This window comes from Lagenorhynchus albirostris, chromosome 3, assembly GCF_949774975.1.
Source record: "Lagenorhynchus albirostris chromosome 3, mLagAlb1.1, whole genome shotgun sequence".
NCBI classification, from domain to species: domain Eukaryota; kingdom Metazoa; phylum Chordata; class Mammalia; order Artiodactyla; family Delphinidae; genus Lagenorhynchus; species Lagenorhynchus albirostris.
The window spans coordinates 69,270,785-69,559,142 of record NC_083097.1 but is presented as its reverse complement, the minus strand read 5'-3'; the positions used below and the strand labels follow the sequence as shown (position 1 = coordinate 69,559,142).

Genomic DNA, 288,358 nt, shown 5'->3' with positions numbered 1-288,358 from the left:
ATCCAAAAAAAATATTGCTACAGTTCATGTCAAAGACTCTTCTGCCTATGTTGAATTCTAGGAGTTTTAAAGTTTCTGGTATTATATTTAGGTCTTTAATCCATTTTGAGTTTATTTTTGTATATGTGTAAGAAAATGTTCCAATTTCATTCTTTTACATGTAGCTGTCCAGTTTTCCCAGCACCATTTAATGAAGAGACTGTCATTTCCTTACTGTATATTCATGCCTCCTTTGTCATAGATTAATTGACCATAAGTATATGAGTTTATTTACAGGCTCTCAATTCTGTCCCATTGAGCTATATATCTGCTTTTGTGCCAATACCGTACTGTTTTGATTACTGTAGCTTTGTGGTATAGTCTGAAGTCAGGGACAGGATTCCTCCTGCTCTATTCTTTTTTCTCAAGATTGTTGTAGCTATTTGGGCTCTTTTGTGTTTCCATATAAAATTTTAAATTATTTGTTCTGGTTCTGTGAAAAAAGACATTGGTATTTTGATAAGGATTGCATTGAACTTGTAGATCGCCTTGGGTAGTATGGTTATTTTAACAATAGTAATTCTTCTAATCCATGAACACAGTGTAATTTGCCATCTGTTTGTGTCATCTTCAATTTCTTTCATCAGTGTCTCATAGTTTTCTGAGTACAGGTTTTTTACTTCCTTAGATTTATTTCTAGGTTCTTTAATTCTTTTTGATGTGATGGTAAACTGGATTATTTTCTTAATTTTTCTTTCTTCTAGTTCATTGTTAGTGTATAGAAATGCAACAGATTTCTGTATATTAATTGTGTATCTTGCAACTACACCAAATTCATTGACAAGCTCTCATAGTTTTTTGGTGGCATCTTTAGGATTTCCTATGTATAGTATCATGTCTTCTGCAAACAGTGTGTTTTACTTCTTCCCTTCCAGTTTGGATTCCTTTTATTTCTTTTTCTCATCTGATTGCTGTGACTAGAACTTCCTATACTATGTTGAATTACAGTGGTGAGAGTGGGCATCCTTGTCTTGCTCCCAATCTTAGAGAAAATGCTTTCAGCTTTTCATCTTGAGTATGATGTTAGCTATGGGCTTATCATATGGCCTTTATTATGTTGGGCATGTTCCCTCTATACCCACTTTCTGGAGGGTTTTATCATAAATGAATGTTGAATTTTGTCAGATGTTTTTTTTTCTGCATCTGTTGAGATCATACGATTCTTATTCTTCATTTTGTTAATGTGGTGTATCACATTGATTTGTGGATATTGAATCATCCTTGTATCCCTGGGATAAATCCCACTTAATCATGATGTATGATCCTTTTAATATATTGTTGAATTCAGTTTTCTAATATTTTGTTGAGTATTTTTGAGTCTATATTGATCAGTGGTATTAGCCTGTCATTTCCTTTTTTGTGATATCTTTGTCTGATTTTGGTATCAGGTGATGCTGGCCTCATATAATGAGTTAAGAAACATTCCTTCCTCTGCTATTCTTTGAAATAGTTTGAGAAGGATAGGTGTTAACTCTTCTCAAATGTTTGGTATAATTCACCTGTGAAACTCTTCCTGGATTTGTGTTTGTTGGGAGGGTTTTTTGTTTGTTTGTTTGTTTGTTTACTGACATTTTCATTACTGGTAATTAGTCTGTTTGTATTTTCTATTTCTTCCTGGTTCAGTCTTGAGAGATTATACATTTCTAGGAATTTGTTCATGTCTTCTAGGTTGTCTATTTTATTGGCATATAATTGTTCATAGTAATCTCTTATAATCCTTTGTATTTCTTGAGCATCAGTTGTAACTTCTTTTTCATTTCTAATTTTATTGATATGGGCTCTCCTTTTTCTTGTTTAGACTGACTGAATATTTATAAATTTTGCTTATCTTTTTGAAGAACCAGATCTTAGTTTCATTGCTCTTTTCTAATTTTTTTAGTCTCTATTTCATTTATTTCTGCCTAGATCTTTAATTTTATTGCTGTTGTTGTTCTACTAACTTTGGGTTTTTTGTTTTGTTTTGTTTTTAACAGAAGGAAGGTTTAATATTACCATAATGTATAACATTACATTTAGAACAGTTTTTCTTTCAAATGGTGACTAGGTATTTGAAGGATTTGCCAGGGAAATGTTGTGACTCTAACCTCAAAGCTCAATTTGTGGCCAATGGGGACAGGACATCATTTCAGATCTTTTAATCAAAGTTGTATTGCATTTTATTGGAGCACTGAAACTTCCACAAACAAGGACCCCCTTTTTTAATCCTATTTTTTAATTGAAGTATAGTTAATATACAATATTAGATAAGTTACACATGAACAATGTAGTGATTCAAAATTTTTTAAAGATTTTACTCCATTTGTAGTTATAAAATATTGGCTATATTCCATGTATTGTACAATATATCATTATAGTTTATTTTATACATAATAGTTTGTACCTCTTAATCCCTTACCCCTGTATTGCCCCTTCCCTCTTGCCTCTCCCCACTGGTAACCACTAATTTGATATCTATACCTGTGAGCCTGTTTCTTTTTTGTTATATTCACTAGTTGGTTGTGTTTTTTTAGATTCTACATATAAGTGATATCATACAGTATTTGTCTTTCTCTCTCTGACTTATTTCACTTAGCATAACACTTTTCAAGTCCATACATGCTGCTGCAAATGACATTTCATTCTTTTTAATGGCTGAGTAGTATTCCATTCCATATTCTACATCTTCTTTATCCATTCATCTATTAATGGACACTTAGATTTCTTCTATATCTTCTAACTTTGGGTTTTGTGTTTTCTTTTTTCTGGTTCCTTTAGTTGTGAGGTTAGGTTGTTGAGATTTCTTAGGCTTATATTTCTATACACTTCCCTCTTAGAACTGCTTTTGCTGCTTCCCATGGATTTGGATCTTTGTGCTTCCATTTTCATTTGTCTCCAGGTATTTTTAAATTTCTTCAGTAATCCATTGGTTGTTTAGTAGCATATTGTTTAGCTCCATGTGTTTGTGTTTTTTGCAGTTTTTTCATTGTAGTTGATTTCTAGTCTCATAGACTTGTGGTCAGAAAAGATACTTGATATAACTTCAGTTTTCTTAAATTTAGTGAGAGTTTGTTTTGTTGCCTAACATGTAATCTATCCTGGAGAATGTTCCATGTGCACTTGAAATGAATGTGTACTCTACTGCTTTTTGATAGAATGGTCTATATATGTGTATAAAATCCATTTGGTCTAATGTGTTATTTGAGGCCAGTGTTTCTTTATTAATTTTCTATCTGGATGATTTGTCCATTGATTTACGTGGGGCTGTTAAAGGCCCTTACTATTATTGTGTTGCTGTCAATTTCTCCCTTTGTGTCTGTTAATATATGCTTTATGTATTTAGGTGCTCTTATGTTGAGTGCATGTATATTTTAAATTGTTATGTTTTCTTCTTGGATTGATCACTTGATTATTAGGTAATATCCTTCTTTATCTCTTGTTACAGTCTTTGTTTTAAAGTCATTTTGTCTAATATAAATATTGCTACCCTGGCTTTCTTTTCATTTTCATTTGCATGGAATACCTTTTCCATCCACTACTTTCAGCCTGTGTGTATTTTTAGATGTGAAGTGAGTCTCTTGTAGGCAGCATATATATGGATCATGTTTTTGTATCCATTCAGCCACTCTGTGAAATTTTTTTTCAATTTGAAAACAGTCACTGTTTATTAACTGACTAGATTACAAAAATAATCATGGTAGATACCTTAGTTCATCCTTCTAATAAGCCTGTTGATCTGGTCTTTCCTGTTGCCAGCATCTCCACCTTCTACAAAATGGGTAGTCTTTTTCTTCATTCTGCCTCATGGAGAAGACAATTTGAAGGGCCACAGAAGTTGTTTACTTCTTTGAAAAGTTTTCCAACAGTATAGATCTCATGAATCAGATCCTCCATGCAGATGATGCCATGTTTGCCAAGAGATCAAGCAATCAACACATTATACATCAGGGCAATTTGCTTCTTGTTGATTTTACCAAAACCATGCTTGTAGATCAATTCATTTACTGACTTCGGTTTTGTGTACCCCCATGCAATGTATGGTTCCACAATTCTCAGCATGTTAATTGAAGCCTTGTTGAGATTTACAAAGGTGCCATTGAAGATCTGACAGAGGTGAAAGAGCTGCAACACCTTTCAAACCGTTGGGCTCACACCATTGATACCTCTGATACTGATGACAAATGCCAATTTTGATTCTGTGGGTACCTGGAAGTTGCCGGCTTTTCTTGCCATCCTAGCCATTCAAATTTCAGTCTGCCTGTATTCCTTGTGATAGTGCTTAGCTTTTTCATAGATAAGCTTCCTCCTTGCCTTTCAAAACATCTTTTGGGCAGATTTCTTTCTTAGGCTCTTGATCTTAAGCTCTGTGAAATTCTTTCACTTTTTCTTTTTTTAAAAAAAATATTTATTCATGTATTCATTCATTTATTTATTTATTCATTTATTTATTTATTTATTTGGCTGGATCGGGTCTTAGTTGCAGCATGTGGGATCTCCATTGCGGCATGTGGGATCTTTCATTGTGGCGCACAGCCTTCTCTCTAGTTGTGGCACATGGGCTCCAGAGTGCCCAGGCTCAGTAGTTGCAGTGTGCAGGCTCTCTAGTTGTGGCATGCGGGCTCCAGAGCACATGGGCTCAGTAGTTGCAACACATGGGCTCTCTAGTTGTGGCGCACAGGCTGTAGAGTGTGCAGGCTTAGTTGCCCTGTGGCATGTACGATCTTAGTTCCCCAACCAGGGATTGAACCTGTGTCCCCTGCATTGGAAGGCATTCTTAACCACTGGACCACCAGGGAAGTCCCATCTTTCACTTTTTCTTAAGGGTTTCTGGCACAGCAGAAACCTTCTTTTTCTTCTCTTCTGCACCCTCCATGGTTCCAGCCAGGAAAGAGCACCGTATGACTTTTGATTGGAGTGTCTAGTCCATTTACATTTAAAGTAATTATTGATAGGTATGTACTTATTGCCAATTTGTTAATTATTTGGGGGTTGTCTTGTAGTTCTTTTTGTTCCTTTCTTCTTCTTTTGTTCTCTTCCCTTCTGATTTGATGACTATCTTTAGTTTATGTTTGGATTATTTTCTCTTTTTTGTGTGTGTATCTTTTATAGATTTTTGGTTTGTAGTTACCATAAGGTTTATATATAACAATCTCTCTGTATATATATATATATATATATATGTGTGTGTGTGTGTGTGTATGTGTGTGTGTGATTATTTTAAGTTGATTATCTCTTAATTTCAAACTCATTTCAACAAACCTACATTTTTACTCCCCTCACCCATGATTGCTGTTTCTGACATCATATTTTATACATTTGTGTTTTGTGTATCCCTTAACTACTCATTGCAGCTATAGATGATTTTACTACCTTTGTCTTTTAACCTTCCTACTAACTTTATATGTGGTTGATTTACTACCTTTACTGTACATTTGCCTTTACTGATGAGCTTTTTCCTTTTGTAATTTTCACATTTGTAGTTGTGTCCTTTCCTTTTTCACTTACAAAAGTTCCTGTAATATTTCTTATAAAGCTGATTTGGTGGTGCTGAACTCTTAAATTTTGCTTGTCTGTAAAACTTTTGATCTCTCCATCAAATCTGAATGAAAGCCTTTCCAGATAGAGTATTCTTGGTTATAGATTTTTCCCTTTCATTGCTTTAAATATATTGTGCCATCCACTTCTAGCCTTCAGAGTTTCTGCTGAAAAGTCAGATCATAGCCTTATGAGAGTTCCCTTGTATATAATTTGTTGCTTTTCCTTGCTGTTTTTAATATCCTCTCTTTAACTTTTGCCACTTTAATTACAGTATGTCTTGGTTTGGTCCTCTTTGGGTTGATCCTGTGTGGGACTCTCTGTGCTTCCTGGACCTGGATATCTGTTTTCTTTCGCAGGTTAGGGAAGTTTTCAGCTATTATGTTCAAATATGTTCTCTGCCCCTTTCTTTCTCTCTTCTGGGATCCCTATAATGTGAATGTTAGTATGCTTGATGTCCCAGAGATTTCTTAAACTGTCCTAATTTCTTTTTGTTGTTTTTTTTCTTTTTTTCTGTTCAGCTTCAGTGATTTCTACTACTCTGCCTTACAGCTTAATGATCCATTCGTATTCCTCTGTATCTTATAATCTATATTGATTCCTTCTAATGTAGTTTTTCATTTCAATTTTGTATTCTGCAGCTCTTTTTGCTTCTTCTTTATATTTTCTAACTTTTTGTTAAACTTCTCACTGTATTCATTCTTCTCTGAGTCTCCGATAATCTTTAGAATCATTACCATCTCCATTTTATGTAGTTCTTCTGGGGGTTTGTCTTATTCCTTCCTTTGAAATATGTTCCTCTGTCATCTCTTTTTACCTAATTTGCTGACTCTATTCCTATGTATCTTGTAGGTTGGTTACATTTCCCAACTTGGAGAAGTGGCCTTTTGTAGGAGACATCCTATGCATCTTAGCAGTGCATTCTCCTCTGTTCATCAGAGCTATATTCTCTAGTGGTACTCCCTATTTGGAATGTGTGGGTCCCTCTGTTGTGGCTGGCTGACTACTGTTTGCAGTCTGGTAGGCATGGCTGGCCCCTGGTCCAGTTGGTAGCCAGCCCTGCCTTGTGCAGAGGCTACTGGCCACTGGTTGGCAGGGCTGGGTCATGAGGTAGCTGGCTATGGAACCCTGGGGGAACCCAGGACTAGTGCTGGCCCACTGGTAGGCAGAATCAGGTTCTGGGGTGGGTGGTTGTGAGGCTAGGATTCCCAGATCTAGTGTCGGCCTGCTGGTGCATGGGGTCAATTCCTAATATGACTAGCTACAGGTTCTAGCATGTCCCAAAGCTGGTACTGGCCCATTGGTAAATAGGGCGGGATCCTAAGCAGCTGGCTGAGGGGTCAAAGGTATCTCAGAGCTAGTGTTAGCCTGCTGTTTGGTAGGGCCAGGACCCATGGCATCCTGGGTCTGGTGCCAGCTTGCTGGTGGATTGGCTGGGTCCTGACAAGGGAGGGTGAAGGGCTGTGGTTGTCCTGGGGTTGCTGTCTACCTGCTGATGGGTGGTGTCAGGGCCCAGGACATCCTGGGCCTGGTACCTGCCCACCAATGGGTGAAGCCAAGTCCTGGTGTTAGTGCCAGCCCACTGGCAGGCAGAGCTGGATCCTAGGGTCTCTGGCTGCAGGCCCTGGGGGTCCTAGAGCTGGTGTTGGCCCTCTTGTGGGTGAGACCTATTCCTGACATGGCTGGCTGCAGGGTGCAGGGTGTTCCAAAGCTTGTGTCAGCCTGTTAGGGGCTGAGGCTGAATCCTGGGATGGCTGGCTGAGGGGTCCAAGGTATCTCAGAGTTGGTGTTGGCCTGATGGTGAGCAGGACTGGAGCCTAGGTGGTCCCAGGGTTGATGCCACCCTGCTGGTGGATGGGCTGAGTCCTGTCATGACAGGCTGTGGGGTTGCAGTTGTCCTGGGGCTGGTGTCCACCTGCTTGTTGGTGGGGCTGGGGCCCAGGGGGTCCTAGGGCTAATTTCTATCCACTGGTGGGTGAGGCTGGTCCTGAGGCTAGTGCCAGCTCACTGGTGGATATGGCCAGGGAGCAGGGGGTCCTAGGGGTGGTGCCTGCCCACTGGTGGGCAGAGCTGGGTCCTGAGGTCTCTGGCTGCAGGGCCCTGGGGGTCCTGGGGCTAGTGCTCTTGCACTGGTATGTGCTGCTGGGTCTTGGTCCCTATGGTGAACAGGGCTATGTCCTGGGGCAGCTGTGTGCTCAGGGGGTCTTAAGGCAGAAGGCCTGTTGGTAGATGGTGCTGTGTTTCTAGCTGCTTGGCCTGAGGCATCTGAGTACTGGTGCCAACAGGCTGGTGGGCAGAGTTGGGTCCTAGTATTAACCTAGAGGGAGGATTCCAAAATGACGCTTACCAGCAAGAGAGTCCACATGGTAGAACAAGCTCCCAAAAATAGCTGCCACCGGTGTCATGTCCCCAAGGTGAGCTCCAGTTGCCTCCTGCCTGTCTGGAAGGCTCTCCATGATGAAAAGGTAGGTCTGACCCAGGATCCTTTCAAATTACTGCTTCTACCTTGGATCCTGGAGCACGTGAGATTTCTCTATTTCCCACAGCCCTCTGTGTCTCCAAAAGTAAGTCCATCTGGCCTTCAAAGCCAAACGTTCTGGGGGCTTGTCGTCCTGGTGAAGCACCCCTGGGCTGCAGAGACCCATTGCTCCTTGGGGAAAACATCTGCAGTTTTGATTGTCCTCCTGTTTGTGTATCGCCCACTCGAGGGTATGTGTCTTAACCCCTACCTGTCTCATCATTGTGTTTCCTTCTTTATATCTTTAGTTGTATAATAGAAGATCTTTTCTGCTAGATTCCAGTATCATTCATCAACAGTTGCTCTGTAAATAGTTGTAATTTTGGTGTGACTATGAGAGGAGGTGAGCTCAAGGTCTTCCTGCTCTGCCATCTTGCCAGGCACCTATAAGACTATTTTAAATTTGTATTTAAAGCTCTTATTATAATCTTTATTTAAAGATAAATTCTTACCAATAACATTCCCTTTGCTGTATTTCACTTTCCTATAAAATAATCTGGTCTCACTTTGTGGTTTTGGTCCATCTTTTGATATAGCGACAATGTTAAGATAGAGTCAAGTTTTAAGGATGCAAAAAATTAAGAAATAACTTGAACAGTACTTCATAAACCTAAGAAGTTGATGACTCACTAGCTATTTGCAGAACAATTTTGTTTTAAAGAAGAAAGGAAGAACCTCCCTCCAGAGTTCCAAGTTCCTGATGCATATCTATAAAGTAAAAGTTGCTTTTGTAGATAGTAGGCTGAGAAATAATTTCCGGGCAGTCAAGTGCTATAACCCACAACGGTACATCTTTGTCAAAGAATGAAAATTCTATCTATAAGAAAAATTATTATAGCTATTGTGTGTTTTGTCCACAAGAGAAAATAAAGTTATAGAACCTCAAGTCATAAATACATGGATCATAGCTTGTGAGCTTTGTAACATTTTATCAGCTATAAAAGAAGTCTAGTGAAGGTAAACATGTGTTTTTTGGTTACTCTTTTATGGTATCCTCAAACTATTATCTGTCAGTAGCCAAACAAAACTATTCATGCTAACCAGCAGTGAGAATGTTCAACTTGTTTATCCAGAGAGAAATATTTTATTGCTTATGTTTTCCACACTGAAGCCAACTGATAAGCTTTAAAAGATGAAATCCACTCATGCTAAGAATATGATAGAAATTATCTTTAGGCTTAAAGTTCCTTCTTGGTAGAGGCATAAAGAATAAAATTTTCAAAATGTATCTTTTACATTATGCTAGGGCTTGCATTTCTATACATTTAGCAAATAAAGAAAAGTCAAAAAAGTTTTCAGACTGTGTTGATGGATAAAAACAAATAATGTATATCCCTGTCATTTTTATTTGGCTATAGGGCTACTACCCTCACAAGTCTGACTTAAACTATAATCACAGCTTTGCCCCTAACCCACCGTGTATCTTTTGGGTAGTCACTTCATATCTCTGTTTCTTCCGTGTATATCTGACAAGATGAAGGAATTAAAGTAGACAATAAATAAAGGTCTTCTTAAAAACATATATATTTTAAAGTTAAGGTCAGATGGTTTCTGATTCCACATTCAGGCTTATGAATATCCTGTACATTATAAATGATTCCTAGTTAGGATACATCTCACTGTCTTCACCCTAACTGGACACCCATTACCTTTTTGTTTTTTCCTTTCTTCTACCCTCTCCCTTTCAATATAGCATTGAAAGTTCTCTGCAGTGGAAATCATTCTTCCTTCTTTTTCATAACCTCCACTAGCTGTTCAGCTAACAAAAAGACTGAATGGCTTCTGACTGTTGATATATTTTTATGCTTATGACTGCATATATACCTCCTCCTCTTTCTGAAGTTTCAGATTTAACAGGAATACTTAGCAATAGGTACAAAAACTTAGTGGTGTCTTTATTCTAACATTGATAGAATAATTGATTATCCATGTGGAAGGAAAATGCAATTAGGTTTCTACCTTATGCCATATGCAAAAGTCCATTACTGAAGAAATAAACATAAGTGTGAAGGATAAACCATAAACATTTTAGAGAAAATATATTTGTGACATCATAGGAAAGAATTTCTTAAGACATAAAAAGAAATATCCATAAGATAAAAAGTTTAGGAGAAAACTATGACCTCAGGATAGGGAAGAATTTTTCAAGCAATGCACAAAAAATAATAATTATAAAGGAAGAGACTGCTAAGTTTAACCACATTAAAATTAAGAATCTCTGTTCATCAAAATACACATAAAGGAAATAAAAAGATACTACAAACTGAAATAAGATATTTTCAACAAGTAGGCAGAAAAGATTAGAAAATAGGTACAGAAAAACTCTTGTAAATAAAGACAAAAGAAGATTCAGAAGAAAAATGGACCAAAAAAAAAAAAAAGAGATATACATGTTTTCTCTTCTCTTTCATAGAAGAGAAAACATGTATATCTCATAAACATAATAAAAGAGGTTCATAACAATTATTAGTTGTTAGGAAAATGTAAATTATAAATAATTTGCTATCATTTGACATCATAACATCATTGGCATAAATTTACAAGCCTGACAATGTCATGTATTAGCCACAGTACAAAACATCAAAGGGATCTTAGACACTGTTGGTGTGAACATAAACTGGCACTACTACTCTGAAAACAATTTGGTAACTCTCTTGTTCTGGTGAGTAATCACATTCCTTATAACCCAGCAATTCCACTCCTGGGTACAGAGCATCAGTCTTACACACATGAAAGAAATACGTACAACAAGAGCAGCATAATTAATAACAAAAGACCTGGAAACAAGTTAAATGCTCTCAATAGGAGAATGAATAGATATGTATATGTATAGTCGCTTAGTGGAATATTATGCCGTAGTGAAATGAATGAACCTTACCTACTTGCTTCAGTATGGATAAATCTTAGACAAATACTGTTTAGAGGGAAAAATCATATAAAACTATATACCAAATGATGCTATTTTTATAAAGCTCAAAAAAGCACAATGTATTGCTTAATTATACATTTATATGTGATAAATCTGTTAAAAAGCAAGTAGTTGGTAAACAAAATTCAGGATAGTATTTACTTCTTGAGGAGAAAGAGGAAGATAGGAGAAGAAGGAGAACGCAGGTGGTTGCAAAGGTATCTATAATGCTCTAATTGTTAAGCTGAAGTGTGATTTCATTGCTGTTTATTTATTTACATGTATCAAATACTTTGTAACTAAAAATTTAGAGATAAATATGTGTTATGGGCTGAACTGTGTCCCTACCCCCAAATTCATGTGTTGAAATCCTAACCCCAAGTACCTCAGAATGTGAATATATTTGGAGATGGGGTTGTAAAACAGATAATTAAATCAAATGAGATCATTTGGAGCCCTAATCTAATATGCCTGGTGTCCTTATAGGAAAAGGAGATTTGGACACAGACATGTACAGAGGGAAGAACATGTGAATACACGGGGGAAAGGTGGATCTATGAGCCAAGGAGAGAGGCCTCAGAAGACACCAACAATGCCGACACCTTGGTCTTGGACTTCTGGCCCCCAAAACAGTGAGAAAATACATTTCTGTTGTTTAAGTCACACAGTCTTTGGTATTTTGTTATAGTAGCCTCAGCTAACTAGTACAGTGTGATTCCAGAAAACAGGATAAATTAAATTACATCTACTACTTAATATTTTAAGTTATTCACAAGCTTAATTCATTTCTGTTAACTGGGAACCGAGCCATCATTGTGATGTGTTTCCATTAGGAAATATATTCCAGGTTTAAAACAACTGATCTATAAATTAGCCCTTTAGTTACAATCCATTCACGCAGTGGGACTCAGGCTTTCTCATCTCAGCTTTCTTCTGAGGGGCTAAGTTCTTTAGTCATTTTGTTACTCAACCTTGATTTTCTTTAAAAAGTACCTTCTTTTTTACGGGAATGGTGATATTTGGTTCTTTCACAAAACTGAGCCCCAAACAAGGACTTGGGTACAGATGATTTATTTGGGAGGTGATACCCAGAAGCAGGAGTGAGGGGGCTGGAGAGTGAGACAGGGAGAAAGACAAAGCCAGTAAAGCGTGCGGTAGTGAGCTATTAATGTTGTGGACAGCTGTGGTTCTGTACAGTTAGGGACTCTCTGAGCCCCCATGACCTTAGAACTTCCCTCCACATATGATGGAGGGAAGATGATGGCTGAGGCTTGTCCATCACCTCCCATTCTCCACTAGTCGAGGTTTGCTCCCAGAGGTGTTAATTCCTCTGCAATTCCACACTGCCCTGCTCCTGGCTGAATGGTCCTTTGCTTGCAAAAATCCTAAACTATAAAAGCAGAGAGACCTGGTAGGCACTTGAGGTAGGGCTGTGGTGCTATGCATAGAAACTATCCACCATAGCTTGTTGCTTAAGTTAGAGGCAGGCTGAGGGGATGTGACATGGGGGCACAAAAGGCATCCGTTACCAATACATATCTCAACAATCTAAAACCAGTGTCTGTCCTGAGACCATAAAACTCATAGAAGAGAACATAGGAAGAACACTCTTAGATATAAATTGTAGCAATATTTTTTGGATCTGTCTTCTAAGGCAAAATAAATAAAAGCAAAAATAAACAAATGGGACCTAATTAAAATTAAAAGCTTTTGCACAACAAAGGAAATCATCCACGAAATGAAAAGACAACCTACTGAATGGGAGAAAATATTTGCAAATGATATGACCAACAAGGGACTAATATCCAAAATATATAAACAGCTCATACAACTCAATAACAACAACCAAAAAGCCTAATCAAAAAATGGGCAGAAGACCTAAATAGACATTTTTCCAAAGAAGACATACAGCTGGCTAACAGCTGGAAACACATCACAATGATGGCTAGGTTCCCAGTTACATGAAAATATGCTCACTGTTGCTAATTATCAGAGAAATTCAAATCAAAACAACAATGAGATGTCATCTCACACCTGTCAGAATGGCTATCATCAAAAAGCCTACAAATCACAAACATTGGAGAGGATATTGAGAAAAGGGAACCCTTGTACGGGTTGGTGGGAATGTAAATTGAGGCAGCCACTGTGGAAAACAATACGGAGGTTCTCAAAAAACTAAAAATAGAACAACCATATGACCCAGCAGTTCTACTCCTGGGTATATATCCAGAAAAAATGAAAACATACATGATTTGAAAAGATACATGCACCCCAATGTTCATAGCAACACTACTTACAAAAGCCAGGATATGGAAGTGTCCATCAAGTGTCCATCAATAGACAAATGGATAAAAAGATGTGGTATATAAATATATATATGCACACACATATATATATATATATACATAAATACTATGGGATATTACTCAGCCGTAAAAAAGAATGAAGTTCTGCCATTTGTAGCAACATCAATGGACCTAGAGAATATTACGCTTAGTGAAATAAGTCAGACAGAGAAAGACAACTATTATATCACTTATATGTGGAATCTAAATATAATACGAACGAATGTAGAAACAGATTCACAGATATAGAAACAAACTAGTGGTTACCAAAGGTGAGAGGGAAGGGGAGAGGGGCAAGTTAGGGTTATGGGATTAAGAGATACGAACTACTGGGCTTCCCTGGTGGCGCAGTGGTTGAGAGTCCGCCTGCCAATGCAGGGGACACGGGTTCGTGCCCCGGTCGGGGAAGATCCCACATGCCGCGGAGCGGTGGGGCCCGTGAGCCATGGCCACTGAGCCTGCGCGTCCAGAGCCTGTGCTCCGCAACGGGAGAGGCCACAACAGTGAGAGGCCCGCGTATCGCAAAAAAAAAAAAAAAAAAAAAAAAAAGAGATACGAACTACTATGTATAAGATAGATAAGCAGCAAGGATATATTGTGCAGTACAGGGAACCATAGCTATTATCTTGTATTAACTTTTATGGAGTATAATCTGTAAAAATACTGAATCACTGTGCTGTACACCTGAAACTAATATAATATTGCAAATCAACTATATTTCAATAGAAAGGGAGGGAGGGAGGGAGGAAGGAAAAAAAAGAGAAAAGAAAAAAAGTATGCTGTGGCAAGAAGTGTCTTAGCCTATTGCAGGGAAAATGACATTATTGCGGGAGCAAAAAAGAATCCCAAATATTAGGGCCATGATACCAGCAAGGAAGATGAATTATAAAAATAAATCAATACCTACCTGCCTGCTGTCTAGCCAAGATGCAGTAAAGATGCAAAAAGCTCACAAATTATAAATTAGGTATAATCAAGCCATAGAATAATTAGAATAAGACCAATTGAATACTCACCAAATTTTGGGAGAGGGGTAGAGCAAGTTCAAGCTAAACTTATAAGTAATATAAGAAATCGCTAAGAAAATTATCTATAGATCTGATATAGATAACATAAAAACAAAGTATCAGCAATAAAATATAAAGCCAAAATTTACTGGATAAAAAATTGCCTGTATTTGTTACTGATAATAGCATCAAATTCTAATTCATATTATTTTAACTAAGCTCCTTTCCCATTTGATATAAATAAATTATTTTCCTTTTGCTGGCTAAACCTTAATGTGGTAGAACTTTTTTCCATGCAGAACAGGATCTTTGAAAATGCATAGACATATATCACTACTTCTAGATCAAATTTTTCCTGTGTTCTCGTAAGAGTCTTGCCTTTGCTAGCATTTTCTCTACCTAAATGCCTCCTCCTTTTTTGTAAGACTAAATTCGTTCCATTCATCAAGGCCCAGCTCAAATCTACTTCCCCTGGGAAGTTGCTCTGTCTACTTACCTGACAATACCAGCTCCTACCCTTGAAGCTGATCTCCCTTCTTCAGATCTCTCAAAATTCTTGGGCCTCCATTATAGCTATTTATGGTCTTTTTCCACCCACTACATTATAAATCCTTAAATGTAGAATTCACATCCGATTTGTCTTTGAGTTCCTACTTCATCTAAGACAAGCAATTTGCTTATAGTAGGAGTTCTAAAAAATATCTATTGGCTCAGTAAATTAAATAAATGATGGTATACCGGTAATGTACCACCAGTTATTTGTTGCTCTTGCTTCTATATCTCATAAGCCACTTTCATCCCTGTAGAAATCTAGTTCTTCTATTAGTCGGATCCATTTTATAATAGATAATTTTTCACTTGAACTCACAAATTGGTTACTGTTAATCGTTGACAATTTGGACTTGTTCAAGTTGTCTAATGAGAATAGGTTCTCAGAAATCTCATTGGGCTGTTGATAGAATTAATAAATGGTAAGAGGCAGAATCGCCAAATGAAACACTTGTCTCGAATTTTTTTGAAAATAGAAAGCTTATAAATGAGTTTGTGAGCTCACATAATAGTTCCTTATTTATTCCAAATATCTTTGTAATTTTGATATCCATGGAAATTATTAAAAATTTACTTGTAATTCCTGCTAGCCAGTCTTTCTAAAAATGATTTCTAAATATTACAGCAAATTGGGAGAAAAGGACATTTTCTTCACTCAGCCCATTGGCAGAGATAAACCATTCATACCCTTTTTTCTCTATTTCTTCTCTGTAATGTCATTCAGAAGAAGGCAAGTATATCTCTGTAATTTAGGAGACTGGAATGAAACCTCCTTTAGAAAACCTCATGGTTTCCTCAGTTTAGTCACTCAGTCCACAGTGTATATTTACATTCCCCAAATTTTGGTTATAATGAAATTCAGCAAAGAGCTGGTTTCTGTAAGATATTCTCAGTTCAATTATTCTAATACAACAAGCTGATATACTAAATCTGCAAAGAATTTTTTTCCAAGAATATCTTATGGGATTAACAGAATTAGCTAAATTTGTCAGTGCTTTCTAATCTCTGAAATCATATTATCATCAACTTAATTAATGTCTCTGGGAAGAACCTTGGAAAAGTTCTTATGATTATTGATTATTGATTATTTAAACATCTTTTCTGGAGCACCTAGTATTTGAATCCAGAAAACACTGTCAATCTATTAACTTTTCCAAACAGCTCAAGACATAGATTTTTTTAATCTTACTTATAGGATCAGCATTTTAACTTTTAAGGAACTGAACCTCAAATGACTTGGGTGATATTTTATGTTCTAGACCTGTGCTGTCCCATATGGTAACCACTAGACACATGTGGCTGTTGAACACTAGAAATACGGCTGGGCCAAACTGAGATGTGCTTAAATGTAAAATACAAGTCAGATGTTGAAGACTGAGGATGAAAAATATAATGTAAAGTCTCACTAGTAACTTTTATATTGGTTTTATATGGAGATTATAATATTTTAGATGTTTGCTTAAATAATATATTATTAACATTAATCTCACCTGTTCTCCCTTTTTATAAAAGCAACTATTAGAAAGTTTAAAATTTCACATGTAGCTTGTATTTGTGACTTGGGTTATATTTCTGTATAGTATAGAAATATAACCCAAGCATTGGTAGCATTGTCCTATACTTTTACCCAGTTTAGCTCAAATTAGAATTGTTTTCAGGAATGTATAACTATTCAGTACTTCAGATTTTACCAGTTATTAATAATAAGTCAGGAAATTTAAGAAAGTAATGGATAACGACTGATTTTTCAAAGATGGGTCAGCGTTTGAGAGGTAGTATTTTAAAAAGTGACCATTTCTTTCAACAATAGTTAGTTGTTTTTAGATATAATGACAGTTTTTTGACTTTAGGCTGTGTGCAATACTCTGATACCAAAATTATACCTGGTTGTGTGGGATGATACTAGATAGATAGATAGATAGATAGATAGATAGGTAAATGTAAAGTGCTGACCAGCAAATATGGAGAGCATTATTCAGTACACTCCTTCCCATTTAATTAATATTTAATCAGCAATGACTAATAATCACATCAAAATGTTAATAAACTAATGTCAAGATACCAATAAAATAAATGCAGAATTCAGAAAATAATAATTTAAAGACTTTTTTTAAAAAAGAACTATAAAGAACTAGAATGAAGTTATTAATTTAGAGTGACTTTCTTGCCTTTCTTATCATATCATTTCATCTACAGATTGTTTTTGGCCACTGGTGTAGAAAGGATAATTTTGAAATGTTAAGAGATATAATTAGAGTTCTCTTATAATTTTTTAAAAATCTGGTATTTTTGCAAATTCTTTACCTGCTTTGTCTTTGAAAGAGAAAACTATTTCTCAGCTTCACGTCATGAAAAGCGCAAAAGCAATGACACACTAATAGAAAGGAGATACTTTGGGAGTTGTCTATTAACATAGAAAAAGTATATGGCACACTGGTCAAGTATCCAAATTCTTTTTAAACTGTGCTGGTTTGCTGTAGTTCCATCCACTAGAAATGATTCAGAATCAGATACATAGCATTCAGGTCCTCTGTGTTATTTAAAGCAGAGGAAAAGAGACATGCGTAGTGGGTAAGTAGTGTGGCTCCCCTCGCATGGTTATTGTTGCCAGGGAAACCACTTTCTTCTAATCCTTGTGTTCGGCCTGTCCATCCCAGTATCTGGCATCATTGCCTCTCAAGAAGGGCAACATCACAGCATGGCATAAGAACAGGAAACAAAAAGGACAGAAACCGGTACATTATCCTGCTACACACAAATGTTTCTCAGAAAATCTGCATGGTAGTGACTTCTGGGAAACAAAAAACAGAATCAGTCCTCTGAAGCTGCTATATGTACATGTGCTAGTGGCTACAAGTTACCACATTCACACATTCAAGCATGCAAAAACACCAATTTCCAAGTCAGACTTGTGATTGAAGAAGAGAATATCATGTGTCAGGCCCGGACAGGACAGGGCTTGGCAGATCAGAGTCCCAGGGCTTTCTGGGTCAGTATGGAGCCCTGTGATCTTTCTGAGAGGCAGAGTCCCTGGCAGGCAGTGTGATCAGTGAAGGGACTTTATGGGAGTAGACTCTAAAAACCAGTAGAAGAAGTACTGAGATTCCTTGGGTCCTGGGGTCAGGCTGAGTTATGAAACAAGCCAGCTAGCCAAGCGAGAGCATCGTGAGTAAATAAAAAGAAAGCTGATATGTGCTAGTAAAAGAACCATACGTCATGAAGGTAACTATTATTATAAATCCAATATTGGCTTCCTCTTGGACCCCTTAGCAACACACTCAAAGACCCAAACTGGTTCTACGAAACAAACAAAAACCAAAACTCTAAAAAATGATAATACACAGTAACTACTTTGGATGAATACAGTTAAAAGCACAGTTCTGTTATCACCTGTGCATCTATAAGATGCCAAATAATCAATTCCTCTACTGCTTTTTGTTTTTGTTTTACTCTGGTTTTCTAGCATTTATTGCTGTGTTCTGCAAACATCCATTAAATTGAATTGAATGTACAAAATTAGTATGGCAGAGGGCAAGCAATGTTTACCAAATTCTGAAGTCAGTGGTGCTATAAAAAAACTGTAGCCATAGTAAATAATTATGCAAGTAGCTCACCTACAGGATTCAAAAAAAAAATTTAATCTGAAAGAACCATAAAAACCAAAAGTTGCTTATGTGAACCAGATGTAGTCATGGGTACAGCTTGGTAAAAGACACTATTCAGTCAGTCAGCTTCCTTTATTCTTTTATAAACCTGGAACTTCATCTCATACTGCACTTACCGCCTTGTAACATATATATATATACTTGTGTCTTCTTGAATGATAATAGACAGTGGTCCCTGAACATTGCTACTATGCAGAGTACCTTAGAAGACCTCCCCAGATGACCATACTAACTTAAAGTTTGTTTCGCTTAGGCTCTCAAGAGTGACCTTCTATGCAAACCTACATCCCAAGATGTAATAGTAACCTATCAAATTTACAAAAACAGAAGCAAGTTGTCTCCAAATCTTTGTCAGCCCAGTCAGAACCAAAATTCATCCATCAGTTTCTTGACTGCTCTTATAGGCAGTCTCACAAAACAGAGGTGCCCTCAAAGTTTCCTCCTGTAGACATCTCCAAATTATCTTCTGGAACTCCCTTTTTACATGTTTTTCTCATCATCTGTGAGAGTTTTAGATATACTTGAGGTCTCCGAGAGATAAATCCAAATTTATTTTTAAATGAGTATGAACAGGAAAATAATAAATTCCTATTGACTGTACTAATTTTAATTCCCTTTTTTTCTAGATAAAGATTATCTTCCCAGTAACCCAGTACTAAATACAGGATTCCCTTCCTGAAAATCTGAGAAATTAGTTGCAAATGTAATAAATACCCAATTCCCATGTAATGTAGGAGCTACTTAGTCATGCATGCCAATAGAGAGAAAAAAAGAGGCAGGTAACATTCAAAAGTGTCTGTCTAAATCTGACCTGTTTCTGCTCCCCAAAATGTAGCTTTAATATCACAGCACCAAAGAGAGAGCCATATGCAACACAAGCTACAAAGTTGCCTGCCTTTATTTTAATCCATAATCTGATGCAACTGTACAGCCCTTTGTGATGATGTCTTCTTCCTACCCATAATATTCCTAATATGAGTATAATCTTATCATTTTAATGTTAGGCACAAACCACAAATAAAATTTAGGAACTTTGTTCTGATAACCATCTATCATAAGGCATCAACTCTGTGCTTGACCAATCAGGGCATTGACAAGTTGCAGAGGGTTGAATTACCTTTGTGGTTTGTTTGATTGGTTCAAAAGTCAGTCACCAATGCCTAAAACAGAGCTAATCACAGAGTCAGCATATGTGATTACATAATGTTCGATAGTTTACATAACCTCCAGTGGGACAAGCATTTATGAGTGAAATGTGTACCCTTTCCTTCACCATCTCGTGCCCCACGCCAATCCCCAGTGAAAATGCATTTGGTCACATCCCATTTAGCTTCCCCTGCTCCCTGCTCTCCGAGAGAAAGAGGTCTAAATCCACTCAGTCAAGTCTTGAGGGAAACAGTAAAAGACAAACTACCTTTCACAGGAGGCTGACAGTGGTGGGAGGTAGTGAAGTGTCTGGTGGGTTCCTTGTAGGAAAGCACAGTAGGATGGACAGTAAACTCAGGGAGCATAAGAGGCTGGAGGGGAGAAGGGATGTGTAAGAAGATTGGAATCCCTGTTTAGGATGTCCTTGAAATGCTACACCAATGCAAGAGTAGACCCTTTGGGTCTCAGTTTTCCAAGTATTATGTAACAGTAAATATCCATGATATTCAGGTCATCAATTTCTTTAGATGAAGTTTCTCAAACCCAGTGTTTCCTTTGGGGGAAAAAAGGCTAAAGAAAATGATAAAACAATTCCATAACTTGGAAGACTGTAGTAGCATCATGTTCATGTGTGACAATCAAGTATGCCTTGTCTCCTGGTGAACTGGAAGCCTGTGTATTGTGTCTAAAATCATCCTCGCACACCCAACCACAGCCTGGGCAGCAGCCGCAGTTACCTGACATGAGAGTTTCCACCAGCCTCTCCTTGCCTTTTACACTTTTCTTTCTCTCCAAGTAGCCCAGAGCCACATTTTAATAAGTGACCTTCAACGATCTGAATAATTTCTTCAGTACATGGGTACATTCAAAAGCCTTGGAGCATTTAGCTGTAATAAGTAGTCCTAGCAAATATATGGTCTTATGAAGCCTTTGAAGTTTCTAAAAACTTCCCTTAAATAGCCTCAATTGAAGGTTTGGGCTAGATGATTTACAGAGCCCCTTGCAAAGCAAAAATCCTGTGATTTGGGATCAGCAGAACCAGCTGGTAAGAACCAGTAAGAACCAGCTTACTGTCGTTAATATGGCTTTCCCATCTTTAAGAATATTTTTGGATCCAAAACAGGCTGCCTGAATTGTTCAGCTATTGACTATTAATTAATGTCCAGCGTGCACTGGGCTACCAACAAAATCAAATAAGGCAGAGATTTGTATTCTCATTCCCTTGAAGAATGATCTGATAAAAATTTTCCATTAAATGCAATTAGGAAACATTGTACAGTACTGCAAAGATGAAGATGTTTTTGTGACCCTGGATTACTTGTCATCTAGCAGACTCAGGGTGTATGAGTCTTAAATTTTTTCTTCAGCAAACTCCTGTACTTTACTTATAACTCATACCTTCCATATCTATTTCGGCAACTTTATATTCAAGTGTGAAAATAATATAATAAAATGTTCTTAATATTTCATTTTTCAGTTAGGGATGTAAAATATCAGAGAAACCTTCTCTGGTTGGTCGATGAATCAGATTTCTAACCATATATGCTCTGAATACCAGCTCTTGAAATCTTCAAGGACTTTTTATACTGATTACTGCCTTTTAAAATAGTGATTACATATTTAATCATGTATGGCATCTACGGCATGATTTTTGGAGAAATAAAATTTTAAAGCACAATCACAAACAATAAATACATAAATAATCATCATCAACAGATAGCATAGAAATTAATATAAAATTAAACGATAAAAATCAGTTACTGAGGGCTTCCCTGGTGGCGCAGTGGTTGAGAGTCCGCCTGCCGATGCAGGGGATGCGGGTTTATGCCCCGGTCCGGGAGGATCCCACATGCCGCGGAGCGGCTGGGCCCGTGAGCCATGGCCGCTGAGCCCGCGCGTCCGGAGCCTGTGCTCCGCAGCGGGAGAGGCCACAACAGTGAGAGGCCCGCATACCATAAAATAAAATTTAAAAAAAAAATCAGTTACTGAATAACCAATTCCTGACTGGCAAAATTGACTGTTCAGTCGATCAAATTTACCAAAAACTTGCTTTAAGAAATATTCTTTTAGAATATATTTAATGAACATGAATTTTTTATACATCTACTGAATCAATCTTTTTTCCCCCTAACATTTATGGAGGACTTACAATTTGTCAGGCAGTATTTTGATTACTTAATATAAATTAATTTATATACTCTTCACAACTATCCTATAAGTTATATTCTATTATTATCACCATTTTTGGAGAAGAAAACAGAGGCACAGTCCCGTTGAGTAACGTTCCCAAGGTTACACAGCCAAAGCTGCAGAGTTGGACATACTATGCCATTCTGGCTCATAAAACGACATTCACAGAATTATATTAATGATTTTATTTAAGAATGTATTCAATATATCAAAATATAAGGAGATCAAATCAGTTGTTACTCTCTGCTTTCAAAGGTTTAAATATTTCTTAATATACTGCTAGGAAGGATATATCTATTGACTAAAATTTAAAGAGAACACATCATATTTACTAAATATATTTAAGAAGAATATTCCCTAAAACAAATCATCACTTGGGCTGTATTGTATTCATTAGAAGGGAGTCACTAAATAAAAAGAGGAATTAACCTCCACATCCTGAAGGGAGAATCATAGAATTTGTTGACACAATTTAAAACCACTACAGAAAAAAATTTAATCAGGAGAAAATCTTAAATATAGATGGTTTCATATGAGGATTTCATGAAGTGGAGCTAAAAATACCATAGGTTATATGTCCTACGAACACTTTATTGAGAGTAGGGGGGTTTCTTTTTAAATATTTTCTTTTAAAAAAAAGATAAATATTTAGCTCACTGTTTTACTTTTTTTTAATGCTGATATTTCTGCAACCATGGTCAAAGGCAGGCAATGTTTCGGGCAAGCTGTTCTTGTTTGTGTAACTCAAAGAAACAAAATCTACTTCTTGATTAAATTATTGGTTTGGTTCACTGATAGCCCCTCAAGGCAATTCTATGGGAAGTAGGGTGGCTTATTCTTCTGACCAGGGTCCTCAGATTTTTATGAGATTATTTCAATCCTAATCCATTTTGGATTGTCTCTAGGACGTTCAGTCTATTTTTTCCCCCTCTAAATTCTGTTAAATCTCTTTCTGAATTAGTCATTAGGCCCCCACATAGAATTGTGTTAGTCGTCCTGGAGGGAAATTTAAGAATCAGGGTTATGTGTTTGTTGTAAAAATTATTGTGAAGATGTTGCTCAGTTCCTTATGCGGTGTGCTCTTTATGAAGACCCATAGGTCCTTCCTCATCCTGGTATCAGAAAAAAAAAAAGGGTTTCTCTTAAGCAATTGATTTGTTTTTGTCTCATGTACACTGTGAATCATAGCTGATTATATTTTCCTTGTTTGTTGGCAACTAGAAGTTTCAGAGCCATGTTTTCACTTCTATTCAGTGTATATAATTTTATGACGTGATTTTTGAAAGAACTTACTCATGCTGCATTGTTTTCACCTACTCTCATTATTCTTTTTGTCCTGTTTTCTTCATTAAAATTTAAATTTTATTTTATTATTATACTGAACATATTTGTAGAAACAGACTTAATTACTCTTGAACAATTTGAAAAGTACATAAGTGTATAAATGCATCAGTCAAACCTCTTATTTGTCATTATAATACTTCAGAAGATGGTTTTCACCTAACTTTTCCACTTTTCACCTAAATACAATCATTCTTCAATAAACCCTTCTTTATTTTCTCACATTCAGTTTTCTTGATAGGGCATCTTTACCACATACATGTCTCCAGCCAGCACCTATGCTAGATGTGAAATTCAGGAAGGTGCGACGCTCAGGTCTCTGTTCAAGAAAGAGCCTGTCATTCAGCAGTGAGGAGGACTGTTACGTGAGAGCCTCCAGCTGCAGTCCTTTCAGAACTCACCACAGTATCTGAGCCAAGGCCATGCTTTTCTTGGGGAGCACCCAGCCTGTGATGAGGGCCTTCTGCCCTATGAGGGACTCTTCTAGTGGTCAGTCTTTAATCTGGGGCTCAGCATTGAGTTGGCCAGGACTTTGTCATCCTAAGGCTCTCACTGCCCAATTCTTCCTCTATCCTGCCTGGTGTCAGATCAACATCATGGTGTGAAAGTGTTCCATGACCATTTATTTTTTTCTTCACTCCTTTACCTTTCATAGGCATTATCAACCCTCCACGTCTCTGATCAATAAATCCTTTGTAACTCCAAATCAGCATCTGATTCTCAGAGAAACCAAGATGACATACCAGTTAACTCACAAATTTACATCTCCTTGGATTTCCAAACCTATAAATATATACATCTATTAAGTAATCTCCCGGATGTCTCAAAGACACCTTAAGTGGAACCTGAACTCATAACCTTCTCCTAAATTTTTTTCTGTTCCAATGTTCCATATCAGTGGATAGTCCTAGCATCCATTTGGTTGTGCCAGCCAGAAACCAGTTTGTCCTTGACATTTCTTCCTGCCCATCCCACATATCCAATTCATCATCAAATCATGTTGGTCTTACTTCCTAAATACACTCCTCCTTCTGTTTCTCTCTAGCTCTACCACAGTAGTCTTGGTCTAGAATACCATCATCTCTTGATTTTATTCTATTAGTCTCCAAAGACCTGTAGCCACTGTAGTTGCCAACCAATCCATCATTCTCCATACTACAGCCAGAATTATTTTCCAAACACAAATCTGATCATGTCACCATCTGGCTTAAAATCCTTCTGTTCTTTCCCGTTGCTCTTACAATAAAGACAAAAGTCTTTAATACAGCAAGTCCCTGTGGTCAAGCTCCAGCCTTATTTCCTATTCCCCTCACCACGCCCTACTCTAACTCCAAGATGGCAGATACTGTGCCCATTTTCTTTACCATTTTATCTCAGAGTCTGCTTGAACACCTAGCACACACCTAGTGCTCAATATGTAGTTGTTTAATGCATAATTAAATGATTGAGTGAATAAATGAATCAATCAAATGAGTCTATTCACAATCCACTGGACACACTTTTTTCTATTGTGGAACTGTATCTCAGAGTTGCCTATCTAAATCTTATCCATCCTTTTAATTCTCAGATCAAATGTCAACTCCATCAAGGCTTCCTTGACTTACCTAGGTGGAAATACTTCTGTGTCTTATTATAAAATCCTGTATTCTTCTTCTATACTACACTTAGTATGTAATCATCTGATTAAATATCTTTAATAGACTAATATAGCCAATTAAATGCCACATTCCTTGAAGGCAACTGTTGAGTTTATGCTTTTAAGTAGTCTGTACATCACCTAACATACACATATGTGTATAAGTGTATGTGCAATGATTTGATTGACTGATCTGGCAAATCTGGATGATTTTTCCTACCACCAGAGCAACTGTTGTGATATTAGGAAGAGTGGATGAAGCTAATGAAAATGTGATGGCCCAGTAAAAATGTTTGTTAGGCAATATATCTCTTGAATCTAACTTTAAGTATCAAGAATAGGAGACTCATTTGGCCTATAATTTTTTGTCGGTTTTCTAAACTCAAATGTCATAAAACCTACTTCATAGCTACAAAATGTGCTGTGCTGTGTGTTTTTAAGACTTGCCTAAGCTTTATACTAAAGAAATTTTCCAAAAGAATAATATGTGTACCATTGCAGGCAGAAAAGTTGATTTTAGGTGCTATAGAGACAGGCTGTTTAAAAATCTTTAATTGTGGGAATTCCCTGGTGGTCCAGTGGTGAGGACTTTGCACTTTCACTGCCGTGGCCCAAGTACAATCCCTGGTCAGGGAACTAGGATCCTGAAAGCCGTGCGACGCAGCCAAAAAACAAATCTTTAATTGTTATGAACACATTATAATGTACATTAGAAAAAATAAACTATCACATCTAAACCATGCCATAGTTAATGTTGCTTTGGATAGGGTTGAAAAACAAGCATTTCTGTTTTAAAAATAATAATTTTAGGGCTTCCCTGGTGGCACAGTGGTTGAGAGTCCGCCTGCCGATGCAGGGGACACGGGTTCGTGCCCCAGTCCGGGAAGATCCCACATGCCGCGGAGTGGCTGGACCCATGAGCCATGGCTGCTGAGCCTGCACGTCCGGAGCCTGTGCTCCGCAGCAGGAGAGGCTGCAAGGGTGAGAGGCCCGCGTACCGCAAAATAAAATAAAATAAAATAAAAATAATAATTTTAAACTAAAATATTATAACATGGGGTATCAGATATGGCCACAAACATGACTAAGGCTCAAGAAACATTATTTTAGAGAACTGAAATGTATTGAACACTACCTAGGTCCTCACCACTATGGAATTAATAATTGGGTTTGTGAGCGTTCATTCATCTGTTAGATATTTATGAAGCACTGCTATGTTTAAAGCTCTGGGCTCAAAACTAGAGAAATAACGTGATTAAGAAAGTTTCTTACCTCAAAGAGCCCACAATCGCAAAGGGCAGGGACCATGGAAAAAAAAAAAAAAACCCAGTGTAAGTGCTCTAATAGAAGGATATCTATTGAAGGGTCAGTTGTAAAGGGGTAAAAAGGGAGGAATGATCGGCTCTGCTTGGTGAAGGGGATGTCAAAAAAGAGGGTTCATAGAGGAGCTGCATTTTGGGTGGAAGTTCACTGGCCAAAAAAGTGAGGTCATCATTTCATCATTTCTGCGTACCACAAAAAAAAAAGAGAAACTTAAGCTACCAGAGGAGAAAATAAATCATCTGTCTCTGCACCTTCCATCTCCAGTCCTGAGGATCTCACTTGTTTCTTAAGGAAAGCAGTTCTTTAGATTTCTTTAGAATACCAACTTATAAATGTAGAAGGCATAATAAGCATTTTGAAAATCATCATTTTTACCAACACCATTGTAATAACTGATTCAGGTGAGAATTAGCAATGGGTGCTAAAACCATCAGGTTTTTGGGAAACAGGATGTTGATCCAGTCTCAAAGTGTCACCCCATTTATCAAGTTATAAATCACAAAGTAAAAAGGGTACATTTTATTGTAGAAACTTTCAACCAAGGGATCAGAGTTGATATCACCAATAATAGGACAAGCAACATCGCGTGACCTCATACAGGGAAATAGTCTTCTTGCCAAAAATGTTTAACCAGATATAATCATGAAGATAAACCATACAAATCCAAGTTGAAGGACAAACTGAATTTCATGAAGGTCAGTAACAGGCTGGAGAACTGTTCTAGATTAAAGGAGAAAAAAAAGACAAGGCAAATTAATATAATGTAAGATCTTTGACTGGAACCTGATTTAAAAAGAAAAAAATACTGTAAAGGAGAATTTTGAATATGGACCATATATCAGAAAATGATATATCATTGTTAGATTTCCTGAGTGTAATCACTGTGTTGTGCTTATATAGAAAAATGTCCTATTCTTCAAGTTACATGAGAAAACATTTGGAGGTAAAATTTCATAATTTGAGAGTAAGTTACTCTCACATGTTTCAAGATTAAAAATATATATATTAATACTTACCTAGAGAGCTAAAGCAAACGTTGCAAGGGAATGTGGACGTTAATTTACTATTCTAGTGGATATTATGTAGGCTTGACATATTTTATTTTGAAATAAAGTGTTGGCAAAAAATTGACGTCTTAGTCCTACCAGCCAAATTTTTAATTTAATCGATTGGGGTGAAGCCTAACCTGGAGAATTTTGAAGATCACCAGATAATGCTTAAGTCGAAAACCACTGCAGTGTTTCAAAAATATTATTTTACAGTTATGTCAGGGGTGGGGGATTACAGCTGCTTGAGCCTAGCAGTTCTTGGGCTCTGACTACATGCCACTTTTATAAGTGCTTAACATATATTAACTGGCTAGATTAATTAATAACACAGAGGATAGGCTTGAATAGATATTTGATTTTGGTCTGTTGTTCATTTTTACAAGATATATCTCTACGTTATTTACTTTGCACCAGAAACCCAAACCATTCCATCCCATAAATAGGACCAAACCATTTAAAAGAGTATCTGCCTGGAATATATAAACGTCCAGGACAGATAGTTAAAATCTGAGAAGCTTGTGTGAAAAACACTCAAAATTTTATGCAGTCATGATATATATCAGTGAAAGGGCAAGAGTTTTTCACACAAAAATATATTAGTGCAAGAAAAGAGATGATAAAATATGTACACAGTTATCCCAAACACAGAGTGATAGAAATATAAATTTCTGAAATCAATAACTTAGTAAAAAAAAATCAACCTTTATATCTGACCTTCACCCAGAATAAGAGTTAAGGTGAAAATCTTAAGTTCTGTTATTATTTTCTGTTACATTTCTAAAATGTTTAAAGGATGATATAATATCAAAGGAACTTTATATCTCCCTGGCCAAGTATAACATTTAGATTTCATTTGGCCCTGATTTCAGGAAGTTATGTTACCTGCTATGGGAAAATTAGACATCACCTTGAGCTATAATTACATCTCTTGTTTTTTGCCCTGATATGTGTCAGCTAGCTAGTCAATTCCTTGCTCTTTCTATGATTTTGCGTGTCAAAAATTAAATTAACATCAATGTTTCTATATAAGGGAAATTCACATGAAAAATAGAAAATACTCTACTTTTAAAATTTATTTATTTTTGGCTGTGTCGGGTCTTAGTTGCTGCATGCAGGATCTTTCATTGTGGTGTTCGGGCTCTTGGTTGCCATGCATGGGCTCTCTAGTTCTGGCGCGCGAGCTCCTGAACACGTGGGCTCTGTAGTTGTGGCTGGAGGGCTCCAGAGTGCATGGGCTCTTTAGTTGCAGCACACAGGCTTAGTTGCCCAGCAGCATGTGGGATCTTAGTTTCCTGATCTGGGATCGAACCTGTGTCCCCTGCATAAGAAGGCAGATTCTTTTTTTTTTTTTTTTAACATCTTTATTGGAGTACAATTGCTTTACAATGTTGTGTTAGTTTTTGCTGTATAGCAAAGTGAATCAGCTATATGTATACATATATCTCCATATCCCCTCCCTCTTGTACCTCCCTCTCATTCTCCCTATCTCACCCCTCTAGGTGGTCACAAAGCACCAAGCTGATCTCCCTGTGCTATGCAGCTGCCTCCCACTAGCTATCTGTTTTACATTTGGTAGTGTATATATGTCAATGCTACTCTCTCACTTCGTCCCAGCTTACCCTTCCCCCTCCCCATGTCATCAAGTCCATTCTCAGCATCTGCATCTTTATTCCTGTCCTGCCCCTAGGTTCATTAGAACCCATTTTTTTCTTTTTAGATTCCATATATATATGTTAGCATATGGTATCTGGTCTTCTCTTTCTGACTTCACTCTGTATGACAGACTCTAGGTCCATCTACCTCAGTACAAATAACTCAATTTTGTTTCTTTTTATGGCTGAGTAATATTCCATTGTATATATATGCCACATCTTCTTTATCTATTCATCTGTCGAAGGTTGCCCACTCTCACCACTATTATTCAACATAGTTTTGGAAGTTTTAGCCACAGCAATCAGAGAAGAAAAATAAATAAAAGGAATCCAAATTGGAAAAGAAGTAAAACTGTCACTGTTTGCAGATGACATGATACTATACATAGAGAATCCTAAAGATGCTACCAGAAAACTACTAGAGCTAATCAATGAATTTGGTAGAGTATTAGGATATAAAATTAATGCACAGAAATCTCTTGCATTCCTATACACTAATGATGAAAAATCTGAAAGAGAAATTAAGGAAACACTCCCATTTACCATTGCAACAAAAAGAATAGAATACCTAGGAATAAACCTACCTAAGGAGACAAAAGACCTGTATGCAGAAAACTATAAGACACTGATGAAAAAAATTGATGATACAAACAGATGGAGAGATATACCATGTTCTTGGATTGGAAGAATCAACATTGTGAAAATGACTGTACTACTCAATGCAATCCCTATCAGACTACCAATGGAAGGTGGATTCTTAACCACTGGACCACCAGGGAAGTCCCAGAAAATACTCTTCAATATAGCAGATTCACAGACACTCTCTGAGTTCTTCTAGTCTCAAATGACATTACTTCTTCATTGTTATTTCAGTAATTAAATTTATCATTTAAGAGAAGTTTATCCTTTAACAAAATGCAAATAATTGGTTCTGCCCCTTAACTACATTTGTGTTAAAAGAGTTACAGTTGCATAGCTAAAATTCAGTATCGAGTTTAGTGCTTACCTTATACTGTTAAGTACCCAAAGAGTTTAGTTTCCAGTATTCCTAAAAAACAAATTTTATTTGGCTATTACTTCAAACATCATCCCTGTAAGTTCATTAGCCAAAACAATTCGGTTCTACAGTTATTAACTAGAAAAAATGAAACCTCTCATCCCACTTCTTGCCTCTTCACTACATCTACCCTCCACCCCGCCCCCAGACCAGAGAGAGGAATGGTACATTATTTACGAGCAATAATGTCCATGTTTTGATTTTGTCATACACAGCTAAGGAAGCAGCCATAAGAAACATGAATCAGTTACTTACTAATCTCTAGTAGCTTTTGGAGACACAATTTGGAAATGGGAGTTAAATGAAAATGAGAGGTAAATGAAAAGAATTAATGCTAAGAAAAATTTTGGTTAATGGGAAAAATTATAGGGAAGGAAATCAATCCTCTTCCTCTTTATGGGTTTGCTCTTTCCTATCCATGAACATTAATATTTGCCTTTGGACATATGCATATGTGACTGAGTGAGAGTGTGTGTGTGTGTGTGTGTGTGTGTGTGTGTGTGTGTGTGTGTGTGTGTGTTTGTATGATTCAACAGCTACTCACTGAACATTGAGTGAAGATGCCCATCTTCAACTCACACCATTTAGGAGACTCTTAGAGACAAAGCTTGGACCTTTCTATGAGATGTGGGCTGTGAATGCCAAATTGGAACTTCCTTCCTGAGCTCCCATGGGATTATTCTAACTCACACTGGGAAGAATACTCCAGAATCTGTTTCCTTCTGGAAGTGAAGGAAATAGTTTCTGGAGTAAAACGAGCCCTTGTGGATAATATATAGAGTTTCTAACAGTGATTGGAGAGATTGTCAAGGAGAAACTCTTAAAAATCTGGGGATAGAATGAGGTTGGGAACTGGGATACCTTCCCAAGAGGACCCTCAGGAAAGGTGAAAATTCTTGGGTGCTTTCCCTTTGGACTAAGGGAAAGCCATATCTAACATACTCATTTACAATTCTTTCTCCATTACTTTTAGTTTTTGTTAACCCTTTAATAAATTCAGATTGACTTAATCACTTTGGTTGTGATATAGAAGTAAGGAAAAAGTAGGATCATAAAGACAATTGGCATGCACCACTTTTCTCACACACATCTTCTGCAAAGGACATTAGCACATAGCATCATTTTCCTGAGGGGGGGACCTAAAGTGCATCAACATGATAAAAAAAAATGTCAAAGTGAAGTCTCGCATCTGTCTTTTCTAATGTACATCATTGCCGGCCATGCCTCTTCTTTCTATATACTACATTAGGTATCATGGAAAAAAAATGTTTTTTAAAATTTTTATTGGAGTTTGGTTAATTTACAATGTTGTGTTAGTTTCAGGTGTACAGCAAAGTGAATCGGTTATACATATACATATATGCACTCTGTTTTTTATTCTTTTCCCATATAGGCCATTACAGTGTATTAAGTAGAGTTCACTGTGCTATACAATAGGTCCTTATTAGTTATCTATTTTATATAGAATAGTGTGTATATGTCAATTTCAATCTTCCAATTTATCCCTCCCCCCAATTTATCCCTCCCCCGCTTACCCCCGGTAACCATAGATTTGTTTTCTACATCTGTAACTCTATTTCTGCTTTGTAGATAAGTTCATTTGTACCCTTTTTTTAGATTCCACAAAAGAATGATGTCATATGATATTTGTCTTTCTCTGTCTGACTTCATTCAGTATGACAATCTCTAGGTCCATCCATGTTGCTGCAAATGGCATTATTTCATTCTCTTTTATGGCTGAATAATATTCCATTGTATATATGTACCACATCTTCTTTATCCATTCCTCTGTTGATAGACATTTAGGTTGCTTCCATGTCCTGGCTATTGTAAATGGTGCTGCAAGGAACATTGGGGTGCATGTATCTTTTTGAATTACAGTTTTCTCTGGCTATATGCCCAGGAGTGGGATTGCTAGATCATATGGTAGCTCTATTTTTAGTTTTTTAAGGAACCTCCATACTGTTCTCCATATTGGCTCAATCAGTTTGCATTCCCACCAATAGTGTAGGAGGGTTCCCTTTTCTCCACACCCACTCCAGCAAGTATTGTTTGTAGACTTTTTGATGATGGCCATTCTGACTGGTGTGAGGAAGATGCTCAACATCACTAATTATTAATGAAAAAAAATGTTTTTAAAACTGAACTTTTATCATCAAAAAGGGGAGGGGAAAAAAAGAACTAGAAAGAAATAGTGTAGAACGTTGAACTTTTGTTCCCAGAACTCACTGATCTTACTTCTGTCCCAACCTTCTGCTGATGAACATGGGCTATCCTAAAACCACTGTTAGAACCTTGGAGATTTTGATGCCAAAGAAGCCAGTGTTTCAAGTCATTTCAAGAGGAAAGCGAAATGGTTTTCATTTGGGAAATTCTGTTGGAAAAATACATGTTGATATGAGTACAAATGGATGTTAAACACATGACTTGACCATAACCCACAATTAGTAAATAAAGTAAGAGTCTGCTCAGTTTTGTCAATTCCAGAACTCTTGCTATACCCCACTATGCTGTACCACTCCCTAACTGTATAAAGTCGGCCTGCACACCTAGGAGATCATCATGAACCTATCAGTTCCCTAGGATCTTATACAGTGACAAGAAGCTGTGCTGGAACCCGGAGGACAGGTGTGACAGCATCACTTCTTTTGAAAATGTGGAGCAGAGCTCTGCTTATCAGTTACCAAGCCCATAAGGATAGTAATACTCTTTGTTCTTTATGCAGAATTAAGAAAGGGGCATGAGGGCATCAAATCTGACATGCAGCAAGGTCCTCCTACCTGCAGCCCTGAGAAGCTGTGAGATTTAGGTGATTAATAGGTGACTGGCAGGAGGATCCACTGTGTTCATTGCATTGACATACATATCAGAATGTTGAGTAACAATAAAATTCTTAATGTAGGATATAGATTTCTTGTCATATATCATGTTTAATAGGTGTATTTAATATTCACTATTGAATATTAAAACTATATTCCCTTGAAGCAGTAGAGGCATCAAGAAAGAAAGAAAAATGACATGTTATCTTCTTTGATGTAGTGAACACTGGAAAAGACTCAGAATAAATACTAACCTTACTCATGACAGGTGTGCCTGGGGAAAGCAAGTGGTAGTTACTAAGAGAGCAAGAGCATCAGATGAGGAGGTTCAGCAAGCCCAGTTCTGCTCATGACTGTGACACCAAACATGTAACCTTGGACAACCTTAAGTAATTTTCCTTAGTTTCCTCATCTGTCAGAAGCAGGTCATCATATTCCCTATGATTATTGTGAGGAGCAAATAAAGTAATGGGCACAATCACAGCAAACTATTATAAAAATACAAGTTAGTCTAATGGTTTAATGAAATAATACATCTATTATAGCCAAATTCCACTCACTAAACACAGAATTATTTTAATTAGCAACTACAAATCAGTTGAGACACACATGTAAAATTAGAAAACACAAATATTAAATATGAGCATTTAAACAGGAGTGAGAAGAACATTAAAACACTAAGACAGTGCTCTCTGAGCTCAAATCATGAACCACAAGGGGCTTCAGTCCCCATTTCTCTTCTTTGGGGAACTCTCCAACCTTCTTCCCAAGGTGTAAAGTCAACCAAATGCCCTGAGGAGCTCTGGGCCTCACACTGATTCAGTTGCCCTGCACCCCAGAGTTGGTCACTGTTTCAGGAGGGTGTCCTGGTGAGTGGATAACTCCCAATGGTCAGTACAGCATTTCTTTTTGCAGGATCACGTGAGATTGGGTTGTCAGAATGGCAGTGACAAACAGCAGATGTTGGTTGACTCTATCATCAGATATAAGACAAGTTCAAGACTGGGGTAACAAGGATCCATTGGCAAACTGTGGACTTGAGCTATGTGTGTGGGCTTGTGAATGAGCTCCCACTCATCTCTGCTCTGACCACAATGCCATGTCTGGTCTAGCATCCAAGGGTGCCCTTTACCCTGTGCACCTCTGGCTACTGGCCCCTAGTGCAGTCACCTGTCCCCTCTGCAGACTCCATGCTACATGTCTGACACATCTATGGAGGTGGTTGTACTTATCTATCCAAGGGATTTAGATGGATATCGCTCTTGCCTTTGATCAAGGTAATGCCATGCTCCTTTTTTTTTAATTTTTATTGGGTATAGTTATTTACAATGTTGTCTTAGTTTCAGATGTGTAGCAAAGTGAATCAGTTATACATATACATATATCTGCTCTTTTTTAGATTCTTTTCCCAAATAGGCCATTATGGCATATTGAGTAGAGTTCCCTGTTCTATAGAGTAGGTCCTTATTAGTTATCTAATAGTAGTGTGTAAATGTCAATCCCAATCTTCCAATTTATCCCTCCCCCGCTTACCCCCTGGTAACCATAGGTTTGTTTTCTACATCTGTAACTCTATTTCTATTCTGTAGATAAGTTCATTTGTACCCTTTTTTTAGATTCCACATATAAGCGATATATGATATTTGTCTTTCTCTGGCTTACTCCACTTAGTATGATAATTTCTAGGTCCATCCATGTTGCTGCAAATGGCATTATTTCATTCGTTTTTATGGCTAAGTAATATTCCATTGTATATATTGTACCACATCTTCTTTACCCATTCCTCTGTTGATGGACCTTTAGGTTGCTTCCATGTCCTGGCTATTGTAAATGGTGCTGCAAGAAACATTGGGGTGCATGTATCTTTTTGAATTACAGTTTTCTCTGGCTATATGCCCAGGAGTGGGATTGCTGGATCATATGGTAGCTCTGTTTTTAGTTTTTTAAGGAACTGCCATGCTGTTCTCCATAGCGGCTGTACCAGTTTACATTCCCACCAACGGTATAGGAGGGTTCCCATTTTTCCACACCCTCTCCAGCATTTATTATTTGTGGATTTTTTGATGATGGATGCCATGTTTTTCTGGATTGAATTTCTTTGCACAAATTGGACTACTCTTCTGCTTTCCCCTCCCCCAAGCCCCTTACCTATTTGCTGATGGCAGTGTATGGAAGGAAGACAGGCAGTCAAAATTGAAAGAGATCACACTCTAGGAATGCAGTGATTGTGGCATAAAGAGTTCAAGAGAAGACATGTTTGGAAGACATGTTGTTCTGTGTTTATAACATTCTAAATGGTAAATTTAACATGAGTGGAAAGTAAATTGTTGTTCACATTTTCCTGCATGGGCTGAGTAAAGCTTACATTGTAGTCATCAAAGTATAGTGACAACATTTGAGGAGTCCTCAGAAGCCAGCAATAATGAAAGGCACTGTAGATGATGCAGTCATGAGTAATCATGTAACCAGAATTAAATAAATGGTATTACGGAACTGCAGAGGCAAGAGATATATTTTTCAATATAAGCAGGTTCTGAAGAGCTATGACCCGTGAATAATAACAACGTTAATGCCTTTTTTCCCAAGGAGAGATATGAAATTAGCCACAAATGAAGCATTTGACAATACAGAACATGAAGAGATGGTCCTGAACCTGAACAGGAAGAAATAATGCCTGGATATTATTGGGAAAGGCCGTTGGCAATGGGCCCTGAGCCATCCTGCATGTTGTTGCTGTGTGTGCTAGATTGCAAGGTTACCCAGCTCCTGATCAGTTTCTGTAACCAGTCACATAGATACTAAGTAGGTCAAGGTGACTGCAGCAAGACTGGAGGTGGAGGGTAGGGCTGAGTGGTTTGCTGCTTGCTGCAATGATTTGCAACTTGCTCAAAAAGTTCTGCACTCTTGGCCCTTGGGTCCTCTCCTGTAATGCAACCCACAGCATGTGCAGGTGTCATTTGGGCCCATAGCATCATTTGGTGGGACTTGGCAAAACAACCAGTACAAATATGCTGATCATGCTGTTTTCTATGCTGTGAACCAGTAAGTCCTTTCTCTCTAGACCAGGAGTCTCCTGTCTTCTGCTAGCACCCTTGAAATAGAAACAAATTAACATGTTAGATTGCACGGAGGGTAAATTCTCACAGCCTTCACAGGCTTTGGCAGATACTAAGAAGAATTTTCAGGTGCCTGGATTGGACAGTAAACAAATAAAAAAAAAAATCTCTTCTCTGCTCATTATCCTAAATTGTTATCAATATGTCACTATAACGCACATGGGCCTATGAATTTCATAATACATTTTAAAATCAAACTAGCCACATAGAAGCCCAACAAAAAAATATTTGCCCTGGACTCTGTACACCCTAGGGATAGCCCTAGGTAGGTTTCCATGATTTGAATGGCTACTTATGCTAATAAGTAGAAAATGTATCCAAGTCAGCTTTTTGTCTGGTGGAACTAAGAGTTCCAAAATAATATAATCATATGATTAATTATTATAGTTCTCAAAATTTGTAAGTAACCAGGAAAGTAATAATTTAAAAATAATAACTCACATTTTATTGAATTATATTTCAGCTACTGATCAAATGTTTGATATATATTATTTCATTTAATCCTAAAATCTTCTTATCCTCAATTTTTTTAACCAGTTAACATGTCTGATGTTTCACCCTTAGTTAATATTTTTAAATATTCTACTGAAAGATATGGGTAGATTAAAGCTTAGGAGGGTAAGGAGGGTGTTAACGAAGAGGGGTGTATCTTGTGGATGTATTTGGAGGACATTGGATTCACTCATAGATTGGAACAATGGACCAGGAACTGCAAAAACCAAGGTTTTCAAAGACATCAGGTATTGGAAGGAGAGATGTGAATGTCGTCCTCAGGACTCAGTTTCTTGCCTTCTTTTCTCTGGTTCATTCTTGTCTTTTATTTCCTCTGCTTAGAATTCACAGTCTATGCCGAATGACCACCACTGGCAACTCCTGGATTCATATCCTCATGTCTTCACCACTTGAGATAAAATGGCCTATCTCTCTAACTTATTTTAAATTACTAGGAAGGAGTCTGATTGGCACAATATCTATCAGGTGCTCACTCCTTGGCACAGTGTACTATAATTTGCAACCTTTGCTGAATGGCAAGTTTAAATCCCAGAAGAGAAAGATGCTGGGCAAACCAAGCAAACAAATATCCACAACAATAGATTAGATCTATCTTTACTTTAAAATTATGACCTAATCTTACCAATATCGTTGGTTTAGTTTTTGCAAAGAAAGAAGTTCAACTGTTCCTCAAGTATGTAACTTGAATGCCATCTGGGAAGTCCGAACCTAAATAGCTAAGAGCCTCCTCATATTTTTGAGCATGATACAGGAGGTTAAAAATAATAATAATGCTCTATATAGCCAAGAAATATATTCTAAACACATTGTAGTTATCAAGGATCATGAACCCTAAAATATTCCTATTACCAAAGAGGGATTGCCTGATAAGGCCAATAAAGGCAGTAGAGTTTTATTATTTATCTTTAATACAAAACTCTATTAAGCCTATCCAATGTCACAGACACACTAGTTAATTGATTCAACAGCATATTTGAATTTACATTAGAAAAGCAAAACCACTTGTTTGGGATTACACACAAAAGCATCCATATTCTAATCACAGATTCTGATATCAAAGGTGCTCTGCTAAACATGAGCCCTTTGCAATGATGAACACTTTCAAAAACATTTTCATAAACTTGAAAACTTTGGCAACCTCTTTCACTAGAGGCCATTTTAGAAGACTGCTTTTGAAGGCTGAGTAAACACGACAGGACTGTATTTTTTTATGACTGTTTGCACCTATTGCTAGTATTGGCACCTTTTTAGCAGAGTAACATAGAGATGTGTCAGTTCAAAAAAAAGTGGTTTCTACATGCCAAATGCCTCACTTTTATCCAAAAGAAAGGTATATGCCACAGTAAAAATGCAGGTTAAGGGAATGACTAGAGGGACATTTTATAGTTGTCTGGCATAATGAGTGCCAGCAGTGACGTCCACCTCTCCCCCCAAAACAAAATTGTATTGGGATAGATATTGATGGCTTGAAAGAGGCCACGATTCCCCGGTAGCCACTATAAGCATTTATGTCAGCTGGCAGGCACGAATGGGGAGACAGTTGAGGGCTGGAGACCCCTTCTCTAGTTTCCCTGAAATCAGGGCTACATGACATTCTGGGGCCCTAGAATGTATTGTATTGTATTTTATCACTCTGCTGGCATAAAGATGAGTATATTACTATCTCACATTAAAACATTTTCTTTGACCTGAAATTCTGATTTCAAAGACATTAAAACGTGTTCATGGACCACTAAAAGCATTGTGGCCACCAGGCACTGTGCCCTACCATGCCCAGTAGATAAGGTGGTCTTCCCCCAAACCACACCTCTTCTCTTCAAGAACATCCAACCTTGAAACTCTGGTTCGGTTAGGTTCTCGGCACTTCTGGGATGAGAACTATCATAAGACCCAAGATTCTAAATGACTAGCCATGAGTCCAAGGATCCACTAATTTAAAAAGAACAACTGAAAAGCATCATCACTCACAGGCAAGCAGTCCATTTTGCTGTTAAACACAAATGTTAGAGTTGAAAAATTTAGATGGAAAAGAAGTACAATGTAGAAGCAGCTATTCCTAGGGAAGCTTTCAAATGTTCCCTTTGGATCAAATAAGTTGGCAGAACACAGTGTCTACTTTAGAATATACTTAACATTTGTTGGTTAATCCAATGCCACATTCTGGAGCCCAAGCAACGAAAAATAAGCAAACACTTGGGAGCTGTTTGACAGAAATAAACATCCCTGTCTTAAGTAAGATGAAGCCATTTTACAGTATTCATTTAGTCATTCAATGAATATTAATTAGTGCTTACTGTATTAGTTGCTAGGGATATGAGCCCAAGCCTCAAGGAGTGAAAAACCTGGTGATTGTAGAGGCCTGCAAGTAATTCTGCAAGCTACGTCTTTGTGTGTTGGAAGGTGGGAGACGGTGATGACACTTAGAAAGGCAATGGTCAGTCTTTGATGGGGTTTGTTTGCCTTGTTAAGGAAGTTGATTTTATCCTAAAGTTGTTGAGGAGCCAGTGAATGATTTTAATGAGGAATGATGTGATTAAATCTATAATTTAGAAAGATATTTATAGTAGTAGTTTGGAGCACTGGTTTACAATCTTGATTTCAAGATTGAATCACTTGTGGAACCTTGAAAGTTGCCTATGCAAAACCTCACCCTGCAAAGATTCCTGTTCAATTAGTCTCAGGTAGGGCCCCAAAGAGAAGGGCTTTTAAAAACAGCCCAGGTGATTCTAATGTGCAGCCAAAGTTGGAGAACCACTGCTATGGGAGAGTGGGATGGAACGAGACTGCCCTATCCTAAGTAAGAGATAAAAAGGAACTAAATTAATAGTACCAGAGAAAACTGTATGCAGGAACAAAAAATTTGGTTGGTTGGATTTACCATGACTTATTTCAAAACGGTGAGTATAATAAAACTGGTGTCTCCAGGATCTAGCCACATAGCTCCACCATGTGGATGAACTGTGATGTATCAAATCAGCTGATTGCTTTTTTCCTTCAGATGCTGCTCGCTATAACATGAGAAAATTAGTAGAAATAAGTTAAAAAGCCAAAAATAATGTGTTGACTAGAAGAAAAATATATATAGGCACCTGAAAAGATTTAGAACTCAAGTACTTCATTCAAATATGATATAATGCTTTACATGTGAAATTGCTTTAGAATTTTTCCTTGGGCACAACCTTTATGAAAAAGGTATTTATTTGTATTTATTAAGTCTAAAGATCTATTGAATTGTGAAATTATCTCATTTGTTTTTGGGAAAAAGATTTGTAAAGAGTGTTGAAGACTTGAAATGCTAAACATTTATAATTGCTTTTTATCTTGATAGGATTCCTTGAAAGTAGCTTCATAATCATACTACTCTTATTCTTGGGATATACTGAAATAATTTAGGTAGAAATTTTAAAGTGATTAGAAAAAGAGCAAAATAAATTGATTAATTTTTATGACTGCGGAAGTTTCTCATCTTATTTAACTACTCACATAATTCCCTTTAAAAGCTTGAAATGTGTGATTCTTAATGGCAAAATAAAACATCTTCATAGTCTGTAAACTTTCATACATGATTGGCTATTGTCATTTATCAATAACTCTTCAAGCAAATTCTGAAAATGAGATTATTAAACTAGTGAAATTAACATTGCATTTCTAATTCTCTAGCCTCCAGACAATTTGCTCAGTAAGCAGTTTTTCAGTTCATAATTAAGTTGTACTTTTCATCTCAAGGTTTGAACCAAGTTTAAAATTTCAGTTTTATAACCTGGTTTAATATATCAATTCAAAGATGTAGACTTTACTTCAAAATTGTCTCTGTTTTGGAAGAAACATGATCCTTACCACTGAAATGTATCGAAATCTATCAAAGAAAAAAATAAATTAGTTCTAAAAACATGAATGGATAAGAATATTGCCTCACTGTGATGACATCCTGTTAACAAAAAATGTCTTTTCTAGATGTGAGACAGTAATTAAGTCAATAAATATTTTTAGAATATCTGTCAGATGTAAGGTACTCTATGAGCATCACAGGTGACAGATGTCTAAAAACAGGATCCCTACTTCAAGAGAGTTTAAGTCTTTGAGGGGAGGTAAGACAGTCACACTTCCAGGAGTCAAAACAAACGGATTACATAAAAAAGCCAAAAGAGTGAAGTAAACTAAGTGCGATGAGGAAGGAGAGATCACAGTCAGCTGGAATGGTTAGGAGAAGTCATAGAAGTAACAGGGTTTAAGTTAGATGGACCTAAAGAAATTTGTATAGGCAGAAGGAGTTTGGGGCATTGTAGTCAGGGACACTGACGAGCAAAAACTGAGAACTAGGATAGAGTTTGCAGGGAAGCAGCATCGGCCTCACCCAGGAGCATGTTAGAAATAGAGAATCTTGGTCTTGGCCTCCTGAATCCAATTTTGCATTTTAGCAAGAATGCTAGGTGATTTGTACTCACATTAAACATTTTAAAGCACTCTCTCAGAATATCATCAGTAAACTTTTTTCTGTAAAGAGTCAGATAATAAATATTTTTGGCTTTGCAGGCTGCTCTGCTACTTAGCATGAAAGCAGCACAGATGACACCATGTAAATGAAAAAGCATGGATGGGTTCCAATAAAACTTTATTATTGTGATAGTTAATTTCATGTATCAACTTGACTAGGACAGGGGATACCCAGGTATTTGGTTAAACACTGTTCTGGGTGTGTCTGTGAGAATGTTTCTGGATAAGATAACATTTGAATTTGTAGACTGAGTGAAGCAGATTGCCCTCCTCAATGTAAGTGGGCCTTTCCAATCTGTTGGAGGCCTGAATGGAACAAAAGGAGAGGTAAGGATGAATTTATTCTTTCTGCCTGATTGCTTAGAGCCTGGGGCGTTGATCTTCTCCTGTATTCACACTGCAACTTACAGCATTGTTTCTACTGGGTCTCCAGTTTGCAGACACCTGATCATGGAACTTCTCAGCCTCCATAATTACCTGAGTCAATTCCTTATAATAAATGTATATTATTATATCCTATTATAATATATAGGTGTGTGTATATATATATATATATATATATATATATATTCTATTGGTTCTGTTTCTCTGGAGAGCCCTGATTAATACAGTTATGGACACCAAAATTTGAATTTCATATAATTTTCATGTGTCGTGAAATACTATTTTTCTTTTGATTTTTTTCAACCATTTAAAAATTTAAAAACCATTCTGAGTGTGCAGGGCATACAAAAACAGACATTGGATGGATTTGGTCTGTGAGCCATAGTTTGCCAACTATGTCTTAGAACACTGAACATGGTAGAGATCCCGAAAACAAGTTAGCCCTTCAATTATTTTTATTGTCTAAATTCGAGATTCTACAACAATAGAATAATAATAACTATAGAGGTGTTTACTAGTCTATAGCCAAAGGATAATTTTTATTACTCTATAGCCAGGGATATTTAATCCAATAATAGGAGAATAATATTTTTCTTCACCTTTTTTTTTAAGCTAGTAGGAATGTGGTTATTAATTTTTTTGAATGGGTATTTAAGCATCTTCCATTTTTTTCTCTCACAAAGGCAATCTGGAATATAAATATGGTTTCCTTCAATCAACCTAACAGAAAAGGTACAGACTCTCCATGATAAGATCACTGTCATTCTCCCTATTACTTGGGCTTTAAAAGTCAATCACATTGAAGCAATTGGAATGGTAGTTCTTGAAGCTTATCCAAGTTCCCAGCATTAGCTGGGAACTAGTTAGAAATGCTAATTCTTGGGCCTGCCCAAGACAGGGAGGTGGGGTGGGGGCAGACAGGAGGGGTGGGGTGGGAGGAAGGACGGGGCCCAGCAGTCTACGTTTTAAAAGTTCTCCAAGTGGGTATGTTGAATATTAAAGTTTGAAAACTGCCAAACTCAAGACAACTATTGATAAGAATCCAGATTCCTGGGTTTCTACTCCAGACCTATTGAGTGGGAATCTCTGGTTTGCATTTTAACAGGCTCCCAGATGATTGTTATGCTCATGCATATTTGAAAGTCACTACTTTATAGAGTTGCTGCTTCTCTTTGATTCCACCACCCCATCCAGCCTATAAAACCTTTGCCAAGTCCTATAAATTTTACATTTGCAAAAACTTCCAAACCTAATGATAATCGTCAGAAAAACCTCAAATTTTTAAAAACAAAGGTTCCCAGGCCCTGCTCCAGAATTACACAGAAAAATGTAATATATAAATGTATTACATCTCAAATAACATGTTATATGATACATATGATATACATGCTATACTATCTGTCCATCTGGGAACATGGTGAGGAATTTACCCTTATAATCTTAAATCTGGTGTAGCTACTCAAGAGTAGACATTTGAGCCTCACTATTAGAATTGACCCCCTTGTTGTGTTTTAATATATTTTAATTTAGACCGTATAAAGTCCTCATTATGAAAACAATCACAAATAATTTCCAGATTAAAGTTATGCAACTCTGATAATTTTACTCTCCCACTCAAAAATTTTTGACTCTTTTACATACAGATTACTCAACTTGATATTCAAGACTCTCTGCTAATCTTCTTACAAATTCATATCTCAGTTAATTCACCTTCTTGTCCAGCCAACCAAGCTATGCTCTTTTTCTGGTCTCTGGATACACCTTGTACTTTGTGTTCCTCTACTTTGCCCAGTCACATCCCATCCACCTACAGCGTGCCCTCCCTCAGTATCAATAACAAATACAAGTTCATACAAATGTTATATCCCCCAACTAACCTATTCCATGTGTCAGTTAAGTAATAACTAACATTTATTGAACAATTTGCAGAGGCCAGTCACACTGCTATAATCTTCACATGCAGTAACTAATTTACTCCTCAAAACCACCTTATCAGGTAGCTACACTACTTTCTTCACCATTCAAAGGATGAAACTCAGGGTAAAATAGATTGAAGTAGCTCTCCCAAGAATACTCAGTAGCAAGCAGTAAAGCTAGAATTCTGATTTCAGAACCTGAGCTCTGAAACACTAGATCTACTGAATCACAAATGAGATCTTTCCACCTGGTTAAATTGCTGTAAAACTGTGTTGGAAATGACCATATGGTACTTTATATAATATAGTTCTATTCACTCTTGATGAATTAGTATAAAAAAAGGGATAAGGTGGTAACAAATCACTCCCAGTCATGGTTGTAACAGAACTAAGGCCAACTCTGTTTATTCATTTGTTTGTTGTTTTAACAGTGATTTTAAAAAGACCCCACAGGAATTACCTTCATGTTTACCACATACCCCTGGCTAGCAGAAGAGACACTGAGCCTTTGGACTAAACCATGGCTAGTTGGGGCTGAATGAACCCTGGGTCTTCCATTGGTTTCAAGCCACCTAAAGGGTCTTATATACACTAGTACCAGGTATCAGTACTCAGGAATAAGAAATATTATTACCCAGCTCCCTACTGGGCCCTACTCAAGGTTACTATCATTGAGAAGGGGCTGTATTTGTCTATGTCATAATCGTGCCACTACACTTTAAGGACCCTGAGGTAGGACTGCGAAATAGCCATTTTCATGTCCTCATTGCCATCATCACCACCACCTAACAATTAGTACCAGGTCTTCAGTATAGTGGTGATTTAGTAAGACATTTTGAATTGAACATGGATTTATAGAATTTGCTGCTCAATATGTTGTCTTTACACCTTAATTTTCAATAGTCCTAAAAAATAAAAGAAAAAATGTTTCAATTTTGGGGGGTTAAATTTAGATCAAGGATATTTTTTAAATGCTATTTCTTCTTCTTTTTACTTCTTTTCCTTTAGTAGTACTCTGTTTTGGAGAAACTAGGTATTTACTGCAGGCAACTCCTTTTCTTCTCTTAGTTGTAACCTGACAACTGGTTAAAAAAACTAGGAAGGGATATTAGAGCCAATGCTAATTGTATAAATCAAATAGAACTGCAAGGGGCTTAATTGTTTTTGAATATCGTTGCAATGCTATATTTAGAATGTGAGAAACCTGTGTCAGTAGCTGAAGGAGTAGTTTCATGTCAGATCTTAAAGTAAGAAAGACATTGTATGTTTTTGTGAGCATAGATGTGGTTTATTCCCATCTCCCACTACCACCCCTTTTTGTCTTTGTGGCCCTGAAAACTAAAACTATGAGGATATGAGTATGCTAATGTGTTTGAGAAATAAGAACTATAAATTAATCAGGGAACTTAATCATTTGTTTTATTAGACTGCAAAATTATTCCCAGTCCCACACATATTTATTGGCCACTCGCTCACCCTCCTAATTGCCCTTCTCTTCCTTTACTCCTAAGATCAGGCAGTCTGATGTTCTTTATTTTTCCTAAAACATTAAGATCACTGGGGCAGAGCCTGAAGAAGAGAGAAGATTGTCCTAAAGCAAGAGAGGAATTCCTAATACTCTCGTGGGAAACTTTGGCAAAGCATGTGTGTAAGTATAGAGCCTTTCCAATTTAATACCTGCAGCACAATGAAAGAGATTGTGTTTATGTAAACAAGTCACTGTAATCTTTCCTGTTAACATTCACTTCAGGGTAGTGCCTAATGAAATACTACACCTTTGTTTTCAAGTTTTGAATATTTCCATTACTCTTCTAGGAAGTTTAGATACTGTCTGTTTGGGTTTTTGTTTCATTTTGTTTTGTTTCTTTGTTTGAAATATCTCATTCTAGTAGCAGGGAAATTGTAATTTAAAGGTAATGGGGATGCCCCATCAGGAAACTTGCTCAAGCCTCTTAGATAGCCTCATCCACCAGACGGCACACAGCAGAAGCAAGAAGAACTACAATCCTGCAGCCTGTGGAACAAAAACCATATTCACAGAAAGATAGACAAGATGAAAAGGCAGAGGGCTATGTACCAGCTGAAGGAAGAAGATAAAACCCCAGAAAAACAACTAAATGAAGTGGATATAGACAACCTTCCAGAAAAAGAATTCAGAATAATGATACTGAAGATGATCCAGGACCTCGGAAAAAGAATGGAGGCAAAGATCGAGAAGATGCAAGAAATGTTTAACAAAGATCTAGAAGAATTAAAGAACAAACAAACAGAGATGAACAATACAATAACTGAAATGAAAAATACACTGGAAGGAATCAATAACAGAAAAACTGAGGCAGAAGAACGGATAGGTGACCTGGAAGACAGAATGGTGGAATTCACTGCTGCAGAACAGAATAAAGAAAAAAGAATGAAAAAACATGAAGACAGCCTTAGAGACCTCTGGGACAACATTAAACATAATGGCATTCACATTATAGGGGTCCCAAAAGGAGAAGAGAGAGAGAAACAACCCAAGAAAATATTTGAAGAGATTATAGTTGAAAACTTCCCTAACATGGGAAGGAAATAGCCACCCAAGTCCAGGAAGCACAAAGAGTCCCATACAGGACAAACCCAAGGAGAAACACACTGAGACACATAGTGATCAAATTGGCAAAAATTAAGAAAAAGAAAACTTATTGAAAGCAGCAAGGAAAAAATAACATATAAGGGAACTCCCATAAGGTTAACAGCTGATTTCTCAGTAGAAACTCTACAAGACAGAACTGAGTGGTATGACATATTTAAAGTGATGAAAGGGAATCACCTACAACCAAGATTACTCTACCTGGCAAGGATCTCATTCAGATTCGATGGAGAAATCAAAAGCTTTACAGACAAGCAAAAGCTAAGAGAATTCAGCACCACCAAACCAGCTTTACAACAAATGCTAAAGGAACTTCTCTAAGTGGGAAACACAAGAGAAGAAAAGGACCTAGAAAAACAAACCCAAAACAATTAAGAAAATGGTAATAGGAACATACATATCAATAATTACCTTAAAGGTGAATGGATTAAATGCTCCAATGAAAAGACACAGGCTCACTGAATGGATACAGAAACAAGACCTATATATATGCTGTCTACAAGAGACCCACCTCAGACCTAGGGACACATACAGACTGAAAGTGAGGGGATGGGAAAAGATATTCCATGCAAATGGAAATCAAAAGAAAGCTGGAGTAGCAATACTCATATCAGATAAAATAGATTTTAAAATAAAGAATGTTACAAGAGACAAGGAAAGACACTACATAATGATCAAGGGATCAATCCAAGAAGAAGATTTAACAATTATAAACATATATGCTCCCAACATAGGAGCACTTCAATACATAAGGCAACTGCTAACAGCTATGAAAGAGGAAATTGACAGTAACACAATAATAGTGGGGGACTTTAACACCTCACTTACACCAATGGACAGATCATCCAAAATGAAAATAAATAAGGAAACACAAGCTTTAAATGACACAGTAGACCAGATACATTTAATTGATATTTATAGGACATTCCTGTCAAAAACAGCAGATTACACTTTCTCCTCAAGTTCACACGGAACATTCTCCAGGATAGATCACACCTTGGGTCACAAATCAAGCCTCAGTAAATTTAAGAAAATTGAAATCATATCAAGCATCTTTTCTGACCACAACACTATGAGATTAGAAATCAATTACAGGGAAAAAAACATAAAAAACACAAACACATGGAGGATAAACAATACGTTACTAAATAACCAAGAGATCACTGAAGAAATCAAAGATGAAATCAAAAAATACCTAGAGACAAATGACAATGAAAACATGACGATCCAAAACCTATGGGATGCAGCAAAACCAGTTCTAAGAGGGAAGTTTATAGCTATACAAGCCTACCTCAAGAAACAAGAAAAATCTCAAATAAACAATCTAACCTTAAACCTGAAGGAACTGGAGAAAGAAGAAAAAACAAAACCCAAAGTTAGCAGAAGGAAAGAAATCATAAAGATCAGATATATAAATAAATGAAAAAGAAAGAAAGAAAACAATAACAAAGATCAATAAAACTAAAAGCTGGTTCTTTGAGAAGATAAACAAAATGCATAAACCATTAGCCAAACTCATCAAGAAAAAGAGGGAGAGGACTCTAATCAATAAAAGTAGAAATGAAAAAGGAGAAGTTACAGCAGACACCGCAGAAATACAAAGCATCCTACGAGACTACCACAAGCAACTGTATGCCAATAAAATGGACAACCGGGAAGAAATGGACAAATTCTTAGAAAGGTATAAACTTCTAAGACTGAACCAGGAAGAAATAGGAAATATGAACAGACAAATCAGAAATAATGAAATTGAAACTGTGATTAAAAATCTTCCAACAAACAAAAGTCCAGGACCAGATGGCTTCACAGGTGAATTCTATCAAACATTTAGAGAAGAGCTAACACCCATCCTTCTCAAACTCTTCCAAAATATAGCAGAGGAAGGAACACTCCCAAACTCATTCTACGAGGTCACCATCACCCTGATACCAAAACCAGACAAAGATACTACAAAAAAACAAAATTACAGACCAATATTACTGATGACTATAGATGCAAAAATCCTCAACAAAATACTAGCAAACAGAATCCAACAACATATAAAAAGGATCACACACCAGGATCAAGTGGGATTTATCCCAGGGATGCAAGGCTTCTTCAATATATGCAAATCAATCAGTGTGATACACCATATTAACAAATTGAAGAATAAAAGTCATATGATCATCTCAATAGATGCAGAAAAAGCTTTTGACAAAATTCAACACCAATTTATGAGAAAAACTCTCCAGAAAGTGGGCATAGAGGGAACCTACCTCAACATGATAAAGGCCATATATGACAAACCCACAGCAAACATCATTCTCAATGGTGAAAAACTGAAAGCATTTCCTCTAAGATCAGGAACAAGACAGGGATGTCCACTCTCACCACTATTATTCAACATAGTTTTGGAAGTCCTGGCCACGGCAATCAGAGAAGAAAAAGAAATAAAAGGAATACAAATTGGAAAAGAAGAAGTAAAACTGTCACTGTTTGCAGATGACATGATACTATACATACAGAATCCTAAAGATGCCAACAGAAAACTACTATAGCTAATCAATGAATTTGGTGAGGTTGCAGGATACAAAATTAATGCACAGAAATGTCTTGCATTCTTATACACTAATGATGAAAAATCTGAAAGAGAAATTAAGGAAACACTCACATTTACCATTGCAAAAAAAAAGAATAAAATACCTAGGAATAAACCTACATAGGGAGACAGAAGACCTGTATGCAGAAAACTATAAGACAGTGATGAAAGAAATTAAAGATGATACAAACAGATCAGAGATATACCATGTTCTTGGATTGGAAGAATCAACATTGTGAAAATGACTGTCCTACCCAAAGCAATCTACAGATTCAACGCAATCCCTATCAAATTACCAATGGCATATTTTACAGAACTAAGACAAAAAAATCTTAAAATTTGTATGGAGACACAAAAGACCCCAAATAGCCAAAACGGTCTTGAGGGAAAAAAACAGAGCTGGAGGAATCAGACTCCCTGACTTCAGACTATACTACAAAGCTACAGTAATCAAGACAATATGGTACTGGCACAAAAACAGAAACTTAGATCAATGGAAGAAGGTAGAAAGCTCAGAGATAACCCCATGCACCTATGGTCAACTAATCTATGACAGAGGAGGCAAGGATATACAATGGAGAAAAGACAGTCTCTTCAGTAAGTGGTGCTGGGAAAACTGGACAGCTACATGTAAAAGAATAAAAGTAGACCTCTCCCAAACACCATACAGAAAAATAAACTCAAAATGGATCAGAGACCTAAATGTAAGACTGGACACTATAAAACTCTTAGAGGAAAATATAGGAAGAACACTATTTGACATAAATCATAGCAAGATCTTTTTTTACCCACCTCCTAGAGTAATGGACATAAAAACAAAAATAAACAAATGGGGCCTACTGAAACTTAAAAGCTTTTGCACAGCAAAGGAAACTACAAACAAGATAAAAAGACAACCCTCAGAATGGGAGAAAATATTTGCAAATGAATCAATGGATAAATGATTAAACTCCAAGATATATAAAGAGCTCATGCAGCTCAATAGTAAAAAAACAAACAACCCAATCCAAAAATGGGCAGATGACCTAAATAGACATTTCTCCAAAGAAGACATACAGATGGCCAAGAAGCACATGAAAAGCTGCTCAACATCACTAATTATTAGAGAAATGCAAATCAAAACTACAATGAGGTATCACCTCACACCAGTTAGAATGGGCATGATCAGAAAATCTACAAACAACAAATGCTGGAGAGGTTGTGGAGAAAAGGGAACCCTCTTGCACTGTTAGTGGGAATGTAAACTGACACAGCCACTATGGAGAACTGTACGGAGGTTTCTTAAAAATCTAAAAAAAGAATTACCATATGACGCAGCAATCCCACTACTGGGCATATACCCAGAGAAAACCATAATTCAAAAAGACACATGCACCCCAATGTTCATTGCAGCACTGTCTACAATAGCCAGGTCATGGAAACAACCTAAATGCCCATTGACAGACAAATGGATAAAGAAGATGTGGTACATATATACAGTGGAATATTACTCAGCCATAAACAGGAATGAAATTGGGTCATTTGTAGAGACGTGGATGAATCTAGAGACTGTCATACAGAGTGAAGTAAGTCAGAAAGAGAAAAACGAATATCGTATATTAACGCATATATGTGGAACCTAGAAACATGGTACAGATGAACTGGTTTGCAAGGCAGAAATTGAGATACAGATGCAGAGAACAAACGTATCGACACAAGGTGGGGCAAGCAGTGCGGGGTGGTGGTGGTGGTGGGATGAATTGGGAGTTTGGGATTGACATGTATACACTAACATGTATAAAATGGATAACTAATAAGAATCTGCTGTATAAAAAAATAATAAAGGTAATGGGGATGAAAGATGAAGGTAGTCAAAAGGTACAAACTTCCAGACAACTAAGTGCTTGGGATGATAAATATACATTTATCAACATGATAAATATAATAAACACTGCTGTATGTTACATATGAAAGTTGTTGAGAGTAAATCCTGAGAGTTCATATCACACACACAAAAGTTTTTTCTGTTTCTTTAATTTTGTATCTACATGATATGATGGATGTTCACTACCTTATTGTGATAATCATTTCATGATGTATGTAAGTCAAACCATTATGCTGTACGCCTTAAACTTTTACAGTGCTCGTGTCAATAATCTCTGAACAAAACTGGAAGAAAAAAAAAAGTAATGGGGATGGAGGCGGGGGTTAGGTAGGAATTGGCCATGAATTGATATTGTTGAAATACATTTCTCTCTATTCTTTATGTTTGAACTTTTCCATAAATAAAATAGAGTAGAGAGAAACTCTTGCTGCTTTTTAGTTGGAAAGAAATGGAGATAAGTAAGGCACCATATTCTAAGTCCACAGTCTGCTTTCCACTGTAGAAATAGCACAAAAAGTAAACTTATGCTCAATAGGCTGAACAAGGGAAGGTCACTCAGGCAGACTGAAAATGCAGCATCCAGCTTGCTCACTTTAAGAAGAAGAAATCATGTATGAGCCTTAATGTCGGGACATCAGCAACAACTTTATTCTGTAGATGGTTAATTCAGCTACAATTTCTTCTACATTTCCCCAGATATGGTCAGTGCTTATTTTCATAGACTAAGATTTGTTAAAGGCTTAAAAAAAATAGCTATACCAGGAACACCAGGTTATCATATTTGTCTTCCTAAATGAACTATGACACTCAGCAATTTTACTCTTATGCCTGTGGAAATCATATTCTGCCATCTCTCAAATGCCCGTTTTTATTTCCCTTTACATGAAACTAAAGGAGTTGTCAAATGACTTTCAGAAAAACAAAATAAAAAGAATTGACAGGGTATACGTAACTGTCATGGTTCTAAGATTTTATACGTACATTTATTTATCTAAATCACTTCTGTTCCTGTCTTTCTGTTTTTCCTTTTAAATTATTCTTTCCAATTATACAATCTTAGGGTTCTCACAATCCACTGGACTCATAACTTGCCATGTCCTTCCTTAACATCATCACATTTTCTCCTTCTTTCTCTTTTTCTCAGCCAATTTACTAGACTAAATCACTGACATATGTTTAAGGAGTGTCTGGATCTCCAAAGTTATTAACTACAAATGGTATAAGTTTGAGAAGGAATTCAAATAACTCTGGCAAAGTCTACCCTCAACTGCACCCACCCAAATTAAACAAAAAAGAAGAATAAGTGCTCTCTTTCTTAAGCCTTTAAAAATATTTTCATTGAAAGCAAAGTTGGAAATGTTCTGCCCCCTTTGTCCTGTGTGACCTTTTCAACTCTCTGTATCATCATCTTTATCTCCTTTTTTGTTTGTTTTTAGAAAAACAATTTGATGTGGGTAAATCCACCTTTCTAACCCCACGTATGATGCATAGGTATGGCTAAATGAGACAAATTTCAAAACCAGTAAAGGCTTTTGTAATCAATGTAAACTTTGTATCTCAAATGCAATTTTGAAAGCACTAATAGTTTAAAAAAAATCTCTGAAGTGTTAATAATAGCTTATTGTAAGGTGTAAGGCTCCCTTGGGGGTCAATAATAAAGATGGGAATCTCAAGAAAACCCTAAAACTACTATATATAGTGGCTTCAGAGATGGAAATAGGGGGAGAAGGATTGGCTAGTTATCAACAGAAGCAGAAGGAAAAAGGCACAGAAAAAGGATAGACAGGGACACAGTGTCAGAACGATAAAGAACGATACACATGCACTGTTTCTAGTTTTCCTACCATGTTTCAGTCTCTCTCAGGTCAAGAATTTAGGTAGCGCTCCAGACACACTCTTCCTTAAAAGAGCCAGGAATGCTTCTGCCTTAGGATCTTGGCTGTTTCATCTGCCCCAAGATCATCCCCACATGATTACGTAGCCCTACTCCCTCAACTGTTTCAAGTCTTTGCTCAAATGTCACCTTCTCGCTGGGGCCTCCTCTGAACATCCTATTTAAAAGTTGACCTCCTCCAGAGTGCTTTCCTAACTTCTGATTATCTCTTGTGGATTGTTTAGGTTAGCCTCCACATGCCCTCAATGTACTTCCCTTTTGGATAGCCCTGTCTGTCGTGTCTCCTTTAAATCTTGTCGGAAAGGGGCGGAGCTAGGGCCGAGGCTCACAAAAAAGGAGGAGCGTGTCGGTTGGCTACGCCCATTTGATTCGCGGGCCGTGGTCAGAGACCCCGCGAGACTTTCTCCTAATCCGCTCCGGAAACGCGATTGCGGACGGAATTACCACGTGACCTTGACGTCGCGCCCGCGCCGACCGGCCTGAATCCTTGGGCTTCCGCGGGATCCTGGTGGTGGTTTAGCCGCTTTACGTTCCAGTTTTGTGCCGTTGGCGGTCTTGTCTGCAGACTCCCTGGGCCTTGCCTCCGACTTCAGCATGTACCACAACAGTAGCCAGAAGCGGCACTGGACTTTTGCTAGTGAGGAGCAGCTGGCGCGATTGCGGGCCGACGCCAACCGCAAATTCAAATGCAAAGCTGTGGCGAACGGGAAGGTGAGGGCTCCGGCTGCCGCCCTTCTCCCTCGAGCTCTATAAACTCTTGCCCGTCCCTCTCCCCCGGGACTTCCCGCGCACCTCCCTCCCACCTCCTGTGCGCGGCGTGCGTTTATCTGTTTAATAAACAGTGAGCACCTTGCTAGGTGCAGTGGGTACGGAGACGGACAAGGCCATCCATCCCCGTAATCGAGTGGCAGACAAATAACCAGTAACATGGCGAAGAAGACTTTGTAGCATGCTAATGTAGTGGGGGGAGGCTTTTCTTAGTGCCTGTTGTGGAGATGATGGGGAGAGGACTTTCCCGGTGGACAGAGCCACAGGTGCAAAGTAGGAGGCCAGAAGTTTCAGGGTTGGTCCCCGGAATGCTCATGATTGTGTGTGGCGGAAGCTGAGTATTTGTGCATGAAAGGTTGGAGAAGGTAAGCAGGGAACTTGTAAGCGGAGGTAAATAGTTTGAACTTTGTGATGGAGGAATAGGGAAACCTTTGAAAAATTTTAGATGGGAAATAAACCTTATCAGAGTCTGTCCTAGAAAGAGCTTTATGGGAAGGAATGGATCGACTGGATGGGGGCAGGGTGGAGGCAGGGGCATGAGAGACGGTTAGCACAAACCAATTGACCACAGATGGTTTGCACTATGTGGTCTGTCAACCACGTCCTTCCTGTTTTACTTTTACCTGGAAGTCTCGTCTGTTTCATATCACTTTATTTTTGTGCTGCACAAAGTAGTGCATATTGTGCTAAATTCTAAGTATTTAGCAAGTGTTAGCTCATATAATCCTCATAACTACCCCATGAGGTAGATACTATTATTATCCTTGCATTACATCTTAGGAAACTACAGAGAGGTTGAATAACTTTCAGGCTATATTGCTGGTAAGTGGCAGAGCCAAGATTTGAAAACATGGAATCTAGTTTCAGCATTCCTTCTGTAAACCACAGTGCCATGCTGTCTCAAAATTAGCACCTGTGTTAATTTCCTAGGAAACTAGGAAAAATAACTCCATAAAAAAATTACCACAAACTGGGTGGCTTAAAACAACAGAAATTTATTGTTTCACAGTTCTGGAGGCTAGAAGTCTGAGATCAAGGTGTTGGCAGAGTGGTGCTCTGTGCAGCTTCTTTTCCTCTTCCAGCTTCTGGTAACTCCAGGTGTTCCTTTGCTTGTGGCAACTAACTCCGGTCTCTAGCTCCATCTTTACATAGTGTTCTCCCTGTGTTTCTCTCTCTTCACATGTTCTTCTTATAAAGCTACCAGTCATATTGGATTAGGAGCCCATTCTACTTCAGTAGGACCTCATCTTAACTAATTACATCTGCAGAGACCTTATTTCCTCCCATTCTGAGTACTGGGGGTTAGGACTCAACATACCTTTTTTGGTAGTCCGTAATTAAACCAATAACAGCACCAAATAGATATTTGTTGTAAAATTGTAGTACTTATCAACCGTGTAGTGTATTCTGTAGAGATTTTATAAAGATGGAGAAGAGTTAATGTGTTAAGGGTCAAAATTATCCTTGAGGCACTTGTTGATTTTTACCTCAACCTGTGTGACTTAATAACTGACTGAGAAAGGGATATTGTCCAACCATTGACAATGTGTATCTTCTTTTTGATTTATAAATAGTGACATCAAATCTGTGAACGTATGCACACACTCCTCATGATTGCTTATACATTAGTGAAGCAAATATTCAGCCGACATTCCGAGAAATTATGCAATTACAGTATAGTTTTAGTTTATTAAATGTTTTCTTAAAAGCTATTTTGTGTAATATTAGCAATTCTATAAAGAGAAAATGAGGTGTGGTATATTTCCCTTTGGTTGGAGATATAAACTTAATCTAGAAAGAGAAAAAAATATTAAGATTATCTAATTAAATTTTTGTTGTAACTTCTGACCCAAAGGTTCTTCCAAATGACCCAGTCTTTCTTGAGCCTCCTGAAGAAATGACGCTCTGCAAGTATTATGAGAAAAGATTATTGGAATTCTGTTCGGTGTTTAAGCCAGCAATGCCAAGGTCTGTTGTGGTAAGTTATAGTGATGAAGTATAATGTCCTTTAGCTAACTTACGAAATCTGTCTTCTTACAAATATTTAAATCAATTTTCTATCCACTTAAAAATGCACCTGAGTTATATATTTATATAAATATATAATTTATGTATTTAAGTTTTGTCACATATTTTTCAATAAAGGCATTAAATTATGAATTCCTATGTTGTATCTTACACAGTGTTTCAAGAATCATTCCATATCTAAAGAATTTTGAGGTCGGCTAGATAGGTCATGACATACTCATTTTATATAGAAAGAAAAAATCAAATTACTTTCCCTCTAGGTTCTCATGTGGTTGTTTCAGATGTGTGGTTCTGAGGACCCTATTTCTGTGTGTGTGTGTGTGTGTGTGTGTGTGTGTGTGTGTGTGTGTGTGTGTGTGTGTGTGTGTGTGTGTGTGTGTGTGTGTACTGTGGTGCGGTAATGGTGAGGAGAAACAGGTAGTTAGAACTTTTTGGCTATATGGATTTGTGTATGCTGTCCCTGTAATTGTTCCTATTGTGTGTGTTTTGTTGTTTTAATTGCAGTATATTTGATTTGCAGTGTTGTATTAGTTTCAGGTGTACAGCAAAGTAATTTAGTCACACATATACATATATCCTTTTTAACATTCTTTTCCCATATAGGTTGTTACAGAGTACTGAGTAGAGTTCCCTGTGTTATACAGTAGGTCCTTGTTGATTATTTTATATACAGTAGCATGTATATGTTAATCCTAACCTCTTAATTTATCCCTCACCCCCCACCTTTCCCCTTAGGTAACCATAAGTTTGTTTTCTAGGTCTGTAAGTCTATTTCTGTTTTGTAAATAAGTTCATTTGCATCATTTTTTTAGATTCCACATATAAGTGATATCATATGATATTTGTCTTTCTCTGACCTACTTCACTTAGTACGATAATCTCTAAGTCCATCCATGTTGCTGCAAATGGCATTATTTTGTTCTTTTTTGTGGCTGAGTAGAATTCCATGGTATATATGTACCACATCTTTATCCATTCATCTTTCAGTGGACATTTAGGTTGTTTCCATGTCTTGGCTATTGTGAATAGTGCTGCTGTGAACATAGGGGTGCATGTATCTTTTTGAATTATAGTTTTGTCCAGGTATATACCCAGGAGTGGGATTGCTGGATCATATGGTAGCTCCATTTTTAGTTAGTTTTTTTTTTTTTTTTAAAGAGGAGAGTCTTATAACACAGCGGTCCCCAACCTTTTTTTTTTTAAGATGTTGGGGGTAGGAGTTTATTAATTAATTAATTAATTTTTGCTGTGTTGGGTCTTCGTTTCTGTGCGAGGGCTTTCTCTAGTTGTGGCAAGCGGGGGCCACTCTTCATCGCATTGCACGGGCCTCTCACTGTCGCGGCCTCTCCTGTTGTGGAGCACAGGCTCCAGATGCACAGGCTCAGTAGTTGTGGCTCACAGGCCTAGTTGCTCCGCGGCACGTGGGATCCTCCCAGACCAGGGCTCAAACCCGTGTCCCCAGCATTAGCAGGCAGATTCTCAACCACTGCACCACCAGGGAAGCCCCCAGTTTTAGTTTTTTAAGGAAACTGCATGCTGTTCTCCACAGTGGCTGTACCAATTTACATTCCCACCAACAGTGTAGGAGGGTTCCCTTCTCTCCACACCCTCTCCAGCATTTATTGTTTGTGGATTTTTTGATGATGGCCATTCTGAGTTGTGTGAGGTGATACCTCGTTGTAGTTTTGATTTACATTTCTCTAATAATTAGCAATGTCAAGGATCTTTTCATGTGCTTTTTGGCCATCTGTATGTGTTCTTTGGAGAAATGTCTATTTAGATCTTCTGCCCATTTTTTGATTGGGTTGTCAGTTTTTTGGATATTGAGCTGCACAAGCTGTTTGTATATTTCAGAGATTAATCCCTTGTTGGTTGCTTCGTTTGCAAATATTTTCTCCCATTCTGATGGTTGTCTTCTCGTTTGTGGTTTCCTTTGCTGTGCAAAAAGCTTTTCAAGTTTAATTAGGTCCTATTTGTTTATTTTGTTTTGATTTTCATTACTCTGGGAGGTGGGTCAAAAAAGAAATTGCTGTGATTTACATCAAAGACTGTTTTGCCTGTTTTCCTCTAAGAGTTTTATAGTGTCTGGTCTCACATTTAGGTCTTTAATCCGTTTTGAGTTTATTTTTGTGTATGGTGTTAGTGTTCTAAATTTCATTCTTGTACATGTAGCTGTCCAGTTTTCCCAGGACCACTATTGAAGAGACTGTCTTTTCTCCATTGTATAGTCTTTCCTCCTTTGTCGTAGATTAACTGACCATAGGTGTGTGGGTTTATTTCTGGGCTTTCTATGCTGTTCCATTGATCTATGTGTCTGTTAGTGTGCCAGTACCATACTGTTTTGATTACTGTAGCTTTATAGTATAGTCTGAAGTCAGGGAGCATGATTCCTTCAGCTCCATTTTTCTTAAGATTGCTTTGGCTGTTTGGGGTCTTCTGTGTTTCAATACAAATTTTAAGATTTTTGGTTCTAGATCTGCAAAAACTGCCATTGGTAATTTGATAGGGATTGCATTGAATCTGTAGATTACTCTGGGTAGTACAGTAAGTCCGCTACATATGAACCTTCAAGTTGTAAACTTTCAAAGATGCAAACGTGCGTTTACATGTCCAATCACATTAAGTTAGTTCACATGTCTGGCATACATTGTCATATGTGTGCATCCTCTACAAGTGGTTGTGCTTTTGTGTACTTTACAGTACAGTACTGTATAGAGTACAGTGGTACAGTATCTTTATTTCAAACCCAGGATGTCCAGAAGCAAGCGAAAAAGCAGTGGAGATGTAACTGGTACTACTGTACTTTTCAAGGCACTGTACTGTAAGATTAAAAATTTTTTATTTTTTGTTTGTTTTTTATGTATTATTTGTGTGAAAAGTATTATAAATCTATTACAGTATAGTACTTATATAGTTTCCCAATCGTGTTAGTTGGGTACCTAGGCTAACTTAATTGGACTTATGAACAAATTGGACTTATGAACGCACTCTGAATGGAACTCATTCAGATGTAGGGGACTTAACTGTGCAGTCATTTTGACAATACTGATTCTTCCAATCTAGGAACATGGTGTATCTTTCCATCTGTTTGTGTCATCTTCAATTTCTTTCATCAGTGTCTTATAGTTTTCAGAGTTCAGGTCTTTTGCCTCCTTAGGTAGGTTTCTTCATAGGTATTTTATTCTTTTTCGTGTGATGGTAAATGGGATTGTTTTCTTAATATCTCTCTGATCTTTCATTGTTAGTGTATAGAAATGCAAGAGATTTCTGTATATTAATTTTGTATCCTGCAACTTTACCAGTTTAATTGATGAGCTCTAGTAGTTTTCTGGTAGCATCTTTAGGATTTCCTTAGTATCATGTCATCTGCAAACAGTGACAGTTTTACTACTTTTCCAATTTGAATTCCTTTTGTTTCTTTTTCTTCTCTGATTGCCGTGGCTAAAACTTCCAAAACTATGTTCAGAAACAGTGTCGAAGGTGGACATCCTTGTCTTGTTCCTGATCATAGAGGAAATGCTTTCAGCATTTACTTTTTAACATCCTCTATGATGTTAGCTGTACGTTTGTCATTTATGGCCTTAACTATGTTGAAGTATGTTCCCTTTATGCCCACTTTCTGGAGAGTATTTATCATGAATGGGTGTTGGATTTTCTCAAGCTTTTTCTGCATCTATTGAGATGATCATATAGTTTTTATTCTTCAATTTGTTAATATGGTGTATCACACTAATTAATTTGCAGATATGGAAAAATCCTTGCATCCTAAGATAAATCCCACTTGATGATGGTGTATGATCTTTTTAATATATTGTTGGATTCAGTTTGCTAGTATTTTGTTGAGGGTTTTTGAGTCTATGTTCATCAGTGATACTGGCCTGTAATTTTCTTTTGTGGTATCTTTGTCTACTTGTGGTATCAGGGTGATGGTGGCCTCATAGAATGGGTTTGGGAGTGTTTCTTCCTCTGCAATTTTTTGAAATATTTCTGAAGGATAGGTGTTAACTCTTCTCTAAGTGTTTGATAGAATTTGCCCGTGAAGCCATCCTGTCCTGGACTTTTGTTTGTTGGGAGTTTTTTAACCACAGTTTTAATTTCAGTGCTTGTGATTGGTCTATTCATATTTTCCTTTTCTTCCTCGTTCAGTTTTGCTTGATTTTACTGTGCAAAGAATCTGTCCATTTCTTCTGGGTTGTCCATTTTATTGGCATATAGTTGCTTGTAGTCTTTTCTTATGATCCTTTGTATTTCTGTGGTGTCCATTCTAACTTCTCCTTTTTCATTTCTAATTTTATTGATTTGAGCCCTTTCCCTTTTTTTCTTGATGAGTCTGGCTAAAGGTTTATCAGTTTTGTTTATCTTTTCAAAGAACCAGTTTTTAGTTTCATTGATCTTTTGTTTTCTTCATCTCTATTTCATTTATTTCTGTTCTGATCTTTATGATATCTTTCCTTCTGATAACTTTGGGTTTTGTTTGTTCTTTCTCTAGTTGCTTTAGGTGTAAGGCTAGGTTGTTTATTTGAGATTTTTCTTATTTCCTGAGGTAAGATTGTATTGCTATAAACTTCCCTCCTAGAACTGTTTTTCCTGTGTCCCATAGGTTTTGGATCGTCATGCTTTCGTTTTCATTTGTCTCTAGGAATTTGATTTCCTCTTTGATTTCTTCAGTGATCCATTGGTTGTTTAGTAGCATATTGTTTAGCCTCCAGGTGTTTGTGTTTTTTACAGTTTTTTTCTTGTGGTTGATTTCTAATCACAGCATTGTGGTTGGAAAAGATGCTTGACATGATTTCAGTTTTCTTAAATTTATCTAGACTTGCTTTATGTCCCATCATGTGATCTATCCTGGAGAATGTTCTGTGTGCACTTGAGAAGAATGTGTATTCTGCTTTCAGGTGGAATGCTCTAGAAATATCAATTAAGTCCATCTGGTCTAATGTGTCATTTAAGGCCTGTGTTTCCTTATCGATTTTGTTTGGATGATCTGTCCATTGGTATAAGTGGGGTGTTAAAATCCCCCACGATTTCTCCTTTTCTGGCTGTTAGCATTTGCCTTATCTATTGAGGTGCTCCTGTGCTGGGTGCATATATATTTACAATTGTCATATCTTTTTCTTGGATTGATCCCTTTATCATTATGTAGTGGTCTTTTTTGAATCTTGCAACAGTCTTTATTTTAAAGTCTGTTTTGTCTGAGTCTCGCTACTCCAGCTTTCTTTTGATTTCCATTTGCATGGAATATCTTTTCCCATCCCCTCACTTTCAGTCTGTATGTGTCCCTATGTCTGAAGTGGGTCTCTTGTAGACAGCATATATATGGGTCTTGTTTTTGTGTCCATTCAGCCAGTGTGTGTCTTTTGGTTGGAGCGTTTAATCCATTTACATTTAAGGTAATTACTAATATGTATGTTCTTATTGCCATTTTGTTATTGTTTGGGATTTTTTTTAAGCTGTGTACTCTTAGATGGAGTTTAAATATTTTTTAAATTAATTATTTATTTTTGGCTGCATTGGGTCTTCGTTGTTATGTGCCAGCTTTCTCTAGTTGCAGCAAGCGAGAGCTACTCTTGTTGTGGTGCACGGGCTTCTCATTGTGGTGGCTTCTCTTGTTGCGGAGCACGGGCTCTAGGCACACGGGCTTCAGTAGTTGTGGCACACGGGCTCAGTAGTTGTGGTTTGCGGGCTCTAGAGCGCAGGCTCAGTAGTTGTGGTGCACGGGCTTAGTTCCTCTGTGGCATGTGGGATCTTCCCGGACCAGGGATTGAACCCATGTCCCCTGCACTGGCAGGCAGATTCCTAACCACTGCACCACCAGGGAAGTCCCTGGGATTGTTTTTATAGGTCTTTTTTCTTCCCTTCCTCTTTTGTTCTCCTCTCTTGTGATTTTATGACTACCTTTACTGTTGTGTTTGGATTGCTTTTTCTATTGTAGATTTTTGGTTTGTGGTTACCATGAAGATTTGGTATAGTAGTCTACACACACACACACACACACACACACACACACACACAAGATTAAGTTCCTGGTCTCTTAATTTCAAATGCATTTCCAATATCCTTCATTTGTATTCTCCGCACAATTGCTACTTTTGATTTATGTGTGGATGATTTCCTACCTTTATGTTTGCTTTTACCAGTGAGCTGTCCCATTTGTAATTTTCTTGTTTCTAGTTGTGGCCTTTTCTTTTCCGATAGAAAAGGCATTCTTTTGGCATTTTTTGGAAAGCTGGTTTGGTGGTGCTGAATTCTTGTAGCTTTTTCTTGCCTGTAAAGCTTTTGATTCCTCTGTCGAATCTGAACGAGAGCCTTGCTGGGTAGAGTATTTTTGGTTGTATGTTTTTCCCTTTCATCACTTTAAATGTATCGTGGCACTCCTTTCTGTCCTGTAGAATCTCTGCTGAAAAATCAGATGATGACCTTATGGGGATTCCCTTGTATGTTATTTGTTGCTTTTTCCCCCTTGTTGCTTTTAATATTTTCTCTGTCTTTAATTTTTGTCAGTTTGATTAGTATGTGTCTCATTGTGTTCCTCCTTGGGTTTATCCTCTGTGCTTCCTGGACTTGGGTGACTGTTTCCTTTCCCATTTTAGGGAAGTTTTCAGCTATAATCTCTTCAAATATTTTCTCAGGCCCTTTCTCTGTCTCTCCTTCTGGAACCCCTATAATGCGAATGTTGGTGGACTTAAATGTTGTCCCAGAGGTCTCTTAAACTGTCCTCATTTCTTTTCATTCTTTTTTCTTTAATCTGTTCTGTGTCAGTGATTTCCACCATTCTGTCTTCCAGCTCACTAATCCACTTTTCTGCCTTATTTATTTTGCTATCGATTCCTTCTAATGTATTTTTCATTTGAGTTAAGGTATTGTTCATCTGTTTGTTTGTTCTTTACATTTTCTGGCTCTTTGTTAAACATTTCTTGTGTCTTGTGTGCCTCCATTTTTTTTCCGATCTTGGATCGTCTTTACCGCATTACTCTGACTTTTTTTTCAGGCAGATTACCTGTCTCCACTTCACTTAGTTGTCCAGCTGGGGTATTATTTTGTTCCTTTGCCTGGATTTGTGTATTTTTGTTGATAGAAAATTAAACTGAAATTTAAAAGCTGCAAGATTAAAAAGGGGGAAAGGTGTATAAAATATTTTTCTCTTATCTCACAGATTTGTTGTGAATATCAAATATGAAAGTTTTGTCTTAAGTGAAAGTAGATCATACATTTTAAAGTTATACCAAGTGAATAATTTATGGCCCAGAAAAGAATAAACTCCTAGAAAATATTCTCCATTTTTATAGTTGAAAAAACTGAAGTATATTGAAAATACCAAGTCCAAAAGTATTCATAGTGTTTTCTGTTTTTTACTGGACCTTTTATCTAAGAGACCTGATTCATGAAAAATTTTAGATGTGCTTGCTTTCTATTTCCAGATTTGATCTTAGTCTTTTCTGATAAGAAAACAGTAACACAAGGTGGTAGGTTTAAGTGATCTTTTCAGATGAAGAAACTGAATCCTTGAATGAACTTCTTTGTGGAATTTGTCTTTATATAACTTGCTTATTTATAACTGTTTTGGTTTTTGTTTCACATAAAATGACAAAACTAAACTTTTAAAATATTTAAAAAGAAATGTATTTTTTTCTATTCTAAAGTAGATAAATATTTATTTCATTGGTTCTAGCCAAATGAAATAGTTTTTAAAAAAGTACAAGCAGACCTTGGTTGAAAACAGCCCTGTCCCTTATTAGATTTGTGACCTTGAACAAGTCAGCTAACCTCATTGATATTCAGTTTCTTCTTCTATAGAGATAGCAGTACCTCACCAAGCTGTTATAATTAAAATAAGATGATAGTTTTATACTTGGCACAGAGTGTGGCACATGGGGTGCAGTCAGTAAATGGTAGGTGCTGCTTCTCCTGTTTGGTGTGGCAGCCGGTTAGATCACAGAACCAGAGTGGATTTAGAGAGAAGGCTCATTGCCCTGACCATGTTATTCTGCCAGTATTTTACTAAATGGACTGCTTAAGCTGTGATCATTTGTATAAATTATACAAATATATATAATTGTGTAACCCCCCCCCCCCACATTTTTAAAATTAAGCCAGTGACCATAGGAAGGATAAGCCAGGATAGGTGGGGAAGGACAACAAAGGCTTGGCTGTGGTTTTTCTGTTGTAATTTATCACAATTTATTTTGACTTAAGAAGTAATAAGTTTTGGGGTTTTTTTAAGGTGACTTTTTCAAAGAAACCTTGGCATAAATAAGTTTTTTTTAAAATACAAAATTTAACTTGTATGTGTGAATAGGTTCTGATAATATATGTATTTTTAATCTTAGGGTACAGCTTGTATGTATTTCAAGCGCTTTTATCTTAATAACTCAGTAATGGAATATCACCCGCGGATAATAATGTGAGTATAAGTCTAATTTATTGATTTTCATTTAAGAAGACTTTTATACTCGTTGAGCATGTGTGTGTGAAAAAATGACTTCCTAATAAAGGGTAATTTAGACTTTCATTCTATTCTGAACTTAAGATCCCTCCTGATACTCATTAATATACCTGTATAATTCTTCCTTCCCTGTAATACTGATGGCATCAGTTTTGGCACTTGTCCAAATTCAAATTCTGTTTTTCTTAAACTGGCTTCCATAATATCCCTTTCTGTTAGCTGAACTTGTCTTCGCCCATTTGCTCTGAGAATCATTTACGGTAACTCCTCTTCCTGTACATCCCATCAGTTTACAAGTCCTATAGTTCCATAGTCATTTCACTTGAACAAAGGTCTGTTTTGTTTCTGCCCTCTGCTAAGCACTGTGCTTATCATTAAAAATAAGAATGAAGTTAGTATGAGACTCATCAAAGAACTTGCTGTCAATCGTGCTGTCCCTGTATATTTTCTCTTTTTCATTTCCATTTCTACCAGTCTAGGTCAGGCCCTTCTTACTTCCAGTCTTTGTTTTTGTGGTAATCTTATTACTACTAATTTCTCACTCTGAAATTTATGTAGTAGCCATGAGAGTTTCATAGGTTTGTTCCTGAGGTAATAATCCCCTATTTAAATGTCCTTGGAGACTTCCACTGACGGCTTTCCATAATGTTTCTTTAACACCTTTCTTCTCAGGCCCATATGTACATATGTGTGTACTATTTTTTTTTCTCTTCCATCTATATTTCATGATGCTGAGTACCCTTATTCTTCAGTTATTTTGTTTTTCCAGATACTTGGGCTGAACTATATAAAACTGGCATTAAGTTACTAATGATTGAATGCTGTGGCACTGTTATACAGTTCAACCTAATTTTTATAGTCTCCGTATGGATAAAAAGATTAAACAGGAAACTCTTTTTTTAAATCAATTTCCTTAGTTGTCTAGTATAGTCATTTGTGAATATTAGGCAATTTTAGAACATATTTTAGAAATATTTTGGTATTTCTCGAAGTATATACATATCCTTCCCCTTATTTTTTCCTCTAGGCTCACTTGTGCATTTTTGGCCTGTAAAGTGGATGAATTCAATGTGTCTAGTCCACAGTTTGTTGGAAATCTGCGGGAGAGTCCTCTTGGACAAGAGAAGGCACTCGAACAGATTTTGGAATATGAACTACTACTTATACAGCAACTTAATTTCCACCTTATTGTCCACAATCCTTATAGACCCTTTGAGGGCTTTCTCATTGATTTAAAGGTAATCTTGCTGACTAAAGTAAACTGGTGGAGTAAACTCCTTTGCTATTGTTCTTTAACCAAAATAATCAAAATTTTTTTATAACTAGTAATGATCCTAATTGTTACACAGTTAGCTTGCTAAAATGTGTTTGGCCTGGACTTCTAGGGCAATGGTTCTCAAACTTCAGTGTGCATCAGAATCACATGGAGGGCTTATTAACTGAGAGTGTCAGACTGTAGTTCTTGAGCTTCTGATCTAGTAGATTTGCAAATACTCGTCCAGGGACCATAATGAGGACAACTGTAATGCTTTTAAAGACTTCAGATAACTCTTCTAACTCAAGTATACTGTCTTGGATCTTCATACATACAAAATTCTTAATTTTAAACTACAAGATTGCTAAGTGACTTCTATTTTTAGGGCATTGTGAACTGAAGTCAATATGTGGGCATCAAAAATAACAGTAAATAAATGTTTTGTCAGAACATTGACAAAAGCAGCTTGTTTTGTTTTGGCCCTGAAGAAGGACTTTAGATAGTGTGAGTTAAGTGAACAGAAGTCAAAAACTGGTTCATTCATCTTGAGTGGCCAAATTTGGGTGCCTTCTATATGTCAAACATGGTGCTTGAGGATGTAGTCAAGAACAAGACAGGAACAGCCTCCCCTTCATAGGCCTTACAGTCTAATGGGAAAGACAATCGTATAGTCAGTGTGCTAAGTGTTAACAGAAGGGGAAATACAGGGTACTTTAGAAGGAGATAGCAGATTGAGAAGGGGAGACAGTTCTGAGAAAGTGTAATTTGAAGTAAAATTCAGAGCAAGAGTAGGGATTGGGTGGTGGAAGAGCATCCCATTCAGAGAGACTCTTCTGGTCAAAGGCCCAGACTTAACAAACCATGGTGTACTAAAGAACCTAAACAGAACTTAGAGGTAAATGGGGAGGACTGCCACGGAGTGCTGCCTGAGTGGAAGGCAGAGTGTAGACTGTGGAGGTAACATTACAGATTTTGAATAGAGCAATGGGATGCCAGTGAAAGGGTCAAGTCTGATGAGTGACGTGATTAGGTTTGCAGCTATAAAAAACATGTTGGCAAACTCATGCATCAGCCTGCGTCAGATGTTTATTGCACACCTGTATGTGTCAGGCATAACGTGCAGAATGGATTCGAATGGATGAAGGGATACCAGTTGGGATGCTGTTACAGTAGTTCAAGCAGAAAGACAGTGGTTGGTTTGACTCATGAAGTGGTAGTGGGTACAGAGAGAGCTTCTTGGGCTTTAGAATCAGTAGAGCTTGAGGAATGATTGCGTACAGAGAGCGAGGACAGTGGAAGAACCCCCAGGTTTCTGGCCTGAGCGTATTGGTGGATGGTGGTACACTTATACAGAAAACAGTGGCACAGGAGAGATTTATTGATGGTGGTGGGGTAGGGATTTGATGAATCTGGTTTGGGACATGATGAATTTCCATTGCTTGCAAGACATTCAGGTTGGTACATATTTGTGTCTGGAGGCCAGAGAAGATGGCTAGGCTGGAGGCATAGATTTGGGCATCACTGCTGCCCCAGGAAGATTTAAAGTGGATTGGCCATAAGGACCATTTAAAGGGTAGCTAGAGAAAAGTAAGAAGCTAGTAAGAAGACTGAAGAATATCCAAAGAGGTAGGACTTTTGGAGAAGTGAAGGGAAGTAGAATACTTTTAGAATATGATCGGGGAAGCTCTCCAATCCTGCACAGAATTCAGGCAAAGTAAAAGTTGACATTTGCTAGATTTAGTGCCAGAAAGGTGACTTCTGATCTTGGTGAAATTAGTCTTCTTGGAGTGTGAAGGAAAAAAACAGATTGGAGCTGGTTGGGGAATAGAAGGTGAGAAAACAAGTGTGTATAACTTGGATTAAACAGCTTGTCTTTGAAGTGGGAAAAGAAGATGGGATGATTGAGAAGATGGGGGAACTGCTAGAAGTAGAAGAAAGGAACAGTTTTTTGTCATGTTTTGTTTTGCATGAGAAACTTTAGAACACTAGTAGAGAAAGCTTAATGGAACATGTGTAGCTCAAGTTTTCCTTTGGAGTGTGGTAGAAGGGCCTGGCATGGGATTTTGAAGCAAGGTAGAAAAACTGGCTATTTCTCTTAACGGAGGGAAAGAGGAAAGCATGGGTGAGGATAACGTTATGTTTGGGGATTTGGCCATAGCAGGAAATACAGTGTCTTTGTTATCAACAGAGACCATTTTCTGAGAGCAGTGGAGTTTCTGAGAATTATCAAAGATATTGAGTCAGGTAGAAAGTGTTTAACATCATCACTGAAAAATGGGAGAATACATTTTCTGTGGAATATTTTAGCTAGGCAGTGTTGAGAGCCTTGTTGAGATCAGTGAACTTGAATTTATAGTAATATTACCAGACCTGTTGGTTGTATTGTTTTCTCTAGCAGCACCCAGAAATCTGGGTATAGTTGCAAAGCAGAAGGTTGGTTGAATTCGACCACTATTGAAGTTTTGCTGGAAATATGTTGGCAGCATACTGGGGCAGGGAATGGAAGAGGGAAATGAGAACCAGTGGACACTGGTGAGTAGAAGCAAGTATAGGGATAAGGAACCAGAGGTCCTGAGGAGGAAGTCAAAGAACAGCTGTGAAGTAACTGAGCAAAGGGAATGCTGGGTCAGAGTAGAATGTTGGATTTGTCATATCAGAGGTCAGGCATTTTGGGATGACAAGACCTGTGTGTGAGTGTACAGTTGACTCTGGCTATTTTGTTTCAGGGTATAGAAAAGATTTCTTACTGCTTTGGGACTTGAATGTAGATATCTGAAATATATCTGAGGGTTTAGGATTTAGGGTTCATTTTAAAGGGTAAGAATGGTTAGAAAATAGGGGATCATCCATATTTCTTGGGCGTATACTAAAAATAGTTCTGTAATCAAACCAAGATTCATTTCCCAAAAGTAAACTTTTAGTAGAAGGAATTTCAAATCAAAATGAGGTGGTGCTTTGGTTTCTAAATGTGATCTTACAGGAGTTACTAAAAGTATCCTGTGTTAAGCACTTTCTGGTTTATAGGAATAGTTTTGTACTGTTATTACTCCATGAGACTCTCAGAAGTGATAACATTTGCAAACTTTCTTTCTAGACTCGCTATCCCATGTTGGAGAATCCAGAGATTTTGAGGAAAACAGCTGATGACTTTCTTAATAGAGTTGCACTGACGGATGCTCACCTGTTATACACACCTTCCCAGATTGCTCTGACTGCCATTTTATCTAGCGCATCCAGAGCAGGAATTACTATGGAAAGGTATTATTTTGTGTTTTAACTTAGATTAGACTCAGTCCCTCAGTTTATTCCTTCCTGGAGTACCAAGTTTTTAAGTAAGGTTCACTTTGTAACATTAGTCCTTCATATCTTCTGTGGTTGAGGGTTGTTGAGGGCAGCTGAGGGAAGAAATGGAATCACCTTTTAAGGAAATATTTAAAAATTCAGTAAAATATTTTTGAGCTAAGAGGATCCATTTATGACTGAAGTAGAATTAAATCAGGTGATCCTCAAAAGACTGATAACAGCTATCAATATATGGCAAATTTAGAAGTTTTATGAACTGGTAAGCAGCATGAGTGCAACAAATACGTCTGCCTTGTTTTATCATTAATCTCCTGCTGTGGAGCATGTATGGCACATGGAATTCAGTAAAGATTTGTTGAATGAATAATACTTTAGGGAATGTCCAAATGAATCTTAGTGAGCTACAGATACTAATAGCTGATACATAAGTGCGCACTGAGAACCAGGCTCTGTGATAAGCACTTTACATGAATTAAATTCACTTGATTCTTACGATAATATCTTGTGCGAAGGTTAATTACATATCTATTATATTCATTTATAACTAACTCAAGCACAGGCTAGCAGTAAGTTAGACTTTAAAAATCTTCACATTTAATTTCTTTCTAGCGATTTCATTTCTGTATACCTTCAAAGCTCTGCTTGATTCATTCATAGAAATAGCTGAGGAGGAAAGATGATAAAACTTTCTGAATTTAAACTTTTCTGCATGTTTGTAATCCCTCGTCTGTAATTTCATAATCCATTGATACAGTGGCAGGAAACATGAACAGATGTGATTTAGTCTTTATTCAACTGAATGGGAATGGTTTTAGGTTTCTTTGCAGAAATATTAATGTTACTGATTACATGATACTGCCCCAGAATATCACTGAAGTATTTCACATTTCATGGTATATACACCATGTTAAGTTTCTAAGACATGAATAATTCTGAATTTCAAAACAAATCCAAGATAAAGGATTGTGGGTTTGTATTTTGTTTAATTTATGGTATGACTCTTCTGTATAAACATAGCTCACCAACTGTATATAAGTATATACATTTAATCCCAAAGTGATCTATACCTACATTTATTTACTAAGCAAACCTTTATGGAGGTTTTTTTTTTACATTGCCTTCTATGTACCATGCACTGTACTATACTGTAGAAATATAAGAATGAGCAAGCTATCCTTGTAGGAAGGGTGGCCATACAAATTGATACCTATGGAGTTTGCGGGTTATGGAGCTTCCATAGTGTAAGGGAAAAAGCCTCTTTTTCACAATTCAAACAACCAGTTGTTTGCTTAATCTGTTTAAGCATTGTATCTTATGCAGGTATATGCTAATTTTTCAGTGGTGAGATTTTTCTTATGTCAGTAGAGAGGGATGAAGGATCCTAAGGTCCAAATTAGAGTGTATTTCATCTTAGAAGTTTAGTTAGTTATAATTTCAGATAGGCAGGTGAAAGTGAAATTGTGGTACCTTGGGCTCATTGCAAATTGAATACACTTTTGTTGCATTCCCAGGGACTATAGACATTTGGGCATTTTTTTCCCTTGAGGAAATGCTTTCAAATCATTTTTAGCTTCTGAAATCCTTTGCAACTTTTGAGATACATGGAAACTGCCTTTATATTTATTACTGATTTCAAAAGGGGGGAGTCCTTGTGCTGTTGTTATATTCTGAATGAGGCTTTAAGATTATTAGTCATAGAATGTTACACTGTTGTTGATTAGAGGTTTCTTCTTTTTCATTGGATTTAGAGCTTTATTTTGCATCTCCTAGTTTGACTTCTTAGGTAGTGAAAAAAAAAAGATGTCAAAAGTGTGAGGAGTTTTAGGGAGAAAAGTGAAAGGAAAAAACTAATTGTTATTTTGAATTACTGATAACAAGAAATGTATTAGTTGTTAGGGGAGGTATTTTTATTTATTTATTTTTTTGCGGTACACGGGCCTCTCACTGTTGTGGCCTCTCCCGTTGCGGAGCACAGGCTCCGGACGCGCAGGCTCAGTGGCCACAGCTCACGGGCCCAGCTGCTCCGCGGCACGTGGGATCTTCCCGGACCGGGGCACGAACCCGCGTCCCCTGCATAGGCAGGCGGACTCTCAACCACTGCGCCACCAGGGAAGCCCTAGGGGAGTTATTGATTTCCATATCTAAAATGAAACTCCCACAATAGACGATGAAGATGTAACAGCAAAGGTAGTTATCAAAACTTTGTAATGTAGTTTAAATGATTTTGATAGTTTAAAAGACATACAGCAACAAAATTTCTTAAAGAATCGTCTTTCTAATTTTTGTAATTTTATTTCACCCAAGAGAAAAATTAATAGCTTTTTTTACATTCATGTTTGAAAGATTACGTTGCCTTGAGAATCTGTTCACTTGGGCTTTTATCAGTTATAGATCAAGTTCAAGTATATAAAACCTCAGAGTAACTAAAAATTTAAAAATAGAAATTACATTTTTATACTGTCATTTGTTCCAAGAAAACAGATAATTGGGCTTTATGTACATTTATGGAATAGTATTAACACCTTTGATCTGGACTTGATGCAAAAAAGATGTAATAGATTTGTAAAGCGTGGGGTGATGTTCTTATTGGTTTGAATACCTGTTTGTCCCAAGAAGAGCAATTATAGTTAACATGGACTTGATATTAAGGGGAGAGAGAATCCTTACTAGTGCCAGGTTTTAGCTCTGCTGCTACCTGACTTTATTCATAACTTCTCTGTCCCTGTGACTCAGATTCCTCACCTGTAAAATGAGTGAGATTAAACTCATAGGTCTAAATATTAAACACTTAACATTAAAAGTATTGAGTATTGCTCCTGTTAGTTTCATATCATTTTTTCTCTGAATATATTATGGAAATTAAATTAACTTGAACATTAAGCGTTTTGAATCTAGTATAAATTGTAGTAAATCCTTAAGACTGTAAGAGATACAGATTATAGTTTAGCAGAGTTCAAAGTATTGTTATTTAACAGTTTTAAAGTAAATTTATTTAAAAACTGATCTTGATGAAATGAACATGGAGGAAAATAATTTATGATGTCATATTTTCTCAAGATGCTATATGTGTTCAATAGATTTAAATTTTTTTCCTTTCTTTTCCAGTTATTTATCAGAAAGTCTGATGCTAAAAGAGAACAGAACTTGCTTGTCACAGTTACTAGATATAATGAAAAGTAAGTAAAACAGAACACTTTATAAAATACTCTTCTATCACAAAGCTACTTTCTAAGTAAATAACATCCTGGTATTTAACTTGAGATAACAGATTATTGTTTAGATTTACTTACATTGAATTACTGTATCATGGAGGCATGAAGGATACATTGGTGAAGAACAAATAGAAGGTACATGAAAGAAAGTAGTTTTTACACAGAACTTTTTAGGAAAGTGAAAATATAATCAGATTCAGAAAGGATTGAGATTCAAAACAGGGTCCTTTTAAAATATACCCAAATATGATGAGCACTGAAAAAGATCTCAGGGAATTAAAGCCTAATTAAATTTGAAACTTCCATTTTGTAGGTAAATTAGCTTTAACTAGTTAATATGTGTCATTTGCTAGTTCTGCCAGTATTTTGAATTTGGCCCAATGAAACTGATTTCAGGCTCTTGGGCTTCAGAACTGTGGGAGAATCCATTCTGTTGTTTTAATAAGCCTTACTAAGTTTGTGGTAATTTTTAATAGCAGCCTCAGGAAACTAACACAGCTCCTCACAACAAAGAATTATCCAGCCCAAACTAGTGTCAATGCTGAGAAACACTGTCTTAAGGTTTTTTTTTCTTCTTTCACTTTTTAAAAATATAGTTGGTTTACAATGTTGTGTTAGTTTCAGGTGTACAGCAAAGTGATTCAGATTCCTTTCCATTATAGGTTATTACAAGATATTGAATATAGTTTTCTTAGCTGTACAGTAGGTACTTGTTGAGTCAGAACCTCCACTAAACTGGTTGGCTAGGTTAGCCAGTCCTTTCCATTTTCATACTTGCTCATGTCACGCTGCATGCTCATGGCTACTAGACTACTCGTTAGGGTTAAAAACAGTGTGTTTGTTTCCAAACCTTTTGTGCCAATGTTCTTGTTAATAAAATCTGTGGTTTAAATACTGAATAAACCAATAAAATATGAGATTGAATATCTTGATCTTGGATGACAGGGAGTACTTCTTACATGTTTTATGTTTCAAAAGTCAACATGCTTCAGGGTGTGGAAGTATCATTTCTTATTTCTTTCCTTGAAATGATCTTTGATGCCTTCCCTCTTTGAGAAAAATGGATTTGTGATTTATGAATCATAAGGTAGGTTTTCAGTTATACCACTAGAGGGTTCACTTCCAAAGCTAACTGCAGTTTGGCCATAGACATTTGGATCAGGGAATTTAGTAGGTAGAAGAGGTCTTAAAGGTAACTCACTGTGCTCATTTTATAGCTGACAGTTTTATTACTGATTTTGTCTCAGTATCTTTATTTTATTCCATTTGTTTTAGTACAAAATAAGAATCGCTCTTGATAAAACACTCAGAGCTTTAGCGATATTAAGGTATCTTATTCATCATTTTTCACACAAAGATATTGTCCTAAGGGTGTTAAGTCACTAGTATTAATTCAGTTGCAAACACTGCTTTATTTGCATTATGAAATAAGTCACTCATTTGGAGCACGTGGCTGGTTAATAGTAAGCCCTGGATCTCTCATCATTTCCCTAATAAATCTTGACATGTTTTTACTAAGCATCTTCCCTTCATTACATGTTATGTAATAATGGTTTTCTTTGTAAATAAGTAGTACACTCTTGGCCTACCATCTGTAGGATAGAATCTTATGAATCTGGTGGGTGGCAGGGAAGAAAGCAAAAAGTGACCATGGTAGGATTTAAAAAAAATACTGACTAGTAGAGCATGCTTATCTTCAGGCTGTACATGATGTGGGCTAAGCAGCAGACAGCTATAATAACTTGAACTAGAAGTATGGTGTTCAGTGGATTTTAATGTGGAACAGTATTAATCCTGGTAAGAATAATCCCATTTCAAGAGTGTTTTTTGTTCCCAAAACTAGATGGGAAAACATCATTCAACTCCCTTTTGAGAACAAGGCTTTTTATTATCTGGTATAAATCCTTTTTTTATCTCCACATAGGTATGAGGAACTTGGTAAAAAAATATGAACCACCCAGACCTGAAGAAGTTGCTGTTCTGAAACAGAAGTTGGAGAGATGTCACTCTGCTGAGCTTGCACTTAACGTAATTACGTAAGTAGATGTGAGACTGTTAATTCGAGAATAGATACAATTGTTACTGTCTCCAGCTTGTCTTTAAATTACTTAATTGGTAAATGTTTGCTCATGTGGGGAAAACTGACTTACCCATTAAATCAGATTTTTTTTATTGACTGGAGATTTCTAACAGGATTAAACACGAGATAATAAATTACGAATTTCGCTTTCATAGTACGTTCTGCTCCTGCTATGACTAATGTGTTCTTTGGCTTGTGGGCCCTGTCCTGTTCTGTTACTCCTTGTGGGGTCCCGTGGGCAGTTTTCCTAGGGAATTCCTGCACCTCTTCTTGCCCTTTTAATCTTTCGGTTCTCTGTAGGTCTGGTATCTCCTCTGAAGAACAAGTATACTGTTCCACACTTATTTCTGTTAGCTAGGGTGGGGAAACTTGGCATATTTTCTCTCAGTGGTAACTTTATATTGAAGACAGAACCAATAGGAAAATGTGCTGTTCGATCTCTTCTTGCAGCCGTAAGGAACACTGTTAATGTGTCTTACTGATTTGTAGGCTGAATGTGGAAATCACCATTTTCAGGTTCTTTATGCTTTGCAGTTTGAAGGATCTACTTAACCCTTTTAGACATTTAAAACAATTGAGGATATGGGCAGGTATAGGAATGGTAAAACTATTATTTTCTATTCTGTGGAATTCATTCTGTAAAATTTACTGGGGGTTAGCTCTGGCATCTGAACAGTAAGATGCATTTGAGATGTTTTTGATCTCTAATCGGGGACTGTATCCTATTACATAATATATGAGAAGCCAGAACAGCATTCCAAGGTCTTCAAATCAGGTACACATGACTCAAATTCTTTAACTATAAAGTTGTAGTAGGAGAATATCCAAGGACTTATCAAGTGTGCAACATACGGGACTATATATTTGTAGCTGTAACTGTAAAACATGGCTTAGCATAGAACTTAAAATTGGTAAATTTCATTCCTGGGTTTCAGTGGTAACTAAGAGGAAGGAAGGAGTGGTGGCAGAGAGGTAAAGAAAAATGTTGACTTTAATGAATGAAAGTATTAAAGCACTGATTTATAATCTCTTCACATTGATTTTGAAATGGGCTTAGACCAGGCGTTGGCAAACTATGGCCCATGGGCCAATCTGGGCCACTACCTGTTTATAGTAGTAGTTTTATTGGAACAGAGGTACACCCAGTAGTTTGCATTATTGTCTACTGCTGTTTTCACACTATAGCAGAAGAGTTGGGTAGTTGTCACAGAAACTGCATGGCCTACGAGGCCTAAAATATTTACTCTCTGACCTTTTCAAAGAAAATTTTGTCAACCTCTGAATTAGACCACTGAACTATTAATCCTACCCTTCCACCTAGGTAATGGACCATAATCCAAAATTCCTAATTGCCAGAATTTACATCTTACTCCAGGTGACCATTTGCTTTGCACTGTGTCAAGCAAATCTTGCATATCTATGAGTACTTGAGGGGTGCTTCTCAAACTGTCTGTAAAGGACTGTGGGTTTTCTTTTTAACCCATTACAGACCTATACTTCTGTAAAATATAACCACCAATTACTTAGAAAAACAAAATAAAAAGACATAAAAAATAAGCTTAAATTTTATTAGAATCAACAGTCATAAATTTATCAAATTGCTATAGAAGTTTCTAAACATACACTTAATTTCTGTACTTATTGCACACTGGAAATGGTTCATGGAGCAGCAGCATTGGTCCATGGACCACACTTATTAGTACTACTTCAGGGTAAAATATCTTTCCTCGGTCTTTAAAATTCTTTTATCTTTTTCAACACACAATAATATATTGTCATTATTAAAGCCAGTTAATACAGGTAAACCAAAGTTCTCTTTGACCAAAACCTAAATTCCAGTTTCAACTGAGAGGTAACATATAGTTGGTGTTCTACCTTTGCCAGGCTTTTCTCTGTGTATGTGTATATGAAATAAGTTTTCTTTTCATTGTTTTCATATAAATTGTATAACATTTAATAGTATCAATCTTTAACTTTTGCCAGTCTGGGTGAAAAAATAGTATCATGTTGGTATTTTAATTTGCATTTCCCCTAATACTTTGAAGCATTGATATTTCTGTGTTTAACAATCATTTGTGTTTCTTCTGTATTGCATAATTATAACCCGTGCCCAAGTTTCTGGTGTTATTTTCTTGTAGTTCTTTTTATATACTCATCTTTCTATATATATCATACAGCTATTTTCTTCTATTGTTTCTTTCACTTTGTTATTTAGGCACCTTGTCTTTTGCTTCACACTCTTACATCTGAACACCTTTCTTACCCTAAATTAATCAATATTTTATTTTGCCTTTTGTTCAGCTGTAAAAGCAATTTACAATTGTTTGTGCCTGGTTTGAGGTAGAAATCTCATAATATTAATTTTTGTTCAAATAAGTTAACTGTTGTGCCAGCCATTTAAAAATATTTCATGATTTTTTCTAGTTATTTTAAATACTCATTTATTACAGATTAAATCCCTATATATACTTTGTTGTTTTTTGCCTGTCTGCTCTGATCATTGGTACTTGTAACTCTTTGCTGATAGTCAGCCCTCTGCATGTGCAGATGCAGAGCACCAACTGTCCTGCTGCCATTTTATATAAAGGACTTGAGCATCCAGGGATTTTGGTATCTATGGGGGGTCCTGGAACCAATCCCCCTCATACCAAGGGATGACTACCACACTTTTAATTACTTAGTTTACATATATAGTATGTGTTTTGATGTTAAGTGGGACGAGCTCCCCATGCTTTGTTCTTTTTCAGATTCTTTTGCTATTTTTGCAGCATCTTTCCCAGGTCAGAGTTTGACTTGATAAGCTCCATGAAAAATTTTTTAGAATTTTAATTAGAATTGCATTGAATTCAGAGGAATTTGAAAGATATTGTCTTCCTGTCCATAATTTTTCACCTCTTTCCCTTTATCCAGGCTTTGTTCTTCAACAGATGTATCTCATAGCCTTGCTAGCTTATAGATTCTGTTGCCAGTATAAGATTGCTTGTTGATGGTTGCTTAATTACAGGAAAAAGAGGAAAGGTTATGAAGATGATGATTATGTCTCAAAGAAATCCAAACATGAGGAGGTATGTTCTCCAAAGGTAAATTTTAAGTTATCATTGCTGTATATTCTGGTACAACCATAATGTTAGGATTTTACTGTTCCAGAGTGCAAGCATTATAGACAGAGGTGTTGCGTATTGGAAAGCTTTCATTTCTTTTTTTGCATCCTTTATGTACATTGTCCATTATTAGAGGAATTTTTCTCACTTCTGTCTTGGCCTGTTCTGAAGCAGTATAATAATTACTTGATGAAGAATCCCTCCTAAGGTCATAGAAGGCGGTAGGGATATATTTTTAGATCTTCAAGGATTCTTCTCCTACCTTGTTTAAAAAAAAAAATTGTACCTGGCAAGTCAGATAACAATGAATAATCAGAGGCAGAAGTTCACAACTGTAACGTTTATTCCTGTCACTGGACTAGTCTGGTGAGACCATGCCATATTATTATAAGGTTAAACTGCTACACATTTTCCTGGTTTATTTACCTTTTATAATCAGCATAGCGAAAGGAGAACATTTTCCTAAAGGGAGGCAAGAAGGTAAACAGTACTGGTTATGCTTCAGTATAATGTTATCCTTATAACATTTTCTTTCCTTCTTAGGAAGAATGGACTGACGATGACCTGGTAGATTCCCTCTAACCATCCGAAATTGATTCGTCAATGCTAACTACTCAACAGAAGGATGAAGCATATCTGGCATTTAACTTTAAAAATGAAGTAATGTGAAAGCATCAAAATATATTAAACTTTTCTATTTATGTTATTTAAAAGTTTTTCAGGGTAGCTTTATGTGAAATAAAACATCTTCAAAGGAGCCAGAATAGCACCTGGTTTGGGTATTCTTGCCCCACCATGACTAATATCAAATCAGTCTTTAAATCAGTCTTTCTGTGGTAGCCAAATTAAAGCTGTAATTTATTTGCCTATATTGTTTATACAAGATGTCATTAAGCAAACTTATCTTTTTCTGAAAAGGCACCACAAAAAACAAAACTTAGTTACTAGTCAGTTTTAAAAGTGCTAAGGAATGTTGGCTACTATAGCATTTATTCAGTTATTTAACTGTGATCTTACTCAGTTCCTAGAGTTGGAACCAAATTATGAAGGTCTGTCAGATTGTTTCTGGAAAATGGGGTTGAAGGAATTCTGGGAAACTCAACTGCCCTAAATCTGAGTTTTACAGATGCAAACCTCTCCTCAGTGCATCCCAGGATGTACTTTTCCATAAAGTGTAGGTACCATTTAATTACATTTCAGTATTTGAAGGTAGTATTTATGTATATCCTTTAATAATGCTTTATATTTTAGGTTTGCGTTGTTTTAATTTCCTTCTCACTGAGGAATAAAATTCACGAAGTGTGATTTTATAAAAGTGGAGGGGAAGAAGCCGAAATTGACAGTCCTTCACTGCAGTCCCGGTGAAGCAGTGGTCCGAATTTATCTTGTTTCTTTTTTAGGTCACTAAAGTTTGGCGTCAGAGCAGAGCAATCTCTGAAAATTTTCCTACCCAGCCCCTTTAAAAAAAATGTTTAGAGGTTTCATTTCATCATTGACCAGCTAAAAGTTACTCCAAGGCCTACAAAGGTAAATGACAAGTTTCCTATTCCAGCTTAAGAGATAATAAGCATGTCATTAAAATTTTAAAAAGCAGAGTGTCTTTCTTTAGGTTTGTGGGTTTTTTTTAGAAATAAAAGGCAGGAGAAGCAGTTCAGGTTGAGAAATGGCAGGTCAGCATGGTTAAAACTGAGATGTGAGTAGTGGGAGAGAACAAATTGCTGAGCACTAGAATCTAGACCTTTTTGCATATTGCTGAAATGTTTTCGGAGATGTCCATATCCCTTTTAGTCTATCCTGGAAGGAGACCAAATGGCATACTATTGTCTAACTAACTAACTAACTGAAAAGCAGAGGGGAAAATATGGAATTGGGTTGACATCAAGAAAAAGCACCTGGTGTGTTTGTTTGTGTTTTGCTATCACTGTTCAACTGTGATCGCAGCTACTTCAGGGCTAGCTACCTCTATATAAATAACAGCATTTAATACTTGCAGCTTACTGAGGGTTCACAAAATTTCTGCATAGTATAGTTTTAACACTTTGTTTCTTCCTGTATTTTAAGCATTAAAGTGTTGCTCTTAGAACCTAGGCCTTTAGAAAATTTTTTTTTTAGTGGGGAAATGCTTTACCCAGTACATCCCTGTCTGGCTCGCCTTGTATGCCGTCCCTACCCTGCACAGTTATGGGAGGGAAAGAATCGTTAACAAATACATAATGGAATCCTTCAAAAGAGACCATCAGCCAGAAAAACATCTCAAGTTTCATCTCCCTGGGCCTTGCTCTGGTACTAAATTTGAACTGCCCCTAAAAGGAGGAAGAAAATAATGAAATTAAATGTTTAGCTATATTTAGACAGAAGTAATCAGATATTTATGATATCCCTTGGTTTTATTTTAACTTAACCCTTGTGAATACGTCACAAAAATACACATACAGAAGCAAATAAAACTATACAGTCAAACTAAATATCCAGCAGATACAACAAGTAGTCAGAAGGGCAAAGATGGATAGCTGTTCAGTGGCTGATGAAATTGTTCGCATAATTTAAAAAATCAACTTGGAATTAATGAATACTTTCAATGAAAGCATTCTAGGGTTTTTAAACATATATAAAAGAAATCGGTAATCTATAAAACAGTTGAATGGGTAACATGCGTTGATCAGTACACAGTGACCAATAATATTTATTGAATTCAAACTATTTACTGTTGTAAACATTTAACAAAAAAGCATTATGAGATCTAAATACAGTCTTTGACAATTCGAACAAAATAAGTGGTATGTTTAAAAAATAAAGCTGATGAGCAATAGATCCATTCTATATATTTTCTTTCAACAGTTCCAGCAAAGAGAAATAGCAGTTATTTTAAAAAAGTATACAGCAAAGATTGTTCCTATTGTAATGGTAAACTCTGGAAACTGTAAATACAAATAAAGTCATTGAACAGTCAAACGGTCATATTCCTAATTCAGGAAGAAGTAACAGTAAGAGCAGTCTGCAATCCAGTTATACTCAATTGTCAACAGAGAATGCGTTCTTTCATAGTTCTGTTTCCAAGAGACAGCAAAACTTTGGCAATTGAATGTATTGAAAATATATTTTCCAAGTTCAAGATACAGTCATAGCATTGTGTGAAAGGTGATCTGTACACCAAGGCTCAGAGGTTGGTAAAGATTCCATATGTGGAAAAAGTGCAAATATCCTGCACAGATAGCTTACAAAGCTGCTGGCGCAGTTACTCACCAGCAGAATCTCGAGTTTTGTTTGCATAGTTCACACATCACTGGAATGTGGGAAGGTGTGCTATTTTTTGGCAAGAGCAAAGGAGACATTATACTGATGTGAATTACCATGTTGGGCATGCTGAATCCATGCAGAACACTGCGGCGAAGGCTGCTACCTGACATCATTAGTTTTTGTATACTGGTTTTGTTTTTGCTGAAGCAGCTCTGTTATAGCCAGAAGCTTTTTCAGTACGTGCTAGACAAGGAAAAACAGTATGAAAATAATTAGTAAATAAATGAAAGCTTGATCAAATCTCAGGGATGGGAACCTGGATTTGAAAAAAGCCATATAAATGCAAAGGAATAAATAAAATATTATTACCATTCTACTCAAAAACATAAAATTGTAAGTATGTATCATTCAGCCCTTGACTAGGTCATATTATTTTGGTCGAAATAGAAGAGAATTTTTGTACACTAAACAGAAACTCGTTTGCGTTTGGCATTTCATACCTACTTAGGCCAGAACACTCTCTAGAATAGAACACCTTACAGAAGAAAGATTTATCATTATAAATGACACATCTTAAGCCCTATAGGAGCACATGAGGGCAGTCAGGTTACAGCCTAATAATTCTCCAATAAGATTTTTTTTTAATACTTAAAGCAAGTCAGTGTGGCAAGAAGGCATTGTACATGCCAAGGGCATATAAGGGGGTCCATGGCACATATTCTGCATAAGTTTCTCAAGTGACTGGAACCTAAATGATCCATGCTGTTATCTAAACTCGAAAAACCTTGAGAATTTTAGAATCTCAGATTGAGAACTCAGAATCACCACTCTCAATGTGTTAATCTCTTCTATAAGGTCCTTGCCAAATGGTTGGCCACTGTGGTGACGGTTCTTAGAAACTGCCATTTTTGATAAGCTCTTCTAAGGCCACACTAAACAATCTCTGGATCTGGAGCTTGAAATATTTACCAGTCTTCCTGAATAATTCTCGTGTGTTTGACAGTTTGAAAAGTACTTGGCCAGGCACCATGTGTATGACAGAAGAGACAGAAAAAGCCACATCACTACTGACATCAGTAGCTCACTTACCATTTTCATACATGCCACTGAAGTGCATGAACACCACTTTTCAGCAGAGTTCACATTAACTTAAAAGCAAGATTTGACATTTTGCAGTGTGAAAAATATGTAATCTTAGTCTGGGCTCATTATTCCTGTTTGCTGAGATCTTTGTGGATTATGATTCAGATTCTCAAAAACAATATAATAAGACTAATTCAGCTATTTATCACCTCCCAAAGAATCCTATGTTGACATTCTGCTCAAGTGTGAGGAACATCATTGTTAAAAAAGGTTGGCAAAAACCTACCTGCTGTGCACCACGCTCATTACTGAGCGTTCGCAGTTCATCTGAATGGGCCACACAAATCTCATGCAATGCTGCTAAATCACGGGAAAGGTCAGTTCTGGAATGCTCTGTAGTGTCCGGAAGTTCAGGTACATTCTTTAAGGGAATCATAAAACTGCATTTAGAAATACAACTCTTTATAATCTCTTCTGAAAAGATCCTAACTGGTACAGTAGATAAAATTTAACACAATATTCTCTTAAAATGTTCTTAAAATTCAACTTGATAGATTTTGTGACCTCAGTATTCACACAAAACCAAGTTTCATTTTCTTCAACCACACGGCAGAATACTGTGCAATATTATTTTTTTAAACTGGAACATAAATAATGCAAGCATTAACTGCCAATCTGGATTAATGCAACCTAAACTTAAAATTCCTCCACTCCTTCAGACTGAGTTTCATTATTAAACTACTATAGTTTGTCCAAATTGATCAGCATATATAAATAAGAGCTACATTACAAAAGCATTGATGAGAACCTTTCAGGCCTATAATTATCTGTGGACTCTGCCCAAAACACTTGCTAATGCGTAGAAATGATGTGTTAATTATGGTATCTTTAGATAAGGTTCATAAAGTAAATTAGTGCCAATACAGTACTACCAACTTGTTATAGTAACTAAGTATTGATTTTATTTTGAGCACTGGAATAAAATTTAACGCGAGTTTAGATTACCAGTGGTTTTAAACAAATCTATTCCTCTCCCTAATGGTGACAATATTTGCTATACACTCCTAAAAACTGCAAACACTCAGTTTTCTATGGTCTAAAAAAAATAATTAGAATATAATTCATTTTTTTTCAGTGAATGAAGCCTTCTAGAGATGGGATGCTTCTAGAGATGCGATGAAAGACAACCACATTTGCCTTTAAAGAGTTTACAACCTAGTAGAGAAGACACAGACTAGATGTAAACTGATCACAGAGTTATATATATCAAAGGATATGCAGGATACTTAGGAAGCAGAACAAAAGGTATTATTTAGTTCAGGTTTAGGGCTCAGCAAAGCCTGCCTGAAGGAGACGTTTGAAGTGAGTCTTATTTGACTTATATAGGTGTAAAGCAATGGAAGAGTATGAGGAGACTGGAAGAGTATTATAATATTGGAATTCTAAGCAATCTGAAAGGCTAGATTGTGTGGCATAACTAGGAAAGTGATAGAGAAAGCTGGACTGTAGACATGTGATTATGGGAAGTAAATGGAATCCTAATCTTGAATCTACACCTAGAAATGTGTCTTGAGATAAACTAGCTAGCCTTAAATATTGGACAGTTTCATACAGCTCCTTAAACATCACTATAGTAAAAAAAAAAAAAAAATTTCATCATGGACCAACTATATTTTTTTGGTAATCGGAAATATTTATATGCTTCAAAACTTCCCAGGAGTTCACGTATAGGAACATGATGGCCATTTAGCATCTGCTCCTTTATTTCTTAATTTCATTATCAATATGGACCAACACTATAAATTTCTTATACCTGAAGCTGCAAACTAGGGGCCCACAGGCTGTCCTGACTGGTTTGACTGTACAGTGGTGTGGTGGTTGTTTACTTGTGCTTTTAAGTGAATCTGACTGTATTAAAGCAGAACATTCTCCTACCCTAGCATTCCCTAGTGCCATACACCTGGCTAAATTCACATCTCTTTTCTGGTTTCTATATATATGAACTGAATTGCTAATAAATTTATTTAGTTTTTAATTGATGCAGTATCTGAAAATCTATAACAAGAAAATTTAACTTTACTAAGAAATCCAGGGTCTTAAAAATTATTTTTAAAATCCCATTCTTAATTTTATAATCACAACTTATTTATAAATGCCTAAGTAAGGCATATGTAGTCCCACTGAATGAAGTTTAACACCAAATCCATGTATTTTATTCTTAGAAAAGCCACAGGAACATACATTCTCCAGTCCATTTACTTATTAAACTGGCCAGAACTATGGGTTATCCATCTTGTTTCAAATTCCACACAGTAGCAGCAAAGTTAAAGTAGCTAAAGCAGCAACAGAATGTCATAGTGGTGAGGTGGGACAAACTAAAAATTGACACAGGCAGTTCAAAAGCCACAGTCCTCTATTCTTGGTGTAAATCATTCAGTGTAAGAATAAATTGTTATAATTATATCAAATGAAGTAATTTGTTTAAGAAGGTAGACAAAAATATGCAGCTTTTTTGTTTTGTTTTGTTTTAAGCTCTGGATAGAAAAGCTTTCTAAAGGTTGTTGCTTCAATGAGTTATACTCAGCTATATTAAGTATAGATGTCAAAGTACTTGAAAAATTATATGCATACCCCAAGTTCATCTAAAAACATGATCATACGATGTTTGTTACTTTTGATGAATGGATTGACACCTTCCATGTAAGGCTCCTAAAAATATAAAAATAAAAAGCTTACTATATATGCATCAGAAACATTATCTGGTCCATAACAAAAACCATACATGTAGCAAAAATTCTTATAAATCAAATTATCAGTAGCAGCACATTATTCATAAGAATTGACGTAATTATGCAATGACCATATTTTTCCTTCTAATATAAGCAAGCAGCTATTCTGAGGAATAGGAGTATGGAGTACTTTAATAAACAAACAAATTCTGGATGAAAAAAAGCACACATAGCCTAGCAAACACAATTTCTTATATGTAGGTCATTCAAAAATAATTAGTGAGAAACTGTCAATATTTGCCAAGTACCCAGAGGTTATTAGAACCTAGCAGAGAATATAGGGAATTAAAATATAGTGTGGTAGGGACTGCAATAAAAAATTGGTACTCATAACCTGCCTCAGGGTTCAGATGAATTCAAAAGCTGAGTCATACTATAAACTGCTTCATTGTAAAATCTTAAACCGATTCAAAAATATGCTATGTTGTAAAACGGGGAAGGGTTAGTATTAATACACACTCTCTTAAAATCAGTAAGATGAGATAAGGACCTCAATAGACGATTCCAAAGAAACAGACATGAAAAGTCATACAGTTCTAAGAGTAATGAAATAATGATACAAAAAGTAACATGCTTATCAGATTGTCAGAAATAAAAAAGTAATACTAGTTGAGTTTTGGAAAGGCTGTGGGGAGCAAAATGTCTTCTTACTTAGTACTTTTACTCCAAAGTTCATTTAAAGAAATAACTGGACAAGTTTGAAAGGAAGTACATATAAGGATACTTGTTATCTGTTAATATTAACAAAAGCAGATGACATAGTATTATCCGTACCAGAACATTAACAGTCATTATCTTTAGATAGTGGGATCACATATGGGTGTTTTAAAAACTCATCCGAATTTTAATATTTACAGAGAATGTTTATTATGCAATACATAATAAAATTGATTGGGGTGCATTTAGAAATATGCTCATTGATTTTTATATTTAAAAGTGAAAGAATCTGATTATACTGGAAATTATACTGAAAAAATACCTTTCTATACTACTAGCGAAAATGGTGGTCTTTAAAATTCCACTATTAAAAAGTAAAATCTAAAAGCATCTAAAAATATGAACATATCAACAAAATCATAAATTATCTTTATGAAATATCCACTGTTGAAAATTTACTTATGCCATATTTCATGGTTTTATCGTGTCAAAGTTTCATTCATAAATGACATTTTAAAGTATCAAAATGTTTTTACCTTAGCTCCAAATTCCACAAGATTTGCTAAGTTCTGCACAGACTTAGCCACTAATATCAGTGTTCTTGCAGCAATAGGAGATGGGGAATCTATAAGAGAATTGGGCACAGCTAATGACACCAACTCCAAAGGTACTTCCAAGTAAACCATTATAAATTTAGCATTTTAATATTTCTTTACTGTTAAAAATATTAATATTCTTCCATTCAGAACTCAATGTTTTTTGGAAAAAGTATGACCTGTATAATTCAAAAGAGCTTGATTTAAAGGGGGAAAAACTGAATATACTTATCAGTGCTTTTAGTTTGTGAAAAGGGTACTACAGGGTATTTCAAAATACTTCAAAGCTTTATCTTATTGCTAAAAAGACTTGTTACTCCACATACCCTACAGGACAATTCACAAAGCTAATTTCAACCCATCCAAGGTTAGCAATTTGCAATATGAGCAATTCTTTGCTTCCAGCCTCCACTGACTCAAATAATTCACTTTAAAGCTCAATAACAAAGTCTGGAATCTCTGCTTTACTTTGAGGAGAAAAACATGCAATTTATTAATTTTTAAAAAATATTTTAAAGGTTAATCAGGAAGCACTGCCCTATATAGATAATAGGATGTAAATGAAAAATATTTATCTCTATTAATTTTAAGCTCTGAAACATAATTATTTAACAGTAAAAACCTATAGATAGTCTATCTGGCTGCCTGATTTTAGACTGTATTCTTTTTATCTGAAGTTGCTAAACTATAAATAATATTGCCTAGTGGTTCAGAGTCTAACATTCAGATAAATAAATCTCTCCAAAAGAATTCTAAACCCTTAATTCTTAGTAGACCCATAGATTTAACCATTTTAGTAGCAATTGGAGATAACTACAGAGATATGATGGCTATAAAGGTAAGATACTCCAAAAAATTTTAATACAATTTTGAGCTTCAAATTATCAAGACAAAAATACTTCAGATTCCTTCTGCTAATGATGGCTCATGATTACATTTGTAGTCACAAATATCATTCTTATCCTTTATTTGAAAAGTCTACAACATCTGAAAGTCAATCCATAATGGGCATTTGGGTAATAAGCAAAACTGAATCTGGTTTGTTGGAGTTTAAATGCCAATTAACATTATATAGGTGGTGACAAGAAATCTCTACTGGGAAATCTCAAAGGGCTACTTTCTTTATAAGTATTCACAGAGTACTATTGCAACTGCAGCTATAATTTTAAAATCCAACTTGCAATGGTAGTGACAGGGTCTAGCATGGGTTAAAAGCACACAGGAAGCTCTTTTTCCCAACTTGAAAAAGCCTATGTTGCAGGCTGGAAAAAATCATCATCATAAGAGTCTGAGACATAGGTAGGGATGGGAAAAAAATGATTCGTGTCTAATCATGCCATCTCAGGCTTCAAATATTAGATGGAAAGAAAGGTTAAGAAACAAAATGGAAAGAAAAGGTAAAGTACCAAAAGGAAGAAGAAAGGGGTGCTTTGGAATGTTTTATACCAAGTCTTATAATTGGATAAAAAAAAAAAAGATTTAAAAGGAAAAATGAGTAACCTTACTAAGGAGTATGAAACTTTTTTTAATTTCAAAATTTATCAAAAGCTGATTACCTGAGATGATATTAAACATCCGTGGGTTCAGGATGGCAGGACAGATAAGTCGAAGAAAAACAAAACCACTGAATGGGAGGGAAATTTTGTTTTTTTAGAAAACTACAATATGTGTTACATTAAAATAATATATATATACAAAAATGTTAGTAGAACCATGAACTTTGAACTAATGTAGGGAAGACCAAATATGCAACTTTATGAAAATAATAAGCTAAAGTATCTTACTTTAAGAACATATATTTGCTGCTTAAACATTATTCACTTTCTCAAATTTAGATTTTTAGATTTGCTTTGGGAAGATTTAAGTTGTATCTGTAACATTTACTGTTTTGGCTACTATTTACTTATTCCAAGCTAGTAGTGCATTTTATACTTACTTTGAGGAAGGTGTGTCCTTAGGAACACTAAGAATTTCTGAAATACTGTAGGAGTACAAATAAACCCTTTTAATAGACACATAGTCCTGTAAGGTCCTAAAACTAACATTCTCTAACTTCTCTTTCTTTCTTTAAACAGAACAGCTCAGTAAAGTCTGTTATAAATGAAGTTGGTTATACTGATTTTGTTGAGTTACATAAAAATTAATCCATTGTACTAGGGAAAAAGTGACTTCTTGATAAATGAAAATGTATACAAACAATGTTGAAAAGCTTTTAAGGCAATGAAGAAAAGGACATCAAGCTTTCTAAAGTTAAAAAAAAAGTTCTCAAATTACAAAATATTAATAGCAAAACCAAAAATTAGTATAAAAACACATGGCTTAATAACCGTTGTCATATATGATTTTACCTGCTAATCTTACTCTGGGAACAAAGTACAAAGTAAAACTACAAGTGTATATAGCTATTCCTAGTCTGCTCCCTTCTTCGGTTACTGGTAGAGTTTATGTTTTTGTGTAGATAATATTTCTCTAATTTCCTCTTAAGAGGAATCCACACTAATAATTGACCTCGCACCTGCCCTTGTAAAGACAAGCATTATTTCCAAGTTGATAAAATTCCTTTTAGAGATTAAAATAATTGACACAGTCTCTGTTCTCTATCAGAGTGAATAACCCAACTTCTCAGCATTTACCTCCCAATGATGTTGCTTGCTAATTTTGGGGAGTCTTAGAAAAATTAATGTGTTGCTTCTCAGATAGCATTTATTCTTAATATACAATTATTAAGTCTTTAGATTTCTTTATAGCAGGTAATTTATGAAGAATCTTGCACAAATTTTGCTTGAAAACATTTTGATATCTTTGTCTTTGGATCTGAAATATAGCCTAGCAACACCGAACCATAAAAGAATTTCAGTGTGCAAATCCACTTTCTGGGAATTTTTAGAGGTGATTTTAAATTTAAGAGGGATACTAGGTATCTACACATATATTTAAAAGCTTAACTAGGGATAGAAATCACCACCTTGGCCATAAATGCCCCTTAGAAGACCCTGTAGTATCAGATAATCCACATAGCAGAATTTCCAGCCATTTGCTTAACAAATATACTTGTTTGAAACTTACAAAAGTTTTCATTTACATCACACACAACTGTGCTGCAACATTATATGCTTGTAATACGTGTCTATTCCTCTCAATCACTACTAAAGCCAAGAAATACAGAATCTACAATTCTTAAACATTTATGTCATATCATTACTAACCAAGAGAGATTTTATCTGTAAAAAGAGTAGAAGGCTCTTTACAAGATTTAGGTTGGGGGCAGGATTAACACACATTTTCAAAACTAATTATATGATATTGGTGCCTTCAGTAGTTGCCCAATTTTTTTTTAATAGTGTATAACATGATGGGCAGCATATATTCTATATGATAAATTTTATTATTAGACCCCTGAATTCTCTGATGCTTTTGCACTAATTTCCTTCTGTCTTGAATGGGTTGGGGTGTGCTTAACAAAAGCATACAGGAGTGTTAAGGATATTAGATTGGGTCTTAGATGTTTTGCCTTTAGTTCTGCCTTAGCCACTAACTTTCTGTATAACCTTAAGCAAACAATTTAATCTCTACAGATCTGCTTCCTCATTGGAAAAGTTACGGAAATGACAACAAAGTCCTATATAAGCTACAAAATGCTATGACTTGACAAAGCAATTCCTCCTAATTACTGCACAATGAACACACTGTAACAGCTTCAGAACTAAGTAGACTCTGGTTGGAGATTAGCCCTGAGTCACAAACTGTTAACAAACCAATTAATTAATATCTAAATTGTACAATTATTGCTTTTCGTTCTCAGCACAAATCAACCAGTCTTTCTCTCCTCCCATCAGTGAAATGTTGAGGTTTTTAGAAAATGCAAAAAGGTAGCTTGCTAGCTAAGTATCTCATAGTAACTTCAAAACAAAAACACAAAGTAAGTTAAAGTTTAGGAGCTATCTGAATTCAGAAAATATTCAACAGGACTCTGACATAAAAGTCAAAGAAAAAAGGTCTTGAAATTGTATACTGTATACTGTTAGTCTCCACATTTTCACAGTTATCCATTTGACTCTCAGTGCAGGCTATATGATTTAACAAAACAGTAAGTCTTACCTAACAACTCTTGTTCTCATGGTGGTATTTGTAGGCCACTTGTACTGAACAGATTTCTGTAAACACCCATAAATATACCTCAGTGTCCTGCCAAAATAACAGAGCCATCTTAATACAGAAAGCACTTGAAAATACTGATCTCACTGCAGCCTAAAGCTTAATTTACGAAATCCATGACATTTTTAAATGCAACTGGCCATTTTCCCAAAAGAAGTTCTCTGTTACAAGTAGTGATATTTAGCAAAGGATAAGGAAAACTTTAAAAAGTTTGCATCATCAATTCATTTAACCAGTTCTTTACATTTACTTTGGAAGAAATCCTACCATTTTTAGCTTACTTCTGTATTAAAGAAAAGTATGAAAAAGTACTGGAATGCAGATATAGAGGAACTAATGAGTACAGGTTCCAGGGAGACAGATTTTAATGTAAGTTAACTTCTACCTGAATAAGCGAGCTAACACCGGAAGCCGCTAAGCAGACACCGAGTAATTATCTCGTGTACATTTTGAGCAAGATGTTCAACTACATACTGGAGAGATACGTGTCTTTTATGACCTCCTCAAACCTGAGATAAGCTTCTATTCTTTCCCCAAGTTACTATATAAACCAGACATACTGGCCTGTATTTGTTTTATTTTAATGCAAATATTTCACTTTGGTTTCTTCAAGTCACTCTGTTTCCTTAAACACAATTCATCGTGTAAAGATTAAAAACCCTAACTTCTTCAGAGTATAATAACATCAGGACAGTGGAAAAGCTTACACATGTTTTAGAAATACAAATTTTTTAAAATGCAAATATACAATTTCTTGTCAAATTAAAATTTCACCACTTACGGTGGAAGTATTTCTGAAGCCATGAATATTTTCTCCACAAGCTCTGAAAGTATGTTCAATAGGTGTGCTAAATTAGTGTTCACATCTTCATTTTTTTCTAACTTTGATGGACTTAACTAAGAGAAGGAATAAATCAATATAAATGCATCTTGGCAATGATAAATGCAAATGAATCAAGGTAATCAAGCAGTTTTTTCAAGGTTCTTTTTTTTTCCATTTTTCAAACTGTATTAGTCTTTTGGTGGTGGTGTGGGGCTAACTAGGGTTTGCTCTGTGGAACTCCTAATGGACTTGTTACCATTAATTCCCATCTACGCAACTGAAGAGCAATGATTATTCAACAGTTTTCAGTTGCTTTGGGTTAAATACCATTAATGAAGTTTTCTTTTATTCATTTACCACATTTTACCACAGATTTTTACAGGCACATAAAACTGTATTAGACTTTATTTTAAATATAATATTCCCAACCAGAAGACAAAAAAATCCCAGCTTCAGTGGCCACATGCACAAATATACCAGAAGTATTTAATTGGAAAGAAAGATCACCGTATATTATTATAAAACCTATCTTAAATCTATTTATTTGAGGAAAAAAGCTGATTAAAATAGAAAGGTTTTTCTGAATGAGATAAGACTTCTAAATGACTAATAAAATACCAAATGCCTCAGAGGCAGCATCATGAACCCTTCTAAAAACTTTCCAGTAACTTCTAAAATCTAAGAATTCTTATCTAGAATTAATGGAGAGAATTTATCTATAGGCATCTAAATTCCCTAGCCTGGATTTAACGTCCAGAGACTTTCTGCAGCCTTGCTGCATTTCTGTATCCTTTACACTTATTAGACCAACTATGGTGTTAACCCGAGGTTTCCAACACTAAATTATCCATTTCTTCCTCTTAAGTTAATTAGTAAAAATTGACAACTTGGTGCAGAATTAACATTTTGAGTGTTCCCAGTATACATTATCAAAAGCAGTTCCTTTATTTTGTATCAGACATAAAAGATATATTTAATATCCTCCTTCTATAGTTGCTCTGCCTTCAAAATAAAATGATGGAATAGCCATATACATGAGATTCTACTCCTTTTCTTAATGGTTTGTTATGAGTTTACACTGAAGCCTCAATAATCTAAAAGGATGTTTTTATTTGCTTTTGAGGGGGTTATCTTGTACCTCTGACCCTCCCACCACCACCCCCACTTCAAAAAAACCTTTGAGGAGAAACCTAGATGTTATTAGCAAGTGTCACATAGAACTTACACAACAGAAATCTCTAACAATAACTTCAATTTATGTTTGCACACTTTCTGAAAGTAGCATACACTTTTATCATTAGTACAGCAGGAGTACTTTCATGTATTTCTGGTGCAATTCGAGGTTTTTAATCTCCAAATAAAGTACATCTTTTTTAAAAAGTCTGTTTTGCATAACATTTTTCTAAACGTATTACAAAAGGTATAACTGTTCTGATGAACAGTTTCAGACAGCTAATATATTTGCCTTGAAGTGCAGTTAGCTATAAAGCATTACCTATTAAAATATGCTCTTTGCTGCAATACTCACCTCGCAAGACTGCTTGCTTTCCATTATCTTTAAGATACAGTCTTTCAAAGCGTGATGAACAAATTGTGTAGCAGTGGCTTTCATATACTGCTCCATCAAGGTACTCGCAAGTGTTGTAGCTCGAAATAGGGTAGTGGCTTCATCTACATAAATATATATATATTAAAAAATTATCTGTAAAGGATTGTACTAATGTGAATCAAATTGGAAAATAAATGAATTCATTTTTTCCTCAAATAATTATAGCTCTTTATGTTTATTTGCATGTACCATTAAATATTGATTATAATGACATCCTATATTCCTATAAACTTAACTCTTCAAAAGACTTTCTATTCCTTCACTTCATTAGATCATAAACAGGAGAAAGAATTAACACTGCCATATTATAGGAACAAAGGTTCTGGATGGTTATATGACTTATCTAAGACTAAAGAGCCAAATAGTGACAAAACTAGGACCAGAATCCACCTTTGCTGTCCACTGAGCCCACGCTTTAAAAAATCTGAGTTAATTTACAAACAAGAATGTCACTTAAAACCCCCGTATAAATTAACTTATTTGCCTAAAATATGGCTATTCATGACTTTTAATAAAATCCTAAAAAAAACACAAATATTGCCAGAAAAGACAATCTCAGTGTAAAATATGTACCACCACTTTATCTTTCCTGACAAATCTATATATTTTTATATTTTCTATGATCAGGAGGAAATAGTTTTAGATTTTACAGTTTATTTGGGGAACCTAGAAGCAAGTACTGTTATTGAGTCAAAGGGCTGGTTTGAAATGGGTTACTCTGACATATTTATAAGCTGTTACAAACTACTGTGGGTCCAGCTAAATTGCCTGGAAACTACCTACCTATAGAAGGCAGAAATAAAATGCAGCTAACACCCAACTTCTGTGCAATGAATTTATAAGCAAAAAACAAACAAGAGAACATGGTAAGCATACCAAACTATTCTTAATAACCAAGCAGTATGAGCTATTGATCTGGACACGGAAGTCACTTTCTTACGGCTTCTAATTTGCCATGACAGAAAGTTGTATTAGAGATAATACCCCCCCCATATTAGCCAGCCTAAGAATCAGACATGACATTCCAACTGTAATTTTTAATGAATGAAAAACTAAGTAAAATGATTTTGTAAAATGATTTAACTATTTAATATGTTCTAAGATAGAGTACATATATACTTGATATATAAAATCTAATCATTAACCAGTTTTTAAAAGTATCACACTAACACATCCATACTGTACCTTCCATGCTTATTTCTCTGTCATTTAGTGTACATAACAACAACGATTCAAGCCTTTCATGAAGAAAAATCCTCAGTAGGATGCTAGCCAGTAGTGTTCGGTCCTGTCCACATACATGTGATAAAGCATAGACTACGTGAAGCTCCTTTTGCAGTATAAGCTAAAAATGACATCAAGAAAGATTGTTGAAAGTACACAGCATTAAGCATTCTCAGTAACATTAACAGGAAATACGTTCTTCTGTATGTATACATTTAGGAATATGTTCTACTGAATAAATTTATTAAAAACAATGAGTTTGTAACCTACATATTTATAGTCTCTTCAAAGCAATGTCATACTGTTGCAAGGCTTTTCAACCTTCTCTGCCTGTCACTGTGCCACTAAACTATGAAATTACTATATTTAACTCAATGGGTATGGTGGGAAGCAGCTGCATAGCACAGGGAGATCAGCTCGGTGCTTTGTGACCACCTAGAGGGGTGGGATAGGGAGGATGGGAGGGAGGGAGACGCAAGAGGGAGGAGATATGGGGATATATGTGTGCGTGTGGCTGATTCACTTTGTTGTACGGTAGAGACTAACACAGCATTGTGGAGCAATTATACTCCAGTAGGGATGCTGGGGGGAAAAAAAGTTAATTATTTTTCTTAATGCCTTTTAAAATAATTGGACTGGTAAGTAACTTTAATACCTCTTTAAATTCGCTGTACTCTTCTTCTGGCATGATTTTTTCCATAGAATATCGTGCTCGGACGCGCAGGGATCCTGGCTCAATACCTTTCAATGGTATATGGGAGCTGAGCAAAAACCATTCATCTGTGGCATGCCCTTTCTGCAGCCGGCTCAACTGGCAGCGCATAAATACTGTGACAGAAAAATATCAAATGATTACTGTCTAAAAAGATGACACTGTAATTAGTCACACAAATTTTCCTAATGTTCTATCTTATCTATAGTGTTAAATGCTTTTTATTAAAGGACTTTTCAGTAAGATCATAAATTTAATACTAAATGCTTACTTCATTCATTTACTGAATGCCTACTATGTGCCAGACTCTCTGATAGGCAGGGATGTAGGATACAGACATGATAAAGATACAGTCTCTGACTTGCATGGAGGTAACAGTCTAGCCAAGGAGGCAAGAAATCAATTATGATACCCCATGCTAAGCGCTGTAAAGTGGTGTATGCTAATGAAGTACAGAGAAATAATGTCTAATTCATTCTGTGGAGGTTAAACATCCATTCCAAACAGGTACCCCCTTAAGCTGACTTGTAACAGGATCTGGAAGTGTAGCTAAGTAGAAACAGAAAAGAAGAGTGTGTGTGCAGTCTGAACAGAAGGTATGGTGGATGGTTTTAAAAATCCATGGACAATTTAAGAGCTATAAGAAAGCTGGTGTAGCTGGAGAGAAGGATATACAAAAGATTCCACAGTGAAAGTAAGAGTGGGGAGGAGTGGATCAGGAAAGAGCCTTTCTTCTGTATCATTGCTAGGGGGTTAGATTTTTATCTTAAAAATAATGGGGGACCACTAAAAATGTTAAGCATTTTAATAGTAGTACAGAAATAAATATATTTATAGTGAAAAATTCAGGCTTTGATTCTGTTAACACATATCACTTTTTTTTCCCCCTAAGCCTGATTTTTAAGAAGGTATTTAAGAATTAACCTAATTCACTCTGGTGTGAATTGCTAAATCCCATTGCCACCTGTTTCAGAAACATACTGGGAAAAGTTGTGCTGCTGAGAACCAGTACTGACTACCAGAAGTGAGCAGTGTAATCTAGTTTAAAGAAAAAAATTTAACAGAGTGCTTTTTTTCATTTACATGCAAAGTATAGGAAAGTAGGAGAAACTTAAAAAGTAGGAAGAAGGGATAAGGAAGCACCACAGAAAGATGACCACTGTTACTGTTTTCTTTTTCCTCCTATACGTTGTGGAGGGAGGGTGAGCAGATCCTACTTTAATCCTAAGGGCTTAAGTTTACAGTATATACAATTTAGCCTTTTTGGTCTTTTTCTTTTTTAGATACAGCAATCAATACTTGTAGAAGTATAAAAAGAAGCTATCTGAAGTTACACTGCTTACACACCTTTTTAATTTCCATTTTAGACTATACTTCATTATGAATTTCCAAAGTATATAAAACATGCTTTTTCACTTTAGAAATTTCTGTGTCAACTTACAGATATCAGGATCTTTGCTTTTCTTCGTTTTATTGCTAAGAGTTATTTCAAATCTGTTGATGTCAGGAGGAAGATCACTAAAGCAGCAAGGAGAAAAAGAATTAAGAAAATGTCCTGGCATAAAACTATCTAATTCCTTTATTAGTATTGAATAAACCCCCTATTTCTGCTGCTAACCCAGCTGAAAGTGCTAGATTTAAAAGTAGATTCAAAACATGTTTTATTATTTGGTACACAGGAATACAGACAAGCAAATTACACTTTCCCTACTGTCTAACTGTAACTTCCTGGAGTAAATCCTGGAAACCCTTGTAAACATTTTGTCTGTGTATGTTAGTAAATGTTTTTGGATTCATCAGTAATGGTAATTCATATTAATAACTGGGTGAAAAACCAAGGACATAGCACTTTACTAGTAAAAGTGAACAAATACAATAGAATAAATAAAAGTGTGTATTATTAAAATGCCTGAGCTTGGCACCGTGTTCTAATTGATTTAGATACAGAGTTAAAAAAAAAAATTAAAAAAAGGAAAGAAAATGCATTACAGCAAAAGAAAATCATCTAATGTAATGATAAAATAAGACTTACTCAAAGACAAACTCTTCTGACCATACAGGGTTTTGCCCTTCCCTTGCATGAGTTTTTGCTACCTGGACACTATTCAGGTAGATGTTACAATATGGATTAGTAAAATGTTTTACTGGGAGTTTATGGGCTTCTTCAATATGTAAAACAAGACTGCTGACCTAAAGAAAACACAGAAATCGTTACCCCAGATTTCAAGAATTATGCATTAGGTTTCAAAGGCAATTATTATAAAAACCCAAAATAGTGACTTATTTTCCCCTTTTTTCAGAAAACATGACCTTCAGTTATATTTTCCCTTTTAATAAATTCTTCCCACTTAAAAAAAAATACAATTGTATTTTACAAGTTATTCCTCCAATTACATTCCTGCAAAAATAATGAAATACACCTTTTCTGCTATAAAACAATGGTTCAGAGAAAATGAAGTTGAGAAGAGGATTCTTTTTTTTTTTTTTGAGGATTCTTTATTAATTTAAGTAAATAACTCTTACCACCCAAATCAAAATCTAACATGCTATATAATGCTCATCTGGAAGATTTTCTTTCTATACAGAGTTCCACAGCTAGAAAATATTTTTAAAATATTGATTCTACCTTCTCATTTTACAGAAAAGGATACAGATCCAAAGAAGTGAAGTTATTTTTCAGTTTTGATGCAAAACTTAAACCATCTATCTTCTAGTGTCAGGTTCTCTTTCCCTCTTGCCACGTACTACTTGTGTGGCCTTGCACAAGTCAGTTTCTATGAGCCCCAGCTTCCTCAGATATAAAATTAGGATAAAGTCTATACCGCAAGTTGTTGTGAAGATTAGAAATGATATGTATAAAAGCACAAGCAGAGTACCTGGCACATAAAAAGGGCTCAAGACATTGTTAGCTATTATATCATTATGATTATATACTATTATACCTACAAATAATAATTTCATGCCTGAAATTTCTCACAAGATACAATCTACAAAAATTGAATCTGATTTTCCATAGCTTTCAAAATGTTAAAACATGCTTTGAGAACACAGTGATTATGCATATAATTAAATGTCCCTGGGGAAAGTATCAGACTTCTGGTTACAGGGAATAAAACTTTCAGTCATCTAAATAATAACCATTTATCCACTTCCAATAGAACAGTATGTTAAATTCACCAAGCTTATTGGAAATTCCCATAAGTAAAACAAGAGTCACTTTAGTAAATACTGTACAAAAAAAGAAACTTTCCTCAAAACTCCAAGAATATTAAATTTACCTAACTTTTTCCAATTATCTGGGGATAACTAAAAGAAAAAAGCAAAGAAATGGAGGATATAAAGTTGAGTTTACATACATAGAACGAAAGAGAAAGCCTAGCTTAACTCTCCATAAATGAACATGCAGGCATGTGAAGGTTTCAAATAAGACAGGATACTACCCATAAGTTATGTAATAGGTTTCAAAAGCAATTACTATAAAATGAAAAACCCTAAAGTTTACCAGGATTAGTACTTTCAGTCAGATGATTTTTTCAGTAAGTACCTTTCTGACACAGGCCAAAATAATTTTTTGAAGAAGAAAAATAATAATAATAGGGCCGAACAGAATAGTTTCTGTTGTTGTTGGCTTGGTATTGTTACTTTAAGTGGAAGAAAAAACGTCCTTGATATGTATTCAAAAGATGGCATTATGGGCTAAGTATCCAGCAAGTATATAAAGAATATTCTCTTTCATAAAGAAGTAACTATTTCTCCTGCTGCTGAAGCAAGTGGGAGCATGGCTTTAAAATGCCTGACAAGATTCACCTCTCAAGAATTCTAAAGTGTTTGAAATGTTGCCCAAAATAGGTCATAGAGAAATAAAAATAAAGAGCAAACTGATAAAGCAAGATACAATCACAAATTTGTGACAATCACAAATCAAAGAAAATCAAGTTTCACCTGACGCAGGCGTTTATTAGCTGTCCCTGGACTACTTTTCCGTAAATTGCAAAATGCCTGCAGACCTTTCATCCAGTCCTACAAAAAATAACAGCATTTCAAAGAAATATAGTATACAATAGTTTATGCAGTTTCCAATCAACAGTTTGGGTTTTTTCCCCAAATTCAATAGTTCCTTCCTTCTCTAGACTGCCATTTCTAAACTCAGAGTATCCTGTGCTTTAAATACATCGGTGCTCCAACAAAATAAAACAGTGACCAAAACAATTATAATTCTGTAAAATATTGATTGTATTATCGTAGCATCTCTATATTAATCTTAAGTACCAATGAGTGATAATTTATTAGTCAGAAAATAAATTTACATATATTTAAGCAGTTAAACTTGAGGGACCCTAAAGCAGAACTGAACTTGATACATTTTGTGAAAGGAAGGCTGACTGCAAAACCAGTTGATAATGTGATGACTGATTTGATGACAAACATTCTAATCTTTACCTTAGACCATGATATAGGTAGAAATGTATAAGGGGGTCTGGGTGATTTATAAGCCTTTTAAATATAACATATTTAAAACAATATTTCAGCCTAATATTAAGTTGCAGCTATATTCTAAAATGTTTAATGATCTAGTACTCTGGAGAAAGGAGAGAACAATTTTAGGTTTACCAAAAATAAATCTAAATATTTTATTTGGCATACATGTTTCTAGAAAGCTCTGTACTACTGTTTCACTCAATTAGGTCTTTAGTTTGTTGGCTATTTCAATGAATCTGAACTCTGTCAGTGTTTAGAGAACGTCTTTTAATGGAGCAAACTTAAGACTAAATCAATTACCGTAGCTTTCAGAAAGAGAAGACAATAACCAGAGATACCACAGGCCACCAAAGTAATAAAAAACTGGGACGATCAGTGGTATTTTTGAACTTTAAGGGATATATGGAAACAGAATATGGAAAGAGTATAGATAAATCCAATAAGATAATGTTATATATATGTGAGGCATGCAAAACACATTGAAATGTCATCCAGGTATGTAAGTTAAACACATCTTTAGAAAGAACATGATAAAATAACTGGAAGATAGGATACTCAAGTTTAAGTTTCTTTTCTAACTCAATATCTAACATTAAAAAAAAAAGTCAAACAGCAAAATACTATGAGCCCTATTTTTGCAAATTAGGGCTACATACCCACAAAACAAGGTTTTATGTGTATTATAAGTTAATAATGAGTATTCAATTGAGATATTTTTCCATGATGGAAAAATGATATTCAATTATAAGCCATAAAACACAATGGCTCATTCATCAAATTTATTCTACACCCTAAGATATTTTCATAATTTATGAGTCAGGGGCCCATGCCAGGATCCAGAGTTTTAGGAGCATTTGCCTCATATCCAGGGTTGGCAAATTATCTTCTTTTTTTTTCAACAAAGTCACTTTCTTTCACCTCTAAACTACCTTCGGGTTCCTTCCATAGAGTATAAGCAGAAGAAATATAGCCATATTTCTACAAAATACCTTTAAACACCCCAGAAATATTATGGTTCAAAGAAATCAAAGTACTTTTAAAAGGAGATTTTTAAAAACGTTTCTTCACAGCATTACTTAAAACTTAATAAAAGTTTTAATAAGGGCATTGCACATGGATCAATGGCTAGTGCTGAAAGTAAACATTATATCTAGACTTAGAGAAAAACAGAAAATTCCTCAAAATTTTTTCCTTGTGATGACTGAATTTCTATTTTTAGACACAGTTCAACCAGTGAATAACAACAATGCTTATTAGCAAAACTAACTGGCTTACCTTTTTGACTGTGCTTAGAATATAACCTTTTTGCAGAGGATTTTCAATGAACATTCTCAGTTGGACTCAACATCATAGCCCATTTAAAGGTCAATTTAAAATGGAGTTTTCCTAATAACCCTACACTGTGTTTTTCTGCATTTCTTTCAAAAAAAATTTTTTTACACATGAAAGCTTCTCATTCCTTAAAATAAAACATAATTAGATTTCAGGCATCCTTTTTATCACATCATCTTAAAATGCAACAGCTTTCTATTCCAGTTAAAAAAGAAAACAAGAGCTGAATAAAGTTGACAGTAGTTGAAAAACCAGTTAACTTACCTCTGCTTGTTCTGGAGTTTCTCCTGCAAAGTAGAAGATGTAATGTTCTTCACTAAAGTGCTGAACCACTATCTGAAAACAGTTTGGCCTTTAAAATACAAAGTTATTAGGAAGTTTAACATACCAACTTCACACTAACTTAAGAAAAAAAATCACAATACAATTATGTAATTTATATAAACTTAACAAAATTCTTAATTTAAAGAAATAATAATCCATTGTACTAGATTACTAAAAAGAAAATGTCAGCTGCATATATTTTAGAAAGCTTTTTGTCTGCACTATTGAAATTTTATCAAACTATCAAAGTTTAAAAATATTTCACAGTACTGTGTAGATTAATTTTAAAAGGCATTAGAAATAGAAAAGTTACAATAAAATTGAAGCAGGAGTGCTAGAATTGCATATAGCTAATTTAAAGACTTTAAAGCAAATAAAATATTACTAAACTCAGTGCTTCAGGACGATATATAATATACATTTATATGTACTGGGAAAAGACTAGACATGTTCTTTAGGCCTAAAATGTTCTTAATGGTTATCTCTCAGTAGATTGTGGGTGATTTTAATGTTCTTCTTTATAATTTTACCTATTTTCAAATTTTTTTTTACAACTGGCTGTTTTTCCTCATTCCATTTTAATGGGAACATCAGCTTATTCTGAGGATCAAATGACCTAACAGTGGTGTGCAATAAATATTAGTTCTTATCTTCCTATAGTATGCAGTGTGGTATAATTCATTTGACATGTAAGTACAATATTAGATAGTAGCTTATATCTTTTTTGAAGATGTGCTGCCTTTCCAACTAGATTTGAAAACGTTTATAAAATGTTTAATAAGGGCCTTCAAGTTTTTGAAATTCAATAAATATTATTTCTATTTCTTGCTTTAACCAAAGAGTATATCTTACACTTCAGTGTTAGAAGGTCATAGCAAAGTATCCAGAGTACAAGCTTAACATTTATTAAAGATAAAACCATCTCTTCAATGCTTTGAGAATACCATAAAACAATGGAATATGTCAACTGAAAACTTCTGATTCTGAAAGTGTTTTGTACCAGACTAACCCTCCTGGCAGGATAAAATATAAACCAAACAAAACACAACTGTTTGAAGTCACTGGAGAACAAGCAGCTCAGACTGAAGGGACCAAGATCATAGTGAGGTGAGACTGACATTCTCCACAGCTTTTCTTTTCAAGGTGTTTGCCAATTCCTAAACCGTGTAGGGCAGGACTCTGGGGCAATAAGCAGAAAACAGCATCTAAGAGGCTAAAAAGCTAACAAAGCACATTCAGTTTCACAGTGCTGGGAGAGACAAATGAGTTCAGGGCCTTTAAAAGAGAAAGCTTTCAGTTGAGACCCCTGAAGAGCTATGCCTTCAGAATAAGAGCAAACCAGAAGCAGTATAGCCTTCACCGATACCTCCAATTGATTCCTGAGGGGATCAATATGAACTAACCCTACTCTAACTTATCTGGCAAAAGAACAGTCCTTTCTGGAGACAATAACATTATCCATAGCTTCCACAGTTTTTCATACACTGTATCCACTATTCAGTCAAACATAAGTAGACATTACAGGAATCAGGATCAAATGACTGAAAAGCCAAAAGAAAAACAGACAAAGAAAGACCTACATATGATCCAGATATTGAGGACAGATACAACTTTCAACTATCTGTAATTAAAGTGCTTAAAAAAAATAACAAAATAGAGAATTCTGCCACATAACTAGATATTTAGAACAAGTGTTCTAACAATTTAGAACACAAATTCTAAAGTGGCAAAAGTAATAAATAAAATTAAGACCTCAACAAACACATTTAACTACAGAAGAATAGATTTGTGAGCTGAAGGCAAATCAGAAGAAAACATCCAGCCTGAGGCACAGAGAGGAAAAAAATTATAAGAAACATAGAAAACCGTTTAATAGACACATGGGACATAGTAAAAGGAATATAACATGTAACATGAGTCCCAGAAGATTAAAGAGAATGTGGCAGTAGAACTGTTTAAAGGGATACTAATGAAGAATTTTGCAAAACTGACAACAGACATCAGGTCTCAGATTGAAGAAGCTCTACAAACATTAAGATACATTTAAAAAATATATATTTTTACAGTAGGCATATTTGGTTTAACTTTTGAAAATCTAAGGAAAGGAAAAATCTCAAAGCTTTCAGAGAAAGATGAAATACAGTACATCGTGAAGGAAAAAAGATACATTATCTCTAAAAGAGAAACAGAATGACAAAATGTTGAAAAGTAGAAAATCTTTAAAATGCTGAAAGAAAGTAATTACCAACCTAAAATTTAATATCCATCCTAAACATAGATAAAACAATAAATACTGCCACAGTAAAAGATTCAGCCTAAGATACAGGTATGAAATTCCCACATAAATATTCACTACAGTAATAACTCTATGATTCAATGTCTTCAAACTTGTGCTTCTGAAATCGTTTATATTTAAAGTAAAGCAGGGAGGAGCTTCAAGATGGCAGAAGAGTAAGACATGGAGATCACCTTCCTCCTCACAAATACATCAGAAATACATCTACATGTGGAACAACTCCTACAGAACACCTACTGAACGCTGGCAGAGACCTCAGACCTCCCAAAAGGTAAAAAACTCCCCAAGTACCTGAGTAGGGCCAAAGCAAAAAGAAAAAACAGACAAAAGAATAGGGACAGGACCTGCACCAGTGGGAGGGAGCTGTGAAGAAGCAAAGCAAAGGTTTCCACACACTAGGAGCCCCTTCGCGGGCAGAGACTGCGGGTGGTGGAGGGGGGAAGCTTCGGAGCCACGGAGGAGAGCGCAGCAACAGGGGTGCGGAGGGCAAGGCGGAGAGATTCCCGCACAGAGGATCAGTGCTGACCAGCACTCACCAGCCCCTGAAGCTTGTCTGCTCACCCACCGGGATGGGCAGGGGCTGGGAGCTGAGTCTCGGGCTTCGGTTGGATCGCAGGGAGAGGACTGGGGTTGGCTGCGTGAACACAGCCTGAAGGGGGCTACTGCACCACACCTAGCCGGGAGGGAATCCAGGAAAAAGTCTGGAGCTGCCGAAAAGGCAAGAGACTTTTTCTTGCCTCTTTGTTTCCTGCTGCGCGAGGAGAGGGGATTAAGAGCACCACTTAAAGGAGCTCCAGAGATGGGCATGAGCTGCGGCTAACAGCGTGGACCCCAGAGACGGGCATGAGACATTAAGGCTGCTGATGCAGCCACCAAGAAGCCTGTGTGCAAGCACAGTCCACTATTCACACCTCCCCTCCCAGAAGCCTGTACAGCCAGCCACTGCCAGGGTCCCGTGATCCAGGGACAACTTCCCTGGGAGAACACATGCAACACCTCAGGCTGGTGCAGCGTCATGCTGGCCTCCGCCGCCACAGGCTCACCCCGAACTCCATACCCCTGCCTTGCCATGGCCTGAGTTAGCTAGAGCCTCCAAATGAGGTGCTTCTTTAACCCCGTCCCGTCTGAGCGAAGAACAGATGCCCTCAGGCAACCTACACGCAGAGGCGGGGCCAAACCCAAAGCTGAACCCCAGGACTGTGCCAACAAAGAAAAGAAAGGGAAATCTTTCCCAGCATCCTCAGAAGCAGCGGATTAAATCTCCACAATCAACTTGATGTAGCCTGCATCTGTGGAATACATGAATAGACAACGAATCATCCCAAATTGAGGAGGTGGACTTTGGGAGCAATGATATATATATTTTTTTCCCTTTTTCTTTTTTTGTGAGAGTGTATGTGTAGCTTCTGTGTGTGATTTTGTCTGTATAGATTTGCTTTTACCATTTGTCCTAGGGTTCTGTCTGGTTTTTTTTGTTGTTGTTATAGTTTTTAGTGCTTGTTATCATTGATGGATTTGTTTTGGTTGCTCTCTTCTTTTTTCTTTTAATTACTTTAAAAAAAAGTTAATTATTTTTTATTTATTTTAATAACTATTTTATCTTCTTCTTTCTTTCTTTTTTATCTCCCTTTTATTCTCAGCCATGTGGATGACAGGCTCTTGGTGCTCCAGCCAGGCGTCAGGGCTGTGCCGCTGAGGTGGGAGAGCCAAGTTCAGGACGTTGGTCCATAATATCAAACGGTGAAAATCTCCCAGAGATCTCCATCTCAACGCCAAGACCCACCTCCACTCAACGATGAGCAAGCGCCAGTGCTGGACACCCTATGCCAAACAACTAGCAAGACATAAACACAACCCTACCCAATAGCACAGACCTGCCGAAAATCACAACAAGGCCACAGACGCCGCAAAACACACCACCAGACGTGGACCTGCCCATCAGAAAGACAAGATCCAGCCTCATCCACCAGAACACAGGCACTAGTCCCCTCCACCAGGAAGCCTACACAACCCACTGAACCAACCTTAGCCACTGGGGACAGACACCAAAAACAACGTGAACTACGAACCTGCAGCCTGCGAAAAGGAGACCCGAAACACAGTAAGTTAATAAGCAAAATGAGAAGACAGAGAAACACACAGCAGATGAAGGAGCAAGGTAAAAACCCACCAGACCTAACAAATGAAGAGGAAACAGGCAGTCTACCTGAATAAGAACTCAGAATAATGATAGTAAAGATGATCCAAAATCTTGGAAACAGAATGGATAATACAAGAAATGCTTAACAAGAACCTAGAAGAACTAACGAGCAAACAAACAGTGATCAACAACACAATAAATGAAATTAAAAATTCTCTAGAAGGGATCAATAGCAGAGTAACTGAAGCAGAAAAACGGATAAGTGACCTGGAAGATAAAATAGTGGAAATAACTACTGCAGAGCAGAATAAAGAAAAAAGAATTGAGGACAGTCTCAGAGACCTCTGGGGCAACATTAAATGCATCAACATTCGAATTATAGGGGTCCCAGAAGAAAAGGAAAAGAAAGGGACTAAGAAAATATTTGAAGAGATTATAGTTGAAAACTTCCCTAATATGGGAAAGGAAATAGTTAAGTCCAGGAAGCACAGAGCGTCCCATAAAGGATAAATCAAAGGAGAAACACGCCAAGACACATATTAATCAAACTATCAAAAATTAAATACAAAGAAAAAATATTAAAAACAGCAAGGGGAAAACAACAAATAACACACAAGGGAATCACCATAAGGTTAACAGCTGATCTTTCAGCAGAAACTCTGCAAGCCAGAAGGGACTGGCAGGACATATTTAAAATGATGAACGGGAAAAACCTACAACCAAGATTACTTCTACCCAGGAAGGATCTCATTCAGATTTAATGGAGAAATTAAAACCTTTACAGACAAGCAAAAGCTGACAGAGTTCAGCACCACCAAACCAGCTTTACAACAAATGCTAAAAGATCTTCTCTAGGCAAGAAACACAAGAGAAGGAAAAGACCTACAATAACAGACCCAAAACAATCAAGAAAATGGTAATAGGAACATACATATTGATAATTACCTTAAATGTAAATGGATTAAATGCTCCAACCAAAAGACACAGACTGGCTGAATGGATACAAAAACAAGACCTGTATATATGCTGTCTACAAGAGACCCACTTCAGACCTAGGGACACATACAGACGGAAAGTGAGGGGATGGAAAAAGATATTCCATGCAAATGGAAATCAAAAGAAAGCTGGAGTAGCAATTCTCATATCAGAGAAAATAGACTTTAAAATAAAGACTATTAGAAGAGACAAAGAAGGAAACTACATAATCATCAAGGGATTAATCCATGAAGAAGACATAACAATGGTAAATATTTATGCACCCAACATAGGAGCACCTCAACATAAGGCAAATACTAACAGCCATAAAAGGCAAAATCGACAGTAACACAATCATAGTAGGGGACTTTCACACCCCACTTTCACCAATGGACAGATCATCCAAAATGAAAATAAATAAGAACACACAAGCTTTAAATGATACATTAAACAAGATGGACTTAAGTGATATTTATAGGACATTCCATTCAAAAACAACAGAATACACATTCTTCTCAAGTGCTCATGGAACACTCTCCAGGATAGATCATATCTTGGGTCACAAATCAAGCCTTGGTAAATTTAAGAAAATTGAAATTGTATCAAGTATCTTTTCCGACCAAGACACTATGAGACTAGATATGAATTACAGGAAAAAAATCTGTAAAAAATAGAAACACATGGAGGCTAAACAATACACTACTTAATAACCAAGAGATCACTGAAGAAATCAAAGAGGAAATCAAAAAATATCTAGAAACAAATGACAATGAAAGCACGATGACCCAAAACCTATGGGATGCAGCAAAAGCAGTTCTAAGAGGGAAGTTTATAGCAATACAATTCTACCTTAAGAAACAAGAAACATCTCAAGTAAACAACCTAACCTTACACTGACAGAAATTAGAAAAAGAAGAACAAAAAAACCCCAAAGTTAGCAGAAGGAAAGACATCATAAAGATCAGATATATAAATAAATGAAAAAGAAAGAAAGGAAACTATAGCAAAGATCAATAAAACTAAAATCTGGTTCTTTGAGAAGATAAACAAAATTGCAAAACCATTAGCCAGACTCATCAAGAAAAAAAGGGAGAAGACTCAAATCAATAGAATTAGAAATGAAAAAGGAGAAGTAACAACTGACACTGCAGAAATACAAAGGATCATGAGAGATTACTACAAGCAATTATATGGCAATAAAATGGACAACCTGGAAGAAATGAACAAATTCTTAGAAATGCACAACCTTCCGAGACTGAACCAGGAAGAAATAGAAAATATGAGCAGACCAATCACAAGCACTGAAATTGAAGCTGTGGTTAAAAATCTTCCAACAAATAAAAGCCCAGGACCAGATGGCTTCACTGGCGAATTCTATCAAACATTTAGAGAAGAGCTAACACCTATCCTTCTGAAACTCTTCCAAAATATAGCAGAGGGAGGAACACTCCCAAACTCATTCTACGAGGTCACCATCACCCTGATACCAAAACCAGACAAAGAAGTCACAAAGAAAGAAAACTATAGGCCAAAATCACTGATAAACATAGATGCAAAAATCCTCAACAAAATACTAGCAAACAGAATCCAACAGCACATTAAAAGGATCATACACCATGATCAAGTGGGGTTTATCCCAGGAATGCAAGGATTCTTCAATATATGCAAATCAATCAATGTGATACACCATATTAACAAATTGAAGGAGAAAAACCATATGGTCATCTCAATAGATGCAGAGAAAGCTTTTGACAAAATTCAACACCCATTTATGATAAAAACCCTCCAAAAGTAGGCATAGAGGGAACTTACCTCAATGTAATAAAGGCCATATATGACAAACCAACAGCCAACATCGTCCTCAATGGTGAAAAACTGAAACCATTTCCAGTAAGATCAGGAACAAGACAAGGTTGCCCACTCTCACCACTATTATTCAACATAGTTTTGGAAGTTTTAGCCACAGCAATTAGAGAAGAAAAAGAAATAAAAGGATTCCAAATCGGAAAAGAAAAAGTAAAGCTGTCACTGTTTGCAGATGACATGATACTATATATAGAGAATCCTAAAGATGCCACCAGAAAACTACTAGAGCTAATCAATGAATTTGGTAAAGTTGCAGGATACAAATTTATGCACAGAAATCTCTGGCATTCCTATACACTAATGATGAAAAATCTGAAAGTGAAATTAAGAAAACACTCCCATTTACCACTGCAACAAAAAGAATAAAATATCTAGGAATAAACCTACCTAAGGAGACAAAAGCCCTGTATGCAGAAAATTATAAGACACTGATGAAAGAAATTAAAAATGATACAAATAGATGGAGGGATATACCACGTTCTTGGATTGGAAGAATCAACATTGTGAAAATTACTACCCAAAGCAATCTACAGATTGAATGCAATCCCTATCAAACTACCACTGGCATTTTTTACAGAACTAGAACAAAAAATCTCACAATTTGTGTGGAAACACAAAAGGCCCCAAATAGCCAAAGCAATCTTCAGAAAGAAAAACGGAGCTGGAGGAATCAGGCTCCCTGGCTTCAGACTATACTACAAAGCTACAGTAATCAAGACAGTATGATACTGGCACAAAAACAGAAATATGGATCAATGGAACAGGATGGAAAGCCCAGAGATAAACCCACACACATATGGTCACCTTATTGTTTTGTGTTTTGTTTTTGTTTTGGCGGTACGTGGGCCTCTCACCATTGTGGCCTCTCCCACTGCGGAGCACAGGCTCCGGACGCGCAGGCTCAGAGGTCATGGCTCACGGGCCCAGCCGCTCTGGCATGTGGGATCTTCCCGGACCGGGGCACGAACCCGTGTCCCCTGCATCGGCAGGTGGACTCTCAACCACTGCGCCACCAGGGAAGCCCAGTCACCTTATTTTTGATAAAGGTGGCAAGAATATACAATGGAGAAAAGACAGCCTCTTCAATAAGTGGTTCTGGGAAAACTGGACAGCTATATGTAAAATAATGATATTAGAACCCTCCCTAACACCATACACAAAAATAAACTCAAAATGGATTAAAGACCTAAATGTAAGGCTAGACACTATTTAACTCTTAGAGGAAAACATAGGCAGAACACTTCATGACATAAATCACAGCAAGATCCTTTTTGACCCACCTCCTAGAGAAATGGAAATAAAAACAAAAATAAACAAATGGGACCTAATGAAACTTCAAAGCTTTTGCACAGCATAGGAACCCAGAAACAAGACGAAAAGACAACCCTCAGAATGGGAGAAAATATTTGCAAATGAAGCAACTGACAAAGGATTAATCTCCAACATTTACAAGCAGCTCATGCAGCTCAATATCAAAAAAACAAAGAACCCAATCCAAAAATGGGCAGAAGACCTAAACAGACATTTCTCCAAAGAAGATATACAGATTGCCAACAAACACATGAAAGAATGCTCAACATCATTAATCGTTAGAGAAATGCAAATCAAAACTACAATGAGATATCGTTTCACACTGGTCAGAGTGGCCATCATCAAAACATCTACAAACAATAAGTGCTGGAGAGGCTGTGGAGAAAAGGGAACCCTTTTGCACTGTTGGTGGGAATGTAAATTGATACAGCCACTATGGAGAACAGTATGGATGTTCCTTAAAAAACTAAAAATAGAACTACCATACGACCCAGCAATCCTACTACTGGGCATATACCGTGAGAAAACCATAATTCAAAAAGAGTCATGTACCACAGTGTTCACTGCAGCTGTGTTTACTATAGCCAGGACATGGAAGCAACCTACGTGTCCATCAACAGATTAATGGATAAAAAAGATGTGGCACATACATACAATGGAATATTACTCAGCCACAAAAAGAAACAAAACTGAGTTATTTGTAGTGAGGTGGATGGACCTAGAGTCTGTCATACAGAGTGAAGTTAAGTCAGAAAGAGAAAAACAAATACCATATGCTAACACATATATATGGAATCTAAGAAAAAAACAAAAAATGGTCATGAAGAACCTAGGGGCAAGATGGGAATAAAGACGCAGACCTACTAGAGAATGGACTTGAGGATGTGGGGAGGGGGAAGGGTAAGCTGGGACAAAGTGAGAGAGTGGCATGGACATATATATACTACCAAATGTAAAACAGCTAATGAGAAGCAGCCGCATAGCACAGGGAAATCATCTGGGTGCTTTGTGACCACCTAGGGGGGTGGGATAGGGAGGGTGGGAGGGAGGGAGACGCAAGAGGGAAGAGATATGGAGATATATGTATATGTATAACTGAATCACTTTGTTATAAAGCAGAAACTAATACACCACTGTAAAGCACTTATACTCCAACAAAGTTGTTAAAAAAAAAAAAAGGTAAAGCAGTATTGAAAGTCAGAAGTTTAATACAAAGAGATAGAATGCTTAGAGACCTGTTAATAATACTGAAAATAAGCTGGAAAAATTGTAGAGCTGTGCAACTAAAGTGCCGGGAAAAACAGCCGAACGAGCAGTGCTGTCCAGTGTTCCACAGGCTAGGCGTGCATACCAGTCATCTCTACTGGTGAGGGCTGCCATTAACTTTCACATTAAACTTCATGAACTAAATGCTCAAGGTCAGTCAGTGTATTGGGTTCTATGCTTACACAAAGCGAGAAATATTCAATGACTGCTATCTATTTGATAACACAACAAACAGTGTATTCTCAGGATTTTCAATAGTTACTGGAATACACAATAGTGTATTCTCAGGATTTTCAATAGTTCACTTCTCCTTTCTCTGGTACTGTTTGCCACCTCACTATCATGAAGGAAGCAGCTTTGTGAGAAGAATCCAGGACACACAAAGTAAGGCAGAGTAGAAAGACTGAAAAGCCAGAGGTCTGATCCAACTACATCTAAAGGCCAAGCTTCCCATACTGTAAAGGGAGGGGAAAAGAATCCTATGAAATCCTACCTTGCCCAAACTTTTTTTGCTTTTTTTTTTTGGAGGGGGGGGAACAGCTGTTTTTAGGAGATATTAAGAAGGGTTTGAGAGAAAAAAAGGGAGAGTATCAAGGTCCAATGAATTCATGAAATACTGCATATTATACTCCCCTCTTGGTGATTCACAATACAAACACTGGCTAAAACTCCAGAATGCCCCTCTGTAAGGAAAATTATTTGTTCAATTCAGCATTTCCCAAACCTATCTGACCATTTAAAAAATGAACTGTTAAAATCACTAATGTGATCTCCTAAACACAGTTTGGAAAAAAAGATATGACAAGCTTTTATGCTCCACAGGTACTTCTCTTGAAGCCTTCCCACTTAAATAGGATAAACTAGGGTTGCCTAGTAGAAATGCCATCCTGCAGCATAAGTTGTTAAAAAAATTTGTTTTAATTGCCTGCGTTTTATTCATCATAGCAATAGGTAATAAAAGTGCTAAATATATCTAAAAACACTCTAGAATGGATTATTGATAATTCTGATGGTGAAATACAAAGAAAGGCCCTTATTACAAAAAACTAGATGTAATCAAGAGCTGAATTTGCCTTGTGCTGTTCAGGATTTACCTTTAGTTTATACGATTATTTTATTTTTTTAAAAACTCTAACATTAAGAAAAAATGTTTTTATTTCAAATCTGAAATACTCCTCTTTCCTATTGAAATAATTGTTTTTATACTATAGTTGTCTCTCAATGTCAAGTTTCTTAGGAATCAAGTTAATAGTACAACTGAGTGTATCTACTACCATCAGATGCACTGAGTTAACCAAGAATGATAAAATAGGGGAAAGGAGACAAGACTCAAAGTAAGTCACTCAAAAGAGTGGTGGTAGGTGCAGGCAGGAAACACACTACATACAGATCAAGTCTTACTACAGGAGAGGCATAGATTCCAAAGGTTTCTATGTGATATAGTGGAGTAGAATTTTATGCATAGGTTAGTCTAAAATAAGTAAGGAAGACAGAAATTACCCTAGAGAGTATATGTGACATTTTCAGATTTCACAAATTGGTTTGCTATGCTTTGAAATGATCTGAACATACTATTTTTTTATTAAAACAATTCCAAAAAGAAATAGGAAACCAATTTCTTACCTGCCAAAGAGACTATCATGAACAACATAGACAGAACACACGCTGAGATCTATTAATCCTTTTGGTTTTGTAGCTCGTTTTTCACTTTCAAAATAAATAAGTTGGGCATCACTGCCCTCTAAGATAAAATATAAATTTTTCCACCTTTTTCCTTTGCCTGTTAAAAAAAATTGTTTCCCCTTAGCCAAATAATGAACTATGAAGTCACATATAGTAAAATCATAAAAATTATTGTTGCTAAAAACTAAAAATTAAATATATTTTTATTCCAAAGCTTAAATAACACCAATCCTTACAAAATGAGAAAGTGTCTGTAATATATCTGTAGAAAAATATCTTTTGTTATATTGCTTGCTTTAATGAGTCACTGAGTAAGTGACAAGGGTACCTTAACAGTATGTTTAGAGATTTCATTATGATAAAATCTTTAAAATTCTTGCTTAGGATTCATTCTTTTCCAGTCATGAGAAAAAAAACTCTTCTACTAATCATGCACCCCTCAATGCCCCAACATTTCTTAATGCCAAACTGAGGCAAATACATAAAATAGAAACATCAATACTATGAATGTGCCAAGTGCCGATAAGAATTTTCTCTTAAAAAAAAAAAAAAAAGTTATGGGGTAAAGAGGGGCTCAAGAATCAGATACCAACTTATTAAATACGTATCTCAGATAAGTTTTATGCCCAATATTTACAATGTTTCTAATAAATGTTAACGGTAAAATACTGAAATTGAATCTTTAGTCTTAAAAGTTTCACACTTACCTTTTTTTAGAAGATAACCTTTTTTAACAATGTTTTTATAAAAGGCATCCTTTGTTTTACGACGAATTGTATTATAAATTTCCTTGCCATCCACTGTATCATTGAGTACTTGTTCTTGATCCTGAATTTTCAAAAATACTAAAATTATTTCAAGAATTCTTGATGGAAATGAAGTAAAACCTACTAAACTACCAATTTAAAAACCAGATTGTCTGTCTAGACATTAAAAAAATTTTACTACTAAAATCTACAATACTGTAACATATATATTATTAAGAGATCTTTGCTTTCCAAAGAAATTTTCAAAAAAGTGCACTTACCATTTCTCAAGAATATGGACAACTAATAAGTTTTTTTTTTGAAAAATACAGGTTTTTTTTTAAGTTTTACAAGCAACATTGTTTTGAAAACATGAATTTGTCCAAGCATAACTGATAGATTAGAACCAATTTGAGCATAAAGCAAATTCATGTTTGCTTATGGACAATTATATCCATGAGAAACTCTATGTGAATGCAGAAAATTGCACCCAGCTGAACTGAGATGCCTAGGAATATGCAAAATACATCTCAAAAGCCTAAAAGCCTCCCCAGCTTCACCGAGTGTTACACGCCATACCCATCCATTCACATCTGGTGTTCTAACATATCTGATTTCAGATAATCCTCCTTGTACCACTTCCCGCTATTTACAGCCCTTCTGATGGCCTCTTCCACAAGTAAACTTCAGGTCTTTTTTAAGGTAAAGTGCCTTATTTATTGTAATATTTAAATATTTCTTACCCATTTAGCACGTATAAAAACTACGCTACATTTTTACTAGCTTCTTATCTTTATGTGTCACTGATGAAGTTTTTGAGTGTTGTACCCTTAACCCCCTTTTTTCCATAATCCTGTGGTTTTTATTGCATGATTTCATACAACACCATGACTTACAGGAATGTATGTGTGTTAAATGCTAAATCCCTGCCCCCCTCCAAGTAACAAAAAGAATTATGATGTCAGGAAGAATACAAAGCGAAGAGTGCCTTTATAAATGACCTTCCCAAAATAAGTCAATCTTTGATATTACCATCAAGGTCCAATGGACCCAATTTTAGTTTCTTAGTTTCTTTCTTGAGCAGCTCTTACTATTTGCAAGAATTAATATTTTATGACTTTGTTTTCTTAGAGACTTATGGATCCAGCTGATCGTTTTATAAGTCTAAGATATGTTATGGGATTTTCACGAATCATATTTTTCCTATATCTTGAAACACTCTGCTATTTCATCATCGTAGGAACCATTTCATCATGACTTAACAATTATTCTCAAGTATGCCAAAGAGCAGGCACTGGCAAACCACAGCACATGGACCAAATCTAGCCTACTGCCTGTTTTTGGACATAAGGTTTTATTGGAACACAGCCATGGCTCATTCCTTTACATACTGTCTGTGGTTGCTTTCACACTACAAAGGCAGTTTAGTAACTGAGACAGAGACTGAATGGCCCACAAAACCTAAAATGTTTATTATCTGGTCCTTTACAGAAAAGTTTGCCAGCCCTTGGTCTAGAGGGTGATCCAACAGTGAAATAAATCATCTCTATTGCATCACCCTTTGGCATTTTTTACTGTGTGGCCAACTATTGTAGCATCTTTCAAAAAAGTATAAAAGGCCATCTTTGTTATATTTTTATTAGTTTTCATTGAACACATAAGAAAATTCAGAATTCTTAATTTTCTGATCATAACAGCAAAGAGAAAAAAATTGACAAAGAAAGATGTGTGACAATTATAAAAAGACTCAGATGATAAATGCAAAGAAACAGCAAGACTCTGGGATCTATTGTGATGATAAAATTGATTTTGATAAGCAAAATCTCAGATTATAATTCTTCAGATGGTAATCTCCTTTGGTGATTTTTCTCAAACTAAGAATCGCTGAGTGAATGATATATTTCTAGGGGAAAAGAAATACAGTGCTCTCATCTAGTTAGTGATTCAATAGGAAGGACATCATCATGCAATAACTTGTAACAAGTATCTAGATTATCCTGTTTCCTAAAAGGAAATGAGGATTCTTTAAATTTTTATGATTGTGCACCAAGATTTACTCAATATGATTTATAAATGGACAAAGGTTACTAGAAGGAAACATATAATGTAGAAATTTTAAAATTCACCATATTGATCATTCTGATGTTTATAAACATAAAAATGTATTACACTTACGAAGCAATAAAGACTGTACTATCCAACAAAATTATGAACCATCAAAGTTTTCAAAAGTATTGCAGTTGATGATGCAAGAAGAGCAAGAAAGAATCATAAACTAGAACCCAGTTGAAATATATTTAAAATCTGGAATCAGTACTGCATTTTGACAGTAAAAACGTAAGAAGAACCAGAGTAATCATAAGAACTTATAAAAGATGTATCTGAAATTTGGATTTACAAGATGGATATGTTCCAAGTCCGTGCATGACAGTGGATGAGCAGTTAGCTGCCTTCTATTTCAAGTATGTAACCCTTTATAACCAAGGAAATATGGAATAAAAATGGGGTTTGCTACATTTAAATTCTTATTAAATTTTCTAATAAAGTTTTTTTGTACTAAACCTTTATTCTTACTTCTACAAATTATTCAGAAAATGACTAAGAATATAAAAAATTTGAAAACATACATCGCACCCAGATGATAAATAGTGATGACTACCTCCCTAGTTGTATAGATTTGTGCTTACCAGTCTTTATTACAGTAGTGATAATATTTACTGTTAGGTGCAGAATGGGGCACATTTGTAGTTTATTTAAGACATATTACTACACTAACATTTGGATTTAAATATCTGATTTCAAGATAATCTATATAAGTCTTTCCTACTTATTTTAAGATAGGGGCTGATCAACTGATCTGTAACTCCTACATTAGAAGACACTACAGGCAAGGACACAACCTCACGGTCCAAGTTCTAGTAAATTACTGGATGACAGTAGGGAAGGCTTCTCAGCCTACTCTTTGTACACAGTTCTGAAGAAGGAAGTCTTATATATTACTCCCCAAGGGAAGTAGATAATCTGACGGGTGAGAGTTTAACAGCCACTGAAGCAAGCTTTTGCATAGCGGTTAGGTGTGCAGGCTCCTGTAACCAGACCTCAGTTGTAAATCCTGCCTTTGTCACGTAATGGCTAAGAAAACTCATTTAATAAATTAATTCAATAAATGTTTGTTGAGTGCCAGGTACTGTTCTAGTTCTTGAGATACATCAGTAAATAAATCAAATATCTTTACCTCCAAGGAATTTATATACCAATGAAGAAAAGAGGTAATAAACATAATAAGCAAATTGTATGTTAATAGGTGGTAAGTGCTCTACAGGGTAGGGCAAGTAGCAGCAACAAATAATGTGTACAAGTAGGTCTCAATTGTGAAGCTGATTTCTGAGCCAAATTTGAAAGAAATAACAGAGTGAGGCGAGTGGATATTTGAGGGAAAGTCATTTTGAGCAGAGTGAACAGCTGGAACAAAGATTCTAATGCCAAGATCCTGGCATATTTTTTAAAATAGCAGAGAAGCCAACGTGAGTGGAGACGAGTGAGAGAGGATGGTAGAAAGCATTCAGAGGACCACTCTAGGGTTTTGCATGCCACTGCAGGGACTCTGGCTTTTACTCTGAATGAAATGTAGAACACCTGTAAGTGTTAAACAGAGGCGTGCAATGGTCTGACACATTTTAAATGGATCCCTCTGACTGCAGTGCAGTGTTAAGGGGGGGCAAAAGTAGAAACAGAGAGATGAAGCCAGATTCTGGTGATGGTTGTATTCTAGATATATTTTGAAGGCAGACAGCATGATGTTCTTGACAGTTTGGATACAGAGTGTAGGAGAGAAAAAGAAGAGTCAAGGATGACCTGATGCCTTAAGTAATTTACTCTCTGGTTCCAGTTTCCTTATCTGTAAAATGGGCATAAATACAGGATCAACCTCATCAAATTGTTTAAAAAGTTAAATAAATTAGGGCTTCCCTGGTGGCGCAGTGGTTGAGAGTCCGCCTGCCGATGCAGGGGACACGGGTTCGTGCCCCGGTCCGGGAAGATCCCACATGCCACGGAGCGGCTGGGCCCGTGAGCCATGGCTGCTCAGCCTGCACGTCCGGAGCCTGTGCTCCGCAACGGGAGAGGCCACAACAGTGAGAAGCCCGCGTACCGCAAAAAAAAAAAAAAAGTTAAAGAAATTAATACGTATAAGAAACAGTGCCTAGAATATAGTGCTCCAAAAATGTTAGATATCAATATTTTTAGTGTGGGGTGCATTGTCTCAAAAGGCTCCTTCTTTTCCTGTAATTCGTCTGAAGTGTTAGTTCCACTAAGTTAGCACACCTAGCTAGGGACTCTGCTCTTTCTCTTCCAGCATCTTACCTGGAGTGGGAGTATGCAGGATCACCTCAGGGGGAATGAGATGATTCTGCTAGCTAATCACTTTTACATTAATAAAAGGACATTTTTAGCCTTTGGGTTCTCTAATAGTTAGAATCCTGCTAGGAAGGATAGGTAAGTGTTATGATTCTCAAACTTCTACTGTAACCTACTTTTACTCCAGGCCCAAAATAATTGACTTCAAATAGCATTTAATGGTTTTTGTGAAGTAATCAAATTGCTCTGTAATCAGCATTTGTTATTTCTGAAGTATTCAAAGCATTATAGGCGTTTTTGCAGATGACAATAATCTGAGGTTTGTTCAGTTATGAAACAGTAACACAAGTAAGAATGAGGCTCACTGTATATTTGAAGTAATTCTTAAAACTATCTCATAACATAAGTATAAAGTTTAAGTTTACTAGATGTCAAATGCTATTTTTCCAACTGTAAAAAATTAAATTAGAAAATTCTAAGCATAAATTCAGGATGGGAAAAATGCATGACTTAACTTGTGGGCCAATAAAATAAAATTTGTTAAAAAAATTTGTTGACTTAGAAACAATTTAAAATCATCATTAATTCAAACAGCCAATGTGAATCAGAATTTTAAGGATATAGCAATGGGACTGAGTGGCAGGATCTGTCATTTGTAGGTAAAGGCACCTCTGATTCCTAATAAAAAGATCCTAAGCTGTGGTTTCTAGAAAGCACATACCGCACTATGTGGTTTTAAAAAAAAATTGGTCAAAGTCTGCCAGAACTGCCAACAAAAGTGGTACATCATTGCTAACTACAGATACTAGGAGGGTGTCAACAAGGAAGTAAAACTTGAGATGGATCTTAAACTTGCAGGATTTAGATAGGCAGAGAGGAAGAAACTGACATGGAGACAGCAACAAACACAATAAGACACATTAGTGATAATTCAGAGGATGAAGTGAGTGCTTCCTGTTGGAAAGGAGCTATTCATTCAATTAATATTGATTGAATACCTAATGCCTAGTACTATTCTAGGCACTAGGAATACAACACAAAACACTTGCCCTCCTGAACTTTACATTCTACCAGAAAAGCATGAGGAACTGAAGCAAGATACATTAAAATGTTTCAAGATGATGATTCTTAAATTTATATTAAGCATCAGAATAATGATGACGCCCCCCCCCGGCCTTCAGCAGCTGCAATGAATAGTAGGCTATAACCATCAGAAACTAACTTGTTCGGAGGAAGAAATATTGAGAAGCTCGAGACACTACAAATCACTGTGAAAGTTTAGTGGGGTACCCAAAACCTCTCACAATCTTTCTTTATGTCCCTAGAATATCACTACCTCCATTTTCCACATAGGAAAATTCTTAATCACTCCTTTGAAGTACCTTTTTCTAACCCCTGCTACAACCTTTTCCCACCACACTTTAGGAAGTATCATGGGCAAGAAACAGAAGCTAATCAATCACCCTATGCATTAAGCAACTAGTATTCAACAGGCCCTCTTGTTCAAGGCCTGTCTTCTTATGTTCTGGACTTCAGCCACTCTTGCCTTCCCTAGGACCTTGTACGTGGGGTATTGCCATTACCCCATCCCTCACCCACCACTGTCACTCTCCTCCCGAGTACAGAGACATGCTCAAAAATTTCTCACCATAAAACTACAGGCAAATAAAACAAAGAAATAAAAAGTTTAAAGGTCTTTTGGCCCTACATCATCTTCTAGCTATCATTTTTTAATTTATTTTCTTTTCTTACCAGTCTCACCTAGATAAGCCTGGCTGTGATTTATCCTGGCTGTCTCCACTTTTGCCTCCAACAAACTCACTCCTTGACCCAGTGCAACTAGGCTTCTGTCCCCACCACTGCTTCTATTCTCAAAAAGCCACCAAGGACTTCCTAATAATTATCTAGAACCAACATAAATAAAAACTAAGAGATTCGCTTATAAGTATTCACTTTCTGAAAGAATCTGTATAATCTGCAGTTTTAAATTTTATCCAATTTCAAATGCATGGATGTGTGCATAAACATATCACCAAAAATGCATTTTAAAATAAAATGCTAATTATTGTTAAAAGAAAAACAACACTGACCTGCATTGGTACAGGTTCCTTAAGATAATACCCTTCAACAATTTGTTCTTTTCGATAGTGATCTATGATGTCCCCAATGCTGTTAAAATAAAAATTACTAACATTGACATAATTTGTCTCATAAAAATTGCAAATCTTAAAGATACACCAAACCTTGTTAGCAAGGATTCTCTATTTGCAAGTCTTTTCCAAAGTATATAACCAGAATACATTAACAGACTATATGATCATTACAGTCACATTACTTTAGAAAAACAAGAATGTTCCTACTATTGGTTTACAGATCAGAAATACTTGAGTCAGAGATTTCAATTTTCCATCAACGTACTCAAAGCACCACTATACGTGAGGAAATGATTAAAAGTCTTTTTTTTTTTTTTTTAAACAAAAGTATCTGAGAGACTGAGAAAGAAAAACCGACAGACAAACGGCATTTATTTTTAGCAAGTAGTGAATTCAGGTAAACTTCAAGAATTTTTATCATCAAAACATTTACATATTCTGCTTTTATATTAATCAGATGGAGTTAGGTCATGAGACATAAATAGCAGGTGAAAGCAGAAACAAATTTAAAAAAAAAAAAGGAAGAAAGAGACAGAAAGACCAGGAGCTAACCTTATATGTAGGATTATCACTACAGTAGGAAGGGCCTATTGATGAGTTTGATAAAAAGTGCTATACAATATTCTTAATATTTGGGAAATACTACAAATAAAACAAAACTGAAAATAACATTATATAATGTATTTTAACACAAATTTTAACATGACATAATGAGTTTTTTAAATATAAAATGTTTCTCATGATCAGTTTGTCATTTTATTGTCCTGAATATGTAAATTCTAGAATTTTAAACTGTCCTTTAATACACTAGAGGAATTGGTATTTAACGACAGCTACGCAACATTTCTCAAAACAGATCTCATTAATTTACCCCTTGGTTTTTTTCATGTTCTTCCTACTGATCCAATAATTGGAATACACACACACATATATATTTATATATATATTTATATATATATTTATATATATATAAAATTGGATATATATTTATCACTTGATTTTTTTTCACAGTTCTTCCTACTGAAAAAATAATTGGAACATATGTTGTCTTTTATCTTTGGAGATACATATACATATATACACACACATATATATCTCTGATAATAAAATATCTGCTATACTACAAAATTATTTTAAACTAAATATAAATAAAGTATAATGTTAAAAAGCAAATAGAAGACTTGAAAGATTAATAAAAAAATTATGGATGAATATGAACTAAATACCAGATGTAGCATTTAACAGGAGGGGGTAGGGGAATGAGAAAAGTTAAAAGGTATTATCACAGAAGGACAAAGAAGGTTATACGCTTTTAAAGGAAAAATGTTAACACTAAAGAAAAACGAAAATCAGAAAGAATACATTTGAAGATACCTAGGTACCACAACAGAGATGACTATGTGTTTCAAAGCAAAAGGCACCAAATCTGAGAAAATATCCAAGGTCTCTGGCTCTACAACTGTAAATGCAATCTATTCTGTGTAGCACCTCAATGTTACGATATAATTCTTGACCATGAGCTGAAAGAACAGAATACTACTGCATGGAGTACATACAGTTCAGACTGTCCAGGAGCAAATTTACAAGCATGTGGCAACCAATCAGATATATTTTTTACCAATGACCTGGACTTCCAAGAAGTTTTTTTTTTTAATTACTCTTTAGTTCATAGTCTACCCAGATATGCCTAAGGAAACAGTCAAGAGAGACACAACAAACAAAAATTTCGTAGACATTCCATAGTTCTAGCCATGAAATCAGATTTACAACTCAGAAAATTAAAACATGTTAACTATAAACCTGTAAAATAACTGTGAGTTTCTAGAGATACTATATCCTGTACTTTCATTTTAATAATTTACTTTTTAATAAATATAACTCTCTCTCTTCTTGAACACTACATGTTAGTAATCTTAAACGTCTGACCAAAATCTTCCCTCTCCCTTCTTAATCACCATCTCAACTACTCTCTTCCCACTGATTCTCCTATGCATATTTGTACATCCTTGAATTTATCAGTCAGCTTACCATCTTTTCTAGAAGATCTGAGCACTAATAACGTAGGAACAGTATCTTTTTTCTTTACTATATATGCACAGATCTGTATAATACACTTCAAAAAGTAGATCACTCAATAAATGTTTACTGAATTATATTTGTTGTTAAATGCCTCTCCTACTTTTCTAAAATTTTAAATATAGGAATATTAAAGTTATGTCTCAACAATGTAGTTTCTAAATGAAACGGACATAACTGCTACTTCTCTTTGCCTGAAGACTAATGTAGAGTTAATGTGGAGACAGGTCAGCAGAATTTGTCTGTTACATAGATTTATTGGATAATCCAACTTTACACTTCCATATCTAAACAATAAGTGATAATCATAAAGGTGTATCTTCTTAGAAATTACTTCATTACTGACATTAATGCTGAAATGGAGTATGTATTTCCAAAACAATTATAAAAACTGCCATTTTCTAGGCATGAGGGTCACATAGTTCCAGCTTTCCTTTAAAAATGATTTTTTTTAATATTAAAGCTAACAACAACAATACTCCTGAATTTTATAAGATGAACATATACAAGGGGAATAAACAGTCTAATTTGGGGGAATGACCACGGACACTACATTAACATATATTTGAAAAAAATTTAAATCATAATTTTGCAAGCAGACTAATAATTTGGAAAGAAATATACTTCAAATATGTATTTCTTCCTGTTTCATTCTGGTCTTTATCAACAAAAGAGACTACCTTTATACATTTTACAGGCTGCCTCCATTATGTAGGAAGAATTTTCATCTTTAGAGAATGTGTATCGTAAAGAAGTTTAAATCAAGCAAAACAAACTTCCACCAGAATTAATGTAAAATACTTTATCTTAAAAAAAACTCCATGCAAACATTTATCAATTCAGTTAAGAATGTTTTCAATTTATTGTTTTATATATTCTATGCCCCTAGAAACCTGGACAATGGGAAAATTTAATTTACCTTCATAGCTCAAACTGCACCTAGCTAGATTTTCAGTGAGGATGTCTAGATCAGACTGTAATGCTAGAAGGGGTTCAAGCAGCTCATATATGAGGTGTGTGAAAAGGTCCAATCGTCTACACTCATCTTCCATTTGATGTCGTATCACTCACTATCCACTGAATAACTGGCAAGCAACAGAACTTGTTTTAGGTTTTTTGCTCTGTTTTATTTTAAGGCATTAAACTAGGAAAATGCCGGCATTTTAGCTTACACTAGCCTCCAAAAGAGGAAAATCATTCTACTCCAGAGTTATCCGGAATGGGAAAACGTTTACACTCAGAAATAAAATGAAAGATTACTTTCTATTATGCAGAAAAAAAAACAGCTGACATTCTATCATGTTTTTTTCTATTAACTGGTTTTCCTTATCAAGTGAATGAAGTCCAACCTGAGTTTTGGGACAAGCAAAGAGTTTACCAAGAATTTTAAAGGTGAGAAGTAGGAACCAATAATTACAAATAATACCAACTTGAGAACAACCCAATTATTTTGGGGTAACATTATTAATAAGTCTCAGGTAAAAAGGTTCTTAAAGAGTGACCTATTAAAATGTCTCACTGATAAAAAACGGTAATATATTTTCTTTTTCTTAGATTAAATGTTCTGCTGTCCTACAGATAATGTATGGATTTAGCAAATTTGCTTCAAATAACTTGTGCATAACTAATCAAAAAATTACATAATTTTGGAAGGAAATAAAAAGTTATTAATTTATATTCACATTTGACACTAGCTAAAGAATTCTTGGATATGACTACTACTAAATTATATTAAATGTCTTATAATTTTAAATATTACAAAGTCAGAAACTTTTATATAATTTTGATTCTGATATATTATATTATCAAGATTTCAACTCTCCTTGCCAAAAGTAAAACTAAAAATTTCTCACAACTTACCTGTTATAATATCGACCTCCCATCATAAACTGATTGTTTGGTGTTGGACATATTTTAAATCGCTGAATATTTTCATTGGTCCGAAAATAAAGTGAATAGTCACCAGGAGTATTATCTGATGGCCTCACAAGAAAACTGCAGACTTGACCAACTATAAAAATTAAGCTGTTAGTTTTATTCCCTAATTATCAAATTAAAAAAGAAAAAGCGTTAAGTAGTACAATTACAAAATACATTCAAAAGTCAAAAACATATGTAAAATTTTCACCAGGAACTTTTGATTGTTTTGGTTTGGTTTTTTTTTTTTTGGCTGCACTGCACGGCTTGCAGGATTTAGTTCCCCGACCAGGGACTGAACCTAGATTTCATTGCCAGGGCAATGAAAGCGCCAAGTCCTAACCATTGGACCACCAGAGAATTCCTGAAACTTTTTTAAAATAAAGATAATTTTAAGGCAATTTCTTTTTGTATTTTCTGGTTTATGAGGCACAACCAGCCATGATGTTGCTTGTCTTTATTACATAAAAATACAGGGCAGAAATGTGCAGCACTGACTTCTGGTTAATAAGTCTACACCTGTCATAACTTGGAAAGAATACTCTAACCACAGATGGGGTTACTGGCTAAAACTACTACATTCTGTTTGCAAAAGAAAAGTCTAAAAAAGTTAAAGTGAATTTTATTTAAGAACACTCTGTACTTAAGTAATGCTTCTGATTAAACATTAAAAAGTCATAACTATAATAAAATAGTACCAAAAGCTTACAAAAGTAGATTCAAAACAACTGAAATATTTGTGTACCTAATCAAAATCAATACACATGCACTATTTTTCATTTAATAGGCACGATCTTGAATAGTCATACAGAAGCAAATTATCATGTATTAAATATTTTCATATTAATTTTAGAGAAGTCTTTTTGACATCTGCAATTGGCAGTGACTTTTTTACCTTTTCTCTGTTTAAGTCCTAATGACAGAAAAGATCAGAACTTGATTGCTTTTAGGAAAGCACAATGAACACTTAGAATATCAGACGTCATTTTTATGTAAATTACTAATAGTTCCAATCATCTATCCAAGGCATTTACTACCAAGTAATTTCATGTTCAATACAAAAAATAAGAATTACTGCAAAACTGTGCATGCAAGTGCTTATGTGCTTTAGTGCCTATTTTTCCTGGGAGAAAATCATCAGACTCTTAAAAGAGCACATGACCGAAAGAAAATAAAAACTAACGTAAGGAAATTAAGTTTAGCTCTTTTTCAATTTACATGTCTAAAACAAGACTGAGTGCCTCAGGTATTTGGTGGTGCAAGTTCAAAATCATAAGTGTATATTCAAAATTCAGTAAATTCACTAAAATAAATATTTTGGTCCCACTTTGAAAGCAGGTAGCATGTCATTTTGGTTGAGCATTTGGTCTCTGTTACTACCATATAGAATTACCATGTTCTTTAATGAATTGTTAACCTATATCCCCACAATAAAATTGAATACTTCCTAAAACTGCCATACATCTTTCAAAAGAGCTAACTATTAATTACATTAAAGGCAATGACTTATGTCTTGAACAGTAACTCAGATAAGATCTTTAAATGATCAGTGGTTTATTCATCATATACATTGAACTCTGGTCATTTTTAAAGAACTAAGACTTCTAAATTACAGATTACTTATTAACTTCTCTCAAATCCTTCTAAAGTACGGTTTCCTGAAGAGATATTTGGTAACTAAATTAATTCAGTCTTAAATTTTAGTTAGGATAAGTGATAATGAAATAGTTTTTGTTTTAAATAATAAACCCACAGTACAATTCAATTTTTATTTTGCATATCTCTGTAACCACACAGTTTTAGGAAATGTTAAAATCAACATATTTTAAATAAGGCCCAATTTTATAATTCTACAAGTATACAAAGATAAATGCAAGAACATTTGCTGCACCTGAACAGCAAGAAAATGAAAACAACATGATATTCCTCTATAAGAGACTGATAATAAATTATAGTATTTGTACAATGGAAAGCTTATGGTCATTAAAAAGAATAATGAAAATTTATATATGCAGATACGGAATGATTTCCCAAAATACATCTTAACATGAAAAAAGTGTGTTGTATGTTCCTGTGAGAGCGTGTGGGGGGGTATGTGTAGCGGGGTAAGTAGGGGTGAGGAAGAAAGACAGACATGAAACTTCTGGAAAAAACACTCATCTGGCACTGCTTCTAAGGAAGAATACAGGGGCCTGGTGCAGAAGGAAAACACACTGCACTGAATTTTATACTGCATGTTTTCAACTAAAGAACACCCAAAACCAAGAACAGCAATTTATCTATGCTGGGCAAGAAATTACAATATACATAAATATCAAATGAATGCTAAAGGCAAAATACATGATAAATGGTTGGTTCACTTTTTTATTCTTTTTAAAATAACAACATTAGAAAAGGAAAGTGAATATATAAATACCTGTCATTAGTAAATTATAAGCTTCTTGTTTGGAAATTTTCCCATGGAACCATCTTGAAAAAAGAATATATTAAATATGTAAATCAAAAGTCTTTTTTGCTGTTATACCATCAAAACTAAACAACTAACACAAGTTTAATTCAAGCTGACATAATGAAATAAATGCAATGCAATTGATCAAATGACCTCATTCCTTTTACAATTGTTACTACACTTTCTAAACATGCCTAAGTTCAACAAAATATAGAAAAATTAGGGACTATCTATTATTAACTACAATTTCCATATTAACTACCAATACAAAAACAGCAATGATTTTAATTCTGATAATGACAAATTGTTAAGCTTACATCATAGCTAGCATTCTTTTTTCTTTTTATTAGGAGGGGGGAGTGGTAGAGGTAGAGCCTACCAGAACTGCCCGGAAAAAAAATTAGTGGATTAATTTTTCTCATACTTCTCTCAAAGTGAATTTCTCTATAAGTTCTCTCTTCAAATCAACATGGTTGATTCATACTTTACTGAAAGCCAGAAAATAAGACTGAATGATGAGAAATAATAGATACCAACATCAAGAACTGAAAGAAAAGAATGACTTAGTATTACTAATTCTATTTGAGCTAATGGCCTATCATATCAGATTGCTAGAATATTTAATGTTCTGCATACTTTAAATAAGCCTTTAGAAATTATTATAAAAGGCATTATAGTCAAAATCTACTGCATATAATAACTAAAGTATTTAAATAATTTACCTTAAAATGATGTATCTGTTTTAAAAAATTAATTACTAGTAATTACTTAAAATCTCTCATCTGAAGGACTATTATCTATCTTGCTGATTAAGACGTGTTATATGTTAATACCAAGCTGACAACTCTAGATTACCTCTCTACCACTTTGCCATATATTCTTAGGGTCTATAATTATTTTTAATTGTGGCTTAAAGAACAAGTTGGAAAGTAAAAATACTACAAGACTAAAATATATAAATGCCCTAAAATCCAATGTTACAGGTTTAGAGGCTGTTCATACTGTTTTAAATTATCCATATTATTACTGGTCAGAGTATAAAATATAACTGAATTTTTAAATTTTCACATGAATAAAATGTTAAACTTTTACTTTCTCTCTTTAACTTTATTCCAACCCTTAACTCACTAATTCAGATTTCCTGAGGCTCATAAAGCTAATTATGAATCATTTAAAACAAGTATACAATAACTGGAGCAGTCCAGGCTGCCTTAAAAGGCAGTAAAGTGCCATCCTGCGTTCAAACACAGCTGAAATGACCATTTACTACAAATGCTAAAACAACATTTCTATATTCTAGTAGACAGTTGATTAGATGACCTCGAAGGCCCATTCTTTATTTCTCTATAGCTAGAATAAAGGAGAAAAGGGGAATCTGAAAGGGGGAGGGGGCAAAAAATAGCGTTTAGAGAACAAATTGGCAATACTGCTTTCTGAAAGGATTGGATCTGAGTTTCCTCATTCAGGCATTTATTACCACATGTAAAATGAGTATATTTCAAGCACATGGTTTGTATCAATAATAGAAAAATGAGACTGTGACCTTAGGAAGTCCCCATTCTAGTAAGAAAAAGGAACATAAATACTGTATAACTATAAAAAGAATGTAGAAAATATAACAAAGCGCAGTGATAGGTACATGCTGAGGGCATTTTTAGAATAACAGAGAAGGGCAACCAATCCTGTAGGGTGTATAAGGGGGAAGATAACAGAAGACTTCTTGGGAAGAGTGATAAATAGGTTAAGTCTCTAAGTAAGAATAGGCACTAACCAAACACAATGGAGGGGAATTCTGGCCTAGGAAGTAGCTTGAGCGAAGGAGAAAAACAGTACTGAGCATTTGAAGATCTACAAGCCGGAGAGTAGAATATAAAACTAGAAATGACAAGAGATAGGGCTTATAAAGGACACAAGAGCTGGATCAGATCTTTTCAGACTCTGCTAAGGTAAAGAGAATCAGGCAAGAATTTTAAGTGAGAAAGTAATACAGTCAGACACATGTTTTAGGTAGATTATTCTAGCTGTTAGAAGAAAGGATTTGAGGAGACTAAAGTGTCAAGCAAGACCAACTTAGAGGTTATTGCTACATCAAAGTCCTAGTACGAGATGAAAAGGGCCTGAACTAGAATATGGTTGCTTAAGACTGAGAAGAAGGCACACATTCAAGACATATTTTAGAAGATAAAAACAGCAGGACTTGGTACTTGTGTCATGGAAATATGGAGCTGAAAAGGAACACAGCTAAAATTATACCATCTATTTAGTCTGAAAAGGCACTCGGGGATGTTACTGAGGATGCTTCACTGCCAGTCAACACCTTAAGAAATCAGAAGGAGCTGACAAATACATAAAATAAACCAACAATGCAAATTTAGCTTATGCTAAATACCAAATAAGTTGAAAACTATAAAGTTCAGAATACGGAATGATCACAAATGTATTAAATTTTAAAAAAAGATTTCCCAGTGAAACTGGGATTTATACTTTTAAGAAAACTGGATATAGCGTTAAATGTTTATTGGTATTTGACCTCTCTTTTTTTTTCTTTTCTTTTTAAAAAGAATTTATGGTATTATTTTAAATAGGGATAAAAATATAGATTTCTTGCTTCTCTTGAAAATCAGGAGGCTTTCATAACACTAGACTCACACACATTTACACATCAGTTAGACCGGTCACCTCACTGCCAGCAAACACTGTCTAGTTTTTGACTTCCTGCAGTCTTCTGTGATACAAACAGTAAATGTTAGTTTCCATTTACTACCACACTTGCAGTGTTATTTTCTTACAGTAGCCAAACATTTCCATGTTCCTTGATCGCTATCAAAGTGGGAAAATAAGAAAGATCAAGATTATTGTAATTTGAGAAAAATGGGAATATATACACCTGACCCAGTTCATTTGCTTACATTATCTGTATGCCTCCTCCAAACATTAATTAGAATTTGCAACTCCTCACATAGGTAGTGAGAAGACTTCAAACTAGTACTATCAACAAAGTACAGTCTCACTGATGAAGCCTACTTTGCAGCTGCACAGAACAATAAGGAAAATGAACTCAGAAAATCTCATATGTTCCACTTAAGAAAGGGTGGGAACTAAATTAGATGACTGAAAGTGGAGTATTCAGTTTGTTTTCATGTTCTAATGGTTAGAATTCAGAATAAGCAAACACTCGAGAGGCAAGCCTTAAATTCCATCCATAATTGCCGACAGGAAGGAAAGAAAAAATATTCCACTGAAAACATATTAGATGAACAGTTTATTAAAATAATATGAGTAAAACAGAATTTGCATTAAGAGTTAAGCCCTTTAGATACGGGGAGGGGGAAGGGTAAACTGGGACGAAGTGAGAGAGTAGCATTGACATGTATACACTACCAAATGTAAAATAGATAGCTAGTGGGAAGCAGCTGCATAGCACAGGGAGATCAGCTCGGTGCTTTGTGACCATCTAGAGGGGTGGGATAGGGAGGGTGAGAGGGAGATGCAAGAGGGAAGGGATATGGGGATATATGTATACATATAGCTGATTTGCTTTGTTATACAGCAGAAACTAACACACCATTGTAAAGCAATTATACTCCAATAAAGATGTTAAAAAAGAAAAGAAAAAGAAAAAAAAATTTTTTTGAAGTTAAGCCCTTTAAAAGAAAACATATACAAATAAATATCAAGAGGGATGAGAAGGACACTAAAAAATATCTTCAAGGACATTAATAAAATTAGAGCAAAGCTGAAACACCATGTGGAGTGATCTCCCATAAAAGCAACTAATAACTTCTGGAATATAAGAGAAAAATGTAGCAAACAGTAGGAATATAAAATAAGAATGTGCCAAGTAGTAGGTGTAGTAATACCTGGTCTTTGAATTAGCCCTTATACTTAAAATCAGCCTGAAAAAATTATGAAAATAAAGTCCTTGCAGAATCTTATTAATATGGTAAAGAACCATAATTTGGGGGAAAAGCTCTCTGACTTTAAAAAAACAAAACAAAAACTGAACCATAAAGTACATAAAAGATAATGGCAATAAAAACAAGAAACACTATGAATAAATCAATAAGAAAACCAAAAAAAATGGGAGGAATTATGACATTCATAATGTTATTAATATACTGTTTATCAAAAAGTCTTTAGTTTGGTGATATAAGAGTTATATGTAGGTATAAGCCACCTTCATTATCACTAGGTCCTTAAGAAAATAGTTAGAGATCAACTCAAGCCAAATAAAAAAAAATGTTTAAGTCAGCTCAAGAAGTATCAATTTTCTTTTAAAATATTTTTAGATCAAAGTTTTCCAATTAGTAAGTTTACAATATATTTTTTTCCCCTTTAATAGTTAACACAGACTTACATTTTGCCTTCATGTGGATCTTCTTCCCGGCCCTAAAGGGAAAGACATTAAGACAGTTTTTATGTAATTATTAATATATTTTAATTAAAATTAATAAAATCTTATCTTAAAACATATCTACACCCTGACCTTCATATTTATTTATGTATATACAAGAAAAGGTGTTTCTATTCATGAAAAGTCTTTCCAAAACTCTCCCCCTTAGTCCTCTTCTCTCTTTGTTGTGATTATGCTAATCCAGGCCCTTCTCTCTTTTCTTAAACTATTAACAACAGCCAACTAGTATAATTATCTCTGTGCCCCATCCCACCCCACCACTCCAATCTGGATTCATCAGTTTCAACTGCAACTTTGCCCTGCATTAAGAAACACCAAACCAAACCAAACAAAAATAAACAAATTTTAAAAACCAGACCTTTAGTACCTCTCTACTGCCCACAAACTCCTCAGTTTACAACCAGAATTCTTTACCAAATGACTCAAGTCTACATTTCCTGTCTCATACTACCATTTCTCTTTAGGTATCTATACCACGGTCACTCATAAACTACTTCTTTGCTAATCTACATTTTCCCACCACTGTAGCTTGCTCTTTTTTACTTAGAATGTCCTTTCCACTCACTACTTCCTACCTGTTAGTTAAAATCTAAACCACCTAGGCAGGATCTATCTCAAACACTACCTCCTCAGTAAGACACTGAGTCCCTAAAACATAAACATGAAGTTTTACTCTGAATAGAAAAGACATCCTTCTTTTTTCATCTTTTGAACTTTACCCTACTCTATTTAATATTGCCATTATTTAAGATATACTAGGTGATATTCATTCCATTATCATGGCTATAAGCATCTTAAGACCTGAGCCATTTTTTGTTAACACTGACTACCACAACCACTAGCACAACGCTTGGCACATAATTTTCACTGAATATCTGTTGAATTGTAGTCCTAGTACCCAGCACAGTACCTGGCATCAAGTTTCCACTGAATAACGAAGGAAAGGGTAGAAAAATGAACTAAGTACACATGGATTTACTTCTCTAAATTTGGTCCTCACTCAAATATCAAATATCTAACCAAATTAAAATCAAACACTTGCTAAATGCCTTCTATATTACAAAATGCTAAAAGCAAATTACATAAAAACAAAATGCATTATCCCTGCCCAAAAGGCGTTAATCTCTATATAAGAGGTTTACAGAATAAATTAATTTTAAATGTAATGGGTTATAAAGTTAACAAGGTGCTATGGAAACACACGAGGAAACAACTTAGCCTAAGAAAGGGTGTAAAAAAAGGGGCAACATCTGAGCCGAATTGATAGATGAATCAAATTTTACAAAGCAGTTTAGCAGGGCAGGAGTGTCAAGGAAGAGGGAAAAGAATAGGCATAGAGACATCCATTCATTCAACAAACATTTACTGAATGTCTGCTAATGCCAGACATTATTCTAGGCAACAGGGACACACTGAATCAGAGACAAAAATCCTCACAGAGCTTACATTCTGGAATTAAGACATAATATAGTACACAAATATGCTTGGAGAACAGTAATGAAAATTAGAATTTCAGGGTGGGAACTTCCTTAAATCCATCCAGCAACCAAATGTCTGAAATCTAGACAATCTCCAAATGGCTCTCCAATCTACAAGGATTCACTATGTTTCAGTGAAGACCATTATGAAAAATTATTCTAAATACTGAAGTAAAAACTGTTTATAATTCTAACCTGGAACCATTCCACTACTAATTCAAAGTATGACCATATTCATTTTTAACAGCCACATCACATTGTTCACTCACACTGAGTTGTTAACTTGTTCTCCTTTTTTTTTCTTTCCTTGTATGTTAGGTCATGTCTCCTTATCTTAAACTGGGCTTTTGTTTTCTTTTTTCCCCTATATTCAATGGATAACTTTCACTTATCCTTATTAAAATTTATCTTGTTAAATTTGACCCAGAGTTCCAAGAGCTTGAGAGAAAAGTTCAACTACACCTCAATTCCTTTAAATAATCAGAATAATGGGAGTAGGGGGGTTACAGCAGAAAGAAAATCCAACATACTACTAAGAAACTTTGTAGTAAAACTAATGTAGATGTTAAGATTCTTCAGTTTGAACACTTCCTGTCCATACAGAATAAATATCACTCTTGCTGTAGAGTACAGAATTCTAATCTAGGAATTAGTTCTAATCCCAGCTCTTCCACTAAGTAACTATGTGACTATGAGTATGGAACGTATCATACCATTTCCTCAACTCCTCCCACTTTTCCTCAGTATGTTTTACTGCTACATATCAAGATCTGGCTGCCAGAATAGGCAGACAAGAGAATTAATAGCAAAGAAAAATATTCTCCACTGCCGTCCTCCTGGAACAATAATAGAGCACACATTTCAGCATATTACCAGGTTCAAGGCATAATTTAAAAACAGTCACTCTGAGGGTTGTAAAAAATAACAGACAACCATTCCATCCTGCTGGACAAATCCAAAAGAGGAGAGTGAATTCCAAAACTATAATACAATGTTTAATATGTTTCAGTGATACTCAATACTGTATCTGAAATGCATATGCCGCTTGAACGCTGATCTGTATCTAAAAATGCACAAACACGATTATATACAGTGTCTAAGACTACTGATAATGTATTTTGTGATGACATTGAAAACAAGGGAAATATTCAAAATATAGAACCATGTGATAATATATGTGTAATATAACTCCATTTTTCCAAGGTTACTAGAAAATTATACATATATTTGGGAGATAAAGAGTTTGAAAGCAAACGTGCAACCATTTGAGATTCCATGATCAGTTGGACATAACATCATTTATAAGGAAGACCAAGAAGACAAAAAGGGATACAAATAAGCACACATGTTAATACATTTTTAATTCTTAGAAACTCATGAAAACATCCTGAAAATTGGCAACCACAGATTAAAACATGCTAGCTTGGTTGCGCTATTTACAAATAAATAGCATTACCAACAGTAAATACGTTTTAATGAAAAATTACTTGTACTTATGAATTGAGGTTTTTCATAAAAGAAATATATCCATAGCTAATTTCCCTGATTATGGACAAGTTCCAAAATTTAAAAAGTATTTAGAATTCTGAGAAGGAGAAGAAAAGAACAAAACTTACCACCTCTTCTACTAGGTCTTCAACAATAAGACCTTGTTCATCTGTTCTTAGATTTGTAACCCACATCCATCCATCTTCTAACTCGTTATGAACAATGAACATATCTCCTTTTAAGAAACTGAAAATAGCAATTATGAAGTTATTAAAATTAAATAAAATTTTTAAACATGGAAATTTAATTGATTATGTACCACCTCACAGAGATAATATGATACTGGAAAATGCAAGGGCTTAAAGACAAATACTCTAGATTTTTGTCCTGTTTCTGTCATCATCTACATGTAAAAGACACTTATCTGAATCTTAATTTCGACATGCATAAAATGGGTTTAATAACGGTACCTATACTATCTGTATCACTGGATTATTGTTAGAGATTCAAACTGGAATTTATGTAAACAGTAATTATACATATATTACAGGCTTTGGGGTGTAACTACAAGAAAACTGAACTTTAAAATTTAAGTTTCAATGTTATTACTCTTTCAGATATAGGTTAGACATAAAATTATAAACATAAACTAAATATTAACTCATTCCACATATACAAGATAAGGTTACTTTAAAGAAGTTTATTTTAAATAAGCATAATTAGCCTTATCACACAGATGCTTATGAGAGTAACATTTTTCTCATAAAAAACATTAGGGTTTATTTACTTCACTCAGCTATCCATGGTCCAACAAGCATAGCATTCTTTCTCCGAAAGTGGTACCAAGGGGTATACGTAATGAGAATGCATGCATGTTTTTGCTGTTACCAATACCTGAGTGGAGGGATGTATACACAATCTAGTTTCTTTTCATTGGAATCTAGATGTTTTCAACCTCCACACAATCACAGGATTAAAAAGTTGTTGATGTATGTCATCAATATAAAACCATCAGTAATTCCTTGAACTTTTCCTTTTAGGCTTGAACAAATGCCTTTGAGTGCTTAAGGTTTTAAGATTGACTGGATGCTACCATTGACCCTGTATCTATATCCCTATCTGTAATATATATGTATTTTTAAAATAAATTTTCCTTTAAGTCTTAATATTCACAAACCAAAGTTATAGTAAGTAAATCTCTTCTCATACCTTTGAAAACTTTGTTTTTCTCTAAAATATCTGAAGCTTCACTGTTACTTGGACCAGTTCAAGGATAAAAACTTGTACACGATGCTTCAGATGCACTCTTTTTGAATAAGCACAGAATACTGCATTCTACCTTGATTCTACAACTCTTAACAATGACCAGTATTTCACTAGCTGAAAGGGGGCAGACATTACCACTTAGCCAAGTATAAATTGTTCCTTTCCGGAACCAACCACCTAAATAAATACATTAAAATAGAAGTCAGAGAAATGAGAAATGACAAGTTTCATTTTTGGTCAAAAGCAGTCTTAAGATTTTTTTTTTTAAATTTTGACTTGTTTCTATACTACGAACTTTTTATGATGCAAAAAACAAAAACATGAAAAATAAAAAGCTTACTGGTAGAAACATCATAATCCTAAGATTAATTATGCATTATTTTGCATTTTTCCTCAAAACAGGTTAAAGTGCTTTATTAAATCTCATTAATCTTCAGATGTTTTTACTTTTAAAAAAAACAAAACACTTCTCAGGTATATATAAATTTAAAAAGACTCATAACTTCATACATATTTCTGTCATTCTAATTCTTGTTTAAATTTTCATCTTCCTAGATCAGAAGTACTCAATTTTTGGAAGGTCTCTCAGGACCCCTTCACAGTTTTAAAAAGTGATACCCTAACAGGCTTTCATTTATTCACTTGGATTATATCTATTGATAATTACCATATTAGAATTTAAAATGTAAATGTTTAAAAATATTTATTAATTCCTTTTAAAATAATAATATACCCTATTAACATGGTAACATACAAAATGAAAAATAATTATAATCTTTACAAGTTTAATAAGAATGTTATTGCCTTGCATTTTTGCAAATCTCATGTCTGGCTTAACTGAGAACTGTTGGATTCTCATATCCATTTCTTTATTCAATCTGTTGCTATATGGTTTTTTTGCTTAAAGTATACGAGGAAAATCTGGCTTTATACAAATATGTAGTTGTGAAAGGGATGAGTATTTTAATAGCCTCTCAGATAATTATAGATATTCTATTACATTAACCCCAAAACTTGACTAGTGGTACTTTCTTGGAGGTTGGTTGTAATGTGGAATCTAAAACTATGTATCAATGAACTTTCTGTACCATTCTAATAACCTCTATTGGTCTATTTTGCACTGTGAATGGATCTTTTACCCAGCCATAATTTTGTAACATCATGCACTGATCATTTAGAAAATACTGGTTCACTGAGCTATGCAGATCATCCAGATATAAACACATTATACAGTATCAAAACATCACATTCTTCAATATCAGCACCATTTCATCAGAAAAGTCATTAAGTATCTAGGAAGCTGTCAAACTCCTGATGGCAAATATAGGGTCTCCAAAATACTAATTTTTCCTCGAAAGCTCAAATTGTCATTGGCAACAAATACTGCCAGTTATTTCCCTTGAAGTAACAGATTCACTTTGTTCTTTAAAAAAATTAAAAAGTCAGATATTCAAGTCTGAATAACCATAATTTGCCTGTCAGTCATTCTCCTTAGTGAAAATGATGTGCACAAAAAAAAAAGGCAGCTAGTTCGGCTCTCAAAGCACCTCTTTTCCTCAAGACATTTGAACTGTGGTACACAGTAGAGGTGCTTTATGAGTATGTCCCATTTCATCACAAAGATATTAAAAAGATGTGTAGCCATAGGTTGAGATTTATAAAACAAATATTTTTTCTTGTCTCACCAGGAACATTCGTAAGCGAAACTGGCTTTTTTTGTTTAACTGCAAGCATGGGGCAGTGAAAAACGATATACGTTTGTTACCACTGCCTTGATTTGTGCTAAGACACCAGCAGTTTTACTATCCATGGCTTCTGAACCATCATGTAAATGTCACAGTGAAAAAGGCAAATTATGTCTTAGTATTATTATAAAAATAGTTTTGATATTATGAATCATCTGAATGGATCTCAAGGATCCCCAGGGTTACATGTATCACACTTTGAGAGCTGCTGTCCTAGATGATCCCACTGGGAATTTACAAATTACCCAAAATTCCCGAATTTGCAGTTCAGTGCTGTTTTTCTTTCCCTTCTCTTTCTTTCACTGGCTTTTCCAGCTTAGATCACAAAAAAAGGTGTGCCAATAAGAACTAAATGAGAAGTTATTTTGAGGACAATCATATAAAAATGGAATGCCTACTTGGAGATTTCAGATAGCTGAATCTTTGTTTTTTAAAATACCATATTTCCAGAAATTTTTAGTACCTCCCAAAAGTTATCACTACATTTTAAATACTGCTGTTGATTTCAATGAGAAGCTGTAAACTCAGAATCAGTAATTATTCAAAGTAGCCTTAACATTTTACCAATAATAAACAAATTTTCTATCAGAAAGCTAAACTTATAGAAAGATACAGATAATTTGATAATAATTATCCAATTATATAATAAATCAAATTCTATAGAAATAATAAAAACAAATTATATATAAGAACTCTCCTTACTTTGTCACAGATAGTCTAATGAAAGCTAAGTTATTTCTCCTGTCATCTTTACTGTGGCCTCTCTGATCCAAATTCACAGTCTGAACAGATAAGCCAACACAGGGGGACAGGAACAATGGACTTAATATTAAGGGCATGCTTTGCTGGATGCTATTTCCTCAATTTCCAAAACCTTCCTAGTCCAAGAGCAACAAATTTTCAGTCTTTCAAATGCCTGTTTCAAATGCCTATAAACGAGATTATATCATAAAATACCTTATTTCATCAGTGTCTGGTACTTTTGTGTAAGGGAGAATGGCTCGAACACGCCTTCTATCTTCTACTGGCTAGAAACCGTAAAAAAAATTGATTTACAAAAGATAACCTTTCTATGTCAAAGTCAAATTGGGTATGTCCACACAAAGTTAAAGCCAGTAAAACTCCACATTATAAATTCTGTAGGATCATTCAAACTATTTTTTACTGAAGCTCTGAATACCCAAACTCTGGAAATGCTCATCTTGTTTTGTTGTTGTTTGTACAGAAATTCTTTTAACAGTATAACCAATATGTTTTTAATCAGGTAATATGAGTTATCATTTAATCTTAAATACACTACGCAACATATAAAGTAACCTTTCTCCAATGATGCAGAAGACATTTCAGAATCTTGCAGCAACTTCAGCATTAGCACTATGATATCAGTAATTACTCCTCATTCATTCAGAAATATTTGTTAGGGTATCACCATACAGTACGATAAAAAAAATCTAGTAACTTAAATACAAAGTAACAGAAAAATTACTCTTTCTTTTTTTAAAGAAGTTGCCAGTTATGCTCTGACACTACAACCAGAATTAAATCTTGAATTATATTACAATAAACGTCACGAGAAACTGAACAAGAGCTAAACCCATTAGTAAAATGAAATAATAAAGTTTTGAAAGATATTTTACTTGCCTCTGGAGGTGCAACTGGATAAAGCAATTTTTCTCCTTTAAGCAAACAGGAAACATGACTGTAATAACCTATTAGGTCTGACAGAGAAGAAAAACGTCTTCCACCAATGTAGTAATCCCCACACATAGCAATAATCCTATTTGTACAGGAAAAAAAATACAGTAAAACAAAAACCTTTATAACCAATTTTTAAGACCAAGTTCCATGTAAATTATAAACCGATAATTTTCATACTTTTCCTTTATCTGCATCCTTATATTAAAATACCACTTATTAATACCTTCACCATATGCAAATTACTTGAGGTTATTATTTCTTTTGAAAAGATATATGTATGCATTAGATATGAAATACATTTCTGACTTATAAACCTCAATTACATAATTCATTAAAATATTTATAAATCCATCCTCAGATAACTCTTCTTACTTTCCATATTTAAGACAAAATAGCAATTTTAATTAGTTTCCTTTGGCTAAAAGTAGTTTACAGATCTCTTGAAATATTTACAGAGTATAATAATAATTTCACATTTTACACGTGATATGACAGTACTCTTAAAGTCTATTTTAAAATCTGAAAATTAAGGATATACAAACATTTTATCAGTTAACTTTACAGGCACTAGATAATTTTTTTCAATGGCTCCCATAAAAATGAAATCAAAGACAATAATATATGTAAATATATTGATACAAACTTTGATATCTGTACTTGAAAATCTAGATGCCTGTTTAATTGAAATGAATGCAGAGTTTCAGAACAGTGAAGCTAAAATGAATTAAACTGCACTCTTAAAATACTGTTTCTATATTTTCTGTTACTCTGTGGTCTGAAAGTATACATTTCCTTTCTTTCTGCTTTACCACTCAAAGTTTCTTTGTAATTCTTTATACTTTAAAAGTGATAACTACACTTATGATTAGCACAAAAAAGTCCAATAATACTGTTTTTTTAAAAAAAGTAAGCATTCAATAGTATCTACTCTAAATCACTTATTAAATCATTTAATTGAAAACACATTTCTTTCTCCATTATTTAAATGTCACTAAAGCAGGTATATTTATGAATACTACAGCAAAATAGCTACACTATGTAGCCTCATAATAGGAATAAAGACTTACCTAAAATGGTTGACAACATTTGTCTGGCTAAGAAATGAAAGTACAAAGGACCCTGGCCTCCGATCACTCTCTCTTATAAGGTAACTGCCGGACTTCCCTGCCTGCCTGAGGCGTTCTTCTGCTATAGTTCTATCAAGTTTTCCATGATACCACCTAAGAAAAAAGGTTAAGAGATTAGAATAAAAATAGCAACCATAAAATTACTACTGGCAGTTGAAAAACATACTACTACAGATTTTACATACCTACATGTAACTTAGACATTTACATTTTACTCTGAACCAGTCATTCCAATTTTAACTCAATTGTTTTTAATTTCTCAGTCTCTCAAAAATAATTCATTTACTCAGTTTTTAATCTGTTCGATAAGCTCAGGTCTAATCACCTCACATATTCACCTCTTCTATTTCTGCCCATCTCTCTACCTCCAGGACTGTCTACCTGTTCAAGATAAAAACATTTATTACAATCTAATGCCTACCTAGAAAAATAAGAGTAAGATGGACAAATGGAAACAAATGGTTCATTTACTACCTCTCTATATACTAAGGAACCAAGACTTGATATAACAAGGCACATGGTACCTGGGAGAAAATAAAACTTTATTCCATTTTAATGTTTGTGCCCTAAAATAGAAAAACAGAATGACACTGTCTAAAGGCTGCTATTCTAATTTCCTATTTCAATATGAAGCTGATTATTCTCTTTTGTCTTAAGATGATCCATTCCATAACCACGCATTTGAACTCTTCACATTTATTTAACAAACATGTGGGAAATACTGGGTTGGCCAAAAAGTTCGTTTGGTTTCCCCATAACATCTTACAGAAAAACCCAAACGAACTTTTTGGCCAAACCAATAAATAATACCTTTGTCCCTTTAACTTTCCTGCTCTCAATTTAACTATCTTCTACCTACCATACTACTAGATGATTTGCTTAAATGACTGGCTATACCATGGCTACAACTCTAGCATTATCCATACTACCAATCTATGCCTATAAAAGCCACGTGGATTGATATAAACAGAAGCACACTTAGAAACAGACTGGAATTTTCATATGGTCATGGTAACAAATCTACAAAGTAATTGTTATGAAATATTTTTACACTTTCCTTTGGTACTTGTCTAACTTGAAACATTCAGAGGAAAACAATAAACATTCATATTACATTGAAATACTTAAATATCTAGCCATAAGTTGACAGTCAAGACTATAATAGAACTATGACTATTTTTGTAAGATTGCTGTAATGAAAGCTTACATTGACTCCTTAGTTTATTTTAAAAAAAAAAAAACTTAGAACTTCCCCAAAGAATTATTGTTAATTTTCTTCTAAAACCCAACCCATTTATTTGACAGTTTGTGTATAAGACAGAAATAAAATAAATGATGAAAAACAATCATGAAGCTTCAGTATAACTCAATAGAAAAAAACATAATTGTAAACCATTAGTATTAGAGGAAGAAAGGAAAGAACAATAAACATTGCATTCTTCTAGAATTCTAGTCTTAGTTCAACCACTGTCTTTGAGGCTACTGACAAGCAAATTTAGCTTTTAAGAGCTGTTTGTAGTTTTTTTTTTTTTTTAATTCTAATAGGAAAAGCTTGGACCAATGAACATTAAAAGTTCCTTGAAGAGCTAAAATTTAATGGTAGATGATCAGGACAATATTTTGAAATTCTAGGCTAGAAGTTTATTTAACTGTGAAAATATATGGGACAACCTTGGAATGTGAACCTGGTACATTCCTTATTACCTTAAGTAGTGGAGCTAACCCACAGAGCAGATTTACACATTGAACAAAGACAAAATTAAGGACAATTTTAAACAAAGTACCTATTTTTGTATACTTGATACTTGTTAAATTTCTGGTGTGTCAAAATGTCAAGATTAAAAGATTTTTTAATCTCATTCATCTTGTGAACTCACCATAAGACGATACACAAAGGTGCATGAGGCATTACACAATAACTAATTTATAATAAATACCTGACTAAAGACTTTTATGTATTTGTGATTTTCAGTTTTTACATCTATGTACTTTCTATAAGATTCTGGCATTAAAACAGGTATTCAGTTCAAGACAGAGACATAAATCTTAATAAACAACTTTGTTCCCTGATTATTAGTAATTCCTTTTATGCCAAAAACTCTTAAGTTTTGAACATATTAGGTAAAACATGTCAATTCTTGATTATGACTATAAACTGAAATTAAATTATCCAATAATAGGCTTATGAGCACATATGTAGTTGAGCGTGATCCTCAAAACATTCCATTGTTACAAGTCTCCAGCTGTTCTAGGAAAAAACTGAATGGTCTTAATCAAAACTTAGAATTTCTTGAATTATCTTTATTGTTCACTTCAAATTATCAAGGTGAATCATACTAACAAGAATATTTTAAATATCTGCACAGATAGGATGGCTGCACTGATACCTCCTAAACGTCTTCAGAAGAGATTAAGCTGACTGGTGAGACTAGGACTTATCAGAAACCTCCATAATTATGGTCAAGTCTCTATACTTTGTACCTCATTACTATCACTTGTAAAAAAAAGGGAACATAATCTCCATCTCAACCTTAGAACACATTAAATATTTGTCCTAAACTCCTTCAAAGAAAAACAAAACTGAAAAAGCACTATATAGGCTGTATAGTATAATGGTTAAGAGTAAAGACTCCAGAGTCACTGCTTGTGTTTGAATCCTAGCTCTGCCACTTGGCTGTACAAATATGGGCAAATTTCTTAATTTCTTAGCCTGAGTTTCCTCATCTAAAAAAGGCACATAATAACAGTACCTGCTTCATAGAAGGCTGTGTGATATTATTATAAATGAACTAATACATATAAAATTATATATATATAAATTATATACAGTATACACAGACTATGGGGCTAATTCAGCTTCATCAATGAAAATATCAAATTTTATACTGTTGCATAATGGATGATTAGATCACCTAAGCCTCTGTTATCTTCCTACCTTCCAGTCCTGTTTACACTGCATCTAATTTTGGGAAGAGAACAGGAGAAACCAATCTTCATTTCTGCTAAAACACTGATTTTTAAGAGGAAATTTCTTTTTCCAAAGTGCCTTTTTTGAACAGTAACAGATCATACATATTAATTGACATTGGAAGCTCCGAAGTATTCATAAACTAGAAATTCTTCCACTTCTGGCAATTCTAAAAGGAAACCCTCAAATAGCCCCACTCTTTCCCCAATGTGGATATATTCTTTGGAGGAATGGCAAAGACAATATGCATTTGAGATACTGTGACTTAAATTTGCCTAAATTAATAATAAAATATCTAATGTTCTATTTAAAAGTAAACTATCCCTCTCTCTTGTTCTCTCTGTCTTTCAAGGAAGATTGGGAAAAGAAACAGCAGGAAATTTAAGAAGTAAATACATTTTTCTCAGCTAGTTTTGCAATTTTTGGTTGCGAAATCTTACAGACAGATATGGAGTCTCTTGATTTCATTTTCTTAGACACTACACAATCAGTTGATCTAAAATAAAACATCCAAGATGAAACTACGTATTAAGTAAGTCAACAAGAAAAGAGACAAGTTGGACAAGCTGCAGGAATCATTTTACTTTTAAATTTGGAATCACATGAATGTTTTTATAAACATGTTGTACATTGGTGCAGTATATTTAAGGGGCCTTGGGAGGACCTTTGTGTTTTTTAGTCTCTCCTAATCAGGTAGAATAATATAGAAATCTATACAATGCGAAAACAACCTGGTGTGAATATAGACAGATACAACTCAAACTACACAATTATTTAAAACTAACGTGACAATACTAAATGGAAACTGTCTACTACAGTAGAAAACAATTAAAATAGCACTACCATCAACAAGCTTCCTTTGTCTAAAAAGGAAACTAAATTGAAGTTCCCAGCAGATCACTTTTACTTTCCACTATGCTCTTCTTCCTAGTTATGTCACTGACAGGCACAGAAGTTCTCAGAGAGAAATGTAAGTGCAGAAATCTAATTGCCAAACAATCTCCTGTCACCTGAATTACCTGGAACTCTGTGTGCCTGATCATACCATGAACTTTTAAAGTTTTTCTGTAACTCTCAAAGATGTTAATCATATTTTCTCACACATGCTGTCCTTTCTGAAATTAAATTGGTTATTTCAGTCTGGTTAAGACATATACTAAAAACATTTGCTAAAACTACTATAAATCTCCTGAAACCTCCATATTTCTTTTTTTCTTTTTTTTTTTTTTTGCAGTACGTGGGCCTCTCACTGCTGCGGCCTCTCCCGTTGCGGAGCACAGCCTCCGGAGGTGCAGGCTCAGCGGCCATGGCTCCCAGGCCCAGCCTCTCCGCGGCATGTGGGATCTTCCCGGACCGGGGCACGAACCCGTGTCCCCTGCATCGGCAGGCAGACTCTCAACCACTGCGCCACCAGGGAAGCCCTCCACATTTCTTTTTAACTAATATAGTCCCCACAGTCATACAGTCTGAGCTGGTGGTCAAGAAAAATAAACTGACTTTTTAAAGTGAAGGCAAAGTAAAGATACCTTATAGTAAATGATTTTATTGTCTTTTTTTCCCCCCACGTTGTTATGCAGACAGGCTAAAATTTGGTCACTAGTAAATTCACCTGAATAACCACTGGACTAAGCATAAGAGGTGTAGTGCCCCTTAGACCAACTGCATTACTTAAGAAATATTCATGTGTATGTTTGACATCTTGAGTATATTTGTGTGGTCAGGCAAATAAGAAGTATGTGTGTATGTCTGTGTGTTTGTCTATGCATTTAGTTACATATCTCAGATCAAATTAGCTCAAGAAAAGAAATTGTATTTCCTTTTGCCACAGGTAACATATTTACAGGGTCCAAAGAAGGTTTCAGTTCTGTGGGAGTATTTTTTAAAGAAACAACACTGTTACATGTCCATCCACGCAAAAATTCAGTTTACTGAAAGACTAATATACTAAAGGTGGGACCAACAACACAATGCTTATGCAATCAAAAGTTTATATTGGACTTCCCTGGTGGTCCAGTGGTTAAGACTTTGCCTTCCAATGCAGGGGTGCGGGTTCAATCCTTGGTAGGGGAGCTAAGATCCCACAGGCCTCACAGGCGAAAAACCAAAACATAAAACAAAAGCAATATTGTAACAAATTCAGTAAAGACTTAAAATAAGTTTATATTGAAGTACACTTGACCAAGATAGTCTCATTCTCACTAACCTTAACTCCCATCACCCTAGAAAACAGATAATGAAGAGTAGAAAGAGCCACACCCTCTCCAAAAAATGTTATACACTAATCAAACATATTTATTTAAAAAAACAAAGGGAAAAAAAAGGAAAAGCACAATACTTACTAGCCCGAGGCTAACATCAGTTCCTACCTCACAGCCTCTAGCCCTCATATCAGTGAAATTTCATTTCTCAAAAAAAACTACCAATTCTTACAGTTGACCTTTTCTTAGAACTTCAACAATTACAGGGTCATATCAGTAACTAAGTACCTGAAAAGAGGGCAACGAAATGACTTGTGACCATCTGGTCCAATGAATGCATTACTGCAACATAGTTGTAAACTATCTTGAAGGGTAGTTTTTCTACTTAAAGAGAAACACTGTGATTTTTTTGTTTTGCTTTGTTTAATTTCACAATGTTCAATCTATAACTTTGGAGGGTATGGTGATTCAGTGGCTACCTACTGCAACTATAACATTTCTTAACCTGTATTTTAAGATATACTTTTAAAACACTGAATCTGAAGTTGAAAAGCAAACTTTAGTCTGGCATGGCCTTTTATTTCGTCCATCTCCAGCAAACTATGTGTCAAGCATTGGGCTACATGGTAGAAAAACAAGTTAATACCACAGAACTCCACGACATAGGTCTCATGGAGAACACAGACAAATCAGGGAACTGCAATCTGATACAGCAAGTACTAGAATGCGGGGGTATATGGAAAAACTTCAGTCTTAGCATTTTAGTATACACTTCCTGAAAAAACTGATGGCTAAACGGAAACCTACAAGCCAAATAGCAACTAATTCAGAGAAAGCAAGGGACTAAGAAGGTGAGAAAGATGTCACTGGCAGAGGGAAAAAGTAAAGACAAGCAAAGGCCAAAAAAAATTCATATACAGATATGGGAATATGAGAATACTTTAAACTTTCAAAATATATTTTGCAAGCCTAATTCTTATCAGATAATATGGAAAGAATATAACCTTCTGAATTAGACTAGATTTATAACCTTACTTGCTGAACTTCTTTTGGTACCTCAAAGAGAAATGTATCTCAAAGAACATTTTAAAAGTTCAAAATATTCTCAGATCTATCCACTCATTTGCTCCCAGCAATAACCCAAGGTGGGGGGGCGGGGGCAGGCATTAGAACACAGCACTCAAAGTTCTCCACCGTAAGTCCATTATTCTCTCCTATGTCCCCTATATCCCAGACAAATTGCATTTATTCATTCAACAAATATTTTTTAAGCACCTGCTATGTTTAGGCACTGTTTTAGACATAGGTTTTCTCCCTATGCTTTCTCAAAATGTTTTTCCTATGTAACATTTTTTTAAATAAGGTGAAAAGATTATGCAATTTAGCCAAAAGTCATCCTAAAATTAAGGTATTTTCTATGGGTTTTTTTTCCCCTCAGAAATTTCTATTTCTCTATTCTCACTCATAGAAATATCAGTATCTCTTCAGCTCAAATTATAACTTCTCTATGAGGATAATTCCCAAATTGTTCTTCCTAAAGCTGGCTTTCCTCCTAAGCTTCAGGCCTAAGTTACCAAGTACCTGTTAAGAAGCTTCACCTTAAGATGACTATACCAAATCTAAAATATCAGCAACTATCCTTACAAACACATACACATGCACGTGCGCGCGCGCGCACACACACACACACACCCCTCTTCCTCTTTACTCCTCTATCCTGTTAATGGCACCAGTGTCTTTCCTAGTGTTTAGACTCAAAACTTCAAAAGCAACACTGATTCCTTCCTATCTCTCTACCCATAACACTACTGCCAACACGCATACTGCATCTCCAACCTCACCAATTACTGTCGTTCAGGCCCTCTTTTTCTCTATTTCAACCCGTCCTACAACTGTGCAAAGATTATACTCCAATAAAGATGTTAAAAAAAAAAAAAAGACTTCCTCATCATTCTTTCCCACATCCCTTCTCTTCTTTCTCTCCTGCTTCTCATCTTGACTTATGTCACACATCAATCCACTCACCCAAGCTATTAGGTAAAACTATATACTGCTGTGTTTTTTAAGGTCAAAAAAACAATTACATATGGTTCAACCTAGTGGAAACCTCTCATCAGTACCTCTGACTTATTCCTCTATTCTGTTTACCTCATATCCAATTAGTCAAAAAGCCTTAACACTTCCAAATTCTCAATACCCTTTTATCTAGTCTTTTCCCTTCTCACTGTCAACATTCTTCCTCATCATGTCCTGTAGTAATTCCTGCATTAGGTCTTCTAGCTTCACTGCTCTTCTATTTCCTTATACATCTGTAATAATACCTCCCCAAACAGCTATGCTTGAAACTACATCTTAAAAACTGAAATGGTCCCATTGCTTATGGAATAAAATCCGAACTTTTGACATGACATTCAGTAATTCTTCTGACTTTTCCAGTCTTCACAGGACTACTTGCCACTTCCTAAACACATCAAGCACATACTTTGAAGCCTCTATCCCTTTGATCATGCTAGTCTTTTCATTTGAAATGCCCTTATTGCCTGCCTATGGAAATCCATGTCATTCTTCAATGCCTACCTCACGTGCTATCTCCTTGAACCTCTGGGCATAATTAATCTTCTTCTATCATAATACCAGCTTATTTCTTATATTCTTTTTTGATATTTTATCTTACTGTAATATAGTTAGTCATTTTCACATCTCTTTTTTCCATTAGATTGAAAAGTACTTGAGGACACTGGGCACGTTAAGTCATCTTCACATTCTCTACTCTAGCCCTTGGCACAATGCTTTCAGCATGGTAGGCGTTGACAGGTGGGAGGCCAAGAAAAACAAATTTGTCAAAAATTCCTGCCTACGCTGAAATTCTCAAGTCATAATCCCTTACTGGAATCCACACGGAGAATGCCTTGCATTCTCTCATTCAAACTATTTCCTCAAGCTGCACTGTCCTCCCACCTGCATTCTAGAGATCTTTTATCACTCTTCCCTCCAGGGGACACCGTGACTCCAGGCTGAGCCCAAATGCCAACCCCTCAAAGGAATCTTCCAAAGACCATTCTGCCCAAAGTGATGTTTCAAGTCTAAAAATCATCTAGTATATGCCTTGTAGTCACATCTATTTTCTCAGTAGAAAAACTGAGTAGAAATATTAGTTCCCTCACCTGAATACCCCAATACCCCCAGCCTCTCCTACTCTGAACTTTCACAATATTGGCAATTTATACAAATTGCTGACACTCAAAGACATTGATTTGGTTGTTGCCTATTCAGCACCCATCCCATTGGGGAAAACACACTCACACTACCCTCTGGATACTCTTCCTCCCCCACTTCCGAGGAAGCTTTCATTTTCTTTGAAGAATGCAGCCTAGTCAAAATCGATCATTCCATGATGAGCACCTGAACCAAGCAGAGTTCTTCACGCTGAAACTGACAGTCAGTCTTTTTCTGAAGACAAAAGCTACAGGAAGCAAGGTCAAAGAAAGGGTTTTTGTTTATTTACTTGCTAGGTTTTCCACCACTTGGAAGACCCAGTCTATAATAAGAAAGAATGAAGGTGACAGGGCCAAACAGATAAAGAGATGGAACTAAAGATTCATGAGAACATTCAAACCCCTGTTGCACTTATCTCTGAGATCCCAGTTACAAGCCTACCCTTCCCTTAGTTTAGCTGTTCATCTCACCCATCTATTACCTCTAGACCAGTTTTTTGATCTCCAGGTCCTTTCACATATTTAAAAAATTACTGGACCCCCAAGAAATGTGTTTATGTAGGTAGTTTCTATCAATATTAATAGAAATTAAAATTGAGTACATTCTAAATGTTTACTATTAATTTTAAATTAACATAGTGGAGTTAATATTGTCAATATAGAAAACATATTCCTTATATAAGATAACTATAATTTCCAAAAAACATTTAGTGAAAAGAGTAGCCTTATTTTAAATTTTATATACTCTTTCATAGCTCACTTAATAGAAGACAGCTGGATTCTCATATCTGTTTCTGAATTCAATCAGTTGCTGTATATTGTTTTGGTTCATAGGTTACGAAAACTGCTACTCAATGAAGCTACTTAAAAGTTAAATAAAATGTACAATCTAACCACACCTATAAATGTTCCATTCTGCTATTAAAATCCACTGGTGTACCATTTATTCATGTGTATTTTGTAGCATTATGCAATAGCCAGTTGGTAATGTTGGGTCACTGAGTTATGAAGATCTCCCAGGTGTTAACATGTTTTATTTTATAATATCAAAATATCACATTCTTTGTATCACCACTACACAATAAGGTAGGCTTGGGTTGTCTAAACTGCCTATCTCCCCCTTGCCCAGCTCCTAGGAGATAACCTCGAAGCCTTTGAAATATTCTGGCCAGTAAGAGTGTCTTCGTTTACTGAGAACCTTGGGCCATGCCAGATCATTTATGCTAATATGATTTTATGGTGGGGGATTTGGTCCACCTCTGAAATCAAACTGATGCAGTAACTAAGGTCTGCCACAAGGGGGTGCCAGGCCCACATGACTACACCTTAATAAAAATTTTAAACCGCAAGGCTCAGGTGAGCTTTCCTGATTGGCAATACCTCACATGTGTTGTCCCACATTGTTACTGAGAGAATTAAGCACTGTCTGTGTGACTTCACTGGGAAAGGACAACTAGAAGCTTGCATCTATTCTCTCCTGGACTCTGTCCTATGCACTTTCTTTCTTAGCTGATTTTAATGTGTCCTTTGGCTATAATAAACTGCTACTGTGAGTGTAACAGCTCTGCCGAGTTCTGTTTGTCCCTCTAGAAAATCACCGAAACTGAGGGTGGTTTTAGGAACCTGCAACAACAGGCATCAATATAACATGGGTGCCACAACTCTTTTCAGGTAGTAAGTGTAACCTTGAAGAAAAAGTGGCACTGTCTTCAAAAAAGTGATCTGACCCTGGGTTTGGTGGGGTGTTCTTCAAGAAATAAAAAGCATCACATGTGTACATTATACATCCTTTCTAGCTGACCACCGATTTGTTCTAGAGTTCAGCATAAAAGTTCTAATTTTTGTTTTCTTTTGTTTTAGTGAAATGTCATGTCCGTTGTTAATTCTAGCTATTATAGTTGCACATGTGAAAAATATCTATATTCTAGTTTATGGATTGGTAGCATTTCAAATAAATGGTATATTTAAATACTGACCTGAATTTTTTTGAGATGCTTATCAATTGACATTTTTTCTCAGATCAAGAGTCTGAATTATTTTTTTAATTATACCTTTTAATATTAGATTTATTCTTTTAAATATATTAGGAATTTAAATATAAGCATGCAATTTTATCTTGGAAGAAGAAAAGAATTTCTCACAAATGATTTTTCTCTTTGGAAAAAATAAGCTGCAAAAATACCTGTTAAACTATATACAGTCTGTAAATGAGCGCAGCTCATTGAAGCTTCGTATACCTTCATAAGGTATATGAAGCTTATAGGATGTAATATTTCATCCAACTAGTTCTTATATTTTGAAAAAATGTTAAATAGTTTAATAATGCCATAAGAAATCTTTGCCCAGAAAGAAAAATATCATCAGAAAAGACATTAAGTATTTAGGAAGCTCTCAAACTTACAGTTGCAGATAACAAGGTTTCCAAAATTCTAATTTTTACTTGAATGCTCAAATTTTGCTTGAAAGCACCAAATACTGTCAGTTATTTCCCTTAGAGTAAGAGGCTCACTTTCTTCTTTTCCCAAAAAAGTTTCTGCCAAATACTCAAATTTGACTAACCAAGGTTTGTCTGTCAATCATTCTTTATAGTAAAATAGTGTGCCATAAAAGAAGGGGCCAGTTCAGCTCTCAGCTCAAGTAATCACACAACTTCTTTTCAAGACAAAGTACTTAGGGATGCAGCATTATGTGAATTTTCCATTGCATCACACTAAATATTAAAAAGACATATGCTCAAGAATTGAAACTTAATAAAATTAATAATTTTCACTGCTCCATCAAAGACATTCTTAATTGAAACTGGCTTTTTTCTTTTTCTTTACAAGTGTATGGCAGTGATAAATAAAATGCCTAGTAGTATATAGTTTGGTGACACTGCATTAATTTATACTGAAGTACCAGAAGTGTTTACCTCCTATTGCTTTGCACCATCAGTGCAAACGTCAACAAAATGGAAATGGTAAATAATGACTTAGTATTATGAAAACCTTTACAGACCTCCGAAAGGGTCTCAAGGAACCCCAGGGTTCGAAGCCAATATCCTAGTCCAAGCAGACTACAAGAGTCCTAGGGAAGCTATTCCAACTTCTTGAAGCATCTCAGCTAAGCCTGTCACCTTTAATATGGAAGACAAAGCCATTGCCAATATTATAACCAAAATTTTAATTCTTCCCCTTCTATTTCTTTATGCCAAGCTCACCCAGCCTCCATTAGTTATGAATTTTTCGTTGTCATTGTTTTTATATAAGATCAACTCTGTTATGAAGCACCCTATTTCCAAATATTTTATTAATTCAAACATTATTTTATTTTATTGACGTTTCAGTTTTTTTTAACTGCCTAGCTTTGACATCTTTCTCTACTAATATTTTGATGAATAATTCCATTCTCTTTAGATTAGTAATTTTTCTTCAGTTGAATTACAGGCTTATGGAATTCTTTAAAAATTCCTTAGTTTCCATTTGATGGTTTGATTCCTTACCTTTAACATAATTTCAGCAATTATTTTGGAATGTCTTACAGATCACTCTAAATTATACTCAAAGAAATGAACTTCAAGCCAGCCAATTATCATCTAATTGACCTTCAAAGTCAATAAGTTCCTTGACATGACTTGCCATAGTGAACAATCTGAGCCTTTCCTCTAGTCAAAACATTACATATGCCTCCTTCCTCTTCCCCCCCTACAGCCTTCTCTCCAGATCACCCAGCCAGCAGCACATTTGTCAACCACCTCACACACATCAATTCCAGAAAATAACCCTGTGGCACATAAAAATTGAATATGCAGTGGGAGGCATATTACAAAAGTATTCATTAATAGTCCTGCCACAACCAATTAGCTGTTTGGAAAGTCATCAGGCAAAGATTTCCAAACAAAATACACAAAATAAGTGCAGGAGAAATTAAATAATTATTTTTTAAATCAAACTATAAAAACTATAGGTTTACATATAAATCTTAATATGATAATCCATGCTTAAAAGCCAAAAAAAAAAAAAGCTACAAAGGTTGAGATTTGACAGCACAAAAACTTAGTATGTCAAAATAAAAGCAAAATTTTAAGTGCACACATGTGCTCATATAACACACACAAGGAACATCACTGTAGTTGTTTTCAATTCCAAAAGATTAGATAAAAATTAATAACTAGAGATCTGAGTAAATAAACTATGTACATCCAATAGAAAACTATGTAGCTACTTAAAAGAATAATCCAAATGTATACAAGTACAAAATCTCCTCAATGAGTCCTATTCTGACTACCCTAATTAAAATTTGCACCCTCCTTTCTGGCACTATTAATACCCCCTTTATCCTATCCAATTTTTTCTTTTTTTTTTTTTACCATAGCACTTATTACCTCTAATATTTTGTATGATTTATTCACTATGTTTATGTCTTTCCCCCAGCAAAATGTAACCCCCAAAGAAGCAAGTATCTTCATCTGTTCATTCATTTATCCTAAGCATCTAGAACAGTACCTGGTATACGATAGGTTCTAAAAAGTTTATCTGTTAAATAAATAAATACACAAAAAAGTGACATAGTTGAGCTTAGAAAGTGTAACTAGAGAACTGAGAGCCAATGGTAGACAGGGATTTTTTTTTTTTAACTAAAGAATAATTCTGTATACATTTCTATACATACTGCATTTTCTACCCTGTGTGCAAGTATATATTGCCTACTGAAAACTTAATAATCTTAATGCTCATAACAATATGTATTCAATATTATACATATATGTGTGTAAATAAAAATATATATTATGTATATACTATATAATAGCAATGGCTACTAGTAAGAACAGTGAGATTAGGGAGGTATGAAGAAATGGAGTAGACATTTTCCTGTATTTTTTTTTTAACAAGAGGTATTTATTAATTCTTGTCACATTACTTGCAGCAGAATAATCCTCCAACTAAGAAAACCAGAAATGGCAAATAGAATACAAGAAAAAAAAAAAAAAGAGGTTTGTCCATTTGAAGTCATCCAAGAACTGGTAGGGCAATTAGAATCTGAGGAGCCAAAATTTCAGAGAAAGTCAGAGTGCCATTCAGTAGCCACTTGCCTACCTTTCCCCTCTGAGTATTTGCTGATTGCAGTCACAAAGCAAGAGGCTGATAATCCATGCAAAAGACCACTTCTTCTGCCTGGGTCCTAGCAGGAGGAAAGGGATCCAGTAGAGCTTTTCGACAGTCTCACAAAGCTAGTGAAACATTAGAGACTTGAAGGGCCAGGATTCCCGTTATAAAGGAAACAGAAAATTGAACCATAGTCTGAACTAATTCCCTCCTAGAGACTGAATTCTGAAGCTACAGGGATAAGAAGCTCAGCAAAAACTGCAAAGCAAAATGAAGTATTGGAAAATTTTGTGATTAAAGTAATTTGACTGCATTCTATCTCCTTAGCAGAGGAAAAGGTGAGGCATCTTCTGTATCAAATTATCATTCAGATCTTCTATAAATTGTCAAACAGGTCTGGCACTTAATTAAAAAATTAACAGCATGCCAAGAGACAGGACCCAATAAAATGAAACAAATAAGCAAAATAAAACAAAGATACAATATAAAACTTCAGAAAAAATTCAAAGTTGGTTCTTGGAAAGACTAATAACTTGGAGAAATTCTAAAAAGACTGATCAGAAAAAGGTCACAAATTATCAATCTTAGACTCACAAGTGAATTAATTTGAAATTAATAAACAGAGACTTTGATAATCCAAGAAAATATGTGAAAAGGTAAAGCTGGAATTTAGCCACAAAATTGGAATAATTAAAAAGTAGTTGAGGGGCTTCCCTAGTGGCGCAGTGGTTGAGAGTCCGCCTGCCAATGCAGGGGACACGGGTTCGTGCCCCAGTCCAGGAAGATCCCACATGCCGCAGAGCGGCTAGGCCCATGAGCCATGGCTGCTGAGCCTGCGCGTCTGGAGCCTGTGCTCCGCAACGGGAGAGGCCACAACAGTGAGAGGCCCGTGTACCGCAAAAAAAAAAAAAAAAAAGTAGTTGAATTTACAAAATTAAGGACTAAGTATATATTAGAGTAACAGCAGATTAGGTATATTTTTAAAAAGCTAATAAATGGACAACTTTCATAGAAAGTATCCTTACTGAAGCACAAAAAGAAAAGGACAGAATATAGAGAAAAGAGCATATAAGATAAATGGGACAGGGACTTCCCTGGTGGTGCAGTGGTTAAGAATCCGCCTGCCAATGCAGGGGACACGGGTTCAAGACCTGGTCCGGGAAGATCCCACATGCCGTGGAGCAACTAAGCCCGTGCGCCACAACTACTGAGCCTGCGCTCTAGAGCCCGTGAGCCACAACTACTGAGCGGTGTGCCGCAACTCCCAAAGCCCGCGTGCCTACAGCCCATGCTCTGCAACAAGAGAAGCCACCGCAATGAGAAGCCCACGCTCACCACAATGAAGAGTAGCCCCCTCTCACCACAACTACAGAAAGCCTGTGCGCAGCAATTTAGACCCAAAGCAGCCAAAAATAAATAAATAAATAATTATATGAAAAAAAGATAAATGGGACATAACTTTTTAAGTGGTTATTTATGTGGCATCTCAGAAGGAAGAGGAAGAGAATGGAGCAAAGGCAAAATTTGAAGAGAAAATAGCCAAGAATTTTCCAAATCCAATGAAAGATATCAATCCAAAGATGAGGGAGACAGAGACAGAGACACAGAGACAGACAGAAAGAAAGAAAGAGAAAAAGAGAGAGAGAGGGAGGGAGGAAGGAAGAAAGAAAGAAAAAGACAAGACTGCCTCATCTAGGTACATTACAGTAAAGATGCTAAAAACCAAAGACAAGACTAAATTTTAAAAGCACTCAGAACAAAAAGACATTATATTCAAAGAAAGAATAAAACTCCTCACTGACTCTGCTGGAAGCAAGAAACTAGACTATATCTTTACATTTTTAAAGGAAAATAACTGCAAACCTAGAATTTTATGCCCAAGACAATATCCTTCAAAAACCAAAACTAGCATGCTTTTAGATAAACAAAGCAAATTTGTTGACAGTTGATGTTTAGCAAAAGAAATACTCAAAGAAGTTCTATAGGAAAAAAAAAGGTTCCCACGGAAAAGCATGGAAATGTAGTAAAAAGTAAAAAAGGTAAACATATGGGTAAATCTAAACAAACACTGACTGTATAAAGCAATACTATCTAATGAGTACTGAAGCATAAATGAAAATTCACAACAATAATGTAAAAAGCAGGAGAAGCATATGTAGTGTTCTAAGTTCTTAGCGTTGTTAAGGAAGTGGTAAGAGTAAATATTTTATGTAGATTGCAATAAGTCAATGATATGTGTTGTAATCTCTAGGGCAACCACTAAAAGATCAAGATTGTCAGAAAGGATAAAAAATAAAACACACTTGTAAGAGATATATCTTAAATGAACGAACACAGGAAAGTTGAAAGTGAAAGGATGGAAAAAGTTATACCATGCTAGCAAAATCAAATGAAAAATGATGTCAGACAAACTAGATTTTAAGGCAAGAAGTATTATTACAGATAATAAGGGGCATTTCATAATAGTTAAGGGATCAATTCACCAGGAATTTAAGCTAAGCTGGTGGTGCATATACCCAATAATGGAACATCAAAATATAAAGCACAGTAGGTTGGGAAACTTTAACATGCTCCTCTTAATAGTTGTTAAAAGAAGCAAACAGGGCTTCCCTGGTGGCGCAGTGGTTGAGAGTCCGCCTGCCAATACAGGGGACACGGGTTCGTGCCCTGGTCCAGGAAGATCCCACATGCTGCGGAGCAGCTGGGCCCGTGAGCCATGGCCGCTGAGCCTGCGCATCTGGAGCCTGTGCTCCGCAACGGGAGAGGCCACAGCAATGAGAGGCCAGCGTACCGCAAAAAAAACAAAAAGCAAACAAACAAAAAGAACAGTAAACATATGGCCAAGATTCATAAATATAATGTAAAGACCTACACAGAAATAACATCTGATTACAAAAGAACATATATTCCTTTCAAGTGAACATGCAACATTTATCTAAACTGCCATATGCTAAATCAAAAAGGAAGCCTCATTTCAAAGGACTGATATCATTCAGAGTATGTTCTCTGGACTTATTGATACTAACAAGTCACTAAAACAAAATTTAAAAAAACAAAAAAACACTACGTACAGCTATTTGGAAATTAAGCAATATATGTCCTAACTACTGAATCAAAGAAGAAATCACAATGGAAAATAGGGAGTATTTAAATAAATGATAATGAAGATAGGACATATAAGAAGTTGTGACATGCAGCCTAAGCTATACTTAAGAGTTAAATCTGTAGCCCTAAATGCTTACATCAAAAAAGGAGAATGACAATAATTATTTAAGTATCTACCTCAAGAAATTAGAGGAAGAACAAAAAGTTAAATCTGAAAAAGGCAGAAAGTAGAAAAGAACAGAATTAATGAATTCAAAAGCAAACGTATAACAAAACTTCAGACAGCAAATCAAAAGTTGGTTTCAGGAAAGATTAACAAAATTGTTAATTTTGGAAAAACTAATCAAAAGAAAAAAGTCATAAATTCTCATTTTCAGTAATGAAAAGGGAGAAAATCAAAGGTCCTACAGAAGAACAATTGATACAAATGATAGTTACACTATCATTTATCAAGACTTATTGAAAAGACAAACAAGTAAACCAAAGGAATAAAATTGAGTTGTAACAGGCTCACACATAGCCTGCCATTAATTTATGACAATAATAAACCTGAAAAATATGGTCATTCAGATAATATTGCTGGGTCAACTGGATATCAATATTTTAAAAAGGAGGGGGGGAATGATGGGGGAGAGGGAAGAAAGGAAGAGGAGGGGGAGGAGGTGGAGAAAGGAGGATGAAGCAAGGTACAAAATTGATATCTATAAGATGTATATCCAATGAAGGACTCAGAGCCAGGAAAAAGACCAACTAGAAATCAGGAAGGAGAAAGAAGAAGAGCCAACAGAAAAAATGGCAAAGGACTTGAACAGCCAATTTATGGAGGAAGTGATCCAAATAAGTCAATAAATATGAAAAGATACACAACATCATTCATCATTACATCTGGAAAATACTAATTAAAACCCCAAGGGCTATTTCATTACACACCCACCAAAACAGCTACAATAAAAAGAATAAACTATACCAATCATTAGCAAGAATGTGGAGTAACTCATATATTGCTACTGAGAATGTAAACTGGTATAAGCCCTTTGCAAAAATAACAGTATCTACCGACCTTATCATATGAACATCCTATGACCAGCAATTCTAATCCTAACTGCATATATATGTTGATCAAAAAATACAATAAAAATTCATAGTAGTACAACAATTTGTAATAGACAAAACTGGATACAACCTAAATGTCACGTCTATCTATAGCAGAAAAGATAATAAATGTGTTAGTCACAGTGTAACAATACAAGCAATGAAAGAGTGAAATATTGCTACATGCAACAACATGGATAAACCTCATAAAGTTTATGAAGTAACACAAAAGAATTCATATTATATCACTCAATTTATATAAAACTCAATTTATAGAAAATTCAAAAACCCAAAAATAATCTCTGGTATAAGAAGTTAGTATTGTGTTTATCTTTGGGATAAGTGGTATGGGTATTAGACTGGGACACAAAAAGAATTCTAGGATGCTGCTAATACTGCTCCTTGATTTAAAGCTGGATTACACAGGTATTATCAGCAAATAATAATGCATTAATATGTATTAATACATAATATTATGTACATACAACACCTATTAGTAACATTGCTAAAATTCATTGAGATGAAAACTTACGATGCTATACTTTATGTACATTATATGTCAAAAAAAGCATACTTAAAAAGAAGTAACTTGATTGGGATTGACATATATACACTAATATGTATAAAATAGATAATAAGAACCTCCTGTATAAAAAATAAAATAGAATTCAAAAAAATAAATAAAAATTTAAAAAAGAAGTAACTTGAAATACAGAAAAACTCTTTACACTAAAACTTTAATTTTGATATTAAAGGGGAACATGCTTAAATATATTTTTACACACATGCAAACAACATTATGTAGTCAAAATTATATCTATATTACATACCTCATACCAGTATACTGTACAACTGTCCAGCATACTGTTGCCCTCCCCCTCATCTATTATATCTTGGACTCAAACTCCCTTAACCCCCAATACCACCAAATGTTTGCACAGGTCAAGACTGTGGTAACTTTTGCAAATTTACATTATCTTCTGCTCAACAGCCTGAGAGTCTATGGTCAGTACTAGCAGAGCCAATGGATGACAAAGAGCCAGGCTCTAGCCCCATCTCACCTGTTGCCTTCCCATGACTTATGACCACTGAGGTCAGAGATATGATGGGAATACATGCTTTTGCCTCTTTGGCATGCGTATTTTTATACTTCTAGGGATTTTGTCACCATTTTTCACTTTATTCATTAAGTAATTATGTAAACGTTACTCATATCCATCACTTTTAAGTTTTTTCAATAATAAAAAAAAATTGTGAATACTTCAGTCTCTCTCCATATAGAAAGCTCTTCCACCCCAAATTATTGTAGGCATTATTCTAAAACTCAGTTTTAACTTCCTTAGAACAAAGCAATTAAAAGTGTATAAGTCATCTCAAAAACAACTGCATGATTTTACCCCAAAATGTTCTATCCTGTTTCTATCATATTTGTGTCATTAATAATTAGGATAAACTTCCTTGCTAAGGAAACTTCCTCTTATCCCTGTAAATCTTAATGAGTAACACTGAAATGTATATTTACTCTTGCTTTATTGTCATCTTATTGTGGTCACATGTTATAGTATGTACAAAGAAAAAAATTACATGAAAACATAAGTTCTTAGCACTCCTGCTTCGACTTAACATTAACAAGCCATTCACTTATGTACTTGATTCATTTACTATTTCAATATTTATACAGGTTTCTGGTTTCTATGACAATTCACATCAATGTCACCTGCCGCCAGAAGGTAGGCGTCAAATGTTCACCTTCTATAAGAACTATACAAAACTTACATATGTTTTACTAAAGCTTTTTTGATAATTATAAAACATCAACATCACTGTGAATTAGAAAAGAGAAAAGTTACCATGTTTCACAAAAGGAAAAGTAAAGCATGAGGAAATTAAATAAACTTTCCAATACAGTGATTCACTAAAAGCATTAAAAACAGAAACTCACCTTTTCCAAAGACTAAACTATGGGTTCTTCCTCTATACTACACTTCCCCTATAAGCACCAAGAGGACAGAAACCTAGCTACTTGCTATTACTATGTTTCTCAAAGCATGCTCTACAAAGAATGTACATCAAGCGTGTACTTAAGTTTAGGAAAAGCAGAGTTAACAAAAAGCTTTGCTTAGTATATTAAAGACTCAGGAATCTTGTACTGTGTGCATTCTGAATTCCAAAAACACAGACCCAAATTATTTAACTGTCAAAAAAAAGTCACAGAATATCAATTCCTATAATTGAACAATGCAGTGTGCAATTTATAAAATGCTACAAGACACAAACAGTGGACTCTTGTTGGCTGGCTAGTAATTACCTCTTTTTTCAAACTACTTTCTTCTAATGATAAAGTCTCTGCCTTAATTCTCTAGATTTTGATTAAATGTATTAACATAGATTGAAAAATAAAGCACAACTTGCTTTTGAATATATTTGAGTAAAAACAAGAAATTCAACCCAAGTGATTGCTTCAAAAGACACCTAAATATTTACTGTTAGGAATAAAAATATTCTCATTCTGCTTCTACTTTGAAAAAGTTGCTCCCCTTACTTTGCTATCTCCTCTAGCTACCATTCTCTTGAAGGATTTATCCTGCAAATTCCCATAAACCAAACTATTTAACCTCTTTAAAACTTTTAACTTAAGAACTTCCCTGGTGGCACAGACGTTAGGAATCTGCCTGCCAACGTAGGAGACACGGGTTCAAGACCTGGTCTGGGAAGATCACACATGACGCGAAGCAACTAAGCCCGTGTGCCACAACTACCGAGCCTGCGCTCTAGAGCCCACAAGCCACAACTACTGAGACCACATGCCTCAACCACTGAAGCCCACACTCTCTAGAGCCCATGCTCTGCAACAAGAGAAGCCACTGCAATGAGAAGCCTGCGCAACGCAACAAAGAGTAGCCCCTGCTCACCGCAACTAGAGAAAGCCCGTGCGCAGCTACGAAGACCCAATGCAGCCAAAAAATAAATTAATTTTTTGAAAAAGAAAAAAAATGTTTTTTTAATTGCTAAAATCTTTTAAGTTAAAACCTCTTTAAGCCACTTCCAGTTTCCAATCAGGCATATTAGGAACTAAGAAGTTGCTACTCTGTCCTAACAAGTAAAAACCTGCACAAACTGAGAAATCAACAATTCTTCTTAGATCCATCAGAGAAGTGAGGCCATAAGGCAAACTGCTGCCCCGCAAATTGAGAGACAGCCAGTCAGATGAAGCGAATCATACTTTACCTGAGCAGAAATCTCCCCAGGGAGCAAGCAACAGAGTAGGGAAACCTGAACTGTATCTGACAAATTACTGAAGGTTCAGCGTGGACAACTTATGGAGTTTTAACTCCAGGGTGACCCAGGCATTAAGGGGGCACCCCAACACTTTCAGAAGCTCTACTAGGTCCTCACAGTGAATATCTGAGAAAAACCACCTCATGCTTTTGGGAGGCAGAAGGAAAGAAACCATTTTGAAATATACCAGAGCATTCTGTTTTTCTTAACAAGGCCTGTCCCCAGGAGAAATTAATTTACCAGAGGCTAACTTGCTAGGGTTTTATCAGGAGTCCCAACCCACCTGAAGGAAGGGAAATACCCAAGTCCAATCCTCTAGAGCCATCCTGTTTTAATAAAACAACTGAGAGGCACTGAAGTTCACAATCCAGGGGCATGAGATCACCAAAAGACTAAGACTTAACCATAGCACTATAGAACACTTCCTCCCTCTGCCTCCCAGACCTTAGCACTACCTAATTAAAGGTTTATGTACCACAGTTACTTTTTCCCAGTACATCATGTCCACCTTTCAACAAAAAATTACAAGGCACATTAAAAGGCAAAAAAAAAAACAATTTGAAGAGATAGAGCAAGCCCCCGAACCAGAGTCAGATATGGCAGGAATGCTGGAATTATCAGACCAGAAATCTTTTTTAAAAAACCATGATTAATATGGTAAGAGTTTTAACGGAAAAAAGTAAACAACATACAAAAACAAAAGAATAATGTAAGCAGAAAAACGCAAATTTTACAAAAGAATCAAAAAGAAATGTTAGAGATCAAAAACACTAACAGAAATGAAGACTGCCTTTGATCTTTGATAGGTTCATTAGTAGACTGGAAACAACTGAGGAAAAAAATCTCTGAACTTGAAGATATGACAATAGAAACTTCCGAAACTGAAAAGCAACAAGAAAAAAAACTGGGGGAAAAAAATTTTTTTTAATATCCAAAGAACTTAGTTGTGAATTTAGTTTTTTTTTAATTTTCTTTTTAATTTTTCTGAAGGATATATATATATATATATATATATATCATGGGCAATAAAGTGCATTCTATGTGTTTATAAGCCATCATTTTGTTTAAGCAAACACAAGTACAAAGTAAAATAAAACCACAAAACAATGAACTGCATGTTGCCACCTACAACATTCTAATTCCTAAATATATTTATAAATTTACATTTTCAGTTAAAAAAATAGACTTTTGAGAGTTCAGATTTTTAGATTTAGTTGTGATACAAATACAAAAGATATAATATACATGTAATGGGAACACCATAAGAAGAAACCAAAGAGAAAGGAGGAGAAGCAATATCCAAGCAATAATGACTGAGAATTTCCCTTAATGTCAGATATCAAACCCTAGATCCAGGCAACTCAAAACACCAAGCAAGATAAATGCCAAAAGGACTACACCTGGGCATAGCATATTCAAACTTCAGAAAATCAAAGACAAAGAAAAAATCTTGAAAGAAGCACAAGAGGGGGAAAAAAAACACCTTACACCTAGAGAGGAGCAAAGATTAAAATTAAATCTAACTTGTCCTCAGAAACCATGCAAGCAAGAGGAACACGGAGTGAAATATTTGAAGTGCTGAGAGAAACAACCAACCTAGAAATCTGTACCCTGCAAAATGTGCAAGAGAAATACTTTCTCAGACAAAAATTGAGGGAATTTGTTCACAATGGATCTGCTTTGCAAGAAATGTTAAAAATTCTTCAAAGAAAAGAAAAATGATATAGGTCAAAAGCTCAGATCTACATAAAGAAAGGAAGCATATGAGTGAAGGTACGACTGAAAGTTGTATTTTTCTTATTCTTAACTAATTTAACAAATAAAAGTCTGTCCCAAATAATAGCAACAATATATTTGACTATGTATGTTTATGTACATATCATATACATAAGCTTATATATAAATAAAATGAATGATACAAGGGACAGGAGGGGGGAATTAGTAATACTTTGTTATGTTACTTGCACTACCTGTGAAGCAGGTAAAGCAGTATAATATTATTTGAAAGTGGACCTGGATTAGTTGTAAATGTATAGTGCAACTTCTAGGGCAAAAACTAAAAAAAGTAAAATGAGAATTATGACAGACATGCTAAGAAAGGAGAGAAAATGGAATCCTTTAAATGCTCAGTTAAAACCACAAAAGGCAGGAAAAAAATGTGTTAGACATAAATAGAACAAAATCAAGGGCAACAAATAGAAAACAGTAACAAATATGGTAGATACTAATCTAATCATAGCAATAATTATTCAATACTTTAAAAGTCAATTGTCTAACGTACCAATTAGAAGACAGAGATTGTCAGAGTGGATCAAAGAGCAAGACTCAACTGTATGTTTCCTACAAGAAACCAACTTTAAATATAAAGACACATAAAGACTAAAAGTTAAAGAGATGGAGAGCTTAAACTTTCTCACTACCCACCCCCCCAAAAAAGTAACTAGGTAAATATGTGTTAAAAAAAAAGAAAAAAAAAAAGTAAAGAGATCCAGAAAGATATACCTTGCTAACACTAAGAAAAAAAAAAATCTGGAGTAGCTATATTACTTTCAGACAGAGCAGGTTTCAGAGCAAGGAAATTTATTAAGGATAGAATAGAGAGGGGCATTAAATAATGATACAGAGATCAATATTCCAAGAAGACATAGCAATCCTTAGTGTGTACATGCCTAACAACAGAACGGCAAAATTTGTGAGGAAAAACCTGATGGTACAGCAAGGTGAAACACATGAATTCACAGTTACACTTGGAGACTTCAGCAATCCTCTATCAGAAATGGACTGACCCAGCAAGCAGAAAATCAGGACACAGTTACACTTAACAACACCATCAATCAACTGGATATAACTGACATCTATAGACTACTTCATCCAACAGCAGTTAACATGTTCTTCCCAAAGCCCACATGGAACATTCACCAAGACAGACCATATTATGGGCCATAAAAACATCTTAAATTTAAAATAGAGATCATACAACAATGGGATTAAAAAAGGAATTAGTAACAGAAAGATAGCTCAAGAATTCCAAAATGCTTGCAGACTGAACAACACACTTCTAAATAACACATGCATCAAAGAAGAAATCTCAAGAAATTTAAAAATATTTTTAACTAAATGAAAATGAAAATACAACTTATTAAATTTGCAGGATGTAGCATAAACAGTTCTTAGAAGGAAATTTATAGCACTAAATGCATAAATTAGAAAAGATATAAAATTAATGATCTAAACTTCCATGTTAGGAAACTAGAAAAAGAAGAGCAAATTAAACCCAAAGTAAGAAGAAAATAAATAATATAAATTAGAGCAAAACTCAGTTTTTTTGAAATTAAAGTTGAAAATAGGAAATCAATAGAGAAAAATCAATGAATCCACAGCTGGTGCTTTGAAAAGATCAATAAAGCTGAAAAACCTCTAACCAGGCTAAGAAAAAAGGAAAGAAGACACAGATTATTAATATCAGAAATTAAAGATAGGACATCATGACTGATTCCCAGGACATTAAAAGGATAATAAAAGAACACTATGAAAAACTCTACACCCACAATTTGATAACCTAGATCAAATGGATCAATTCCATGAAAAACACAATTTGCCAAAATTCACACAAGAAGAAATAGATGATATGAACAGGCCTATATCAACTAAAGAAACTGAGTCAATAATTACTAACCTTCAAAACCAGAAAGCACGAGACCTAGATGGGTTCACTGACTAATTCTACCAAACATCAAACATTTAAGAAAGAAAGTATACCAATTCTCTACAATCTCTTCCAGAAGACAGTAGAGGGAATACTTCCTGTTTCTATGAGGCCAGCATTATCCTAAGACCAAAACCAGATAAAGACATTTCAAGAAAAAACTACAGACCAATATCTCATGAACACAGATGTAAAACTCCTTAACAAAACATTAGTAAATCAAATCCAACAATACATTAAAATAATTATACACCATGGCGAAGTGAGATTTATCCCAAGTATGCAAGGCTGGTTCAACATTTGGAAATTAATCAACGTAATCCATTATATCAACACACTAAAGAAAAATCATATGAGCATATAGATGCAGGAAAAACATTTGACAAAGTCCAACACTCACTAATGATAAGAGAAAATTGCTCAAATATCCAGAAACACAAAGGAACTTCCTTTACGTAATAAAGATCTCACAACTTTAAAGAACTTTACAAAAAACCTACAGGTGACATCACACTTAATGGTGAGAAAACTGAAGTTTTTCACTAAGTTTGGAACAAGCCAAGGATGTCTTTTCACACCACTCTTTGTCAATATTGTACTGGAAATCTTAATGCATTAGACAAGAAAAGGAAATAAGAGGCATACAACTGGGAAGAAAGAAATAAAACTGTCTCATTGTTCACATATGGCATGATTATCTATAAGGAAAATTCAAATCAATCAACAAAAAACCTGCTAGAACTAATAAGAGATTTTAGCAAGATTTCAGGATACAAGGTTAATATAGCTTTCCTATATACAAGCTATGAACAAATGGAATTTTAAATTTAAAACACATATTACCATTTATATTAGCAAAAAATTGAATACTCAGGTATAAATCTAACAGAACATGTGTAAGATCTATATGAGGAAAACTACAAAGCTCTGATGAACAAAATCATGGAAGAACTAAATAAATGGAGAGATATTCCATGTCCATATATAAGTAGACTCACTATTGTCAAGATGTCATTTCTTCCTAACTTGATGTACACATTCTAGGAAATCTCAATCAAAACCCCAGCATGGGGCTTCCCTGGTGGCGCAGTGGTTGAGAGTCTGCCTGCCGATGCAGGGGACACAGGTTCATGCCCCAGTCCGGGAAGATCCCACATGCCGCGGAGCGGCTGGGCCCGTGAGCCATGGCCGCTAAGCCTGCGCATCCGGAACCTGTGCTCCGCAATGAGAGAGGCCACAAGAGTGAGAGGCCCGCGTACCACAAAAAAAAAAAAAAAAAAAAAAAAAAACCCAGCAAGTTATTTTATGGCTATCAACAAACTAACTCTAAAGTTTATATGGAGGGCTTCCCTGGTGGCGCAGTGGTTGAGAGTCCACCTGCCGATGCAGGGGACACGGGTTCGTGCCCCAGTCCGGGAAGATCCCACATGCCACGGAGCGGTTGGGCCCTTGAGCCATGGCCGCTGAGCCTGAGCGTCCGGAGCCTGTGCTCTGCAACGGCAGAGGCCACAACACCACCGCAAAAATAAAATAAAGTTTATATGGAGAGACAAAAGACCCTGAATAGCCAACTCAATATTGAAAGAGAAGAACAAAGTCAGAGGACTGACATTATTTGACTTCAAGATTTACTACAAAGCCACAGTAATCAAAACAGAGTGGTATTGGTGAAAGAATAAACAAACAGATTAATGGAAAACAAACAGAAAACCCAGTACCAGACTCACATAAATATAGCCAAACTTATCTTGGACAAAGGAACAAAGGCAATATAATGGAGGAAAGATAGTCTTTTCAACAAACGGTGCTGGAACAACTGAACATTCAAATGCCAAAAAAAATAAAATAAGATAAAGGAATCTAGGCTGATTTTACATCCTTCACAAAAATCAACTCAAAATGGATCACAGACCTAAATGTAAAGCACAATACTATAAAACTTCTGGAAGATAACATAGATGAAAATCTAAATGACCGTGGGTATTGTGATGACTTTCAAGATACAACACCAAAGGCATTAAAATAATAGGTAAGCTAAACTTCATTAAAATTCAAAATATCTGACCTGTGAAAGACAATGTCAACAGAATGAAAAGGCAAGCCACAGACTAAGAGAAAATATTTGCAAAAGACATTTACCAAAGGACTGACAACTATTAGAATGGCCAAAATCTGGAACGTTGACAACACAAATGCTGGCCTGAATGGGGAGCAACAGGAACTTCCATTCACTGATAGTGGGAATGCAAAATGGTACAGCCACTTTGGAGGGCAGGTTCAGGGTTTCCAAAAACTAAACATACCTTTACCACATAACCCAGCAATTACGCTCTTTGGTATTTACTCAAATGAATTGAAAACTTATGTCCATACAAAAACCTGCCCACGGATGTTTACAGCAGCTGTATTGGTAACTGCCAAAACATGGAAGCAACCCAGACGTCCTTCAGTAGGTGAAGGGATAAATAAAATGAAGTACACCCAGACAATGCAAAAATATTCAGCACTAAAAAGAGATGAGCTACCAAGCAATGAAAAGACATATAGGAACCTTAAATACATATTACTAAGTATAAGAAATCAAGATGAAAAGGCTACATACTATAGGATTCCAACTATATGACCTTCCGGAAAAGGCAAAACTATGGAGATAGTACAAAAGATTGCCAAGGATTGAGGGGGGTTGGGGAGGGATGAACAGACAGAACAAGCAATGAAACTATTCCCTGGGTTACTACAGTAGTGGACACATGTCATTTACATTTGTCAAAAACCATAAAATGTACAACACCAACAGTGAATCCTAATGTAAACCATGAACTTTGAGTGATAAGGATGTGTCAATGTAGGTTCATCGAGTGTAAAAAATGTACCAGTGTGGTATGGGATGCTGATAGTGGGGGAAGTTGTACATGTGTGGGGACAGGGGATATATAATAACTCTGTACTTTTTGTTCAATTTCTCCTTGAACTTTAAATTACTGTAAAAAAAATAAAGTTTATTAACTTAAAAAAACTGAGTTGGAAAAAAATACTCCTTTAAGCCTATCTACAAGCATTTACTATTTTCTAATACCCAAATAGCATTCCTATTAATTACCCATCACCTTTAATATTAAATCCAACACCTTTTCTGATATGCATCCTCCCAGCCCTTATTATTTTGAAAAGATCACTATAAAACACTGAAACAAAAGGGTAAGGTGCTGGCTGCCAAGAGACTCATAGAGTAGCAATAGCCAAGGTGACTTCTCCAGGATCTGCTACTCAAATTCAAATTAGTCAAGTTTCGACAGCAGACTGGATTCAAGGCTGTTGATCCATCCTAACAAAGCTCACAAGTGACTAATGCAGAAACCAAAATAACAATTTTTCTATTAACAACAACAAAAAATGCCTTCAGGGCTTCCCTGGTGGCGCAGCAGTTGAGAATCTGCCTGCTAATGCAGGGGACACGGGTTCGAGCCCTGATCTGGGAGGATCCCACATGCCGCGGAGCAACTAGGCCCATGAGCCACAGCTACTGAGCCTGCGCGTCTGGAGCCTGTGGTCCGCAACAAGAGAGGCCGCGATAGTGAGAGGCCCGCGCACCACGATGAAGAGTGGCCCCTGCTTGCCACAACTAGAGAAAGCCCTCGCACAGAAACGAAGACCCAACATAGCAAAAATAAATTAATTAATAAATTCCTACCCCCAACATCTTCTAAAAAAAAAAAAAATGCCTTCACACATCTTTTCCCAGCTTACTTTACCCCTGAAAGCCTGTTAAGTGGGAAGCCAAATTATAATCACAAGGTTGTGTAATAAAGAATGCTAACTAATAAATTTCAAAGGAATGATAAATAGGAAAAAACAATAATCACCATTTTACCATACCATTACAACAGAGTAATAATAACTGATTCAGGTAAAAATCATCAATGAATACTAAAACCCCTGGGTACTTATTATTTATTAATTACCTTTTAATAGCAAAATATGGTAGAATCTACCTAAACCAAGTTCAAACTTATATACCTCATCAATAAGACAACTGACATCATACGCCCTGGACATGATGTACCAAGAACCAATGGAGTATTCCTGCCAAGAATGGTTAACCTGAACCTAATTATGAGGAAACAATCAGACAAATACAAATAGAGATATATCCTGCAAAACAACTGTCCTAGACTCTTAAAAAAAGGTCAATATCATGGAAGAAAAAGAAGTTGACGGGACTGTTCTAGGTTAAAGGAGACTAAAGAGATATAACAATTAAATGGAATTAAACAAACAAAAAAACAGATATATAGGACATTACAGGAATAACTGAAGATATATGAATACTATGTTAGTGTTTAATTCATTATATTTGACTATGTAAGATATTGCCCTTATTCTTAGGATATATAAGATAAGGTATTTAAGAGGAAAGTGATATGATCTCTGCAAGTAACTCACAGTTTAGTAAAAATAATGTACAATATGTGGATGTATAAAGATAAAAGGATAAACGAAATGTGGCAAACTGTCAAGGTAAAGGATATATAGTTACTCAGTACACTATTCTTATAACTTTTCTGCAGATTTTTCAACTTAAAAAATGGTGGGGGGAGGTTGCTTACTGAGCACGAAATCTGCACAAAGGATATATATAATTCATATATAGAATGAAAACATTTTTAAAAAGCATTAAAAAAAAAAAACTGCACCAGAAACAAAGAAGTTTCATCCTTGGGCTCCCACTCCCTTGAACTTATAGATGATCACTGACACACTTACCCTGAATAAGGCTCCATTTTCTATGAGTCCAATATGACTATGTCACTTGCTATAATCCCCATTCTTTAAATATGTCAATACCACCAACTTGTTACTGTCAGATCTTTCTAAACAGAAAGCATCTTTAAGTCACCACGTTAATTTGAGATATTGTGGTTTACTTCTCTAAGAAAACATTTCTTTCCAAGTTTGTTTGATGAGATCCCTGTCATCATTTCTTGAGAAGAAACTTTTATTTTTGTCATTCTCCACCACCTTCAGTAACATCTCAGCTAAATTCAGAAGAATGAACAAAGTTTGTCACACAATCAAGGAAGAGAGAGGGCACCCCAGACAGAATAGTAAATGGAGTAATAGAAAATACCATGGCAAGTTTAAGGAATAAACAGCATAGTATTGATGAAAAATTAAATACTGGAGAACAGTGTAAAATGGCATTATATGTCGTAATAAAGCTTTAATTTTCTTATCTCAACCTGCAGGTCTCAAGACATTGGGTCAAGAAATCAATTTAGCAGGTCACAATCAGTTTTGTTTTCTTTTTTCTAATGAAGTGAAATAGAAAAGAACAATAAATAGAGTGCATCCCAGGTAGTAAGAGTAAGTACTGTTTCATTAAACTTTGTTTCTGTTATATATGTTTGTTTATATGTGTGCGCTGGGTCACAAATGTAAAATCTATTTCTTTTGGTGAGTCATGGTCAAAATTAGGTTTGAAAGCCACTACTCACTTAGACAATGGAGACTCACAGAAAGGTCTCAAGAGAGTGTACAATAAAGTCTGTATTTAAAAAATCATGCTGGCAGTTAATATAAAGCAGTTTTGAAAACTGCTGGGAGTCTTGAATTCAATTTACTCTCCACCAATGTCTTTTTTTTTTAAAGTAGAATAGAACAGAGTTTTAAAAAAGACAGCAAAATGTATCATAAGTAGTCATTAAAAAGGGTATTTTTCATGCAATTTTTGGTTTTCTTTGTATTTACACACACCCAAGTTTTGTCACAATGTACAATAAGTTTCTTAATTTTTACTTGGATGAAATTAGAAAATTCTGAAAACCACTGCAAAACGAATTATTAATTGGCCAAGAGAGAGATCAGGGACAGGGAAAAATTAATGACTACCCCAACAGAAGGAAAGAGAAAATGAGGTTTGAAGCCACAGGAGATTTTTAAAAAGTTAGATTCCAAAGCAATTTAGGAAGTAGAAAAGAACCATCACAGTAAATGATTACATTGAAGTGGGAAAGGAGAAAAGGGCAAATTGACTGAAATCTTAAAAAAAAAAGTTTTCAAAACTTAAGTAGAAAAAGATTGCATTCTATGGATTCCACATGCCTACAGGACAATGCTCAGACTCCTTCCTTACCATGGCATTTACAACATATCAAGATATGTCTGCTAGCTATTACATTTCAACCTCTCGTCCACTGTACTCATTCACAGGCCTTGTGCACTAGGCAAATAATATTATTTCCATGAAAGTTAATACTAATTTATTAAAACATATTGTACTATTTCTCCACAGCACTCTAAGACTTTGTATGATTTCTGACTCTGTAGTGATGTCATTTTATCAAATTACACAGAACAGGTCCCTAAAAAACAGTGTCAAATAAAATGATTAGGTATTTTAAATGCTATTCACTTTTATAATTATTTCAAAATGGTTTCATGATGAAAATATTCTGAGGATAATATTCATGAATTCTATTAACTAGAGGATACAGCCCCTGTCAGTGTGTTCCTTCTTCCTGAATTCCATGAAAAGTCAAATTTATGTAATGACTAAAAGCAAACATCAAACCACATCGTTAACTCATCTTTAGTTGCCAGCAATGACAAATGTAGAGAATTCTAATAGGATTCCAAAGAATTGCTGAAGATTTAATTTCTCTTGATATTTAATTTCTCTTACCATCACGCTACCATTGCTGTGTCCCATAAGTAAATACATACAGTAGCAATTGCACTTTAGATAACTGGATTAGTTTTCTTAGGTAGAAACTAAAAGGTAGTGAGTTATTCCTAAGCCCTCATACAGTCACTATTTAACCCAATAATTAGGAATTTCCCCTAAATCAATTCTTAGACAGCTACCCTAAAACTCGCTGATATGGATAAACAACCAAGCTCACTACATACATGTGATGGGTGACCTTACAGTTACCTAAGTGAAGTAATGCGTGGAAGAATTTCTACACAATTTGTTCCTCAATAAATGAGTAAGGAAGCTAACAATGATTTACTTAAAACAAAAACAAAAACACAACTTTCTTTTCAAGGAAGATAAAAGCCTGTAAAAAGAAAAAAAAGCCTGTTATTGCTTCCCATTCAAATGGAAGGAGGTATTCATTTATTTAAATATTCCCAAGTGGATGCCTAACAAGAGGTATCAAAACTCATTTCTCTACTACCTAAGATAATCTTCCAAAATGCATATGTGTGTGTATATATATATATACACACACACACACAAACACACACATATGTGTAATATATATGTATATAAACACATTCAAGTACCTATAGACATATATATTGAACTACTTAAAATAAACACTATTCAAAATGCCTTTTAGAGAGCTGTTAACCTATTGATTATCCCTCCCAAAATAAGTTCATTCTCCTACTGAAACAATTTTTCTGAAGTGGTACAGGGGGAGAAAAAAAAAAAAAACAGAACAAGAGAGACTGTACCACAGTGGTTAAACACATAAACCCGGGAATCAAAAGTTTGCGTTGAATCATTTGGTAGTTTTGTGATCTGGGAAAGTTACCTACAACTCTCCTTACCTCAATTTCCTCATCTGTGAAAGTGTTAGCTACAATTATATTTGAGGGGATGGGGATATACACAGGCATATCTCATTTTATTGTGCTTTACTTTATTGTCCTTTGCAAATAATTGTTTTTTTACATATTGACGGTTTGTGGTAACCCTGCATGGAGCAAGTCCATCTTTCCAACAGCATTTGCTCACTTTGTGTCTCTGTGTCACATTTTGGTAATTCTCATAATATTTCAAAATTTGTCCTTATTACTGATTTGTTACGGTGATCTGTGATCAGTGATCTTTGATGTTACTACTATGCCTTGCTGAATGGTTAATTTTTTTTTTAGCAATGAAGTATTTTTTAATTAAGGTATGTGTATTTTTTAGACATAATGCTATTGCACTCTTAACAGACACTATAGTTCAGTGTAAACATAATTTTTTTTTAATGATCGCCTGTATTCTCTGAATTCATATATAATTTTCTGTACCTTTTTTTGGAATTTTACTTTATTTTTTATACAGCAGGTTCTTATTAGTTATCTATTTTATACATATTAGTGTATATATGTCAATCCCAATCTCCCAATTCATCCCACCATCATAAACATAATTTTAATATGGATAAATTAAAATTAATTCAATAGAATATCAAAAAAATTCCTGTGACTTGCTTTATTGTGATGTTCACTTTATTGTGGTAGTCTGAAATGGAACTTGCAATATAATACCTCCAAAGCATACCTGTACATATTTCCTTTCAGATAAATGTTATGTATTATTCATAACAGGAACTATCTTTGGCAATAGAAAAGTGATTTTTTTCTTTGTATTTCTCAATAGTCCCCAAATTTTCTACAGTAAATATATATTAATCACACTTATGGGGGGAGTTCCCTGGTGGAGTTCCAGTGGCTAAGACTCTGTGCTCCCAATGCACGGGGCCCAGGTTCAATCCCTGGTCAGGGAACTAGATCCCACATGGTGCAACTAATAGAGCCCACATGCCACAACTAAACAGCCCACATGCCACAACCGAAAAACGATCCCGCATGCTGCAACTAAGACCCAGTGCAGCCAAATTAAAAAAAAAAAATCATACTTACAGGACAAACTGATTTTAAAAACATTACATGGAAGACAAAATGTCCAACATACAATCAAAAATCATCCATCATGCTAAGAACCAAAAAAATCACTACTTGAATGAGAAAAAGACAATTAACAGATGCCAACACTGATATGAATCAGACATTGGAATTATCTGACAAAGACTGTAAAGCAGCCATCATAAAAATTTTCCATCCATCAATTACAAATTCTCTTGAAACAGACAAAATTCATCCCAAGAAATAGAAAATATAAAAAAAAAACAACCAAAAAGAAATTACAGAGCTGAAAACTACAATAAGAAAGAAAACCAAAAACTTATTAGATGGGCTCAATAGTAGGAATTATGGAGAACAGAATCAGTGAACTTGAGGACAGATCAACAGAATTCACCCAATATGAACAAAAAAGAAAAATCACTGAAAACAACAAGGTCTCGTAGATGGATGGGACAATAATGAAAGATCTAGATCCATATCATTTTGAGCCCCATGAAAAGAAGAGAAAAAGAGTAGAGTTGAAGAGTATTCAACAAATGGCTGAAAACTTCCAAATTTGGAGAAAGATGTAAAGCTACAGATTAAAGTGAGCAAACCACAAACAGGTAAACCCACAGAAGTTACACCTTGACATACATATTTGAAACAAAAGACAAAGAAAAATCCTGAAAGCAACCACATCGAAAGGATGCATTACCTTATAGGGAACACCAACTCAAATGACAGCAGTTTTCTAATCTGAAACCACAAAGGTCAGAAGAAAGTAACAAAAAATTTTTCAAGTGCTGAAAGAAAAGAACTGTTAACCATGAATTCTGTATCTGACAAAGTTATCTTTCAGGAATGAAGCGGAAATAAAGACACAGCAAACAAAGGAAAACTAGAAGAATTTGTCACTACCAGATGTATCCTTCAAGAATGGCTATGGAAGTTCTTCAATTGATAAAACAAGGACTCTTGGAACATCAGGAAAGAAGAAAGCACAATGAGAAAAGCAAAAATATGGGTAAATACAATAGACTACCTTTCTACTCATAACAGATGAATGGAATAAAAATTATACAGGCATAAAAACTGGAGTTCATCAAAATTAAAAACCTCTGTGTATCAAAAGACACTATCAACAGAGTGAAAAAGCAATCCCTTAGAACAGGAGAAAATATTTGCAAACCATTTATCTGAAAAGGGACTGATATCCAGAATATATAAAGAACTCCTACAATTTAACAAAAACAAACAACCTGATTAAAAAATGGGCAAAGGACTTGAAAAGAGACATTCCTACAAAGAAGATATAAAAAAGGACAATAAGTACATGAAAAGATGCTCAACATCACTATTCATTAGGAAAATGCAAGTCAAAACCACAATGAGAAACCATTTCACACCCATCAGGATAGCTATTTCATCTCCAAAAAAATCCAAAAAACAAACAAAGAAAAAAAAGAAAATACAAGTGATGGTGAGGATATGGAGCAGTTAGAACCCTCACACATTGCTAGTGAGACTATAAAATGGTATAGCTGCTATCAAAAATGATATGGCAATTCCTCAAAAACTTAAACACAGAATTACCCTATGACCCAAAAATTCCTATTCCCAAAATGAAAGCAGTGACTAAAACAGATATTTATACACTATGTTCAAGCAGCATTATTCACAATATCCAAAAAGGGGAAGCAGCCCAAGCGCCCACAAACAGATAAATGGATAAACAAAATGTGCAATTAAGTCTAGAATGTTATTCAGACTTTAGAAACAAGTTCTGACAAATGCTACAGCACAGATGAACCTTGAAGACATGCTAAGTGAAACAAGTCAGTTACAAAAGTAAAATATTCTATGACTCCATTTATGCGAGGTACCTAGAGTAGTCAAATTCATAGAAACAGAAAGTAAAATGGTGGTTGCCAGGGGCTGAGGAAAAAGGGATTGGAAAGTTAGTGTATAATGCGTACAGTTTTAGCTGGGGAAGATGGAAAAGTTCTGGAGAACAATGGTGACAATGGTTGAACAACAATGTGAATGTACTTTATACCACAGAACTATACACCTAAAAATGATTAAAATAAGTTTTATGTCATGTATATTTTACCACAATAACAAAAATATTAACACCATCAGAAAAGCTGCCCAATGTATGTAGAAGAAATAGTCAAGAGAACAATATTTACAAAGTGGGAAGGTAAAGGGATCTAAGTGGAAGAATAGTTTCTCCACTTCACTCGAATTGATAAAATGCTTATACCCATAGACTGTGGTAAATTACATATGTTATTTTAGTATCTACAAAGTGATATATTGAAAAAACACTATAAATACTTCAAGATGAAATCCTAACAAATGTTCGAGTAACCCACAGGAAAGCAAGAAAAGAGAAAAAGAGAAATGAGAAAGAGAACAAACAGAAAACAAAAAGTAAAATGGCAGACTTAAGCCCTAAAATATTAATAATTACTGTAAACATAAATATTTAATACACCAAGTAAAGACAGATTAACAGCATGAACTAAAAAAAAAAAAAAGACCCCACTATAAGTTCTCTATAATTAGATCACTTAAAATAAGACACATTGAAAGTAAAATGATGGAAAAATGTACAGGTAAACAAAATAAAAACAGGAGTTGCTATATTACTATTAGATAGACTTTAAAGCAAAGACCATTGCTAGAGACAAAAGAGGAACATTAGATAATGATAAAAGGATCTATCCACCAGAAATACATAACAATCCTAAATGTGTACACCCAAACAACAGGGCCCCAAAGTACATGAAGCAAAAACTGATAGAGCTGAAAGAAAAAATAGATAAATTCAAAATTATAGTGGGAACTTTAAGACTCCTATCTCAGAAACTCACAGAAATACTAAACAGAAAATGAGGAAAGATTTAAAAGTTCTGAACAAAACAAACAGAAGAATCTAATTGACATATATAGAACATTCCACCAAAGAACAGCCAAATACACGTTTTTTTCAAGCATCCATGGAACATTCACCAAGATAGACCATATCCAAATCCCAGACTATAAAACAAACTTCAACAAATTTAAAAGTACTGAAATCATAAGGGTATGTTCTCTGACCATAATGGACTCTAACGAGAAATCAATAACAGAAAGACAATTGGTAAATCTTAAAACACTTGGAAATGAAACAACACACTTCTAAATAATTCATGAGTCAAAATGTAAGTCTCAATGTAAAGTTAAAAAAAGAAACACAGAACTGAGTGAAAATGAAAAGGCAACATATCAAAAGATGCAGAATATGGCTAAAGATGGGTTAAGAGGGAAAAGTATAGCATTAAATGCTTACTCTAGGAAACAGGGAAAGTCTCAAATCAATCATCTTAAATTCCTTCCTCAAGAAGCTAGAAAAACAGGAACAAAATAAACCCAAAGCAATCAGAAAAAAAGAACAATAAAAATAAGAGCAAAAATCAATGAAATTGAAAACAAGGCCATAAGGGAAAAAAAAAATCAATGAAACAAAAAGCTAACCCTTTGAAAAAATTAACAGAAATGATAACGCTTTAACAAGACTGACAAAACAAAAAAGAGTTAAGACACAAATTCAAGTATCAAGAATAAAAGAGAATATCACTATTCTACAGCCATCAAAAGGGTAACTAGGTAATAATGCAAACAAGTTTATGCTGCTATGTTAGACAAATTAGAAGAAATGAACCCACTTACTACCAAAATCCAACCAAAATAATATAAATAAGATGTATAACCCTATAACCATTTAAAATGAATTCATAATTTAAAATCTCCAAAAAAAATAAATCCCATGCTGAGATGTTTTCACTAGAGAATTCTACCAAATATTAATACCAATACTTCACAAACTCTTCCAAAGAACAGAAGAGTAGGGAACATTTCCTACCCCATACTATGAGGCCAGTATTATTCAAATACTGAAACAAGACAAAGATATCACAAGAAAACTACAGACCAATATCTCTCATGAACTTAGACACAAACATTTTCAACACATCAAAAACCTGAGTTTCAGCAATTCTTGAAAAACATTATACACCATAACCTACTGAGATTTATTCCAGCTATGCAAGGCTGGTTCAACATTAAAAAAAATCAGTAAGCTACCATCTCAACATGCTACGGAAAAAATCATATGATCATATAAATTGACCCAGAAAAAAGAATTTGAAAATATCCAGCACCCATTCATGGTAAAAACTCACAGTAAACTAGGAAGAGAGGTGATCAACCTCAACTTGATAAAGAGCATCTATCCACTCTCCCCCCAAAACAGCTACTGTTAACATCATATTTAATGGCAAAACACATTTAAATGTTTTCCACCTAAGACAAGGAACAAAGCAAGGATGTCTGCTCTCACCACTCTCATTCAATATAGTACTAGAAGTTCTAGCCACTGCAATATGACAAGAAAAAGAAATAAAAGTCATACAGATCAGAAAGAAAGAAAAAAACAGCCCCTATTTGCAGTTGACATGATTGTCTATGTAGAAAATCCCAAGGAATCTGTAAAAAGTCTCTTAAAACTAAAAGGTAAGTTTAGCAAGGTCACAGGAGATAAGACCAACATACAAAAATCAATCAGCATTTCTATATACTAACAAGAAACATGTGGAAACTTAAAAACATAATAACATTTACAAAACTGCTCCAAATAAAACAAAACCAAAAAAAAGTACAAATTAAACAATAGGCATACAGGATTGATATACTAAAAATTACAAAATGCTGATTAAAGCAATCAAAGAACTAAATAAATGGAAACATACCATGTCAATATAGTAAAGATGTCAGTTCTCCCAAAACTGATCTATAGGTTTAATGCAATTCCTAAGAAAATTTCAACAAAGTTTTTGTAGACATGGACAAGCTTGTTCTAAAATTTATACATAAAGACATGTCTTAGAATAGCTAAAAACATATTGAAAAGAGAATCACTCTACCCAATATTAAGGCTTACTATGTAGCTACGATTATCAAGAGTGTGATATCAGCAAATGGAGACATACAGACCAACAGAATACAATAAAGAACCCAGAAGTAAACCCATACATATATGCCCAATTAATTTTTTATCAAAGTGCAAAAGCAATTCAATGGAAGAAAGATATTTGCCTTTCCAACAAATGGTGTTAGAGTAATCGGATATTCCTGGGCAAAAATATGAACCTCAATCTAAACCATATCTTTTATAAAAAAGAAATCAAAATGGATCATGGACTTAACTGTAAAACATAAAAATACAAAACTTTTGGAAACAATCATAGGAGAAAATCTTTGTGATCCAGGCTAGGCAAAGAGTTCTTAGACTTGCCTCTAAAAGCACAACCTATAGAAGAAAACATTAATAACTTAAGCCTCATAAAAATTAAAAACTTTTGCTCTGTGAAAGACCCTGTTAAAAGGAGAAAAAGACAAGCTACAGAATAGGAGAAAATATTTGCAAACCACATTATCAGATAGAGGACTAATATTTAGAATACATAAAGAACTCTTAAAACTCAATAATAAACAAACAATCCTACTGGAAAATGGACAAAAGAGATGAACAGACATTTCACCCAAGAGGATATACAGATAGCAAATTAGCACATAAAAAGTTTCAATATCATCAATCATTAGGAAAAATGCATATCAAAACCACAATGAGATATCACTAGGCATCTAGTGATCACTAGGCAATGAGAATTGCTAAAATAAAAAATGGTTAGTAGTGAGGACATAGGGAATCAGGATCACTCATGAATTGTTAGTGAGAATGTAAAAGGATACAGCTATTCTAGAAAATAGATCGGCAGTTTCTTATAAAACTCAATATGCAATTACTACACGATCCAGCAGTTGCACTCTTGGACATTTATCTGACAGAAATGAAAACTTATGTTCACACAAAAACATAAACACAAATGTTCATAGCAGCTTTTTTTCATAATAGCTAAAACTGGAAATTACCCAAATGTTCTCTGATGAGTGAATGATTAAACAAACTGTAGTATATCCATACCATGGAATACTACTCAGCAACGAAAAGGTACAAAGTATTGATACAAGCAAGAACTTGAATAAATCTTGAGGGAATTGTGTTCAGTGACAAATGCTATTCCAAAAGGTTACATGCTGTATGAACTACTTATAATAGCCAGGACATGGAAGCAACCTAAGTCTCCATCGACAGATGAATGGATAAAGAAGATGTAGCACATATATACAATGGAATATTACTCAGCCATAAAAAGAAACGAAATTGAATTATTTGTAGTGAGGTGGATGGACCTAGAGACTGTCATACAGAGTGAAGTCAGTCAGAAAAAAAAAAACAAATACTGTATGCTAACACATATATATATATGGAATCTAAAAAAAAATGGTTCTGAAGCACCTAGGGACAGGACAGGAATAAAGACGCAGATGTAGAGAATGGACTTGAGGACACGAGGAGGGGGAAGGGTAAGCTGGGATGAAGTGAGAAAGTGGCATGGACATATATACACTACCAAATGTAAAATAGATAGCTAGTGGGAAGCAGCTGCATAGCACAGGGAGATCAGCTCAGTGCTTTGTGACCACCTAGAGGGGTGGATAGGGAGGGTGGGAGGGAGACGCAACAGGGAGGGGATATGGGGATATATGTATACGTATAGCTGATTCACTTTGTTATACAGCAGCAACTAACACAGCAATGTAAAGCAATTATACTCCAGTAAAGACGTTGACCAAAAAAAAAAGGTTACAAGCTGTATGAGTCCATTTATGTAGTCTTTTGGAAATGACAAAATGAAGAACAGATTAGTGGTTGCCAGGAGTTAAAGATGGAGAAAGGTGGGTTTAGTTATAAAAGGACAACACAAGGGATCCTGGGAGTAATGAAATTGTTCTGTATCTTTACTGTGGTGATGATTATACAAATCTACCCATGTGATAAAACCTCATAGATTTAAATAAACACCATACACACACACACACACACACACACACACACACACACACAGTGTATGTAGAACTGGTGAAATCTGAATAAATGAACTATATCAATGAAATTGACTCCTAGTTGTGGTATCATGAGATATTGCCATATATCTGGAAAAATAGGTGAAGGAAACATCTCTATTATTTCTTACAACTAAATATGAATCTACAATTATCTCAAAATAAGTTTAATTGGAAAATCTGAGAGATAAATCAATATTTAGGTAGATAGACATGGATGGAAGTGAGGTATGGTTCTACTATTATACAAGTATCTTAACTGTGAACCCAGTGTAGTGGGCTATACCTACAAAGAAGACTTAAAAGAATTGAGAGGGATATCTCTAGGTCTTTCCCTTAGCTAGAGACAGATACATAAAAGAGAAGAATTTTAAAAGTAACACTGAATGTTACAACAATGAACACAGAGTGAATACAGAAAATCTCCTGGAGTAATGTCTCACCCATAGGTTTTCTACAGCTACCACCCACAATCTTGTGTAGGATCTTTTCACACTATAATAATCAGACATGCATTTAAATGCTTTCCAACTTTCAACACAAGTATAGCCAAAAGAGGAGATGTTAAGTCACGAACTCATGAAGAATGAAGCTAAAGTATAAGGAAATGTTTTCTTTCCTACAGTGAAAAATAGGAAATAAAAGCATGAAGGCCCTGTTTCTCAAGTAGTAAATGAGCATTTAATCTGCTCCAAATCCTCCAAAGCCATTTTTAAAGATGCAGGTTTATGCAGTGTATCAGTCAGCTCAGGATATCATAACAAAATTCCATATACTAGATGGCTTAAACAACAGAAATGTATTTTCTCACAGTTCTGGAGGCTGAGTCCAAGATTAAGTTGCCAACAGAGTTGGTTTCTAAGTGAAGCATCTCTCCTTGGCTTATATATAGATAGCCACCTTCTCACTGTGAACTCATATGGTCTTTTCTCTGTTCACATGTGCTCCCATTTGTCTCCTCCTCTTCATATGAGAACATCAGTCCTATAGAACTATGGATCCACCTTTATGACCTCATTTAACCTTAATTACCACCTTAAAGGTCTTAACTCCATACACCATCACACTGGGGGTTAGGGCTTCAATTTATGAATTTTGGAGAGATATAATTCAGTCCAACACCCCATGACTAGCCAGTCCTGGAGTATATTAAGTTTTGTATGGGTGCACGTATATGTGTATTATATGCACCGGAATGGAACAAGTGAAGTATTTGCATGAGAATTCCAGTTGTATCAGTTTTCTCAACAACAAAAAAATGTGGATAATATCTATTCTCACTGTATAGTTATGAGAATTAAATGAGATAACCTACGTAAACTGCCTAGAATATAGTAAATGATTACTCAGTAATGGGCCTCTGCCTTTCTACTTCCTCCCCCCGCAAAAATTAATTAAATATTACTCAAATCGAAACATATCTAAAAAATCATGGGAACTGGATTCTGTCCCAGATCCACCTAGCTCTTTGACCTTTTAAGCAAGTCACTCTACCAGAGTCTGCTTCTGCAATGGTCAATGAAAGAGTTTCCTCGTTTACTAAAATACTATGTATCTATGCATATCACTCTCCTGATTACACAGTAGTCTTCTCTTATCCTCAGGGGATACATTCCAAGACTCACAGGCATGCCTGAAACCTCAAATTAGTACCGAATCCCATACATACTCTACTTTTCCCATATATAGATACCTATTTATAAATTAGGCACAGTAAGAAATTAACAACAATAACATTTATTATATGTTCTATAATAAAATAGAACAATTATAACGATATACTGTAATAAACATTACATGAATGTAGTCTCTCTCAAAGTATCTTTGTAAAATGTAACGCCTTTTCCATCTCAACTAAGCACTATCACACACTGTGGTCATAACTTTTGCAGTTTGAGGTGCAACAGCAAAACTATCATGAATTTCTTTTTCCTTCACAATTTCACAGATAGAAGATTCGTTCTTACTGTAGATCTTAGTAATCTCCGCATATGATTTTTTTCATCCCCTTTTAAGTAGGAAACTTTCACCTTTTCACTTAAAGTAAGCACTTTACAGCTTCTCTGGAATATCCGAATTGCCAACATCACTACTCTTGCGCTTTGGGGCCATTATTAAGTAAAATAAGGCTTACTTGAACACAAGCACTGTGATAGTGCAACAGTCAATCTGACGACCAAGGTAGGACCACTAAGTGATGGCAGGATACGTTGGACAAAGGTATGGTTCATGCCTGGGCGGGATGGAGCAGGATTTCATCACACTACTCTGAAAGGTGTACAATTCTTAAAACTCATGAATTGCTTATTTCTGGAATTTTCCGCTTAATATTTTTTGTTTGTTTGTTTGTGGTACGTGGGCCTCTCACTGTTGTGGCCTCTCCCATTGCGGAGCACAGGCTCCTGGACGCGCAGGCTCAGAGGCCATGGCTCACGGGCCTAGCCACTCCGCGGCATGTGGGATCTTCCCGGACAGGGGCACGAACCTGTGTCCCCTGCATCAGCAGGCAGACTCTCAACCACTGAGCCACCAGGGAAGCCCCGCTTAATATTTTTGAGCCATGGTCAACCAAGAGCAACTGAAATCGTGGAAAGTGAAGCCATGGATAAGGGGGAACTACTATAACATCAAATACTGATGCTACAAAAAGCTAATTAAACTTTCTATAAAGCTTTAGTAAAAGAGAATTACAGTATAAAATTTCAAAATCACTTTCATACACTCTCATTCTTTCAACTCTTCCAAAACTATCCTCTAATTTGAAAAATTAGTACAATGTGTCCATTAATTTTATCATCTTATTTCTATTATCATTAATGCCTTATTGTCCAGCTACATTGTACTTTCTTTTATATTTCTTTCTGTCCCCCGCAATGTTCATTGTTTTACTCACAAAATCATGTAATCACTGGAACACCTAAAAGCATACTCCAAATCCCATTGAGATGTGATTAGACATATGAAGAAGTTATCCATACATTTTACCTGATAACAACTATTTTTTATTTAGCCCACAACTGAAATGTACTGCAGGTGATTTCAAGATAACACACCTACCATACATACATTGGCATATTCAAACAATGAGCCATAACCAACATCCATATTCAGTACCTTTGGTTTAAAATTAAGATAATGGTGGTCAGAAGCAAAATATATTGTGGGGATATTTGGACCATTCGATGAAAGACAATTTACCATGTAGACCCTAAGGGAAAAACTTCAAAGTACTTGCCCTTTCTCCCACGCTCTCCCTAACCACTAGTATTCTAATATTATCTAATATTTACTTGTAAATGAATAATACATGCAGTAGGCAGTTACTCTGATGCCCCCAAGAAATCTCACCTTCTAATATTGGTGCCCTTTTATAGCCCACTCCCACACTAAATCTAGACTGACTCACGTGATTAGCATTGGCCATTGGAACGTTAGCAAACATGAAGAACAGAGAGGCTTAATAAGTGTTGGCAGGTGAGGCCTGTCCGCTGGGAATGCTCCCTCATGGAACCCATCTGCCATGCTGTGGAGAAGTACAAGGTAATGAAATGGAGAAGTTGGGGTAGGGGGAGACATGGACACAGATACACACATACACACACAGATGCCCAGCTATCCACCAGCTGTTCCAGCCATCCCAGCTGAGGTACCAGACTTATGAGTTAAAAAGATACCTTGGACATTATAGCCAACAGGTGACACATGGAGCAGTCCCCAACAAGCCCTGCCCAAATTTTAGAATCAAGAGCAAATAAATGTTTCAGCAACTAAGTTTTGGAGTGAAGCAATAGGCAACTACAACAACACATGTAAACCAATTAGAACAGTTCCTGTTAGGTAGTAAGCAACCAAGAAATGTCATCAGTAATACCTGACAATAATCGCTCTAAGTTCCATCACCTGCCCCCACCGAGGTACTGTTTGGAGTATTTGAGCTGCTCTTAAAGGCATTCTCTCATTTCCCTAATGGCTAGTAAAGAGATAGGGAGCAAAGCAACCAAAAGACCTCTTTATTTTCCCCTGCTTCTTCCTAATTTACCCCTGTCAGGTTTTTTTGTTGCTGTTGTTTTGGCTTTTGGGTCTTTTTTTTTGGCTCTGTCAATAATGTGTGCCTGGTTTCCCTAGAGTGGCTAATCAATGATCCAGACCAATTCAAGCCTTTGGTAGTGCTGTGTATTCTCAGTTAACTGTAGGCACCCCCTTCAACCTACCCCAGACCACAGGTAAATAATTAAGAGTTCAATAGGGGCTTCCCTAGTGGCGCAGTGGTTGAGAGTCTGCCTGCCAATGCACGGGACACGGGTTCGTGCCCCAGTCCAGGAAAATCCCACATGCCGCGGAGCAGCTGGGCCCGTGCGCCATTGGCCACTGAGCCTGCGCGTCCAGAGGCTGTGCTCCACAACGGGAGAGGCCACAACAGTGAGAGGCCCACGTACCGAAAAAAAAAAAAAAAAGAGTTCAGTAGGACAGACTCCTCACTAAAGGTCAAAAGTTTATACTCATTAATTTGTAATTCTTTTCTACCTGACAGAATCTTTAGGCAAAGGGCATAGGAACCAATTACCTCTTGTTCAGAATAAATTAAACAGCATTGAAAACATACCTGCTACTTTTCCTCTAAGACTTTACTGATTCTAATTATATAAATATCTTATTCTTTTAACACCCATGACCCTTTGCTCATACTTCACTCATGATATTTATCTTAAGCTAGCCTGAATTGACAGTAATTGGTAACTTAACTTTCTACTAGAGAGACATTAAGAAAAGGGGAATCTTACTCATTGTTGTATCCCTTAAATTAAGCTCCTACTACATTGCTCTACTACTCATATAGCAAAAATATCTGGTCCTGGTCAGGAACCACTTTGTCCATAACTAATCTCTTCAATTCTCACCCCCATTTTTATTAAGAAATAATGACTCACCCAGAGTTACAATGCAATTGGTGACAAAGTTAATGAATGCTACATGTCTTAGTACTAACATTTAACAATTATTTGACTTAAGAATGATTTTATTTTTGTAGAAACAGTAAGATGATTCTTAAGGAAAAGAAAGGTATTATTTACATTCCTTATTTCTTTTTTCTTCTACTTTCAGGCTTGAGAAAGCCTGCGTTTTAGGTCCAGGGTAAGATCTAGTTAAGCCAGATGCCAGGCAAATAACATCAAAGGCAAAGCAGGCCTGGTAGCAACCACAGTTAACTGTAGAGCTCAGAATTCACCTAAATGGGGCAATCACTACTCAGCTCTAGAAATCTATTCTCAAGCAGGAACAGCAACCAGGTAGAGCCAACTCCTCTGATTTCTCAAGTGATGCTAGAAATCGAGACTTCTTAAACATGAAGTTTTCCTATTTTTAAATGGTGGCAAGTAATCACTAAATGCTCCAAATACACTACGAGCAAGCAATATATATCTGTCAGTTCGATTCAGCCCAAGAGCCTCCTGCTACTGCAGGCTCATAGTTAAAAATCTCTGTACATAATTGATGGTGGACTAAGGGAACTATTCTCCTTTCCTATCACCCCTCACCCCTGGGGAAAAGAGAAAGAAATAACAAGGACCACGAAAAGCAGCTACATAATACAGGGAGTACCTGTATTGAAAAAAAACTTTGTTAGCAATTTTAGATACAGAACCTTTTATAGCATAAAAATATATGGGGAGAATTTTTTTCTTTTTAAAATATTTTCCTCAAAATTTGCACACACAAAAAAAGAATATTCAAATACATGTAATAGTTATAATTCTACAAACTTTTCTGGCCTTAACCCAACTAATGAAAATGCTCAGTAATAAACATGAGACTAATGATTCACCATGCACACAGAAAAACAAGGTACAAAATACTAATAGTGTTATTATATTTGCACTGGTCTATCTACATATTGTCACTTGACTCTTGTGACCAACAGCACTGAACCAGCTGGACACATGGTTGAACTCCATGACCAGGGAACCCTGGTCTATCTAACAAACCACTGTGGACTCGATCCTATGACCTGAACCTCCTTAATATCATGCTATCAATAACTAAGGTGACCAGTCACTAGTAATCATATATTAGTCCAAAAGCATTTCTTCAATACTTTTATGAAAGATTTGACATTATTTAACAAAGTCATTAAGGCTTTTCCTTTTATTTAAAAATAGGAATTTATAGAAAACACTTGAATTCCATCTCTAAACCTGCTTAGCCTGCTAGAAGCCTTTATGAATTTAAAATAAAATTTTTGATATAATCAATCTTGGTAGACAGGCCTTCGGAGTTCAAAACATTCTCTCAAATAGTTATTAGTAAGGGAGTTCCTATAGCAATAGAATTAGTAGGCAATTTAATGACAATAAAATTATATATTATTATATGGCGAGACTACTAATTTATTGAACACTTACTATGTGCCAGATATTGTGCTGAATATGTTCAGGGGGTTCTCATTAACCTTAAAAACGACCATATGTGGCTTCCCTGGTGGCGCTGTGGTTGAGAGTCCGCCTGCCGATGCAGGGGACACGGGTTCGTGCCCCGGTCCGGAAAGATCCCACATGCTGCGGAGCGGCTAGGCCCGTGAGCCATGGCCGCTGAGCCTGTGCTCAGCTACGGGAGAGGCCACAACAGTGAGAGGCCCGCATACCGCAAAAAAAAAAAAAAACAACCAAAAAAGAAAACACACGACCGTATGAGGGAGACACCATTATTGTCCCCATTTTACAGATGGGGAAACTGACCTTTCCAAGATCACACAGCTAGTTAGTAGCAGAGTCAGGATTCCAACCCAAATCTTGTCTAACTTCAGAATTTGCACGCTTAACCACTACACTGTATTGCCTCCAGTGACTTTGGGTTGATATCTAAGATAAAGAAAAGAGGGAAATTTGTACTTCTCAGTGGCAAATTTAAAAAACATACTAGAAATGGAGGATACCTTTTAGAACAGGTACAATTCTCATATACACAGTCACACAAATAATATTTCTATTCCCAAATACAAACAATAATGATGAAAATCTCAAATGGACTTCTCAGAAACATAATTTTTCCTATATACTCACTCATGTTTATTATTAAAAATTTAATGGGAACACTATGTGTTTTCTGCTCAATTCTGCCATGAAGCTAAAATTGTTCTACAAAATAAATTCTACCTTTAAAAATATTTAAAACTGCAATATACTAAATATGCCTAATTCAATTTAGTTAATAACTGGCATAAGCCTATATTCTTTCATAATGAAAAGTTGCACTTTATTGTAACCACAGGAACCTTAATACTTAAGTGATTTTTTCAAAAAGGCTTGAAGGTGTGTAAACAGTGCAGTATATTTTAAATTTTTAACACTCTCAGAACACCTTCAGAAAAGTCTGCAATACACAGATGTGAAATGATAAGTTGGTATGAAATCAGACCAAAAAATTGAACTCACAATGAATAACATAAAAGGAATACAACACCCCTATACCATGGCTGACCTAAGTAAGACTAACTTTACTTTTCCATCAAAAGATGTAGCCTTAAGTCAAAAATGTCCTAATTCTTTAAGTCCTTTTTAAATCTTCCAAAGAAGATTATCAAAAAAACAAAAAACAAATGAAAACAAAACCCACGAAAAAACAAAAAAACCTGCAGTTGTCTAGAGTGATTGTCAACATAGAAACCAAATCTTTCTTCTTCTGATACTCACCAAGGTTGTCAACATTCTAAAGGAAAATTAAGACAGATATGAGGGATCTATAAAGCAAATTTTACCTACTATTACCTCTTCCCATCAACATTTTCCTCTCACCAAGGTCCAGCTTTATAAATACATACCTAAGTTCACTTATGAAGAGAACAAGGGGTAGGTACTATATATAGAAAAGTCATTTGTCATATATATTCCGCAGTAGACTGCCAAAATTAATTTTCAAATAGAATACTGTATTTGCCACCAACAAAGTGTTGAAGGGAAGCACACTATTAATTTTGTTTTGCTCCAATATTGTGCTTAGAAAGCTTCAACTTATAGAAGAATTACACTAATATTAATAAATGGGAATTCTACGGCACAAGTTACAAATATTGTTGGAGTATGAGCCCTTAACCACACCTGTAATTAACAGAATTTTCCTTTCTCGCTGACCCACGTTTTCAAAAGTGATCCAAAGACTTCTCTACATCGCAATGCTTTCAACAGGCAGAAGCTGGGATTTGCAGTGCAACAAAAACAAAGCATTCTGACCAATGCATGTTTCGAATGATATTAACACAATACTCATTTAAATGCTTGTATTCCAAGCTTCTCACTAGTCATCTAGCTTCAACAGGGAACACAACCAGGTTAATATAGACTACGACTGCCTTGGTAGCTGCAAGCTCAGCTGAATCCCAGGACGCCACCTCAATTTGGAAGGGGCAGAACCATATCCGGTTCTCACTGGATACACATTTTCCCATGCTTCCCATCTTTAAAACTTTACATCTTCCCAGAGGAGCAATAAATATACCAAGCCGCCAGGGAGTGTGCCTGTAGGGAAGATGAGTGATCAAATTAAATCCCTATGCACAGAACCATAAGCTTCAAAACTTTTCACAACGAGTAACAGCTGAAAGAACGAGGCATGTTTTCCCACTTCTTTTCAGGAGTCAGCTTCCCCCAAAACACCGGTCTTGACTTACTGGTTAGTTGGCGGAGCGGTCAGCGGGATGGCCACCTCTTCCTCCTCGTATTCTGGTCCATCCAGAGAGTCACCTTCGTCCACTGTTCCCAGGCCCGCGCCCAACGGGGGCAGCTGAGGAGGCGGCGGCAAAGGAGGGAATCCGCCGCCTGCCCCGAAGGTCTCAGCAGGCAACGAAGTGGTCCCCTTGGTGAAAGCCATCTCCCCGCCAGGTCCGGCGGCGGTAGCACCAGCCACGCCAGCAGCAGCACCTCCCCCTGACAGTCCGGCTCCCCCCAGTGCCCCCGCCACAGACCCGGGTCCCAGGAACCCTGACCCCAAAGCGGCTCCGCCACCCAGAGTCCCGGCCACTCCAGCCTCCGCCAGCCCAGGAAAGGGGGCGGCTGCCACAGACAGGGCGGCGGGTATCTTCACCCGACACACTGCCGGATAGGCACTGGAGCCCGCGGCCCCGCCGCCTCCTGCTGCCCCGGCGGTGACCGGGCCGCCCTCCTCACTGCCGGCCTCGGCCGCCATCATGTTGAAGCCCGCTCTACTCTGCCCTACCCTGCCCGCCCGGGAGCCCCGGGGGCCACCAGGCCCGGGCTCCGAGCCGCCCCACCCAGGCGCGTCCCCTCTTCAGCTCCCCAGGCGGAGGAAACAACAACAAAAGGAGAGAGCCCGCCGCCGCGCCCCCTCTTCGGGCCACAGCCCAGGCTCGGGAGCTACCCGGGTTACGGGAAGAGAAGTGGGCAAAAAAACGAACGCCTGCACAAACGCCGCCCAAATCTTCACCTTACACACCCACACTCACGCACACACACACATGCACAGAAGTGAAAAACTTCCTGGCTGCACTCAAGAGGAAGGGAAGCACAGGGGAAGCGGCTGGGGCGGCTGCTGCTCCTTCAGCCACCGCCACGGCCGCCGCCGCCACCGCTTCTTCACCACCCCAGTTCCGGCCACCCCCACCGCAGCCACCGCCGGTGCCGCTGCTGGGGCTGGGGCCACTGCAGCCGCTTCATCCTCCACGGGGCTGAGACGCGAGGGGTGGGGAGAAAAGAGGAAGGGGGGCGGGGTAGTGGGAAAACGGACTGAACTGCTCGCAACCTGGAGCGCTCAGTGAAATCGACGAGAGAGAAAGGAAGGCGGGGCACGGGAGGAGGAGCAAAGGGAAGGAAGGGCGGGGGAGGAGGAGGGAGAGGGCAGCTTCTGCGCAGGCGCCTTCCCGGCGCGGGGGTTGGGGGGCTGGGCCTGGAGAAGGAAAAGGAAGAGTCGGGAGGGAAGGAAGCGGCGGGGACGCGCGGTGCGCGGCCGCGCTCGCTGTCCCGCTCCGGGTGGAGCGCGTGGCGGCGTGGCTGCATCTCTCGTGCGCCGGCCTCCCTGGGCTTTGTTTGAAGGGCCGGTGAGGCGGAGGAGGGGAGGAGTGGGTCCAGTGCGCGCGGCCGCTCAGCGCGGTGAAAACAGGAGAGACGGGAGAGACAAGGAGGGGTTGAAGAGGGAGGACCGGGGAGAGGGAAAGGAAGATGCCGCGAAGCCAGTTCCTTGCTTCCTGACCGGTAGAACAAACACCCGTGGCCGGCGGCGCAGAAACCAGACATTCAAGGCCCTCGGAGGTGGGGGGTTGGAGGGGGCGGCCCGCTTGGAAGGTCGAGACAGTACTGTTACTGTTTCCGTTTTCTTTTCATAGTATAAATTACTATATGACTCTTACAAGCTAAAAAATAAAATGAAATTTTAAAAACTGGGTTCTGAAACTCAAAGAAAGCGAGATGGATAATGGGGGGGGCCATATGGGGAGGGCTAAGAATTTTAGTAGAAATAGTGGTTGTTTGAAGTCAGATTTCTACCACCGTACACGTTTTGTTTTCTTCTCCCACTCTCCCCCTCTATTCCCTTTCTCTTTTTCTTTCTCTTTCACACACACTACGTTGCCATTGCAAGTCTGTTGGGTAACTAATAAGGTGTGGAGAGGAGAGGTGCCCCAGACATCACTAATCAACGCCCTTTTGTCCTCGTTTGTGTGCAAAACACGGCAGGGCATACTCCACGATGTACATGTGAATGCACAGAGCACTTTCAACTGGCAGATGTCAAGGTCCCAAAGTGTCAGTTACAATTATGTATGGTTTCAAAAATTACCAATAAACTGAAATTTCACTCTTAATATATAGCCGAACAGAATGGTTTTGTTTTGTCTTTTCTACTGGAATATGTATAAACATAGGTGGAGGAATCGTTCCCATTTTTTGAAATTCCAGTATCTGATTTGCCCTTTTGGATTCATATATTATTCTTATATTTTGCATTCTCCCAGGAGGAATCCCACATTAAATACCATTAAATATTGATCTTTGAGATCAGTATTTTCTCTGCTAAGGATAGGCAAACCAACAAGAAGCACATTAAGGATGGGAAGGGTCTGAAATAGAGGCCAAGGGAAAAAGGAAAAGACCAGTAAACGAGGTGGCAAGGTGCACACAAGACATTTTCCTTTAGAAATGTCTATTTCCATAACCCTATTTGCCAAATCAGTGACAATGTGATTACCAGTAATCCTAAGGACTCCTTCATTCTGCTCACCTCTTATGCAGTGTACTACCTGGGAGAGTGAAGATGGACTGACTAATCGCAAGAGTGGTCTCAGACCAGCAATATCCTAGGAACTTGTTAGAAATACAAATTCTTGGACCCCTCCAGCCCTAGACCTTCTGAATCAGAAAATGCAGTAATCTGTGTTTTAACGCGCCCTCCAAGATTTGCACATTTAAGTTTAAGAACCACTATATTATAGTACGCTAAACAAGAAAATGGTATGCAACACCATCATCAGCCTTTGAAAGTAGGACATTGGACTGGTAGGTAATCACCAGCTCTGGGTTATCACTGATATTTTCTAAGTGCTCACACACCATAGGTATTCTTCCTGAGATTCCAGGTAAGATTCACTACTCTAATTTGCGGAATTATGTCCTTCCCCTTTTTTGAAAATTCTTTAGCATCTAAAGGCCAATATTTAATGTAGTCCAACATCAATTACATACTGATTTATATTGTTTTCTAGTTACTACAAAGGTATACTGCAGATACAACCTGTAGTCTATCCTACTGCCTAGCCCAATGCTATGCATCCTTGCCAACTGCTTTGAACAGGTCTCCATTCTTTTAACAAATCCTGGATTAGATCAGCTCACATCTTTAGACATCAATTGCTCAACTAGTGGGATCTACTATGTCTATTTGTGTATCAGCCTAATACCAATATCTTACATTATATTCAGTCTTAGAGTAGTGTTGTCATTTTCATCTAAAGAGATTACCAAATATTTTTGATGAGATATTTTCAAAATTTTTTATATACTCCATTTATTGGATGGATCTAGGCCTTGATCTTTACTATTCTTTGTGTATTTCCTTAATCTCAAATCAGTCTTCTATCTTCACTGACTTTCAATTTTTCCCAAAAGGGCTAAATGTTTTACCTCCTTTATTTTTGTCTATTGCCTTTTTTCTTTCTCTATTCACCTTGACCTGCCCATCTCTCATTTACAGTCTCTATAGTCTCATGTTTTTGTTTTTGTTTTTCTGCTAATTTCTCTCTCAGTTTCTTCTGTGTTTCCCTTTCCTTTTCTTCCAAGCCCCTGAATTTCCTGACATAGATATACTCCTTGAAGTTTCATGAGTCAAAAACTGAAGAAAATTTTAAAAGAACAAAAACCTATGAAATATTTATTTGGAGAGGGGCATTACAGGGTTTCTGCAGGGACTGGTGTTAGGTGTGGTGTTATGTAACATTAGTTAACAAAGGGAAGTAAACAGTCTGTTAATTAAATTCACAGATAATATTAAACGGAGGCACTGAAAAACAGTATACAAAAGAAAAGAGGAAAATTCAAAATAGCTTTTACTTTTAGTAAAACAATTTTTGATATCTATGATTTAAGAAAAGTTATTCCAGATATGGAATTAAACATAGTATTTAATGAAGAATAAACAATCAGAAATGCTGGGCAAAGACACGGGTAAAAGAACCTGAACACAATTTTTAAAAAAATGAATTTGGCTCATTCTGATTTTATTGGCCACTCAAATATGAATGTAATACATTCGAAAACATTTTGCAGTTTTGATAACTCAATATGTGAAAAGGTAACTCTGACTCAGTAATACGATTTTAGAGAAACTCAAGGAATTTAAATCAAATATCTGAGTAGTTTCTGAAGGGAAAACTAAGCAAGAAGTCATGATGAGTATTATTGTGTTTCATGCCCTAGTGCATACTCAGCTAAACAAATAGGCTTCCAAGTTTCTCTACAGAGTGTCAAAAGGTTTCATTGACCTCAGAATTTTGAAAAGAAGCCTTTACTCCTAACCCCTAATATCCTTACTGCATTTGTTGACCTCATCTTAAAATTTTCAAGAGCACAAATTTCCTTATTAGGGAGATGTTTTGAGCAAATAACATTGAGGAGATACAGGTTAGTGGAAATTATTTTGATGAAAAAGTAAATAGCTCTGCAGAGGTTACAGTATGTGGTATAATAACTAAGCTTGATGAAAATTATAAACACCATGGAGAAATTATAGTACAATCTCTGAGGCAGTAAAATAAACTTCAAAGAAAATTATTGGGAGCCCTCTTAAAACATTTAAACTTACATATGGTTAAAGGAGCTTAGATCAATTGGATCTAAATATCCCTTCTCTTGAAAGAAGAGTAGAAAAATATCTTTATTTTTTATTATTTAGGTTATTTTTATCCTTTGGTCTTTATTTTGCTGATTTTTCATTATTCTATATCAGAAATTTTTCCCCTTCATCAATTCTAGTCTGTTTTTTTTTGCCTACTAGTTTCCTCTAACCAGGAATAATTCTATTTTTCCTTTCTGCACCAGGTTCCTTTACATGATAGTGCTCCATGCTAGAAGTAAGAGAGAAAAGGAAGTGGAATGGTTTCAGGGCAAGGGAAATGGGGGACTCAAGGTGGTATAGGACGCCAGTTCACATTCTCCTCATCATTACACTCCCATTCTTTGCCTCTGTCTGTAACAATTTAAATACCACCTGAAACACCGTCATGGAATCCAACTAACCTTTGGCCTCTTCACCTTAGGAATCTTGCAAAGTCTCTGAATTCAGGTTGCATTCTTGGGTCTACCTGAGAATCTCCCAGTAACCCATTCATCTCTGAATTTAGTTAGTACATCAAATACACAAACCTTTTTAATAGGCTTTAAAGTAACTATACAATGAAAGGGTTAAATAGAGCCTTGAGATAATTACAGATAAAATAAGGTGAGTTTTATGTACATCAAAAGAAATTGTGAGTAATGTAACTTTACCTAACTAAAACTACCTTTCTAAGATATTTCTAACTATAATTATTTCTTAATTCACATTTTTGAAGAACTCAATTTCACTTGTTATCTTAACACAACTTTTTAATATTTTAACTTTCTCTTCATTCTTTAATTGTGAAAATAACAATGAAATATAACATGTAGTACAGCAGTAACTTCCAGATTTCTGGATTTTACAGACTACTAAACCTTCAACAAAATTGAGAGACTACTGAATTATGAATTTTGTGAAGTGAGGAGTATTTTGTTATTATTAATTATCATTTCCTGCAACTCTATTTCGTAAAAGGAAAAGACATTTCTAGCAGAAATAGTGAAAAGCGGGGTCGGGGAATAGGGGACAGGGAGAGAGAAAGGAAGGGAGAGAGGGAAAAAGCAAAAAGAAAAGCGGAGGAAATAATTTCAGCAAAAAAGCAAAGTCTTTTGAATTACATAAATTTAGCTTCATGAAATGTGCATGGTATATTATGTCCTTCTTTTTCATTTTTCCATGGATTTTTAAAAATTGGCATTGGTTTGCAGACCAGGTATCCTAGTTTGGGTTTTCCCAGAAGCAGACTCTGAAACTAAGACTTGAGTGTTAAGTTGTTTATTTGGGAGGTGATCCTGGGAAATTTCAGAAGGAGAGTAGGGAAGGGAAGGAAGTTAATACAAGATGTGTTAAGGATCTGGTCACTGCTGAGAGCAGCTGGGGCTCGATCCTACCGGGGAGCTCTGGGAGATAGCACAGAACTCCTCTGAGAGCTGACACACCTGAAGGACACTGAAACTGGTTTTTATTCTTGAGCTCCTGTTTGTCATTGGTTGAGGGCTGCTTCTGAAAGCATCTCCTTTCCAACACCTCCAGACTGCCCTGTGTGCAGCCTGAGCATCTCCCCTGGCTAGAGAAAGCCCACAGGTAGAAAGGAACTGGTGTTTGCAGTGAGAGACCACTGCCTGCATAGAACAGATGAATGCCAAAGGGTAGGGGCTTCGCACTACTTACACCAGGGTTTGAGAACCCCTGTGATGAAGAATTTATTTCTGTTAAATATAGGCATGTTGTTTGTTATACTGGAGTCATTTTGTATTTCAGTTATCCTATTCTATGACCTAACTAAGGCTATTTAGCACAAATGGCTAAGAAGCTTATTCAGTGTTAGTCATGGTGTGGCTGGGGTGAGAACCCATTTCCCAGTCATGAATATTATCACTGGAGCAATGCTGACCAGAGGGAGTGACTTTCTAGGACTATTTATTGCTTGATTCAAATATATTTTGTCTTTTTTTTAACATGTATTTTCAGCTAAATAATAGGATAGAAGCAAAAGTGGTTATGCATTGGATATAAAATAGCTCATTGACGACCAAATGGGAAAAATTCAAGAAAAACTATCACGAGTATTACAGTGGCATTTGTGAAGAAATAATCTGATAATATGTTTTGTTTTGTTAAAAGTTGTACAAAATTCATGCCTTATATTTGTATTGATAGAAATGTTTAAAGTTGTCAAAGTGTTCTCTTGTGCACTGTCTCTTTCACAACTCTGAAAAAGTATGACAATATTATTATCTTCAACAGACAGATCTGTAAGCTTTTGAGTTCCAAAGGTGTGGTCAATTCACCTTAAGTGATGAAGGTTTATTATAAGGATTTCTGGGGAAGTAAGGTAGGAGAAGCAAACTGTCCCCCAACGAAACATCTAGTCTCATAGGGAACCGTAAGATCACTAACAGCCATGCTTGTGGTCATGTCTGAAGAATGGGGACAATGTTATTATCTCCTTTCGCGGTGCCACCATTCCCATGGCTCAGGAGCCCTGTCACTCCTTCATTCTATTTCTCTGCTCAACACAGCCACTGATTCTGACTCTGCCCCCAGTATCAACCACCCCCAACCACCTCTCTCTCCACACCTCTCTATCTCAGGATTCCTGCTTACTCATGGCTTCCATCACATCTTTCCTTCCACTTACAAATATTTATTAAGTTCCAAGGAAACAATGCTGAGCCAAAATAGGCATGGTCCTTGCTCTCATGGATCATACAATTTAGAGTGAGGCAAACATTTAATCATCTAATAAATAAATGCAGCATTTAACACTAAGATAAATGATATTAGGGAAAGAAAAGCTAAACTGACTTGAAATCTTTATGGTTTTTATAGTCACTTGACAGATTCTTTGTTGAGTGTTCACAGAGCGTTACAGTATGATAACATAGATAGTAAATCAGCTCCAAACCTGAGTTGCTTGGACAGAGGGATTGTATGTAAATCCCTCCTCTGCCACTGCTAGCTCTATAACTCTGGTCAAGTTGCTTAACCTGAGTCTCAGTTTTCTCATCTGTTACCTGTGTGGATAGCAATACCTATTGTGAGGTTGGGTTCCCCCAGAATCAGACCCCAAGACTAGAATTGGTTTATAAATTATTTGCGAGATCATCCCAAGAAACTCCACTGCAGAGGGAAGTGAGACAGGGAAGGGAAGGAAGCCAATAAAGGGTATGTCATCAAGTAGGTAATCAGTGTGGGCAAGGGGTGCGAGCTCAATCCGATGGGGAACTAGGGGAAATCTTGTTAAACACACCTCAGAGTTATACTACATGAGGAGTGAGGAAGCTGATGTACTTATCCCCCAACTCCCTTCCACCTTTGGTGAAGGCTGCTCCTAGATTCTTTAACTCGCTGTACTTCTGAGATGTCCCATGCTCACAGGTGAGAGAAAGCAAAGCTGGGAGTTACCAGGGACATTCCATGGCCATGCACTAGAATGGTGAGTGACAAGGGAATGTGGGCGAGGCGATGAGAGCTTCTACACCCTACCTTCAGGAGACTTTTATGAGGATTTGAGATAAGAAGATAATGGAACAAAGTAGGAACTCAATAAACTGTATCTATTACAATGAATAAAATTCTTGTTGAGAGGATGAGATATGCACTTATGAAGTGGTAACATAATAACACACTACAATGTAAAATTCAATATGTGATTGTTAACATGAGTTAACATGTTATATTACCACAATGGCAATTCAGAAGAGTCTGATAGATTGTGTCCTAGAGAAAAAGGGCAAAGCTTTTCCTTGAGTTTCTAACTCCTTTAATAGTGAAAGAAAAGGGACTGGATCTCTCAGGCAAGGAAATAAGAAAAGGTAAGAAGACAAGATGAACATTTTTCTGTGGTAGAGAAGGAAGAAGCAGCCTTACTAGAGCAGAGAATTCACAATCACAAAGGAAGATGAAGTTGTAAGTTAGGGCAAAGTCAAGGAAGTTTTTAAAAGTTAATCAGAGGCATTTGGATTTTATCTTGAGGCAAATAGGCACCTTCTGAAGATTGCTGAATAAGGAAAACCATCAGGAAAACAAAAATTGAAGGATGAACGTTGAGTCTTAAATCTTGAAAAAGACATTGGAATTTATATAGAATAAGTCCTACCCAATACAAAAGGCCTTTCTAGAAAGTCTGTGACTTGTTGAAAATATGAACGTTTGCAGTGATTCCATGTTCATAAGATATGGCATTAGCTATAAGTGTTAAAAAGTGGTTCCCTTTATTGAACAGAAATGTGCTCCTGGTGACTTCCTCACATTAGTCCTGATTCATGTTTCTAAATTTATATTAAACATAGAGCCCTTATAATACTTGAAGATAACTAATAAGTCCTTCAAGACACCTTTTTAAGTTCTAAATGTCGGGAGTACCCTTGGCTTTTTCACTGTCTACTACTCTTCCTAAATAATTTGATCTAGATCCATGACTTTAAATACCATATATATGCAAATAACTCCCAAATTAATATCTCCAACCCCAGCATCTCCTCTTAGCTCAAACTGTCCCTTGGCAGCTCCATTTGAATATCTCATGTTCAAACAAGAACTCTTGAATTTCCTATGCATAAAAGCTCCTCCCCCAGTATCCTCATGTAGCAAATGGTATCTCCGCTCCCTTACTGGCCAAAAACCTAAATAACATCATTGATTCCTCTCTTTTTCTCACATCCCACATTTAATTCATCTGCGTGTCCTGTCAGCTCTGCCTTCAAAAGATACCCTGTATTTAACTACATTTCAATCTTAATTGCTAACACCCCAGTCTAAGCTACCATCATCTCTTACCTAGACTTTTATAATAGAATCTTCTAGCAATCTTCCTGTTTCCACTTTTACTCGTCTTGCCTATTCTACACACATTAGCCAAAATGACCTTTTTAAAATGTAAATCAAGTCACCTCACCTCCCTTTTTAAGATCCTCCTATCACACGTAATAGAATGCAAACTTCTTCCTCCTTACAGGAGGATCTGTAAGGTCCTCCATGACATGACCTCTTCCTCTCTCATAACCCTAAGACCTACCACACACCTCTACCCCTCTACTGTAGTCTTCTCACACTGAATATCTTGCTGTTTACTGAATATACCAAAAAGTCTACTATCTCAGAGTCCTTAGACTTACTATACGCTCTGCATGAAATGCTCTTCAACAGAGCTTTGCCTGTCTTACTTCCTCCCTTCCCTGAAGTCTGCTCAAACGTCATATCCTCATAAAGTCCTGCACTGACTACTTTAACCACAACAAACCTCCACTTACACTGTTTGACTTTCCTTCTTAGTGCTTTTCAGTGCCTGAAGTTATGGCATATTTTCATTTGTTTACTTGTTTCTTGTCTACCTCCACAAATAGATCATAGGCTTCATGAGTGCAGGAATTCTGCCTGTATTTACTGCTATGTTCTGCTTGCCTAGGGCAGTGCCTGCCACCTAGTAAGTTCTCAACAAATCTCTGTGGAAAGAGAGAAGAATAGGAAAAAAAAGGAAGAAGGAAGGAAGAATGGAAGGAATGAATAGAATTCTTGGCAATTCACACCCATTGTTGAAAAACATTGAGTTTAGAGTCATTACTATTGAAATATTTTCCCTCTGAGTGCTCACCAAGTGAAGTCTCCCCAGTGCTGTGTTTATGCAACTCATAGAATTTAATCTGGTGCATTCTTTTAATTTAGGTTTAATATTTCAAGCTTTCAAGATTTTTTTTAAAAATCCACATTATGTAATAAAATATGTTGACTGTTTCTTCCACATTTTTGGTATCTGTGCTGACTAATTTTATGTGTCAACTTGGCTAGGCTATGATACTTAGTTATTTAATTACTTAGTTATTTAAATACTGTCTAGGTGTTGCTGTGAAGGAATTCTGAAGATGTGGTTAACAGCTGACTATAAATAAAGAAGAGTACTCTTAATGTGAGTAGGCCTCATCCAATCAGCTTAAGGCTTTAAGAGCAAAAACAGATTTCTTGATGAAGAAATTCTGCCTCAAGACTGTACTGTCAGCCCCTATCAAGTTTCCAGCTTGCTGACCTGCCCTATAGATTTTTAGCTTGCCTTCTCCACAATTATGTAAGGAAATTCTTAAAAATAAAATCTCAATCCCTCTCTCTGAGATATCTATATCTATATCTATCTATATATATACACATATATATACACACATATATACATCATATATATCATATCACATCATATATCTTATATAGATAGAGATAAATACAGATTTATAGAGAGATCTCTTTGGAGAGATATAGATAGATATCTAGGTCTATTTATCTATCTTTCTATGTATCTATTTATCTATCTATATAACTATCATCTTTCTATTTCATATTAGTTCTGTTTTTCTGGAGAACTCTGGCAGGAACAGTGTCCAAATATGTGAAAAGCAAATCATGTATATCATCACTCAAATCCAAATCAATAATACAATGAAAGACTACAAAGCAGAAACCTCTCTGTGTGGACATGAATCCATTTTTAAATACTATTTAGGAGTATTTTTTCAACAAGCAATAAATCCTCTTAACCTACCTTTATCTTATTTCTATGTATATTACAAGTGATTTTGAAAAATACCTTTTAATTTCAAAAAGAATGTCTATAGCATTTTCCCATCTATCAATTTAATAACTTTATCAAAAAAAAACCAAAATAAAACAAAGGAGAGCTTCATATATTTTGTTATGAATTTCTTCTTGGTGAACATAACTAATCATTGTTTTCATTCTAAACTCAAGACAATTGGTTAATGATGTTTTCTAAAGTTTTGTTAGGCACTGATAAATTTATTACGCATTTCTGGAAACTTTTTTTTTTAATAGAGGGAAGAGGTAATATTTTAAAATTCTACTCTGTATTACATCTCATCTCATTTAATCCTGTCAGTGAACTTATGGAAATAATACTATTCCCATTAAGTAAATAAGAAAACCAAAGCTCCCAAGTTTAAACTACTTGCCAAATCACCCTATACTACAGTACTCTTCTAATCAGAACATATATCCAACATCTATCTTCTGGTTTCTCTTGTAATCATTACAACAACTCATTCAGCTTATCAGGGAATGCATTATCACATCTGTAAATTCTTTCAGTAGACCAAGATGTAATTTTTATGAAGCTATTTGTTGGAGTCCATTCAACATGCAAAGCAACCATGCTCCCATTTAGTATTCTCTAACTTGTCTTGGATTATAGATCCTTATTAGGATGATCTCCAAATCGAGCAATACTCCAGGGGAAGAATTAAAGAGAGTTTATAACTGACTGGGTGTGAGAAGCAAAGAAGACAAAGGCTTTTCTTTTCCTTTTTTTTTTAATGACTCCAATATATTAAGCCTAAGAGGATAGGACTGGTAGATTATATTCCTCCTGAGTTGCTCCCTGCTTATCTGTAAGAGGGATTATGTGTCCCTACTCATTGCCCTGGGACTTGCAGTACCCCCTGCTCAGTGAAGTATAGTTTCCTGACCCACTGTCAGGTTTGGTCATGTGATTTGCTTTGGCCAATGATGTGTAAACAGAAGCGACACATACCACTGGATATTTCTGCCAACAATCTTGCTCTTTCTCATTGCCAATAAGAACAGAGTGTTCTACCCAGAGACTGTTCCTCCAGTCGAGGTCCCAGAATATGAATAAGAAAATATACATGGAGTAAAACTACAGGCAAACTTGTTGGCCAACATGTAATGTGAGCAAGAAATAAGCCATTGTTATTTTAAGTAACAGATTACTAGAATCATTTGTTCTTGAAGCAAAGTTGACTGATAAAGGTGTTGGGCCTATAATGAATAGAATCAAATATAGTGAAAAGTAATGGTGATTTAGGATTATGTTAATGGATTGAGAATGCTGCAACTTCATATAGCCTAAAATCTGAATTATAAATGAGCTTTTGTTACCATATGGAATAACAAAAAATATCTTCCATAAGATTATGAAGATTATTGAAGAATGAAAAGGCTTTAAAATCTGATTTATCTACATAACTGTCTACAGAGCCATTGGTAGGTCAAGATGCATTAATTTTCTACAGATTTTGAGCAATCGTAATAGATACCATAGATAATTAATTTTTGTTTGGAATCTAGATTGTTTTGTTCTTTTAGACCTTGGTTTTCAAACTGATTTTATGTTTTCAATTTTGCCATATCTCCATTCACTTTGTTTATTAATAAGTCCTAAAGCTATTGAGGGTTTCTGAATTTGTACTTTGATATTTGGTATAAATACTTTTTATGTCTTACCTAATAAAAAGGATATCCATTAAATTTCTATACTTTTTGGAATGCTTGAACAAACCAGAAAATCTGGTCAAGAATTTTTTTGCTGAAAAATCAAAACAAACATAGTAGGTTGAAAAATACAGTGCCATGTTATTTTCCTAGTAGTTACAAATTTATGACTTATTCACATAGTCTGATTTGTTTAAAATTGTGCTTTCTTCAAGTAAAATAAACAGAATTTTAAGACTTGGCATTAACCAAACCATGAGATGATTTTGGCCTGAAGTTTCTTAAATGCATTATATATTGATGAGCTTATTTCCTGAGCTTTCTGACTGAAGTCATGGACAATATGCTGCTTATATAATCTTTGTTCTTAGATGATGTAAATATATTTAGCTTTATAAAATGTTCTACTAAACCAATCATTATAACATCACAGGAATAAATTTAACTAGTTAAATAATTATTGGAAGATTATATGGTTATACTTGTTTTCTTTTCTATATTTTGCAGCTATAAAAGTTTCATATTATATTATTCATCTGATGTGAAGAAGAGTTCTGAGATTTATTAAAGGAATTACTTTTCTGTAATTCATTTTGATCTGAAACAATTTGCTCTTCCTTATAGTAATTATTTTTATTTTTAAATTGATTTGAAATTTTTCTTTTTTGGTTAAGTTGATAAAATATTAACATTTTCTTTTATTTTATACAGACTAGGTAAATATATTTTCTTTAATTAAGACTTCCATTGTTCCATGTTATAACATTAGTACTTATCTAAAACTTTTATGTTAGTCTCATATTCTATCATAGCACATATTTTATAACTTATATTTTTGATTAATTTTTTGATACAGTAGCATTTATTTTTACCTCTGTAATTAAAATATTAGGAGAAGATAAGATCAGGAAATATTATGACAAAATTTAAGGATTCTGCAGGGAATGGACACAGTGATTATGGCAGATCCTGTTAGTTATTTATCCACAAACCTCTTCCCACCTCCTTTCCTGCTAATTGAATCATGAATTCTTCAGGAGAGCAATGAGCCCTCTTGCGCAACGAATCCTAACTGCTCCAAGCAGTCTTTAACAACCCTGTTCCCATTTGACAGAACTTAATTCCCACAAACCCTTACAACTAAACACAGCCACGTGATCCGTATGGGTTTCTTTATGGCCTCTAGATTTTTGTCATTGTTAAAAAAACCTCCTTCATTATAAGACTATTTTTAGAAATTCTCCCAAGTTATCTTCCGGTGCTTTTATGGTTTCAGTTTCTGTGTTGTTCAAATCTTTAATTCATCTGGAATTTGTTTTGGAATAAGGAGTGAAGTAGTCATCCACCTTTTTTTTCTCTCTCTCTCTCTAAATATAACTTCCTCCTTTTCTGCACTTATTACTGTCTGCTTTTTCTCCCATTACACACCTACGCTGCTTTAAAAACATCTTTGACTCTCTGAGTGAGGTATTATTAAAAAGAGGAAGTATCAATAAGCCTCTCATATTATAATTATCTTTGGCATTCGGGAAAGCTTTTATTATATTTAAAAGTTTGGATAATGGGAGATCAAAATCGACCTTCTCAAAATGCCTCTTCCTTCTTCCACCTCATACAAACATCCACTTTAGAGTGAAAATACCACGGAGGAAAAGAGAAACTTCCATAAATATATGTGAAATATATTGATTTATCCAAAATTTTGTTGAAAATTTTTGTGTGTGTCAAAAAGATTTCTGGCACTGCACTTTTTGAAAATTAAACAGGGGCTTTTTGTAGTTAAACACTGTATTTTTTAACAAAAGAAGGAATCACTCACTGCTTTCTGTAGTGGAGATATGCTTCATGCATCCCCTTTTCCTCTGAGTGGATCACGATTCTCTTTACAGATGGAATACAACCATTTACAGTTTTGTTTTGTTTTGTTTTGTTTTTTGCAGTACGCGGGCCTCTCACTGTTGTGGCCTCTCCCGTTGCGGGGCACAGGCTCCGGACGCGCAGGCTCAGCGGCCATGGCTCACGGGCCCAGCCGCTCCGTGGCATGTGGGATCTTCCCGGACCAGGGCACGAACCCGTGTCCCCTGCATCGGCAGGCGGACTCTCAACCACTGCGCCACCAGGGAAGCCCCCCATTTACAGTTTTGATCTAAGTTAGGCACATAGATTATAGGAAGAGATCCTTTAAAATATTATGCATCTTTATAAATAGATTTGAGAAAACATAATTTTTTATAAAATTGGCAAAACGTGAATACTTGTTGAAGCTGGGTGATGATGGTACTTGGAGCTTTATCATCCAATTCATTCTACTTTGATGTAAAACTGAAAAGTTCCATAGAAATAGAATAAAAAACAGTAACATTTTAAACTTCGATTAGTCATTTATAACTCACTTTGTATAAAGATCCTTAGAACAATGGGGGAGGCGGTTCCAGCAAGAGCTGAGAAGGGCTCACCTCAGAGAGATGCACTCATATCAACCAACAATTGAAATAAAAAAATTATCATCTCCCAAGCATTTGGAAATAACACTTGCCCAGCCCAGAAGAAGGAAAAGCCTGAAAGGAGGACAGTACAAAATGGATCTGAAGACATCTACCAAACGTTCTTGAAAACACAAGGTCTTTTCATTACACTGAGGTTACATTACAACACTCCATTAGTATGACTGACTAGATGCTATGAGTCAATATCACACCCCAACTTTTAGGACATTATGTCATAGTTTTGTAGGTATTTATTATTTCTTTCGGGTCTTTCTCTTCACTATACATTTGACTCGTTAAGGCAAATTGAGAATCTAAAATAAAATCAGCATGGCATTTAGATTAGTTAAGAACCAAAATAAATAAAGCAATTAACACACACACACATATATATATATATATATATATATATATCTCCTCTAAGTTCCATTTCAATTCTAAGATTCAAATACTCTTTGATTTGAAATGAGCTAAGACAGATAGCATGATGTACATTAAAGCCACGCTTGTAGTGAATTCTCACTCAAATTTTTCTAATCATATAGCTTCATTTTTACCAGGATTCACTTCTGCAAAAATGTTGATTAAAAGAACAAGAGGCGGGCTTCCCTGGTGGCGCAGTGGTTGAGAATCCGCCTGCCAATGCAGGGGACACGGGTTCGAGCCCTGGTCTGGGAAGATCCCACATGCGGCAGAGCAACTGGGCCCGTGAGCCACAATTACTGAGCCTGCGCGTCTGGAGCCTGTGCTCCGCAAGAAGAGAGGCCGCGATAGTGAGAGGCCCGCGCACCGCGATGAAGAATGGTCCCCGCTTGCCACAACTAGAGAAAGCCCTCGCACGGAAACGAAGACCCAATACAGCCATAAATAAATAAATTAATTAATTAAATAAAAATTAAAAAAAAAAAAAGAACAAGAGGCAAGGGTTATTGAATGTGGTATGGTTTGTTGCTAAGCCAAATCCCTCCTGTGCGTGATTCAAACCAAAAGCTAAATAATGTTTATTTTCAACTCTATCTAAGAAAACAACAAAAAAAAGGGAGACAATGGGGTAGAAGGGACCAAGTAAAATCAAAAATTAAACATCAAAATTGTTTTCAAGTATGTCACAAAGATGTAAATGAGAGGAACTGGAATAAGATTTTATATAATAAAGAAATGGCATCATAATGAAGGAATAGACAGGAGAGAAAACAATACGGAGGGGAGCAGAGTTGTGTTTTGTTATTGTTGCTTGTTTCATTTTATTAGGCAGAGAAAGTAGTTTGGGGGAAAGCAAGATGTGTAAAGAAGGCTATAATGAACCTTTGAAGGGTGATCAGAATATGCATAATTTGCTTTTAGAGTTACATCTACATTTATTTTGGATGTGTTTCCAAGTTGATATGGGTCTGAAGTTGAAATAAGGTAGTCCCAGTTTTATTCAAGTTTCAGTTCTATAAAATGAGCTTCATTCACATTAGCCTAAAGCACGTGTGTTAATGCTGTTTTTTAAGGCCACCATTATAAAGATGTTATGTTAATTTCATTATCAATGACTCAAATATTAGTTAATATAAAATCAAAAGACTGGAAGGAGACATTATATATGGAAAGCCCTCTTTGCTCACTCATTTTCCCACTAAACTCAGGATTCAGTATAATAAAAAGATCACAGGCCTTGTTTTCAGATTCACCATATACAAGTAGGGTGATTTTAAGCAAATCAAACTTAACAAACTTCTATTTCTATATATATAACTAAAATTACTATATTTTTTAGTTCTAGAAGTTCCACTTGGTATTTTTTCAAAATTGCCTGATACGGTTTGAGAATGTCATTTTTTCTACTTAAAAAAATCATGAATTATTTGAAACATACTTAAGTTGTAGTCAATATCTAATAATTCTACTTTCTAAAGTTGTTGGGATATAAGCATGCTATTTCTTGTGTATGTTGACTAACACATGATGGATTATTTCCTCATGTGTTTTGTAATTTTGGATTGTGAGTGCATTGTAATGAGAACTTTATTTGTGGTAATCCTACATGATGTGTCCTTCTACCATGGACACACCCTGCCTGTCCCAATCCTTGTCCCCCCCATATCTATGCTTATGCTTCTAGAATAGTTTGTATTTTTACATGTAGGCAAGATGAAGTAACAGGGACTATATTTATCCTCCTGCCTGAAACAACTAAAATTCTGGACAAAATATATGGAGCAACAGTTTTTAAAGACAACAGACATTAAGAACAAAGACAATGACCTCTGAGAGACAGGAAATGAATGAGGTGAGCTCCACAATTAAGAAGGCTTCCAGAGAAAGGTCACACAAGAGGAGCCTGGCAGTTTTTTGAGGTAAAGAGGTGGAACTGGGAATGTCTTTGAAAGGCCAAGGAGACTGGAATTTATACAGCACAGTATCGAGGAGAGAGCTGCATAGAGAGAGAGTTCTAGAGACCTGTAGAGTCTCCTCAACTCTAAGAAACCTGATTACAATAAAAGGCAGAGATTGACAGATTGGATAAAAAGTAAGACCTAACTATGAATTATCTACAAAAAGCCCACTTTAAATAACAAGACAGTTTTAAGGTAAAAGGACAGAAAAAAATGTATACAATGCTAACACTAACCAAAGGAAAGAAGGTTGGAGTGGCTATGTTAATACCAGATAAAATAGATTCCAAGCAAAGAATATTACCAAGGATAGAGACATTTTATAGACTGATTCGGTGTTTGCTTCTGCAAGTTCCCCTATGAGTATTATTAGCTTTGATATTAATGGACACACAGGGAGAGGAGAGTGGACCTTAGACAAATAAGAGGCAGAGTTGGCACTGAGGCTGGGAATTTCTTGGCTTAAAGTTTTCCAGGCCCTACAGAGAGTAAAAATTCTAATCTCAAATCTGAGTGCTGTTCTGAGGTAAATTCTGGGGAGGCTATTTTCTAAAGCAGAATGCAGGGAGATGACATGCTTTTCTGTCTCTTAGTGTTACTGGGTTAATTTTTTCTACATCACCCTTTCCCTGGATGGCCGTGAGTCCATCTTTTTGCAGAGGATCAGTTCTAACCCCCAACCCTGCCTGGCCCAATCCTTGTTCCCCCCATATCTATGTTATAGTGAGTGAGAACCATTCCTGTGTCCTCCCTCAGACAACCCCACCATCAGTTCACACTTTGAGCTATAGTTTTTAGTTTTCTCTTCACGTTTGACCTCTAGGGATTTCCTCTACTTTGTTGCAAGCTCAGTTATGTGTTTAAAAGGAGGTTTCTTATATTTTATCAAGCATTTTTTGGTGTGTTCTTTTGGAGGTTTTTCAGATATAGATTGCCATATTGCTGGTAACAGAAGTCTGTCTTTATGTGACTTGGCGGTAATAGTGGATATCTTAGGATGAGTGTAAGATTTGAAGACTATTCATAAAATGCTTAGAACAGTGTCTGGAGCATAGTTAGTGCTCAATAGAGCTAGTTATTATGGGGTGAGTGACTAGGGTGTCAAAGTGATGGTGCTTTGGAGATGACAAAATTCTGGAAAGAATGCACTCTGGGGAATACAAAAATAGGTTGGATACAGAGGTCTTGTTATTTTTATAGACTTTCTATAGGAATTTTTCAAGACTTTTTTCCCACAAATTTCTTATTTTTGTATTAGTGATTGTAATTGTTTTCTTTACATGAAGTACCCCTCCATTTTTGTGAGGAAAAATTATATATAAATGATTTAATTATCTGACAATGACTACTGTCTAAAGGGACTATGTATTGGATAGGAGATTAATTCTGAAAGACAGAAATGTTCATTTGTATCTTCAACAAAATTAGTATTGAAGATTCTGAGACACAAAAGAAATAGTTCTTACCCTAAAGGAGATGGAGACCTGGTGGAAATATGAAACATATATACTTGCAAAAAAGCAACTAACAATATTACCAGAAAATATGAGCTTTAATACTATGGGTAGGTCAGAAGAGGGAAAGCACCTTGAGTTGAATCAGTCAGGAAAGATTTTGTAATGAATGAGAGAATGTTTAGGTAGAATTAGGTAGAGGGAAGAAGGAAGCCAGAAGAGAGGGAGGAAATGTAGGCATGGGCTTGTAAGCTGTAAAATGAAGTCAGAAGGCTAGCCTAACTAAAGGGGATGATTTGTAAAAAGGAGCAGTGGAAAGGAGGAAAAAGCACATTGAAGAAGGTCCTAAAAGTTAAGGACTTATTTTTTAAGCATTAAAAGCAAATGAAGATTGAGATGGGGTGACACAGTGAAGGAGACCCTATAGAGTAATTGTGGCTCTCTGATATTATATGATACACTCTTTTACATATGTATCCTCCTACTTGCTAGAACATATGCTCCCTGAGGGCAGGGACTTTGGCTGTCTTCTTCACTGCTGTAGTCTTTGCATTTAGACAGGTGCCTAACAGAGGGGTCACTGAATGAATGAATGATTCATCTGGCAGCAGTATGCAGAGCAAACTAGATAAAAGGAGAATTTAGAGGCAAGGCAACTAGTCCGGAGGTTTTTGACATAAATCAGGAGCAGGGACAATGGGAATTAAAGGAAACATTGTAAAACCACTATATTGGGCCCTGAGGTCCTAGTAGCAGGAGTTATGACTTACTCATTGTGCCAATTTTGATGCCTGGCATGGTGCCTAAAGACAGCAGGTCCTTGGTAAATGTTTATTTAATGAATGAGGGGAATGATATAACATACTGACTCTATTTGTTATGGGGATAAGGTAGGGAAGGGCATGGAAGATAACTTTGAAGTTTCTATTATTAGTGACTGGGAGGATGGTGATGCCATGAATGGAAATAGATAGATTAGGAAGGAACAGGAGTTTCAGGGAAGAAAATGTTACATTTTATTTTAGAAATGTTGACTACAATTTAAGATATGTGTAAATGCTTGTAGTTATTAAACAAATTCAATGACAGTTTATGTTTCACAGATATGTTAGCTACAACAAAATTCGTCCTGTTTTTTTGTGAATGATCTCTAGAATTATCCTTTTTGTAAGATATTAAAAAAATTAAAAAACATCCTTGTATGGGTTACTTCTCTTAAAACGAACTATTTTAGGGTAAAAAGTACAAATATTGGTAACCCAAATGGGTTTCTTTTCATTTTAAAATTGTATACTGTACTTTAGGACAATAATGTTCAATTTATATCATTTTATGTTTGCGTTGTTTTATCTATGTAGTTTTTAACTTTGAGCCATCACTGTTTCTCCTCCTCTTCCTCCTTCTTTAAATATGTTTCTCACATTCTTTTCTAATCTTCGCATCATGACAGAGTGGCTTATTAAATTTGCTCCTTATATTGGAAATTCATATGTGATTAATGTGCGCCTATGTAAGCAGGATTCTAAAACGAACCTTAGGATCCACTCTCCCTGGTATACAGACCCTCCTCCCGAGTATGGGCAGGACCTATGAATATGACAAGATATTTACTCCCTTGATTAGGTTATATTATATACGACTCCTAAGCTGACTGAAGGGACAAATTCTCCTTCTGACCTTGAAGAATTGCCATATTGTGGAGACAACCATGTGGTAGGGAACGGTGGGCAGCCTCTAGAAGCTGAGAACAGGTCCCAGCTGACAGCCAGCAAACAAGCAGGGAACTCGGTCCTGCAATGGCAAGAAAATGAATTCTGCCAATAGCCAGTGAGCTTGGAAGAGGATTCCAGAGCTTTATATGTGATCAGAACTCCATCTGACACCCAGGTGAGAGCCTGAGTTGAGGATGCAGTTAACTCATACCTTGACTTCTGACCCACGGAAACCATGACAAAAAGTTGTGCCTTTTTTAAGCTGCAAAATTTGTGACAATTCGTTATGCAATAATAGAAAACTAACACAGGACCTATAACCCTATTATAATCCACCAGCTTCTTTATCTTGCATATTAAATGTTAGTATCATTATCCTACTTTTGAAATTTTGGGGCACTGATTACCCCAGTTTATATATTTCTTTGTCCTTAATTATCCAAACCTTAGACTTTATGGCCTCTGGCATAGATTAGTAGTAGAATTGCCTCTGGATTACTATCATTTTAATTTTTTAGAACATCCTATTAGAAGATTAATTATCACTGACAAACCATAACCTTCTCCTCAATATTTGTTAATCACATAATTTGATTGATAATACCTTTAGTCACATGTTTAAAGTACAAATTAATGTCCAGATATTAATTAGTTATAAACAATCATCTTTGGTACTACAAAGGAGTGAAAATGTTTGTGTGTATATGTGTAATATCTATAGATCAGTAGCATGCTTTTTGATTTCAAATGAATATTTAGTGCTTATATAGTTTTATCTGAAGTTTTAGCAATAGGCTTAACAATCTTTTAAAAAATTTTCTAATAGTTATTGAGTATATTTTAATTTTTTATTATTTTAATTTTTTATTGAAGTATATAGTTGTACAATATTATATAATTTACAGGTGTACAATATAGTGACTCACCATTTTTAAAGGTTATCCTCCATTTATAGTTATTATAAAATATTGGCTATATTCCCTGTGTTGTACGATATATCCTTGTAGCTTATTTTATACCTAATAGTTTGTACCTCTTAATCCCCTACCACTATATTTCCCCTCCCTGCTCTCCTCTCCCCACTGGTAACCACTAGTTTGTTCTCTATATCTGTGGGTCTGTTTCTTTTTTGTTATATTCACTAGTTTGTTTTATTTTTTAGATTCCACATGTAAGGGATATCATACAGTATTTGTCTTCCTCTGTCTGGCTTATTTCACTTAGCATAATGCCCTCCAAGTCCATCCATGTTACAAATGGCAAAGTTTCATTCTTTTTTAATGGCTGAGTAGTAGTCCATTGTATATATGTACCACATCTTCTTTATCCATTCATCTGTTGGACACTTAGATTGCTTCCATATTTTGGCAATTGTAAATAATGCTGCTATGAACACTGGGGTATGTGTATCTTTTTAAATTAGTGGGGTTTTTTTGTTTTGTTTTGTTTTTTGGGGATATATACTCAGGAGTGGAATTGCACGGTTACACGTAGTTCTATTTTTAGTTTTTTGAGAAACCTCCATAATGTTTTTCCCGCAGTGGCTGCATCAGTTTACATTCCCCCCACCAGTAGTGTATGAAGGTTCTTTTTTCTCCACACCCTTACCAACATTTGTTCTTTGGGTTCTTTTTGATGATAGCCATTCTGACTGGTGTGAGAATGATATCTTATTGTGGTTTTGATTTGCATTTCCCAGCTTAACAAGATTTTAAGTTTAATTTTCTGTTAATCTACATTTTCAGGTACATAGAGACAGGTAAGTGAAGTGCTATTCTGTTGAGGTTTTTCTGCTGGTGAGACAGATGGTGCTTTAGTTTTGCTTTTTAATAAAATATTACTGACATATAACATATGCATAGAAGTATACAAATAACTGTACTGCTCAGTTGACTTTCACAGAATGAGCACTCCCAAGTAACCTGTGACAAGGTCAATAAATAGAATAATGATAGAATCTTAGAAACCCCTTTCCAGTTCCTACACCCTTTATCCCAGTGGTAACCACTAACTTGAATGCAACATCACAGATTCATTTTGCCTGTTTTACACTTGTATCAATAGAATCATAGAGTATATTCTCTTTAATATCTGGATTCTTTTACTCAGCATTTTGTTTGTGATATTCATTTATGTTGTTGTAGTTGTAGTTCATTCATTTTTATTGCCATATATTATTCTATGGTATGAACATACAATTATGGATTCCACTGTAGATGGACATTTGGCTTGTTTCCAGTTTCTGGCTATTATAGATAGTGATGTTACATTTTACCCATGTCTTTTGTTGAACATGTATATACATTTCTGTTGAGTTTATGCCAAGACGTGGAATTCCTAGAACATATGGTATGCATATATTCAGCTTTAGTAGATGCTGCCAAACATTTCTAAAGTGGTTGCTCCAATTTACACTGTGAACAGCATGTATGTGTTCCAGTTGTTCTGCATCCTCACCAGCACTTGATATTGTCTCTTTGTAATTTTAACAATGTTGGTGACACAGAGTGTTGTCACTTTATGGTTTTAATTTGCATTACCCTGACAAATATTTAAGTTGTTTACCTTCTTCACATTTTATTGGCTATTTTTGGTGAAGTGCTTTATTAAGTCTTTTGCTCAGTTACCAATTGGATTATCATTTTCTTTTTTATTTGTATACGTTCTTTATGTATTCTAGATATGAGGTATTTGTTAAACATATAAACAGCAAATACATTTTTCCATGCTATAGCTTGCCTTTTTACTTTCTTAATGGTGTCTTTTGGTAAATAAAAATTTTAGGCTTTAAAGAAGGCCAAACATCTTTTTTCCTTTTAGTTTATCATCTTTTGTGTCCCATTTAAGAAACCTTTGCCTACTCCAAAGACATGAAGATATTCTTCTATGTTTTCTTCTAGAAGCTTTATAATTTACCTTTCACATTTAGCTCTACAATTCATCTGAGATTAATTTTGGTATGTTGTCTTTTGGATATTCTGTGTACACAATCATATCTGCAAACAATAGCAGTTTTATTTATTCATGATCTTTGTGCCTTTTATTTATTTTATTTCATAGGCACTTGAAAAGAATTTGTATTCTGACATTGTTGGATGCAGTGCTCTATCTATGCTGATTAGCTCAAATTTGTTCATTGTGTTGTTTAAATTTTCTATACCCACAGTGATAGTCTATCTTCTCTTTTTATTGACTCTTCAGAGAGTTTTATTATTATCCTATTATGTTTGTGGCTTTGTATATTTCTCCTCTGAGATTTGTCAATTTTTGCTGTATATATTTTAAATATATATTCTTAGGTGCATACAGATTTAGAATTATGATATTTTTCCGGTGGATGAACCCCTTTATTGTTATAAAATTTCCTCTTTATCTCTAACAATACTTCTTGCCTTTATGTCCACTTTGTTCTGATATCATGACCGGGATATTTTAGTTCCATTTCAGGATCTCTAAAGCAAGGCTGTTTTAATCCTAGACTTCCACAAAGTGAAAGGTAAGTACGTTTTCTGGTACTATGGGACAACATAATACATTTAAGTGCAATAATAGTAATATCTTGTTTTACATGATATTTTTAACTTTTTTCAAAGTACTTTCATATATGTCATATTATTTTCATAACCTACATTTTTAGGCCAGGCTTATTTGAAGGTACTAATATCCAAGTAACTGCAGTCAATATATTTAACTACTAGTAATGCATGGATGGCAACCAATCAGAACAGATATTGTTAAATAGAGCATAAATAACTGAATAACAGCTCCGGTTACACCCCAAACACTCTTTCTTCAACTATTGAACTTATTCTAATAAAACCAGAGCAGTTTGTATTTCTGTATAATGAAAGATAGGATCAAGATAGGAAGTTAACTGAAAGTGAAACAATGGAAGACCAATGGTACAAAAAGAGAAATTTAGAGACCAGAACAAAATTTATTTTTTACCTGTCCTTAATGATAGCTTTCAGTATTTTATTGATGAGGACCCCATTGACTAGCCTTTATAGTCAATATGCTTTATTCATATATATATATACTGTTAAATAAAGTATATATATATATATATATATATACACACACTTATATTAACTGTTTAATGGAATATAAGTATTATTCTGTATAGAATAGAAATCCTTAACAAATCTTTTTTTCCTTTAAAACAATCACAGGTAGGACTTCCCTGATGGTGCAGTGGTTAGGAATCCACCTGCCAATGCAGGGGGACACGGGTTCCATCCCTGGTCCAGGAAAATCCCACATGCCAAGGAGCAACTAAGCCCACGCACCACAACTACTGAGCCTGTGCTCTAGAGCCTGCGAGCCACAACTACTGAGCCCGTGTGCCACAACTACTGAAGCCTGTGCAGCCTAGAGCCCATGCTCTGCAACAAGAGAAGCCACTGCAATGAGAAGCCTGTACACCGCAACGAAGAGTAGCCCCCGCTTACCACAACTAGAGAAAGTCTGTGCACAGCAACGAAGACCCAACACAGCCAAAAAAACAAAAAACAAAAAACATCACAGTTAAAGAACTCAACCAGGCATTGTTATATTTAAATAATTCAATTAAGAAAATCTTCTCGTAATCAGTGGCCAAGACAAGGGGAAACATACCCCTATCAGAATGTTGTTTAGCAACTCTTCTTTCTGCCTTGATGTTTTATTAATGTTTTTCATTGTACCATGTTGTCACTTTCAAAACATGTTCTTTGACTTTTTTTCCCAATTACTACATATAAAGTTGCTCAAAATATATCTGCCAAGGGTGGTAGATCTTCTTTCTTGATTAAAAAAAAAAAAGGAGGTCATAAGAGTGGCCAGATCAAAGGGAACTTGTAAGTTCTGCAGGTCAGAAGTCCAGGCACGACATGACAGGATTCTCTGCTTAGGGTCTCACTGGGCTGAAGTCAAGGTGTTGCCTGAGCCTGCACTTCATATCTGGGGCTCAGGTTCCCATCCAAGCTCATTCAGGTTGTTGACAGAATTCAACCCCTTGTGGTGGCAGGACTGAGGACCCTGCTTTCTTGCTGGCCTTCAGCTGTGGGCTGCTCTTAGCTCCTAGAAGCTGCCCACCATTCCCTGCTACATGGCCTTATGCACAGCTGGCTTTTGCCATCTTGTAGACCAGTCAAAATGTGTCTCTCTGATTTCCTCTTCTGTGATCAGCAGAGAAAAACTCTGTTACTAAAGACTCATATGATCAGGTCCAGCCCACCAGGGTGGTTTCCCTATCTTAAAGTCAATTGATTTGGGACATTAATTACATCTGTAAAATCCCTTCAAACCAACACATGGTTTTTCACTGAATAAGTGGAAGAAGATATGTGTACATCAGGGGCCGGGAATCTTGGAAGGTCATCTAAGAATTCTAACTAAGAGTCAGATATTTACTATGTGGCCAATTACATGGGACACATTAGAGGAAAACAATATAAAAATATCATACCACATGAAGCATGTGAAGCATACATTTTTAGAAAGTTTAGGATATATATATATATATATATATATATATATATGTAAGATACTAGTATGTTACCATTTCAGAAGCTTTAGGAGATAAGCAGATATAAATTGTCATCAGAATAGGCCAATATAGATGTTTTACATGTTATTCTCTGTTAGTATTCATTCAAATAATTTTAATAGATGATATTTTTTAATGTGCTTATAAATATGTACGTAATGAAAATGTATAAGTTGTCATTTTACTATTTGAGCACTCCTTTTTTATTTCAGATTCATGGAATTTGAGAGAGGGACCTTAGAGATCATGTCATCCTTTGTTAGCACTTAAGGGTAAGATAGTTGAAAGGAGATTTTCCTGTTTATAGTTAATAAAATATCAAGGCTCTATTATATGTTTTTTGAATATGTGTACTTCTTTTCAAATGATAACAGATGTGACCATCCTAATGAGTACATTTCTCGAAATAGAGCAGAAACTTAAATAGCTAGAATGGGCAGGATACCAAGGAAACAGACTAATCAGGCAGATGGTGACTGTTTCCTAGGGAAAGTCTGAGTAAACCAGTAACTTTGCAGCAGTGATCTGAAAATAAAGGAACATTTGTGGGCATGGAAAACTTACTGCTTTTTCATATATGTTTTTCCTTATAATAAATAATTAGATATACGTACATACTTTTATGTATTACCATTGATAATATGAAATTTAGTCATTTCCTTCATTATAATGTTTTCTTTTCATATTAACCAAATTTTGTCAAAAATTTTTTGTAATTAAGATGCAGCAATGGATTTCCTTTTTTTTTTTGCAAAACCTTTGGAGTATTTCTATTAGTCTTTTAAAATTATTTAATCATTTTGAAATGAGTTGATTTTTAAATTTAATAAAATAGATTTACAAATGACAGAGCTCTGGTAGTATAAAAATAAAAACTACAGTCAACTGAAGTGCATTTGCTAAAGAATGAAATTTTGCTTAAAAAACAGAAGTAAAAAAACACATCCTAGCAGGAAACCAGGAACGGAATAAAAACACAAAAAGGTATCTCTGGCACAATGCCCTGAAGGTCAACAACCATGGCCAAGAGCATGAGGTAATGTCAGAAATAAGAAAACACCCTGGATCAGATCCTTGTCACTCTGATCCTAAGACCATTAGTGATCATGTAAAAATGTAATCTGTATAGTGATTTATAAGGTTGTCGTATATTGTATTTCATTTCTACTTCATAACATCCTGGTGAGGCAAAGCAGTTCTTGTTATCCCCATTTTACAGATGAATAAATTATATAGAGAAATTAGGTTGCCAAAATTCAAGTTACTAAGTGGCAGAACAGGAACTAGAACTGAGTCTTCTAATTCTGAATCCAATACACTTTTGGAATCCCATACACTTTTGGATTGAAGAATGGAACAGTCAAGACAGAGTGGCTATAGTTGCAAAAATGAATTTGTTTCCATTTAGTATCTTAATATATAGACAGCCCATAATTTGCCTGTATTCTTACTATAGCACGCTGTATTTCGTTTATAAAGATAATGCTTGGAGGTTAGCATTATTAAAAAATTGTATTCATCTTCTTTCCAAAAGTGGTGAAGGGTTTGCATTTTCATAGAAATTTCTTTGCATGAATTTCTTTGCTTTGTCTCTCTTAGTGTCAACTGAAAGAAATCAAAAGGAGCAGCTACAAAACAAAGGGAATCTGATGGATCTTGCAAGGGATGAATCCTTCACATTGATTTCATGATGCTTAAAATACTTCACACAACATCCAAGTTCATTACAGAAGGATAGGAAGGATGAATTTGAAAAAGGTAGTGAAAAGGAACCAACTTTGGGGGGCTTGCAATCCAATGCAAGCACCAATACCCTCTCATGGTCTGTTCTTCTAAGAGAGGACAACTCTCTTAAGGACTACACATATTTTGTACTTTGTCTGACCTCCTCCCCATCTGTCATTAAAAAAAAGCTATACCTTAGGAAGAGTAGGAGTAAACAGAATGCTTCCAGTATCCCAACATCTATAATCCCTGTAGTCTTCTAGAGAACAAAGACTCTGAGATATATATATATATATATATATATTGCGCCTAGAAAGAAATGGTAAAAATTTAGTTGTTTACAAAGCATATGCGTGTATGGGAGTCTTTGGCACAGGCACAACCTCTGCTCACTATGACCTTTTCCTTTTATTCCAGGACAAACCACTAAGCACTACCCAGCATTCCTTGCATTTAGGTATGTCCATACGACTGAATTCTAGCCAGTGGAATCTAAGAAAGTGTGTTGTGTCATTTTTAGACCAGGTCCATGTGATCCTACATTCTCCTTTCCTCTTTCACTTGCTAAAGGATGATCTTGGAAGGCATAAGTGGAAGTAGGCAAAGTCTGCTACAGTTTGAAGTGCTGAATGACTGTGGTGGGGCAAATAAACCCCAATGCAACCTAAAAATCTTCAGCCGCCTTGGTCTGTTTATGTATGAGAGAAATAAATTTCCATTATGTTTGAACCATTATAAATTTGGGGTCAAATTATTACAGGTCTTAGTCAGTTTAGTTTACCTTAACTAAATTCAGTACCCTAGACAAAGTGTCCCATCAGAGAATACACTTCTGATTTTCTTTTTTAATAAATGAGAAAAGTCGCCAACTGTTTTCTTGTAGCCCATCCTTTCCACCTGAGAGTCTTCACTATTGCCTCCTCTCTGAGCTTGTATCACTTATACAGAAAACGATGTGTTCCCATTTCATCTTGGGCTCAACAGCACTGGTCCACTCTATCCCTAATCTCAACTGTTCCATGTCCTTTAACTCAAAAGACCCTGATTAGTTCAGGTAAAAATTCTGTTAACTGAATATAATCCTGGATTAGGACCAGTCAAGATTGCTGGAGACAATACGACCTCAGAATCTGAGGCATTAGAAAACCCAAGACGTCACCCAGCTTCTATACTGCACTCTTCTATAGCTAATGCTTGGAGGCAGACTGGACTTCCCTGTCTCTCCAGACACTAAAGAGTCTGAGAGGAATACTGGAGGCATAACTGAGAGAGTGTGGGAACTTCCAAACACGTTAGATTCGTGATCTGGATGCCTGCTATTGCAGGACCGTTAGGGATTAAACACTTATATTCTCAGGTAGACGTGTGTGTTAGCTACACTCCAGAAAGGGTAGGGGTCACCCTAGTTATTAAAAAAAATCACACGGGTGCAGCTAATCTAATGATACTCTAGATATAGGATGAAAAACAAAGAGTAGTGGCACCTGAGTGGTCTTCACAATACTTTTTATGTCAGACAACAGCTGTCCATCTGTGTGGAAGCATGATGGGACTTAATTTGCTTATTCATTAAAAATTTTTTTTTCATTTTGAAAAATTTTCAGGATTATAAGAAATTATTAAATATTACAAAGAATTTCTGTATTTACTTCACCTAGATAGTTCAAATGTTAATATCACAGGATGATTATAGAGCAGGAAATTAATAACTATTAATTAATCTGTAGATCTTATTAAAATGTCATTAATTGATCACACATTACATTTAGTTATCATGTCTCCTTGGTCTCCTCCAATCTGAGAGATCCTTGTCTTTGATGACCTTGACACTTTTGAAGAGTACAAGTCACATATTTTGAAGAATGTGACTCAGTTTGGGTTTATCTGACGTCTCCTTAGGATTACATTCAGATTAGGCATTTTTGGCAAGCTCACCACAGAAGTGATGTGCCCTTCTCATTGCCTCATAGCAGGAGGCTCATGATGCTCACACGTCTCATACTGATGATGTTACTTTGAGACGCGTCAGCATCATTGCCTCCTGCTATAATGCATTGAGAAAGGCACAACATGCTCCTTTCCTCCTCACTGGATAGATGTTGATGTTCAACGTGAAAGATATGGAAAAGCCTTCTTCTGCCTGGGTCCCTGAATGATTGCATGGAGCAGAATCCCTTTCATTTCCACCCAGGAACCTGCAGCTGTCTTGGTCGGTTTTACTGTGAGAAAAATAAAGTTTTATTGTGTTTGAGCCATTGTACACTTTGAGTTCTTTCTTCAGAGCTGTTAGCCTACCTTACTACATTACCTAGAATTACTTTGATTCATGTCCTGCTAGAGAAAGTGCTTCATCCAAAAATACTCCTGTGACTTTCTTTTCTCTTTATTAGTAGTTGCCAAACCTATTCCTGTAGCCCACAGTTTCCACAAATATTTTTCTTCTGTTCCCCCCAAAGTCAACTACTTTGAAATATTTTAAGCTTGATATCCCACTCCTATATTTAGTTATACTGTATTTTAAGTCCTCCTCGTTTTTAAGCACTCTAAGATTAGTCATTTTTTACAGTGCTTAATAAGATTTATCAACATGTTTACCACGTTTTTTTAAAACACAGAGATTGCTTCTTACATGCCATATACCTTAGCATTTCTTTTAAGGAGGGTCTGCAAGTGGTAAACTAGGTTTTTTTCCTGATAACTGTCTTTATTTTGCAATAAATCTTAAAAGACAGTTTTATCCTTTGAAGATATTTGTTTCCTAGCACCAAACTTGTAAAACTGAAAATGGATTAACTTCACCTGAAAAATACAGAGATTCTCAGACTAGATTTTTGAAAACCTAAGTTTAAGCTATACTTTTTTTTTTTCAAGAAACACACTTAAATATAATAATCTCAGCAAATTGAAAGTAATGAGGTGATAATAATGGGGTGAAAAAGGTTACACAAAGAAACCGAAATAAATCTGGCAGAGTAATATTGATATTAGAAGAAACACTTTGTAGCTATATCACTATTAGGGTTAAAGAAGCTGACTACTTAATGATAAAAGGATCAATTCACTGTGAAGACAAGGACTGCTGGAGCTTATCAATATTCATTTTCTTCTCTTTTTTGGTGTGCAGCTAAAATCCTTCCATAGGCTTCTTATAATTTTATTAGAACAGTGTAGCTGAATTTTAGCCAATGGAATATATCCAATTACATTTGCCACTTCTAGGTCTGATATATTAACTCTTTTGATGTGTGACCTTTCAGACTCTTCCATTCTGCAGTGATATTTGAGATTTGTTGTTGAAGACAGATATGCATTATGTATTGCTACATGTCTTCCATTTTCCCCCATACTGATCAGAGTTTTTATCACAGTTATCCTCTTTGTGATCCATTATTTTATGTTAGGTGTGTGTTTGTGTGTTTGGGAGTGGTGGTGAAGATAAGCTTGTCTTTCATTCATAGGATTCCATTTTAGGAGAAGCCAAATAGTCACGTATTGGAGAAGACTGCACATTCCTCGGATATTTTGGACTTAGAATGCACTGACTGGAAGGCACATTGGGTTGTCTTCCCTGGAGAGAAGATGAGTATATTCTTCATGTAGAACTAAGAGTGAAATGGTCACATAACGTTCCTTTTCTCCTTTTCTTCCAGACCAGCCGTTCAAATACATTTCTCAGATGTCTTACACTTGGGTTGGGGTGATGTGGACAGAAATGACCTATGCCACTACTAGTCCTGGTACACAGAAATAATTATGTGCCCCATCCTCCATTTTCTGTTCCCATTTTGGGGTGACCGTGGAGACCACATGATGAAGATTGTATGCCACAAGAAGAGAGATGACTGGGTCCTTGACTAAGTACATTGATCAATAAAGCAAAAGCTGGATCTTCCCAAAGAGTAATAAAAATAAAAGACTATCAGAAAGAATGACCAATAATGCAAAGAGAGGACATTAATAAATAATATTAAGAATAGAAATAAAATAATTACAGGTATAGTACAAATTAAAATACCAAGATCATAAGAAAATTATATGTTAAATTTTATAAAAGAAAATTTTAAGACTAACTCAATGGAAAATTTTCTATAAAAATTTAGATTACCTAAATTAACTCAAAAGCAATAAACTTGTATCTGATGAAACAACCACCAGAGAAAGTGAGTTAGCAGACAATAATCTATAGCAAATAAAGGCACCAAGTCCAGAAAATCTTACAGGCAGGCTTTACCAATACTTCAGAGGACAGAAAAATTCCTTTTTTGTGCAGAAAAATTTTTTAAAAGTAGAAAAAGAGGGAAATTCTACAGCTGCTTTTATGGGGTTAATGTATTTTAGGTACCAGAACTAGAAAAGCAAGTAAGAGAAAGAAAAATGATAGCTTAACCTCCGTTATGAGTACACAAGCAAATATCTTAAAGTGTTGAAAAATTGAATCAAACAAGTATTTTAAAAAATACATTATTGTTGAGGATGGTTTATCCCAGGATTAATGTTTGAGCATTATAACATTCCCATTAGTATTAGGAATGAGCAAATAATACCTATTATCTCCACCAGTAATCATCATTGCTCTGGAGTTTCTAACCAGTGAAATAAAATAAGAAAGAAATAACAGTTGTATGAAGTAGGAAGAATCAAATATTTATTATTCGAAGATTATTTGTACAGAAATCCAATAATATCCACAACCAAACAATTAGAACTAATATGACAGTTAAGCAGAGTTCCTGAATATAAGAGCAAGGTACCAAAATCAATAGAATATCTGTATGTCAGCTGTTTGTACGATGGTTTATACAATGACTTAATGTTTTCCCATGCAATGCGTAAATGTGCCACTGGTATTGCCCTACTAAATATTGATATCCTAAAGTTAAATTAGTAAAGCTGTGTTGTTGTTTCATGAATAAATTTATAGACCAATAAAACAAAACCCAGAGATAGGAACAGACACACATATGTGAGACGTTGGTATATGACAGGCATGACATTACAATTCAGGGCTAAAAAAACCCCCCCAAAAAAACAAAAAAAAACCCTACTCAATAAATGATGCTGGGATAACTGTTTACTACATTGGAAAAAATAAAATCTCTGCTTTACACTATTTCTGAGAATATAACCCAGATGAATGAAATTTAAATGTAAAGAGCAAAACTTTAAAAGTTTTAGAACAATATAGGAGAATTTATGACTTGAGGATAGGGAAGAATTTCATAAACCAGGCACAAAAATGAAAATATTGACAATTAGATAACATTAAATTAATAATCTATGTTCCAATAAAGACATCAAAATAAAATTGAAAGACTAGTCACAGACTTGTTATATTTACAATGTATACAATTTATAAAATACTTCATGTCTAGACTACATAAAGAGCTCCTCAAACAGATGAAGAATAACAAAAGAGACATAAACACTGTTCACAGAAGAGACCCAGATGGCTAATAAACATATGAAAAAATGCTCAACTATTTTAGTATCAGAAAAATGCCAGTGTGAACAATTGAGTTTACCTATAACACAGAACAGATATACAAAACTCGAATTAACTAGAAAAAAAAAAAGCCTTAAAGTGTTAGCATGTAAAACACACACACACATACATACCCCCAAATCAAACAACCAAAAAGTCGCTAATAAAAGCATGAATTTGAACAACTACTATAGCAGACACTGTTAACTGCCTATCCAATATTCATCCCTTTCTTCCTAAAGAATAAACACACAATATTGTCCAGAACAAAAAGAGGTAGGGTCCCAATGATGACTCACGACTAGTCTGATCCAGACATGACTTTTCCCCTCTCTCTCAGCCATCCTTGCAGATAGCAGCTCTGTGTGAAACTTTTCTGGCCAATGAGACATAAGGAGAAATATTTTGGTGTTGTTTCTGTGCAAACTTTTGCTGTCTCTGCCCTATCCACTCTACTTCCTTATTTGTACTTAAAAATGATAGCTGGAGCTGTGGCAACTATCCTGTCACCAAGAATAAAGACAAAGAGAATTGCAAACATATCAGTTGCTATAGTTAGGTTCTTTTATACATGCAGCCAAATGCCATCTTGTAACTGAGCAGGACCCTATGGGGCCTTCCCAGGACAGGACCCTGCCTCTCCCCATTTCCTCTACCTGTCTGTTGTTTGCAGAAAAACTTTAGCCTCATAGGCCTTCCCCAAGTTCCAAAAAATAATTTTAATCAGAGAAATGAGAAAATGCAGAAAGAAAGGAAAACAGTCAAGCAAGACTTTTAGTTCCCCCTCAAGGGATACAGATAATATTCTGCGCCATGTCCTCTGAGCTGTTTTGCAGATACTGAAACCCCCACAAGGTGGAAGAATTTAACTGTGTGTTGCCCATAAGCACCTGGACCCCAGACGGGTTGGAACCAGAAGGCTGATGATACTGACTCCAGACTACCTCACCACTAACCAATCAAAATGTCCACGAGCTGATCATGCACCCCACAACCCCTCTCCCTTACCCTGTCTTTAAAAACCTTTCTCTGAAAGCCATAGGAGAGTTCGGGTCTTTTAAGCACTAGCTCCTTGTACTCCTTGCTTGGTGCCCTGCAATAAATGTTGCACTTTCCTTCACCACAATCTAGTGTCAGTAGATTGGCTTTATTGCATGGGCGAGTTGACTTAAGCTTGGTTGGATAACAACACTATTTGGCAAACTGCATTGGTGAGCAATTTATCAATATATAGTAAAGCTGAACATGTTCTTATCCTAAAAATTGGAAATTGGGTATCTATTTTATATCCTACAGGAAATCTTGCACATGTGTACAAGGAGATATGCATAAGGTCCACAATGCAACATTGATCATAAAACACTGCAAACAATCTAATTGTCCCTTAATGAACAAATAATACATTTTTTAATATTTACACAGTAGAATGATACAGGTCAAGTTAAATAAGTGAACTAGACCTATATGTATCCATACAGATATTTCTCAAAAATGTATTTTTGAATCAAAAGAACAAGTTGCAAAAGGATAATATATATAATATATCAAACCTTTTATATAAATTTTAACATACAAACTAATTTTCATATTGTTTAGGCTCCCATATTTATCTAGAAAGCATAAAAATATGGGTAAGGAGGAATATCAACTTCAGACTAGTGATTAGTAATGTTGTGAAGGAAATGGAATTTGGGGACAACTACCAAAGGAGTAGCAAGTGTATTCAAATGTTTTATTTATTGAAATAAAAATTTAAAACAAGCATGGGAATACATTTATATTGTTTACATCTGAATTCTAAGTATATGGTTGTTATACTATTCTACGTATTTGACAGTATGCTTGAAATATTTATGATTTGAGAATAAAAGTAAAGAAGAGAATATGTATAATTTCTATTAAGAAAGTTACAAAATTTTTGGAACAACATACATAAAGCTCTGAATCACTGGGAAGATTTGCCTTATTTCTGGAGGGAAAAAATAATTTTTGTAACAATATCAATTATTTAAAAATTAATATACAAATTTAATGTAATCCAATTAAAAATTCTAATAGTATTTTTTATGGAAATTCACAAGATAACTTTTAATTTTATTTGGAATATGAGAATAACCATGAAATATTTATGAGAAGAAAATAATGAAAGAATTCCTACTACTGTAGTAGTCAGGATTCTCCAGAGAAACAGAATCAACAGGATATATACATAAAAAGAGAAAGAGAGAGAACTTTTAAATAAATTAGCTCACACAATTGTGCAGGTTTGGCAAGTCCAAATCTGCAGGTAGGGCTGGCAGGCTGGAGACCCAGGGAAGAGTTGTGATTCAAATAAATCCAGCCAAACCAAAAAAAGAAAAAAAAAGAAAAAAAAAAAGAAAAAATTACAATACGACTCAGGAATGGAGAAATTGTGATAAAAGGACTCTAGTGAATATTAAATCCATTTAAATATAGAACTAAGACTAAGCAATGTGGATATTATGTCAGAGGACAGAGGGTAGATATTATTCAAACTGATGGAATAAATACCAATAGGATTGGGAGATGATAAAAAGGAGACAGGAGGAAGCTTTTAAGCATGCTGGTTTCCTCTACTTATTATTAGGGAGTCAATCAACAAATGGCTAAAATTAAAACAAGGAATTAAAAAAATACACAATGACTTCAAACTCAATGATTTTAATATTTCCTCAAGCTAGAGTGATTTAAAAAAACCTTAATATCTTTTGGAGATCAAGAAACATTTATCTGATGTTAATTGTTCCAGTCACATTAGGACCTTTCACCTTTGGTAAATTCCAATAAAATTAACTTTAATATTTTTATTTGAAAGCAGGCTGTGTCATCCCATTATAACATACTTCTTCTCTCTATCAAACTATTCTCTCATTTGTATATATTTGTGTAAAGAGATGTCTGGGATGATTTTTATTCCAATGTTAAATATGATTTTTGATCCTCTAGAATATAAGTACCATGAGGGCAGGAAAATTTATTGGAGTTATCCACTGCTAGATCTTCAGTGTCTAGTTCAGTGTACAAAGTAGGCACTCAATGAAAATTTGTTGACAGTGGGAACTGGGGTGATGTTTTTATTTCAACTTTCCTTATTGTTTAAACTTTTTATATTGAGAATGTATTATTTTAATAAGAAGTCACCCAAGTGCCCATCAACAGACAATTGGCTTAAGAAGATGTGTTATATATATATAAATGTATATATATATATAAATCTTATGTATATATACATACGTATGTATATATACATACGTATGTATATATATACATATATATAAAACGAGATATTACTTAGCCATAATAAAGAATGAAATATTGCCATTGCAGCAACATGGATGGACCTAGAGAATATTATGCTTAGTAAAATCAGTCAGACAAAGACAGATACTATATGATATCCCTTATATGTGGAATCTAAAAAATAATATAAATAAATCTATATACAAAACAGAAAGACTCACAGACAAACTTACGGTTACCAAAGGGGAGAGGGAAGTGTGGACAGACAAATTAAGAGTATGGGATAAAGAGATACAAACTACTAAACATAAAATATCAATAGATAAGCAACAAGGGTTTACTGTATAGCACAGGGAATTATATTCAATATCTTGTAATAACTGATAATGGAATATAATCTGCAAAAAAATGAATCACTATGCTGTACACTTGAAACTAGTGCAATATTGTAAATCAAATATACTTCAATAAAAACAAAAAATTATTTAAAAAATTTAAAAAACAGTGAAGGAAAAGCAGAATTGGAGAATTGTTTATGTGAATATATTAATAGATCAGTGAAACAATTAAAAATCTTGAAGCTTAGTCCATACACACAAAAAACTTCAAGACAAATTAGCATTAAATAAAACCAATGAATATAAATATATTAGAAGAAAATATAAGTAACTATTTTCATAATTTTTACATAGGGAAATCTTCACTAAGCCAGACCCAGAAATCAGAAACCATAATGGAAATGTTGGTAGATTTGAGCACATAAGATTAAAATGTCTGGGACTTCCCTGGTGGCGCAGTGGTTAAGAATCCGCCTGCCAATGCAGGGGACATGGGTTCGAGCCCTGGTCCGGGAAGATCCCACATGCCACGGAGCAACTAAGCCCGTGTGCCACAACTACTGAGCTTGCACTCTAGAGCCCACGAGCCACAACTACTGAGCCTGCGTGCTGCAACTACTGAAGCCTGTGCACCTAGAGCCCATGCTCCCCAACAAGAGAAGCCACCGCAGTGAGAAGCCCACGCACCGCAACCAAGAGTAGCCCCCGCTCACCGCAACTAGAGAAAGCCCGCACACAGCAACGAAGACCCAATGCAGCCAAAAAGTTAATAAATTAATAAATAAATTAATTAATTTTTTTAAAAAATTAAAATGTCTGCAAGATAAAGGAAACCATTGAAAAAACCTTAAAAGACAAACCACTGACTGAAGAGAAATATTTGCACTATACATATCAATTTTTAATACCTATATTACATAAAAAAGACCCACAAACAAATAAGATCAAGACAACTCAATGTAAACATGGCCAAAGGATATGAACAAGCAATTCACAGAAGAAGTATAAATGACTAATAGCTATGAAAACATGATCAAGTTTACCAGTAATCAGGAATATGCAAGAATAAAGTATTTTTTTATTCATTACACTGACAAAAATTAAAAGTGATAATATCCAATACTGACAAAATGTATGGACTTGGGCACTCTCATACATTGTTAACAGCAGTTTAAATTGGTACTGCTTTTTTGTAGGGTAACTTGGCAGTATCTATACAAAGGTATAATGCATATACCCTTTAACTATCCATCCTACTTAAGAAACGTATCTACAGAAATACTTGCATGTAATAATAGCTAACACAAATTGGATGCTTCCAACGTGCTAGAAATTTTCTGAATGCTCCAAACTTATTCTCACAACAACTATCTATCAGGTAAAGACTACTATTGTTTATTCTACAAACGAGAAAACTGAGGACCAGAGAGGTTTTCCACATGTTCATGGTCACACAGAGTTAGGAAGTAGGAGAGCTGGGATTTGTCAGAACCCATACTCTTAAAAAATAATGTGTATAAAGACACACATACAAAAATGTTCATTGAGAATTGTTTGCAATGGTGAAAAAATGAAAACTTCACAAATATTCATTAAAACGTTACTGCTACATTCATTACATGTATTCATACTATGTAATACTTTAAAACTATTAAAAAATTGGCATATTTTGAGGTATTCTAACATGGAAATATATCAAAGATGTAATTGAGTAATGCAGGTCACAGACTATTTATGTATATAAAATCTTACTTATTAAAAAATAAAGTGTATAATTTATACACTATATGTGTATATATGTATATATATGTGTGTGTGTATATATATAGAAAATGACTTGATAGAATCCTATACCAAACTATTATTTTGGACAAGGGTGAGGGTTTGGGGCAAGAAGGCTAGAGAAATGAAGGTTGCTTTCTCACTTGTAGCTATATTTTTGAAATTTTACCAGGAGACTGTATGTTTATATACTTAAGTAGATAGTTTTAGAAAAAGTTAGATATCCATTATGTGAGCAATATAAAGAAACTACAATTTTGGAAGAGAATTCAACTAAACATAAATAGTAATTTTTGGCTGTGTTTTTCTTTCTAAAATATTCCTTTTCTATGTTGGGTCTGTGTTACTTTTTGAATTTTTTTTTTAAAGTGAGGAAAATAGACACATAGTTGGCAACTCCATAAGATAACTCTCTGGCATTTCCTCAAACATTCTTGTCTTACCCCAGCCACTGCTGTTGTCATGAACTCTCTATAGGCTGTGCTCTGCTGCATCCACATAACCAATTCCTCAGGGCTACAATGCAACATCACTTCTCCTCAAGCCTGTGTCATTTGCCTCTCACCTTCTACACCAGGACTTCCCTGTTGCCTCTGAATCATAAGAGGCTATAGGACACCCTCATAACCCAGGCAGGCCCAGCTTGGGAGAGCAACAGAGTAATTTCCTGTGCAGAGAACTTCTTGCAATGGGAAATAAGAGCTGGCGTGTAATTTCTTCTCCCTTCTTTTATGGAGTGTCTGGAGAAGAAGTGATTTATATAATATCCTGGAAGACAGTCCTATGACAAGCAATCAGTTGTGCTCAGTACCAAACAATGGCAACTGGGTAATGCACTCTTCCTAACACGCTCTGCCTCACACCCTATTTTTCTCACTCTTGCTTCCTTGGAACTGGAATCTAAGATAAAGTAATAGCCCATAAGATGTTACCAGGCCATGGTTTCCGGCGAACCCACACTAAGAGAGTGGCCTAATTATGAACCATCTTTCTGGAAGGGTTAATCTGAAAACAGTTTGTTTGCTTTATAAATGTTATAATGAATAGTACATTACTTGTAAAAACAATACTATGACTGGCTGCATAGGGCAGTCATCTTAGACTAGAAAGATAAGAGTGAACAAATGAACATTTTTTAAAAGATCTACATTATATTCCTTCTAATTGGAGGTTATGATTGGAATGTCATCTGTTGATATACAATTATTTAAGTTAAACATCAAACTTTTTAATATACTTAATTATGATTGGTATTTAAATTATAACTTTAAACAACAGTATTTACTTAATATGTGATTTTTGATCTTTAGCCAGTATGTAGCTGTTAGAATTTTGCCTGTTTTCTGAGGTAAACTTTCCCTAATGTCTGCAAAACTTATTATGGACTAAACACATATTCTTAAAAATTTGTGAAATAATATTACTTTTTATAGAACAGAAAATATCAGTTTAAATGCTAAAGTATAAACGAGTTGAGCAGGAGATGACTAATATCAGAAGAGATATAATTTGAATAAGTCCGGGTATAATGCCAAATATTTTCAATTGAGGCTCAGAATTAATATCTATACTTAAAATATGAAATTAGTGGTAGATGATACACAAAATCTTTGATAGAACAATTTATCTCAAAATGAACAATTAATTTATATTTAGATGTTGAGTAAGAAATTAGTAAATACTGTTTAAGAAAATAATCCTCTGCTCTAAAAAGCATTGCCTTGTATCATTTCAGGAAGCAATTAAAATTAATTTTGGCAATTTCTGAATATTATTTTTCCCACCTATGTGGCTATAACTCTTTCTTTGTGGGGAATAGATGACTAATGACTTCACTACTATCATGGAGGTAACTGTTGCAATAGAGACATTGACTGTAACTTCTAGAACACTTATCTCCCTAGTGAGATGTATGTCCCCAAGAAGGGGTGTGTAGTCAACTCAATACAGATAGAGATATTAAACTTTACTTATGTTTAATATATGGATTGACTGGAGATCCATATATATGTATCTGACTAAAATCAGACCTTCTGACAGATGTTCACACTTTACTTACATAATGTGAGGTATGACTGAGGAAAGAGTCCCACAGTGTGGAAGATTTTACACTGGCACCCACATTGTGTAAAATCATATTACCACGTAGTGCAGTTTATACGTTTTTGGCTGAATAGATCAGGTGGTTATACCTCCTATATTATCTGAAATAGTATATAATTAGAAGAAGTATTACCATGAATATATTTTATACAATAAAAGGTTCATAACTTATCTCAGGGAAAAGTATTTATATTACATTAGGTTCAGAGTCTGAAGGGAAGGTTTATGTGTTATAGTGTCATGTGACAGAACAGGGGAGTGTGGCAGGGAATGAGAAAGAGCCAATACAAAGTTGCATTATCAAGTTTGTCACCATTAGTATCAAATGCCACAGCTCAGTCTATGAGATCATCTTCCATGAAACAGTATAAGTGACTTCATCCTCCCTTCATCATCCCTTGGGAAGACAAATTAGGAAGTAATAGTCTTCTGGCCTCCTTCTTTTAATGAAAGATTGTGATGGTTAATGTTATCTGTCCACTTATCTAGCCACTGGATGCCCAGACACCTGGTTAAACATTATTTCTGGGTGTTTCTGTGAAGGTGTTTCTGGAAGAGATTAGATTTGAATTGGTGCACTAATTAAAGCAGATTGTCCTCACCAGTGTTGGGGTTGGGGGGACCATCTGATTTGTGGAGGGTTTGAAAAGAACAAAATGCAGACAAAAGTTGAATTTACTTTCTGCCTGAATGCATACATGAGATGGGACATGGATCTTCTACTGCCCTTGGTGATCCTGGCTCTCAAAACTTCAGACTCAGGGCTCCAGCTCTCAGGCTTTCAAACTGCACCACTGGCTTTCCTAGGTCTTCAGCTTGCAAATAGCAGATTGTGGGACTTCCTAGCCCCATCATCACACAAGCCAATATCTTATAATAAATATCATTTTATATATGCATATATACTATTGATTCTGTTTCCCTGGAGAACTCTAACTAATACAAAGGTTCAGCCTGTGGGGCTTTAATTCCCCCACACTCTGACTTTTGCATGACTGCCAAGCAGTCCTGTGGCATCTTATGCTTCAGCATCAGAAGAGAGTCCCAGGGCTGGAAGAGAGGCACTGTTAGCTTGTATGTGTGTGAAGTTGGTTGAAGTCCACAAAGAATGTTGCTGCATTAGCTGCTGGAGTAAGTGCACAAAGGTCCCAAGGACTGATGAGGCCAAGATGAGTAAGTCATTTTTCATCACAAAAAGACAATTGTTCCAAGTATGTATTTTACCCAGAAGTTTTTTTAGAAAAAAAATGCTTATATTTAATTTGTTCCTTAAAGATAAAAATAGTACTTTAGCAGTTAGTGAAAAATCAACTTATTTTTGAGAGAAATGTGTGTTATAGGGAGAGAATTTTGAATACAAATCTTTGCAAAATTTTCCATGTTTATGGGATATCATGGCTGAAAATGATTAAGTACAGCACCTATAAAGCTCCTTTATCTGCACACTTAAAAAAGAATTTTCCAACTTATTCTAAATGATTCAAATAATTTATTGAGTTTTAAATTCATTTGCTACAAATGTTAAAATATATCTTTTGATTGGTTTATAGGAAAGCTGATTGATACCAATGTAAATTGAAATTTACTGTCAATGATGAAGTCAAAGAGGAAATTTAAAAATACCTTGAGACAAATGACAATTAAAAACACAATCATACAAAATCTATGGGATGCAGTGAAAGCAGTTCTTAGAGGGAAGTTCATAGCGATACAGGCCTTCCTCAAAGAACAAGAAAAATCTCAAACAACCTAACCTATCACTTAAAAGAATTAGAAAAAGAGGAACAAAACCTAAAGTCAGCAGAAGGAAGGAAATAATAAAGAACAAGAGAGGAAATAAATAATATAGAGATTAAAAAAACAATAGAAAAAAAATCAATAAAACCAAGAGCTGGTTCTTTGAAAGGGTAAACAAGACTGACAAACCTCTGGCCAGGCTTACTGAGAAGAAAGGAGAGAGAACCCAAATGAACAAAATAAGAAATGAAAAAGTGGAAATAACGACCAATACCGTAGAAATACAAAAAACCATAGGGAGTACTATGAACAATTATATGCCAACAAATTTGACAACCTAGAGGAAATGGACAAGTTTCTAGAAACGTATAGCCCACCAAAATTGAATCAAGAAGAAATAGATAACTTGAACAGACTGAATACTAGAGGTGAAATAGAATCTGTAATTTAAAAACTCTCTACAAACAAAAGTCCAGGACCAGATGGCTTCACAGGTGAATTCTACCAAACATACAAAGAAGAACTTACTATACCAATCCTTCTCAAACTCTCCCAAAAAATTCAAGAGGAGAGAACACTTCTAACAACATTCTATGAAGCCAACATCACCCTGATAACAAAACCAAAGACACCACCAAAAAAGAGAATTACAGGCCTATATCTTTGATGAATATAGATGCAAAAATTCTCAACAAAATATTAGTAAACTGAATCCAACAACACATAAAAAAGATCATACACCACAACCAAATGGGATTCATCACAAGTTCACAAGTTCAATATATGCAAATTAATCAATGTGATACACCACATAAATAAAAGACAAAAACCACATGATCATCTCAATAGACGTCTAAAAAGCATTTGACAAATTCAACATCCATTCATGATAAAAATTCTTACCAAAGTGGGTACAAAGGGGATGTATTTCAATATAATACAAATTATTTATGACAAACCCACAGCCAGTATAATACTCAATGATGAAACGCTGAAAGCCTTCCCACTAAAATCTGGAACAAGACAAGAATGCCCACTCTTACCTCTTCTATTCAACATAGTATTGGAAGTCCTAGCCACAGCAATCAGACAAGAAAAAGAAATAAAATGTATCCAAATTGGAAAGGAAGAGGTAAAACAGTCATCATATGCAGATGACATGATTCTATATGTAGAAAGCCCTAAAGACTCCACACAAAAACTACTAAAACTGATAAATGAATTCAGCAAGGTAGGAGAATACAAGATTAACATACAGAAATCAGTTGCATTTCTTTACACTAACAATGAAATATCAGAAAGGGAATGTAAAAAAACAATACCTTTCAAAATCACACCCCCCAAAGTAAAATACTTAGGAATAAACCTGACCAAGGAGGTGAAAGACTTATATGCTGAGACCAATAAAACATTAATAAAGGAAACTGAAGATGATTCAAAGAAATGGAAAGATATCTCATGCTCTTGGATTGGAAGAATTAATAGTGTTTAAATGGCCATGCTACCCAGAGCAAGCTACAGACTTAATGCAATCCTTATCAAATTACTCATAACATTTTTCACAAAACTAGAACAAATAATCTTAAAATTTATATGGAACCATAAAAGACACAAAATTGCCAAAGCAATTCTGAAGAAAAAGAACATAGCAGGAGACAAAACCCTCCCATACTTCAAACAATACTACAAAGCTACAGTAATCAAAAACGTGTGGTATTGGCACAAAAACTAACATATGGATCATTGGAACAGAATAGAGAGCTGAGAAATAAACCCACGCACCTATGGTCAACTAATCTTCAACAAAAGAGGCTAGAATATACAATGGGAAAAAGACAGTCTCTTTGGCAAGTGGTGTTGGAAAATTTGGACAGCCACATGTAAATCAGTGAAGTTAGAACACACTCTCTCACCATACACAAAAATAAACTCAAAATGGCTTAAAGGCTTAAACATAAGACATGACACCATAAAACTAATAGAAGAGATCATAGGCAAAATATTCTCTGACATAAATTGTACCAATGTTTTCTTAGATAAGTCTCCCAAGGCAATAGAAATAAAAGCAAAAATAAACAAACCTAATCAAAATTACAGGCTTTTATAACAGCAAATGAAACCATAAACAAAATGAAAAGACAACCTATGGACTGGCAGAAAATATTTACAAATGATGTGACCAACAAGGCTTAATTTCAAAAATATACAAAAAGCTCATATAACTCAATAACAACAACAAAAACACAACACAATTGAAAAATGGGCAGAAGACCTAAACAGACGTTTTCCCAAAGAAGACATACATAGGGCCAGCAGGCACATGAAAAGATGTTCAACATCACTAATTATTAAAGAAATGCAAATCAAAACTACAATGAGGTACCACCTCACACTGGTCAGAATGGCCATCATTAAAAACTCTAAAGATAACAAATGCTGGAGAGGATGTGGAGAAAAGGGAACCCTCTTACACTGTTGGTGAAAATGTACGTTGGTACAGCCACTATGGAAAACAGTATGGAGGTTCCTCAGAAAACTAAAAATAGAATTACTATATGATACAGCAATCCCATTCTTGGGCATATATCCAGACAAAACTCTAATCCAAAAAGATACATTCACCCCTATGCTCATAGCAGCACTATTCAGAATAGCCAAAACATGGAAACAACCTAAATGTCCATGGACAGATGAATGGATAAAGAAGATGTGGTACATATACACAATGGAATACTACTCAGCCATAAAAAAGAATGAAATAATGCCATTTGCAGCAACATGGATGCAACTAGAATTATCATACTAAGCAAAGTAAGAGAGAAGGAGAAAGACATAGACCATATGATATCACTTATATGTGGAATCTAAAATATCACACAAATGAACCTATCTACAAAACAGAAACAGACTCATGGACATAGAGAACAGACTTGTGCTTGCTAAGGGGGAGGGGGTTGGGGGAGGGGTGGAGTGGGAGGGTGGGATTAGCAGATGTAAGCTATTATATATGGAACAGATAAACAACAAGGTCCTGGTGTATGGTGCAGAGAACTATATTCAGTATCCTATGATAATCCATAATGGAAAAGAATATTAAAAAAAGAATGTAGGGCTTCCCTGGTGGCGCAGTGGTTGAGAGTCTGCCTGCCGAGGCAGGGGACACGGGTTCATGCCCCGGTCCGGGAAGATCCCACATGCCGCGGAGCGGCTGCGCCCGTGAGCCACGGCCGCTGAGCCTGTGCGTTCGGAGCCTGTTGCTCCGCAATGGGAGAGGCCACAACAGTGAGAGGCCCGCGTACCGCAAAAAACAAACAAACAAACAAACAAAAAAAGAATGTATATGTATGTATAACTGACTCACTTTGCTGTACAGCAGAAATTAACACAACATTGTAAATCAATTATACTTCAATAAAAAAAAGAAGAAATTTACTATATAAAATTATTGAAAATATTTGTATACTTGGTAGACGAGATTAAAAAATGAGTATCAGAATTTGGTAAACACAGCCAACAAAAAACTTCTTTCATTTGGATATAAATATTTTTGTGAAGTTTCTCTTTCAGTTAGGAAAGTCATTAAAACATATACTGATATAAACTAAACTTAGTACCAGACTGTCAGATCACTCAGTTACAAAGTTTAAATCAGGATGTAAAAAAAATATTTTTTACAGGATGTAAAAAAATATTTTCAATTATAAAATGATTAATAGTAATTTTCTAGTGAGAGCAAAAAGATTTTATAATAGTAATAATGAAATAGGTTTAAGTATAGTTTATTTCATATAAATTTCATCCTTTAAAATGTCTTTCATAATAAATATCTTTAGAGTAGCACATATGTAATTTATAAATAAATAAATATTATAGTATATGCTCAAAATTCTTGATTGATAGGAGTATGTGATTTACAAAAATAAAGACACTCACTTTAGAAAACATTATTGGTTATGTAATAGTATATATATACATTTTTCTTTATAGAGCCATGCTGCATTGTCTTCAGGACAATAGACTTATAAACTTAGCTGAACATGTACTCTGTGGGTTCCTATCTAGCTTTACTACCTATGACTTCTTGGTGATAATTCCTAGCTACCTTCCTAATCATTTCTCCTCATTCATTTAAGATTTCAACTACTGACTCACTGCCTTCCTGTATATCTTAATTCCTGTAATTGTTCTTAGTGATTGTAAGAACCATGTGGATGAAATACCCTAAACTTAAGCCTCTCTGTTCCTTGACCTCTCCTTCACTCTCTTCCTCAACTCCACCTTTGCCACCTACTCACATGAGCACTGGAATTTGTCATCATCAGTAAATAAACCACCTCCTAAGTCTTTATTTAAAGTATCTTACTTTATGACCATCACCTCCTGCTCTATTTCACTCATCCTGTTCTCCCATTGCTGCAATTCTTTAACCCACTGTAATCCAATCTACAGACCCCTCTCCTTGCTTGCACTTCAGTAGGTGAACATTGATGGAATAAAGCAAGACTGACTGATAGTACTTGAAATTCATGACCAAAACTTCAAATGCCCATTCAATCCTGCCTAGTACTCTTGTATGTTTTCCTAGTAAATTTGCTTTTCACTTTTTCAGATGACTGTTTTAAACCTTCTCTTTACCCTTAACACCTGTTCCCTGAGCTTAACTGAGAAAATAGGATGCGTCAATGGCAAACTTCCTCATCTTCCCACCCTAAATCTAGCCAAACAGAACCTATGCCCTGTGGTTCCAATGAAAGAAATACCCCTGCCCTATCAAGTGCAAGCCCTTCTATTTTTCTCTGGATTTAATCTCCTCTTGCTTTCTGGTGAACTGGGATCTACATCTGTCTCCTCTACCTCTCACCCTCTCTACAGGATCATGCCAATTAACATACTAACACGTCCCATGTTAAAAAAATAAACACACTTCTGTTGATCTCACATTCTTTTGCAGATATTGCCTAATTTCTGTGTATCTTTCTGTTAAACATGTGGAACATGTTATCATTGCTCACTATCACCTCTTTATTACTCCTAATTAATTCTTCACCCCATTCTAATTTAGCTTCTATTTCCACCTCTGCACTGAAACTGCTTTTGTCAAGATCTCCCACAATCTCCATATTGCCAAACTTAACTCCTCTGTCATCTCACTAGATGCCTTGACAACATATGACACAGCCAGACACACCCTCCTTGGAATCTTTTCTTCTCTTGGCTCTCTGACACCACACTCTCCTGATTTTTCTCTTACCTCACTGTTGTTCCTTCTCTTTGCCAAAGCTCAGAGCTAGTCCTCTTTCAAATTCAAATGTCAGAACTTTTTTCTTAAGTGATCTTATTCACTTTCATAGATTTAAGTATTTTTACAGTTGTCCCTTGGTATCCACAGGGGATTGGTTCCAGGAGCTCCCACGAATACTAAAATCTTCAGATGCTCAAGTCCCTTATATAAAATGCCATAGTATTTGCATATAACCAACACACATCCTCCTGCATACTCTACGTCATCTCTAGATTACTTTAATACCTGATACAATGTAAATGCTATGTAAATAGTTGTAAATAAAATGTAAATACTATGTCAGAGTTGCCAGAGCAGCAAATTCAAGTTTTGTTTTTTGGGGCTTTCTGGAATTTTTTTTCTGAATATTTTTGATCCATGGTTGGTTGAATCCCTGTATCCAGAACCCATGGACAGAGAGGGTTGACTAAAGTATGCTAACGGATTTCAAAATTAAATTTCTTGCCCAATGTTCCAAACTGAGATTTTGATTTTCTTCACAAATCTATCTTCACCTACTCTTCTTCATCTCAGCATTTGGCACCATTATTCATCCACTTGCTTGCATAAAAATTAGTTATCAGCTTTAATTCCTCTCTTTCTGCAATTCCCCACATCCAACCATCATCCAGTTCTTTTGTTTCTACGACCAAAAAATATCTGACTTTGCCACTTTCCTCAACCTATATACCATCATCCTAAATTAAGCCACCATAATCTTTTTTCTGTGCAATTGAAATAGGTCTCAACTGGTCTCTTTGATTCCCATCTTGTTCTTATTCAAAAATATTTTTTTCACATTCTAATCAGAGGTATCACTTAAAAACATGAATCAGGCCATGTCTCTTGTTCCTTAGATCCATTCAATGGCTTCTCAGCATCTTAGAAATAGAGCCATACTTCTTAGGCTGGCCTACAAGATTGTATGATGTGGCTTTCATCTATTTCTCCATCACATTCTCCCTTGATTACAATACGCCAATCCCATTGGCCTCTTTTCTGTTCCTCAAATTCCCCAAGTGCGTTTTGACACCACAGCCTTTGCACTTCCTGATTTCTTTGCCTACAAAGCTCATACCTCAGCATTTTGCACATCTAGCTCGGTTTCATTCTTTAGGTCTCAGCTTAAATGTCATCTCCCCAGAGAGTTCTTCCTTGACTATTCAAGACATACCTGCATCATATGTAGTTATTCTTTATTGCATCTCCCTTCAGAGTACTTATGATCTCTATCTGGTTATTTATTTGTCTATTATTCCTTGTTTGTGATTCATCACAGAATATAACTTGTATGTAGGTAGGAGTTGTGCATTATTTATTATGTATTATGTCTTATACAGTGTCTGGAACAAGATAAATTCTCAATAAATCTTTATGAATAAATAAAGTCTTTTTCCTTGGCTTCCTTGCTGTTACATTATCTTGGTTTTCTTCTTACCACTCTCTTATTCACATTTCCTCATTTGCCCTCTTATGATCATCTGTATTAGTCTGTTCAGGCTGCCATAACAAAGCATCACAGGCTTAAACAACAGAATTTTATTTTCTTAACACTTTTGGAGCCTAAAAGTCCAAGATTAAGGTTTCAGTTGATTTAGTTTCTGATGAGGGCCCTATTCCTTCTTTGCAGATGGCAGTCTTCTCACTATGCCTTCACATGGCTTTTCCTTGGTGTGTACCCAGGGAGGGGGAAGGCGGGTGGAGAAAGGGCTCTCTGGTGTCTCTTCTTATAAAGATCCTAATTCTATTGGATCAGGGCCCCTCCTTTATGACCACATTTAATTTTAATTACTTTCTTAATGGCGCCACCTCCAAATACATCAACATTGGGGGTTAGGACTTAAGCACGTGAATTTTGAGGGAACACAAACATTCAGTTTATAACACCATCTGTTTCCTCAGAGATCTCATTTACACTAACAAAGTGTGCATGCTGGGGAATCTATATTAAACTCTTAAATGCTGCTTATTTTTCCTATCTTATTTGACACAGGCATTTTTTTCTGTTGTTCCCTCTATGTAGACATAAGCCTTGACTCTCCAATAATTTGCATGTTAGTATTCACTCCCTTCCCTTTCTTCATACAAGACCTTAAAAGCATTTGCTCTATGTATATCTGCTGGTTGACTGATTAAATCTAAATTCACATTTCCATTCATGAACTTTTACCCAACATCAAATTCTTTATCTCCAGCTACTGATTATATTTACACTTGAGTTATCCATTTTTGTCTCAAATTTATTATGTCCCGAATTTATCGTTTGCTTAACCACCAGCAAGCTTCCTCTCTCATTTTCCCTCTTTGTCACTGGCATTACATTCTCCTGGCCATTCAAGCCTTATCTATGACTCATTCATTATTTTTTCATCTCCTTTATTCAGTTAATCACCAACCCAGATTTTACTTCCTCTAAAATCTTGCATAAAACAGTTCTTCCTATAAAGTCTCTCTGCCATTAAAAAATAACCCTTTTATCTTAGAATAGCTTTAGAATTACAGAAATATTGAAAGCTAGTACAAAGAGTTCCATTATATTCTATACCAAATTTCCCTGATTATTAGCATTTAACATTAGTATGGTACATTTGGCACAATTAATGAAACAATATTGATGCACTATTAACTAAAGTCCATACTTTATTCAGACTTCCTTAGTTTTTACCTGTCTTTTCTGTTTCAGAGTCCCATCCAGGATACCACATTACATTTATGTCTCTTTAGGCTCCTTTAGGCTGTGACAGCTTCTCAGACTTTCCTTGTTGTTGATGACCCTGAAGTTTTGAGGAATACTGGTCAGGTATTTTGTAGATTTCCCCTCAGCTGGGGTTTGTCTGAAGTTTTTCTCATGATTAGACTGAGGTAAGTTTTGGAAAGAAAGACTACCAAAGTAAGGTGCTATTCTCATCACATCACATCACATCACAAGTAGATGCTGTCACACAGGAGGGGGAAGGGTAAGCTGGGACGAAGTGAGAGAGTGGCAGGGACATATATACACTGCCAAATGTAAAATAGATAGCTAGTGGGAAGCAGCCGCATAGCACAGGGAGATCAGCTCGGTGCTTTGTGACCACCTAGAGGGGTGGGATAGGGAGGGTGGGAGGGAGACGCAAGAGGGAGGGGATATGGGGATGTATGTATATGTATAGCTGATTCACTTTGTTATACAGCAGAAACTAACACACCATTGTAAAGCAATTATACTCCAATAAAGATGTTAAAAAAAAAAAAGTAGATGCTGTCAACATGACTAAACTACTGTTAGTGTTAACCTTGATCATCTAGGTGAGGTTGGGTTAGTCAGATTAATCCACTATCAAGTTACTCTCTTTTCCTCCTTTCTATACTATATTTTTTGGAAGAAAGTCACTACGTGCAGCCCACGCTGAAAGAGTAGGTAGTCATGCTCCCCTTGAAGACAGAGTATCTAAAGAATTATTTGGAATTCTGCATGGAGTGTGGATAGTCTTCCCATTTATTTATTTAATTTATATCAACATGGACTCATGGATATTTATTTTATACTTAGAGTTATAATACTATACTATGTTATTAATTTTCTTGTTCAAATTGTTCCAGCTTCAGCCATTGGGAGATCTTCTACTTAGCTCCTATTCCCCTTTGACATATTTCCTTGATGTGTGTGTGTGTGTGTGTGTTTTAAATGCCTACTTACTTTCTTAAAAAAATTGTTTTTTATGGAAGTATAATTGATTTACAATATTGTGTTAGTTTCAGGTGTACAGCAAAGTGATTCATAATACACACATATATATATATGTATGTATGTATATATATATATATATATATATATATGTATTTTTTGGCTTTTGATTCTTTTCTATTATAGTTTGTAACACTTCCTTACTTTCTGACACTAAGATGTGCTAGGGTCATCTTGCATATTTTTGGTGGTACTAGTTTCAAACTACTATTGCAAAAACTTACCACAAACTTACTGGCTTAAAATAACACAAAATTTATTATCTTATAATTCTGGAGGTTAGAATTCCAAGATGGGTCTCATCGGACTAACATCGATGTATAGGTAGGGCTGCATTCCTTCTGGAGGCTCTAGAGGAGAATTTGTTTTTTTCTTTCTTTCTTTCTTTTTTTTGCCTTTCCCATCTTCTAAAGTTTGGTGGCATTCTTGACTCACAGCCTCATTCCTTCATCTTGAAAGCCAGCAATGTCAGCTTGGATCCTTCTCATGCTGTCATCTCTTCGGCTCTTCTCTTCTGCCTCCCTCTTCCACATTTTATGACCCTTGTAATTACATTGGGCCTACCTGGAAAATACACGATAATCTCTGCATATTGAAGTCAGCTGATCAGCAACCTTAACCCTGTCTGCTACCTTAATGCCTCTTTGCCATTTAAAATAACATTCAAAGGTTCTGGGAATTAGGATGTGAACATCTTGGGGGGGCGCATTATTCTTTCTATCATAATGCCATAGCTATTGAATTAACCATTTCTCCAAGGAGTCCAAGTTCCTTTTATTGGATAATGGTATTAGAAACCAAGATTTGGGCACTTGGTGTGCCCATTGCTGCTGGGATATTGTTGCTTTTAGAACCTCTCAACTGACAAAGAAAGGCAATATATGTATGTATACTAGTCTATGTATATACACATATCTATAAATATTTCTATATGTATCCACCTGTATCTATATTAAGCTAAACCTGAGTACACACTAATGTCTCCAACTCTAGTCTAGTATCTGCCATTTTTTTGAATCCAGCCTTAGGCACTGTAAGCATAAGTTACTCTAAAACCTCCTGCAGAGTGGTTGCCTTGGCTCTTTCCCTCATTTATTGTACATATCGATGGCAGATCAATGTCCCTTAAAGACCACTTTTATCAGGTTACCATGCTGAGAAACACCCAACAGCATTCCATTCAGCAACAATTTGTCCACAGTTTGGGCAAAAGTCTTTGGCAGGCAAAACTTTCTATAATCATTAACCATCTGAATTTATTTCCCAGAATTCCCTACTATCGCCACTGTCTTCTCACAGCTTCACCAGCACCCCTGCCACATGTTAATCAAGTTAGTTTCACAGTCCCTCAAAATGCAACACTTCAGTTCTTAATAGTGTATATTTGCTTTTCTAAATACTCTCATTCTTAGCACTTTATGTTCAATCCCACTTGTCCTTGAAAATCCCTTTAATCTTTCCCATTTATTCCAGCTAACATTAATTGTTCTCTCCTTTAAATTCTATTGCACTTGAATAGAAATACATAATGTCGAATCCTTTTAAAAAAGTTTAATAATCCTAGTAAAAATTGTTCAGTAGAGACTTTCAAGATGGTGGAGGAGTAAGACGTGGAGATCACCTTCCTCCCCACAAATACATCAGAAATACATCTACATGTGGAACAACGCCCACAGAACACTTACTGAATGCTGGCAGAAGACCTCAGTCTTCACAAAAGGCAAGAAGCTCCCCACCTACCTGGGTAGGGCAAAAGAAAAAACAGAGACAAAAGAATAGGGACGGGACTTGCACCTCTGGAGGGAGCTGTGAAGGAGGAAAAGTTTCCACACACTAGGAAGCCCCTTCACTGGCGGAGATGGGGGGAGGGAGGAGGGGGGAAGCTTCGGAGCCATGGAGAAGAGAGCAGCAACAGGGGTGTGGAGGGCAAAACAGAGAGATTCCCGCACAGAGGATCTGGGCCAACCAACACTCACCAGCCAGGGAGGCTTGTCTGCGCATCCTCTGGGGAGGGTGGGGGATGGGAGCAGAGGTTCGGGCTTCGGAGGTCAGATCCCAGGGAGAGGACTGGGGTTGGCTGCGTGAACACAGCCTGAAGGGGGCTAGTGCGCCACAGCTAGCCGGGAGGGAGTCCGGGAAAAAGTCTGGAGCTGCCAAACAGGCAAGGGACCATTGTTTCAGGGTGTGCATGGAGAGGTGATTCGGAGCACTAACTGCTAACTTTGTTTTTTTTTGTTGTTCTTTTTTCTCTAATTGCTTTAGGTGTAAGGTTAGGTTGTTTATTTGAGGTGTTTCTTGTTTCTTGAGGTAGGATTCTATTTCTATAAACTTCCCTCTTAGAACTAATTTTGCTGCATCCCATAGGTTTTGGGTGGTCGTGTTTTCATTTTCATTTGTTTCTAGGTATTTTTTGATTTCCTCTTTGATTTCTTCAGTGATCTCTTGGTTATTTAACAGTGTATTGTTTAGCCACCATGTGTTTGTATTTTGTACAGATTTTTTCCTGTAACTGATATCTAGTCTCATAGCATTGTGGTCAGAAAAGATACTCGATACGATTTCAATTTTCTTAAATTTACCAAGGCTTGATTTGTGACCCAAGATATGATCTATCCTGGAGAATGTTCCATGAGCACTTGAGGAGAAAGTGTATTCAGTTGGTTTTGGATGGAATGTCCTATAAATATCAATTAAGCCCATCTTGCTTAATGTATCATTTAAAGCTTGTGTGTTCTTATTTATTTTCATTTTGGATGATCTGTCCATTGGTGAAAGTGGGGTGCTAAAGTCCCCTACTATGATTGTGTTACTGTCGATTTCGCCTTTTATGGCTGTTAGTATTTGTCTTATGTTGAGGTGCTCCTATGTTGGGTGCATAAATATTTACCACTGTTATATCTTCTTCTTGGATTGATCCCTTGATCATTATGTAGTGTCCTTCTTTGTCTCTTGTGATAGACTTTATTTTAAAGTCTATTTTGTCTGATATGAGAATTGCTCCTCCAGTTTTCCTTTGATTTCCATTTGCATGGAATATCTTTTTCCATCCCCTCACTTTCAGTCTGTATGTGCCCCTAGGTCTGAATTGGGTCTCTTGTAGACAGCATATATACGGGTCTTGTTTTTGTATCGATTCAGCAAGTCTATGTCTTTACGTTGGAGCATTTAATCCATTTACATTTAAGGTAATTATCAATATGTATGTTCCTATTACCATTTTCTTAATTGTTTTGGGTTTGTTATTGTAGGTCTTTTCCTTCTGTTGTGTTTCCTGCCTAGAGAAGTTCCTTTAGCATTTGTTGTAAACTGGTTTGGTGGTGCTGAATTCTCTTAGCTTTTGTTTGTCTGTAAAGGTTTTAATTTCTCCATCAAATCTGAATGAGTTCCTTGCTGGGTAGAGTAATCTTGGTTGTAGGTTTTTCCCTTTCGTCACTTTCAATATGTCCTGCCACTCCCTTCTGGCTTGCAGAGTTTCTGCTGAAAGATCAACTGTTAACCTTATGGGGATTCCCTTGCATGTTATTTTTTGCTTTTCCCTTGCTGCCTTTAATATTTTTTCTCTGTATTTAATTTTTGATAGTTTGATTAATATGTGTCTTGGCATGCTTCTCCTTGGATTTATCCTGTATGGGACTCTCTATGCTGCCTGAACTTGATTGACTATTTCCTTTCCCATATTAGGGAAGTTTTCAATTATAATCTCTTCAAATATCTTCTCAGTCCCTTTCTTTTTCTCTTCTTCTTCTGGGACCCCTATAATTCAAATATTGTTGCATTTAATGTTGACCCAGAGGTCTCTGAGACTGTCCTCAATTCTTTTCATTCTTTTTTCTTTATTCTGCTCTGTGGTAGTTATTTCCACTATTTTATCTTCCAGGTCACTTTTCCGTTCTTCTGTCTCAGTTATTCTGCTATTGATTCCTCCTAGAGAATTTTTAATTTCATTTATTGTGTTTTTCATCATTGTTTGTTTGCTCTTCAGTTCTTCTAGGTCCTTGTTAAAGGTTTCTTTTATTTTCTCTATTCTATTTCCAAAATTTTGAATCATCTTTACTGTCATTATTCTGAATTCTTTTTCAGGTAGACTGCCTATTTCCTCTTCATTTGTTTGGTCTGGTGGGTTTTTACCTTGCTCCTTCATCTGCTGTGTGTTCCTCTGTCTTCTCATTTTGCTTAACTTCCTGTGTTTGGGGTCTCCTTTTCGCAGGCTGCAGGTTCGTAGTTCCTGTTGTTTTTGGTGTCTGCCCCCAGTGGCTATGGTTGCTTCAGTGGGCTGTGTAGGCTTCCTGGTGGAGGGAATTGGCGCCTGTGTTCTGGTGGATGAGGCTGGATCTTGTCTTTCTGGTGGGCAGGACCGTGTCTGGTGGTGTGTTTTGGGGTGTCTGTGACCTTATTATGATTTTAGGCAGCCTCTCTTCTAATGGGTGGGGTTGTGGTCTCATCTTGCTAGTTGTTTGGCATAGGGTGTCCAGCACTGTAGCTTGCCGGTTGTTGAGTGGAGCTGGTTCTTAGCGTTGAGATGGTGATCTCTGGGAGACCTTTTGCTGTTTGATATTACGTGGAGCTGGGAGGTTTCTGGTGGATCAATGTCCTGAACTTGGCTCTCCCACCTCAGAGACACAGGCCTGACACCCTGCCGGAACACCAAGACCCTGTCAGCCACATGGCTGCTAGTGTTGGAGGGTCTCCTGCAGCAGCGGGGGTGGCTGTGGCTCACCGCAGGTACAAGGACCTAAAAATATCTTTAACATTTAAAAAAGGACTCAAGTCTAGTGTTAGAACTCAAAACTAGCGTTAGGTTTTCAAATGTTAGAGTACAAAGGAATCACCTGGGAGAATGATAAAAAAGCAAATTCCTAGGCTTCCCTGGTGGCGCAGTGGTTGAGAGTCCACCAGCCGATGCAGGGGACACGGGTTCGTGCCCCGGTCCGGGAAGATCCCACGTGCCGCGGAGTGGCTGGGCCCGTGGGCCATGGCCACTGGGCCTGCGCATCCGGAGCCTGTGCTCCACAACGGGAGAGGCCACAACAGTGAGAGAGCTGCGTACAGAAAAAAAAAAAAAAAAAGCAAATTCCTGTACTTCATATCCAGAGATTTTGATTTGGTAGGTATATTATTTTCCTACTGCTATTATAATAATTTCCCACAAATTTAGTGGCTTAAACAACACAAATTTATCTCTCAGTGTTGTAGGTTAGAAGTCCAACACTGGTCTTACTGGGTTAACATCAAGGTGTCAGCAACACTGTATTCCCTTCTGGAGGCTCTAGAGGAACGTCTGTTTCCTTGCCCTTTCCAACTTCTAGAGGCTGCCCACGTCCTTTGGCTCATGGCCATGTCTTCCATCTTCAAAGCCAGCAACAGTGCATTGCTTTGTACCGTTCTTCCATAGTTTTTCTCAGACTGATTTTCCTTTTCTGCCTCCTATTCTACTTTTTAAGCACACTTGTGATTACAATGGACCCACCTGGATAACCTAGGATCCTCTTCCTACTTTAGGATCAGTTGACAAGCAACCTTAATTCTACCCACATCTTTAATTCTCCCTTGCATGTAGCATAACATAGTCATTGGTTCTCGGGATTAGAATGTGGGCATCTTTAGGGGGTCATTATTCTGCCTACCACAGTAGGATTGGGGTGGTGGAGCCCAGGAGACTGGCCTTTTAACAGTCGTCCCAGCTGATTTTAATAAAAATAGTCATAACAACACACTTTGAGAAACACACCTTCCTCTAGATATTTAAACATAACAGGAATATTTGTTCAACTTTGGAATTCAAACAAACACAGTAGAGGTGGTTTAAACAGCAGAGTTGATGCAAAGAGAAAATTAAAATTAGACTCCAATCTTAAACATGGTTATCTAAAAAAAGCTGTTTACATGGGAAAAAGGTATTGGTAGATTTCTTGATTTTTATAAGGGTTTTATTCTGAGGTGCTGTAGTATGAAAATATAGTTTTACAATTCATTTTAAGAAATATTTTATAGCCCAAATACCAAACATCAGAAAGACAACAATAATATAATTAAGATATGAAAATAAAATCATTACTCAGTTGTAACACTATACTTGGCTAGATGTTCTTTATTCTATGATTGGTCCAACTTATTTCCACATATACATATTATTTACCTCCCCTTCCCATATATATTCAACATTCTCAGGACATCCTGAAGTACTCTTTTCTATTTTCCCAAATCTGTAACTGTGCTAGGAATAGTCTCTAATCCCTTAATATGTATTATTGAAAAGATTGAGTTTGCTGAGAGTTATATTATTTATAAAGATGAATTCAGCAATTTGTTTGTAGAGTTTATCCCAGTGTAACCACCTACTTTTGTAGAGTCTGTTTATTAGTCTATTGTTCACAAGTCATATTCTTTCAAAACTCAAGTAAAATTACTTTAAAAAATTCTGTTTGGAAAAGTGGTCATGAGATTTAGTAAGAGATGAATGATAACAATAAGCATAATATGTTTGAAGAGTGGGTTTCAACATTTTAGTTCCCCTATTGTTTAAGATATAAAATATTTAAATCTACTTATATGCTTAATTTTTATAAAGTAAAGTATATTTTTAGAGCTAAAGCACAAAAAAGCTATTTACAGTATTGCTGTGGCAGAATAAGAACTTTAAAGAATCGGTGAAGTTTTAATGAATGAACACATCAAGTAATTTAACCAATATTTAGTCAAATCCAACTAACCTGAAATGTTAACTCAATTTCATTCTCATAATAATCCATGAGTAAAGTATAATTATCCATAATTTCTTAATGCAGAAATATGCTATGTTGAGTGATTTCTCCTAGCTCTCATAACTATTAAGTGGTAGAGCTAAGTAACTGTTCAAACTTGGGTCTCTGATTCCAAGGTAAATCTCTTAATAGTATAGTCAACCTTCTATATGTTTTTTCACTATGCTAATTATTATTATTATAATTTGGAGGAGAGACAAAGTTTCATTTTATTTATAACTGAATGAGTACTCACTAATACACAAGAATAGAAGGCAGATTCCGGGTGGGGAAAGGTTGGCCAATATTTGGCCCAGGAGTTGAGAGGTGATGCCTTTTAGGGCTGGCTCTGTTACATGCTGAACTAAAGAGCTCATTTCCAGAAGTTAGTAATCATTATAGAGTTAGTATTAGGGCTTTTAGTCCATAATTTCAAGTAGTTCAGTATCCTGCAAGTCATTGGAAAAAAAATGTCCTTTATATTTAGTGATTACTTCCATAGGAAACTTTTTTGGGTAGTCAGGTATTTCAGTTATCGAGACATACGTTTACTTTTACTGTTTTGTCATGTAGCAGCTGTGCTGTTCCCAGCTGTAGAAAACGGAGCCCAGCAAAGTCCAGTTCCTGAGAGCATGGGATGTGAACATATTTCTGTACCAGACCATGGCCTGGTCAGTAGCCATGACCCCATCAGGATGAGGCATCTGGAACAGGCCCTCCCCCAGCACCTCATGCTAGGTGCTTTGAGGGCCACAAATCAACTCCTAAGATGCTGATTATCCAAACAATCAGATTAGTATAATTCCTGAAGCCCTCTAAGGTGGTAATTAAGAAACTTTTAAGTCAGCACCAAATAAGTCAAATCAGGTAATTAATATGTCTTTTGGACCTGGAATTCAATCAGCACTATCCTATGAAATTTAAGTATTATATAACTCAGTTTATCAATCTAGAGTACCGTTAAGCAGTGTCTTTTTGGAAGTATGGGACATTTACCACTGATAACATCCAAGATGATATTAAGAGGCACCAGACATGACATAAAATTCATGAATATGGCATTAACTAGCACTGAGTCACATGAGGACAACGTTATTTTTCTCTGCAAACATCTTTCAATCCTTGTGATTATATCAAGGAGGAAGTTGTAGTTTGGTGTTAATCTGAATCTAAGTTTCTCAACTCCTCCATTTTAACAAGGCAGAGCAGGCTCTGACAGAGTTCTCGTCAGGTAAGATAATAGCTAAAATATATTACCATGTTTTGTTATTTTTATTACATTGTATTAATATTTACTGTTACTTTCTATTTATGGCAAATGGTTCTGGTTTTCTATTTGTGGTAATGATGCAAAGTTTCTTATTTATGTAAATGTATTAAGTAAAGAACAGTGAATAAATTTCAGAAAAATATGATAGTACTAGTGATAGTAAGATGAGGAAAAAAGTAACAAGGAAATAGAAATGACTGAAGATTAGCAAACAACACTGGCATAGAATAACAGGAAGAAAGCTGACCTAGTTGTCTGGAGCGGATTCTGCCACAAACCTCTTAGTAAACTTGGGCACATCACTTAACATTTCTGGGTCTCAGTTTTCATGTCCTCTATTCGAACAGTTTGCAATAACATCTGAAATATAATTTTAGTGGTAAAGCTAAAAGTGAGGTTAAGATCAATTCTGTTGGCTGGAAATATATTTTCAGGCCTATTAGATGTTGTGCATATGTGTTTTCATCCCTGATTTTGGAGCAAGTCTCTCTAGTGATCAAGTCTCCGAAGTCCATTTTCTGTCTTCCTTTTCTTTCTAATCAATGTTTATCAGGAGATTAGCACCAATTGGATTTCTTCTCAGATAGTTGCTACTATGGAATGTGATAAGGTGTACACATCATACGGGAAAGGGGTACACAGTACCCCTACTGTGTACCCTTAGGAATGACAATCCAATGAACCAAGGGATGACTATAATGATGGAGTATTGGGCCCGTGGAAGAAATTTTGAGAGGATTTTCTAATGCTTCTTAAGAAACATCATTTAGGCAACTATCCATGTCATTTACATATAGCAAATCCAAATTCATCTTATTGCAAGACAAGGAGAAAATGAATACTAGAGTTAAAAAGATCTTGGGTTCTAAATAGGAGAAAGAATTGGGATTCTGAATAGTGGAATATATACCCTCTCTTCTGTTAGACAATGTCTTTTTTATCCCCTAAATGAAGGCAGAGAATCTTTGTTTTTCTTTTTTTTTTTTTTATGACCAGGTAAAATTTATTCCAGAAAATAAGGAACCATATTAATGTAATTCACCATATTATAAATTCAAGTAAAAACATCAAACAATTATCTCCATAAATGGTAAAAGATCTTCAACACAATTTAATACTTATTTTAAAAACCTATTATATATACATTTACATAATGAGAACTCACTAGGTGTCTTCCAAGTCAGAAGTAAGACTAACATGCCCTCTACCACCACTACTATTTATAGCTGTGCTGGAGTCATGAGCCATAGTCATTTGAAAAATGAAAATAATTAAAAGCATAAAAAATGGGTGGCAAACAAGTAAAATTATCATTATTTTGTAGAAGACATGATAGTGAACTTTCCAAACCTAGAGAACCAAAGATAAAACTAACACAAACATTAAGGAAATTAAATAATCTCTCAGGATATAAGATTAGCACACAAAAGTAAATAGCCTTCACAAACACAAATTGATACCAGTTAGAAGATATATTGAAAGAGAAAAACCCACTTACAGTAACAAAAATAAAAGACACTTAGATATAAAGTTTAAAGATAAACTTCAAAACTGTCCTGAAGCTGAGAGAGAGGGAGAAGGAGAGAGAGAGACCCCACAACAAAAAGAAAGACATTACCTCTTCTTGGATAGGGCAATTTAGCATCATAAATATACACCAGTGAGAATCTTTGTTTTTCACCTGCTATATTCCCATGATTTCAGAGTTTATATGAAAATATCTTCATGTTTTCCATAGGCTCAGTTTCTCTCAAATTTTTTGAAAGATTCCATCTAATGATATTGTCAAGGTCCATATGTTAGTATTTATTGGAAAGTGGAAATTAAAGTATCATTTCTCTTCTTAATTTTAGTCTAGAATTTCCAGTTCTAGCACTACTTCTGCCTCAAACATACTTTTTTTTTTTTTTTTAATAAAGGAGCACTCTCTGCCACTAGGCTAATCCCAACACGGTCCCATCACACAAGTACTAGCCTTCACGTATGGGTTGGCAAAATACTTGCCAGAGATTCTTCTTGTTGCTTTTGGCATTGAGCCAGGCCTTACCTCTGAAGGACTCACCAAACAATTTAAAGAAAGGCAACTTTGGGCTTCTTTGGTGGCGCAGTGGTTGAGAGTCCGCCTGCCGATGCAGGGGATACGGGTTTGTGCCCCGGTCCGGGAAGATCCCACATGCCGCGGAGCGGCTGGGTCCGTGAGCCATGGCCGCTGAGCCTGTGTGTCCGCAACGGGAGAGGCCCGTGTACCGCAAAAAAAAAAAAAAAAAAAGGCATTTTTTTCTCTTCCCACATACATGTTTCATTGTCCTCTTCTCTTCCACACCATTAATCAAAAGTTGATTTTGGGACTCCTACAATTTCAGCCTTTTTTTTTTTTTTTTTTTTTTTTTTTGCGGTACGCGGGCCTCTCACTGCTGTGGCTTCTTCCGCTGCGGAGCACAGGCTCCGGACACGCAGGCTCAGTAGCCATGGCTCACGGGCCCAGCCACTCTGCGGCACGTGGGATCCTCGCGGACTGGGGCACGAACCCGCATCCCCTGCATCAGGACGCGGACTCCCAACCACTGCGCCACCAGGGAAGCCCACAGCCTACTTTTCACTGAGAGCAGTGTGATCTTCCTTAACTACATTTTCCCTTGGCTCTGCTGTATGTGATTTTGTTTCTCCTACACTAGAAAGTTATTTCTTCTTGGTTGGCTGGCTTTCTAGTAGATCCTGATATTCGAAAACAGGTTAGATTCGTTTACTCCATGTCTGTCAAGGTCTGGTTCTTTGGGTGGAGGAAATTATTTAAATGAATCTCACCCACTTGGAAACAGCTCCATCAAAGGCTGCTTACAAAATAAGGCAGATGGATTTCAAAATTGCTGTCTTGAATGTATACTATGGCCAAGTATACTGCCAAATTTTTCATTACCTTAAATGTCTATTTGTCAATTCTAAGTTCCAGCTGTTTCTCACCATCTAGAACATGAGACTTCAATGAGAACTATTTCTACATATTCCACTGTTTTCCCATTGAGCATTTTTATTCATAATTAAGAAAAACATTGCAAGTATAAGCCACCCCAAAAACACAATTTGTATTAGGATCACCTCCAAAAGACACTGGCAGTGGGAAAAGTAGCCTCTTTCCCTTTTATGTATTTGTCATGCTAAACTGTAACTTCATCTTGAGTAAACTATTTTTCTGAAGTAGGGGAGCAAGATACTGTAGGGAAGGGGAGGAGTGGAATTTGGAAACTGTTTGTACATCCAATTACTCAGCTGTACTTGGTTGTAGTTTAAGATACTACAAATCTGGCTTATAGTGTGTATGTATGTATGTATTTAATTTAGACCATTGGTCACATTATAGGATTTTCTGGGACTGTTTAGCTAACTCAAAGAATTCAAGAGAAGGTTATCTCCAAGTACATTCATAATAAAATAACAATGACTAAGGGCTTAGCTGTGATTATCTGTGTTTTCAGGCTCATTCCTTTTATGGATTAACGTGAAGAACAGTTAAAGTAGAAAGCTGAGGAAATAGGTAGCTTCTACCTAAAATATCTCAGACACTAATACAATTAAAAAATTTTTCAAATCATTTGTGTTGCTCCAGTTGACTGAGTTATATGCTGTACTACAGACTTTCTACTTTGACATCCAGGCCTGATTTAGTGTGCTTGGTAGGCTAAATAGTTACCAGTGAGTTTGGTACTTTGGGGGCAAATGATCCAATGGTTCAAAATGCACATCCTGAATGTTGTCTTTGCTCTATGGTTTTGAACAGGTCACTTCACCTCCCTTAGTTTCAGTTCCCTCATCAGCAAAATGGGAGAATAATGCCCATCTTGTAGAGAGGCTTACTGTAAAGAAAAAAGATGATGTACATGAAATGTACAGTGCATGGTAATATTGGTATTTTAAAAATGTTATTAATTATAGTGATTCATTTTATGTAAGAGTAAGATAAAGTCTGGTATATATTTTTTCTAGATGTCAGTAGAATAATTATCATTGCTCAAACCAAAGCCAATTCCCAGTTTCTAGCCCTATGGCTGGGCATTGTTTCCTGCTACTGTAATAGTGTTGGAGTCACAAGCCTTGCTTTTAATTCTGTGTTTGCAAGTGGAACAATTAGTAATGGCTTTATAAAGATGACAAGTTTGTAAAGATTTTACAAGTCTACTTGGAAAATAAATCAAGCACATAGGAATGCTTTCAATACTCATTTTCTTACCTTGGTAACTGATTCTTTTACTTTTAAGACTCATAATGTAATTTCAGTTCTATAAACACCAACTAACAACTTAAATAATACCTCTGACTCACAGACATCAATCTGGATCATCATGTATATAGTTCAACAAAAAAAGAATGGAAGGCTTTCTCTTTCTAAGACTTATTAGACTCCTTGATGAATATTTATTAACAGTCCATGGAGTATGACATATGGTCTGATTGCAAGATGCATAATCGAAGTTCTAAGAGTATATGATAAAGATAATCCAGAAAACTACAAGAGTGATTCCATAGCATTGCATAATAGTGCTAAGTTCCATGAAGGCAGGATCTCTGTTTAGTTAACTGCTGCATTTCCAGGGCTTCAAACAATTCCCGGAACAGAATAAGGATTAAATAAATATTTGTTGAATAACTGAGCTTAGACTTAATGATATTAATAAGCAGATCTTTTACATTTTGTGTTTGTGTCTTAAAGCCACACCAGTGTAATATGTGAATTTGATATTATCACTTAAAAAAATCATTGAATAAAAAATGCACTTTTGTAATAGAAAAGTAAGCCCTTCTTAAGTAAGCCTTTATCTATCTGAAATAAATTATAACAGCATAGGTTTTCTCCAGAAAAATAATAAAATATAAGTAATTAAGTAATTTTAAAGTGTTTTATTTTGGCATTCTGTGTGTGTGTGTGTGTGTGTGTGTGTGTGTGTGTGTGTGTGTGTAGGGAATATTCCCTATACACATACATACTAAATACTTAAGTATAATAGCTAATTACTTGATGAGATGAAGATACTCTCTAAATAAACATTTATTTGAAGAGATCTATCACTGTGCCTAGAACATGGTAAATGCTCAGTGACTATTTCTTGGCTGGATGAAATGTCTTTTATGTGTGTACACGTTCTGTTTCCAGTATACCTGTTTATAATACATATAAATTTTTGGTGTATTCTGAGAGTATAGAGTAAATCAAATAATATTACAAGTAAAACTGAAGCAGAATATTCTGGAACACAGAACACATTAGATAAGCCAAATTATTTAAATCACTAGACTTTTAGCCTCTAGGATATAGAATGTAGATTCATAAGTTTATTTTTAAGGATGAAATGGGTAATTAAAAAAATATTACTCTAACATTTCCAGTGTTAATTTAATTTATTTATTTTTATAAACTCATTTATTTATTTCTTTTTGGCTGCATTGGGTCTTTGTTCCTGTGTGCAGGCTTTCTCTAGTTGCCGCAAGCGGGGCTATTCTTTATTGCGGTGTGCGGGCTTGTCATTGCAGTGGCTTCTCTTGTTGCGGAGCACGGGCTCTAGGCGTGTGAGCTTCAGTAGTTGTGGCTTATAGTCTCTAGAGCACAGGCTCAGAAGTTGTGGCATACAGGCTTAGTTGCTCTGCGTCATGTGGGATCTTCCCGGACCAGGGCTCGAACCCGTGTCTCCTGCATTGGCAGGCGGATTCTTAACCACTGTGCCAACAGGGAAGTCCTCCAGTGTTAATTTTAAAAGCCAGTAAGAATGTATATATTCTAAACTACTAAATGTAACTTAGAGCAGGATTTAATAGTTGATACATCTTATTTTTAGTCACATTTTTTCCCTCATGAATGAAAATACGCCTGACTATTCTTTCATCACAATGTTAGGAAACAAATTTAAATTCTTTTCATCTGAATTTTTCTGTTTTAGCAATAGCATTCTAGCACCCTTGAAAGCTTAGATAGAACAAGTGAAAACATTCAAGATGTTTTTAATTTATCTCATTGGATTGAAGCAAATGACAGCATAAATCTTTGTTTTTGCCTCTGCAACTCTAAATTTTATACATTTTAAGTCTGAATCAAATTACTACTTTTGATGTTCTTAATAACAGGTCCAGGAGATTGTCCCCTAAATGTGGCTTTGCTTGGATTATCAGCTATTGAAGAAAGGGAATTGCATAGCTTCCTTAAACTCAGAGTAATAGTAAAATATTACGGAAAAGGGGGAAAGATTATATTATAACCAGTTCTCTTTGCCTCTCTCTCTCCGTCTCATGATATTAAAAAAAATTAGCTGCTGCTCTTGAGAAAAGAAAATTCCCTTTTCTCCATTTTGGCACTGTGTGTGTGTGTGTGTGTGTTTGTGTGTGTGTGTTTGTGTGTATACAAATGTACTTAAGAAATTGGGGGATATGTTTCCACACACCACCAAAAGCCACAGATACTAACTTCTTTAGGCCTTGGGCAATGTATTTCAGAGTTTACATTAGAAAATGATGATACTGTTCTAATCTATAAACCACTTTCTTGGAATTTGGATTTCTTGGTAAACTGTAGTAATTAACTCTTTAAGGATAGGAAATCAGTTTCTTAAACTGTGAAGTAATGTCATCTAATGTCTCATTGTTATCCTGAGTGAAAAATTTCTCTGCCCGGCAAAATTACTATAGCCACATCTCAGTTTAACCACAGGTACTGTCCCAAAGTTATGAGTCTGCTAGCTGAACATGGAACAAACATATTTTCTCAGAGAAGCACATTTTCTAATATTAACATCAATAGGAGAGGTGGTATACAATTGGTGATCTTTCGTGACAGAAAGCTAAAGTATGCAAGATAACAGCATTAAATATAGGGCTTTCTGTCTTACAGACAATTGGGTGGCTAAAACCCTGGGAAAAGACTCCAGTGTTGGATTCATACTCAGAGCTCCAGCAAGGTCAAGTTTTACAAAGACTTTCTTCCCAGAAAGAATAGAAAGTCATTGACTGTCTGTAGGAGCTGAATTTCATTACTACTTAAAGAGTCTTTTTCACAATCCACTTGTGGTCTCTGTATCACAAAAGATGTATTGCACAAGGACCCAAGTTCATTTCTTTTATATATTCTTTAATATTTTTTTCTTATAGCTACGAGAACATTTCTGGATTTTAAGTACTTAGTTCTTCAGAGAATGTAATGCGAAATCTATTGAAAATTGCCAATAATACATTTTTTAAACAGATGGCATACTTTGGTTACAGATTATTTACCAAATAGTTTTTGTGTCATCCCCTTTGAGAATGACTAGAAGATGCTAGGACTACATGTCTTCTTTTATATTCACAACTTTCTTTATCAATACTGTGTTCTTTGTAAACTTTAAGGGAACATGGGAGCTTCAGGAAGAATACAGCTGGCCTCATGAGAAATACTGAGGAACTCTTTGTGAATTTGGGGTTCAATTCTGAGCAGTATACTTTGTCAGAGGTATCCTTCTGACAGAGTGTGTTCCCTGCATCCCCCACAGTGTGCACTAGGATTGAAGGGATTGCATTTCTATGCATATATTCTGAACATACAGTTCCCCTATTCTCCTGTCCTCCTGGAAAAATCTGTCTCAACATGCTCTGGATGACATTCAGAGAAATTTATTCTTTCAAGTTTGTAATGAGTAGGAGAACAGATTCTACCTAAAACCTCTCTAAGGGCATCGTAACTGACAAAACTGGTACACTCATTGAACAATATTATAGTGTTTGGTTAATACATGTAAATGCAAAGTGTAGTACAATACTGTTACCTAAGAAATCCTCAAGATTTTAATGTGAAGAAGGTAGCACAAACATACCCTTCAAAAAGCTGAGGCTACAAAATGTTTTTGAGAAATCTGTGGAATATTCAAAAAAACAGTCATGTATTAGGCCAGGATGAAGCTTTAACATGTTCCAAATATTACCATCAGGTCAACTATAATCTCTTACCATAGTATAGAATAATTAGAAATCAGTAACGAATAGTTTTAAAAATTCTACATGTCTGCAATATAAGCAGCAATGTTTTCTCTAGGCTGCTGATAATGCATAAGAAGAGAAGTCTTTTAAAAATGATAGGTAATTAGTGTAGCCTTTAATAATATAATAAATTTACCACTAATATAACATAGCTGAGGCACGGTTTAGTAGATAATCTTATTACTAAAGGGGAAATGCTTGGGACCTACCATCAGAATGATATTATGTTATTTTTTCTGTACAGGTATTTAGTGGAACCAATAAATTATTTGATCTTTCTTTTCCTCTTATGTATTTTATAATGTTTCTATAATTACCATCTTTCTCTTAAAAAAGAGAAAGATAAAGTCTCAAGGAAAATGAAGAGTATATTGCTGACAAGACTCAGTTTCCAAACCTACTCTTGGCAAGTAGCCTATATCAGGAACAATCTAATTTCTTCATGAGATTAAAAATTTTTTATAACTCAGTAATTCATGGAAAATCAAATCTGATACATACTTCGGTTTGGTAAAGAAATTATACTGAGAAAAACACCTTCAGTTTCCTTAGAAAAGAGTAAAGTCAATACTTTCTCAGCATTTACATATCATTAAGGGTAGTAACTAGATTTACTTGAACTAAACAGGTTAAGTAAACTCAACAGTAACCATTTATGGCCCCGCAGCTGATGCTGTTGCTGCTCTGTCTGTGTCCTTCTGGCCCACCCTGAGGTCATCTGCAGCTGTGGTGGATAAGCAATACCTGCGACAGCTTCCTGGCCTCGAGCTCTTGTGTCTCTGCCCCAGGGCCTTCTCTGGCTACAGGGAGGAATACCGGGCTGGCCAGCTGTGACTTGCAGTTAACCCCCTAGGAGCAACCCTGAAACAAGGAGGGCAGAACTGTGGGCTTTATACCTCAGTCCCTCATCTCAGGCATGTTCTACATGGTTTCTCAGAGGGTCCCCAGCAGGACTGGGCCCTGACTGCCCACAGTGGAAACCTGTTCATTATTTTTTCCCCAGCTTTACTGAGGTATAATTGACATATACAATTGTACATATTTAAAGTGCAATAAGATAATCTGATATGCATAGACATTGTGAAATGATTACCACAATCAAGTTAATTAACACATCCATCCCCTCACATAGTTACTATGGGTTTTTTTTTGGTCATGAGAATGTCTAGAATGCTTAAGATTTCTCTTAGCAAATTTCAAGTGTACAGTACAGTATTATTAACTATAGTCAGGATTTGTACATTAGACCCACTGAACTTATTCATCTTATAACCTAAAGTTTGTATCCTTTGACTAACATTCCCCCCACACACACGGCTTGCCCTACATCCCAGCCCCTGGCAATCCCAACTCTTTGTTTCCACGGAAACCTGATCACTAATAATGTGTCCCTTTTGGCTTTCTTTCCTTTACTATCTCACTTCCTCACTCCTCACTTCTCAAATAAACTACTAGCATCCAAATCCTTTTGTCAAGGCCTGCTTTCTGACAGGGGAATATAACCTAAGTCCCCATGCTAGACATTAGATAGTTTCTTGAAGCCAAGGGCCTGTTCATTTGACTCTGGAATCCCTGATACAGCATGTCCCTAGCATGTATAAAATGAGATATTTTCCCAGGCCTCACATAGATTGGAATGTAGCAGGGAAGGCACCCAGGTGCTCTACAGAACAAGGTAGACTGGATTAATATCTCAAAGAGGTACAACCAAAGAGTTACGGGGAGTAGTTACTAATTATAAATTTGCAGATCAGCAAGGCTTTAAGGAGGAGGTGATATTAAATCAGGTGTTGAAGGATGTTTAAGATTCTAGCAAATGGAGAAGAAGGAGGGAAATGACATTTCAGGCAAAAAAAAGAGCAATGGCAAACTTGCAGAAGTTTTAAGGTACATATGGACTATTGGAAGAAAATAATAGTGTTCTTGGGCTGAATCTTGGGGTGCATGAAGCAGGAGGTGGAAAAGCAAAGTAAATCTAAATTAGTCCAAGGCAGCCTGGACATTTGAGGAAGGCTTTAAGAGTGGAGGAAGAATGTTTCAGAACTGTACACACAGAGCTATTTTTTTAATGTGACTTCTAAAAAAAAAATCTCTCCCACACATTGACAGTCACTTCCTTTGCTAACATTATTTTGAAAGTCTGACTCACTAATAGAGCATTTTTCCTGAAACTCAAGAAATTTAGAATTTTTTCTTTTCTTTCCTTTCTTTGTTTTGTTTTCGATTTTGTTTCCCAAAGAGGACAAGAAAAAGAGACAGGAGCGCCTCTTCTTGCCTGAAATTTCAACAGATATTTATATCTTATGTTATCTGTTTTATTAGAATTCAGGTCTTAAGCCTTCCACTTTGAAGCTATCATTCAGCCCCACTTTTTCCTGAAGGGGACTATGATGTGAGTAGCTCATTCTCCTTATCCTGTAAATACATTTGTGGACGGGAAGATGGAAGGATGCCATTGAAAAATAGTGGAGTTTTGTTGGTTAGGACAAGCATTGGTTTGGAAACCAGGAAACCCAGGCCCTAGCTCTGGATCTGCCTCAGCCCAGCTTTTTGGCCTTGGGAAAGTCATTAAAATGTTCACTGCCTATAAAATGAGGTGTTGGACTAGAAGATCTCTATGATTTCTTCCAGCCTCTGTGATTAAGTCAAGGTCAGAAGATAAAACGAAGACTCTTATGCATGTCACAATACACACACACACACACACACACACACAAGCTATTTGACAGCTGATGACATTTTAATTTTTTGAAAAAACATTGCAAACATCACTGCCACTAGTTCCTTTAAAATATCTATTTTCTGATGAGTTAATGTAAGCCCCATCAATTAAAACAAGCATAATAGTTCTCATAAAACAGTAAAATAGTAATTTTCTAAAATGCATCTGATGGCACCAGGTCTTGGGGTATTTTCCATTAGTTGCTGGAATGATAATAGCATTTCATTAAAAAATGAACCACTAACAAATAACTAGATTCTGAACGTTGTATTCCCCACTGAAACGTACATATTATTCATAGATGATGGTCTGTTTTGAGATCTAGTGTTCTTTAAGATATTGTTGTAGCATAAAACAAGAGGTTAAAAAAGTACAGTTGCTCCTATATCCTTAGACTCTGCATAAAGTAGTAGCCAGAGAAGCTGCCCTCATTATTTTACTACTACCCTCTTTTATCATGTACTTTCTCAATCAAGTTGTTGTTGTTTTTTAATGTTGGAAAATAATTGAGATTGTTCTATGAGTGGTTTTTTCCCCGCATGATGATGATGGAAAGATTTTAACTTACAGAGAAGTAACTGATGGAAGCAAGAACTGTAGAAGCGGTGAGCCCATGGACAGACGAGAGCGTGAGGGAGGAAGTCGTTTTGCCCAAGGGGAGCTCTTGGTTGAGAGCACTGAACACAGCATTCCAATCTCAACGTTTTGCATTTAGAAGTCTGAAGTAGAGAACCAGTATTATCAAGGGAACCTGGAGAGGAAAACTGCTGTGCTCAATAAATATTTTCTTAAAAATCATATTGGATTTTAGAAACCTTTAGCCTGATTGTTTACTTTTCAGACATCAAACAGTTCAGGGGAATACAAGACAAACTATATTTTGAACCTAATAGTCCAATGACAAAATAACTATTTTCTTTCTAAAACATTGAAAATATGTCTAGTATACTTCTTAAGACAAAATTCTAGATCCACAAATGTTAAAGTCACAGAAATGATTTTGGTGCGAAGTGGTGAGGAATCCAGGCAGGCTACGTGAAGAGGGAAAGAGAATCAGCACTTGCAGCATCGCCATTCTGTGCAGGTGCCTGATTTACACTTTGTATATATTAGTTTATGTAATCCTCACAGACAATTCTATGCGGTAGATATTATCTTTATTTTATAGTTGATAGAACTGAGGTTCATTAAAGTTAATTAACTTGTTCAAGATACTATAATTGTTAATGTCAGAGACCTCATTTGATTTTAAGAGCTGTGCTCTTCCTAACACCATGATTTCTTCTGCATCAGGTTATCCATCTCTGCTGTGGAATTAAAAGTATACACTGTATATCTATTTTCCAAGAATCAAATCACCATCATTTGATTTTAACACAGTATGGAAAAGGCCCCAGAACATAAGCCTAACTTTGTTAACCCACTGCATGCTTGAGTATCACAGAGTCCACCCAGCAGGCTGGTGGGACCTCAGGTTAGTCTGACTGAGGGTTTGATTCAAGTGATGGGAGAGACTGGGGACTGTACTATTGGGGGTCAGTTACTGGCCGCTAGGAACCATTTAGAACCTGAGTTCTAAGTCTGTTGCTTATTGGCAGAGCCAGAGTAAAGGGAAGCAAATGAACCTTTGCCTCGGGAGTAAAATTTAAGGGGCATCCCAAACTCAGTAATCAAAATAAATAATATTTAATGCAATTTCTTAAAAAATCAAATCAGCAAATTACAGCCATTGGACAGCCACCTGTTTTTGTAAATAACACAAGGGCTCTGAGTTCCACACTGTTGCAAATAATAGCCTTTCTTTATCTCTCAGTAGTCTAAAGAAGAAGAAAGATCTGCCTCTGAGTGAAATCAGAACTAAGAATTACCTGCTGGGTTCAGGCACCCTGTTTTGGGGACGTGATGGCAATATTTTCTCCAGTCCTATCCAGGAGGAATCTCCTATCTTCTTAGAGTAGGAGTTAGACTTACGGTGACAAGGTGTCCCAGTTTGCCCAGACTGTTAGGTTTTAGCACTGAAAGGACTGCATCCCCCCCAAACCCCTCAGTCCTGGACAAACCACGACAGTTGGTCATCCTCATAGAGGGGATGTGCTTAGAGTCATGCTATTAAAAATGAGAATACATGAATACTCTGCATGAGACTGACTCTTAGAGTTTAACATTGGTGGAAGAAGAATATTTTAGTCTAAATTGACTATTAGAATTAGAGTCATGCTAACTTGGGTGAGGTCACAAGGGGATGTAATTCGTGTGCCCCCAGGATTCACCAGTTCGGGAATGGGGTATGGAGAATCACAGTTTCAATGCCTTCTCTGGCAGATACCCCCACCTGCTATATTTGGCCTTCCAACTCACTTCAAAACCTGTTCTAACTATTTCTGGAGTCCGTAGGAGGTACTGCATCTGTGATATTGAGCAAGTCCTCTTAGCCTCCATTTTTGAAATGGACATTAGTGATCATCACTGCAATTGAGGGCTTGGGGTTTCTGAAGCATCCAGAAGCAGCTGTTGTCAACATTTGCTGCAGGGGTGGCCTCCTGCTTTATTCAGTCATGCTCACTGTACTAAGATAAGTCTTCCCAAGTCTTCTTTTCAACGAGTTCCCTGCACTCTTTCCCCAACCCCTCCAAGTTAGATCTGAATGGAAGTCTAATGGGCCTCCTAAACAGAGGCAGAATTACTGTGAAGCTGTTGAAAGTACAGTTTCAGGGGCCTTTGAGAGGCCTGTACTGATTCTGTATTATTTTTCTTAAATAAGAATATCCCTTTTCTGTGACATCTTTGTCTGGTTTTGGTATCAGGGTGACGGTGGCCTTGTAGAATGAGTTTGGGAGTGTTCCTCTCTCTGCTATATTTTGGAAGAGCTTGAGAAGGATAGGTGTTAGCTCGTCTCTAAATGTTTGATAGAATTCACCTGTGAAGCCATCTGGTCCTGAGCTTTGGTTTGATGGAAGATTTTTAATCATAGTTTCAATTTCAGTGCTTGTGATTGGTCTGCTCATATTTTCTATTTCTTCCTGGTTCAGTCTCCGAAGGTTATGCTTTTCTAAGAATTTGTCCATTTCATCCAGGTTTTCCATTTTATTGACATATAGTTGCTTGTAGTAATCTCTCATGATCCTTTGTATTTCTGCAGTATCAGTTGTTACTTCTCCTTTTTCATTTCAAATTCTGTTGATTTGAGTCTTCTCCCTTTTTTTCTTGATGAGTCTGGTTAATGGCTTATCAATATTGTTTATCTTCTCAAAGAACCAGCTTTTAGTTTTATTGATCTTTGCTACTGTTTCTTTCATTTCTTTTTCATTTATTTCTGATCTGATCTTTATGATTTCTTTCCTTCTGCTAACTCTGGGTTTTTTTTGGTTCTTCTTTCTCTAATTGCTTTAAGTATAAGATTACTTTGTTTAATTGAGATATTTCTTGTTTACTGAGGTAGGATTGTATTGCTACAAACTTCCCTCTTAGAACTGCTTTTGCTGCATCCTATAGGTTTTCGGTCATCGTGTTTCAATTGTCATTTGTTTCTAGGTAGTTTTTGATTTCCTCAGTGATATCTTGGTTATTTAGTAGCATATGGTTTAGCCTCCATGTGTTTGTATTTTTTACAGTTTTTCAGGTCAATATCACTGATGAACATAGATGCAAAAATTCTCAACAAAATACTAGCAAACAGAATCCAACAGCATATTAAAAGGATCATACACCATGATCAAGTGGGGTTTATCCCAGGAATGCAAGGATTCTTCAATACACGCAAATCAATCAATGTGATACACCATATTAACAAACTGAAGGAGAAAAACCACATGATAATCTCATGTAGAAAAAGCTTTTGACAAAATTCAACACCCACTTATGATAAAAACTCTCCAGAAAGTACGCATAGAGGGAACCTACCTCAACATAATAAAGGCCATATATGACAAACCCACAGCCAACATCGTTCTCAATTGTGAAAAACTGAAACCATTTCCTCTAAGATCAGGAATAAGAAAGGTTGCCCACTCTCACCACTATTATTCAACATAGTTTTGGAAGTTTTAGCCATGGCAATCAAAGAAGAAAAAGAAATAAAAGGAATCCAAATTGGAAAAGAATAAGTAAAACTGTCACTGTTTGCAGATGACATGATAATATACATAGAGAATCCTAAAGATGCTACGAGAAAACTACTAGAGCTAATCAATGAATTTGTTAAAGTTGCAGGATACAAAATTAGTGCACAGAAATCTCTTGCATTCCTATACATTAACAACGAAAGATCAGGAAGAGAAATTAAGGAAACAATCTCATTCATCACTGCAACAAAAAGAATAAAATACCTAGGAATAAACCTACCTAAGGAGGTAAAAGACCTGTACTCAGAAAACTATAAGACACTGATGAAAAAATCAAAGATGACACAAACAGATGGAGAGATATACCATGTTCTTGGATTGGAAGAATCAGTATTGTGAAAATGATTATATTACCCAAGGAAATCTACAGATTCAATGCAATCCCTATCAAACTACCAATGGCATTTTTTCCAGAACTAGAACAAAAAATTTCAGTTTGTATGGAAAGACAAAAGACACTGAATAGCCAAAGCAATCTATTTTTTTTTTTTTTTTTTTTTTTGTGGTACGAAGGCCTCTCAGTGCTGTGGCCTCTCCCGTTGCAGAGCACAGGCTCTGGACATGCAGGCTCAGTGGCCATGGCTCACGGGCCCAGCCGCTCCACGGCATTTGGGATCTTCCCAGACCGGGGCATGAACCCATGTCCCATGCATCAGCAGGCGGACTCCCAACCACTGCGCCACCAGGGAAGCCCCAAAGCAATCTTGAGAAAGAAAAACGGAGCTGGAGGAATCAGGGTCCTGGACTTCAGACTATACTACAAAGTTACAGTAATGAAGACAGTATGGTAGTGGCACAAAAACAGAAATATAGGTCAATGGAACAGGATAGAAAGTCCAGAGATTAAACCCATGGACATATGGTCACCTTATCTTTGATAAAGGTGGCAAGAATATACAATGGAGAAAAGACAGCCTCTTCAATAAGTGGTGCTGAGAAAACTGGACAGCTACATGTAAAAGAATGAAATTAGAAAACTCCCTAACACCATATAGAAAAAAAATTCAAATTGGATTAAAGACCTAAATGTAAGGCCAGACACTATCAAACTCTTAGAGGAAAACATAGGCAGAACACTCTATGACATAAATCACAGCAAGATCCTTTTTGACCCACCTCCTAGAGAAATGGAAATAAAAACAAAAATAAACAAATGGGACCTAATGAAATTAAAACCATTTGCACCACAAAGGGATCCATAAACAAGACGAAAAGACAACCCTCAGAATGGGAGAAAATATTTGCAAATGAAGCAACCGACAAAGGATTAATCTCCAAAGTATACAAGCAGCTTATTCAGCTCAATATCAAAAAACAAACAACCCAATCCACAAATGGGCAGAAGACCTAAATAGACATTTCTCCATAGAAGATATACAGATTGCCAACAAAGAGATGAAAGGATGCTCAACATCGCTAATCATTAGAGAAATGTAAATCAAAACCACAATGAGGGATCACCTCATACCAGTCAGAATGGCCATCATCAAAAAATCTACAAACAATAAATGCTGGAGAGGGTGTGGAGAAAAGGGAACCCTCTTGCACTGTTGGTGGGAATGTAAATTCATACAGCCACTATGGAGAACAGTATGGAGGTTCCTTAAAAATCTAAAAATAGAAGTACCATATGACCCAGCAATCCCACTACTGGGCATATACCCTGAGAAAACCATAATTCAAAAAGAGACATGTACCACAATGTTTATTGTAGCTCTATTTACAATGTGCAGGACATGGAAGCAACCTAAGTGTTCATCAACAGATGAATGGATAAAGAAGATGTGGCACATATATACAATGGAATATTACTTGGCCATAAAAAGAAACAAAATTGAGTTATTTGTAGTGAGGTTAATGGACCTAGAGTCTGTTATACAGAGTGAAGTAAGTCAGAAAGAGAAAAACAAATACCGTATGCTAACACATATATATGGAATCAAAAAAAAAAAAAAAGGTTATGAAGAACCTAGTGGCAGGATAGGAATAAAGACGCAGACAACGAGAACGGCTTGAGGACATGGGGAGGGGGAAGGGTAAGCTGGGACGAAGTGAGAGAGTGGCATGGAGTTATATGTACTACCAAATGTAAAACAGATAGCTAGTGGGAAGAAGCAGCATAGCAGAGGGAGATCAGCTTGGTGCTTTGTGACCACCTAGAGGGGTGGGATAGGGAGTGCGGGAGGGAGATGCAAGAGGGAGGGCATATGGGGTATATGTATACATATAGCTGATTCACTTTGTTATAAAGCAGAAATTAACACACCATTGTAAAGCAATTACAGTCTGATAAAGATGTTAAAAAAAAGAAAAAAGAATATCCCTGGGTCCATGCTATGGATTAAATTGTTTCCCGTCTGCCAAAATCATATGCCCAAGCCCTTACTTTAATATGACTGTATTTAGTGATAGGGCTTTTAGGAGGTAACCAATGTTAAAAAAAATTCATAAGGCTGGTATCCTACTTTAAAAGGATCAGTGGCCTTATAGAAAAGGAACAAAAATCTCTCTCTCTCTCTCCTCCAGCACACACACTGAGGAAAGGCCACATGAGGTTATAGCAAGAAGGTGGACATCTGCAAGTCAGGAAGGGAGACCTTACCAGAACCTGACCATACTGGCACCCTGATATTGAACTTCCAGCCTCAAGAACTGTGAATAAATAAATTTCTGTTGGTTAAGTCAGTCTACGGTACTTTGTTATGGCAGTCTGAGCAGACTAAGACCATCTGTTTTGTCCATAAACCTATATTTGATTATTAGCAATGCAATTTGGAATATTTTTCTCTGCCTCCTTCAACCCCAATTTAAGGCCCAGAAGGGTGATATCAACACAGAGATAGAAATATTTTTTGGCTTGGAGAATTGATAGCAACTTAGCTATTAGGAAGCTATTGTTGTGAACACCAGAGAATGAAAGCCATGAGGTGGAAAGGACAAGTTCCTTTTGTTTGAGCAACGCAAGGGCAACAAATCTGGGGGCAGGGCAGTTGGAGACATTTATGAACATGGAGGCAGCATAGTAAAGTGATTAAAAGCCTGGCCCCAGACTCAAAACCTAGACCATTACTTGTTTCTATGTGTAAATGGACATGCCACTTAATCTTTCTTTGCTTCAGTTCCTCATCTTTGAGATGGAGAAAACAGTAATAATACTTATATCATAGAGTTGTTGTAAAGAATACATTTTATGAAATGTGTAAAGGATTTAGAAAAATGACTTGCATAGTAAATGCTCAATAAATATTACCCACTGGGTTCATTGTAAGTTTCCAGTATTTTCCAAATGAATGGTATTCTCCTCTGTCCAGTTGTCAAAACCCTCGACTACCCCTTGTGCCTTGTACCCATATCCGATTCATTACTATGTCTTGTCAATTTTTTTTTTTTTGGTACACGGGCCTCTCACTGTTGTGGCCTCTCGTGTTGCGGAGCACAGTCTCCGGACATGCAGGCTCAGAGGCCATGGCTCACGGGCCTAGCCCTAGCAGAGTGTTTGTTTCATATACAATACTCAGTAAAATGTTTGTTGAATGAATGAACTGATGAAGGATTGACCAGTAGAAAAAGGTTCCATTCATTTTGCTGTTCGATGTTGTCTTTACTCTGACTCTGACACAATGCTTTAATTGTTCCCTCAGGCCAATATGGCCTGGAAACATGGGTTATGAGTGCTATCATTTTTCCCAAGTCATATTAAATTATCCACCTCTTTAATATATTCCAACCTACATTATCTAAAAATTATATTACAAACTTTATCTGAATGCCTGAATGCAAGGAAATACCACTGACCCTTCAATAACAGCGGGTTGAACTGCACAGGTCCACTCATATGCAACTTTTCTTCAATAAATACTTACTACAGTACTACACGATCTGCGATTGGTTCAATCTGCAGATGCAGAACAGCAGATACGGGAGGAACCTCAGATATGGGGGAACTGAGTATATGGAGGGCCAAATATAAATTATACTTGGATTTTTGTGCAGGGAGTTAGCACCCCCTAATCCCTGTGATGTTCAAGGCTCAACTGTGTATTCAAACAGCCTCCTCAGGATATAAAACTCAGTTGCTCTCTCTACATGGAGTCTTAGACTCATATGAGTCCTTAATTAAGACTCAGCTTCAGATACAGGATTCCTGGAGCTACAAGCATTTCATTCATCTAAAAAGTGCCAACACCAATCTTTGAAGAATTCAGAAAATAAAGTTTGCAACTGGAAATAGTTTTGATTGGTATGCACCTTTTCTTCCCTTGTAGCTCTGATAGAAGGAAACGTGTTATTTACTGAGTGGCACTTAGAAAAACATTTGTTAAGCAGAAAATATATTGTTTTACCCTATAAGGTATTATGGTATGAACAAAGCTTATTTTCATATGTAGAAGTGGAGACTTAAAAGAAATTATTTTGAACAGATGGTCTCAGCTGGTAATAGTAAAACTGAGTTTCAAAATTCTGGGGCTTTTTACTTTTAGGTTCATATTCCTGGTGTGCAATACTCTCTGCCTTCAGGGTGGCCATGAGCTTGTCTGCTGCCCACCTGGCCAGGAGGTAGTCAGTACTCTGAAAGATGGTGGCTTAGGTGCTATAAAAGTTCTTTCCTTCTGTCTGCCCTCCCTCTCTCCCTCTTTCCCTTCCTCCCTCCCTCCCTCCCTCCCTCCTTTCCTATTTTCTCCTTCCTAGAGGAATTGCTTGAGTTGTTTAAGGGAAATTTTCTCTTTCTTTCCCATCATTTATTTTTTCTTGTATTTTTTAATACATTATCCAGTTATATGACATTGAGAGATTCTCAGAAATTAAGTGGATTTAATTCTTCACGCTTTAAAAAAACTCCACTAATATTCCAATTCTTTAATATTGAAATCATTTTCTACCTCCTCCCACTACAAAACCCTGAATAAAAGTTGCATGTGTGGGTACTTTAATCCTCCACACATCAACCTTTCCAATTATTGATTTATTGAATTTTATTCCTGGAGTAAGATAGGAATGCATTACAATTTGGGTAAATAATGATTGCATTGTTCCCTCCTCATATAATTTACTGAAGATTGGCACATCTTAGAGTAAATTGCAAAGAGCAGAATTGGATTGAAGTGAATTGCAGCTGTTACTCTTCTGTGTGCAGACAACTTCCAAATGACAGTCTAAAATAGTTTTCCAACAGCGTTGTGTGAACTGGCCTGCAATTTTTCTCATTGCCCTGGGATGTGATTGAGCTCAGCTAGGAGGCTTAAATTTAATAGAATGCCTTTTAGAACAGCTTAGTAGTTATTTTAATTGTATTAAAAACAATTACTTTTAAGGTATAGAAAATTACCTGAAGTTTGGTATGTACATATGCATATATGACATTGATTTTCTAAACTCTGTAATTTTTTTTTTATAAATTTACTTCTAAACTCTGTAATTTTTATTTCACACTGTGGCAGTTTCACATGTCTTCTGGGATCCCTCTGACATAGAATCTGTTGGCTTTCCAAGCATTGATATTCATATCAAATTTTAAATCTGACTTGAAACATTTTACATGGTTATACACTGAGATACAATTCAGTTTGTTTATGGCTGTGCCAATAGCTCTATCTATATGTACAAATGGACATCCCTAAATTCAGTTTGTTTTTGAAAGTCTAATTTAGCTGAACTAACAGATGGATTGAACTATTCTCATTATGTTTACGGGTGTGTAGGCAATGGGAGGTGGGGAGAAATAATGATCTTAGTGATCATTATGAATTGCATGGTTGACACGAAGTTTCACTAATTTTACAAGTGTTAACTGAGAGCTTAGTGGACCCCAATTATTATATTATAGCAGGCTATGGAATCTAAGAGATGAAAATTCTTTGTCCCACTCTGAGCACTCAGCTTCTTAAGGAGATATCCATGGAAATAAAAAGAACCTAGTATGATGGCTGCTATAGTAAATGTCTGTGCAAAATAATCAGGAAATAGGAAAAGGATTACCTAATTTGGGGCCTTTAAGTTTTCCTACCTTTTCACTTTTATAAAAAATATTTCAGTAACATGCTTTGCATAAAAACACTCCTCTATATTTTAGTCTATTTTCTTAGAATAAATTCTTAAAAAATGGAATTACTGGGACAAAAGGCATAAGAAATTTTAAAGTCCTTGATTGATATTGCAAATTGCTTTTTTGACGGTATGCTCAGGTTAGATTTTCACTAACAGTTTATAAGAGTGCCCATTTCACTGTGCTACTATCAAGGAAGTAGACTATTGTCTTTAAAATTAATCTCTCAGTGTTTCCTTCAGTGGAGACAACCACTGAAACACATTTCTTGTAATTCTTTCCAGAGACACACTTTATGTATTTATGATATTTTTGATATATGAAAATAATTTAGTTTCATAAAGACAAATTCATTATACAGTCAAATCTGCTAATATTTTTTCATTATTTTTTCCCCTTTCGCTTTCAAGATATGCACTTTTTATTTTCCTCTATCCTTTATCATTGACTGACTGGTTAATATGATCATTTTGGTCAAAGAAGAATCATGCTAGTCTTGAAAACTGGCAGAAGAGAACTTTGTAGCATGTGTGCTTTGGCCAGATCCATTTTACTCTTCTCAAGGGAACCTGAAAAGTGACCCACACACAATGTAAACCTTGGGTTTTGCCAACAAGTAGAAACCATCGGCTTGATCTCTGGGAGGGTAGTGCATCAGAAACAATGTCTGGCTACTGCTGAGAGGGTTAGAGAGTAGTGACGATTCTACCCATTGCCATTAGGAAATATAGTATTTCCAGGAGAGGAAATGTGTCTACACAGAGGGAGGAGAGTGCATAAATCAGAATTAAACATACTGGTGGTAGCAAGTCAGGTAAGAATAGATGACTATAAAGTTTCAGGGTTCTTTCTTTGAATTGTACCAATTAATGACCCTGACTTAGCAAAGAAGGCAAGCTCTCTCAAATGCCCTCCTTATACTAAATTCCGCAGTGACATGATCTTCTACCATATACAGGATTGCATCCATAGAAACCTGCCACACTGGAGAAGGCTTGTTTTCTCTTTGTTTATTTTCCTTAAAACATTCTTTCAAGTTATTTTTGTTATTTTGACACTCAGCTACTTAAAAGTAGAATCATAAACAAAATCATTTAATGCCAATGTATATGATGACGGGATTTGGATAAAATGAATAAAAATAGTTTTTACCCAAATATGCTATAAAACAGCATAATGATGTATTACAGAGGTGTTAAAAAATAATTACAACTCTTCAAAAAATCCTGCCCTAAAGATCAGATAGTCTAAAGTTTTAAAGATAATCTTAGTGGAAACAGTTTATGTTTTATTAAAATTTCTCAGAAAAAATCTAAACCTTTCCTAGTGCAAACCTGTCAAAATACAGAACAGGTTTATCTAATAAATATAAATTTGATTTTTTAAATTTATGTGATCCATGACTTGGGTTCGTCATGTTCTTCCCTCCCTTGTAATGAAACAGGAATGAGGACCCATTAAGTTTTCTCTCTGGTTAACAGGTGTTTTCTTTGGGCAGCTGGATGAAGGGCATAAAGGGAAAGAGAAGGTTTTCCCTCTGGAATAATCATTTTGAGAGACTTTGAGTAGGGATAAAACTATGGAGAGCAAACTATAACCTACTGGAAGCAGCTATTAAAGAAAATGTAGGGTGTGTGTGAGATGATTATAGTAATAAAGGGGGAAAGGGCTGAAGGAGAATAGTAAATGGCAGGACACCAAGTATGTTCTTCTACCAGTAAGGGGTAACACATAAGAAATAGTCACATATTCATTGAAATAATTCTGGGCATTGGAACAAAAACTGAAGGTTTCTTGCTTTAAAAATGTACAGAATAAAGAAGCTTATCTTTGAAAGTTTTGATAAGAGTCATGAGTTGTAGGTAAGGTGGTTTGAGGGGAGATGTAATTTTCCAATTTCCTTTCCTGCTACTCTCCCTGAACTCCTCTCCAGACAGAAGGGCTTAGTTGTGGCTTCAAACACGCCAAGAAAGCTCCACCTTGGGGCTTTGGCTTTCGGGACAGTTGTTCCTCGGTGTCCATGGGGTATTGGTTCCAGGAATGGATGCCAAATCCCCGGATGCTCAAGTTCCTTATATAAAATGGCAGTAGAACAATGAATACAGTCAGCCCTCCATATCCACTTTTGGCATCTGTGGATTCAACCAACTATGGATTGAACTGAATGCAGGTGCTAAACCCAGGGATATGGAAAGCAGACCATATTCCCTTTCATTGAACTTTCTTCTCCAGATATTCTCCTGAGTAATTCCCTCATCCTTCAAGTCTTTGCTCAAAAGTCACTTTCTCATGGACACATACAGATGATGTATCCAGCCCCCTCCTTCTCTCAGCTGACAACCCCTTCCCAACAGCTTTCTGAAGCCACTCTACCTGCTCTACTCCATTTTCCCATAGCACTATCATCCTCTAACATACAGTCAATATTAATTATTTTCAATATTTATTATCTGTTACATCCTCCACCTCAGTTGAATGCTGAGCTCCAAGAGAGCAAGAATCTTTGTTTATTTTCACAGATGTGTCCAAAATACCTACATGTACAAGGTACAAAAGGTACTCAATTAGTATTTGTTAAATTAATAAGTGAAGGTTTATGTAATCCACATGAACTGGGACGTATATATCAGCTTAAGTAAGGCAACACAGTGATTTGCATACATATCTACTTTTGCTGTAGCTGGGAGGTACAGAAACAGAAAGCCAAACAGACCAAGGTTTTATTTTGTTTTCTGGGAGAAAAACTACCGAGAAACTGGTCCTTTTTACTACTCAGGTCACAGTATTTCTCAAAGTAAATAATAATATCGTGCATTTGGATGACGCTTCAGAAATTTTCCTTAAAGGTCTGTGATAGATGTAAGCTCACTTTAATCCCTATTTTACAATACGAAAACTAAAGCTCAGAGAGGCAAAAAGTTATCCAATGTGTCACATTCAGCAAATGTGACCTCACAGAATGATACCCAGGCTTTCTAATTTCATAAGCTCTCTCATCACATAGAGAAGAGAAAAGGACTACACCACTGAGAGGAGGAGAGACAAAAGACTGATGTGTGTGTGTATGGGGGGGGTGTGGGTGTGGGTGTGTATGTATGTATATGTGTGTGAGGGGGACTCAGTGTGGTATTTGTGGGTACACCAAGATCACAGGACAAGAACAGAAAGAACAGAGACTGATTATTAGAGCTAAAGGAGAACATTGCCATTTACTTGTTCAATTTCCAAAACATGTTTTGAAAGCTTAACATGATTGCTAAAGAATATTTCACAGTGTTCATTTATGCCTTAAATGGCATAAAATTTAGACTTTGTAGGGGATTTATTATTATTTTCCCTGTTCCGATTCACACTGACTATAACCCATTTCGAAAATTAAGGTCAATACTGAAATTTTGTCACTGTTTTTCAATAGTTCTCAGCTCTCTAGCTATGAATTTTCATTATTGGATAGCAATTTTGGTCATTGTTATGATGTATTTATCAGATATTTTATTTCTGGGATACACAACTGTTAACGGCAAAACTATTCTTTTAAGTGTCAACCTTCAATCATTTAGCCATTTCATTTCTATTTTTTCCCCTGGCAGCTGTTCTATTGATTGTCTAGAAATTGTCCCTGTTATGTTTAAAATTAAAACAGGAAGTGCAAAATAAAAGGGTAATATGTAAAAAAGGATAGTAAAATTCTAAGAACCCAAGTGCTGTGCTCCAAAAAAACTAAGTATATGCCCTGTAAACACACAAACATATTCACACACATTTGCAATGTGTCAATACATATACACACTTATTAACCAATATTGTCCTTAGTGAAATAATTCAGGAAAATATCAAATACATTAAGTGCATATCACGTACTTGTTACTTTGCTAGCTGCTGCTATACAGTTTCAGGAAGTAGGCATATTATTAATATTCTCATTTTACACTTGAGGAAGCTGAAGTTCAGAGAAATCAAAAACCTAGTCAAGGTCCCACAGCCAGTAAGTTGCAGGGATGAGGTTGGAATTGAGTTTTGTTTTGATTTCAAAAAGCTTGTGTTCTCTTTTCCTTTAATCTCCTTTTTTTTTCCTGAAATATTTCAGACATATAAAAACTGTAAAGAAATAGAAAATCATAAATACAGTTGGATCCCTAATTATATTTACCAATCCATTTCCCCTCTTTTCTCTTTTTCTCCTGAGCCCTGAATTTGTGTTTTTCATTCCTATTTATATCTTTACATGTTTACTACATAAATGTGTGTCTCAAAGCAATATTTGGTGTTGACGTTTTAAAATTCCATATACTGTTGTGAAAACTTATATTTTCACTCAATATTATTTTCATTGTTCTAGAGTATTTCTTTTTTTTTTTTTTTGTGGTACGCGGGCCTCTCACTGCTGTGGCCTCTCCCATTGCGGAGCACAGGCTCCGGACGCACAGGCTCAGCAGCCATGGCTCACAGGCCTAGCCACTCCGCGGCATGTGGGATCTTCCCGGACCGGGGCACGAACCCGTGTCCCCTGCATCGGCAGGCGGACTCTCAACCCCTGCGCCACCAGGGAAGCCCCTAGAGTATTTCTTTGTTTGAATATAACACTATTTTTTGATCTGTCTTTTTTTTTTTTAATTTTTTTTATTTTTGGCTTCATTGGGTTTTCACTGACGTGCGCGGGCTTTTCATTGCAGTGGCTTCTCTTGCTGTGGAGCACCGGCTCTAGGCGCGCAGGCTTCAGTAGTTGTGGCTTGTGGCCTCTAGAACATAGGCTCAGTAGTTGTGGCGCACGGGCTTAGTTACTCTGTGACATGTGGGATCTTCCCGGACCAGGGCTTGAACCCGTGTCCCCTGCATTGGCAGGTGGATTCTTAACCACTCTGCCACCAGGGAATCCCCAAGATCTGTCTTTTGTTGATAGATGTTTAGGTTATTTCCAACTTGTAGCAACTGCTTTTAATTTTTGACAAGTTGATGGGTGTAAAATGCTGTCATAGTGTTAATTTGCATTTTCCTGATTAGTACTGAAGTGGGAGTTTTTCATATTCTCACTGGTGATTAACATTTACTGTGAATTGCCAGTTCAAGTATTTTGCCTCTTGGTTCTATTGAGTTGTCCATCCTTTTCTCATTAATTTCAGGATGAGCACAAATTCTCTCTGTAGATATTTTATTGAGTTTTTAAATAAATTTTATCATGTCTTTTGATGTACAGACATTTTTCATATGTTTAAAGGCAAACTTTACTTCTTTTGCTGTGAATTGTCTGTTCCTATCCTTTGCCCATTAGCCCATTTTTTCCATTGTGGCATTTTGTCTGTCCCTCAACCTTTTAAAAAAAAATTTAAGAGCAGTTACTTCTTTTTCTGGGGTCTGAATTACATGTATTTTTTCCTACTTTTGTAATTTGCCTTTGACTTATGCTCCTTGTTTACCTTATAAAAGATGATTTTTATGGAGCATAATTTTATCAGTTTTCAATGGCTTCTGGAATTTGAATCATAGCTAGACAGGCCTTCTTCATTCAAAGGTTATAAAAAAAATTACCTATGCTTTTGGGACTTCCCTGGTGGTCCAGTGGTAAAGAATGCACCTTCCAATGCAGGGGATGCAGGTTTGATCCCTGGTCAGGGAACTAAGATCCCACATGCCGCGGGGCAACTAAGCCCGCGCACCACAACTACTGAGCTCATGCGCCTCAAAGAGAGCCTGCGTGCTGCAAACTACAGAGCCCATGTGCCCTGGAGCCTGCATGCCACAACTAGAGAGAGAAAACCCGCACACCACAATTAGAGAGAAGCCTGGGTGTCACAACTAGAGAGAAACCTGTGTGCCACAATGAAGAGCCTGCACTGCAACAAAAGATACCTAAACAAAGACCCCGCAAACCGCAACTAAGACCCAATGCAGCCAAAAAAATAAATAAATATTTAAAAAAATTACCTATGCTGCTTCCTGAATGTTTGTGATCTTGCTTTTTCATTTAAATACTATATCCTTTGAGAACTTATCTTAGTGTAAGGTATTGATTTAAACTTATCTTGGCTACTCAATTATCTCAACACCGTTTATTAAAAAGTCCACCTTCTACTGGTATAAAAGCAAAAGTATAGATCAATGGAACAGGATAGAAAGCTCAGAGATAAACTCATGCACCTATGGTCAATTAATCTATGACAAAAGAGGCAAGGATACACAATGGAGAAAAGACAGTCTCTTCAATAAGTGGTGCTAGGAAAACTGGACAGCTACATGTAAAAGAATGAAATTAGAACACTCCCTAACACCATACAAAAAAATAAACTCAAAATGGATTAGAGACCTAAATGTAAGACTGGACACTATAAAACTCTTAGAGGAAAACATAGGAAGAACACTCTTTGACATAAATCACAGCAAGATCTTTTTTGATCCACCTCCTAGAGTAATGGAAATAAAAATAAACAAATGGGACCTAATGAAACTTAAAAGCTTTTGCAAAGCAAAGGAAACTACAAACAAGACAAAAAGACAACCCTCAGAATGGGAGAAAATATTTGCAAATGAAACAATGGACAAAGGATTAATCTCCAAAATATATAAACAGCTCATGAAGCTCAATATTATAAAAACAAACAACCCAATCAAAAAATGGGCAGAGACCTCAATAGACATTTCTCCAAAGAAGACATACAGATGGCCAAGAAGTACATGAAAAGCTGCTCAATATCACCAATTATTAGAGAAATGCAAATCAAAACTACAATGAGGTATCACCTCACACCAGTTAGAATGGGCATCATCAGAAAATCTACAAACAACAAATGCTGGAGAGGGTGTGGAGAAGAGGGAACCCTCTTGCACTGTTGGTGGGAATGTAAATTAATACAGCCACTATGGAGAACAGTATGGAGGTTCCTTAAAAAACTAAAACTAGAACTGCTGTACAACCCAGCAATCCACAACTGGGCATATACCCCAAGAAAAAAATAATTCAAAAAGACGCATGCACCCCAATCTTCATTGTACCACTATGTACAATAGCTAGGTCATGGAAGCAACCTAAATGCCCATCGACAGATGAATTGATAAAGAAGATGTGATACATATATACAATGGAATATTACTCAGCCATAAAAAGGAACAAAATTGGGTCATTTGTAGAGATGTGGATGGATCTAGAGACTGTCATACAGAGTGAAGTAAGTCAGAAAGAAAAAAAACAAATATCGTGTATTAACACATATATGTGAAACCTAGAAAAATGGTACAGATGAACTGGTTTGCCGGGCAGAAATATAGACACAGATGTAGAGAACAAACATATGGACACCAAGGTGGGAAACTGGCAGGCGGCGGGGGGGAGGGGGCGTTGGTGGTGGTGTGATGAATTGGGAGATTGTGATTGACATATATACACTAATATGTATAAAATGGATAACTAATAAGAACCTGCTGTATAAAAAAATAAATAAAATAAAATTCAAAAAAAATAAAATGAAATAAAAAGTCCACCTTTATTTCACTGATTTAAGATGCCACTGAATTCTTATGTACACTGAGTATATTTCTGACCTTTATATTCTGTTCCATTGTGTGTCTATTCATGTATCATTACTACACTATATTAATGATCAAGGCTTCATGATATAATTTAATATATTGCTTGGCTAGCTGCTCCTTACCACCCTTGTTTATAATAGTTTTCCTGGCCATTCTTACTTTTTAATTTTTCTGTGTGAACTTTAGTATCACTATGGCCTTTTTTAAAAAAATTCCTCTTGAGATTTGGTTGAATTTGTGAATTAACTTAGGTAGAATTAATATCTTTATAATTTTTTTTCCATTAAAAACATGGAATGACACAATTCATTCAAATCAACTTTTGGGTTTTTTAGGAGTACTTAAGTTTTTGTACTATAAATGATATATTTTTTAAAAAGTTATGTTTCAATTTATTTTAGTAATAACTGTTCCTAGTTGTTTAATATTTTTGTTGCTCTTTTAAACTGAGTCTTTTCTTCTATTTTATCTTCCATGAGGTTACTGTTTGTATATATGCAGACTATTGATATATTAATCTGATACCTCACTACCCTACTGATTCTCTTATTGTTTATAGTTTACAGTAAAGTCTTTGGGGGTTTTCAGTTATACAATATAACAACCACAGATAGTGATAGTTTTGCTTTCTCCTTCTAAATTTTGCACATTTTTTATACATCTTTTTCCTTTTTGCTACATTGACTAACACTTCAAATATAATGTTAAAAATATTAACTAGCAGTGATGACAATGCACGTTCTTGTCATTTTCCTGAGTTAAGTGCAAGTAACTCCAACGTTTTACTTTTACTATGATACTAATACTTATATATACTCACAAATATGTATATATGCACATATATTTATATATGCTTATGTCATATATACATATACACATACATGTGTATATACATATAAATATATGTGTGTGTACATATACTGATATATGTGCATAAAATTATATATTTATATATTACACATAAGTATTATATATGTATTATCTGTATATATGTGCTGAGATATGTGTGTATATGCACATTTTTATACATATATGTAAACCATGTTATGGAAAAAACAATCTGAATGATTTTAACAAGAACTGGTGTTGAACTTTATGAAAACCCTTTTTGGCATCAATGGAGATTATCACATAATACTTCTCCTTAAGTCTTATAGTGTAATGGATTTTATTTATTGATTTTCTAATATAACCATCTTTGAATTTTTAGAATCTCTCTCTCTCGGTGCTGATATATTATTTTTTAAATGTGCTTTTGGCTTTTAACTGCTAAACTTTACTTAAGATTTATGTATTGATATTTATGAGTGATATTGGTCAGAGCCGATAATCTAGGACGTTATACATTTATTTACTTAATTATTTATTTTTCTTTTGGCAGGGGGGATGGTTTCCCTGGACTTTGCAGTTAACTTGAGTTCAAACTCCAAACAAGGATAAGGGCACATCTGGTGAGCAAATTCTATGAACCCCCTCTTTTTTGAGAACCTTCAAGTGTCAGCTTTATGAACAGGTATAATTTTAATTTCCTACTTTGTGCAGGCAGGGCCTTATCTCCTATTTTCACATGTCTTTTAAGATCTAAGCCTCATGGTTACTGAGCTCAATTGAATGTATAAAGGCATGTTTGTCATAAACATGATATCTGGCATCCCCCAGACCAGGTGATCTGAGAGAGAAACAGCAACCAAGATGGAAGTTGTCCTTTATAGCCTAATCTCAGAAGTGATATATTATTACTTCTGCCATATTCAATGGTCACAGAGACCAACTCTGGTATAATATGGGAGGGGATTAACAAGGGTATTAATTGCAGGGGGTGGAGATCATTAGGAGCCATTTTTAAAAAAAATTTTAATTTTAATTTTATTTAGTTTTATTTACAGCAGGTTCTTATTAGTCATCAATTTTATACACATCGGTGTATACATGTCAATCCCAATCGCCCAATTCATCACACCCCCACGCTCACCCGCTGCTGCTTTCCCCGCTTGGTGTCCATACGTTTGTTCTCTACATCTGTGTCTCAATTTCTGCCCCGAAAGCTGGTTCATCTGTACCATTTTTCTAGGTTCCACATATATGTGTTAATATACGATATTTGTTTTTTTCTTTCTGACTTACTTCACTCTGTATGACAGTCTCTAGATCCATCCATGTCTCTACAAATGACCCAATTTCGTTCCTTTTTATGGCTGAGTAATATTCCATTGTATATATGTACAACATCTTCTTTATCCATTCGTCAGTCGATGGGCATTTAGGTTGCTTCCATGACCTGGCTATTGTAAATAGTGCTGCAAAGAACATTGGGGTGCATGTGTCTTTTTGAATTATGGTTCTTCCCTAGGTATATGCCCAGTAGTGGGATTGCTGGGTCATATGATAATTTTATTATTAGTTTTTTAAGGAACCTCCATACTGTTCCCCTTAGTGGCTGTAAAAATTTACATTCCCACCAACAGTGCAATAGGGTTCTCTTTTCTGCACACCCTCTCCAGCATTTGTTGTTTGTAGATTTTCTGATGATGCCCATTCTAAATGGTGTGAGGTAGTACCTCATTGTAGTTTTGATTTGCATTTCTCTAATAATTAGTGATGTTGAGCAGCTTTTCATGTGCTTCTTGGCCATCTGTATGTCTTCTTTGGAGAAATGTCTATTTAGGTCATCTGCCCATTTTTGGACTGGGTTGTTTGGTTTTTTAATAGTGAGCAGCATGAGCTGTTTATATATTGTGGAGATTAATCCTTTGTCCATTGATTCGTTTGCAAATATTTTCTCCCATTCTGAGGGTTTTCTTTTCATCTTGTTTACAGTTTCCTTTGCTGTGCAAAAGCTTTGAACTTCCATTAGGTCCCATATGTTTATTTTTGTTTTTATTTCCATTACTCTAGGAGGTGGATCAAAAAAGATCTTGCTGTGATTTATGTCAAAGAGTGCTCTTCCTATGTTTTCCTCTAAGAGTGTTATACTGTCCAGTCTTACATTTAGGTCTCTAATCCATTTTGAGTTTATTTTTGTGTATGGTGTTAGGGAGTGTTCTAATTTCATTCTTTTACATGTAGCTGTCCAGTTTTCCTAGCACCACTTATTGAAGAGACTGACTTTTCTCCATTGTATATCCTTGTCTCCTTTGTCATAGATTAGTTGACCATAGGTGCATGGGTTTATATCTTGTTCCATTGCTCTATGTTTCTGTTTTTGTGCCAGTACTATACTGTCTTGATTACTGTAGGTTTGTAGTATAGTCTGAAGTCAAGGAGTCTGATTCCTCCAGCTCCATTTTTTCCCCTGAAGACTGCTTTGGCTATTCGGGGTCTTTTGTGTCTCCATACAAATTTTAAGACTTTTTGTTCTAGTTCCGTAAAAAATGCCATTGGCAATTTGATAGGGATTGCATTGAATCTGTAGATTACTTTGGGTTGTTTAGTTATTTTTACAGTATTTATTCTTCCAATTCAAGAACATGGTATATCTCTCCATCTGTTGATATCATCTTTAATTTCTTTCAACAGTGTCTTATAGTTTTCTGCCACAGGGCTTTTGTCTCCCTAGGTAGGTCTATTCCTAGGTATTTTATTCTTTTTGTTGCAGTGGTAAGTGGGAGTGTTTCCTTAATTTCTCTTTCAGATTTTTCATCATTAGTGTATAGGAATGCCACAGATTTCTGTGCATTAATTTTGTATCCTGCAACTTCACCAAATTCATTGATTAGCTCTAGTAGTTTTCTGGTGGCATCTTTAGGATTCTCTATGTATAGTATCAGGTCATCTGCAAACAGTGACAGTTTTACTGCTTCTTTTCTAATTTGTGTTCCTTTTATTTCTTTTTTTTCTCTGATTGCTGCGGCTAGGACTTCCAAAACTATGTTGAATAAGCGTGGTGAGAGTGGACACGCTTGTCTTGCTCCTGATCTTAGAGGAAATGCTTTCAGTTTTTCACCATTGAGAATGATGTTTGCTGTGGGTTTGTCGCATATGGCCTTAATTATGTTGCGGTAGGTTCCCTCTATGCCCCCTTTCTGGAGAGTTTTTATCATACATGGGTGTTGAATTTTGTCGAAAGCTTTTCCTGCATCTATTCAGATGATCATATGGTTTTTATTCTTCAATTTGTTAATATGGTGTATCACATTGATTGATTTGCATATTGAAGAATCTGTGCACCCTTGAGGTAAATCCCAGTTGATCATGGTGTATGATCCTTTCAATGTGTTGTTGGATTCTGTTTGCTAGTATTTTGTTGAGGATTTTTGCATCTATATTCATCAGTGATATTGGTCTGTAATTTTGTTTTTTTGTAGTATCTTTGTCTGGTTTTGGTATCAGGGTGATGGTGGCCTCATAGAATGGGTTTGGGAGTGTTCCTTTCTCTGCAATTTTTTGGAAGAGTTTGAGAAGGATGGGTGTTAGCTCTTCTCTAAAAGTTTGATAGAATTCACCTGCGAAGCCATCTGGTCCTGGACTTTTGTTTGTTGGAAGATTTTTAATCACAGTTTCAATTTCATTACTTGTGATTGGTCTGTTCATATTTCCTATTTCTTCCTTTTTCACTCTTGGGAGTTTATACCTTTCTAAGAATTTGTTCATTTCTTCCGGGTTGTCCGTTATTGACATAGAGTTGCTTGTAGTATTCTCTTAGGATGCTTTGTATTTCTGTGGTGTGGTGTCTGTTGTAACTGCTCCTTTTTCAATTCTAATTTTATTGATTTGAGTCCTCTCCATCTTTTTTTTTTGATGTGCCTGGGTTATGGTTTATCAATTTTGTTTATCTTCTCAAAGAACCAGCTTTTACTTTTATTGATCTTTGCTATTCTTTTCTTTTTTTCTATTTCATTTATTTCTGCTCTGATCTTTATGATTTATTTCCTTCTTCTAACTTCAGGTTTTGTTTGTTCTTCTTTCTCTAGTTCCTTCAGATGTAAGGTTAGATTTTTTATTTGAGATTTTTCTTGTTTCTTGAGGTAGGATTGTATAGCTATAAACTTTCCTCTTAGAACTGCTTTTGCTGCATCCCATAGGTTTTGGATCATCGTGTTTTCATTGTCATTTGTCTCTAGGTATTTTTTGATTTCCTCTTTGATTTCTTCAGTGATCTTTTGGTTATTTAGTAACGTAGTGTTTAGACTCCATGTGTTTGTGTTTTTTATGTTTTTTTCCTTGTAATTAATTTCTAATCTCATAGTGTAGTGGTCAGAAAAGATGCTAGATATGATTTCAATTTTCTTAAATTTACTAAGGCTTGATTTGTGACCCAAGATATGACCTATCCTGGAGAATGTTCCGTGTGAACTTGAGAAGAAAGTGTAATCTGCTGTTTTTGAAAGGAATGTCCTATAAATATTTATTAAGTGTATGTGGTCTACTGTGTCATTTAAAGCTTCTGTTTCCTTATTTATTTTCATTTTCGATGATCTGTCCATTGGTGTAAGTGAGGTGTTAAAGTTCCCCACTATTATTGTGTTACTGTCGATTTCCTCTTTTATAGCTGTTAGCAGTTGCCTTATGTATTGAGGTGCTCCTATGTTGGGTACATGTATATTTATAATTGTTATACCTTCTTCTTGGATTGATCCCTTGATCATTATGTAGTGTTCTTCCTCGTCTCTTGTAACATTCTTTATTTTAAAGTCTATTTTATCTGATATGAGTATTGCTACTCCAGCTTTCTTTTGATTTCCATTTGCATGGAATATCTTTTTCCATCCCTTCACTTTCAGTCTGTGTGTGTCCCTAGGTCTGAAGTGGGTCTCTTGTAGACAGCATATAGATGGGTCTTGTTTTTCTATCCATTCATGAAGCCTGTGTCTTTTGGTTGGAGCATTTAATCCATTCACATTTAAGGTAATTATCGATATGTATGTTCCTATTACCATTTTATTAATTGTTTTGGGTTTGTTTTATGTAGGTCCTTTTCTTCTCTTGTGTTTCCCACTTAGAGTAGTTCCTTTAGCATTTGTTGTAGAGCTGGTTTGGTGGTGCTGAATTCTCTTAGCTTTTGCTTGTCTGTAAAGCTTTTGATTTCTCCATGGAATCTGAATGAGATCCTTGCTGGATAGAGTAATCTTTGTTGTAGGTTTTTCCCTTTCATCACTTTAATTATATCATGCCACTCTCTTCTGGTTTGTAGAGTTTCTGCTGAGAAATCAGCTGGTAACCTTATGGGAGTTCCATTGTATGTTATTTGTCATTTTTCCCTTGCTGCTTTCAATAATTTTTCTTTGTCTTTATTTTTTGCCAATTTGATTACTATGTGTTTCGGCGTGTTTCTCCTTGGGTTTATCCTGTATGGGACTCGCTGTGCTTCCTGGACTTCGGTGGCTATTTCCTTTCCCATGTTAGGGAAGTTATAGACTATAATCTCTTCAAATATTTTCTCTGGTCCTTTCTCTCTCTCGTCTCCTTCTGGGACCCCTATAATGCGAATGTTGTTGCATTTAATATTTTCCCAGAGGTCTCTTAGGCTGTCTTCATTTCTTTTCATTTTTTTTCTTTATTCTGTTCCGCAGCAGTGTATTCCACCATTCTGTCTTCCAGGTCACTTATCCGTTCTTCTGCCTCAGTTATTCTGCTATTGATTCCTTCTAGTGTAGTTTTCATTTCAGTTATTGTATTGTTCATCTCTGTTTGTTTGTTCTTTAATTCTTCTAGGTCTTTGTTAAACATTTCTTTCATCTTCTCGATCTTTGCCTCCATTCTTTTTCTGAGGTCTTGGATTATCTTCACTATCATTATTCTGAATTCTTTTTCTGGAATGTTGCCTATCTCCACTTCATTTAGTTGTTTTTCTGGGGGTTTATCTTGTTTCTTCATCTGGTACATAGCCCTCTGTCTTTTCATCTTGCCTCTCTTTCTGTGAATGTGCTGGGAGCCATTTTTGATGCTCGCTACTAGAGTGCATTTCCATTTTTAATTTCTATTAATCCTATTATATACTGACAGTCCATGACAACAATGTATTTCCAGTACCTAAGACAGTGCCTGACACATAGTAAGGTCTCATTAATTTTTAATAATTAACTAATTTTATATTATCACAGATAGAGATATCATAGTGTAGATGAGTGGTTTTTAATGTTTTCCAAGGAGGATTCATAGAAGTGCACCTTGGCTGCCATAATTTAGTAAAGAGAAGTCAAAAGCCCTTAACTACTATGTTTATGTGAATCCTAGACAATACTTCAAAAATTTATATCACTGAAAGAGGGAGGTTCAGAAGAATGGGCATTTAAAGCTGAATTCCAGATAATAAATTAACAAGAAGTACCCGAATAAAATAACTAATGTAGGGAACCATCATCACTGGATGCTACACCATCAAGTAAAATTTTGTCAGGAAACATCATAATGAAGGAATCGGGATCATACTACCTTAACCTTCTGATTTATCTCAGCATCACTAAGGTGTGCCAACCAGTCATTTTGTGCCTCATGATGTAGTACAGCAGGAAATAACACAGAATTCTTGCCTATAAAAATGAACCTGAATCTAATTAAGTCTCTGTATATAACAACTAGATTTTAGAAAATATTAAGGGGAAGATACTTCAAGAAAGCAATCTGCCAAATCCAGAATGTGGGACATGCTAGGGGACAAAGTTTTCACAGCACATGTATAGCACATGGGAAAAGAAAGACTTAGGAGGAAAAATCAAGTGTAATGTGTGGATCTTGTTAGAATCCCAGTGGAAATAAATCAAATGTGAATATACATTATTAATCAGAACAATTTGAATACAAACAGAATAAATAATACAAAAGAGTTAATATTAATTTAATGTGATAGTGCTCTGATAACTTTAAAAATGTCAAAAACATGGTCATATCAGTTAAGATACACACTGAAGAATTAATAGGTGAAATAACATGAACTCTTATGTCTAAGGTTTGCTTCTAAATACTTATAAGAAATAAAATATGTCAGGGAAATTGAAGAAACAAGATTGGCTAAATATTAAAAATTGTTAGAGCTGAGTGATAGTAGAGGTTCACTATAATATTATTTCAACTATTGTGTACCTTTCTATAATTAAAAAACCCTCTGCTTTCATGGAGCTGACATTTTAATGGAATATAGAGATAACAAAAGTAAATAATAAAATGTACAGTATTTTAAATTGTAGTAAGTGCTATGGAGAAAAAGTAAATCAAACATGGAGGATTGGAAAATGTAAGATGGAGATGCATAATTTTTAATAGAGTGGCCAAGAAAGTCCTCACTGAGAAAGGACAAGTCAGTTAAGACCTGAAGGAAGTGAGATAGGCATCCATCCTGATATCTGCATGAAGAACATTTCAGGCAGAGTAAACAGCAAGTGCAAAGGCCCTGAGGCAGGAGCATGAGTTGCTCAAGAAACGAAGTGTGACAGGAACAGTGTGAGTGATGGATTGAGTAGGAGGAGATGAGGTCAGAGGAAAAAAAAAAGAGTGGAGAGGAGATACAGATTATGTAGTTCTGTCTAGGTCACAATGAGGTAAGACTTTAAATTCCTCCTCACCAAGTAAAATTGATACTACCAGTAGATGTGATATATTTCCCTTGTGGCTTTAGGTACCCACCATACTACTGCGTAAATCACAGAATGTGTGCCTCAATTTAAGAAGCAAAGATTTAGTCCATCCTTGTAATGTTATCAGCAAATAATGGCTTAAGGAATTATCTCAGCAAGGTATATTAATGTTAAAAGAGGGGAAATCCTTAAAAATTTGTCTTACAGATTCATATGATGCAATTAGAACAAAGCAAGCCCTAGGCCCAGTAGGGAAGAAAAACTCGTAGAAGGGGAATTAAACGATTATATTTTCTCACTATTCCAGATAGGTTACTAGGCAAGCTGATAGTATAGAAGGAGAATGGGCACAGTCAAGGCAGCCTAGAGGCCCCCAGAGAAACTGTCCCTGTCTCATCCTGCAGGAAATGAAGAGCAATTCTGCCCATGAGTCTCAGGTTTCAGTAACAGCAGCAGGAACACATGTCCTATTACCTCAGTTGCCTTGAAGAGAGGATCATGTGCCCTTATTTTTTGTGGGATAGTCAGGACTCTTTTAGCAAATAGGTATTTGGAGCTGGGCTGCTGTGCACAAATAACTCACTATTCCATTTAAATTATATTACTGAAAGTCATCACCCTCTTTTATTTCAAGCGCAGCACTTACACCTAAATTCTAAGTGGTCTATTTTCAAGTCATATGAGTATGTTTAAAAGCTTTAGTTCGTGCCTTACACGTCTTAACTAATTTAAAGGATGGTCTGCTGATCAAAAAAAAAAAAAAAATTACCTTACAGAGGGGCCAGGCAGGTCCAAAATAGGAAAATTTCAGGGGAATACTAACAATATAAGACACTGTAAAATGTTTTTTAGGCTTTGTGTTTTTCCCGTTTTAACAATATCACAGAAATATCTCTGAGATCATAAACTCAGTTATAGTATTACTATTGTTGTTATTATTTACTTATTCACCATGCCAATACTCTATGATTTGGGCTATATGATGAAGTGATGAACCATTCCATAATTTCCTGAGCTGCTCTCTGGGGTGAGAAGCAGCTTAGTGCTTTTGGCCTGGGCTGGAATTCTGGGATTCAGGTCAGGTATGAGAGTGGAAAAGAACTACAGGGCATGTTGGAAAGAAGAACTAAAGATAGCATTCTTGAAGAAATTTTCAGGAACTAAAGCTCAATTTCAAATTAGGAATTGGAGGAGAACAAAACTTGGTCAAAAGTAAGAGGTCTGCCTCTTTCACTGCTCCTTTTCAACATTGTACTAAAAATTCTAGCTGGGCTTCCCTGATGGCGCAGTGGATGAGAGTCCGCCTGCCAATGCAGGGGACATGGGTTCGTGCCGCAGTCCGGGAAGATCCCACATGCTGCGGAGTGGCTGGGCCCGTGAGCCATGGCTGCTGAGCCTGCGTGTCCGGAGCCTGTGCTCTGCAACGGGAGAGGCGACAAAAGTGAGAGGCCCGCGTACCGTAAAAAAAAAAAAAAAAAAAATTCTAGCTAATGTAATAAGACAAAAAAAGGGGAAAAAAGACATACAGATTGTGGAGGAAGAAATAAAACTGTCTTTCTTTGCAGATACATGATTGTCTATGTAGAAAATTCAAAAGAATAAACCAAAAAACTCCTAGAACTAATAAGAGATTATAGCAAAGTTGCAGGATACAAAGTTCATGTACAAAAGTTAATTGCTCTCCTATATACTACCAATAAACAAGTGGAATTTGAAATTAAAAACACAATACCATTTACATAAGCATTCCCCCCAATGAAATACTCAGGTATAAATCTAACAAAATATGTATAAGATCTACATGAGAAAACTCAAAAACTCTGATGAACAAAATCAGAGAAGAACAAAATAAATGGAGAGATATTCCATTTATCTGGAAAGGTGGACTAGATATTGTCAAGATGTCAGCTCTTCCCATCATCTATAGATTCAATGCATTCCAAATCAAAATCCAAACAAGGTATTTTGTGGATATAAACAAACTAATTCTAAAGTTTGTGTGGACAGGCAAAAGACCCAGAATATCCAACACAATGTTGAAGGAGAGGAACAAAGTTGGAGGACTGACACTGCCTGACTTCAAGACTTACTATAAAGACACAGTAATCGAGACAGTGTGGTATTAGTGAATGAATAGACAAATAGATTAATAGAATAGAGAGCTCAGAAATAGACTCACATAAATTTAATCAACTGATCTTGAACAAATGAGCAAAGGCAACATAATGGAGGAAAGATAGATAGTTCTTGAACAAAAGGTGCTGGAACAACTGGACTTCCACATGCAAAAAAATGAATCTAGAGACAGATCCTACATCCTTCACAAAAATTAACTCAAAATGGATCACAGACCTAAATGTGAAATGCAAAACTATAAAACTCCTAGAAGATGACATAGGAGAAAACCTAGATGATCTTGGGTATGGTGATGACTTTATAGATACAACACCAATGGCACAAGCTACGAAGGAAATAACTGATAAGTTGGACTTCACTAAAATTAAAAACTTCTGCTTTGTGAAGGACAATGCCAAGAGAGTAAGACAAGTCACACATTGTGAGAAAATATTTGCAAAAGATACATTTGATAAAGGACTGTTATCTAAAATATACATAGAACTCTTAAAACTCAACAACAAGAAAACAAACAACCTGATTGAGAAAGGTCTTAACAGACATCTCCCCAAATAAGAGATACAGAAGGAAAATAAGCATATAAAAAGATCATCAGGGAAGTGCAAATTAAAACAACACGATATCACTACACACCCATCAAAAGGGCCAAAATCTGGAATACTGACAACATCAAATGTGGGCTGGGATGGGGAGCGACAGGACTGCTCCTTTATTGCTGGTAGGAGTGGAAAATGGTACAGCCATTTCCACACCACAGTTTGGTGGTTTCTTACAAAACTAAACACACTTTTGCTATATGATCAACAATCCTGCTCTTTGATATTTACCCGAAAGAGTGAAAACTTACGTTTACATAGAACATTTACACGGATGTTATAGCAGCTTTATTCATAATTGCCAAAATTTGGAAGGACTCAAGATGTCCTTCAGTAGGTGAGTGAATAAATAAACTGTGGTACATCCAGACAATGGAATCTTATTCAGTGCTAAAAGAAGTAAGCTATCAAGCCATGAAAAGACATGGAGGAATCTTAAATGCATAGTACTAAGTGAAAGAAGCTAACCTGAAAATGCTATATATTGTATGATTCCAATTATATGACCTTCTGGAAAAGGCAAAACTATGGAGACGGTAAAAATCAGTGGTTGCAGGGGAGTGGGTGTTGGGAAGGGATGTGTAGGCAGAGCAAAGAGGAATTTTAGGGCAGTGACACTATAGTATATGACACTATAATAGTGGATATATAACATTATACATTTGTCCAAACCCACAGCACATACAACATCAAGAGTAAACTGTAATGTAAACTATGGACTTTGGGTGATAATGATGTCAATGTAGATTCATCAGTTGTAACATGTGCCACTCCTTGGCTGGGGGAGTGGGCGGAATGTTGATAATGGGCGAGGCTATATGTGTGTGGGTACAGGGAATATACAGTAAATTTCTGTGCTTTCCTCTCAGTTTTGTTGTTAACCTGAAACTGCTCTAAAAAAATTAAGTCTTAATAAATTACAAAAAAGTACGAGGTCTGTGACTGGGGTCAACAATTATGAATAAACGTGAAATGGCACCTGGAGACACTGAGTTATCATTATCCAGAACAAAGGGAAATTAATAGTATTCCTGCCTTCTTGGCTAGGAGCTAGTTTGGAAAATATGAAGAGGCCTGTATCTTCAGACTTGGTGTAGACATAGGCGTCAACAGCCAACTATATTGGCCTTGGAATGACCCAGGAGCCCTGAGAACCACACTGGTCATGTCGTATTACATACGTTTTCCCTCCACTTATTTGATTCAAGCTCAAGAAGGATTATCTGCCTGATTTGATTTACATGTTTGTCTTCCCCATGAAATTATTAAGTTTTCAAGACCAGGGACCATGTCCAGTTCAAGTTTGTGCATCACTATTTTTTGAAGGGAAGGAAGAATTATTTTGGCTAAAGGTAAGAGAATTCACTTGGACTCATGCATCTCAAGCCTAAAGAAGCCAGGTTACCAGCTTATTTACAAAAAGTGGCAGTTAATGTCCACTTCACAAGCTTACAGATATGAAGTTGGCCACAAAGTCACAATGTACAGCCTTTGTGGACTTCACAGTGATGGGAAAATCAATCTCGTGAACATTCTCTCGGCAATAACAATGATAGCCCTATTCTCTTCCTTTTGCTCATCTGGATGTGTGTTACTGACTGCTTGAAGGTGGAAGGCTAGAAGCAGCTGCTCATGTAGTATTATATGAGAATTTCTTAAAGATTCTCTGTCCCAAATCATTTCCTCCCTTTTCTATGCCTTATGCTTGCAAATCCTATATTTTTAATACTAAGAAATGCCCTAAATGAATACAGAACAAAAATATAAAGTGATATGACTACAAACTGATAATTAATTTGGCCTCTATGCCCTCCCCACCTCGTTGCTCCCTACGCTTTCCTTTTCAAGCTGCACACCCAGGCAGGAAAGACAATCTTCTTAGATAGAAGAGGGTTCCTGAGAAATGGGAGGACCTGCGTTTCCTTGCTAAATACTCCAAACAAACTGTTAAGATTTATTCAGGGCACAACCTGATTAAATTCCTAGTGATGAAGAACTGATCAGTAGGGCAGATCCAGGCATAGTGACCGCTCTGGGGAGCAGTGGGCTGCCATTAAGATGTTG

The 288,358-nt window shown here is 35.9% G+C and overlaps 2 protein-coding genes, 1 long non-coding RNA gene and 1 pseudogene across 12 annotated transcripts; 2 read left to right on the top strand and 2 right to left on the bottom strand.

Annotated features, from left to right (window-relative positions):
- Positions 1-3,650: 3,650 nt before the first annotated feature.
- LOC132517883 (large ribosomal subunit protein uL30-like) lies at positions 3,651-4,888 on the bottom strand (annotated as a pseudogene).
- Positions 4,889-52,606: 47,718 nt separating this feature from the next.
- On the top strand, positions 52,607-93,482 carry CCNH (cyclin H). Of its 9 annotated transcripts, XR_009539529.1 has the most exons (11): positions 52,607-52,854; positions 54,767-54,889; positions 63,267-63,340; positions 64,410-64,620; positions 67,732-67,895; positions 71,046-71,116; positions 73,077-73,188; positions 76,237-76,312; positions 76,877-76,993; positions 77,734-77,860; positions 93,209-93,482. XR_009539529.1 is itself a non-coding variant. In XM_060143241.1 (9 exons), the coding sequence occupies exons 1-9, from the start codon at positions 52,738-52,740 to the stop codon at positions 76,913-76,915; spliced, it is 972 nt and encodes a 323-aa protein (XP_059999224.1). In that variant the 5' UTR covers positions 52,607-52,737; the 3' UTR covers positions 76,916-80,116. The 9 variants fall into 9 exon arrangements, 2 of the variants coding, with proteins under 2 accessions (XP_059999224.1, XP_059999222.1); XR_009539527.1 differs by lacking the exon at positions 77,734-77,860 and having other exon boundaries at positions 76,877-77,507; XR_009539524.1 differs by having other exon boundaries at positions 76,877-77,860.
- Positions 78,702-187,825, bottom strand: RASA1 (RAS p21 protein activator 1). 2 transcript variants are annotated; one of them, XM_060143237.1, is made up of 26 exons: positions 186,758-187,825; positions 137,744-137,896; positions 136,616-136,755; positions 135,936-136,002; positions 132,096-132,213; positions 128,945-128,976; positions 124,555-124,607; positions 122,082-122,232; positions 118,083-118,161; positions 111,598-111,718; positions 110,831-110,987; positions 99,294-99,381; positions 97,161-97,238; positions 95,251-95,408; positions 94,660-94,736; positions 93,162-93,334; positions 92,468-92,627; positions 91,202-91,344; positions 89,632-89,747; positions 88,794-88,880; positions 86,632-86,676; positions 86,252-86,319; positions 84,636-84,724; positions 83,285-83,362; positions 80,940-81,074; positions 78,702-79,813 (listed from the first exon to the last, which is right to left on the bottom strand). In XM_060143237.1, the coding sequence occupies exons 1-26, from the start codon at positions 187,273-187,275 to the stop codon at positions 79,730-79,732; spliced, it is 3,168 nt and encodes a 1,055-aa protein (XP_059999220.1). In that variant the 5' UTR covers positions 187,276-187,825; the 3' UTR covers positions 78,702-79,729. The 2 variants fall into 2 exon arrangements, with proteins under 2 accessions (XP_059999220.1, XP_059999221.1); XM_060143238.1 differs by lacking the exon at positions 86,632-86,676 and having other exon boundaries at positions 186,758-187,823.
- A 25,598-nt stretch (positions 187,826-213,423) lies between these two features.
- Positions 213,424-215,629, top strand: LOC132518141 (uncharacterized). The gene is made up of 3 exons (XR_009539867.1): positions 213,424-213,479; positions 214,807-214,965; positions 215,350-215,629. It is a non-coding gene; the product is annotated as an uncharacterized LOC132518141 (long non-coding RNA).
- Positions 215,630-288,358: the final 72,729 nt, after the last annotated feature.

Coding starts and splice junctions, on each gene's coding strand:
- CCNH (XM_060143239.1), top strand. CDS start 52,738: ATGTACCACAACAGTAGCCAGAAGCGGCACTGGACTTTTGCTAGTGAG. Junction 52,855..54,766: donor AAGCTGTGGCGAACGGGAAG/GTGAGGGCTCCG, acceptor TCTGACCCAAAG/GTTCTTCCAAATGACCCAGT. Junction 64,621..67,731: donor GCTTTCTCATTGATTTAAAG/GTAATCTTGCTG, acceptor CTTTCTTTCTAG/ACTCGCTATCCCATGTTGGA.
- RASA1 (XM_060143237.1), bottom strand. CDS start 187,275: ATGATGGCGGCCGAGGCCGGCAGTGAGGAGGGCGGCCCGGTCACCGCC. Junction 122,233..124,554: donor TTATAATTTACTAATGACAG/GTATTTATATAT, acceptor TAATTTTTATAG/TTGGTCAAGTCTGCAGTTTT. Junction 99,382..110,830: donor CATGATAGTCTCTTTGGCAG/GTAAGAAATTGG, acceptor TGTATTTTAAAG/GCCAAACTGTTTTCAGATAG.